At 56.3% G+C, this 284,398-nt stretch overlaps 4 protein-coding genes and 1 long non-coding RNA gene across 5 annotated transcripts; 2 read left to right on the top strand and 3 right to left on the bottom strand.

Moving 5' to 3' along the window:
• Positions 1–46,852: 46,852 nt before the first annotated feature.
• Positions 46,853–84,241, bottom strand: KIF26A (kinesin family member 26A). Its single transcript, XM_052659832.1, is given in 25 exon segments — positions 46,853–47,034; positions 47,191–47,341; positions 47,705–47,725; positions 47,817–48,022; positions 49,226–49,619; positions 49,621–49,662; positions 49,664–49,780; positions 49,782–49,919; positions 49,921–50,109; positions 50,111–50,899; positions 50,901–50,925; positions 50,927–52,065; positions 52,619–52,781; positions 53,109–53,250; positions 53,368–53,527; positions 53,677–53,939; positions 54,159–54,252; positions 55,564–55,776; positions 59,425–59,514; positions 59,516–59,615; positions 65,559–65,698; positions 65,700–65,726; positions 71,996–72,430; positions 83,587–83,832; positions 84,200–84,241. Coding segments are annotated over 25 exon segments (5,508 nt in total).
• Positions 84,242–105,940: 21,699 nt separating this feature from the next.
• On the bottom strand, positions 105,941–128,610 carry ASPG (asparaginase). The gene is given in 17 exon segments (XM_052659960.1): positions 105,941–106,065; positions 106,068–106,260; positions 106,696–106,776; positions 107,107–107,206; positions 108,829–108,915; positions 111,261–111,424; positions 111,603–111,698; positions 112,356–112,472; positions 112,971–113,084; positions 113,194–113,376; positions 114,380–114,492; positions 118,964–119,090; positions 119,655–119,738; positions 120,555–120,680; positions 122,500–122,611; positions 123,143–123,251; positions 128,529–128,610. Coding segments are annotated over 17 exon segments (2,013 nt in total).
• A 33,883-nt stretch (positions 128,611–162,493) lies between these two features.
• Positions 162,494–273,844, bottom strand: TDRD9 (tudor domain containing 9). Its single transcript, XM_052659887.1, has 36 exons — positions 273,543–273,844; positions 256,216–256,331; positions 247,661–247,758; positions 245,959–246,180; positions 245,324–245,446; positions 240,702–240,782; positions 237,539–237,703; positions 227,969–228,072; positions 224,801–224,865; positions 221,955–222,009; positions 221,719–221,803; positions 220,086–220,143; positions 217,965–218,069; positions 215,664–215,761; positions 215,038–215,169; positions 214,058–214,223; positions 213,905–213,968; positions 213,768–213,831; positions 213,355–213,399; positions 210,773–210,826; positions 208,583–208,699; positions 207,327–207,434; positions 204,051–204,151; positions 202,253–202,426; positions 200,812–200,923; positions 199,526–199,738; positions 199,180–199,269; positions 198,475–198,735; positions 197,190–197,345; positions 196,202–196,272; positions 194,724–194,833; positions 194,134–194,230; positions 179,378–179,516; positions 175,260–175,378; positions 167,207–167,279; positions 162,494–162,595 (listed from the first exon to the last, which is right to left on the bottom strand). The coding sequence occupies exons 1-36, from the start codon at positions 273,842–273,844 to the stop codon at positions 162,494–162,496; spliced, it is 4,245 nt and encodes a 1,414-aa protein (XP_052515847.1).
• Positions 263,545–264,511, top strand: RD3L (RD3 like). The gene is made up of 2 exons (XM_052659889.1): positions 263,545–263,843; positions 264,214–264,511. Exons 1-2 carry the CDS (start codon positions 263,545–263,547, stop codon positions 264,509–264,511), a joined length of 597 nt encoding a protein of 198 aa, XP_052515849.1.
• An 8,289-nt stretch (positions 273,845–282,133) lies between the features above and the next one.
• Positions 282,134–283,763, top strand: LOC128066809 (uncharacterized). The gene is made up of 3 exons (XR_008201247.1): positions 282,134–282,237; positions 282,958–282,981; positions 283,530–283,763. It is a non-coding gene; the product is annotated as an uncharacterized LOC128066809 (long non-coding RNA).
• The last annotated feature ends 635 nt before the right edge of the window (positions 283,764–284,398 follow it).

Raw genomic sequence — 284,398 nt, 5'->3', positions numbered from 1 at the left:
AGAGGCTTGTGTAACTGGAATTCAAAAGAAAGGAGAGGGGAAAAGGGCGGGAAAGATACTTGAAGATAGGATGGTCAAATATACTGAGGAGTATTATGAAAGTATAAAATACTTTTCAATACTATTGAAGAAAATGTCAGTTACAGATTCGAGAATTTCAGCAAACTCCCAACAGGGTGAACCCACACACAGAGACACACGCACCACCAAGCACGTCGTAGTCAAACCACTGAATGCCAAAGCTAAGGAGAAAACCTTGAGAAGGAAGCAGGGAGGAGAAAAGCAAGTGTATTGCTCCGGGAACCGGCACTCTCCTGCCTGTCAGCTCCTCCCTCTCCCCCGTTCACTCCTTCGACATAGAATCGTTTCTTACTATCATCCTTCTCCTATCTCATCTGTCCAGCGATGCCTCATTTCTCCACCCTCTTTGTTTGGGACGCGTTATCTTCCCAGAGGATGACCACCACGGTAGTGATGCCAGTGACGAGAACAGTGAGCACAGCAACGACGGTGCTGATGACGGTGATGCTGACGGTGGTGGTGGTGGTGGTGGTGGTGGTGGTGATGGTGTTAATGCTGGTGATGAAAGCAGTGTTAATAACGATGATGGTGGTGGTAATGATGGCAATGGCGATGGTGGTGGTGGTGGTGAAGGTGATGATGCTGGTGATGGTGGTGATGACGGTAGTGATGGTGATGACGGTGATAGTGGTGGTGGTGATGGTGATGATGGCAACGGCGGTGGTGGTGGTGGTGATGGTGATGACCCCAGTGATGCTGGTGATGATGGTAGTGATGGTGATGATGGTGATGGTGGTGGTGGTGATGGTGGTGGTGATGGTGGTGACAATTGTGGTGATGATGATAATGGTGGTGATGGTGGTGGTGGTGGTAGTGATGGTGATGGTAGTGATGTTGATGGTGGTGGTGGTGGTGGTGATAATGATGGTGATGGTCATGATGATGGCGATGCTGGTGGTGATGGTGATGACCTCGGTGATGGTGGTGGTGGTAGTGATGATGCTGGTGATGATAGTAGTTTATAATGATGATGATGGTGATGGTATTGATGATGCGGGGGTTGATGGTGATGGTAGTAATGATGATGATGGTGGTAATAATGGTGATGGTGGTGACGGTGGTGGTGTTGATGCTGGTAATGATAATAGTCTTTATAATGATGATGGTGATGGCAATGGTGGTAATGATGGTGATGGTGATGACCCCAGTGATGCTGGTGATGACGGTAGTGATGGTGATGATGGTGACGGTTGTGGTGTTAATGATGGTGGTGGCGATGGTGATGGTGTTGATGCTGGTGATGAAAGCAGTGTTAATAACGATGATGATGGTGGTGGTAATGACGGCAATGGCGATGGTGGTGGTGGTGATGGTGAAGATGCTGGTGATGGTGGTGATGGTGATGGTGATGATGACGGTGGTGGTGATGGTGGTGGTGTTAATGATGGTGGTGGTGGTGCTGCTGACGATGGCTGTGATAGTGATGATGATGTTGACAGTGACAATGCTGATGACGACAAGGATGATAGTCATCTTTTATTAAGCACCAACTGCATGCTAGGTGGGCTTCCCAGGTAGTTCAGAGATTAAGAACCTGCCTGGCAATGCAGGAAATGCAGGTTTGGCCCCTGGGTCGGGAAGGTCCCCTGGAGAAGGAAATGGCAACCCACTCTAGTATTCTTGCCTGGAGAATGGCACGGACAGAGAAGCCTGGTGGGTTGCAAAGAGTTGGACATGACGTAACGACTGGGCACACAGCACGCTAGGTGCTCCCCGAGCATCGACTCATCTGGGTCTCAGACCCATCCGGAAGGTGCACAGCAGTTCTCCCCTCCTTGGAGGAACAGACCTCTCGACATGACATGTTCACCTACGTGGGCAGAGACACAGCTGGAGCCGCCCTGGCGCTCAGGCTGGGCCTTACGGTAGAGACTGGGGCATACAAAACTCACGTCCCTGTCCTCTGAATTCTCCCAGCCAGTCTGTCACGGCCCCCCTTTACAGATGAGCAGAGTGGGCCTCAGAGGGATTAAGGGGCCGACAAAAGTCAGTGCTCCATGAGGGAGGGAGTGGCAGGTGTGACAGGCAGTGCTGTGCGGGGGAAGAAAGGCAGGCAGAGGCCCAGCCACTCAACAGCTGGGGCCTCAGAGCAACGGGCAGAGTCACCCTCAGCCACCTCGCAGGGGCTGGGGAGACACACCAGTGCCAGGGACCCGCTGGGTGCTCGCTCAACCCCGCAGGGTCTGACCCTGGCCCATCGGCACCAGGCTCCTAGCCCAGGGCCCTGGCCTTTCTGGCCAGATCTCCAGGACCATGGGCGGGCTCAGGCCACGGCCCAGGACACGCAGAGTAGCAACTGCAGACCCAGGGAGGGTTCCAGCATCCACCTGGGTCAGCCCAGCAAGCCGTGAAACGGTTAAGACCTCCCAGCCCTGAAGAATTGGCTCATTATCATTTCTAATATGATCGATACTCACCAGGCGTCTGACAAAGCAGCGCTCAGCCCTCATCCCACCCTCCATCACATGGAAGACCTCTGAGCTTCTGCTGGCCCCGATCAGGCCAACACCCCCTCCGCAGGCCTCACCTCCACCCTGCTCCGCGTCGAATCGAGGGGAAAGATGCGAATCGATCACCCATCATTGATCAGCTCTTCCCCCTCCGTCCCACTGACACTCTGTCACCCCTCCCCCGCCGCAGCCGGGCTAACGGGGTCCCTGCCGCTCGTGAAGGTGGGGGCCTCTTGAAAGGCCCTGATTGCTCTGAGGCTCTGAGCACCGAGGGGCTGCCAACCAACATACGCTGCCCACCCGCCAGCTTTGTCTGCAATAATAAAACAGGATTTCTCTTCCATTCCAGCCCTGAGTCCAATTTATCAAGCCCAGAGCTGATAATCTGCTTCCCAGTGCCGGCCGGGCTTGGGGGATAAACAGAGGCAAGTGAATACAGAATTACCATGATCAGATCTCCCTGGGCCAGGAACAAAAACCGCATTAGGCTCCTCGGAACAAGCGTCTCCATCAGCGCAGACACACAGGGGCAGGAAAGGGGGGCGGGTCCGCGAGATCGGACCACGGTCCTCTCATAGGAAGAGACGGAGAAGGTGCAGCAGGAGTCCCAGGCTCCCTCGGGCAAGTCATCCGCCACCCGCGCCTCAGTGTTCCGACGGGGGCACCAACCTCAGGGGGCTGCGCGAAGATCTGTGCCCAAGCCTGGGACCCGACAACTGCTCTATAAGTGGCGGGCGGTGTGCCTGCCTCTGACACAGCAGTGGTCCCTGCGAAGCCATCACACGTCCCAGCATGGTGCACACGTCACATTCACACACAGGACACTCACACACAGGACACTCACACACACCGCAATCACACACACATCGTATTCACACACACCACATTCACACACACCACATTCACACACACCACAATCACACACACCACAATCACACACACACCACAATCACACACACGACTTTCACACACAGGACATTCACACACACAGCACATTCACACACAGCACATTCACACACACCACATTCACACACACCACAATCACACACACGACTTTCACACACAGGACATTCACACACACAGCACATTCACACACACCACATTCACACGGGGCACTCGCAGCCTGCCAGCCAGTGTGTGCCCCACAGCAAGGTCAGCGTGCAGCTCGGTTTGCTCGTCCGAGGCCCCCGCACCTGGAGAGGTGCCCTGCAAGCCCGGGGCAGGGGTCCCGAGTCGGGGGGAAGGCGGCAGAGCTGCAGGACTCCAGGCCAATCGATGCCCACCTGTGTCAGGAGTCACCGGGGCCTCGATAGAACATCTCAACAAACACTCCCAGACGGGCGAGCTGGAAGCGGATCAGACTGGGCAAACAGCGCACAGCCAAGGCCGCGACTGCATCGCCGCAGAGCAAATAAATCACGGCCCCCGCCGGAACCACAGCGGCCCAGTAATTTATGCCGCCCGCCCCGCAGAACTTGGTTAGCTGCCCGCTAGGTAATGCTCGGGATTAGCAGGTTGCTTTGGCAGGAAAAACGGGCGAGCGCGCGGGGGAGCCACAGCACGCCAGGGTTGGGGGGCCGGGGGACAGGGCCCCCCTCACAGAAGGGACAGGGTGGACAGCCCCGCTCAGCACGCGGCAGGGAGGCCTGTGGCCAGGCCTCACTGACGCCCTGCAGGCAGCCCCCCCGCGGCCCCCAGGTGTCCCCGACAGCCACGCGCGTGGACTAACCGAGGAAGCGCCATTCCGCACATTTCGGTCTGAATGGAGATGCCGCCCGCAGGCCGGCAGGAGCCGCTGCCACGCCCACTGGGCGGGAGGCCAGGCAGGGAGCAGGGAGCGTGGGCAGCCGCCCGGACAGCCCCGGCCCCTCCTCGTGCCGCCACAGTCAGCGGGGCCTGTGGGTGCAGGGCGGCAGGGGGTGGGCCCTTGGGAGGGCACCCAGCCCCTCGCCCGAGCACCCCTGCCTGCCCGGGCCCCCCAGCGCCCCTCACAGCCACTCCGCGTGTGGCTGCATGTTGAGGAAGGGGCCCCTGGCTGTCCCTCCGCAGCTGGGCGCCCTGCCACTGTCAGCATCGGTGTGGGCCCCACCCCACCTCCCGCCCTCTCTGTGGGTCTCAGCTCACAGTCAAACTCCTGCGACAAGAACTCGGCCACTGGCCAGCAGCCAGGATCAGGGCCCCTGCCAGGGACATCTGAGGCCAGCCTATGGTCAGAGCTCAGACTCGGGCCAGGCAAGGTTCAGCTGAGTTCATCTACTCATCTGTAAAGGGACCGACCGCAGCGCCTGCCCGGAGGGTGGGGGTCAGCGCCACACCCACACACAGACGCGCCAGTCGCAGTCACCAGCGGCCGGCCAGACTGCAAGCTTGGCGCCGCCAGCAGCCTGGGAGGGCAGAGTCAGGCTCTGGGAGCACTGGGAGACTCCTGTGGCCACTGGCCTGGGTGGGGAAGGGACTCTAGGTCACGACTCAGGGGCACGATGGCTGGACCAGAGGCCAGGCATGCCGGTGCCCCTCCCACTGGAGTGTGCCGGGGTCACGAGCCTCCACCCCTCTGCATCTGTCACCCTCCATCCACCCCTTCGGTGCCACGAGAAGGACCTAACCCTGACCCTGACCCTAACCTGAACCCTGACCCTGACCCTGACCCTAACCCTGACCCTAACCCTAACCCTGACCCTGTCACCCCATTCAAGCCCTTCTGTAACTCCATCATCTCCAGCCTGAAGTCCAAGGCCACTCAGCCCAGCACCCAGCTTCTTTCCCAGGCTCTCCATGATGCACCCCATCGCTGTGGCTCAGGATCCATGCTCCAGTCTCGTTGGACAATTTGCTCTTCCCAATCAGTTCCAAATCTCCGTGCCACTCCCTCGGGTTTCCTCAGCTTCCAGCTGTGCCTAGTGAACTCCTATTGATACTGCACGACCCTATCCAGATGTCCCCTCCTCTATGAAGCTGTCCGTTATTCCTACAGGTAAATCTAAGTCACACCCTCCTCTGAGTTTAGTGAGAGAGGAGACCGGTGTCACTCTTAACCCAATACTCCTTTCTAGGAACTACTCCCAGTTCTCCACGCCCACAGTTGTTACGAGAGCTGCTGTGTCAGGATGGTGTGGCCCTACCACCCCAGCCCCAGCTGATTAACCCTGAGAGAGTCCCCTGATTCAAGCTGGGACAAACGAAGCACTTCACTGGGATTACTGGAGCCGGGAGAGAAAAGTCGTCTCTCTCTTAGACCGAAGGTGTAAGGTGTAACGTTCAGAATCCTCCAGCCACATGTTTGCCACAACCTGCAGCAAATCAGGAAGAGACCCAAAGCCCAGCCTGGGAGGTGAGGGGCCAGGTGCTTCCTGCAGACTTTGGGCTCGGGTCCCAGTGGCCACAGAAGCCCCGCCCCTCCTGCCTGTCCCATTCCAGGGGCTCCAGCTGCCCTTGGATTTCACAGCCCAGGTCTGGTCCAAGGACTTCAGCCCCACCCACTGTGAGTGCTTCTGTCCCTGCCAACCGGAGTTCTCATCCCTGGGACATAGGAGGCCCCTCCCCCGCTGACGGCCCCTCAAGAAGCCTCAGTGCAGACCCTTCACTCACAGAGGCTCTTGCAAGGCCCCGGAACTCACGTGATAGCTTTATTTTTTGTTTATTCCTTAAACACTCCACCCCTGCCACCAAATCGCATAAACTTCAGGCCCCACAGGGTACACCCCCAGCCCCGGAAGTCTGTGAGTTCCCAGGGACTCAGGACTGTGTCTCGTGCACCTCTCTTGGCCTGGTGCCCAGCACACAGGAGACACACGTCCCCACAGGACCATAACTAATTTCATGCTTCCTGGCCTGGCCCCCTTAATAACACAGGCATGTGAACAAGCAGAGACAGAGAGCAGAGGCACCTGCAGGCCCGCTCTACAGCCAAGTCACAGCAGACGCGGGTCCTTACAAGGAGCCGGGGACCCGCTCACCGGCCAGCCCTTTCCTCATGGCAGGGTCGTGCCCGCGCCAGGCCCTCCAGGGGGCCATCTCATCAGATCACTGACCCCAGCAGCCAGGGCGGCCTGCCTGGGTCTGGCCTAAGGAACCCAAGCTGACAGCCCCTCCCCTGGCTCCTGAAGGAGCCGGGGACCCCCATCCCCTATCCCCGCATCTCTGAACAAAAACGTCATGCTCACCAGGGTTCCTGCCGCTAAATCAAACGCTAATACGCTCCCCCTAATTTCTCTAAGACAATATTAGCCACACAAAATGCAACGTAAATGTTAATAAGACACGACTGTCTGGAAGCCGAGGGCCAGGCGGCCGGGGAAATGGTAATTTATCGCGTGTTTGCCGAGGCAGGCCAGGCGCACACACCAGGGACAAGTTGTTTCTTTAACTTAATGGGCTTCCTCTTAAAGGCACAGTGGCCTCTCCCTGGAAAAGCAGGCTCCTGGCGGGTGATGGGATCTGGGTGCCGGGGAGTCCTCTGCAGCTGGAGAGACGCATTCACGTGGAGGCTCAGCAGGCGGGTAAAACCTCAGCAGCAGGGCTGAGAGCAAACATGGGTCGGGGAGCTTCCTTGTGGGCGCCCAGTTAATTATTGTGGGCGCTCAGCCCATCCTTGTGGGCGGCCACCTTGTTATTTCAGCTAATAGCTCAGGATCCTAGAGGCAGACGAACCCCCTGTGTCACCCACGACAAGAGCAGCCATGAAGCGTGCAGGGCTTCGCTGTGATCATGTCTGCTCAGCACCAATGCCTGGTGTCATGGACCTTATTAACCCAATCTGCAGATGAGAAAACTGAGGCTCCAGGGAGCATAAGCCACTCCCCAGGATGCAGGTCAAAGGCAGGATCTGAAGCAAGCCTGCCTGCCAGCCACATCGCCCATGGAGCCCAGGGCCCAGGAGGAAACACGGCCAGGGCAGGCAGCCGGACCCCCACCCTTAGTCCTGCTTGGTCTGGGAAGGTTGGGAGCCTCTCCCAAGGTCACACAACAAGGTCAAGCCACTCAAGCCCAGTGTCCTCTCCTCAACCCCAGGCAGGGGTGGAGATAGGGGGTTGAGGAAGGGTGAGTTCAGGCCGGCATCCGCTTTGCCATCTGCAGGGTCCCCCCACTTCCTGGAGCCCCCTCCATTGTGCGTCAACAGCTCTGTGGGGCCCAGCCCACCTCTGGTGTCCCCCCACCATGGTGCCCCTTGGCAGAGGGCTGCCTGGGACTCCTGGGCCCAGGGAGCCCACCTGGACCTGCTCCTTTCACCTGCCTGGCTCAAATCCTCAGCATCTCCAGGTGAAACCCGCATCCGGCAGGCCAGGGCCGAGTCATCCAACGACCAGGGTGTCCACAAAAGAGGTGCCTCTGCCGTCCACAGCTCTGGCTCCCCCAGCCATGGGGACCACAGTGTCCTCTTTGGCCCAGGAGTCCACACACCACTGGTCAGAGCCACCCGTCCCCTGCCAGGGAAGCAGGGCTGGAGCCCCAGCCAGACCGTCTGAGGCCGTGGACTGAGCCTGTCCGGACTAAGTGGACTAAGCAGAGACTAAGCTTCTCCCCAGACCCTGGAGAACCCAGGCCAAATCTGGAGACCCCTGACTCGAGGCCGGCTGTCACAGCATGACCAGGTGGGTCTGAGACAGGGCAGTGCTCACCCACGAGATGGGGCTAAGAAGCCCACCTTGCCAGCCAGGAGGGCTCAGTTGAGGGAGCATGTGCCAGGCAAGTGGCTATGTCTGTGGCCAGAGCCAGGGCCAGCCTGACTGTCTTCAGAGCCCCTCCTGAGCATCTCACCCCCTGGGGTCACCTCGGGCTACATGCTCTGGTAACCAGTAAGGTCATGTCGTCCAAAGTGACATCCAGCCTCTGGACCACAGCCCTCAGCCCAGATCTCCCTTCACCAAGCTCCTGGACCAAATCAGATCTAACTCCCACCAAGCTGCCTGCTAGGGTGAAGGAACAGCCAGGGAAGGAGAGGATCCATAAATCTTTTTGGAGGGATTCCCCAGATACCAGACCCCAGAGTCTCCTGGAAGATAAGAGTTCACAGAAAGAGGCTGAGACCCAAAGACAGGGGGCTCGTCCACCAGACAACACACACACACATGTAGACACACATATATGCACACACACATAAACACATGCACACACACATACATACAAAAACATAACACAGAAACACGTATACACATGTGTACACACATATGCTACACACATGCATACACATACATACAAAAATACAACACACACATATACACACAGGTATAGCCATACACACGTGGACACACACACGCACACACACATGCAAACACGTGCACACGTATATTTGTATACAGACGCACAGACATGCGTGTGCACACATGCAAAAACACAACACACACAACACGCATACACATACATGTGTGCACACACATGTACACATAAAACACACGTGTACACATGTGTACACAAACATGCATACATGTGCACACGTATATACATAAAACACGCATACACATGCATACACAAACATGCATGCATGCGCACACATATACACATAAAACACACAGGCACATACATGCACAAACACACATAAAACCCTCATGCATGCACACAAAACCGTGCATAGACATACGTGCAGACACACATGCTTGCACACGAAAGCACAGGCATGTGCACGCATGAAACACACATGCACGCACACATGAGTGAGTGAGAGAAGTCGCTCAGTCGTGTCCGACTCACATAAATACATACGCACATATAAACATGTGTGTGTTCATACATGCAAACACATACATACACACAGATAAACACATACACACACGTGCACACACATGCACACACAAAGTTGTCACCGCAGGGAGTTGGGGGTTTGTGTCTTGCTCTGACTACAGAGCGGCTGTAAAGTGGCCGTTGGGGAGTCCTTCACTCATCAGAGGAGGAAGGGCCCGCGGGGTGGGGGCAGTGGCTGCCCGGGAGGTAAGGTGAGGTGCGGGGGCGGGGCTGCGGCCCAGAGCACAGGCAGCCCCCTCCAGTCAACAGAAATCCAGCCGGTTTAATGAAAACGTTAACCTCGATTTCACCCGATATCCCCCCTGCACCGCCGAGGCCTGAGGACAGGGAGCACTGCCCCCGCGGCCAGAGGACGCCCACAGCCCCTAGCTCACGCAGGCACATCTGTGGCTGGCAGGGGGCGCCCCTGGAAGCCACCACAGGCCATGCCGGCGCCCCCCACCCCAGTCCCCCAAGCTCCCTAGCTTTCCCGGGGGGCTGCACCCCAGCTTAGACCAGAGGCTGCCCAAAGTGGGGTGGGCTGGGCAGAGGCTGGGGGCAGGTCTGTAACCCGCTCGCTGAGGACAGCGGGAAGGGCTTTTTCCAATTACCTCAAACACGGGAGTCTGGTTTCCGTGTCAGAGAACACACATTTCATCATTTTTATCTCCTCCGTCAGGACTCAGAGCCAGGGCTTCTCCGCGGGCCTGGAGGCGGCTCTGTGTTCAATAATCAGAGCCAGGCCCCCAGCCACCCGGCTGGCCTGACCAGACGGGCCCGCAGAGCGCCTTGGCCCCGTCTGCAGGTGGGAGCCCTGAGGCACGGAGCACTGTGTAGCCTGGCCTCTGCCACGTGGGCCCCGAGGGGAGCCCAGGACCCCGCTGTATCAGCCCTCGACTGGAACCAGCTTCAAAGGGTGGCGAACTCCCGGGCCGACGATCTCCCAGGCCGACATCCTGTCCTTGCCAGTCCCTCTGGAGGACCGCCCACGGAGAGGCCTCACCCTGTCCTCCCTGGGGAGGAGCCTGTGGCCCAGAAAGGGATGGGGAGCCCCGGCGGGCCCCCCACCGCGTGGCCCAGGCCCCTGCCACAGAGGGTCCCACGCAGAGGGTCCCATGCAGAGGGTCCCACGCAGAGGCTCCCGCTGGCCTGAGCCAATGAGCGTGAAGTGGACTTCGTGTCACCAGCCCGGAGGCAGCCCCTCCCTTGAAGGCAGCGCCCGAGAAGGCCCGGAGGCTCAGGGCCACCGCCTGTGAAGGGACTCTCCCTCCCGAGGAATGGGCCAGGCCTGTCCAGTCCACCCGGCCCCAAAACCCACCACACGGGGCTGCGGCCGCCGCCCCCTCCCGCTGCCGCCCCGGGGGCCGTAAACCCACAGCTAGGGCCCTCCCTGAGCCGGGGCATCCGTGTACTGGAGAAGCAGCCGCCGCCCAGGCACACGGGTCTCCACGTCCCCGCCTGCCCAGGGCCTGAGTTATTTACAGCCGTGGAAACCAGGCCCAGGGACAGGCGTCAGCTACAGATGGCCCGCCCCTGGCCGCTCGCCTTGTCACCCCCATTTATCCAGGCCTACGGGCCCGTCTTCGCCTCCTGTCCCCAGGCTGCCTTCTTTACCGACAGCCCAGGGTCTCCAGCCCCCGCCTCCAACTCGGGGATGTGGGCTGGGCCGGCTTCTCTCGCAGAGGCTGCAGTTCTTGGGGGGATGGAGGGGCAGTGCCGTGATGCCGTTGCCGAGGGTGGTGCAGACGGTCGCCCAGTGGGTGACACCTGCTGGGGGACAGGTGAGCGGGGGCTGCTGGGCAGCTGCTGAGCCACGTGAAGCGGTCCTCCCTGCTGACTCTCTCCAAGAGACGCGCCCCATCCCTGCCCCACCCCCACGGAGCCCCACACCGAGAGGAGGCCCTGCCCCGGCTCCCATCTGGAGCCCACCCAGACATCAGCAGGCCCCTAACCGTGAGGCCACCAGGCGCTTTGTTAAAATTCATCACCATGCTCCAGGCCCTCCACCACCCCCCGGCCACCACGGCGAAGAGATGACCTGTGAGCTCGGACACCTGCCAAGACCTCTGGCGCTGTCACGTTAGAAAGGGACGCAGGAGGCTCTGCCACCGACAGCGTCCCGCGGCCTGTCATTAAATATTGATGAAAGGAGAGAGGGGACAGCTATGCAAATCAGGCATTGATCTTCCCAGGCAGGACTGAGATAATGAGGGGACTGAGGCGGGCCGGGGCACTGGGAGGAGACCCCCAGTGCCAGCCTGCCATGGACGGGGTCTTGGGCCCAGCAGGCCCAGGGGTCCTGGCACCAAAGGAAGGGGTGGGGTGGGGAGGGGAGGGACACAGACAGACCCCACTGTCCAGCCTCTGCTCCCGGGCTCAGAGAAGCCACTGCTTCCCCAAGCCAGCCCCCCAGGAGGGGCCTCAGCCCCACGGGTGAGAGACCATCTCCCATCCTTGGATCTGCATTCCAGCTTTGCTGCCTAACGGTTTTTACGATTTTTTTTTTAAAATAGGAGCATCTGACTTTAAGACAATCCGTATAGTAAACGTCTAAAAATAAGTGACGACATGTATATTCTTGCAAATCTCCTTTGCAAAACACCTCAAAGAACTGAATTACATATCTACTTTAAAACCAGTGACGCTTACATTTTCAAGAAGGATAAAAGTGTCTTCCTTCTGACTGAAGAGGGCGGAGGCTAGAACCTCCGCGCCGGGAAGGTGGGGACAGGTGGGGCTGGCACCCAATCGCGGAGGCGGCTGAGAGCCGCCCCTCCCCCGCTTTCTGGAGCGAGGAGATTCTCCAGGAACTCCATTTGGCACGTGGACTCAAGGCCACAAGGGGCACCCTGGTCTCCTTTAATTCACAGGTAGCCCCACACCTGGGCCAGCTGGCCCTTCCCCAGTTCTTCGATCGGCTAAGACAGGGCCAGTCTGCAAACCCACATCTGCTGGACCCCAGCCCCTCCCCAACGCCCCCATCCCGCAGGGACCCTCAACCAGGCGCTGTGCCTTCTGGGTCCACCCCTCATTCCTGGGAGATTCTGATGCAAAACAGTTCTTTCCTAAGTGGTCTTTTTAAGAAGCAGCTGCTCAGCTAGCCGGAACCCTCTGTTTCCCAGAAACAGGGCTCCTGGTGGGAGTCTCCTGGCCTAGCACTGTCCGCTCAGCATCCCCTCCCGGGCTGTGGTGGCCGTGCTGGGCCTGGGAGGTGAGCCAGGGCAGGCCGCCATCTCGGGTCTTCAGCCAGCTCTTCCCAGCACCTCCCCTGCTACAGCCAGAGCCCCCACCCCCGGCGTTGCCTCTTAGTAATTTTTGATCCACTGACTCACCTGCTCCTACAGGGATGAGGGTCCAGGCCAGCAGAGCCCTCCACCTGCCGGGCCCCCACCCTCTTCACATCTGGCCTGGTCTCTGCTCCCCCCTCCTCCCTGCCCCCCACTACCGCTCAGGGTCAAAGTCACCAGCTGCAGCCTCAGTTCCCCCTGTGAGCGCATGACCACTCCCGTGGGTCTGCTCCGCCTGCCACAGCACCGTCCCCATCCCCAGCTCCAGGACTTTCTCCCACCTGCCTGGAAGCAAGAGAGGAAAAGCTTTCCTGCCCTGCCAAAACTGACGAGGGAGGGGGTTTAGTTGCTGGGAGGACTGAATTGCTAGGGTCTCCCTGGCCCCTCCGTTCCCGACAGAAGGGACAGCTGGAGCTATCAGTGACCCCCCACCCCTGGCCCCACAGCCTGATGCTTCCCGCAATTGAAAATCAAAATCCAATTGTCGGTCCTGCCGCTCACAGCGGGGGCTCGGGGCCTCCATGCCTGCGGATAGGAAGGGGTCACTCTGCAGACAGCCCTTTGCCCCAGTGGTCAGATGCGACAAGTGCCCTGGAGGGGGGCCCACACTCCTCCTCTCCACCCTCCCAGGCTGCTGCAGGCAGGGCTGTCCCCAGCTGACGGCAGCCCTTTCCCAAGTCATTACTGACCCAGCAGGTCCTAAAACCCAGTCTCAGGCCCTTCAGGCCCTTCTGCTGCCCAGCAGGCTCTGTTGCTGGGTGGGTTTGGTGGGGAGAAGGCTTTTAGGAAAGGGACTAGGATCCCTCAGGCCCCCACGAGCCCCGCCCCACACCTCACCCCTCTCCTCCACCTGCAGGAGGGGTCAGCTGCCCACTGGCCTTGCCAGCCACTCCGTCCAGCTCATTCCAAGGTGTTAAGAGGCAGCTCATTCTAAGGTGTTAAGAGGCAGTGCCAACAGGACTGGGTGTGAAGGGCTGAAAAGCAAGGACGTTAACCCTCTCCACCCCTCCGGTGCCAGAAACCAACCCCCACAGCCTTTGTCCCGTTCACAGCAAAGCTCACTGTTAGGAATAATTAACACAAAATAAACCTGACAGCAGCCAAAACTCTCCTGGAAAATGCTATGCTTGGATAAAGCTTGGCAGAAGTGCCGTCGGCCCCTTGGGACTCCAGGTTGGAGCAGCCAGGCAGGGAAGGCGTGACCTCAGATCCGACGTGCGATGAAGGACGTGCCCAGAAAACCACCAAGGACAGAGGCTTCGGGGAATGGAGGTGTTTACAAGGAAAACCAGAACCGTGAATCAACGCTCCTGCAGGGAACATCAATCAGGTAATTCGATTGTCTTTGAGGTTGAATGTAGCCCCAAAGACGGGAGATCCCAACCCCCAAACTGAGATGTGACCTAATTTGATAAGAGTCTTTGCCAATGTGGTTACGTCAAGGATCTTGAGATGGGGAGGCGGCCCTGGATTTTCTGGCAGTGGGGCCAGGGGGATCCCTAAATGCAGCATGTATGTTTTGTCTGAGGGACGAGGCAGGAGATTTGCTCACACCCAGAGGAGGCCCCGTGAAAGTAGCAGCAGAGACTGGAAGGAGCTCGGTCCAGCCAACACCTTGGTTTCAGCCTGGCCTGGCTCTGTGCTCAGGCTGGGCTGAGCTCTCACCTGAAAGCCCCTGGGAAGGCCCTCAGCCAGGCCCTTTCTTCCGGTCTGGGCAGAATTCAGTTCCTGGAGGCCTAGAACGCAGAAGACCCTGCTCCTGCACTGGCTATTGGCCAGAGGCTGGGAGGGGCGCTCAGCAAGCAGAGGTCACTCGTCCCGTGGTCCTGCCCACCTTGAGTGGCAGAGATGTGTGGACTTCTGCTTCCTGCCCCTGACCCCTCTCTGCCACCCACCAGGGAGAACCCTCTGCCTTTAAAGGCCATGCCCTCCCCACCGCACCCCCACCCCAGAGACTGTCCCTGTGTTGAGGCCAGTGGATTCACAAGCCCCCAGGGCCACGTCACAGAGGGTGGGGCCACGGGGCCATCCTGGAAACCCTTTGCTGTTGAAAACATGCGTAGAAATAAGGCTGAATAACTCGGGGTCAGATGTCCTCAGGCTAGAACCACGGGACCTCGGGACCGTCCCAGCCTGCCTGGTGCACAGCCAGGCCACCCGCCTGGGGCTGCACCTCTGGCCCCCGCCCTGCCTCCCACTGTCCTCAGCCAGCCCCACTTGGGTCCACCCCAGGCCCGAGCTGACCGTCCAGTCCTTGGAGGGGCTGGGGTCCTGAGGGCCTGGTTTTGTCTCAGCCTTGTTGTGCAGGCCGCGGGCCTCAGGGCCTGTGCAGGCTGGTGGAGCATCCGCCCCATCGGGGGCTTGTGCTCAGGACACTACAGGGTGTGAGTGGGGACCCTGCACACACCAGTCAGTCCCTGGGTGTAGACACTCGTCCCAGCCACAAGCCCTCGAGCCCTTGGCCCTCAGAGCTCCTGCGACCCTCCCCCTGAGGGCTTCTCCAGCCCCGCCCCCCTGTGTTGACTTGCTCCCCCCATATCTTGCCTCCTCTTATCTGCTAGTCACCCCAGAACCCTTCAAATGCACCGCTCACCCTGAGTCTCCCGGCAGGCTTCTGGGGAAACTTCAACCCAGCGCTGAGAGCTTGGGTCCTGAGGCCGTGGCCCCCTTTGCTGATGGCACAGACCCAAAATCCCCCACCAGGACAGCCAAGCTGGTTGCTTGCAGAAGCAGTGACCGACCCCACCTGGGGGCCCGGCCTCTTACCCACCCGTCCCGTGTTCTCGCCGAGGCCACTCCTCCCTGGGCCCTGGCCCCGCCCGGAGAGTCGGGGTGTGACTCACGAGTGCAGCCCCCATAGAAGTGGCTCGTGGACGGCTCGGGCCCTGCTGCCCAGCAGGTGCGAGGCCCCGGCTGACCCGAGCATGGGGCGGGGGCTCAGGGCGTCCCCGCAACCCCGACCCCGCTCAACCTGGCGCCCCTGCACCCTCCAGACAGATGGGCCGGGCTGATCTGCGAGGCGGGAGCGCGGGATTTATGTACTGAAGAGTCTGCTTCTGAAGCTGACGGCCGTTGAGGAGCAATCTCGCCCCAATAAATTCTGCCTTCCACACCGGGCCCTCCTCTCTGCTGAGCTGTCACGTCCTGAGCAACTCCCGGGAATCAGAAGTCCATCACGTGAGTGGGAGGCAGGCTCCTGCCTGGGGCAGTGGGCTTGGTGGGGGGTGGGGGTGGCACACAGGTGCCCCTGGCTCAGACGGGACCAGGGCGATGCAGTCAGCTCCTCAGGTGACGTCCGAGAGGCCCCAGGTCTCTCCACGTGGAGGAAGGAAAACCGTCTGAGTCCACAGACCCCTAACCCCTCCAGGCCGCACCCAGCTCCCCAGACCTGCACCTGCCAGTGTGGGGCTGGCCACCGTCTTGGACACCCGGCTCTGACCCGTAGCCCAGACCTGCCCCTGCAGAGACTCCCCAGCCCTTTGGCGCTTGCAGGCCCCAGTGTGCCCTGCCTGGCTCCCCCCTCCTGCCCCGAATGGCTGGCCCTCTTGACCCCTCCTCAGCCCGTCCCCCATCACCCGCCACCTGCCCACTCACCCCTCCAATCCCAGGATTCCAGACTCACCCTTCGAGACCAGGGCCCCCTCCACTGCTCCTCAAGCTCCAAATGCCGCTGCCCCATCCTCCAGGCCAGGCTGGGCCCACCCCGAGTATCCTGAGGTCCTGCTGGATCCCAGGGCACACTGACAGTCAGAGCGGAGAGGCCCTGACTTGGATCACGCACGTGGCAACTTACTCCTCGGTCTGATGTTTAGCTTGGCACCGCTGTAATTAACATGCATTTGGGAAGCGTTTACTTGTATCAGTTAGGCCTTGTTAGGTTTCTGTGGAGACTAATCAGCTCTAACAGGAGGATCGAGGTCCCTGTCCTCCTTGGTGGCCATGGATGGACAGGAGCTTGCAGACAGAGCTGGCTGCCACTAGCCGCTCCATTCCAGCCACCGACAGTCCGGCTAACAGACTCTCCACCCAGCTGGGCACACTGCCTGACGCCTCTCCTGGGGCTGTCAACCCCCCCTCGAGGGCATCAGGGGCCCCCCTGCCCCCCAGAGGGGATGGGACCAGGCTGGGAAGGGGCCAGGCCTCAGAGCCCCCTGCTCCAGCCTGGCAGGATGCCCTGGGCTCCCCCAGAATAGTTCTGCTGTGTACAGCCTCCCACCCTGCTCCCTGCTCACCGCACGCTGGCCAGCCGCCGCACTCAGACAGGCAGGCGGACGGAGGGGGGACGGCTGCAGAGGCAGGCTCTCCAGAGGAGCAAAGGCGAGCCTTTGGCATCAGCGTCCTGGGGGTTCGGCACCCCTGCGGCGCCCTGTCGGACCTCACAAGAGCAGCCCCTGCCACGCGGCCATGCGACCCACACACACACTTTACAAGGGGCTCAGAGGCCACACAGGGAGGTGGGGAGACAAGCAGAGAGGCCACTGGCGCCCAGAGGGGCCAACTCAGGGTGGTCACCCTTTTGGCCAATGAGGGAACTGGGGCAGAACCCGGAGGAGGGAGGGCCTGTGTGGGATCCTGGCCGGTGAGTCTCTGAGCCCCTGTGTATCCAGGCCCAAGGGTCTGACGGTTGGGGGGAGGCAGGAGGGAAGATGGAGCCCCTCTGACCCACCGGTCTGAGGGCGAGAGTGGGTACTGCCCAGGAGCCCCCAGAGCATGCCTGTGACAGAGCTCCCCCAGGCCCTGCCTCTCCCCTCCAGGCTGAGCCCCGTCCAAGGGTCCCCCCAGGGAGACGCCCACGGGGGGAGGCCCAGGAAGCACCCTCACCCTGCCCCAGGGTCTGCCCAGCTGCCTCCCCCTGGGGTCGGGTGGGGCCAAGCTCTCAGCGCCCCCCAGCGCCCCCCAACAAGGAGGAGCAAAGGCCGCCCATCTCTGCACCGCCCTCACCTGCTGGTCTGGGGGGGCTCGGCTGGCTGGGTGGATGCTGTCCATGGCCCTCATTACCGACGGCCCTCATCTGCCAGACCGTCCCCTCCACGGGGCCAGGACGGGCCTGCCCGGTCAAGGCCTCTTCACCAGGGCCCAGAAGCGTGTCTGCACTGGCCTGCTGAAGGCTCACACTTGCGTGGAAGGGGAAACAGAGGCCAGGAGCGAGGAGCCAGGCTCCAAGGCCACGGGCAGAGGGTCAGCAAGCCGGATGGAGGCCGCGGGGAGCATGCTGTGACGAGACAGCCCTGGGCGGCTGACATGGCCCTGCCTGCAGTCACCCCGTCCAGTCACCCCAGGACTGTTCCAGCCCCGCTGGGGGTCTGTCCTGACAACACCGCCCACGCCAGGCTCTGCCGCCCGAGAAGTGACCTGGCGGCCACAGCAATGGGGGCCTTGCTGTCATTTTGATCTGGGGCCCAGAGCTCGGGCTATCCCATGCCTGTCCCCAGCTCCCCGCAGGCCCACACTCTGAGACGGGCAAGGCCATCATCCACGCCAGGTGGGACCCCAGGACCCAGCTCTGCGGGCCCGGAGCAGAGAAATGGCCTGGCTGTGGCCTGCATGGCCAGACCTGCCCACAGGCTGACCCACCTCCCCAGTCCCTGCAGCCCCACCCCCTGATCCCTGACGCTCAGGAGCCCGGGGTGCAGCAGCGGGGGTGAGGGCATCTCTCCCTGCCCTGGCCCCTGGCCTAGCAGCAGCGCCCCGCCGGCCGGCCCTAAACATTCATATGCACCTCCCTCCTCCTCGCAGCGTGGACGGGGCATCCGTCTCCACCTGCCTCAGGCCCCAGCCCTGCTGGACAGCCGTGAGGGGGTCCACCCGCTGTCCTCAGGATGGGCAAGTGGCAGGACAAGACACAGAGAGGATCGCTGGGGAGGCACTGGGTTCCGTGGGGCCCACACAGCCTGTCAGGCCCTGCCCGGAGACACCCCCCGGGAGAGGTGGTCCCCATGCCCGGGGGCTAGCCTTCCCCTATGAAGGGGACATCCCCCCTGGGGACCCCTCGCTGCCCGACAGTGCCCTAGCCCGGCTCTCTGCCCCGCACTCAGCCCAGGCGCCACTGCCCTCCCGGGGGAGACCACCTCCCGGGCCCCATGATGCGCTGGGGTCTTCACCGGTGTCCCCTCCGGACTGCAGCACTCTGGACCACAACAGCCTAACCATGTGACCCCACAGGCTAGGCCTGAGCTGAGCGGGATTGTGCTGGAAGGGATAAAGGTGGGAAGACGGATGGGAGTGGGGAGTAGGTGCTTGAGGCCCAGTGAGTGGGTCACCAGACACATGGAAGGAGGGTGAGCTGTGGACGGATGGATGAGGGAAGGAAGGATGGATGGGAAGAAGGAATGCAGGACCCCCAGTGGGAGGGAAGAAGGGGGGACAGACTGGCTGCGACAGGCAGCCCGCCCCCACCCCCGCCGGCCTCCTCGCTGTTCCGGCCCCTGAGACGAGCGGCACAGCGACCCCACAGTGCCCTTCCATACTGAATGTCCCCTGAGGCCAGCTTCGTGTTCCTTCCCTTCTGTCCGCAGCCCCCTGGGCTGGGCCGAAGGGGACCAGGGGGCCGCCACCCACACTGGGTAGTGGGAATCCAGAGGACCCCAGACCGCTGCGTTTCCTGTAGCCGCCGTTTCCTCGAATGCCCGTAAACAGGAGTGCTCAGCTGGGTGGGCCAGCAGGCACGGGGGCCAGTGGGTCGGGGCTGGAGGTGGGAGGGGCTGGGCAAGGGACAGAGAGCCCAAGGGCTCCCCCGGGGGGCAGTGGGACAGCCCAGGGTGGGGCGCAGGCCCGCCGCAGGTGCCTCCCCAGGCTCTCCCAGCTCAGGGGGGCCTGCGTCGTGTGCCCCTGGAGCCTTCCTGGCCTCACAGCCCCCAGGGTCCAGCCGTGAGATGCACTGCACGGCGTCTGTCAGCAGCGGGACAGTGTGGCGTGTCCTGGAGGGGAGGTGACCCTGGGCACCACTTGACTGTTGTCTGCCTGTGTGTGTTCACTCGGCACACACACACACAAGCACGTTCCATTAAGAGATTAGCCAGACCCGATGCCCCCTAGAAGCCCCAGGCTGGTTGGACCAACACGATAGCCGCAGAGCGCCGAGCAACCTGCCTCCGTGGGGAGGGGGAAGGGGGCCCACCCAGCACCCCCAGGCCGGTGCCAGGCCCTGGAAGAGGCAAAGGAGACTCCTGACAGTTAGCACCGGGGGCCAGAGACAGCGGGGGCTTCCCGTAAATCCCACACCTGCCCGGCTGCTGCGGCCACCGCGCCCGCTCCCCACCTGCCCGGGCCAGCTGTGCCCCGACCAAGCACGGTGGCGGGTGTGCGGGCATGCGGGGCGGGCGGGGCAGGCAGGCGTCTTTCCTCGGGGGTCCCGGGGAGGCTGCGTCCTCCCAGCCCTTCTGCCCAGAGCTCCCAGAGAGCAAGCTAGATCCCCCTGCGACGGCCGGAGAGCAGGGCTGAGTGGGACTCCGCAGCAGGGGCCGGGCTAGAGATTGAGCCTGGTTGGGGCTCCTCCTGGGAGACACCGAGCCGGCACCTCCGGGTGGAAGGGGGCGGCGGGGGCCGGGGAGAGCCACACACCCTGCAGCTGGGCCACGGGGGCCTCTGTCCAGCGAGACCACCACCCCCCCAGTGAGCGGCCCCAGGCCCCTTCCCTCACAGCACCCCAGCCCCCCACCTCGCTCAACATCCAGGTCCAGGGAGCTCACGGTGCCTAGCCGCCCAGGAAAAGGGGCTCAGCCTCCTGTTTCTCTGAGGGCACCCCACCCCAGAAACACCGCGTGTTTGGGTTGCAAGGGCAGGGCGCAGGGCCCTACGGCCAGAGCGGGCCTTCCTCCACGCCTGCCCAGCTGCCCTGGTCCCCGGCTTCCCACCCTTGGTGACCATCTACACAGCGCGAGGGTGGGGGTTAGTGAGCCCAGACCTGCCCCCAAGGTCTGCCGGGGAGGGGGCCTAGCAGGGCTCAAAGAGCCCCTCCTGCGTTTAGCATCTCTAGCCACAGCCTCGGCCGCCCCCACTGGGCCACTCATATCCCCAGACTCCGTTGGAGAAAGCCCGGGCCCGGCACATCAGGCTGTGGTCCTTCGAGCCCCCAGCTCAGCAGAGGCGCCAACCCAGGGAAGGGCGGCTTCAGTCCAGGCTGCCTGGCTGCTGGGGATCCCCATCCCCAGGACAGACCAACAGCTCAGGCCCCGGGCCTGGATCCTCACCAGGACAGACCACCAGGACAGGCCTCAGGCCTGGACCTCCACCCCTAGACAGACCACCAGCTCAGGCCCCAGGCCTGGGCCCCCACCAGGACAGACCACCAGCTCAGGCCCCGGCCCTGGACCCCACACCAGGACAGACCACCAGCTCAGGGCCTGGCCCTGGACCCCACACCAGGACAGACCACCAGCTCAGGCCCCGGGCCCTGGATCCCCCAGCACCAGAGAGACCACCAGCTCAGGCCCTAGCCCTGGGCCCCACACCAGGACAGACCACCAGCTCAGGCCCCGGCCCTGGACCCCCCAGCAGGACAGACCACCAGCTCAGGCCCAGGCCCTGGACCCCCCAGCACCAGAGAGACCACCAGCTCAGGCCCGGGCCTGGCCAGGACGCCTCTGCGCTCTGGTGGCTCCGCAGCGGGGCTCAGGCTGACATCAGCCAGGGTTGCGGATAAGGGGTTTGGGGGGCTCCTCCAAGGGCAGAGGGCCAGGACTCCACTGCACCCACCACCACCTTCCCGAGGGGGCTGTAATTGGAGTCTCAGGAGCAGACGGGCCCCACTGCTGGGACAAAGGGCCCACCGGCTGATCCCCCAGCAAAGACCAGGCTGAGCTGGGCCCCTAATCCTTGTCCTGTCCCCGGAGGGTGCCCAGGTGCCCGGGCCCGGCCAGGGCCCTACTAAGAGGCTCTAATTGGAGACCCAGCATGGGCCGGCCCCTGGGGGAACTCACCCAGAGCAGGTGGAGGGTGAGGGCCAGGGCCTCCAGTCCCCCCCTGGGAAGCTGGAGCGTCTGTCATGGGCCCAGGGCTGGGGGTGAGGGTTGTGTATCCAGTCCCTGGCGGCCTCGTTCATGTCCCGGAATTGGGGAGCAGTTAGCACCCTGTGGGGCCTCTTGACAAAGAGGGATGGGGACAGATTCATGCTCTGCCTGGTTCCCTAGGGCAGATGGGGCCCCTGGCGGCTCAGCAGGTGTCCTGGGCACCGGGCATCCACACCCTCCCCGTCGGTGGGGAGACCCAGGCCCCTGGGCACCGGGCGTCCACCCTGTCCCCGTCCGTGGGGAGACCGAGGCCCCTTCCTGAGCTGCAGTGTGTCTGACCCCGACGCTGGAATGTGGGTTCAGTACAAGACCCCACTAGAGTCCTGGTGCTGGACTCCATCTGGGAAGCCAGGAGAGGAAGGGGCACCAGAAGAGCGTCCCGGCCCCTGCTCTGCCCCCAGGCTCCCCACAGTCTGTCCCTCAGCCTCATCCTCTGTTCAGGGGCCCTGCCATGCCTCCCTGCCACCTCCACCCAACACTGTGACCCCCAAGCCCTTCCTCCTGGAGGCTGAAGTTCACATTTTCAAAGGTGATCTGAGCCACCCCCAAATCTCTATCCCCACCGGGGTCCTGCTGAGGCCTCCCGCCTGGATCCACTGCTGCCCCGCTGGAGGGTGCGGCCGCCTCCCCAGTCCTGGGGACACACACCACACCTCCTCCTCACAGCGCCACGCTACAGTCCCCAGCAGGGCCACCCTCCCAGGTCAACAGAGAGCCTAACTTTTCACAGGCACACAGGCATGTGCACACACACACACAGCCACACTCCCAGATCGAGTGCCCTGCCCACCGGTGTGCCCTAGAGACAGAGGCCGCACGGGTGCTCAGGGCCAGCCCTGACCCCATCCCTCAGTGTGACCTGCATGAGTCCCCTCCCTCGAGCGTATCCACACAGGGTGGAGGCTGACGGCTGGACACCCGCGGGTGCCCACCGCCTCGGCCAGCAGTTCATGGGCCGTATCACTGGCGCTGCTTTGAATAAGGGAGTTACCCCAGAGGTCCCTGGAAGCCTGGTGCAGACAGGGGTCGGGGGGAGGGGGCGGGAAGAGCGTGAGACCCCTGCCTCTGTTCCCCAGTCATCGTGCCCACCGCTAACCCCAGACAGAGGCGGCACACTCCCCGCCACACGCGTAACCATCCTGCATTAGTGCTGACGCCAACCTGACAGATTAAACCTCTCCTCAGTGTAATCTGTCTCCAATAGTCAGCACAAGGGGGAAGCCCTACCTGGTTTTGAATATTTAAATCTCCACATAAAAAACGTAGACCCCAGGAGTGCAAGTGCGTTAAGGAACCTAATATTATCTTCAAGGGAGCGGGCAGCCCCCGCCCCCCCTCCCCAATGCAAATGTCCCGTTTTTATCTGTGGCTGACAGGCATGTCGCAAATAGGATTAGAAAGCCATTTTGTGAAATGGAAACGAACAGGATTTAATGGAAAAACCAAAAGATGGTCCAAGACCCATTTTTCCTTAATGGTCTTTCTGGCCAGGAGGCTCCCCTAAATCACCTGCCAGGCTGACCCCCAGGACACCTGCCCCCCCACCCCAGGAGACCAAAAGGCAGGCAGAGCTACAGGACCCTGTAAGAAGGGGCACGGTGAGAGGAAAGCCACCACAGGACAGATCCGCCAGCAAAATTCACTTAACGGCTTTGCTGGGGCTTGATTACCGTGAACAACTTAATCCTCGCCCTGGAAGTCCACCCTGGGCTCCTCTGGGGACCATCCTCCAAGCCCCAGGCCCAGGAATGAAGCAGCTGGGCACGCTGATCAGCAGGCCAACCACACATCCGCAGGGGCTTCTGACATGGGGGCCACCTGGCCCGCCCAGCCCTCTGCCTGTTGCCATGGCACCCCACGGCCGATCACATTTGACCAACGGTGCTCAGCGCACTCGTCCCTCGCCCCCTTCCTCATGAAGGAGACAGGGAATTCCAGAATTTCTGTGCAGCTGCACAGGAAGCCAGGGCCCCTGCCCACCCTCAGCCCAACCCCAGACCCTGCCCCACAGGCCTGCTGCCCCTGGCCATCTGCCTCCACAGGGACGGAGGTTAGAGCCCAAGACGGGCTGGGATGTGTCACGTGCTTCAGGGGCTACTTGCCGGATCCGGCCAAACCAAGCGTCGTAGGCTGGAACCTGTGCCCAGAACTGCGTGCTGAAGTTGTAACACTCACAGCCCAGAAGGGCTCAGACTGAGACGCAAACGTCTGCTGTTTCAGCCCCAGGCCGCGTCCTCTGTTCTATGCAGCAGCCAAGCAAACTCCAGGCCGGGGAAGGAAGAGGAGGAATAATGGGATACGGGGCCGGGCGGCCACGGCACTAGGGAGCCACGGATGGTGTGTGAGCAGGGCAGGGCCGCAATCAGAGCCGTGCTTGGGGAGCTCATTCTGACAGTGCAGACGAAACAGCCGTCTGTCTGCCCCTATCATACCCACAGCCCGTGGGCATCCGGGTCTGCCCAGATATGTGGCCCAAGGCCATCGTCTGGGAGCAAGTGGCCACCCCGCAGAATGCCCCCCTCCTGCCCACAGCCAGAGGGGCAGGACCAGGTGAGCCCCACTCTGGGCTGCCTGGGGGGGGGGGGTCAGGAAGCTTCCAAGCCCAAGGGGCCTTTTTACACCTGAAATAAAGCCTTCCTCAAAGTACCCGTCTCCCCCCAACAGATACTCAGAGGGAGGCAGGGGGTGGGCAAGTTGGGGTTTGCCCCCAACCCCAGGCCACCTTCCCTCTCAGGGAGACAGGACGTTTTCACCCATAGGATGAGGCGGGCCCTGCTGAACCCCAATGCGGAGTGCTGAGGTTCCCCAAATGATTGAGTTAACAAGGAAGGGTCCAAGAGGCAGAGCACGCCCCGCCCTGGCTCCCACCAGCAACCTCGCCCAGACGCTCCCCAGGCACAAATGTTCCGTTGGATGCCCGGGCTCCACTGAAGGCCTCTAAGTCTGTTGGTTGGAAACTAGGGCTGCTTGTGACTGTGCCCACTGCTCAGCTTAAACCCAGCCACTCTTGTGTCCTGTGCTTGCAGCGACCTTGAACGTCCTAGGAGCTCAGATACCCCTCCCCCCACCCCCACTCGGCTGACGAGCAGATGCGCCGGCCACTGCAAGCTCCCGTCAGCTGTCCCCGACATGTCACCAAGCCCATCACCGCTCGGGTGAAGCTGTGGGTCTGAGGGCCGACCTGGGAGCTGAGTTGGTCAGGCTGCCTATGCCCAGGCCTGCCCAGGATAAGTGAGGTGTTACTGGGCACGAGAAAAGAAATCCTCTTTTTAAAATCGAACGTTTAGACATAATCCCTTAAATTTCTTTTCATTTGCTTCATCTGTTTCAAAACAGCTCAAGCTGGGGCTCCCCTGGTGGTGCAGTGGTTGAGAATCCACCTTTCAGTGCGGGGAAGCAGGTTCGATTCCTGGTTGGACAAGTATTGATAAGGTCCCACATGCTGCGGGGTAACTCCTCGGTTGACCCCGGGTCTGTCCCGGGGTGACTCCACAGCACCACTACAGAGCCCACAAGTGACGACTAAGACGCCACTGGCTGCGGCCAAGACCTGATGCAGCCGAAAACAAATAGACTTATTTTAAAAAAAAAGCTCAAGGTCATGGTAGGAAATCCAAACACACAGAAGAGGCAGCCGTGCAGTCCCAGGAGAAACCTGACATCCCAGGATGCTTGCCCAGCATCTCCCCTCCCCCGTGGTCTTTGCACCCCCGGGAACCAGAGTTTGGGGCAGACAGAGACCCTCTCCTGGCATCTTGCTCCTGGCCCCTTCCATCACTGTTCTGCATATGAACAGCTCCGAGACTGCACCTTAAACAAAGACAGGAAGAGGGGCTTCCCTGGCAGCTCCATGGTAAAGAATCTGCCTGCCAACGCAGGTTCGAAGTCTGGGAGGATCCCACGTGCAAGAGCAATTAAGCCCGTGAGCTACAGCTATTGAAGAGCCTGCAAGGGAAGCCACCGCGAGAGGAGCACACACGCCGCAACCAGAGAAAAGCTCACACAGCAACGAAGACCCGGCACAGCCAGAAATAAAGATAAATGAGATTCCAAAAACCAGAGCACAGAGGCAGGACTAGAGCTCCCTGCAGCTGCCGTCCAGGCAGAGGCCGGCCCGGGTCTGTCCCGGGTAACTCCACACATGACCCCGGGTCTGTCCCGGGTAACTCCACAGGCACCCGCAAAGGTGAGGCCGCAAGCAGGCAGTATCCCCTGCCCTAGGTGTGGGCGCTGAAGCCAGAGGTCACAGAGACTGCCCACCTGGCAGGGAGGCCAGTGATACAAAGGACGGCAGCAGGGGGCGCCTCAGCGCTCCCACCGTGCTGGGCCGCCAGGCCGGGCCACACACACGGCCCGCACACCCCCGAAGCCCCCTGCACCCCTCCCCTCAGGTCGGCGTGACTGGTGGCTGGCATGTCCCGGCTCAGAGCTGAGTCCATCGAGGAATGAAGCCCGGCTGAGCCACTAGCATCCGTCAGGGGTGCAGAGAACCAGGAGCCCCCAGCCCACCCCCACCCCCCGGGCTCCACTCCAGCCCCCACCCCGCTGATCTGGAGAAGTGTGGCTCCAGAGGCCCGGTGTTTACGTAATTAGCGTTTCACACACATTTCTCAGCCCGAGTGGCTTATGGTGTGCCACCTGCTGCCTACCGTACCCCAGGAAGCCCGCCCACTCCCCAGCCCCTCGGCAGCCTGAGCCCCCGCCCTGGCCCACCCTGCACCGGGGCGCTTCCCCCTCTCACCAGCAGCTTCAAAGGCTGGAAGGCCCCAGGCCCTGAGCTCCACCGTGAGTTCAGAGTCCAGGGTTCTCTGTGCCCACGAGCTCGAGGTGGGCCCCAGGCAAAATCCAGAGACTGGAAAACCTGGGCCCCCCCCTTGGGACCCTCCCTGTCCAAGCCAGCTTCACTCACCCCGTCACTGGACCATTCCCTCAGCCCGCAGCAGCAACAGGGCCCCTCAAGGGTGCGCCTCGTTTCTGAGGGCTCTGGGGTGAGCCCCAGCCTCCCCTCGGCCCCTTCCCCCCAGGGCCTACTCGTCAGGCCGTCCCCGCCAGGGCCACGCTGGGGCCAGCAGGTGTGAGGGGGCCTGCCTGTGTGCGGAGGCTCAGAGGGGAGCCCCCCAGGAAAGACAGCAGCGAAAGAGCCCTGCCAACCGCAGCTCATTATCCCTGTGATTAGTGCTAACAGCTTTCCTGGGCAGCCTCTGCAGGGCCGGTTCCAGGAGCAATTAACTGTAATTATCCTCAATCCCCCAATTCCTCTCCCCCAGCCCCTTCCCAGCCCGCAGAGGAGACACGTCAGCGGTGTGTGAGGCCCCCCAGGTTGCAGCCCGTGTTCTGCAGGGGCCCTCAGACCCCACTCAGCCACGGGTTGGAAAAGGGGGAGGGAAGAGGGTTCCAGAAAGGCTAGGCTGGCTCCCCCTGGCCAGCCCCACCTGCCACCCCCCAAGGGGTGCCAGCCCCCCAACGCCACCCCTGCTCCTTGCCCACCAGCACTTCCTGTGTCTCAGTGCCCTTCCACACCATCGCAGGCCTCAGATGATGGGAGGGAGGAGGAGGCCTGGCCCCCATCTCAGGGACCAGAGTCTGAGGTTGGGGGACCACTCCGGGGTGGGGTGGAGCCGGGCACTGGGCAGGGTGGCCTCACACCTGACCGGGGCTGACCGAGAGGTGGGTCTCTGCCTCCCGCCACCCTGGCACAGCCCTGGCCATGATGGTGGAGGGCCTCACGAGGGCAGAGGGCATCACAAAGGGAGGCCCCTAGTGACCCCAGCTTCCCACCCTGGACAGTGGGTAAACAGTGAGCCTCCGCTGGCCCCGGGGCCCAGGCCAAGGGCAGGGCAGGCTGAGGGCTGCTATGGGACATGCTGCAACAGGGGGGTGTCCAGGGGACACGTGCAAGGGGCAGCTGGACACCTGGTCTGGAACTCAATCAGCAGGGCCGCTGGCAGTGGGGGTGTGGACACACGGCCCAGGTGAGGCTGCTGCGCCCCGAGGACCCGGACGCAGGGTGTGGGGGTCTGTGCGGCGGGGGGCAGGGGTGGGGGGCCGGCGGGCAGCAGGGACAGCGAGGGGACAGTCTGGGGCTGGGGAAGGGGACAGTCTTGTTGTCCGGGGCTGAGGTGTGGGGAGCAGACAGTCCGGGACTGGGTGTTAGGGGCCATGGACGCTGCTTCTCAGGAAGCCTGGGCACGTCTGCGTGTCCTCCACCCGGCAGAGCATCCATGGCTTGGGCAGACCCCACCATGCATGCTGCTTCCCTTCAGATGGCGGGGCAGAGGGCCGGGACACAGGAGATGCTGGGGGTGGGACACAGCTGATGGACGGGGGCAGCCAGGCCTCTAGGGACAAGCTGGGGCCCTCCCTTCCGTCTCCTCTGCTTCTGCGGCTGAGGAGGCTAGAGGCTGGAAGAAGCCAGGTGGACCCAGACACCTAGGGCGGTCACAAGAAGGCTGGCAAGAGCTGAGTGGTGTCCCCCCCAAGTTCACTGAGTGTCCTAACTGAGCCCCAGCTTCTCAGAACAACACTGCAAGAGGAGGCGGGCCTTGGAAAGGGGTGATTTGGCGAAAACAAGGTCCTGTGGGCCAGCCCCAAACCAACGTTACTGGTTATAAGGGGAGAGGCTGACGCACAGGGGGACACCAGGGGCTTGGGGCACAGAGGAGAGGCCTTGTGAGGACACGGGGGGCGGCGACGGCCATCTGCAGGCTGCGAGAGAGGCCTGGAAAAACCAGGCCTGCCGGCACCCTGACCTCAGACTTCCGGCCTGCAGGACTGCGGGGGAACGACCGTCTGACATCTGAGCTGCCTAGGCTGGGTGCTTGGCTCCCTGGGGGGTGGGGGGGACACGGGGAAGGTGGACACAGATGTTTCAAACCGAGAAACAAGGCTGAAGCCAAGTCCCGGCAGAGGACAGCCAGGTGACGGTGCTCAGCCCCTCTCTGGGTTCTCCTCCGGGACCCCAGCCCCAGCCCCTGAATGCCCCCTCCCTTCCCTCACCTCCTGAAACCCACCCAGGTCCAGCCCTCCTCCGCGGAGCCTCCTGGGGCCCTCACTCTCGCCACTCTGGGTCCTGTCCACCCCGCAGCCCCAGGCCCCTTGGGTAGCAGGGAGCCACCCCCAGACGCCTCCTACCCCAACCCCGCTCAGATGGGCCTCCAAGAGCTGGGGGACCTAATGCCCTCCCTTCCCTGGCCCACCCCAAAGCAGCCTTTTGCCAAACACAGTCAATAAATTATTCAGTTTGCAAAATGCCATTATGTGTGAGTTTACTTAATTGAATAGAATAATTTATGGTAAAACCCGGGGAAAAGAAGATCGATGAGGCACGGTACAGAAGAATGATCGAGTTTCAGGGAGGCAATTTGATTTTTATCCCTCATTATAATAATGTTAAGGGGAAAACATCAACTTGGGTCAGAATCAATATTTGCTGAGTGGCCGGACCATGAATTTTAACTGGAGGTGGCGAGGAGGTGGGCAGGCGCGTCAATAATTAACGCCTGGTCCGCCGCCACAAATAACGGTGGGGTTCAGGCGCCGACACCTGCCGCCCGCGGACGCGCGGGTGATCATAAAAGATAATTTAGGAACAAGTCTGTCCACGATACGTGTGTAACACCCCCGACATGATTCAGGACGCAGCTCCTCGCCGGCTTCACAGCAAATCACCTGAACAGACAGATGGCACCAAGTTTCGCCTCCTCCTCCTCGCCGCCCCGCCTCGGTCATCACAGTGCCGGCAGCCAGGGCCCGGCCACGGTCGCACGAACGCCCTGCAGCCCTGGTGTCCAGGACGGGCATGTCTCCCGCCGGGAACCTCCGCGCCCTCCCCGGGAGAGTAGAAACGGGGGTCCTTGGGTGGGTCAGCACAAATGACTGTTCCTGGCGCTGCTTCTCCCCAACTGGAAAGAGGCTCCTGATCAGACGTCTTCAGTGCAGATAACCTGCCCCATCCAAGTCCACAAGCGCCTGCGTGCACACACCCGCCGCCCACAGCCCCTGCAGGAAACTTTGGGCTTCAGTCCCTCGGGTCCAGGCAGCAGCAGAGGGTTCTGAGCCCCCAGGAGTGGCTCCCTGAGCCACACAGCCCCCAGGTTTCCTGAATCCTGGCTCTGGAGCCCCCTGAAATCCCAGGGGCCCTTCTGGGCACCCCCACTCCCATACACACCCATGCAGTCAGTTCCAAGAAGCTCTAAGTGCCCTGAGCTCCTCGGTCACTGTCCCTAGTTTATAGATGAGAAAATGGAACCTCGTGAGTTCACGAGACTTGCCTGAGGCCACACGCCTGGGTGGCACAGCTCCACCTCAGCAGACTGTCTGGACACTTCTAGAGGCAGGGCTGGACAGCAGGGTCAGGGTGAGACAGACCCAGCAGCAGGTCCTGGAGGCCAGGCAGGGAGCCCAGAGCACAGGCACCGCCTTGGGCCCCTGCGGGGACCAGGGACATTGGCTTTGAATGGGAAGCAGCATCCAGCTATTTGCCTTTATGGGCAGAGGGTGGCACCAAGGCCTGGGCTCACTGTGTGACCTTAATCACGGCCCTCCCCTCTCCAGCCCGACTTCCACTTTCTCAGGGGCCTCTCTGACCCTCTGTGTCCCCTGGGCTGGGTGGCAGGGAGGTGGGAAGCGGGCCATGACATACCCTCACAGGAACCCACGGAGTCAGTGCCTAGGGGACCCTTGCCCACCCACTTACCCACAGAGGACCCTCCCCTGCTGGTGGTTGGCCAGAGCTCAGCCCCAGCTCCCTCAGGACCCACGTTGCCTGAACACCTTCAGAACTGCACAGACCCCACAGACACACCTCCCACAGGGGCTTCTGCAGGCCGAGGGGTCTCCAAGGACGGGGTGGTGTCCAGCTCCTGCCTGTGCCCTCCTGCCAGCGCTGAGACCAGCACCAAGGAGCCCTAACTGCTGTTGGATAAGTGAATGGGTGGGTGCTTGGGAGGGCAGATGGGTGGACAGGTGGACAGAAGAAGGAATGAATGGATGGATGACAGATGGATAGATGGGTGGATGATGGATGGATGGATAATGGGTGGATGGATGGATGATGGATGGGTGGGTGGATAGATGGGTACATGGATGATAGATGGATAAGTGGACTGTGGATGGATGGAAGGGTGATCGGTGGGCAAGTGGGTGGCTGAATAGATAGGTGAGGATATGGCAAAGAGTTAGGGAGCTGGAACACGGCTGGGTGCCAGGGAACTGGAGGGCAAGGAACAGAGAGGTCAGAGTGTCCGTGAGTGCTGGACAGAACGAGAGGAAGAGAGGGTCGCTGGGTAGACAGGTAGGTGGGCACACGGGAAGCGTGGTCCGCGGAGTCCTGGTGCTCAGTAGATGTTTATCAAATGAGCAAAAGTGGGCAGCAACTCCACCCCTCTCACCACACTGGAACGACAGAAGAGCCCATCGAAGGCTCTGGCCTTCGATCTCCCCCCAGTGGTGGAGGATGAAGCTGGAGCAGACCTCAGGGCCAGCTCCCCGGGCCCCACCACATCAGTGGACGGCGTGGCCCCCGGCCCAGCCCTGCCTCTCGGTCTGTTGCCGCCCCTCCTGCGGCTCGGGTCTCAGCTGGTGCCATGAGCTCCTGGGGGCCGCTGGAGGCAGAGACCCCGCACCCTCTGCTCACCCCCTGGGGACCCCGCTGCAGGCAAGAGGGCCGGGTAGACCCCTGGAGCCATCAGACGGCTGCCCCTTGGAGGGCACGGCCACACCCCCGACTGACAGGCACCCTGATGTCTCATCTCAGCCGCGAGGCTCAGTCAGACGTCCCGCTCCTCACAGCGGGCCTGGTGGGGCACCTGTCAGCGCGGGGGCAGGCCGAGGGCGGGCAGGGCAGGCCGCCCGTCTGGGGGCTGGGCTGATGTCTGTCACCACAAAGGCTGGGAGATTGAGACGGCCGGAAATGGTCTGCAGGGAAATTGGATGGCACTTTGGGCATGAGCCACTTCGGTTTCAAAAAGGGAATGCAAGACAGTAGACCAGAAGCCCAGCGCCGTGAGCCTCTGCAGCCCCTGCCACCCGCCCACCCCTCCCCACCCAACCCCACCAAAGCCAGCCCCGCACCATGTCTGGGCCCCTCCCCTTAGCAAGGCCTGTCTCTGGTTTATCCCCACCAGCCTCCCCACAAGCCGCGCTGGGCGCCTCCAGATACCTTCCAGGTGACTCGGTTAAGAACCCGCCTGTAGTGCAGGGTTCCATCACTAGCTTGGGACGATCCCCTGGAGAAGGGAATGGCAGCCCACTCCAGTATTCTCACCTGGAGACTCCCGGTGGGCCCAGAGGGTAGCAGAGTTGGACGCGACTGAGTGACAAGCACCCTGGGAAGCAGCTCCTCCCACCCGCCCCCACCCATGCTGACAAATAGCCAACAACTGGCTCGCCAAGAAAACGGCTCGCCCAACACAGGCACACAGCTTATCACCAATCTTACCTCCGTAAAGGACGTGTGTGTGCAATTTAAAGACAACAGGAAAGGACACCCCACTCTGCCCTCTGATTCCCGCCGGGCCTCTAGACGACTCCCCACTCGAGTTTCCAGGGCCAACCCCGTGGCTGCCACAGTTCCACCAACAAGGCCACATCCCACACCAGACTCTCTCGACTCGACAGACTCTCCTGACTCTCCCTCCTGCTTCTGGACCCAGCCACGGTCCCACAGTCTCTTGCCCTCCTGCAAGGGGCAGCCACTCAGCCCAAGCCTCTTTCCGCACCAGCACTAAGGCCTGCAGTTATCAGCTTTCCACACCATGGCAGGGATTGGGACGTGACTCCATTCCACATTATTCAATGACAAATATGCTTCACAGATGGCTCACAAAAGCCCTGAAAATGTCGCAGCTCTCGCTGGCCAAGAGGACCCAGCCCTCAGCTCGGCCTCTACCTCCACACCTGCCTGGCGTGAGCAAACGAATGAATGAGTGAGTGAACGGATGAGAATGAATGAGTGAATGAATGAAGGGATGAGTGAATCAATGAATGAGTGGATGAATGAGTGAGTGAGTGAAGAAATGAATGAATGAATGAGTGAGTGAGTGAATGAATGAGTGAGTGAATCAATGAATGAGTGAGTGAGTGGATGAATTAATGAAATGACGGATTTTGGTCTCGGCCCAAAGCTTCCTTCTGGAGCCTCCTGTGGGTTCCCCGGAATGTCTAAAACATTCCAGACTAAGTGAGAGCCGCTCATTCATGTCCGACCCTTTGTGCCCGCCAGGCTCCCGTATCCATGGAATTCTCCCGGCGAGAATACTGGAGTGGGTAGCCGTTCCCTTCTCCAGGGGACCTGCCCGACCCAGGAATCAAACCCAGATCTCCTGCATCGCAGGTAAGTTCTTCACCAGCTGAGCCACCAGGGAAACCGTATTCAGACTAAACACGTTCCCAAAACAGCCCACTTGGCCGGGGCCGCCCACTTGGCCCGTCTCCTACCCCAGAATGGCTGAGGGCAAGGCCATGCCCAGCGGCCCTGCACGCAGCACGCTGGCTCCATGCTGGGTCCCATCCCTGTCCTCTGGTGGAGGGTCTAGGAGAGAGCTGGAGCCATGGGCAGGGGTGCTGCGAGGCCTGAATGAGGTCTCAGGGGCTCAGCAGACTGCATGCTGCTGTCCTCCCAAGGCCCCTTCTCGGCCTGGCCACCCTCGATGGGCCCCCCTCCTCCTGCAGCCAAGCCAGGAGTGGGACAGAGCTTCCCGCCTCAGCAGGGACATCCCCGGGGTCAGGAGGACCCTCACCCCTGCCAGTCTATCCTCTGCCTCCCCTAACTACCTCAGGCGGGAGGACTCCCCGCCCCCTGAGTGCCCCACCGATGCTCTCTGCTTCTCTCCTAGCCTAGGTCACCTGGCAGATGGCAGGTCACCGGCTGGACCGTACCTCCTGCTTCTGGACCCACAGGCGCTCAGCCTGGGCAGCAGGGGGACAGGCGGCAGGCACCTCTCCCCGTAACACAGCCTCACTCCCGCGATGATCAGGCGAGTGGGGCAGAGGTGGGGTCTCTGTGGACGGTTCTCCCCCACCTGCCCCAGCCTTAGCCAGACCTTGACCACTCCCTGCACAGGGCATGGCATCCCTCTCGTCCAGAGGCCCCCCAGGGGGCTGAGCTGATAACAGAGCAAGTGTCTGTTTCCTTGAAAGAGCAGGAGGCCCTTGGGGGCGTCCCTGAGGAAGTAGTCAGACGGACCACAAAATCCACTCCAGGCCCGCCCGGCCGGTCCACCAGGACCAGCAAACGCAGCCATGACCGAAAGGAGGCCGACAAGAGCCGGCCAGACTTCACGGGAAACACGTGTTCTCTCTCTGTAAGTGAGATGCTGAGCTGGGAGTCCAGGGACACCAGGGTCTCTCCCACCCCACCCGCCGCCGTGTCTGGGGGCCAGGGGCAGGGCGGGTGTGGCTGTGGGCGGGGGCGGGGGCCTCAGGGGCAGAGGGAGCCCAGGCCACCCCAGATTCTGGGGGGAGGATGGAGTTGACACAGTGGTGGGGGCAGGGTAAGGGGTGGGGGCAGGCTGAGGGAAGAGGAAGCCCTGGATTTGATCCTGCAGGTCTGGGGAGTCTGAGGAGCACGGGGCGGGGGTGGGGGAGTGTCAGAATCACAGATCGGGGGATGTGAAGTCACCAGGTGGGACAAGGTGGTCCAGGGGGAGGGGGAGAGGCAGGAGGGTCACTGCAAGGACTGGGAAGGACACCCACAGGGCCGGGAGTCAGGACCATCCAGGAGGAGGGGCCCAGACGTCAGGGGCAGGGGCCCCGTGTGGCACCTTCATCTGCAGCCTGTGACCTCGGTGGGGGGCAGGCCTGAAAGAGGCCCCCCCACCTCAGTCTCACCCCCACCACGAGCCCCTCTCCCCTGACCACCCCGCCCACCTGCCTTGCAATGGGCGCCGCCTCCACGAGGAGGACCAGGGTCGCCCTGGGCCCCGCTCCTGGGCCGTGGGCTCATTTGCAGGCCTAACAGCCTTGCTCCCTGTTCACACCCCATACACTGGCGCCCACAGCATAGATGCCGCCTGGGTGAGCCCACAAGCAAGGGCCTCCTCCTCACCTGATATACACGTAGGAGCCAGCCCCCACCCAGGGGCAGGCAGGAAGTTGTGGGGAGAGGACCCAGTCCAGGCTGGGGCCTGGGGGCTTCCCGGAGGGGGGGGGCCTGGAAGAAGCCAGGGTAGGGCTCTCTCCCCACCGTGCTTCCCCGCCTCCCACTGCTCACAGCGGGACCACCCCCTCCCCCATCACAGCCCTCATCCCAAGCCTCCTGCAGTATCGGCTGGGGCTCAAGTCCCCCAGCAAGCTCAGCTCCAGAGGCCGAGCTGCCCCGGGAATCATGGAACCGACGGGAACCCGGCCCCTGGGCCAGCGCCCCGGGACTGCCAGGTCTCAGGGGAGCAGGGGCAGAGCCCTGGCCAAACAGAGGAGACCCTCTGCTCCCCTACAGTGGCCTGCGGCTCCACCTGACACACTCCAGGGGCAGATACAACCCAGCGTGCGGGCCCCAATCCAGGGGCCTCCCCACCCCACTGTCTCAGGGTCCTCGGGTCCTTGATGGGGAAACCAAGGCCTCAAGGGCTGAGGTCACAGATCAGAGCCCTCGCTGACTGAAGGGTCAGTGTCCTCATTTCTTCACAGAGGATGGTGACGAACAGAGAGGTCAGGGCACTTTCCTAGGTCACACAGCTGTGCTTGATGACACGTCTGGAGCGCACCCTCTAGACGTCACAGCGTCTGCTGGGTCAGCCTCTGGGCCTGGCTCAGGGGCAGAGGACGGGGCAGGAGAGGAGGGACCGGGGTTCAGGCAGAAAACAGGCGAGGCCTCCCTCCCCCAGGATGAGGAGTGGAGAATTCCAAGGTGGCCGCAGCTGAGCATTACCACAGCGGGCCGAGCTGCCCCAGTCCTGACTCCGCCCCTCCCACCAGCTCCCCCTGTTACAGCCTAGAAGTTTCCCTGCCCCTCCCCTGAGCCCCACGCCTGCTGCCTTCTTGCAGGCCCACTTGCACCGCCTTTCGGGGGCTCTGGGCCAGGCTGCCCAGGACTCTAGACTGGGAGGCCGGGGCCCTGGAAGCCACCGCCCTTGCACAGCCACCTGGGTGCCAGCCCACGGTCAGTGGTGGCCATTAGAAGCTTCTAAGAGAAAATCCTGTTCTAAACTCAAGGTACAGGAAGACCAAAGAGCCCGAGGTCCTGAGCTACACCCTCGGACCCCAGACCCTGAGACACCTAGAGCCTCAGTGCCCCCTACCCCAGACCCCTACAACCCCAGACCCCCCTGAATCTGCCCCTCAGTTCACAGACCCTGAGACACCTAGAACCTCATTGCCCGCCACCCCAGATCCCTACAACCCCAGACCCCCCTGAATCTGCCCCTCAGTTCACAGACCCTGAGACACCTAGAACCTCAGTTCACAGACCCTGAGACACCTAGAGCCTCATTGCCCCCCACCCCAGACCCCTACAATCCCAGACCCCCCTTCGCCCAGGCCCTCAGTCCCCAGACCCTGAGCCCCAGGCCTCCAGACCATCACAGGCACAGGCTCCCACGCCCAGAGGTAGAAGTTCTCATCCCTATAGGTCAGAGCTCGGGCCCCGCTGGGGAGCAGCCAGGATAGAGTCAGTGGTTTGAGCAGAGCTCAGGGTGGAGGCCTGGAGTAGATGAAAAGCTTCTAGAAGTTTCCATCACCCACCTAAAGGGATGACTCCCTCACCTACACCTCCCTCCCTGCGAGGCAGGCTGTCCTGACCCCAGCACTGTGTCGGGGGACACAGGGGCCTGCCAGTCAGGGGTGCGAGACCCCCCCCTGCTGCCTGAGGGCCCGTTCCTGGAGGAGTTCTGCTAGGGGGTGAGAGGGAGGCAGGGAGGCCAGAGAGCAGGGCAAGAGGAGGCTGGCTCGGCGGGAGGTCGGGAGGGGAGCGGCCTGAGCCAGGGCCGTCCCTATCCCCCTCCCACGCCCCCCTCCTCCCCGGCCCCATGCCTGGGGCCCAGGGACAGACAGGGGGCCTCCCGGGGAGCAGCCACCCTATGCTCTAAGTGCCAGGACCCATCCTCACTCACGGCACCTGCGGAGGGCCGGCCAGGGCCTGGGCAGGTGGCCACCCCTCAGGAGGGTTCTAAACCAGCCGGCGACAGAGGAGAGGGGGCAAGCGGCAGCGGGCGAGAGCTGGGGGCCAGGCAGGACAGACAAGAGAGGGGACAGAGACCCGGGGGCCTGGGAGCCAGTCCTGACGCCTCTAACTGCCTGGGCAACCCCGGCCCCCTACACCCCCACCCCTGGCTGCAGTTGCCCTCCCCTTGCTGAAGGAGGTGTCCAGACTCTGCCGTTCTGAGCTGACCCCCACCCCCCCCAGCCCCCACCAGGCCCCAGGAAAGCAGCAGGAACTACAGAAACCGGGGGAGGGTGGGTATCAGGGAGTCCTCCCTGGAGGCGGGCCCCTCTCTGCCCATGGAGCCACAGGCGCTCCAGAGACAAACGCTTCTGGAGAAACAAGCCTGGACAGAGGATGGAGGGATACTCATGCTTTAAAAGGAGCGTGCCTTCCAGACAGTACCGACTCAGCCAGAGGCCGGAGGGCCGTCTCCTGCAGCCTCCCTGACCCCTGCTCCTCCCAGCCCCCGGGGCTCCAGGGAGGAAGGGTGCCAGGACTTGCCTGGCGATCCACTGGTCCCCCGGGAGAGGCGGGGCTGGGGGCTAGGGGGAAGGAAGGTTCCCCTGAAGAGCTTCCTCACGTCTGCTTTGGCTGCCAGGAGCCTGGACCCCCGCCACCCCCCTGCAGTGTGGAACCCCACCCTGGCCCCCTTCTCCCCCAGCAGCTCAGGGGCCTTCCTGGTACCTGCTTGCCCCAGACCCTGGATGGACCCTTCATCTCTACAGCCCCGGGCATCCAGCCATGCCAAGTTTGGGACCCTCAGCCCACCCACCCTCTGCCCCAGGGTCACACGCTCACTGATGGGAGGTCACCGTGGAGCCCCTGAGCCACCGGCCAGCTATCCCACCAGGACCAGGGCAGGAGGGGAAAGAGGCCGGGGCTCCTGGTGGGGATTCCAAGAGCCCTGAGCACAGAGCTCAGGGGCGGAAACTCCACTCGTGCGCGTGTGTGCCCGCCACACCAAGTAATGCATCTGTCCTTCTGGGGGAGGCGTGCTTCCCACCAGCTATTCCCTTTCCAGCTTATTAACAAATCGCATGGCCTGACACGCCTTTCCCCTGGGACTCAATCTCCCCATCAGATCAGCATAATGTGAACTAAGTAAACACCGGGATGCTCGGGCCACGCTTGGCCGGGCGGCCACCTCCCCGCCCAGCTCCCCCCCACCCCAGGACCCTCCTGCAGGACTGGCTGAGCCCGGGCCCTCCTCCCAGGGCTCACAGCCTTCCTGATTCCCAGCCCACACTGCCTGTCGAGGCCCATGGGGGCAGCCTGGGACCCCTGGAACTGTCCCCCGAACACCCCAGTTGCCCTCACACATCCACCATCCCTGGGAACCTGCCGCCGCCCATCCCCCTGCATGAAGCTAACTGAGGGTCTTCAGAGCAGGCCCTTGGAGTCACTGTGGCATCTGGGGGGAGGCAGTAAAGTGTGTGTGGAAAGGCCCAGCCTCGGCTCTCGCAAGGGTCCTCAGGCTGGAGCATGAGGCCGGCCTTGCCCCCGCGGGCCTGGCAGGGGCACCAGCCCACCCGCGCCGCAGCCACTGCCTCTGGACCCCCGATTCCCTTCCGGATGGTGGAGGAGCAGGGGTGGGAGGAGCCCCAAGGCCATGGGAACTTGCAGTGCTCCCGAGGACCTGGGGCTCGGAGGAAGCACTCCTGCCGGGCGCTCAGGTCTCAGGCAGCTGCCCTGCTGCCCCAAGGCCCCGGGTGTAGGGACCAGGAGGCACGATTTCAGCGTCTCCCTCAGGCTGGGGTCTCCAGGGCCAAAGGGCCTGAGGACAGGAGCCCCCAGCTGACGCTCACGAGGCCCGGAGGGAACCTCAGCACCCCCCCACCCAGCCGATGACACAGCCCAGAACAGTCCAGACCCCAGGCCTCCCACTGCCTGGTGCCCCCCTCCAAGGGGACCTGTTCAGGGTTCAGATGTTTGTAAGATACATGAACATCTAGGCATACGTTCCTGAAAGGGACAGTCCTGCCTGGCTTCCAGAAAGCCCAGAAACCCCCAGAAGGCCCCAGAAACTTAAACCTAGAAGTGGGTGTGGGGAGGCCCATGGCTGCCTGAGCTCCACCCGGAAGCCCTGGCAGGGCCCAGAGGTGTTGGCCAGGAAGGTCAGACCCTGGGGGGCTGAGTGCTCCCTGGGGTCCCTCGCTGCCATCCTGAGGGCCAGCCTGTGTATCCTCTTTACTTCCCCAGTGAGCAGACTGAGGCTCAGAGAGGTGAAGTTGCCTCCAACAGCGTCACACGGCAGGAAGGACAGGAAGCAGGCCAGCCTGGCTCTGTCCTGCTCCGGAGTCAGGGGCAGCACTGTGCTCCCTGGCGTGGGAGCGATGCCCGCCAGCACACGCACAGACCAGCCTTCTGTGATGGGCTCGGGGGGTGAGCGTGTTGGCTGAGCCTAGCTCCCTCCCAAGCAAAGTCTCAGGCTCAGCCAGAAAGAGACCCTGGCAGACCATCTCTCGCACAGGCAAGCGCGGCGTCCCCGGCCTCCCATCTGCAGGATCCCAGATACGGGCCACACTGCAGGCAGAGAGTGGTCTCACAGTCAGGAGTGGCCAGCAGGCCTGAGGATAGAGTGGGCGCCGGGCAGGGACCTTCCCTGCAGCTGGTCCAGGCAGATGGCCGGCCAGGTCCCCCGCAGGGCTGAGGTTGTACAGGGTGGATGCTAGAGGCTTGGTGGGAGCCCCAGGTGGGGCAGGTGTTATGGAGGCTCAGAGGATTGCAAACGTGTCCTGCTGGAATGTCACTGATGGGCGGTGACCACAAGGGCCAGTAAGTGACGTCACAGTTGGAAACTAGGCTGTCCTGGGGATAGTCCGTCCCAGGCCTGGCACTCCTCGCCCGCTTGTCAGACACGCGAGACCCACCTCCCCGCCTCTAGTCCCTCCCACAGGCGCCAGGCCCCGCCCACAGGCGCCAGGCCCCGCCCCTCCCCCATGACTACCCTGCCTCTGCGCATCCATGTAGGGCTGGCTCCCGGAGCTCAGCGCCTCGTTAGAACTGTGTCCACTTCTGGGCAAATCAAATCACCCAAAGGTGAGCCTCCAGAGACTGGAGCGGGCCCTTTGCTCTGGGAAGGAGGCAGAAGGTTCTCGAGGTCGGGGGGAGCGACACCCCAGCCCTGCCTGTGGCGGGGCGGGGGGGATGCCCAACTTTCTAGGAGGCTGCACTCCCCGGGTGGCACGGTAGGGGGCAGGACCGTGAGTCCAGGACCCTCCCGGGCGCTGGTGCTTGCTGACACACGTGAAGAATTGTACATGTGGAGCCCCCGTGGCCACATCGCCGTTTTGGAGATGGTGAGACCCCAGGGGCAGAGCTGGGGTTCACACCCAGGTGCAGTGCCAGAGCACACCTGTGGCGTCGGCGGCCCTGGGAAGCACTGCTCAGGACACCCTCCTCAGGCCCCCAGGCTCCAGGCCACCCTCCCCCACAGACCTCTGCTGCCCCCGCGCCCAGGAAGCCCAGTTCCCTGCTGCCGGATCTGGGTCTTCAAACTGCTCCCCTGGGTTCAGCCCCAGACACACGGCTGGACACACGGAGCTGGACACACAGGGCTCGGGAAGTCCCCACCGAAGACTGTGTCCCGTGAGAATTCCTTCCTGAAGCCAAATTTCAAGATCCCTGGAGCAAGCACCAGCCTCTTCTCACCCTCAGTCTGGGGCCCAGACGGCAACTGATCCGGGCTCGGCTCAGAGGACACAGTGGGGACGGTGAGCGGACTGGCGGGGCTGGCTCAGGCTGTAGATCACCCCCGTCCTGTCCCGAGTTCTCAGCTGAGGCTCATCCCGCCTCGTAAAGATGCCAGCGAGCCCCAGGCCAGCACAGGCAGGCCCACAAATCAGCAGCAGGCGCTGGATTTAGAGCGTCACCCCTCTGCCAGGCGGATCAGCCTCAGCGGACGGCCACCGAGGCCGCGAGAAATACGGCTGCACGTCTCGGCTGCTGGAGAAACGGGAGAGATTTATTCCAAACCAAGGAGCTGTGTGCACTGTCGGGGCGGCTCAGACACAGCCCACAGCGGCTCCTCCTTCCATGGGAGGGGAAACCGAGGCAGAGGAGGGGGACCCACGTGCCGCGGGGGTCCAGTCCCGGGGTTGCTCAGGTGACTGGCAGCCCCCACATCAGGAGTTTTCTCTCAGTGGAGCACCTGGGCCGTCTTCTGAGGACAGCTGAACCAATGACTCACTTGGGCCATGCTTTCCCGGCTGAGAAAAGCGAGGGTCAGTACAGATGGGGGAGGCTGCCCTCCTCTGGGTTGGGGGTGGGGGCAAATGGCTGCCCCTGGAGGTGACTGGGCAGGAATGGGGTGGGGACGTGCAGACCAGGTGGCTGATGGCTGCCCGGGGGAGGGCGGCTGACCTCACATTCCCCAAGTGACGACAGCATGCAGGCGGGTATAGGGTGACCTCACCCCGGAGCCGCCCTGTGAGTTCTCAGGGACGTCACTGCCCCTTCACCAGCCCCAGGGCCAGGCCGGGCAGCCAGGTCACAGCAACAATTAGACAGGCATCATCATGGACGTTGAGGATCCAGCCCCAAGCCCTTCAGCCGGCAGACAGCCTCCTGGGCACCCCTCCCCAGCAGGCAGCCACTGAGTTCTCGGTGAGACCCAGAGCCTGGCATGGGCTGCAGCCACGTAGGCGATGGACCCAGCCTCAGACAGACCCCCAGGGACCCCATCACTCCCAGGTCTCCGTGGCTGCACAGGGGGTGGGGGGTGGGGGACGGCTGCCTCCCTGGCACAGCCCCTGACCCTGGAAGCTCCCCCCAACTGAGGGCCTATGTCGACTGCTTCCCCCACCTGGACACTCAGAGATTGCAGCCCCCCTTCCCCAGTGCCCGGGACCGGGCAGGCAGACAGATTGTTAAGTGTGGCCACCAACAGAGTCAGCAGAAAGCCCAGGCTGGGTGGAGGGGAGGCCCTGATTTGCCCCTAGATGGCTGGTGGGCCCCCCAGTCCAGACCGGACCAGCCGGGGGCGGGGCACAGGGGCCTCCAGGCAACCGTCGAGGACCTTAAACATGACTCCGGCCAAACACAAGGGCTCCCGGGGGCCAGAGATGGAGGATTTTAGTCACAAAATTCAGTAGTATTGGGGTGCAGCCCAGCGTATAAAACAAATATCCTCAAGTTCACTCCTATAGACGGGAGTGATGGTGTAAACCAGCGGGGGAGAGAGCCCGCCCCCTCATGCAGGACAGTAATTTATGGAGGCGCTCTCATCCTTCCACCCTGTATCCTGGGCAGGACCCTGGACCAGAAAAAGGACTTGCCGGGAAACCTGAACCAAGTATGGACTCCAGTCACTAGCGATTATAAGCCAGCACTCCAGCACGCGATGTCGACGCGAGAGGAGAAGTGTCGGGTGTACGGGAAGTCTCTGCTCTAGCTTTCAAATTTTGCTGTAAACCAAAGATTACGTTGATTTTCGAAGATGATTCTGAAACAAATACAGAACTGAGGGAGGCTAAGATTGGGAGCAGCTGGGTGCTCGGCACATGATAAAGTTCTGTGCTTGCGCCTGTGGGGGTGTTCCCGGTGGTACAGAGATGGGGACAGGGAGGGTGTCCAGGGCCGGCTGCCAGGCCCCCTTTGTCTGGAAGGCTGAGCAGAGCGCTGACGGTGTTCGATCCCTGAGTCAGGACGATCCCCTGGAGGAGGGCATGGGAGCCCACTCCAGCATTCTTGCCTGGACAATCCCATGGACAGAGGGGCCTGGCGGGCTACGGTCCACGAGGTCACAGAGTCGGACACGACTGAGTGACTGAGCAGGCACACTCCTGGCCGCCCCAGGGGGAGAGGAGTGCAGAGGGGGTGGCCCTCAGGCAGGGCGGTGAGCCTGGAGGGAGGCCCCCTCCAGGCCCCACCTCACCCGGAAGGCCCTCCCCTGAGACCTCCCGAAGTCCCCAGAGCCCACCTGCCCCTGGGCCAGGCCGCGCTGGACTCTGGGAATGGGGAGACGCAATGACCCTGGGCCCTTTCCCCACCTGATGGGGAAATAATAGTCCCTGGGCCTCAGGGTCCTGAAACACAAGGCCTCCCGGGCACCCCCCTCCCCCGCCCAGGGGCTCGGTGGGGAGGGCCTCTCTCAGCTCACGGCTGACCCTCCCCCAGCCGGCACTCCACAGACCCACAGGAAGCCGGGCTTCTTGGCCAGCCCAGGGAGCTCCTTCCCAGCCCCCTCCCAGCTCCCCAGGTTTCCTGTGTGGAAACGGGTCTGGATCCTGCCTTGGTAAATACAATGTCAGGAGGGAGAGATCACCCTTTGAGCTTCCTGTTTGCCGGGAGCAGACTCCAGCCCCTGGGAGCTTCCGGACAACCCCCCCCAGCCGAGACAAGCCCTCCCCCACCCAGGGCTGCAGGACCCCCTGGGACCACACGGCCAGGGACCCCATGTGAGTGCCGTGCACCCCGAGGCTGGCCTGCACCCCTGGGTGGCCCTGCGCAGCGGGAGGCCAGCCAGGCGTCAGCGCTCGGGGGGACCAGGGGAGGACTGACACCCGGGAACACACAAATTGCACAGAGGCCCCCACCCTCCCTCCCCAGACCTCAGGAGAGCACAAGGTGGGGAACAGGCCGGTGGGCACTGGGCGGAGACCTCCTGCTGCCTATCTGGGGCCCCAGGTCCCCCAGACCACCGCCCTCAGGCCCGGCGGGAGCCTCTCGGAGGCTGCTGCTGTGACTTCACCCTCGTTTCCCGGGGGGACAGGGGCCAGGAGGGGACAAGGCCTCACAGCTGGCCTCCCTGGGGCCGAAGCCCAGGAGACAGACGGCCCCACAGGCAGAAGAGGCCCCTGCAATCTGGGCTCCAGGAGGCCGTCTGCAGGCACCCCACCTCTCACTCTGCCCCACCACCATCCCCGCCACTGGCCTCCCGCCCCAGGGCCCCTGTGGGTGAGCACCAGGGAAGGGGCGGGGCTCAGAGGCTCTCTCAAAGCTCCAGACTCTTCTCCCAACCCTTGACCCTGATCGGGGTTGCGGGGCCCCCTGGTCCAGACGAAGCCCAGGAAGGAGGCAGGATGCTCCTGGGGGCTCAGGCCCGAGTGCTCATTTCCTGCCCCCACCCTCCCACCCTCCCTAGCTCCGGCCTGTTCCCAGCCACGCACTGGGCCCAGTGAGCCCCGTGCCCCCATCACCCGGCCCAGCGCGACCCCTGCCTGGCTCCTCCTCCCCTTGCGGGTAGGGCAGGTGGAGCAGGCCCGGACTGGCGGGGTGAGTCAGGCAGGCACCTCACCCAGGGGAGCCAGCTGGCGGGGCGCCAGGCCTGCCTCAGAGGCCGTGAGACGCCTCCCTTGGGGGCCTGGCTCCCAGGCCTGGCTGATCCCTGCCTCCACTGGGAATGGCCCTCTTCCCAGCCCTGCCTTCCTTCCCAGGAGAGGGGACACCTGGGCAACCCCGCCCACCCTGGGTCTCGGCTTCCCCGGGTGTTGAACGAGCAGGGTGCCCACAGCCTTCCGGGGGTGGCTGGGTCCAGGCGGCTCCGCCTGCCCATCCATAAAATGGGCGTCTTATCCTCAGCTGCTCCCTGCCTGTAATGACAGGGCTGACGGCTTTGATGGCCAGATGAAAGGCTGCTCAGGCCCCCGGGCTGGCCCCAGGATGGGGGGCCCCCCTCCCCAGGAAAGGCAGGCACCGCCTCCCGAGCCTACCCCGGACTGTGGGAAGTGGGCTCCCCCAGCCCTGAAGGTCACCTGCCCCAGCCTCAGCCAGCTCCACAGAGGACCCCGCCCAGGACGGGTGCTGGGGTAAGGGCTGGGCGGGTCTTGGTGGAAAGCAGGCTCTGGGTCCCTCAGTGACTGAGGGCAGGGTGGGGGGGAGGAGGGGTTTGTGCACAAGGAAGGGCCCTACCCAGCAAGGCCCCCACATCACCCTGAGCTCCCCCATGACCCCCAAATTCAGTGATGGAGAAGCAGCTTGGGAGGTGCCTGCCTGGGTCCCTCTGGGAACCAGACCTGACCCCAGAACAGACAACTGCAGGGCCTGGAGGGGGGTGGGCGTCCAGAGTCCCCCAACCTCCCGGCTAACGCGTGACCCCGATCCCAGGGGTCCCATTGCCATCGACAGCAGAGGGAGGAGGCAGCCTGGGGTAGGGGCTTGGTACGGGCACCCCTGCAGTGGACGGGGGGCCACAGGAAGGACCAGGCCCGCTTAAGGATGGGGAGGGGCCTGCAGACTCTGGAGAGCTCGGGGCCGCTGGACCCTCCTCGGGGAAAGGCCATGATCACGGGGCTCACGCATCTGTTCAGCTTGTGCCCCAAGGCCCACAGGGCCCAGCCCTGTGCCCGATGAGGGGAGCAACAGTGAGTCACCAACCACGCCCCCGGGGGGCCCCCACGACACCAGGAGACAGGTGGAGAGTGCACACAGGATGCCCCAAGTGGGGGCTGCACCCCGGGACAGAGAGGCCACCGAGCAGTGGGCCCCACACTGGCCGGCTGGGGGGGGCTCCCAGGCATAGCGTCTGCAAGAGGCCTGGCGGGCTGGGAGGGGCCTCCAGGTGCCCGCGTGGGTGCATGGGGTGGGGACACCAAGACGGGACGAGCGCGGCCACCAGGGAGCACCCAGGGCCGCAGGGAGGGGAGGCCTGAGCACAGGAAAGAGACGCAGAGAGGGGAGGGTGATGGTGCTGGGTGAGGGGCTCCTGCAGGCTCAGGGGGCCCTGGACCCTGACCCCGTGGAGTGTCCTGGCGTCTGTATTCTGGAAAAGCAGGCGGAGTGCGGAGGCGGGGGGCAAAGGAAGGAGCTTGGGTGTCCCAGAGGGGCTCCTCCTTGCCACTGCCAGGGTTCCCAGTTAACACAGCCTCTGGGAAGAGGCCAGGGACCCACAAAAAGTGCTGTTTCCCATCAGCCCGGGGGCTGGGCTGGGCGACTGCAGACAAAGGGGCTGGGCGCAGGCGCAGAGCGCAGGTAGGGGCTGGAACACCCCGGCTTGCAGCAGGGCCTCCTCCCCATCAGTGCCCTCTTGCCGACGGCTGGCCCCCGCTGTGGGGTTTGTGAGTGGGAGATGCCCCCGGCAGCCTCCTTGCCCCGCCTCGCCCCAAACCCTCAGAGGACAGCCCGCCAGGTGGACTCAGGAGCCTCATGAACAAGGGACACATCTTTTATTCACAAATAAAAACTGCAGCAAGCTGTTATCTACATGTTTGTACAAAGGTTCGGATGACCCTAGAAAATCCACAACGGTCGGAAAAAAAGAACCTGTCGTGACGGGAACGTCCCGCTCCTGTTAGCAGGCTCATCCCGGTCTGCATTTGGCCTCCCAAGGACCCGCGCCCTGCCCGGGGGCCTCCCCACCGGAAAGAGCCCGGCCGCAGGGACACCTTCCATAGAAAAGCATAAAAACATAGATCATTTGTCTTCAAGTTCCCACTGCAAATACCGCATCTGTAGGCAAAATGATACAAAAATACAAACCTGACAGCACCTTTACAAAACTCTCACCCCCAACGTGTGTGTGTGTGTGTGTGTGTGTGTGTGTGTGGGTCTGTCTTGTTTTTTTGCTTGTATTTTGGTAAGAATTCCTGCCGTGGAAGAAGGCACCAGGTGCCTTCGGTTCAGCCCTTGGGTGCTGCCCTCCTGGTGATGTCAGGAGAGCAGGTCCCGGGGAGGGAGAGTCAGCCACCCACCGCCCAGAAGACCCACCCACTCCAGGCTCGATCCGAGATCAGCAGAGAGAACAAACAGGGGGTCTGCAGACCCCTAAGGCCGGCTCTGTCGAGAGGAAACGGCTATGAAGTAACCCTGAACCTAAAGCAGACAGCCTGGCGAGCCCAGGGCCGCTCTGCCGCACGGAATCGCTTAGCTGTACACAAGGCGCAATCTGATTGGCCCCTGGACGGCCACAGGCACCGCCCAGGGGCCGCTGTGTGCTGGTGGCCCGAGTCCTTAGCACCAAACGCAGAAAGGAGAGAAACCCAGTCCAAGGTTAAAGGCACTTGCATCATAGTCCTCCCGAGTCCTGCACACTCGCTCCTCCGCCCGCGGGCTCGGCCAGCCCCTCCCGTCCCTCACGCTCCCACACCTCCAAGACCCCCACCCTGCCCCGTCCCGCAAGGGACCCTGCATATCCTCATCCCTCCGACCCCCAGCACATCCTCGCTCCATCCCGAGTTCCATCTTCAAGCCCCTAACACCGTGTCCCCTCCCCTGGGGGCCCTTGGCCCAGCCTCAGACGTCCACCTCCTGGGGCCCCGGGGCGGCGGCGGGGGCGGCCGCGCTGATGTCGAAGCAGGTGACCATCATGACGTGGGCCTTGCACAGGTTCACGCACTGCTCCAGGGCGGCGGTGGCACGCTCCAGGGCCGCCAGGTACTCGGCCGACTCGGGCTCCAGCCCCGGGTCCACCTCAACTGCGGGGGTCGGGGGGCGCGGAGAGCCGTTCAGGCCGGGGTCCCCAGGGCCGAGGCGTCGCCCCTCCCCCTCCCAACCTCCAGGTCTCCCCCCCACCCCCTGGGGCTGGGGTGATGTGGCTGGACCAGGGTGCTGGGCGGGGCTGGGAGACTCACACTGCTCCAGCCAGCGGCCGGGCTCCAGCATCAGCCGGCCCTGGGTCTCGGCCAGCTCCCCGCGCAGCAGCTCCCGCTTCGCCTGCACCTCCTGCAGCCGCTGCAGCCTGCGCTCGGCCAGCCGCAGCCTGGCACTGACGCACACCGGGCCCTGAGCACGGGGGTGGGGGCGTTGGGGGGCTCAGGCACGGATGACAGCCTGCTCCCCAGGGGTCTGGCACCCCAGCCTTGACCCAAGCCCCACTCCACCCTCCAGGCCTGGACAGGCGCACGGTGGGGCCTCCGAGGTGGGCAGGGGTTAGGCCCTGCCCCTTCCTCACCGCCCCGCTCCCCAGCCCTGTGGGGCTCAGACCACGGGCCCCCAAGGCCACCTGTGCCCACCTGGGACCCAGGCCCAGGGTGAGCGCCGTGGCTGTGGGAAGGGGCCCCACCCAGCGCAATTCCAGGGCACAAGGAGGTGGCCACAGGACCCCCTCCCCTGCCAGGAGCTCAGGACCAGCAGGGCCTTTCCTACCTTCTCCAAGTTCTGGGAGGGCTGTGAACGAGAGGGGAAGGTGAGGTCAGCGGGCTGCCAGTCACACCAAGAAGCCCCCCTGCCCTCCCAGCCACACCCCCGCTGCCCCCACCTCCGCCGGGCCCTCCCTGGGGGGCAGACGGCGCCGCTGCAGCCGCTCCACGTCATCAATCTCATACACCTTGATCTCGAAGGGCTCCTTCAGCGCGCTGGCCAGGGGCGGGGGCAGGTCCACCCACTGCCCCGGGAGGCTGGGCTTTCGGCCCAGGGCGGCGTTGTCGGGCAGGGGGGCTGGGATCAGCCGACGCCGCTGCAGACCTGGAACAGACAGCCGGGCGCTGGGCGTGCAGAGGCCAGACCCCCAGCCCCCAGCCTGGCCACGGCTCTGATGAGCAGAGCCCACAGGGGCACAATCCTGAAACGCTCAGCCTAGTGCTGCCCAGAAACCCTGACCAGCCCTGCCCCACGGAACAGACAGGACTCCAGCTGCCCCAGCACCTCCCACCTCCCTGCATGGCACAGCCTCAAGGCCACAACCCTTGACCTCTGGCGGTCACCCTTGAACACCCCTAAAGGGCCGCACAGCTTCCTAACTCATAGGCGTCTCTATTCCCACTGCCCCGGACAGACCCCGAAGCCAGGCCCACCACGTCCTCCGGGACGCCCCTCTCTACCTCCCCACCAGCCTCCGGCTTTCCCACGACCTCCGTTCAGATCATGCGTGCCTCACTCACAATGCCCTGGAAAGCGTCCACCAGTGCCCAGATCCCCCAGCCACACTCGGCCTGTGAAACAGCCCACCCTAGCCAGTCCACAGAGACGGGGGTCCAAGGGACGGACACAGGGAGCTCCCAGGCAGCCAGCGGGCTTGGTAGCCCCCCCGTCCTCTCCCAGCCCCACACGCCTCGTCAGGGGGGGGCCCACCCTCGCCAGTTCGCTCCGACAGGACAGGGACCAGCCTGGGGGCAGTGCAGGGGGGCAGAGAACACGTGGGGTGCGTTTACAAACCGCAGAGGGTGGGGCACGCCTATCCCCTCGGCCTACGTCTGAACCTGTCGACGGTGCGGTGACCCATGGACGGAAGGGCAGATGAAACCCAGGAGGGTCTGGGAACGCAGGAACCGAAATACCAGACCCTCATCGCCCTTCCCTCCCCAACGGTGTCACTGTTAATGGAGCACTATAGCCTGTCTCCCTTCCTGGCCCATAGGGAGAAGGTATCTGCCCTACTCACACCTCATCCAATCAGCAAACGACCCGCAAGACCCCTATCCCACTCCCTGGATCCTGGGTATAAGAGCGGAGTAAGGACCCCTGTTCAGCGTCGGTTCTCCCTTGAGCTGGCCTGCTGTTCTAACAGCGTCTCCCGCTCTAATAAACTTAATTCTTCTTTCATTCCGTCTCACGTCTGGAAATTCTTTCCCAACCCACGCCCAGACCACGAAAAGGGGCTGCCTGCACCTGGGACCCAAGGGGCTGCCCGGCAGTCCAGGGTGGCCCGCGGCCGGGCCGGACACCCACCTGTGGCCCTCTTCTTGGGGGACTTGAGGCTGCGGGAGCGGGCGCCCGGGGAGGCGGCCCCGCTGTCGCTCATGGAGTCGGGGGCCGAGGAGGTGCTGCCCGTGGCCTCGCTGTCCCGCAGGATGCTCTCGTAGCCACTGCTGCCGCCGCTGTGGTAGAAGAGCGCGGTGCGGCCCATGGCGGGCGGCAGCTCCCCGCTCAGCACGCTGCTGTTGTCGCTGCCGTGGCCGCTGCTGTAGCGCTGCGGCCGCCGGGGCGCCGTCACCTTGCTGTACGGCGAGGGCAGCGCCGGGCTGGCAGGCGGCCGCTCCTCCGAAACATTCACGCCGCTGTCGTTGCCGCTGTCCGAGTCGGCCGAGCCCCAGGAGGGGCCGCCCCGTCCGCGGGCGCCCCCCGGCCGCCAGCTCGTGCACGCGGCTGTGGGTGGCCCGGAACGCCCTGCTTGGTGCCCATGATGGTGCCCCGGCTGGCCTTCGCCCCAACACCCCGGCGCCGCCCGCCGGGGGCTGCCCTGGGGCCCGTCACAGGGCCGCAAGGGGCCCTCGCCACCGTGGGGGGCCAGCGGCTTCACCGAAGAGCCCAGAGCACGGGGCCCGCCGGCCGCTACACTGCGGCCCTTGCTCCCGCTGCTGGGGAGCTTGGGGACCCCCGCACCCTTGGCGGGGCTGCTCCTACAGCCAGGTGCAGGCCCCGGGCGTGGGACTGGTGGGCGGCACACCCAGCCGGGGCACAGCGCGGGCCAGCCGGCCGGGGGCTTCCCTGGCCTTACTGCTGCCGTGGGCCAGGCCCTCGCAGCGCTCCAGAGATCCGTGGGTGGCAGGTCGGCACGCTGTCTCCACCTTGCCAGTCCGGGCCTTCAGGCTGGATGTGACCCTGGGGATGGAGGTGGTCAGCCCGGCCACCAGGCCTGGCCTCCCCGTCCCCTCGAAGGAAGGCAGCAGCCCCGGGCCGAGCCGGGCTCCCAGCCTTCGGAGAGGACGGCCCAGGGCCAGGCTTGTGCTCCAGGCTGGACTTGCGCACGGGGGGGCGCTGGGGGGGGGCCACACCTCCAGGCCTCGCACAGAAGCCCCCCTTAGGAGCTGCACTCTTCTTGCTGATGGGGGTGGCCTTGGGGCTGCCCAGGCAGGCTGCTGCCTCCCCTGGGGCATCCCCAAAGGACGCAGAGGGCGTGCTCACCCCCAGCGTGGTTGCCCCCCTCCGCAGGGGTGGGATCGGGGCCACGACTTCTGGCCTGTGGGCCACCCGGCCCACCTCACAGCCATCCACCACCCTGCGGGCACAAGCCAGTGTTGGGGCTGGGCTGGGGGCCCTGCCAGCTGAAGCCAGGGGTGGCGGGCCACAGTCGTCAGCCCGGAGCAGCCAAGGGTCCTCAAAGAGACCTCCGGGGCCAGGTGGGCCCACAGCCAGGCGGGGGCCGCCCACGCGACCAGCCGCGGAGGTAGTCCTGGGTGTGCGCGGCAGGCTGGAGTGGAGGGTCTGTGCAGGGGCCGGCCCCCGGGGAGACACGGCAGACTGCTCCCAGGCAGGTCGGCTGGGGGCTGCCACAGCCTCCTCCGCGGGACAAGGACCCCGGGCAGGCCCAAGACTGTCCAGTCTGCCACGCTCTGAGCGCTGAAGGCTGCTGTCCTCCAGGGACCCGCCATCTGGGACGGAGGAGCCCAGCAAGGGGGGGCCCTGCCGGCACCTCAGAGCCGACGGGGTGATGCGGGGCCAAGGCTGTCTGCAGTGCACACGCTGACCTCGCTGAGCCAGGAGCTGCCGGACGAGCTCTGGCTGCCATCTGCCCAGGCCGCCCCGTTCAGGGCCCCGCCAGGGGGTGGTGAGGTGTACGCATCGAACTCGTCATTGATGCTGCTGATGATGCTCACCGGCCTCGAACCCGAGGCCAGGGCCTGCAGGGAGCAGTCACTGCCGAAGCTGGCCAAGCTGGAGGGGCGCCCAGGGCCGGTGAGGCCCCCCAGGGACAGCTCCTCCACCAGCGTGAACACCAGCTCGTCCTCCCCATTCAGCTCCACCGGCTGCTGTAGGGTTACCGTGGTAGTCAGCAGGCCCCGCTCCAGCTGGGGGCCGCGTGCAGGCGGGCAGGGGTGCTCAGCCTGCCTGCTCCTGCCCACGGGGGGCGTCCGTATCACACCTGCACTGTCTCCCCCGCCAGGCTCCTCAGAGGCCCCGCCAGCTCCCGGTTGCCAAGGCAGGGGTGGGGCCGGGCTGGGCAGCGGCCTCCCGCCTCCACCCACCGTGGTGTTATCTGGCAGCGTGGGCAGCTCAGGCCTGGTGCTGCCCTCCTCTCTCTGGTCAGCGCTGGCCTTGGGGGGCTCCGGGGCACCCTGCTGGGTGTTTGGACCGGGGCTGCCGCGAGGAGTGCCGGCGGCCAGCGGAGCGCCCACAGGTGTCCTGGGGGCCACGGCCTCGAGCGGCGAGGACTTCCTGCCCATTCGGGCTGGGCTGGCCTGGGCCCCAGGGGGGCCCTCAGTGCCAGGAATGCAGCCCAGCCGCTCCTGCAGCTCCGCGAAGGTGCTGCAGCGGAAGTGGTCGGCCTCCCGTGGGCCCGGCGTGGGGCGGGGTCGGCTCAGCGCGGGGATGATGGGCACGAAGTCAGGTGGGCCCTCGCTGTCCGTGAGCTCGCGGTCTGACAGCGCCGTCCCGCCAGGCCCCACGTAGATGACTGTGTCGCAGGACTGCTCGCTGCTTGAGGAGTAGTCGGGGTCGCCAGGCGAGCTGGCGGCCAGGCGGTCGGGGTCCAAGGCCACGCCACGTGGGTGGAAGGGGCGCAGGTGCGGGGGGCGGCGGGCACAGCCTTCCTCACACGAGCTGTCCCCACCGGAGGAGCTGGACGCGTACTGGGGACAGAGCAGGGCCCCCCCTGAGCGGCGTCCCGCCTGGCCCTCTCCCCGGCACCCCCAGCCGCACACGCCACACTCAAGGGACAGAAGTGACCGCGCAGCCACCAGACTCATCCCTGCCCCCAGCAAGGTCTCAGGTCCCCAACACAACCGGACCTTCTCAGCAACATCCCAGAAAGCGGCAAGCCGAGTTGCAGGGAGGCGAGGATACGCCCTCAGCACACAGAACGTCAGCTGCAAACCCAGGATTCAGACCCAGGGCCCCGGGCCCCAGGGCACCCCAACTCCATCCTCCGGACCCAGTGAGGGCCCCAGGGCGTGCCCTGCAGGACCAGGCCTGGGAGGGTACAGGCCACGGGGGCCCAGTAGGCTGCCCTGGCCACATGCCTCCCCAGGGCTGGGTGAACAGAGACCAGGCCACCACAGCCCCCAACGTGAGCTGCTCCAGTTCTCCTGGGGGCGACCGTGGGCATGGACCCAGCCTCCTCCTGGGCAGGAGGGGCGCCAGCACCACCGCCATGCAGGAAAGGGCCCAGGAGGCGAAACCAACCTTGACCTTCTTCTTGCGCAGGCGGTGAACACGGGCAGCCAGCTGCATGGTGCTGAGCGTCTCGGCGTGGCGGGCCGGCGCGTCGGACACGTGGGCGATCATGGTGGCGCGGCAGCTGGCGGTGGCCAGGGTCTCCCGCAGCAGTGCAGTGAGCCTGTGCTCCCTGGGGGCCCGGGAGGCGGGGCTCAGAGGCTGAGGGCCTGGGAGGGGTGCTGAGGAACCACTGGGCTTGGGGGCTGCTATGGGGCTGGAGAGAGGGAGGAGGGCCTCTAGCTGGACATGGGCCGTGCCTGGGGCCCCTGGGTCAGGTCTGACACCCACCTCTGTCCCCTGGGCCCTGGGCACCAGGACTCCCTGCCAGCCCTTGGGTAGCAAAGCCGGTCACACAATGAGGAAGAAAGGACAGAGGGGTCAGGGACCATGGACACACTGGACACGCCTGACTTGGGCTGGGCCAGTTCCCCAGGCCCACCCAGGAGCCCGCACTTACCTGTAGGGCACGTGCTTGGCTCCACTGACCAGTGCCAAGATGACGCTGCCCAAGGCAGACAAGGACAGGGATGGGGGGCCCCCAGGGGCCTCTTCACAGCTGCCCAGGTCAATGAGGTGCAGGCGGCTGCGGCCTCCGGACACTGAAACCACAGGGCAGGAGGTGAAGGCTCAGCCCCAGGGCCCCCAGACCCAGGACGCCCAAGGCTGCCCGGGCCGGAGGGCTCCCGACGCCGCGACTCAGGCACGCGGCCACCTACTTCCGCCTCTGCCGCACTTCTCCACGCGGTACTGGTACACGTGCAGCGTGAAGAGCACGTGGGAGCCTCCCCGGGAGTCCTCGCGGGCGGCCAGTGCAGCGTCCAGGTAGAAGGCTGCCTTCTCAGCCGTGGGCGCCCGCAGCTCACTCTGGTTCTGGAGCTGAGGACGGACGGATGGATGGACAGGGGGGTAGGCACCAGAGTGACTCGGGGCTGAGCTGTCCCCACAGCGCCCCAGTAACCAGCCCGCGGCCCCGTCCCCGCCCCCGCCCCAGCCCGCGGCCCCGCCCCCCGGCGCGGTCAGGGTACCTGCGCCCCGCACGCCAGGTCTTCCCGCAGGTACACGCCCGGGGACTGCGTGTCCTGCAGGCTGCCGGAGGCCACCTCGGCCAGCAGGTCCCGCAGGCTCTGGCCCCGGCTGCACACCTCCACGGCTGACACGCGGACGGAGAAGCGGGCGCCCGTCCTCTCCCTGCGCTCGTCCATGAGCCTGAAGAGCCAAGAGATGGCGCAGGGCACAACGCCCAGGCTCTGCGGCGAGCTGTCCCTCCCGATCATGGTGTAGGACTTGCCTGCGGGCCGGCGGATGGGCCCTCAGAGCCAGCAGGGCGGGCAGCCGCGTCCCCGGCCCAGCCCAGCAGCCCTCTCTCCCCCACTCCATGGGCGCCTGATGTCCAGGCCTGTCGTCTGGGCTTCCTCTCCCACTGCCCACAGGGGTCAGGCCCAGCCCCGGCACCCCGCCCCAGAAACAGCCTCCAGAGACTGCAGAGCGGGTGGTCAGGGGTACTTACCGAGGCTTGCGTGGCCAAAGGAGAAAATGCAGCCGTCAGCCCCTCCCACCACCGACTGGAGCACGTCAGCCACAGTCCCCGAGCAGACCTCGGCCTGCAGGAGGGACACAGAGTCAGGCCGCCACCCCCGCCTCCTGCCCCTTCTGTCACGTCACACATGGACAGTGAGTCCATGAGGCGGCCGGGAGGACACCAGGACCAAGGACACAGAGGTCTCCACGTGGACACACAACACACACGGACCGGACACAGACACACATACACTCGCAGCAGGAGCCGACAGACACAGCTGACAGGCACGGTGCACACACACAGAAGTCACAGTGCCACTGTGGCCACACCGGCACACACCACACCACACGCATGATCACAGTGGGCACACACATCACACCACACACGTGATCTCAGAGAGCACACACCACACTGCAAGTGTTCACGGTGGGCACACACCACACTGCACACGTGATCACAGTGGGCACACACCACACTACACACGTGGTCACAGTGGGCACACACATCACACCACACGTGTGATCACAGTGGGCACACACATCACACCACACGTGTGATCACAGTGGGCACACACATCACACCACACGCGTGATCACAGTGGGCACACACCACACTGCACGTGTTCACGGTGGGCACACACCACACTACACACGTGATCACAGTGGGCACACACACCACACCACACACGTGATCACAGTGGGCACACACCACACTGCACACGTGACCACAGTGGGCACACACATCACACCACACGCATGATCACAGTGGGCACACACCACACTGCACGTGTTCACGGTGGGCACACACCACGCTACACACGTGATCACAGTGGGCACACACACCACACCACATGCGTGATCACAGTGGGCACACACCACACTGCACGTGTTCATGGTGGGCACACACCACACTACACACGTGATCACAGTGGGCACACACATCACACCACACGCGTGATCACAGTGGGCACACACCACACTGCACGTGTTCACGGTGGGCACACACCACACTGCACACGTGACCACAGTAGGCACATACCACAGCACACATGTGATCACAGCAGGCACACACCATACCACACGCGTGATCACGGCAGGCACAGGACACACAGAGGAGCATCCCGGGGAAAACAAGCTCTGCGTGGAAAGCTTCAGAGGGCAGACTCTGGGAACTGGGCCTGAGAAGCAGCCCAGAAGCTGGTGGACACGGGAGGGTGGGGAGGCCAGCAGGGAAGGGGAGACACAGGCGGCCTGCCCAGCCGCACCCAGCCCCCACGCCCGGGCCTCCTCTCATCGTCTCCTGCCCACCCTGCACGAGAAGAGGTGCAGGTCTGACCATCTCCCATTGTCTGTGCTGCCAACCCCGTCCGCCCAAGGCTGCCCCACCACCTCACCTGCTCCGAGTCCTGGGGGAAGACCGCATCGAAGGCGAACATCTTGGGGACGGCAGCCGTGGGGGCACGTCTGGGACCCGTGCTGCCTGGGGGCCCGGCGGCCGGGTCGTAGAGGGTCACCTGCTTCTTGCGAGTGTCCACCTTGAGGAAGGACGTGGACTCGGCCGAGCGCTGGGCCCCCTGCGCAGGCCAGATCCGCAGCATGACCTTCACCTGGGGAGGCGGGCGGAGCGGGCCTCTGAGCAGCGCTAATTACAGGGCAGGGGCAGCCTCTCGAGAGTCGGGACAGCAGGCCCGGCCGGCACGGGGTCCCCGCCGGAGGAATGCGGCATCCACGCCCCAGCCTCAGGCGGGAGCACGTCCCACATGAGGTCAGCAAGGCAGGGAGGTGGTGAGGCCTGGCGGGAGGAGCACGCCAGCACGGATCAGGGAGTCCGCGTAGGGGGCCACAGGGAGGAGAGAGGAAGCAGACCGCAGTTGCCCCTGGGGCAGAGAGAGAAGACGAGGACGGGACCCCGAGGACACCCCCTCGCTGGCCCCGATGCAGAGCCGGGTCCAGGGGAGCAAGCCCCGAGATCCGGGCCTTCAAGAGCAGAGTCACCTGCGCGGGCTCCCCCCTAGCTCTGCCAGCTCCAGGGCCTTGCCAGCCATTGCAGTGACCCCTCTCCCCCAGGCCCGCGCAAGCTTGAGGAGGGAGGAAACCCACTCAGAGAGGTCAACTGTCCCACCTGCCTCACACAGCCTGCGAGCGGGTCCCCTGAAATCCCGAACCCCAAATCTGAGGGGGGAGTGAGAAGGGGAGAGGGGGGAGTAGAAGCAAGACCTGGGCCCTCCCACAGGGACCCCATCAGAGCCTCAGGAGTGCTCCCGAGCGCGTGTCCTTCCCCAAGCCCCTGCCCCCGCGCCATGGGTGGACAGAGGCTGCCCCTGAGCAAGGCCCTCCCCACACTCCCCGACTCCCGACCTCGGCAGGCTCTGCACACAGCAAGGCGCAGCCCCAAGGAGAGATGGCAGTGCACCGAGGCGGGGCAGATAGGGCGCGGGGCAGAGGGAGGGCGTGGGCCCCGCCCCATCCCCAGTCTCGGTCCAGCCTCACCTCCTCCAGGGAGCCTTTCCCGCCAGCTCCCAGCCCCAGGCCAGAGGCCGTCAGGGCCCTGAGCACATCCTCCCCGGCCTGGGGAATGAAGAAGGGACAAACCATGAAGCGGGACCGGCCGACGCCCGCGCTGCCCTTGGGAGAAATGGGCTCCGGTACTTCTGACCCCAGAGCTGCCGGAGGCCAGACTCACACTCAGGACCAGGCAGGACCCAGAGGCAAGCCCGTCAGCACAAGGACCGGGAGGAAGAGGGCAGGTTGATCCGAGGAGACAGGGATTCTGAGGTCAGGGGTCAGGGGAGATGGTGGGGAGACCGAGGCCGGGGTGACAGGGTGGGACAGTGGACAGAGTGAGACAGGCTCAGCTGAGCTCAGGGGCCAGCAGGCCACCTGGCAGCCTCTGCCACTGTGTGTCCCCCAAACCCTAAACAGATGCAGAGCTCGCCAGTGCTGCTCATCTGCCTTCACGCCCAGCTTCCAGAGCTGGACCCCGAGCCCTAAGGCCCTCAAGCGAACAGAAGCCTGGGGGCGGGGGGGCCCAGAAACTTAAGATGCAAGAGCCCAGAGTAAGCTGCACTGCAGACACCCCAAAACCTGCACGGAGAACACAGACCTCAGGCCGAGAGGGGCCCAGAGCTGCCGGGCGAGCCACCCCCGGTGAGCCCCCCACCCCCAGAAGAAAGCACTACATCCCGGCTTCCGCAGGGGGACACAGGCCTCCACTGAAACCTCCGATTTCTCCACCACAGTGTAAATCAAATTACCAGGCTCATCTCAGAGCCAGTATTTTTCACGGATTTAATTGTAAGTGACAGATACATAACGCCGGCAAAATTGGTTTACCGTGGGTAGTTCGCGCGAGGCGCCACCGACACCCCTTCGGCATGTGGCAAATTGACATGCAAACCGCTCTGCTAAGGAGAGGCGGTCCTGGGGGAGATGCGGGGAGAAATACTCCTCTACTGAGCGCCTCCAACCCAGGCTCCATTAGGCGAGAATCGATTCTTTTATTCCCTGACGACACGAACAAAACTATTTCATTTCCAAATGCCGCTGCCAAGCAGACGAAAATGTGCACTTCCCAGTAATTTTTGGCAATTTTTTTTTAGTGTGAACTCCAGGCCACTTCAGGAGCCAAATGGGTTCTGCAGATTGGAGCGTGTTCCCGGCGGGGAAAAGCCTGACTGGGCTGCCCCGCTGGGGTTCCCACCCCCGTGCCAGCCCCAAGGCCAGGTCCTGGTCTGTGAGGGCCTTTCATTACCAGGGGAAATGACAGGGTCTCCCTGCCAGACAAGCACATCTCCCCCTAAATGTTCAGCTATTGCAAAGCACCCGCTGAGTAGCTGCCAGGTAGGGAACAAATACATTTTGCATAAAAACGGGCTTCCACTCCTAAGAGGGGGCCCTGGGCGGGCGTGGGGGGAGGGACCGTCTTCTGTAATTCCGCACGATGATGAATTATCTTAAGTGGCACATTAATGTCAAGAATCGAGTGTAATCTAACTTCTTTTCTCTGACAATATTAAATGCCTTTCAGGAGGCATTTCTGACTATGTGATATTCGTGCAAATAACATCATCCACGGAGGCAGGGAGGGGGGCCTGGTGGGGGAGGGGAGTGGAGAGAGGGCTAGGACAGTGGCCACGGGCTTCCTGCCTCCGGGGATGGGGGTCTGCCAGTGTGGGGGGCCCCTGCCCTGGAATACTTGGGGGGGCTGGTCCCCCCAGGGGAGGGCGAGGTCTGTGCATCCCAAGTAACACAGGGCAGCAGCGAGAAAGCCAGGTCTGTGCCTCCAGCTGCCCAGCCCCACCAGGATGGGCCCAGGGCCCAGGATCCAGTGACAGGCCCAGGTCAGAGCCAGGCCCAGAGTGTTTAGAGCCCCTCCCCCACGGCCAGTTCCCTCTCCAGACCCAGAGCAGAAGCCCCCTGGGGTGCGACCTAGGCAGCAGGATGGACTGAGCCCAGGGGTGTGCGTCCAGGGGGTGTGGGCCTCTGGGGACTGCAGAGGCCGGGCCCAGGGCCTGGGTGGGAGGCTCAGAGGGGGCCGAAGGGGTCCATCCTCAGGGTCAGGGTGTCGCCCTCCCCCCGCAGCCCTCCGAGGCTTGGGCTCCCCGCCTGCAACGGCATAGAGCCCCCTGCACTGAGGATGGAGCCCTCACACAGCCTGACCCAGGCCTGCGGGCAGTCATGAGAAGCCCAGGCAGGGCCCGGACGGAAACCGTCTCAGCAGAAGGGACAGGAGCTCAGAGCTGACCAGCTGTGACGGGCAGGGGCCTTCACGCTGCGGGCCTGGCCCCCGAACCCGGGAGCGTTCCCACTCAGCTGAGCACCCTGCAACCCACCCTCAGTTATCGTGTCAGGATACGGCAGGACTTTGCCCGGACTCTGGCGAGCCGAGGGGCACCAGCTGTGCCCCCGCCCTGCCTGAGAGACAAGGCGCAGGGGTTCCTGGAGTCGGACCCCACCCTTCAGTCCCAGGAAGCCCTGGTCGCCCCACCCAACTCTGAGAGTGGCCGATGCTCCAGGGACCCCCCCACCCATTTCCCATATCGCCCCCCATCCCTAGTCCCCCAGGCTCCCCACCGCCGTCTGGAGTGTCCAGGCAGCCCCGGCCTCAGTCAGCCCATCTGGACACGGAGCCCCCTGGTCCAGCCCCAGAGAAGGCAGCAGGGTCCCTCACCACCTGCTCCCCCCACCCAGCTCGTGCCCAGACACCCCAGCCTCATCCCACCCCTGGGTCACCACCAACTCAGGGTAGGGCCTACCTTTCCAACACTGCTGGGGTTGTCCTTGGCCTTGGAGGTGGCCCTGAGCAGGCAAGGGGGTGCAGGGGGCGGCCACAGTTGCAGGACCCCCGCTGAAGTCTGTGGGGTAGGTGGAGGCCCGGCGCGGGGCGGGGGGCGGCGGCGGGGGGGGTTTCTTGCGCTTGGAGGCCAGGCTGAGCTTCTGGGCGGCCCTAGGGGGAACAAGGGGGCAGGGCGCTCAGCGCTGCCCTGACGCCTGCCCCGCCCTGCGAGCAGCTGCTGGGCCTGCACTTCATTTCCCACCAGCCACGCAGAGGCCCCCGGGGCTGCGGGCAGCCACGTGCAGCCCCTGGCAGCTCGGCCCGTTCAGGCCAGGCGACCTGGCCCGGGCAGACGCGGGACCCTGCACCCTGCACCAAGGGCATCCTTTTTTTTTCATCATCCTCCCCCAACGCAGCCACTGGGCTCCGTCACTCACAGGCCGTGTGACCGCACCTGGTGCCTCAGTCTCCCCCATCTCTAACATGGGAGGGCATGACCCCCCCACAGGGGCCCTCGTGAGCAGCCCTGATGATCTAATGCGTTCAAGGTGACACCAGGCAACAGAGAAAGCGCGCACCCCCGGCCTCCATCAGCCACCCGCCTCCCCAGCACTGCCCCCGCCTCCATCAGCCACCCCCACCCGCCTCCCCAGCACCCCCCACTTCCCACCGAAAGGGACGGGAGGCCAGGGCGCGTCCAGGCTCAGGGCTGAAGAACTCGCCCAGCCCGGCTCCCCGGCCTGCTCCTTCCACACACACCCTCCTCGTCCCACAGCCCCAGCCCCAGTCCCCCCCGCCATCAGCCTCCAAAGGTCCCGACAGGAGGCCCCACACCGTGGACAGCACGGCCCCACAGTCAGCCTCCCAGTCAGTGGAGCTACTAGGGTTTTGCTCAACTCCTCTCATCTTTAATAGGAGTTGTCTTTTAAGAGACCCCAGGGACGGCTTTCCTCCTAGTGCGGTGTCATCCAGGAAAATAAAAGTAATCTACAGTGTGAGGCGGCTCCTTAACAGCGTGGTGGGGCGGCCGGTGCGCGCGGGGCAGGGAGGGCCCGGGGCGTGTGAGCAGGCCAGCATCCTCAGCCAGGGCGGCCGGTGCGCTCGGGGCAGGGAGGGCCCGGGGCGTGTGAGCGGGCCGGCATCCTCAGCCAGGCCGGCCGGTGCGCGCGGGGCAGGGAGGGCCCGGGGCGTGTGAGCGGGCCGGCATCCTCAGCCAGGGCGGCCGGTGCGCGCGGGGCAGGGAGGGCCCGGGGCGTGTGAGCGGGCCAGCATCCTCAGCCAGGGCGGCCGGTGCGCGCGGGGCAGGGAGGGCCCGGGGCGTGTGAGCGGGCCGGCATCCTCAGCCAGGGAGGGCCGCGGCTTCTCCAGCCACGAGCAGACGTAGCCCCGGTTTCCACTAGAGCCCGTGTGTCCTAAACCTGAAGCCTCCTGGACAGCGGAGTCCCGCATCCCCCTCCCACCGCCCCCGCCCCACACACGCATCACACCCGGGGCAGGATGGAGGCTGAGTGTCCGCAGGCTCAGGGCGTCCGCAGGCTCAAGGCGAGAAGGACTCAGAAGGCAGGACGGGGCTGCATGGAACTGCAGCACAACCGTCCAGGGAGGCGGCTGGACTGAGCCGGGTGGGGGCCGGAGGCACCGGGCAGGGAGCCCATCCAGCTCAGCCCTCGGGGCTCCTCCCGCCCCGCCCCCTCCCCAGCCCAGCCTGCTGCCCTGGACCCCGCCACCCCGAGTGAGGCCACAGCTCCCCACCCACTGCCCCGACAGGAAGACGCGACCCCCTGACCCAGAGGCGTGCCGTGCAGCGGGCATCCCTGCCCCAGGCCCTGCCCGGGCACAATCAGGGCAGGTGGGCTGGCCCCCAGCCTGCCTGGACAGGACACGGGGACACAGATGATCACCCGTGGGGTCGGCTCGCCTCTGCGTGGGCACCGGGGCCCCACAGCCTGGACGTCAGGGAAGAGCATCACAAGGACTTCCCAGAACCAGCCTGCCCAGGGGGCTCCGGGTCTGGTCATCTATCAGGGTGGCCAGATATATCAGCAGATGGCCACGGCCAAGGCGAGTCCCCCGCCCCGCCACAGCTAGCTCTCTGCTCCTCCTAGAACAAGCCAGGCCCCCTCCTCCAAGGCCAGAGGGACATCCAGAACCCGCACCCCAGAGGTTCGAGGGCTCGTGGAGACCAGGAGGATGGGTGAGGTGCTGGGGGAGGCCGGACGCCATCTGGCAGTGGAGCTCATGAGCAGCGGGCAGGGCTCGGCCCCCGGGTCACCTGCACCCTCGGTGACCCTCTCGGGAGCCCAGGTTCCGGCACGGGCCTCACTCAGCCCTGCCCCAACACCTCCACGGCTCTGGCAGTGCCCCGGGAGGTGTCCTTCCCCACTGGACACGCCCAGGTCTCACCACTGGACAGACACGGCCCTCAGCCGTCTATGGCCCCACCAGTCCCGGGAGGCTGGAACGTCCCTGGCCAGCGTCTCTGCCTTGTGGTCCGACCGAACTCAGGTGCCCCCTCCTCCCTGCCTGCCCTGGGTCAGCCCCCGCAGGGCAGGGAGCCAAGAGGCTGCGCCCCAGCCTGCCGGCCCTCCAGGTCTCCGCTCCTACAGGCTCAGCTCACCGGGGGTGACTCAGAGTGCCCCAGGACAGCACGCTCCCCTTTGATGAAATCCAGGGCCCTTCACACCCGGGACAAGCCTGTCAGCCACTGGGGACTGCGTCTCAGCTCACGCGACCTGGGGTGGGTGGGGGGCATCTCTGCAGGGGCCAGCCTGCTAGGGGCACAGACCTGGTTTCTGGGCAGGGGGGAGGGGGGGAGGAGATGTCACACTCAGGACCACAAACACCCACTGCCTGCTGGGGAGCAGTGGGCAAGGGGGGCTCAAGGTGGGACCCATGGTAGCCGGGTGGGTACCTCCCCGTGGTCCGGTTGTGAAGGGAAGACTTCCTGCGCCCACAGTTCTCATCCTCAGAGGACACCTCCCCCAGGAAGCCGGCCTTGATGCCCCCACACTTGGCTTCCCCGAACCCTGTGCCTCCTGCTACACGGGAACTCCGCTCTGCCCTGAGCTTACATGGCTGTGCCCCACCCCGAGGTGGCTCTGCGGGGCAGGTGTTGGCCCAGGCCTAGGACCCAGGGGAAGCTGAGGATGGGGCCATGAGGGCAGGGGTGAGAGAACAGGTGAGGAAGGGAGGGAGGGAGGGGGGAGGGGGGAGGGGGGAGGGGGGAGGGGGGAGGGGGGAGGGGGGAGGGGGGAGGGGGGAGGGAGGGTCCCAGCCCTCCAAGCATCGCCCTGAACCCCCAGCCCTCTCACTGAATCCCAGAGCCCTTTCCAAGGCTCACAGGCCCTGCTCGCTGATTCATGTGAACAGAAAGGAAAATATTTGCCTTTTTACAAAGAAAAATTGCCTCTTCCAAACAAGAAGGTAATTTCACAGGCAGTTGGCCTTGACAGTGAGGCCTTTACTCACCCTGAGGAGACACAGGGCCCGTTTGGATGTGAGTGGGGCTCAGTTACCAGCTTCCGACCTGGGCCACCAGGAGGCGGGAGGACCGGGCCACGCCCCCACACGCCTGGCCTGCTTCCACCCCCGGGAGCGGCCCATCCCGGTCTGCCAGTGCAGGGCGGCTAAGGGAGCGCTGGAGCCCCCGAGGCCGAGGCCCACAGCCCCAGCAGCCCTGACTCTTGCCGCGCCTGCCTGATTCTCCTGTCACCCGGGGCCTTCACCCCAAGGCTCCCAGGCTCCTCGCCAGCCCTGCGGGTGAGGGACACCTCTCCTCGGAGCCCTGCTGGCCGGGGGCCTCTTGGCAGCACCCATCCCACCCCGGGCCCCTGCCGGGTACCAACCTGACGTCCTGCGGCCTGGCCGTCCAGGCAGACGTGGGGGAGGGGTGCCCCTAAGGCTGCAGTGGAGGGGGTGGGGGGTGCCTGGGAGCGCCGCTCGGAGGGAGCCCACCACTGCCCCTGCTGAGGGGGCTCAGAGCCGTCCTTCCCATGCCGTTGAGCTTCAGGGGTCCAGGGGGTGACCCCACTGTATCCCACCTCTAGCTTCAGGGGTCTGGGAGGAGACCCCCCCCGGCATCCCACCCCAGAAAGGCCCAGAGGAGGGTGTGGGGGAGGGGAGACTGCAGAGACAGGAAGGACATTACACAGCATTGTGGGGGGCTCTAAAGGGGAGTCAAGGTCACCAGAGCCCCCAGAGAAATGTAATTACAGAGGCGGCCTGTGCAGGGCCCTGGGGGGTGCTGGCATGCGGAGCCCTCGGTCGCCACTGCAGCTGCGGTGCCCAAGTCGTGACCAAGCTGCCCACCCAGGCCCAGTGGGGCGTGCAGGGCGCCAGGCCTCATCCGTGCCCCATGTCCCACAGGCCTCGTCCCCAAGCCGCCCCCAGAATCACCCTCTGCCGTGGCTCACCCACGGCGGGGTAAGCGGCTCTCGGGAAGACCCAGGAAAGCCCGAGGCTAGTGTGCCGGCCCCCAGGGGGTGCTCAGGGACCCCTGACCCCTGAGCCCACCCTATTCTTCCTCCACTGGGCAGACACCAGGCTCCTACTCAACCCTCCAAGCCCGCCTCTGTGCCCTCAGTGCGTGGGCGACACTGCGTGGCTCCTTCAGAGACTGCACACTGCCACTCAGCCCCCAACCAACCGGAAACTTCCAAGGGGCAGGGTATGGGTTGGGGGTCAGCCTTGTCCCCCGGGGACCCAGTGACGGGTCACAGAACGTGCCTTCAGTTCGTTCCTGAGGCACCCCCTGCCCGGGGGTCCAGGAGCTCCTCACCTCCGGGGGACTCCGGACAAGCACCTCCCCGACACAGAACAAAGGGGGGCATGTAAAACTGAGACCACCCCTCTCAGGCCAACGATGAAGCACCCACAGCCCCAACGGGCAGAGGGCCTCGGGACCAAATCAGGTGTCAGCCCGGGGCGGTGTTTCCAGCTGCAACACCCACCCCCAGACTGGGCCCACGACCCTCAGGAAGCTGCTGTGAGCAGGGGTGTCCCACAGGCTGGCAGTAAGGACAGCCGGCAGTGCCCCCAGCCCCAGCCCCCACGTTTGTTTCTATGGTAACTTCCCAAGGTCAGCGGAGGCAGCCTCGCTCGCTGGAGACAAAAGGAGCGCCCCATCCCACAGGCCCTGGGTCGCTAAGGAGCCAGGGCAGCTTTGGACTCCCAGAACTGGCCTTTCTCCCCAGGGGCCCTCAGGCTGGCAATCCTCCAGCAAGCGCGGCCTGGCAGGGCATGACCACTGCCCCAAAGGCCAGGGCAGAGACTGCAGAGACCACCAGGGCCGGGACCCCCAGGCGTCCAGATCGGCCCTCTGTCCCCTCCACAGGCCTCCTGGGCCCACGAGGCAGGCCCTACCTACCCCACAGCAGAAGGCCCAGCCCGGCGCCTGGTACCCACCTGGGGCTGTGGGCCTGCACGTATGCCCACCGGCCCACCGCCCTCACTGCGCCCCCCACTTCTCAGTCAGCCCCACAGCCCCAGGCCACGCTGATAAGACGCTGGCTCCTATGATACAGGGACGAGCTTATCACACCCGCAGGGGCTGCTGATGGGACAGTGACCTGCAGGGCCGGCCATCATGACTCATAGCCACCATCATACCCTGGGACCCCCAACCGCAGGGGGCGCTTGGCACCCAAGGGCACCACCAGTGAAGCGATGTGCCGAGGGCCCCCAGGTGACAGGACTCCCCCCCAGGACACCCTCTCCAGCTCACCCCAACCTCCCCAGTGGCCCAGGGGTGCTCCCTCAGGCCAGTTCCGCCCTGTGTCCCCAGCTGCAGGGCCAGCTGCCCCGAGGCCTGCCTGCCCCTGCCTCCCGTCCATGCCACCCACCCCCTGCCGCCGGCACCGGCCCAGGACCGCCTGGGGACATCCACCGGCCGCGGCTGAGGTCCTCCCGCCGTCAGCTCGCGATGCCTCCCAGGAAGCGCCACCTGATAAACAAGGAAACCAAGGCACAGAGCACCAGAGGCCAGAGGTGACCTGCCTGAGACCAGCCCCCTGGGAGGGGTGGAGACTGCGTGGAGCCCTGCCCTTGGCTGCACCCCACACCGGGTGAGAGGCCTCCGGACGTGCGGTTGACACGGTGCCCCCCTGGAGGACGTACCTGAGGAAGAAGGAGGCTGCAGCTGATGGGCCCGTGGAGCCCCCCGGGGGGGCGCCCGGGGCAGGCGTGACCAGGCCCCACGTCTTCGACGCGCCATCAGAGCCCGCGGGAGGGGGCCCGTCCCGGACCGTGTCCGCCACCCGCCACGGCGGCCACCGCTGCTTCAGCCTGGAGGGAAGGAGGAGCCGGTGTGAGGCTCGGGCGCCCGCCCCGCGACAGGGAGCCAGGGGGCCAGACCCCCGGCCCCCCGAGACCAGCATGCTCCCTGGACCCCACGTACACAGAACCGCTCGGGGCCCGGTGGAGGAGAGGTGGGCACAGGTGCCCCCCACCCAGCCTGACTCCCCCCCAACTTCAAGCTCCAGAATCACAGGGACACGCGGTCAGGTAAATGGACAGGGACCCGCCATCACCCCCGGGTCGGCCAGCTGGGGGCACCCAGAGGCACGCTTAGAGAAGAAAGCATAGTAGATATTTGTCAGGGGCACTAACTGCCCCGTGTATGATAATGTATGATCTTCCCATCATCTGAAATACTACTCTGGCATTTCCAACTAATTAGCTAAAATAAATTCCAGAAAGGGAGACAGCCTCATAACACAGCACAAATATAATTAACCGCTCCCCAGGACGGCGCTGGCCAACTGGAGACCCGGCTACCATATATTACGTTTATGCACATGTGTGGGGCGCTGAACCCCCCAGCAGGACCTGGCCTCAGAGGGTGGGTGGACATGGCCCCCTGGCAGGGGAGGGAAGCGGCCTGCCTCAGCCCGGCCACTCCAGCCCCAGCCCCTTCCCAAGGGCCCCAGCCTCCAGGGCGCCCCAGGCACCAAGGCCGGGTCCCTGGGGCTCCTGGCTACACTTGGCCCGGAGTGCGATCACAACCATCGTCCAAGGCGTCCTCTCTGCTCGGCCTGGCAGAGGACGGGGTCTATCTGGTGACCCTGCGGGTGAGGCGCCCAGGTAGCAGCCACACTCTAGAGGGCCCAGCATCCTCGGGGTCTCCCAAGTGACATGGCCACAGGCCAAGGTGACATTTCAGCAGAATAAGCCCCCACAGGCCTCAGGAGGAACGGCCCAGCAGGAAGTCCAGCCGCCTCTCCACAGGACACCCCTCACCACAGTGGAGGGTCTCACCACCACCCCCAGCCCATGGTCAGCACCAGCTCCCAACACATCCCCTGGGACACAGCAAAACCACTTCTGCAAAGGAAGTTCCAAGGGAGCCCCAGAGCTTGGGCTGGAAGGAAGCCCAGCACCCGACCCTCACCCCCACAGCACCAGCAGCTCCCCCGAGGCTGCGAGGACAGGTCCCAACCTGGAACGGCCCAGGCCCCGTGCTGGGGCACCGTGCCCTGCGTCTGCCTACAGGGCAGGAACTCCTAGGCATCCCTCAGAACCCAACACAGCCAGCCCTCTCCTTCTCTAGGACACTCCCTGTCCCACAGCCCTGAGACCTCCCCTGTTTCTCCCAGTCTACCCAGGGCTGCCCGCTCACAGAGAAACCGGGCCATGCTCAGCTACTCAGCACTGCACTCCCCTAGCACACCCCCAGCTTGCAGAAGCACCTGGTCCACGCCAGGAACCCAGAGGAGGCCTCTGCCTGCCTGGTCCCCTCCACATCCCCGGTACCCTGCCCGGCACACAGGAGCTGTTCAATACTCCTGCCCTCCAGGAGCGCACAGCCTGGCATGAGGCACACAGGGCCCATAGCCAGGAGGTGAGCCCTGTGCCCCAGGGGAGGAGGCTGCAGGCACAGAGGGGTACCCGCTCCTGGGGAACATTCCCAAGGAGGGGTCAGCCAGGCCCAAACCTGGGCCACTGGGTACTGTTTCTCCTCCTCCAAACGGTGCTGGGGCTCAAGGCAAATGAGTGACATGGGGCACCCGAGGCCTGGGCACAGCCTGGCACCCTGCAGCCCCCCAGGGCTCCATGCAGCACGTCCTGGCCTCAAATGCCAGCCCCTTCTGCCACCTAACAGACGCGCTCCCCACGACAGCCCTAAACTCTTCTGTCGAGCAGAGTGGCAGAGGACCGGACTAATGTTAAAAGCTGCGGCATCGCCAGGGCCTGGGCCGAGTCTGGCTGGGGGCCCCCTGCGAGCAGCACAGAGCAGGCGCTCCCGAGGCTCGGCCCCCACAGCACCCTGCTACCCGCTCCATCCAGCAGCCCAGGCCCACCCAGCCACGCTGCCCCGCACGGCCACCTGGACAGCGGCCACGGCCCCCAAGGGCCCCTCCACTCACCCCCATGGGGCCCGAGCCAGCCCACCTCCCACACCTGCATCGGTGCCTCCAGCCAGAACGTCGGGCCCCACGGGCAATGGTGCAGGCCACGCGGCATGCCTGCAGCCGGCTGGGCCCCACACTGACCTGTCAGGGGTCCCGCACGCGCCGCGGCTCCACTGGCCGGTGAGCTGCCGACACCCGGCTCCGGCCACCGGGAGGCCGCTGCCAGTTCCTGCCGGAAGCAGAGCCCGGACGCGCCAAAAGAAGCCGGGAGGACAGGGGAGGGCGGCGGGGAGGGCGGAGGGGAAGACCACACACGCACACACAGGGACAGGAGACAGGGGGCCGGGGCGGGCGGGCGGCCGAACAGAAAGCGTGATGGAGGCGCCAGGGCAGCAACGAAAGAAAAGCGTGAAGAGAGGAGAGCGTGAGGGGGGCCCGCCGTCTGGGGAGGCCCCCACGGGAGGCCCCCCGTCTCTGCGGGGTGCCCGCCACTGGGCACCGGGGTTCTACCAAGCACCGTTTGGGAAACACCAAGTTAACCCACTCCTCAGGAGCCCTCTGGGCCTGAACTCCACATCAGCGAGATCGGGGCCCAGGAAAGACAGTGCTCCCCAGGGCCCTCAGGGGCTTTTTCGTGCCGAAAGGTGGGGAGAGCAGAGCAAGGGGCGGCCACGGGGCACAGAGCTGCACCTGGCCCTGCAGGGTGCAGGGGGCCTGCGCTGGGCACCGGGGCCCCCTCAGAGCCCTGCCTGGTCTCCCCGGGGCCCCAGGCTCAGACTGTCCCTCCCCCACGTCACAGAAGCAGCCTTACGTGGAAGTGCGGGGGTGTCTAGCCCAAACACTACTCCTCGGGTGGGTAAACTGAGGCTCAGGGGGCACCGGTGACATTGGCCAGGTCAAAGCTCCCCCCACCCCACACCGTCCCCACCACATCCCCAAGGACAGGTGGGTACCCCTCAGGGACCCGGCCAGGGCTCACGGGAAGTAGGGGCGGCAAGCGGGCTGGCACAGGGGCGGCAGGAGCCAGGTCCCCAAGCCAGGGCCAGCCTACCTCCACGGACAGAAGGAAATCCTCGCTCCACCAGCAATGACCTCACCTCCCACTCAGAGCAGCACCTCCTCCAGGAAGCCCTCCATCCTCCCTGTAGCACCTGTACTGCTCCAGGCCCCGTGGCTGACTGCGAACCCTCTGCTCCAAGTCCTCTTCCCCGGGACCTGGGGTGGGGCCTGGCCCATGTCTACAAGACTACGGAGGGTTCACGAAGACTCCCTGGCAGGGAACGGAGGTGGCAGCACCTTTCACCATGTTACTCAGCCGCACCCTCAGTGGCCCCAGGCTATGCTACCTCTAGCCGACTTGGCGGGGTCAGGAGGCCAAAGCCACAATCTCCAGGCATCTGGCTGCAAAGGGACTGCAGGTGTCCTGTGAACACTTGACGGGACCCTGCGCTCCTCAGGGAGACCCCACGGTTCACAGCTGTGTCCCCGTGCAGCCGGCCGGGGCAGAGCACCTGGGGTGGGGGGGTGGTCCACGAGCACCTCCAACCCCCAGGACGGCAAAGCTGCTGGAAAGTGACTGCCTGACTGTCCCCTTGGGCAGCCCCTGCCACCAGGAATCATCACAGGACACTTTCCAGGAGGTGGATGACCTGGACCAGGCTGAGTTCTGCGCTGCAGACAGGAGTGTGGGCTGCAGTTGCGATCACAGCGTGGCTGGCCAACACCGGGCCCTCTAGACGGCCACGTGCATAGAAGAATCCCCGGCAGTCCACAGGGGGCACCCAGAACACACCAGACCCTCACTGCCCACCTGGCCAGCCCAGACCCACATCCTCCTGGAGACAGTCACGCCCGGGGTTGGGGTTGGGGGGTTGCGGCTGATGGGCCGTGGCCGGGATTCACAGCACGTCCCTCCAGAAGTGTTTAATTCTACAGCCTAACACGCAGTGTTCTAACACTCCAGGGCCACCTCTAATGATCAATGCCCGGGTTCAGGGGAAATTACCTCATCTGAGTCCTCAAGTTCTATTTATGGTTCTAATAATCTTTCTATTGATCGCCAGGACTGTTGTCTAATTATAAATCCATTCCCACCCACCCTGAACGAATCAATGCACACACAAAGCCAAGAGTGAGCCTTAAACACCCACGTTTTACGACGTGCAGGCCGCCAGGAGGGCTGCCCAGCAAGAGCCCAGTGACCATCCCCCGCCCCTGGCACCAGCCACAGAGAGGCAAACAGACCGCCAACGGGGCTGTGCCAACCCGCCTTCTCCCACCACCAGCTCACACCTGCCTCTGCCTCCTGGGGGTCTCTCTCTACCTGCAAGACTGCGCTCAGCTCCCTCCCAAGATAAGGAGCCCCCTGGCTGCTCTCTCACACCTCTGGCGGGGCCCACCATCTCTGACACTTACCCCACGCCCAGCTCAATACCACCTCCTCCAGGAAGCCGCCCAGCTCTCTGGAGCTCTCACGGCACATTCCTCCCGGGCAGCCCTGCTCTCGGCCGGGAGACACCACAGGGTGCACAGCAGAGGCTGCCTCCCTCTCCCTGGTCTCGCCCCAGGCCTCAGCGAATGGAGGAGTCAGACGCAGCGAGGCCACACCCCACGTGCACTGTCGCACCAGCCAAAGGCTAGTTCAGAACCAGAAGCTCTTCCTGGAAGCCCCCTGTGCCCCCAGCTACCAAGGGCCAGGGAGGGCCCCAGGACAGGGCAGCTTCAGACAGACCGGCCCCAGCAGCGAGTGCCCAGGGCCCTGCTCCCAGCTCGGGCAGGATCTCGTCAAAGGCCACAGTGAAGGCAGCAACGTCCAGTCAGCACAGCTCAGCTCCTTCAGAGGGGCCAGCCAGCCCAGAGGTGGGGCCGGCCGGGGTCTGCCCTGCAGAAGGGGCTGTGCGGGACTTGGTCCCAAGAGCTGGGGGCCTTTTCCAGGGCCTCCACCCCCACAGCCCCTCGGGGGACACAGGGACCCCAGGAGGTGTCTATTTCAGAGACACCCACTGGCAAGACGGTGCAGCCCACTCGGGCAACTGGGAAGTTTCCCCGGCCACTTCAGATCTGACCTCCTATCCCCGGGGCTTCACGGGGTGGGGCAGAGACACAGCCGCAAACACCCGTGTTGGCCTGGCCTGACCAGCCTCAGCGCTGTCTCCTGACGAGGCCTGCAGGCCTCCACATGGACCCTGCCCCCCGCTGGGAGGGCTCGTCCTACTTTGTCCGCTTTACAGACCCAGGGTCTATTGGGCCCTGGGTCTCAGCCCCCAGCTGAGTAGCTGGTGCAGCTGAGGCACCTCCACCCCATCATGCAGCAGGGAGCCCTCTGGGGAAAGACCCTCCCAGCCCTCAGCTGGCCCCGTGTACCACCGAATCCAAACCAACCCCCCAGCATCCCAAGAACCCCCTGTCCTACAACCCATCCTCTCCCGCCCACGCCCCCGTCCTGGTACCCCTCCTCCTAGATGGGAAACTGAGGGTCACGGAGACACTGGGGAAAGACCCCCACCAGCACAGCCCTGTGACCCATGGGGGTGAGGACCCAGCTCCACCCTCCAGAGTTGGGGTCTCCTCAGACCTTGGGGCCCCCCTGAGCACACGAGGTCCCCCTGGTGCCCAGAGCTGGTTCCACGAGGCCATTCCATGGCTGTGGGTGACAATCGGGCGACCCCAGGAGGGCGGCCCTGGAGAGTGAGGGGCAGGGGCGCATCCCAGAGTCAGGGGACGCCAGGAAGAGAGACGCCAGGCCCCAGGTCGGCCCCCCTGACACTCCTGGTCCTGGCATCTGTCCACGGGACAGGTGTGTCCCCAGGGAGGCCTGTGCTCCAAGCAGCAGAGGCCTGGACGGGGCAGGACCAGAGGAGATGTGGGATGGCAGCCTGACCTCCTCCCAGGAGCCTGCAGGCCCTTCCGTCAAGCCCAGCGCCACAGGGGGGTCTCAGAGTGACCGGACCACCTCAGCTGTGCACTGCACGGGGCAGGAGCGAGGCTCCAGGGGATGGGAGAGGGCCCTGCCCACATGACCTTGCCTGCACACCTGACGCGCGCTGTGGGAAGGTCTGGGGCCTCCCCCAACACGCACAGCCCCCCTGCCCTCGCAGAAACCACACTGGGGGGCCCCATTCGCACCTGGGCACTCAGCCCGGCGGAGTCCAGCCCTGACCAGTGTCCCGGGAGCCCCCAGCCCACCGGACGCAGGGCACTCACCAGGCACGTTGGCGGCAGGAAGCTGTTGACCCTGGAGACACTCCACACGCCCTCCAGGCACTGCTGGGCCTGGATGGTGACTGTGCTCAGGGCCCCGCCCAGGCCGGCGGGCGCCACCGACACCTGGACACTGGGCCCGGACGGCCAGGCCGGCCCCTTCCTCCTGTCGGGCCCCACCCGGCCCGACTGCCTCCCCACGGGGCCCGCCGGCGCTGGTCCATCCCTCAGGCTGGGGGCAGTGTTGGGGCCGGGGGTCGCTAGGCTGGGGCCTCCGTGGGGGGCGTCGGGGTCCTCGCGGCTGGCGGGCGCCTGGAGCAGCTGCAGGGCCTCCCGCGTGAGTTGGGCCAGGTGCGTGGCACAGACATCACAGCGGCGCTCAGCCTCTGGGCGACACGCGGGCAGCTTGTCCAGAAGCAGAGCTGAGAGGCAGGGGTCCTGGGGGAACAAGAGACGGAGGCGATCAGGGTCCGGGCGCCAGGACCCACCGCCCAGTGCTCACGCCCACAGCAGCCACCACACCATCCGCAACTGACTGATAAGCCTCGCTCGAGCAGTGCTGTCCCCCAAACCCACCAGAAAGCAATCATCGGGGCTTGAGATGCCCTCAGTGCCCGTGACAGCTGCCCACCTCCTCCCCGGTCATGACCGTCCTGCTCTTGGCTAACGAGGCATCCACCAGATCCCGGACGACCCACTTCCAACAGCCAAGGCTGCGTGCCTAAGCAGCAGCCAGGGGGCCGGCAGAAACGAGGCAGCCACGGCAGGCTGGGGGCGGCCGGTGCCAGGGCCCCAGCTGGAAGCAAATCTATTCCGAAGCCCGTGGGCATGGGCTGTGGGCCGGGCGCCACTCCCTGCCCTTGCGCCTTCTCTGGCCCTGGTCTGCAGGACCAAGTGGGCAATTCCAGGCCCATAGGAGGACCGAGGCTGGGCGCGGCTGGCAGGAGGCCGACGAGACGGCCACCACGCTCCACCACAGGCGTGGACTTGGGCCCTGCAGCCCGCCCCCTGCCCTGCGCTGAAGGGGACGCCTGGGTCTTCCCGTAACTGCAAGCCTGTATCAGGTGCCCAAGAACAGGAGCCGAGGAGCCCAGTGGAGGCCCTCACCAAGCCTGCAGGGTCAGGGAGGGATGCCTGCAGGAGGTGACATCTCTGGAAGAAAAAAGACGAGGAGGAGGGCGCCAGTTCTCAGGAGCCTCACTGGAGGGAAGCTAGTAAGAGCCCCACTCCTGGGGCCCAGGCCCCGCGCCTCAAGAGCCCAGTGGGCTCTGCCTCAGCCCCTCCCCGGGGCAGTCCCATAGGGCTCAGCGTCTGCACCGGGGCCAGCCCCTCAGCGTTCGTGCCCTTCCCCAGGGACGAGCCCCAACCACGTGCGGGGTCGGGACACTCCCTCCGTGACCACCCGGGATGTTCCCACCACCAGCTGACACTGCAAACCCACATGTGGGCCGGGGTCTCCACTCTGGCAGCTGGTGGGCTCAGCCCTCCCTGTCACCCCCAGTCTGCAGAACGGGGGCCTCCCCTCCCTGATCACAGCTCCCCCCAGAGGTTGTGGCTGCAGTGCAGCTGCCCGGTTGGCCACAAAAGGGACTATGACCTCCTCAAACCCTCAGATGCAAAGGCCGACGGCACCGTGCAAACGAGGGTGCCTCAGTCACCCCAGCCGGGACGCCCCAGAGCCTGACCTGCGGCCGGCCAGGTCAGTGTCCACAGAGCCCCAGGAGGGCTTCATGGGGGTGACGGCTGAGGTTGGGTGGCCTCGCCTCGAGGGGACAGCCTCCGGTCCAGCATTAGCTGGCGATCGCCCTCCTCTGTGTCCCCAGGACAGGCAGACTCAGGAACAGTTCCGGCTCGGCCCACATCCCTGTGATAGGGTGAGGACTGGAACAAATCGAATCGGGTAACGTTTTCAGTTTCCCAGTTTCAACAGCTTCCTGTTCACACTCGACGGCAGGCTCCTTGGTGTGCAGCAGCACCGGGTCTTAAAAGACAATCCAAGACCGAAAACCCACGTCAATTAGAAACCGACGCTGTCAGGAAAGCTGCGCGGATAGACTTCCTCAACAAAGGGTGGCCGCAAGTTTGTACAAAAACGCCGTATCCACAAAGCTCGATGCGACGAGGTGAGCCTGTGCCAGCCACACTCCCCGCAGGCTAGGCCGCAGAGCTGTCGGGACCAGGTCGCAGGAGGGCTGACCTGGCCAGGCCGGCCTCGCCAGCTGCCTGATCCACGGGCCGCTCCAGAAGGCCTGGCTTTGCTCTGGCCGGGCTGGCGGGCCCCAGAGCCTCTGAAGTGCCTGGCAGGCCTGGTCCCAATTAGCAGACACCCCCGCCCCCCAGCTCCCCCGTGGGGCCCCGCAAACACTTCGGGGACTTCACTCAGGTTGTCCACGGGCCACAGATGGAAGCCAGACGCCCCATCCCCAAGCCACACGGGGCTCAGACAGGCCCCGGCTGTCACTGTCCCCCCACCACCCCCCTGCCCGATTTTTCCAGACCCGACTCTGATGACTCTGGTTTTTCCACTCAGCGGGAGGCGGCTAATGGTGGGCTGGTGAGGGGAAGGGAGGGCCGCCTGCTACAGCCATTAACCCGACTTGAAAGGCGCCCCGCCCGCCCCAGGCCCAGCCGCCCATTGTTTAGGGCCTCCGCCTGCCGTGGGGAGCCCGGCCCCCAAGGAGCACACCCTGGTGCCCCCGCCAAGTAGGCTGGCTCGGCAAGCCAACTGCAGGGGCTTCCGTGCTCATGGAACCCCCCCCAGACCACAGATGGTCTCCCTGGAGTGCCCAGGAGGGCCAGCCGCAACTTACTCAGGCCCCATCCCGTGGCCAAAGCCCCCGTGAGGAGCCAAGCCCCTCTTCCAGCCCTGGCAGCCAAGCCCGCTCCCCTAGGGGACCCTCACCACCGTCACTGCATAGGGCCCCCTGAGCCCCCCAGTCCTTGGGGGGCTCCCAGTGTGGGGCAGGCCCACCGCTCCAAGCCCTGTAACACACACGACACCAGCAAGGAGGAGAGGCGTGTCTGGGGTGACCACACAGAGAGCAGGGAGCCCTGAGCCCTTCACCGAGGCCAGGCAGCGTGGGCTGGGCCAGCACGGGGGCCAGAGGGCGGCTCAGGTGGAAGCTGGGCTGCTGAGCATCCCGGGACAGTCACTGCCCTCTGCTCACTCGGACCCACAGCCCACCCCTGGAGACCACACCTGCGGACCAGCGAGCCTCGGGCGGGATCGACCCAGAGCAGGCCCCCTGCCCCCAGAACCCTGGCCTGGGGCTCGGGGACTCCGTGAGGGGACTTCTGGGGACTGGCACTGGCCACTCCCAAGATGGGCCTCCTGGACACAGGAAGGCAAGGTGCTGACCCTGGGCAGCCCCCAGGGAGATAAAAGCCCTCGTCCTCAGCCACACCCCTGTCCCAGCAGAGCCCAGCACAGTGGGGAGCTGGGGGTGGGCGGGAGGGGTGGCCCACCCTCCCGGGGGCCTGGTCTCCTCCCCCAGCCCTGGGGCAGCTCCAGGCAGCACCCTGGCCCAGGCCCCGGAGGAGTCACAGCCTCAGGTTGCAGAATTTTAACCCCCACCCATGAAAGGCCCAGCCAAGGCACCCACCCCTTCCCTCAGGAGCCCCACACCTTCAGAAAGACAGTAATTACCCACCACAAAATACTACTGTTAATTTCCTCCTTATGGTCTAATTAAACAGATATTTACTTGCATGTGGAAAATGTTTTTCTTCATTTGATTCAATTTAGTGTAGTGTAACCCACCCTTGCACACTGCCTAGCTTTCGGGGCGTTCCCCCCACTTAAAAATGACGCCTCTCCATTCTTCATCTTGTTTCCAGGGTCTCCAAGCTGCTTTGAGTAATCCTTCCATTTTCTCCCGGGGGTGGTCATGCTGCCCCATCACAACTGCCAGGACGGGCTGCCCCCGCCCAGGCCAGCCAGGCCCACCCAGACGATGGATGGGAGTGACCAGCAACTGCCCCCTGCACCCATGAGCGCCCCATGGGAGGGGATAGGGGGTCAGGTCAGAAAAGCCCCCGGGCTCAGGGCTGTGAGACCACCCTGTTGAGCCCCCATCATGCTGGGTTTTAAAGGGGGCCCGGCCCCCACTGGCAGGGCAGCCAGGAGGCCCAGAGCCCAGAGGCCAGGTCTGGATGAACACCTGAGGCCGCCATTCTGTCAGGCTCCGCGAGCGGGCACCAGGCACAGCCCATCGGCCACAGGTCCCTCCTGCCCAACCCCCTTCCCTCCTCAAACAAAGCAGCTGGGCCGTGACCCTGTGCGGCCCCTGTTTCCCGAGTTGACAACAGGTCCAGGAAGGGATCCCGGGCCTCCGGGTGCTGCTGTCAAGGACATGCCCAGGTCCCGTGCAGCAGGGCAGGCTAGGGCTGCCAGTCAGGGACGCAGCTTTCCAGCCACCTGCCTCAGTCATCCCGGGTCCTCCCACCATGGGGCGCCTCACCAGGGGCCCACCCCCAGCCCCAGGCCCTGGCGCCTGCTGAGGCCCAGGGGAGACCTGAGCCTCCCTTTGCCACCCCGACCTGCAAACCTGCAGTTCTGAGGCCCCGAGTTGGCCCTGGAGGGGGGCCGAGGGGGGCACAGCCTGGCCCACCCAGCGCTGCCCGGCACCCATCCCCAAGGTCCTGTGCCAGGCGCCGGCCAGCTGGGCACACTAGCTCGGGGTACACACTAGCTCATTGAGACCTCCTCTCCTCAATGGCCTCCCTGTCCTCCACCCAGCGGGTGCCCCGGGGGGCAAGAGGCCAGACGGGCAGGAGGGTCCGGACAGGCAAGGGTGACGGGGAAGCAGCTCTGTCAGGACCCTGGCTGTTGGGGGCGGGGCGGAGCACAGCTGGACACGGCCTTCAGTCCAACCACCCAGCCCAGGCTCGGGCACTGCAGTGGACGTCAGTCTCCTCATCTGGACCACCAGGCGATAGAGCGCCTCCACGGGCTGCCCAGACCCACCCAGGGTGGGGTGTGCCGCGCCCCACAAGCCCAGCACCACCCGGGCCTCCCAACACCACTCGGGGGGTCTGAGAGCCACAGCGACCACCGCAGGGAGGACAGGTGCCGGCAGGACAACTGGCATCACCTCAACACCCAGCAGCCCAGGCCTCCCACAGACCACCTGCCCTGGCTGGAGAGTGCCCTCGGGGCTCCAGGATGACTAGCCTCCCAGGCACCACCACCTGGGAAACACCCTACTCGCGGCTGCTTTACAGATGGAGGCTCAGAGACCCTGAGACCCTGAGGCCAGGCCACACGCTTGGGGAGCAGACCTGGGGCCTAGAGGGTGGGCCACATGGGAAGGGACGGAGCCCAGGACAGGACCCCCAGGGAGGAGACCGGGGGGTCTGTGTCTGGGTCAAGGGCAGCCACCAAGCGGGTCGAGCTGAGAGGGCTTCCGGACAGTCCCTTGGGTTTCTAAAAGGCCAGGCGTGTGGGGCTGGCAGGAGGGTTCCAGGAGGCGAAGTCGGCGGCGGCCTTGCACCAAGGCCTAGCGGGGTGAACAGGGCCAGGGCGCCTAGGACGGGACTGTTAGGAAGGAGGAGGCCCGGGGCAGGCCCAGGGCCCGGCAGGCTCCATCCAAAGACAGAGCGCCAGCCCGCACCCATCACATAGGGTCAGAGGGGAGCAGGCACCGCGGGGCCGGGACAGCCCTGGAGGCGGGCACCACGGGGCCAGGACAGCCCCTTCCCAAGGCGGGCGTGGCGGGTGCTGGGCAGTGGGCACTGTGCTGTGGAGGACTCTAAGTCCGCCATCCCTGGGCCAGTCCAGCCCCGACGGCTGAAGCCAGGGAAGCTGCCCGGGACGGGACCAGACCAGACAAGGCCACGGAGGCCCCAGAGGGCCAGGAACCCCGCAGTCCATGCGGGTCCCTCAGCCACAAGACATGGCGCCAGAAACGAAATCGCCTCCTCACCCAGAGGGGCCAGAGGGCTCTTCGGCCAAGGATGCTGTCCCCTGACGGGGAGGGCCTGCCCGGGAGCGGCCACGCCACAGACCAGGAGAGTGTCTCACCAGCCCCGTGTCCACCCAGCGGGAAGGGGAACCATGGAGGTCAGGGCTCCGGGGTGGACGCCGGGGGGCAGCTCCCGGAGGCCAGGCCTCCCAGCCTGGCTGCTTCCAGAAGCCTGACAGGAGTCCACCTGGCCCTGAGCACCACCACCCAGGATCCCCAGCCCCAGGGAGCAGAGGCATGGACGCCTGGTGGGCATCCGCCAGCCCGCTCCCACCTGAGGGACAACGGGCCCGCTTCCCTCCTGTTTATTTATCACACCCTGCGTCTCCTTCCACACAAACTGCAGTGGCTTCCAGGAACTAGTCGGCATGAATTTTAGGCAAAACCACGTGGCTAACGACCATTCATGTTAGAACAAGTAGGAGCGACCAGTTCTGACAGACAAGTAAGAAAGGGCCCGTGTGACGGGCAGGAGCTGAAGAGTACGTTTGCTGTGAGCTTCCTGGCAGGCAAAGGAAAAAGAAAACCAGAATTTGCTCACCATTTAAGACAAGAACCAGCTCTTTTTGACTTTCAGATTCAAGATTCCTTCAGGACACCTGACGGGGCCTTGAAGAGGCCCCAATGACAGTATTAGTCCCCAAGCCGTGCCCCACTCTTTGTGACCCCATGGACTGTAGCCCGCCTGGGCCCTCTGTCCATGGAATTCTGCAGGCAAGAATACACTCACCCCCTGACCCCCATCTCAGACCAACACAAGCCCCCAGCAAGGCTCTGAGCAGCTGAGAGGCCGGGCTGACCCCTGGCTCCCCAGCTCAGCAGAGGGGCAGTGAGTCACCACCACACACTCCCCTGCTGGGCCCCACCACTGACCACAGCTGGACTCCCCTCAGGAAGCTCCCTCCTGCAAGATGCAAAGCCCCCTCACCACCCCGGCCCCGAAGCCCCATCCCCGCTTCAGAGGGCAGGCACTCATGACCCAAAGCTCAGTCCCACCCCCTACAGCCTGATCTCACCCCCAAACCAGAGACCAGCAAGGACACAGGATGGACACACGGAGCCCGTCATTCCACCGCAGGGCCCAAGGAAGCCCCCAGAGACAGCAGGAGACAGCAGCCAGACCGCCATTCATCCAGGGAGCAGGGGCCGCACAGGCTCAGGCCCCAGAGTGGCCAGGAGCCTCCAGGCCCCACAGCCTGTGCCCTCCCCAGCTGAGTCACCAGGCTCCTGCCAGCTGGGAGGGTGCCCGGCAGCCAGCCCCAGGGAGCACCGCCCCGCTGCTCTGGGGCCTGCCAACACCAGGCTCAGCTGGAGAACGCTGCTGACACCAGGCGCCCCGCCCCGGGGAGCCCCCAGGAGCTGGTGGGGCTCCAGCCAGGCTTCAGACAGTGTGGGGGCTGGATCCAGGGACCCAACTGCAGGCAGCAGGCACTCAGCGCCAGCTCGGCCTAGCCCTGGCCCACCACGGAGCCCACCACTGCACGCCAGCGTGGCCACAGCTGGGGGCCGTGGGCACAGGGCACACACCCCCGAGCCAGCGGGGAACGCTGTCCAGGGTGGACGGGTGTTCCCGGACAGAGACGGAAGGGTCTCCCGGCCTCCAGTCTTAGAAACCTGGCCACATCACCCCGGGCCATGCACGGGACAAGCCACAGCCTCCTAGGCAGCCTTCAGACTCGACGTCCAGCTCGGGGAAAACATGAAGCAGGGCTGGGCCCGCAGGGCTGGGCGGTGGTTCTGGAATTCGCATGGCCGGGGAGGACAAGAACCCCCCTGCCCGGATGAGCGAGAGAGTCACGAGCGTGAAAGGAGGACTGAGCCCTTTCCCCCATCGGGGCGATAGTCGATTCAGTGCCAGTATTGACACAGGGAGGTCACGCTTCCCGAGTCGCCCCCTCGGCGTGGTGCATCTGGGTGGCGGCTGGAGCAGACCCCCAAGAAGGAGCCCTGCCCCCCGGCAGCCGGGGCCCGCTGTCCTCCCTGGGGCGCTCGTCGGGGCGGGGCTGGGCCCAAGGTCCAGCTCAGCAGCCCTCCAGACGAACCCAGCCGGCGTGGGAGGGACAGTCGGGGCCCTCCATCATTCAGCAAACGTCTCTGGGGGACCCGGCCCCATGCCTGCCCGGACACAGCGCCCAGCCTGGCAGAGGGACACTGGCCACAGGGACCACACAGCAGCCACGCGGAGGAAAGGGGGGCGGTGAGGAGCAGGCATGATGAGAGTGGTCTGCGGGAACCCAGGGACCAATTTGCCAGGGAGCACAGGGCCTCGGTTCTGACCCTGGACAGAGTGGCCAGTGCTAAGCTGGAGGGCACTCGGCTATGGCTGAGGAGGAAGGCCCAGCCTCGGGCCCTGGCTGCAGGGCAAGGGGCACTGGGAGCCCCCAGCAGGGGCTACTCAGAGGCAGGGGAAGGGGAGGTGCGGGCACTGGGGAGGAGCGGCCCGGGGAGACCACGGGACAGTCCAAACCACAGGCTCCGGGCCCTGCAGGGCCCCAGGGGTCACTCAGAAATGAGGCCCAGGACCTGTGAGAGGAGAGGCGCCTCTGTAGGGGCCCAGGGGCCCCAGCCTGGCCCCTTCCCGCCAGGCCCGCCTCCCGTCTGGGTTCAGGGCGGGCAGAGTGTGTTCCCTCCCCCGTGTCCTCAGGGGCAGTGGGGCTCAGAGGGGGCAGGGGACACGTCCTATCTGCCCTGGGGAGGAGGTCCCTGGACCGCAACCTCAGTTACCCTCACTGCCCAGATGGAGAAACTGAGGCACGCACGGGAGAAGGGGGCACAGGCAGCCAGGGAGACGCGGGTTCTCCACCCAGGTCACCCAACGGCTGGGCAGGCCTCAACCGCCACCCACCTCCAGTGGGCACCAAAGACCCGGACACAGAATGAGCCTGAGCCCACATCCCAGGAAGCACCCAGGGCCAAGGCGTGCAGGCACACGTATGCCAGATGCGGCCCCACACACCCGGGAAAGGGGAGTAAAGGTGGTGCGGGGTGCTGCTGCTCAGTCCTATCCAACTCTTTGTGCCCCGGTGGACTGCAGCAGGCCAGGCCTCCCTGTCCCTCACCATCCCCCAGAGTTTGCTCAAACTCATGTGCATTGAGTCGGTGATGTCATCCAACCATCTCATCCTCTACCACCGCCTTCTCCTCCCTCCTATCTTTCCCAGCATCAGGGTCTTTCCCAATGAGTCAGGTCTTTGCATCAGGTGGCCTAAGTATTGGTCCCAGTACAGAGAGGGAAATCGAGGCCACAAGCTCTCAGTGAACCTGCCCGAGGTCCCACAGTAGGGAGCCGTCCATCTGCTGGCAGGAGGGTGTACTAGAAGCCGGCAAGAGGTCAAGCCCTGGCTGGGATTCCGAGGGCAGAGGATGGGGTGGCTGTGGGCTGGTGGAAAGATCAGCCTCTGTCCACACCTGAGACCCAGCAGGGACCCCTGAGGAGAGGGCCTCTGGGCCAGATGGGGGTCCCAGCTGCACCCTCACTCACCCCCTGCCCCGGGAGCCCAGCAAGCCACCTCCTGCCCTGGGCATCCCGAGATGCCCCGAGTGTGAGACTGGGTGAGAGGACAGCCAACAAAGCTCTCTGTGACCTGCTGAGCGCCGTCCTCACAAAGCTCATCTCCTTAGGACCAGAAGCAAGAAAGGGCCCCCCAGGAAAATTCTAGGAACCACCTCTGCATTCCAGCGCCTCAGCTTCTGAGCAGAGCCCAGTGCCCTTGGACCTTGGGGCCAGACTCCTGGGAGTACCCGCAGGTGCTCAGCCAGAGCCGGTCACCCAACCCTCCAGCGGCCCGGCCATTACCCAGGGATGCCCCGCCATCCCTCCCATGCCGAAAGTGGATGCAGCCATCCGGGCAACACCTGCTCCGCTGCCCCAAGGAAAGCTCTGGGGAGGCCAGGAGAGGCCTGCTCTCCCAGGACAAAGACACCCGCCGAGACCCGACCACCCGTCCCAGGGCCCGGGAGGCTCCCCTGGAGAGCCTGCAGCCCCCTTGGGCCCGCCTGCAAACCCTCCAGAGAAACAGTGAACGACAGGGCCTTCCCTCCCTCGGGCACAGCACCCCCAGATTGAACAGCACCCCCAGAAAGGCCGCTGGAGGCTACCCCCATCTGACAAAGGAGGAAACAGTGGGGGAGGGGGCCACAGAGAGAAACCGCACTTAGGACCTCAGTCTGCTGGGTGCCAGGGACAGCTGGGGAAGTGGGTGAGCCCTCAGCTGGCACTGAGGGGTACCCGTCGCCAAACTCAAACTTGGAGAGGCCACGGGAGGTGGAAGCAAGCACTCTGGGTGTTCAGGGCCTTTCCTGATGAGCTTGTCTGCAGGAAGAGACCGCTGAGACCTCCCAGGTGAGGGACCCTGAGTCCACCAGCGACTGGTGTGACCTGGAGCTCTCGCCACCAGGATCAGCTGCCCACCTGCGACCCGCCAGCCGCACGTCCAGCACCACCAGACACAGCCCGGCTCCGTCAATAAAGCCCCTCCTCTATGGCCTCGTCTGCCCCTAATGGGGGAGCAAGATGGCCCTGTGGCTCTGACAGGCCCCCAGCGTTTATTCGCAAACACGTTCTCCTAGAGCCTGAAGGTGGTGTGTTTTTAAGCAAACTCAGGCCATCCGGGGCACAGAGCTTGGCTAAACTGCACCCCCTGCTCAGAGCAGCAATGTGGGAAGTTCCAGCCCCAACCCAGGCCAGGCCACAGGCCCCTCCCCTGACCACCAAGAAAGCGTGCCCCGGGCACACACCAGACTCATGTTCCCCTCCTGCCCCCTGCCCACGCCCACACTACAGGGAACACGGTTGGACTCCAGGAGGCCAGGGTCTTGCCCAAGACCGCGGGCCCTCCTTGGAGAACTATATTTAGATTCAATGGGGATTATTCGGTCTTACTTCCCAGGACAGCTTTCAGAAAGGCTGCAGGTCCGGCGGGAAGGGCTTCCCTGGAGACCCCACCCCCCCACCTTCCCGGGCTGTGCAGACTTCCAGGCTGCATTGTTCCTGGAACAATGGCCCCCGCTCCTTCCAAGACCAGGGCGAGCCCATTGGCTGCAGACCTCAGCAGGGCCCAGGCCCCTGGCAAACACCTTGGCAGCTGGACCGGAGCCTGGGGGAGCACACGGATGACCATGTCTCTAGTGGCAGCGCCCCAGAGTGTGTCCCTCACATGACTCACCCACGAAGCAGGAGGGGAGCAGCGAGGGAACCCCTCACAGCGGGGGGCCACCCCTGGCCCTCCAAGCCCTCCTGCCCCAGGTGTGCAGTTTCCAGACACCTGGCTGGGGGCCCAGGTGCCCCAAGGGCAACAATGCACGGGGTGACCTCTTCTGCAGGCAGGGCAGGAGCTGTCCCGCCCAGGGTGGAGGCCTTGCCACCTCCCTCTCTCCCCTCCCCCTCCCACACACAGACTGGATTCCAGCTGCCGCCTGTCTGCAGCGGGAACCCGGCCCAAGCCCCCTCCAATCAGACCGTGGGACCCTCGGAGGATGAAGCCCCCCAGGGATGTTAGAGACGGAAACCGAGGAGGCAGGAGACGGGCCAAAAATCCGCGGTGGAGCTTTGCGCCTGCCTCCAGCACCCGAGTCTCCCAAGTTCCAGCATGGGCCCTGCCCTGGGGACCGGCCCGACGAAGAGTCACTTACCCGGAGAGGTGTCCCAGGCCCGCTGACCAGCTTCCAGGCCTGTCGCTTGAGCTCGGCGAGCTTCGTGTGGCAGTGACGGCACCATCCGCCTCCACCGGCCGAGTGGCCTTGCTCTGCGCCCGGCCCGGCGCCCTCGGGCGCAGGGCGGCTGCCGCATGGGTCCTGCTCCGGCCCGGCGGTCAGCCTCTTGCGGGGGGACACTTCCAGCAGCTGCAGCGGCTCCCGGGCCGGGCCGCCCTCGGCCACCTGCGGGGGAGAAAGGGACAGTGAGCCTGAGCCGCTGGGCGGGGCCACCCCCAAGGATCCAGGCCCGGTGACTAGACCTCAGTGCGCCCCAGCCCGAGAGTGACGCGCTCGACCAAAGTTAGGAGCGCTGGGCGCCGACCTGCAGCCCACGGCGTTCTTCCATCCCAGGAGGTCCTGATGGGGCTGCCCCGACCCCAGCAGGAGGCCCGGCGCCATCCGCGCGGTGCTCCAGGCCCCGCCCCCAGGGGACGCCGCGCGACCCCCGCCCGCCCGCCCGCCAGCACCCTCGGGGTCCCGGGATCGGTCCCGCACCGCCCGGCGGCCCGCAGTCACCCGCCCGCCTTCCTCTCGGGCCCTCAGCGCGCACCGCGGGTTGCGCCGCGCACAGGGGGCCGCCGCGGCTGCCCATGGCCCGGACGCAGGAAGGGCTGGGCGGGCGCTTCGGGGCCACCCGGGCTCTCCAGGGGCGCCGCGGCTACGTGATCCGACCCAGGGACGCCCCCATGGCCCGTCCGGTCGCTCCGAAGTTCGCGGCGCGGGCGAGTGGGTAACAGAGCTCCGCGGCTGCTGCGGCGGCGGGCGCGCACGGAGGCGGGGGCGGGGCCGGGGCGGGGCCGGGGCGGGGCCGGGGCGGGGCCGGGGCGGGGCCGGGGCGGGGCCGGGGCTCCGGGGCGGGCCGGGGCGGGGCTCCGGGAGCGCGGCCCCCCCCATCCGCCCCCGCCGCCCAGGCCTTCGCTCCGCAGCGCGTGGGGGAAGGGGTCCCGCATTACAGCGCGGCCCCACCCGCTCCGAGGCCCCCCCAACCTGTTAGGCGAGTCTCAGTCCCAGGGAGGGGCGCTGGGGGCCCTCGGTGAGATACCCCGTACACGCGCGCGCGCGCGCCTGGCCGCTCCGCTCCCAGGACACTGGGGTCTCCTGGGAGGCACCAAGCCACTCTTCACTTTACAAGCGGGGAAACTGAGACCGCCGTGGGGAAGGTCTTGCCCAAGGTCACACATCGAAGTGGAAGGGGATGAGCCCCGGCTCCCGGACTCCCGATCGCTTTCCCCCGAAATCCAGGGCACTCCGCGTGCCGCTGAGACCACCGTCTGTCTGTCGCGCGTGGGTGAGGGTCGCCGCGGTCTGCGCCCCGGAACGTGCGCCGCTCACGCCGCTGCATCTGCTGTGTCTAGGCGTGTCGGCAGACAGCACACGGGGCTTCGCAGCCGCGCGCGTGCAAGAAGGCGAGTGTGCGCGCCGTGCGCCCGGGAAGCGGGAGGAGGTGGCCCCGGGGGTGCGCGCGGGACCTGTTGTCAGCCGGCCTGGCAGATGGGAACTTAGCTGCGGAATTAATTGCCTGTTTGTCTCCGGCTGGGAGGTCGCCCCCCCCAACCACCGCCCCCCGCCCCGCTCCGGCGACCAGTTGCTCCCGCTCCGGCTCGGGCCTCGGGGTCGCCGCTCTCCGAGACGGCGGGCTGCGCGGCGTCCGGGCTCTGGATCCGCCCGAAGCCCGGGGTCCGGGTCGGCGGGCGCGGCCGCCCGGCTGCTCGTGACGCGGGCGCCCCCTGCTGGTCGCCGCGTCCCCGCCGCCGCCAGGCTCCGGAGAGACCGCGCGCCACGCGTCCCAGGCGGAGAGGCGCGCCTAGGAAAACCGTGGTCCTGGTGCAGACCCCAGCCGCTGCGCGCTCCCCGGCACGCAGGGAGACCCTCACACAGATTCCGCCCGCTCCTCGCCTCTCCTGAGCCTCTCAAAGCGACTCCTCCTTTGTGTTTTGCCCCCACCCTCCCTGTCTCTTGAACGGGCCTCACTCCCCAAAAATAGAGAGGAGCGCGATGATCATGCCCCTCCCTCCTCTCCTCGTCTTTAACGGCCTGCAACGCGGCGGGGTGGGGGGCGGGGAGAGCGCACAAGGTGGGCAGAGGGTACCCACTCTCACTCCACGGTCCCACGCCGTCCAGCCCGTTTCCGCCCGGCCCCGCGGCCGAAGATCCCCTCTTTCCCAGCTCTAAGCCTCGTAAAGGACAAGGGGCGTCAGCACCCTGTCCGCATCCCCCGCCCCGCGACTGCTCCGGGACACGGACACACACACACACACACGCAGGCCCGGGAAGCGCGGCTGGCTGTAGCACACCCACGGCCACACTCCCCACCTGCACCCCTAGAAACACGTTGGCGCAGGAGCCCCGGTCCTGTGTCTGGGACCGGCCACGCCCGCAACTTTGTCCGCACGGTTGCGACGCTTCCAGAAGCACACGCTCGCACCCTGCACGCGGGTTCCCAGGAGTGATCAGACTCAGCCGCGCGGAGCCTGGACCACTTCGGGACTCAGGATCAGCCACGAGATCCCCCGCCCTCTGCCTCGCCCTCCCCAGCAAGGCGCACGGTGGGACGCCGACGGTCCCGCTGAGAGGAGACAGGTCAGCACTAACGCGGGAAAGTGCGGCCCGGCCTGCTGGACGCTGCTCGGGACCTGCCGCCTCTTTCCCTCACCGCGAGCCGCGGGAGCCCCGCCGCAAAGTCGCGGGACGGCGCCGCCTGGCCCTCACCTTGGTTCGGCGCCGCAGGAGGTGGCTGGTGAACCCCAGGATAATCTCCGAGTCCAGGCAGAGCGCCCCCATCTCCAGCAGGCTGGGCACCTTGCGGGGCGCGCCACGGGGCGGCTCGGGCGGCCCCGGCAGCGCCATGGAGGAGCCGAGCGCGGGGAGCGCAGCGCGGGGAGCTGGCCCGAGCTCCTCCTGCCGCTGCAACCGCCGCCTCCTCCCCGCCCGCGCGCTCACTGGCCGCGCTCCCGCCGTCGCCGCGCTCCGCACGGGACCGCCCGCCGGGTCCCCAGTCCTCGGAGGCCCGCGCCCGCCGCCCCTGCGCTTGCTCCGTGCCGCGCGCCCCCGCGCTCCGGCCCCTCCCGCCCGCGCCGACAGCGCCCCCTTCGCCCGCGCGACGAGCTAGACTCCCAGACACGCAGACTCGAGGAGCCGGGCGGGGGGCGAAAACCCTGCAGGCCATGGGGCGGAGGATGGGGGCCAGGACCTGGCCTGGGTCTGCACCCCTCTGCTTCGCGCGCCTCCTAGCCGCTGCTCTGACTGCGAAGCACAACGACCCGGAGGCAGCGCCAAGCGGGATTTCGCCAAACCGACCTCCAGTCCGCCCAGGGGACCCTGGCCACATGTAGGGAGTCCAGTGACCTTGCGATCCCCCCTCTGCACGCAGCTACCCTATCCGGGGTCCCGCCTCGGAAGCTCTCCATCCCACACCGCAGCCTGAGCCTACGGACTCCTAAGGCCCGCCCCGCCAGGACCCCAGAGTGCCCCCACTCCAAGAACCCTGATTCCGCACCCATCTGCAGCTTTCTCTGCCCTTGACCTGGCCCCCTCCGGCCGATCCTGGGACTCATCACTGGCTGGAGGATCCCTGCTCTTCGCCGGGCGCGACCAAGGGTCAGAGTCAGTAGCAGGACCCTCGGGGAGCAGGGAGTGGATTCCACCGGGATACAACTCGGGCCGAATCCCGCGCTCCTACTATGCGCAGCCCCCAGCCTCGCAGGCTGGCGGGGCAGCCCCTAGGGGCGCAGGCTGGGCGGCGGGACGCCTGCCTGGGGAGGATGGCGCCCCAGGACAGGGTAGACCAAATAAGTTAGGCCCACGGGGAGGTCTTTGGGAGTCAAAGCAGGGGAGGGGGGTATTCGGGACCCCGCCAGGGGGAGATGAACCTGAACAGGACCTGGAAGGTAAGCAGGCGCAGAGGGACGACCGAAGCGCCGAGGGCCTGGAGGTCTCAGCGCCGGGACCTTCCAGAGGCGCAGGCGCACTGTCGGCCTGAAGTGACGCCGGGCCAGCCTCGCAGCCACCTCTGCGCCCTGGGAAGGACCATGAATCTCTCGCCCCCAACTCTTCATCTGCCGGGAGACCCTCCTGCTTCCCGGAGTTCCACCGCTGACATTCCTAGTGGCAGACGGAAGGCTTTATCTCCACCTGACTACACCGATGGGCTCGCCATAAACGCCTTATCTGCCGGGCACAGGACTGCGGGACCACTGCTCTGCCCCACCAGGGCCTCGGGTCAGGCGAGACACCCCGGGGAGAGCTGCCCACCCCCCTGTCCTTGAGACCAGCCCTGGCCTGGGGCAGAAATCGGGACAAGCCCTAAAGGGGGCCAGAGTCCCCCCTCAGCCCCCTCCTCTTGGCTCCAGAAGGCCACCCCAGGGACCTCCCAGGCTCCTCCCTCCCGCTCGGACAGGCTCTGCAGAGGACTGTCCAGCCTCCCCTGTCCTCCAGCACCGTGAGCCTGCGGGGGCTTCCTCCAGTGAGCCCTGCTCTTCTGGGAGGCGGCCACCACCACCTCGGTGGATTGATTAAAGCCATCATGGGGATTTTTTTAACATTTAATTTACCAAGCACGCCGCGGCCAGTCAGAGCTGTCCCCAGGGAAATCTAGGCCAAGGGAGCAAAAGAGAAAAACCCCTGCAATTGAGCAGAGCTCTGACAGGATTAATTGCGGGACTCAGCTTCCAATCAGACCCCACGTGGCAATATTTCAGGAAGGCGGGAGGACACCAGGCTGCAGTGGTCAGATTCCTGAACTGGATATGGGGAACTCAAGCTCACCATACCACTGCCACCATGATCTGCTGGGGACACTGGAAACCCCCCCCACACACACACACACAGAGCCACATGCCACCCAAGTTCCTGCCAGGGGTTTCCAGCCCACCCCCAGCCAGCCTTTCAAAGAGGGGCCAAGCCCTTCCAGCCAGCAGTCTGAGAGCTGGGCAGGCACCTGCCCAGCACCCACATTGCACTTCAGAAGATGGACACCTGCAGCCGTTTCTCCGTGATGGTGGGAAACTGGACAAGTCGGGAAGTGGGCAACAAACCCTAACAGCTGGTCCTTGGCAAGAGTAGACACAGGTCAAAGGCCGGGGCTCCTGGAGAGATGCCCAGTGTGCGCTGCATGGCCAAGTGTGTGCTTCTGGAGAGCGTTTATGCCCATCAAAGCCTGGGCCTTTCCTGGGGGAGATGCTGCAGACAGGCAGGAGTTGCTGCTTCAGTGCAGAGGAGAGGGTGGGCCAGGGAGAGGCCATGTGGTCTTAACTCTCATCCAGTTTTTAGCCATGAGTTTCGGTATTTAAGCAAGAGGTCAGGAAGGGCTGGAGTGCCTACGCTGCCAGACACAAAATGCTCTGAGGTCTGAGACCTAGAACCACACTCAGCATGGAGCAGCCCCTCCTCCCCCTTCCACAGCAGCATGGGGGAGGAAAAGGGGGCCTGCAACCTTCCCAGCCTCCCCATGTCTGGTCAGCTCCCCCGGCTCCCCGTCAGCCCCCATCCAGAAGGCTGGGTTCATGCCTGGAGTGGGAATTTTGCCTCCAGAGGGCAGCCCATGATGACAGCCCCACTGTGTCCATGAGAGAAGCCCACCTCAGCTCAGGGCCTGGGCCCCTGGCCAGGCTTTGTCCCTCCTCCTCCTCCTCAACTCCCAGGCTGGGGTGGGGCAGGCTTCGGGTTGGGAGCAGGTCAGCCTTTTTGCCAGTTCTCCTGGGGAGGCTGAGAGTGTGACTGGGTTTGGGGTGGGGCGGGGGGGTGGAGGCACTCATCTTATTCTCACAACAACCCTAGAAGCGGGCGTTGTTTCGATCCCTACCACACCGTAGAGGAAACAGGCAGAGCATGAAGTTGCCAGAATCCATCCCAGTTAGTCTGGATTGAGAATGTGTGCAGGGAACCCCTTCCTCCCAGGGCCTGGCCTCAGTAGTGCCTCTGTGCGGGGCAGAACAGGACCTTGGCCTGGGGGCTCCCCTCCTGTGGTCAGAAGAGGAGGTGAGGATGGTCAGCTCCCCTGCCCCACCCACGCCCCACCAGAGTGGAAGGCAGCATAAGGTAGTCGAACCGTAGGAGAGTGAGAACAGCAGGGTGGGGCTGGCCCCTGAAGAACAAGGACCTCACAGGGGCCAGCCCCTGCCCCCGGCCCACCCTCCGCCCTACACCCCCGCCCAGCATCCCAGGCCAGGAGGAGCCCCAGGCCCAGAGCTAAGGGACCCCCCTCCGGCACAGTGGTTTCAGCACCTCGGCCAGCGCCAGCAGAGCGGCTCCAGCTGGCCCAGATCCGCCCCTCCACTCTCTCTGCAAGTCGGGTGGGGTGGGCTCAGGGAAGGCCAGCGGACAAGGCCGGAGCAGCGTGGGGGGGCGGGGGGCGGGTGTTGGGCTTCCATCACCACCTGCTCATTCATTCACTCAGTTCAATCACCCTGGAGCCGTCCTTGACTCCTGCTGGCTCTCACCACCCTTGGGTCCTATCCATCAGCATTTCCTCTTCCTGCTCCCTTGACAGAACGTCCAGAGGCAGACTGCTCTCCCAGCCTGCGCCGCCTGGGCCCCGTCTCAGCCACTCTCACGCTTACTGCAGAGGCCTCTCTCTGGAGGCTCTGTGACCACTGCCATCCCCTTGGATCTGGTCTCACCTCAGCAGCCAGGCAAGGCTCTCAGCAGGGGAGTGAGCTCACACTGCTTCTGCTCACAGTCCCGGGAGCCCCCGCATCCCACAGACTCCTTGCTGTCGCTGGGCACACCCCTTCTGGGGCTCACTCTGCTGTTCCCGCTACAAGGGACGCTGGTCCCCAGACATCCACTCTGCTCTCTTCTCTTTTCTGGAAAGTCATCTTCACAGCAAAGCCCTCCTTACCCACCTTACCTAAATCCCCAACCCCTCCCAACTTTCCCCAGCACTCCAACACTCTAGGTTTCCTCCTCAGCACCTACCGTGCTTACTGTGGATGTTTCTCATTTGTCTTGTTTATGGTCTATAATCCCCATTAGATTCATTGGAAGGACTGACACTGAAGCGCCAACACTTGGGCCACCTGATGCAAAGAGCCAACTCATTGGAAAAGACCCTGATGCTGGGAAAGAGGAGGACAGGAGGAGAAGGGGACGGCAGAGGATGAGATGGTTGGATGGCATCACCGACTCAGTGGACATGAGTTTGAGCAAGCTCCAGGAGATAGGGAAGGACAGGGAAGCCTGGCGTGCCACAGTTCATGGGGTCACAAAGAGTCAGACATGACTGAGCAACTGAACAACAATCCTTATTAGAATATCAGCTGTTCCTCCCACGCCTGGCACAGAATGGGTACACACTGATAGCTGCTGGAGAAACAAAGGCCTGAGCGATTCCCGGGCATGCTTTTTGTTGCCAACTCTGGGTGATTTCCTAATGCAGAGGGTCCCTGCCCTCCACCCCAACCTAGCTGCAGCCCCTGCCAGCCCCCTGCCTGCATGCCTGCTCTGGCCTCCTCACTGGCTCCTCCCCACCTCCCACCCCATCCAGAACAAGGCGACAGGGCCAGACACTGACCCTGGGATGATTTGACCAGACCCACCCAGCCCAGCCCTGAGTTGACCAGCCTGAGGACACTTCCTGGTGCAGATGGAAGCCTTTCTGATCTGTCTGCACCTCCCCAGCTCCTGAGAGGGGATGTGCGTGACACTGAGTGGTCCCTAAACCCTATAACCAGTGGCCTCACTGTGACAGGTACACTCTGGCCCACCATCCCAGCCAGCCAGGGCTCCCAGCCCTGCTAGAAATCCTGAGAGACCTTCCATGGTGCCCCCCTTAAAGTGGCAGCCCCTCAGCCAGTCAGCCCACAAGGTGCCCAGCCAGGATCTCCTCCTCCTCTTCGGAGCTCAGCTCCTTTGCTTCTTTTGTCCTCTTTGCCTGGATTTCCCCTTCACAGCTGGCCAACTCCAGCTTCGGGTCACAATCAGATGCCACCTCTTCCAGGAAGGCTTCCAGCCCAGGCAGAACCAGTCCTGGCACTCCTGCCACACGGGGCACAGATATCACCGACTCCCCGGTATCAGAGAATGTTTAAGGGAGACGGGAAATTAGCCCGAAAGGTCACCAGGTAGCAGGAGCAGAGCTCCGCTTCCCGGACTGCCTGGGTTGGTGGGGTCAGACAGGAGATAGCAGGACTCTGGGAAACCAATCCCCTGCAAACACACGGCCACGGACGCAACAGGGACACTGCCACTCATGGCCAGCAGAGGGCGCCCCTTGGCCACAGTCTCTGATGAAAAAGACTTGTATTAACAAGAAACTTGTTTCCCTCTTACACAGAGGGGAAAACTGAGGCCCCACCAGGGGCTGCAGCATCCCAGAGTGAGAGGTGAGAGGTGAGAGGTGAGAGGTGCCAGTCCTGAGGCCTCCCCTCCGTGTGCCTTCTGGTGTCCCCTGACCACCTGCCCACTAAGCCCTGCTAATCCCTCGGGCCTCCCCCAACCCCCAACTCTCTCCTCCCCCTCCCCCAGGTCTTGCTCCCTCTCCTGCTAACTCTCAGAGACCTGGGCTCAGCCTCTAGCTCAAGGACAGGCAGTGACCGAGGCAGAGGGACCTGGGGGTCAGGGGTGAAAGCTGGAAAGCTCTGGGGGCCCCCTAGTGCAGGCACATCACCGCTGTGCCAACATGCCAGAGAAGGCCTTGCTGCTTCCTGAGGACCCCGTCTGGGTGACTGTCCCACACAGAGCCCTGGGACACCGCCCGGGCAGAGTCCAGCTCTGCCCTGGACCTGCAGAAACCAGGGCTGGACACACAGGTGGGGGCCTTGTGAGCACAGGCGCTGTGTGTGTGTGTGTGTGTGTGTGTGTGTGAACAGTGTGGTGCATCACATACACTGAGAATGGGCACATCACAAGCTGGTTGCTGAATGAATAAAGACAGGGACACTGAAGGAGCCATACCCCCCAGACCCTGGGGTCCAGGTAGCACCACTGACCATGTCAAGTGCCTGCCTCAGGAACCCCATCCCCACCGCCCACCTGGGTATGGCATGCAGGTTCCTCAAAGAAAGCAGAAAAGACGCTGAGCTCCATGAACTAAAGTACAGAGGAAATTCAGATAACATAAAATGAAGCACTTGGAAAATAAAAATATGAGACAAATAAAATTCGAAAGAAAGACTGAAGGAAAAAGTCAAGGAAATAGCCCAGAAAGTAGAGGGAAAAGAAACAGAAAAATAAGAGGGCGGGGAGGGGGGGGGAATTTCAGGAAAAAGAAATAGAAAAATAAGAGTGGGGAAAAGAAAAAAAATTTCAGGGTTGAGGTGAGAAATTCAACATCTGAATGATAGTAATCGCAGGGAAAAAAGAACGGGAAAAGTATGGGTAAGGAAATAATGAGAAACGAAAGCAGAACTAAAGACTGAGGATTTGATGGCTTCCACAACAGAAAGAAAGAAAGATCAACATCTTTGTGAAATTTCAAAACAACACGAGGAAAACCCACAAGACACTAAAAGCTTGTGGGAGGGACCCACATGGCAAACGAGCTGCAGGTTGGCCTCCGACTCCTCAGCAGCAGCAGTGGAAACGAAGCGAGAATGGAGCCAAGTGTCTGAAACGCTGAGGAGAGATAACTCCCTGCTCGGATTTCTATACCCAGCCAAACTATCGACTGAGCGCCAAAGTAGAATAAAGACCCCCAAAAAAGTAGAATAAAAACAAAAAAACTTGATTTTCCCCTTCCTCCAAGTTCCCGGAAGATGGACTCCCCCACAAATCAGGAACTAAACTAAGGATAAAGGGAACATGGGGTCAGGGAAATGGGACCCCAACCCAGGAAAGAGATAGGCATTTCCAGGATGGTGAACAGACGTTTACAGGTATCAGTTGAGTCGTGAGGATCCAGACTGAAGCAGGCATTCAGAGCAATCTACAAGAAGGCCTTAAAGAAAAGGGAAGGAGGGAGGGAAATAAATTATGTAATGTATTTGGACACATTTAGGAAATATTTAAACTTTCATCACAGAGGATGGAATTAGTCACTATTCCATAGAAAACTATGCAAATTTAAAAAATGAGGAAATAATAATAATAAAATGAGGTGATTATTTTTTAATTAAAAGCTGTAGCAGAAAGGAATGGTGACATTGTATGCTAGCTTGGGGACTTCCCTGGTGGCTCAGTGGTAAAGAACCCACCTGCCAAGTAGAAGACAAGGGTTTGATCCCTGGGTTAGGACAATCCCCTGGAGAAGGAAATGGTAACCCACCGCCATATTCTTGCTGGGAAATCCCACAGGCAGAGGAGCCTGGCACGGTACACACTATGGGGTCACAGCGAGTCAGACACAAATGAGTAGACTAGGCAACAACATGCTAACTTGGGGAGAGAATACATAGGGCAGGAGGCTCCTGTTTTTTCCTAACAAGCTTTATATTGATAATTGTTATTTGACTTTTTAAATTATATAAACGCTCAAGGTTCATTTTTAATTTAGAAATGTGAATGAAGGTGAAAACACCCTTCTGAACAACTCTAGAGAAAACCCCGATGGAAACTACGCCAAAAGCAATGGAGGGCTTTCTATCACCACCCGTGGGCTGAGGCCAAAGGGACAGCAAAGAAACTTGAATCCTTATCTGAATGTGTCCAAAACAAGGAAGGGGCTTGCCTGGTGGTCCCGCGGTTAAGGCTCCATGTTCTCAATGCAGGCGGCATGGGTTTGATCCCTGGTCGGGTAACTTAGATTCTGCCTGCTGCACTGCATGGCCAAATAAACAAAGGAAAGCTTTCGCAAAATGGCCAAGTGTCACCTTGCCCGTGGCATGTCACTTGGGCCTGTATACTGGGGTGTCCTCCCCAGGCACTCTTCAGGCATGGCGGAGATTTAGCCCAGAGCTAAAGAAAGGTTGAATCTTGGAGGGAGGAAGACCAAGTGCCTGGGGGGGGTCCCCTCTCCCAGGACTGGGCTGGCTTTGCCCCTTAGAAAACCCCACCCCCAAGAAGCTACTCCTGGGGGCGGCCGTCTCACACGCTTCTGCTGAGGTCAGGCCCTCGGGGAAGTTGTGTGTGTGTGTGATGACCTACACAAGCACTTAGGTTGTCTGTGATGGAGTCCTCCAGGCTCCAGCCTGAGCCGGCAGAATCCAGCCTCGGGGGTGGTCAGCAGGAGGAGCCCAGAAGAGATGGAGCTCCAGGTGAGGGCAGGCTGGAAACCGCTGGGGTGTGTCTGAAATAACCTGTCATCCCTCAGGGACAGCCAGAAGCATTTCCGGGAAAGGACCGTGGCAGAGTGTCAGCAGCTGCAGGGGGAGATTTGAGCTGGTGTTCTTGGGGTAACCAGAGGAGGGGGTGATTTTGAGTCAAGATAAAGCATCAGGGACCAGATTCACACCTCCACAAAAAACATCCTAAATGGGAGAAAATAAAGAAACAACAGTTCAGGGGACATCTAGTCTCAGGCCCACCAGGGCAGGGATCCCTGGGCCTGCGCTGGCCCCGCCCACTGCCCAGCAAGGGCTGCCTGGCATCTGCACAGGAAGAAGGCACAGGAGGAGCTCCCAGGCATCGCTGGAAAGAGGGGTCCTGTCAGAAGCCTGGGGAAGTCAAGGCTACAGGGCGGAGTCTCGAAGAGGAGAGCTGCCAGACCTCCACGGCCCTGGTGGGCAACGGAGACCCCTGAGCCTCTAGCCAAGAGCCCGTCATTGTGTGCAAGAAAGGACGCCCCAAAGCCTGGGATGCAGCCAACGGAAAGGAGGGGGAGGAAAGGCACCCTCGCTCCTAACCATAGTGGGGGCTGAAACAGACATGTGCGAATCGTGTCCGCAGCAGCATCGCTCACAGTGGCCAGGAGGAACGGATCAGCAGGCTGTGGTCCAGTCACACAGTGGAACCTTGTGTGTGTGTGTGCGTGTGTGTGTGTGCGCACGCACAGGCATGTGTGCCCAGTTGCTCAGTCATGTTGGGCTCTTTGCAACCCTTGGACTGTCGCCCGCCAGTCCATGGAATTTTCCAGGCGAGAATATTGGAGTGGGTTGCCACGCCCTCCTCCAGGAGGTCTTCCAGACCCAGGGGTCAAACCCATGTCTCTTGTGTCTTCTGCACTGGCAGGTGGATTCTTTACCATTTCGCCACATGGGAAGCCCCAGAGGAACATTGTTCAGCCTTAAAAAAATGAAGGACATTCTGGCACCTGCTACAATATGGATGAACCTCAAGGACTTCTGTTCAGTGAAATAAGCCAGTCACAGAAGACGGGAATACGCACAGCTCTGGTCGTCTGGGGCCACTGTCTTAGTTCTTACAGACAGAAAGAAGAATGGTGGGGCTGCGGGCTGGGAGAACGGGAGAGAGGACACGGTCGTTTGACGGAGACAGAGTCTCAGCTTTCCAAGATGAAAAGTTCTGGAGATGGATGACAGTGACGGTTCCACAGTCACGTGAGTGTACTTAATCCCACAGAACTGTATGTTTAAAAAATGGTTAAAAAAATAAACTTTACTTATTGTATATTTTCCCATAATTTTTTTTTAAAAAAGTCTTTAAAATATGCTGGGGATGGTGTGTGTTCCCACCAAGCAGAAGGAACAGCCTCAGTCATTTGCCAGACGTGCAGCAGAGAACTCACAAGGGGGCTGCTTCACTGCCGGGGAGACAGAATAAACGTTTAATGGACCCTACCTACAAAACTAAAAGCAACACTCGGGAGAATCAAAACTCTCTGCTGGGAGCTCAACTGCATCCCAAAACAAGGCTCGCAATGTTCGTAAGTTACAAATCTACCCAGCACCCAACCGTGAAAGCCACAATGTTTGGCAGCCAATCAAAAATCACCAGGCACGAAAAGAAATAGAAAACTGTAAAATAAGGAGAAAAATCAGTCAGTAGGAACAGGCCCAGAGAACCCTCCTGCACGGTCGATGGAATGTAAACGGATGCAGCCGCTGTGGAGTTTCTTTAAAAAGCTAAAACTAAAGCTATTGGATTGGCCAAAAAGCTCGTTTGGGTTTTTTCTGTAACATCTTACAAACGAACTTTTGGCCAACCCATTATCATATGATCCCGCAATCCCACGCCTGGGCATATATCCAGAAAAGGTGGAAACTCTAATTTGAAAAGATACACCCACCCCAATGTTCACAGAAGCCTATTCACAGTAGCCAAGACATGGAGGGAATGTGCCTATCGACAAATGACTGGATTAAGAAAGTGTGTGTGTGTGTGTGTGTGTGTGTATTATACATAATATATATAAAGGGATATATAAAGGGGTATATAAAAGGGTATATAAAGGGGTATATAAAGAGTGGCATTTGCAGCAACATAGATGGGCCTAGAGGTTATCACACTAAGTGAAGTAAGTCAGACAAAGATAAATATTACATATCACGTAAATATGGTATCCAAAATCTTAAATGTGAAAAAAATAATACAAATTAACTTATTTAGAAAGCAGAAACAGACTCAGAGACATAGAAAACAAACTCATGGTCATCAAAGGAGAAAGTGGGGATAAACTAGAAGTGTGGGATTAACAGATACATTCTGTATAGAAGAGATAAACAACAAGGATTTACTGTATGATGCAGGGTACTATATTTAATATCTCTTGTAATGACCTATGTATAGTGCAAAAGAATCTGGAGAAGAATATATACATATATATAAGCTGAATCACTTCACTGTACCCGTGAAACTGACACCGTACTGCACGTCGACCACACTCCAATAAGGAAACCTCCAGCGCTGCAGGCAGATTCTTCACCATCTGAGCAACCAGCAAAGCCCGATAAATGCCACACAAACACAGAAAGACAGACTCAGAAACGATGCAGACGGCAAAATCAGTTCACAGGAACTTCAAAGCTAGTTTTGTAACTTCATTTCAATATGTTCAAGAAGATCTAGGAATGCTTGAATGCATTAAGCAGCAATATGGACACTATTAAACAGACCCTGTCAAACTTCACAGATGGAAAATCTGACGTCCAGGGTGACAAACATTAAAAAGCAGAGACATTACTTTGCCCACAAAGGTCTGTCTTATCAAAGCTATGACTTTTCCAGTGGTCATGTACGGATGTGAGGTTGGACTATAAAGAAAGCTGAGGGCTGAAGAATTGATGCTTTTGAACTGTGGTATTGGAGAAGACTCTTGAGAGTCTCTTGGGCTGCAAGGGATATCAAACCAGTCCATCCTAAAGGAAATCAGTCCTGAATATTCATTGGAAGGACTGATGCTGAAGCTGAAACTCCAATACTTTGGCCACCTGATGCCAAGACCTGGCTCATTGGAAAAGACCCTGATGTTGGGAAAGATCGAAGGCAGGAGGAGAAGGGGATGACAGAGGATGAGATGGCTGGATGGCATCACCAACTCAATGGACATGAGTCTGAGCAAGCTCCGGGAGACGGTGATGGACAGGGAGGCCTGGCGTGCTGCGGTTGATGGGGTCTCAGAGTCGGACACGACTGAGCGACTGAACTAACTAACTGACTAAGATGCCAATTACACTGATGGAATTAATAGCTAATTGGACGCTGCAGAAGAAACAGTTATTTAGCTAGAAATAGAAACTATCCAAAATGAGACAGAGAAAATGAGCCTGAACAATGAACAGAGCTTCAGGTGGCTTTGGATCATCCTAAACGTGGCCTAGTAGATGCCACCTTAAGAGGCTAGAAAAGCAGAGCAAACAAAGCCTAGAGCAAACAGAAGATGGGACAAAACAGCTTCTTGATTTGATCAGTAAAAACAGCAAACCTCTAGCAGACTGAGAGGACACAAACCGTCAATATTAAGCAGTGAGGGGGGGGCGCCTCCCTGGTGTTCCGGTGGTTAAGACTCTGAACTTCCCCTGCAGAGGGCTGGGGTTCCATCCCTGGTCAGAGAACTAAGATCTCACATGCCACGAGGCATGGCCCAAAAATAAACTTTTAAAAAAAATTGAAAAGAAGGGAAGATGGAACTTTGCTACAGATTTCTACAGATGCCAAAAGAATAATAATGAAGCGTCACACCTAACTTTACACCAAAAAATCTGACGACTTAAACAAGTAGATTTCTTGAAAGATACAAACTGATGAAACTCACTCCAGAAGAAACAGATAACCTGAATAGTCTTATGTCCGTTAAAGATACTGCATTTGCATTTGAAAACCTTCCAAGAAAGAAAACGTCAGAGAAGGGCAGGGGTGAGGGAGGGGGCTTAGGGCTGTTGGGGAAGGGAGGAAGGAATTGCCAGGGGCCAGGCTAACCCCGTTGGGTGGTGGGTCTGCTCCTTATCTTGATGAGGGTGAGGGTTTCACAGATGTAGGCACATGGCAGAAGTCATCAGATCGTGCACTTTAAACACCTGTTGCACTTTTTACTATACCTTAAGTATACCTCTAAAAGCTGGAAAAGTGAAGGAGAGGGTGATCCCCAACTGGAGGGCTCGAAGAAAGCTCACTTGGACATGTGCCCCATCCGTGCCCCCTGCAGCCGCTACGGACTCCACCAGGTGCTCTGACAGCCTGTCACAGCGGCCCCCGAGTCCTCCCAGAGTGGACATTCACCAAGTCACCGAGCGTGTGAAGAGTGTCCCTCCCCCTCTATGAAGGTTCTCAATCTCAGAGGCACTTGGAGTTAGACTCTTGCAGTCTGGTGGGGGGCCCCCCAGCAGGTTGCCAGTGCAATAGGGATGCTGGGGACAGAGGCGCTGACGGGCTGTGCCTGTTCTGGGCTCTTGCTGCCCTGGGGATTAGAGGCTCTGGACATCACCAAAAGCCACAGGTCACGGGGTCTGTCTCTGCTCACTTCTTTTCTCTTGCTGAGATCTACCACTTACACCGGTGATCCTCAGCCTTGGGCGGGATCAGGATCAGCTAGGGGCTTGGCCAGGGTGACACGAGGTGCCCACCCCACCCCTCTGAGCCTGGTTTGGGGGTCTTCGCCAGCCCTCCTGGCAACAGCCACACGGCAACCTGGAGAACCAGTCACTCAGAAGACCGGTTTAGCTACTTTAATAAAGACCAAAAGAACTGCAGCTTTAAAAAGACAAAAGGTTAATATTTTTTTGTGGGAAAGAAAAGTTGATACATGGTCCAAGGACCCAGGGTGGCGGGTCCCCTGAGCCGGTCCAGGGTAGGGTGATTAGGTCCCAGTTTGCCCAGGACAAATAGGGTTCCCAGAACATGAGATTTCTAGTGTTAAAACTGGACAGTCCCAGGCAAACCTTGACAGGTTGGCCAGCCTCGTCCAGGATGCTCTGCTCTGGCTCAGGGTGGTCCTGCCTGCAAGGCCAGGGTGGGCTCAGCACCATGGAGGGCTGGTTCCACTGGAAGTGGGAAAAAGTAGGGGCAGGCCAGAGCGCCCCACTAGCAGCTCAGGGGGCCACGTGTGCAGCCAGGGGTTTCCACTGCTAAAGAGAATGGGTCCTGGGGACCCTGAGTACCGCCTGCCAGAGACAGCAGCCAGAGAGGAGAGGCCTGACCCAGGAGTCGGGTGGGGAACCTGTCTGTCAGCAAGGACAGGCTTGTCATGGAGGAGGAGCTGCCTGTCCTCAGGAAGCCCAGGTGCTGAGGGGGCCTGTGATGAGACCCACCCCACTGCCACCTGCATCCTCCCCCAGCGCCACCCCCCAACCAGGTATTACCAGTCCTGGGATGAGGCCCGCATCAGCGCTCGGGGCACGGCCCCTCCAGCGAGCCCCTGCGAGGTGGGCACCAGCACTCCCCTCTGCAAGAGGAAGGAATGGGCTCCCGAGGGGAGGAGGGCGTGCCAGGGTCCCTGGCTCATGGGCAGCAGGGCTGAGACTTGCTGTACAGCTACAGGCTGCACATGGCCGACTCTCAGTCTGGGCTGGGATGCAGGGGACAGCAGAGGAGGGGCCTCCATCACTTTAGCCCCTAAGCCCCCCGAGCTTGCCCCTCCCCGGAACAGGAGCCCGGGCAGGCTGGGCATGGCAGCCTCCAGCCAGGAGGCCAGGATGGGGTGAGCTGGAAGCACCCGAAACTGGGGCCCCAAGACCAAGTCTTCTCCCCAGCCTGCTCCTGAGGCGGCAGAAGGTGGGGCAGGGGGGCAGGGGAAGGTTTCAGGAGGTGGCCCTTCTCCCCGCCCCTGCAAGAGAGGGGTTGGATGAGAGGCCACAGTCTCTGAGGCAAGGGGAGGCTGGCAGACAGGCCCAGGGGGACTGTCCCCCTTCCTCCTCCTCGGGTTGGAAGGAAGACGGGGAGGCTGAGATGAGTGAGCAGCGTGGGAGAGAGGACGGCCGGACACGGGGACGCTTTAGGACAGAAGTTTATTGTCATCCATCTGTGACGCATACATGTTCACATTGTACAAAATGATGCCAAGCCACAGACTGGGGAAGCCTGGGGACCCCCTCACCTGAGCCCCACGGAGGGGGCCTGTCCCTGGGCTGCTGGGGGGTGGCATGGACCGCCCAGGAGCATGGTGGAAGGAAACCACCCCAGAGCAACGCTGGCGGCCCAAACCCTCTGGGGCCCCTTGGAGCCAGGGGCACCCGGCACGGCCCTGCGGCGGCTGCAACGGGGGGTCTGCTGGGCAAAAGGGGGTGCCCTCTGGCAGGTGGACAAGCCTCCAGGGAAAACGGCCCCCTCCCCCAGGCCTCCGAGGGGTCCACCGTCCGGGCTGGGGCCGCATCCTTCGCAGCCCACTCTCTCCCTCCGCACCGCCTCTCTGGTCGACCGCCCCCCAGCCACCACCAGACTCATGAGCCGTGACTGGCCCGCAAGCTACCTGGCAGCTCGGTGCGCCGCTGGCCTCAAACCCAGGCCTGTGGGACCCAGCAGCCAGGCCGCCCTGCGGCGTTTCCCCTCCAAGGGGGCCGGGCGGCAAGAACCTTTCCTCCCCAGAAGGTGTGGCCAGACCCGAGCCAGGCAGGCTCCGGAGCAGGTCAGTGATCCTGGGGGGGAGCAGCGTCGCCCTTGGTGCGAGGTGGGAATGGACGGCACTTCCCTGAGCCCCTCCCAGCGCCCCCGCCCCCAGGGATCACGGGCGGCGCTCCCGGGCCCCACTGCAGAGCGGAGCCTCAGGCCTCGGGGGCGGGGGCGGGGGGGGGTGCGGTGACGCTCTTGCCCGGGCGGGCCGGCCCACCGAGTCCGCGGGCCTGACCTCTACCTGGAGCGCGGGCTCCCAACTTCCGCCCAACCCCAGCGCGGCCGAGCTCTTCGGCGGGGTCCTTCATCCATTCCCCACGCTCTCATCGGCCCCCCGCGACGCGAAGGCTCCAGCTCTCCCCTTGCGAGCCCACGACCCTCTGTCCCCAACCCCAGGGCGCCGCATCACCAACTCCCGGGAGGCCCGAGGCGAGGAGCGCGCCTCCTTCCCGCAGGGCCACCGCCGGGGCCGGGCTGGGAAGCCGGCGGAGTTTCGAGAGGGTGGGAGCCCCCGGGGCACTGGCGGGCGGTGGTGGCGTCTCTGCGCCGGCAACGCGCCAGGAGCGTGGGCCTGGCGCCCTGCACCCGAGCCCACCCCGGCCGTCCCCTGCGCTCGGCGCCGCCGCGCCCGGCCGCCTCCTGCGGCTGTCGGCCCGGGGCCCGGCCTCGGGCTGTGCGGGGCGCGGCGCGCAGGGAACGGCCGGCCCGAGGTGCGCGGCGCCGGGTCCGCGGGCTCCTCCTCGGCGGTGCCGGCGCGGCCCTGCCCAAGCCGGCGCTCCCGGGCCGCGCGTGGGGCGCCCCGTCGTTGTCGCCGGCGCCAGGCCCGCCGGGTCTAGTGGTCCTAAACATTTCACAATTGCGCTACAGAACTGTTGAACTGTTAAGAACCACTGGACCCAGCGCGCGATCCTCGTCCGCCGCGCTCTGTGGAGAGGAGCCCCGCCGCCCTGGAGCTCGGTCCCGAGCCACGACCTGCCGGGCGAGCGCGGCCGCCGGACCCAGCCCCCCGCCCGCCCGCGGCCGCCGAGCCCCGCGAGCCCAGCCGTCCCGGCGGCGCGCCCCCTCCACGAGGCCCGGCGGTGCGTCCGTGTGGCGGCGGCCAGCGCCGCGGCGCCTTTTAAGCGGGGCGGCCGCCCTCCCCCGCCGCCGGAATGCGTTCGCGCCGCGCCGGCCCGACCGGTTTTTCCGGGCGGGGCGGCTCCTGGACCCGCAGGTCGCGCGGCTGGTCGTCTGCGGCGCGGGTACCTGCTCGGCGCGCCCACGCGGGGGTGGCCCTGACTCACCGGCCTCCCGGCCCCGCCCGGCGCCCCCGCCTCCAGCGCCCGGCCTGGCGCCCCCGGCGTTCCTGGGGTCCGCTCTCCGCCCGGGCCGGTGGGGGGCGGCGGTGGACCACAGCGGCACCGTCCTGCCAGGGACCCGGGGCGCCCGGCTCACGGCGGGGAGGGTGGAGAGACCCTGGCCCGAGTTGGCCCCCAGGTGAGGACCGGAGCCGCCAGAAGTCCGGCCGGTTCGGCTCAAGGGTGGCGGGAGGGCCGGGCTGGACACGCCCATCAGTGTCCCTCTCACTTCAAAGGGAGCGTCGTGGGAGGGGGAGGAGGGGAACGAAAGGAAAGTGGAACTAGAGGGCGGCGAGGACGCGCAGGCAGGTTTCTGGTTCTCAGACCCGTGGGTCTCCTCCCAGAGGGTAGGGAGGGCAGCCTGGAGCCCCGCCCTCCTCCGAGCTCACGTCGGGGGGCCTCATCCTGACGCCACACACCCCACCCTGTGCGGGGATGGGGGGTGCACAGTCCTCGCTCTGCTCTGCTCCACACCCGACAAGAGCCTGGGCCCCTCCCGGCACACCGCCCCCCTCCCCGCTCCGCCCTGGCCTGGCCACTTGAGTCACTTGGGGAGGTTGGGGGGCCCACCAGCCGGCCTCCAGAGACTTCTTTACAGCAGAGCTGTCTAACCCTAACCCTAATCGGGGGCTAGTGGGGGAGCTCAAGCTTTAGGAAAGAGAAAATCAAGAGGTGACCCCTGAAGTTCTCAGGGTGGGTGGGAGGCAGGCGGTGGTCATCCTCTTTGGGCTGAGTCCAGGGCAGCCCCCATGACCACGCTACCGGCTGGACCCTGTCCTCTGGGCTCGGGAGCCCAGGCTAGCCCCAGGCCAGGACACAGACACCAAGCTTGGCCGGGCCCTCTAGGCGTTCTCACAGGCTGTGTGTGTGCCTTCCTACCCACTGCCCTGTGAAGGGAGCAGCAGAGGTTTCACCGTTCCCATTCGCAGTTGGGGAAACTGAGGCTCAGAGAGAGGCCGTGATTTCTCAGAGGTCAAACAGCAGAGCTGGAACTCCACATCTGGCGTCTCTGCTGAGTCCACAGGCCTGAGTGTCATTACCGGGGTGGGGTGTGCAGAACCTGGGGGCAGGGGGGCAGAGACGTGCGTGTGACCCAGACTAGGAGCTTGGGACCAGCCCGGTCCAGGGCGGACCCTTCTGTCCACCTGCCTCAGCGCCAGAGGGGGCCGGTACGAGTGCGGAGGAAGCGGTGACAAGCGGCAGCCTGAGGCCCCCATCTGCGGCAGGAGGTGTTGAGGTGTGAGCCGCAAAGGGGAGAGGGTACTTCCCTGCCTGCTGAGCCTGATTTTAGGATGGCAGACGCCGGGTATATGTGGATAATGGCCTAAATGAGAGCGAGATGTTGGCCAGCGATAACGCTGAGATCACAGTGGCTGGGGAAGCGCTGTCAGGAGCTGGAGCCCCACCCAGTGAAATCACCGACGTGAGCCATGCGGCTCTCAGACCGAGGGGCTCCGGGCGCCTCCCACGGGTACCCCACCCTCCTGCACCTCCCACCACCCACAAGAGGTGCCAGGCAAGCTCACAGCCCAGCTCTGCCACGTGCCAGCCTGGGATCCTGAGCACAGGCCTGGGCCTTGCTTTCTTGCTGTAAATCGGGAAGGTGGGCTGGTACCCCCAGGCAGGTGACCCTCAGGGCAACCCCCTCATCCCAAAGGACTGGAGTGCAGATGGCAGTGGGCAGCTTCCAGCAGGCAGAAGCCTCTCCCGGCCTCAGTGACCCACCTGGCGAGAGGCCCGCACAGCGGCTCCCCCTGGGACCCCAGGCTCTGGGGGCAGCTCTAGGGGGCAGGGCGGCTCCTGCTCGGGGACGGAGGAACCATGCAGGTCCAACTACCGCTCTCACAGCCCAGCTCCGCGGGGCCTGGGAGAAGCAAAGGCTCTGAGCCATCCCCGTCCCCTCGGAAGCAGTCAAAGCGGCGGCTGCTTCAAACAAGCGTCTGAGTGCCGAGCGCCACCAGCCCTGGGACATGGAAGGGGGCCTCCAGCAGTCCAAGCTTTTGTGCAGTGGTCCTGCCGCCCACCCCCCAGCCTTCTGAGGGTCCCAGCCCACGGGCCACTGCAGGGGCCCCCAAGCCCTCCAAAGCCCCGCCCTGGCCTTCGTCAGGGTGTGGGGCAGAGGCTCCCCGGGCCCCACCACACTCCTCGTGTGGTGTCACCTCGTTGTGCAAGGCTCAGGCACACCCGTGTCTGGGCGAGATCTGGAATGGTGCCAGCCGCGGTGCCAGCCTGGGCCTGGGAACCAGGCTGAGAAGCCTGGGAGTGCGGGTGGAGCCGCCCCCGGCCCAGCCCCGACGGGAGAAGGCTGCGTGGTGGGTGCCAAGGGAGAGCCCTTTGGGGTCACACTTTTACCCCAAATCTACAGAGCATGTGCCCACGGGCTGGGCCCAGCAGCTTCCTGAGCCCCTAGCCCAGGGCCCACACAGACCATGTGGGTGCTTAGAGCGGGCCAGGGAGGCCTCCACAGTTCCTCAGGCTCAGCAGGAGGGGCCTGGGGGCTAGAGTGGGGAAGTGAGGCCTCAGGCCAGCCCCAGGATCGAGGGTGTGTCCTTGTCCCACCAGACAGAGGGCCAGAGGAGGCCTGAGGTCCAGACACCTGACTTCGGGCCCGGCCGGGCCTCAGAGAGCCACACCCCACCACGGCCCGCCCCACCTGGCCCACAGGCTGTCATGGCAAGGACCAGCCCAGGCTGCCCTCTCTGCCTCCCTGGGGTGGGCCTGGAGTGAGCGTGGCCACGGGGCCCGCGGGCGGCAGAAGCCCCGTGAGAGCCAGGCGGGAGGGCCGGGGAGGACCAGAGAGAGAGCCTCCGCGTGGAGCGCCTGGCAGAGCGATGCGGGTGGGCTGTGCCCGCAGGGGTGACCCCACGCTTCCAGACGAGGACTGGGAGGGGAGGGCCCGGGGCACAGGCTGTGTGGGGCAGAGGGCCCGGCCTGCCCACCCCCAGCGGGGCGCATACTCGCTCACCCTGCCACCTCCTCAGGCAGGATCGGCAGTGCCTCCCTCGCCCCCAGGGTGCCGAAAACACTGCCCTTTGACGCAGAGCCAGAGGCCTGACACCCCACACACCTCCCCTCTGTCCCGGGACCAGACAGACCCACTGGAGCCAGGCTGGGGGTGGAGAACGGTCCTCAGAGGGACTTTATGGCCACTCTCCCCAACGACGTCCTTCAGGCTGCGTCCTGGACACAGAATGGGAAGCGGCTTCCGCAGCAGGGTTGGGGGCGGGGGACAGAGGCCGGGAGTGCACAGCAGGGTCAGGGCCGGTGGGGGGGCGGGGGGGGGGCGCCCGGGCAGCGCCGTCCCTCCAGCAGGTCTCAACAGGAAGGAACAGCTCGCGCCGCAGCAGGAGAGCTTCAGGTTAGACAGCAGGCAGCCCTTCCTGGAAAAGGGAGGTCTCTGGAGAAGGAGTGGAGGCCCAGGTACTGCATGGGAGCAGGGCAGACGGACAAGCCCAGGCACCTGTCAGTGGGGCCCAGCCTTTCATGAGGGAGGGACCCAAGGACCTGAGCAAAGCCAACCAGAGGGAGAGACTTCCAGAAGGCCAGCTGACGGGGTGGGGGTGGGGAGCCAGCTGGGAGCCCAGTCCACCCGGCCCAGTGGGTGCTGGGGTCCCGGCGGGTGCAGGTTGAGCAGGGTGGGCCCAGCAGGGCCCTTCCAGGCTCGGGAGCTTCCTGGTCATGGCCAGGCCTCTGGGGCTGCGGCCGGCTGCACTGTGGGATGGCCTGGCCGGACGGAGTGTGGGTCTGAGCTCGGCCATCCCTTTGGGAAGCCCTCCATCCAGAAACTGCAGCTCCCCTCACAGGGTGAGCCCCGCCCACAGGAGGGGCTTTGACCTGCCCTGCCCGCAGGACACCATCCCCACCAGCGCCTGACCACAGCGGGTAGGGGACTTACTGGGCCCAGGGCCTGGTCACCAGCCCCACCCTGAAGGTTCTGCAGGAGGGCCACCACTTCCAGGTTCCCAGCTGCCTCTGCCTGTGGGGGGTGTTGGGGGCGCTGCCTCAGGCCATCAGACCAGCAGGCTGGCCCTGAACCCCACCCCCCCACCAGGGTGCGCTCCCACCCATGCATCAAGGACCCCGTGTCTCCTCCATGCCCCCCTTGTTCCCACAGCTCTGGACCGTGGTGGGGGGGGACCTGGGACAGGAGAAGGGATAGCCCCCTCCCCAACCCACGGTTCCCACATATGGAATGCCTCCACAAGGAGGGCAGGGGTTGGGCATTTGGGAAGGGGGGAGCCAGTGGCACAGTCAGGGAGGGCTTCCTGCAGGAGGTGGTCCCAGAGAGGGCACCAGGGGCACTCACGACGTGCAGTGCGCTGTGCCCATCATACCCGGGCTGCCTCAGGTCGGCCCCCGCCTGCCCCCATGCCCGCAGGCCCTCGAAGTCCGCCCTGGATGCCAGCCTGGGAGGGGGAGGGGAAGAGGGGGAGCTGTCGGGGACTCCTGGGTGCCCAGCCAACTGCCCACAGGCTCTCTTGCAAAGCCAGCCCCGAACAGCTGACCCAGCAGCAACCAGGGTCCCCGGGTCCGGCCAGCAGCCTGGCCTCTGGTGTCTGTCACCCGTGGGGGTGGCTGTGACTCAGGTCAAGGACACACACACACACACACACACACACACACGAGCGCTCATACACACGTGCACGTGCACACACACCCCACCGGCTGAGCACCGCCTGCCAGTTTCATCTTTCACAAGATAGCTCTCCCCGGGTGGGGCCCATGGGGGCGGGAGGAAAGTCAGAGGCAGCCCAGTAGTGGAAAGAGGGACACACAGGGGCCCGGGTGGGGGGCTCTGGACCAGCGGGCTGGCCAGGAGCGGGTCTGGGCCTGCCCACTCTGGAGAGGTGGGGCCACCGAGGGGCGGCCCTCTCTCTTCCCCCTGCTCTCAGAGGCGCCCCCCGAGCCTGGGACCAGGACCCATGGGCGGGGTCCACACCAGGGGTGCCAGCTGGCTGCGGGGAGGGCAGGGCCGACCCCCGGGACTTCCTCTGAGTCAGGAGCCCGCAGCAGCAGCCCCCACAGGGCACGGGGTCGTCTCTAAGGTGAATCACGCTGACGCACCGCCAGCAGCCCTCGGACCTGGCCCCAGGCCTCTCGCGCTGGTTCCCACACACACTCGCTTCTCGGGGAGCTTGTCAAGGGCCCCCTCAGGCCAACCAAGCAGCTCAGGTTGGATGACCTGCTCCCGTGGGACCTGTCACTGCCCCTCCGCCTGCCTTCCCGGCTGTCAATCGAGGAGCTGTCGAGGCCCACCCGGGGTGCAGCCCTGAGCCGGGTCACCCCAGGAGTCCTCCGGAGCCAAGCCCTTCCTGCCTGGGTCCCGTCACCATGGGTCACACTCCCCCCCAAGCCCTGTCACCATTGAAAAGTCAGCAGGATATGTCCATCGGGGACACTGAACTCCAGGGGGGAGGGGCTGAGACTGGGGACCCGTGGGGTCTGTGAGCCCCACTCTGTACAGGATGAGGATCCCCCAGGCTGGGTGAGACCTCGCTGGAGCCAAGGCAGGGGGCCAGGAGAGGCTGGCCGGCGGGGACCCGGGGGCTGGAGCTTCAGGCCCTCGTCCTGGTGAGCAGGCAGCCACCCCCCGCCACCGCCTACTCAGCCTGAGATGCAACCCCGGGCACCCACCCTGGGGGCTCTGACTTCAGTGCCGCTCCCAGCCCCCCAGCCTGGCTTCTGCCGGTGCCCCGGCCTCTCCTGCCTTCACCTCCCCTTCCCCACGACCCTCCTCACTTCCAACCTAAAGGCCTTGGGCCTGGCCTGCCGCGCCCCAGGCTGGACACGAGAGGAGCTGGGGGGCACCGGGGAGGCCACCCCACAGGGAGGGCTTGGGGGATAGAAGACCCTGGGCTGCCGCCTGCCCACCCCCCACCCCCAAGGGCTCCAAGGGCCGGGCAGGGCGGGCTCTCCCCATGTGAAGCTCCCCCCACAGCCCACCATCCCTCCCTAGCGCTTGGTTTCCCCCTCGGAGCCCCAGGCCCCCCCATGTCCCAGGAAGCACAGGCGCGCCTGCAAGCCTCACCGGCACAGCTCCGTCCCTGAGTCCTCCAGCTCCTGGGCAGACAGGCAGGCCCCAGCTGCCCTCAGCAGGCCAATGACACCCCGATGCCTGCCGTGAGAAACAGCGGGGTGACCACCTGCCCGAGGCAGCATCCGCCAGACGCCAGCAGGCCAGGATCAGGAGCCCACCCACGCCAGACGCACCCAGACCCACGCTGGGGCTCAGCCCGGGCCAAGCAGCTCAAGGCCTGGGCCCACCCGAGGGCACAGCTGTGGGCACCGGGAAGGCCCAGCCTGGGGGACCGCCCTTGTGGAGCTCACACACACTCAGGCAAAGACTGAGTCCACTGGGCCCGCGCTCTGCCCTTGAGGGTGGGGTGGCGAGGAGATACCAACAGAGGACGCGGGGACAGGCTGGCCAGCAGCAGGGCCCAGATGACCGCAGGCGTCCAGGGGCACCTGGACTGGGCCCCGCATGCGGAGTGAGCCTCCATGGGCTCGCGGGGTGGGGGTGAGGCTCGGCGAGGCGGGGGAACAGAGAGCGGGGGTGGGGGAAGGACCATCAACTGCAGTCACCCCACTTCTGGGGAGCCTGGGGAGGAGGGGGAGTCCCACAGGCTTGGCCCCCGCCGCCAGCCCAGAGCCTTCCAGGGTGGGGCCGCCCCCCTCGGGGCACAGCAGGGCCCTGTAAGGGGTGAGACCGGTTTGGGAGGTGGGGGAGGTGTTGTGACAGCGGCCGGGACGAGGGGGTGGGGCCAGGAAGGGGTGAGCTCACAGTGCTACACACCCATGCCCCAGGACGAGCAGCCTGGAGTCTGCAGCCAAATCAGCCTGGCCTGGGTGCCGCGGGCACACCCCACAGGCACCCCGCCCCTCTGCCCACTGCCAGGTCTGTTCTGAAAACCTTTGATGCCCCCGGGAAGGAGGGGGTGCTACGAGGCACCCCAGCCCAGGGCCAACCTGAAGAGGTTGGTGGCTTGGACTCTCCGTGAGACTCAGAAAATCCCCAGCAACAAGCCAGGTTCCCACAGGCTGAGAGCCCCTGGGGAGGGGTGTGGGGCCTGCTGCAGACACCACACGGAGCTCAGCTCTCAGAAGGGGGAGGCTAAGCAGGACAGGCATGAAGGACAGGGAAGGTGGGCGTGCAGTCCACGGGGTCGCCAAGAGTTGGACACAACTGAGCGACTCACCAACAGCAAAGACACTGGGAAGGAAAGTTCCTAGACACACACTCACACAGGCATCCAGCAGCATGTGCGTGCGCACACATGTGTGCGTGACGTGGCTCTGGGTGGCTGGACGGGGGAGGGGAGGGCATGGCAGCACCACCCGGCTCGCCGGTCTTCCCAGCAAGTCCCCGGCCTCCGAGGGGCCTAAGCCCCTAGAGGGAGGGGCCAGGCAGCCTCCAGGCCCCCCACGTGCCGGCCACTACGAGTCCCTACGGACCAGCAGAGCAGGCAAGGCTGACCCTCGGAGAGAGGCCAGGAGGGCCTGGGTGGAGGCAAGGGGACCCCCACCCAGCAGAGGACACGGGGTGCGTGTTCACTCGCCAGAGGCCCACACCTCCGCCCTCATGCTGGCCTGCTGCCTGCCCCAAGGGCCGGGCTCAGCGCTTGAGGCCCTGGCTCCTGGGGGTGACCCCCAGCTCGTGTTGATCCCCACACAGCCAGCCCTGCCAGGGGCCACCCCGCAGCACAGGTGACCTCTCCGGGTGGCCCAGCCTCTGGCCTTGGCTGCTGAGGGGCCCGTGCCCTCCGACCCTCAGAAGGAACTGGGCATCAGGTGCCCAAACCCACTGCCCAGGGCGCCAGGTCCTCAGTAAGGACTCGGCTCCGCAAGTCTCTACCTGTGGAGGGGAGGTGGGGAACCTCCCCAGAAACACTCAGGTTGGGGACCTGCCTTAAAAAGCCAGGGTTTGTCAGACAGGGCCAGCTTGGGGGACCAGCCCCGAGTATCAGGCATGCTGACTCCACTCCCTAGGGCGCCTGCGCCCACCCTGCCCACCTGGCACTATGCAAGCTGCCTGCAACCTGCTCCGCCCCAGTGCTGGGCAGGGGCTTCCCCCTCCGCCCTCGCCCCAGCCCCTCAGGCAGAGGGTGCGGGGAACACACGAGGCCTCTTGTGCTTTTCTTGTCAGAAATTCCCTTCCAGGGTCTTGCTGGACCTGGCGTGCTCAGCTCGGAGGTCACCTCCAGGAAGCCCTCCCTAACCACCCTGCCCCGAGCAGTCCTCCCAGTCTGGGCCCTGCCCACGACTGGCAGGGTCACTGCTGGTACCAAGGCCGGAGGGGGCAAGGCTCCAGGAAGCAGGTGTCTTCGGTGCCCCCTGGCTCTGCCCGGGGAAGCCATGTGACCACAGGCACACCGAAGGCCCCCCGGGAGGCAGCTCCGTCCAGGCCTGGCCCCGGGAAGTGCCCGTGCCTGCACCCCCACCACAGTGCCCGCCGCCGAATACCTGCCCCTCACGGCCAGCAGCAGGGGGCTGAGGCCGCCCTTGTCCCGGGCGTTCACGTCCAGCCCTCTCTGTAGCAGCATGGTGACGGCCCCAGCCTGGCCAGCCCGGGCGGCTGCGTGCAGTGGGGTTTGGCCACTGAAGTCCTCCAGGCTCCGGTCACTGCCCTGGGGGGACATAGGGGCCCATCACCCACCGAGGGAAGGCCACGGGGAAGGGACACCCCGGCAGAGTCACGAGGCCCCGTCGACTGCATTAAGGGAGCAGTCCCCGGGAAAAGAGATCCAGCCCACCCCCGGGCCCTGTGTGGCCAGGCTGGTCCCCAAGGGTGGACGAGAGACTCACCAGCTCTACCAGCACCTGCAGAGCCTCCAGGTCGCCCATGTAGGCTGCGGCACAGGCCAGGCTGGGCACCAGGGCATCCCACACCTCATCGGCCTCCTGTAGAGGTGGCAGCAACACCTTGGACCCCTGCCCCCTCCCCGAGGCCTCTGCCGTACACACGTGGCTGCTGCCCATTCCCCCACCGCCCTCCTGGACAGGCCTGTCCCCACGCTCACTCCACAGGGGGGACACTGAGGCACATGGTGGGTCCCAGGGGCAGCAACCAGATGGGGTGCCCCCGTACCGGGTCTGGACACTTTGCCCAGAAGCAGGGCGGTGAGGGGGGTCACCAAGAGGTCCCAGTCACTGCCGGGAGCCTGGTTCAGCTTGAATCCCACAACCCAGGCCCAAAGGCCAGCCCTCAGCCCCTTCCCGGGCCCAGGCACCCTGGCCAAGAAGGGAAGGGGCCCCGGTCTGGCTCCTCCTCCAGGGAGTATTTGGAGCAGACCGCCCTCTTGCCCCAGCTGACCCTGCCGGTCCTGGGCTGCCCCACCAGGCGAGGGCCACGGTCTGCACGCTGCGTACACACTGCAAGAACCCCTCTGGACCGCCCAGCCCCTTCCAGCCCCCTCTGGATGCCCGCCCGCAAGTCCCTGCCAGCCCTCTCGGCTGCCGCCCTGAGCCCTGCCTGCACCCGCCCCCCGCCGGCCCAGAAGCAGGCTATGCCTGGGAGTGTTCCGCTCCCGTCCCCCTGGGCCCCTACCCACGCTGCACCTGTCTCAGACTGAGGAGCTGGGCGATCCCGCGCCCCAGCACACTGCCCTGCAGAGAGGGCCGGGGCTCGTCCGCAGCAGGCGGCGTCATCTCCCCGCGCAGGTCCCTGGCCAGCAGCTGGGGTGCACGGGGTGGGGGAGAGGGGGTACACATAGAGAGAGACGGGCAGCTCACCAGGGCCTGGACCCAGCAGTCCAGACCCACCAGGCGGGCCAGGCACCCCCAGCCCCCAGGAGAGGGTGAAATGCCTCCATCAGGCTCCATCCTGGGGCCCAGAGCCTGACCCAGCCAGGTCCCCACAGCAGCTCAGCCCACCCTCCAGCCTCCAGCTCAGGGTCTCCCTGGGCCCTGGTGGCCTCTGTCCAGCGCAAGGGGCCAGCCGGGGAAGCACCGGGGTGGGGATACCCTGAGAGCAGGGAGGACCTGGGGCTCCCTGAGAAACTGTGGGGTGTGGGGCTCCCCAAGAGAGTGTGGGGTTGTGGGGCGGTGTGGGGTTTGGGGGAGGTAACGGGTCTTGGGGGCCACTTCTAGCCTCCCCGCAAAGCCCAGGCACACACCCCCCCGGGCTGGGCCCACCCACCACACGCGAGCCGAGGGGCGCGGAGGCACACGCACCTCCTTCCTGCTGTCCAGGCTCAGCCCCGGCAGGCCCAGCACGTAGGACAGCTTGGCCAGTGCCGCCTCGGACGTCATGTCGAAGCCCGGCACTGTCCCGGCACCACTCAAGGCCTGGGTGGCGGGGGGGGGGGGGGGCAGCGCAGGTGGGCCGTGAAGGAGGCTGGCGACCAGGGCTCGCCCCTGCCCCCGCCCCAGGCACCCCCCCCCCCACCGCGCCCACCACGCCAGCTCCGTAATCGGAGGTGACGGCACCCTGGAGGCAGTGGGTGCAGTTGACGATGACCAGGCCACGCTCGGCCGCCGCCCGCAGCTCCTGAAGCAGGTCGGGCTTGGTGGGCCCATTCCCGGAGCCGAAGGTCTCCATGACCACACCCTTCATGGGGGGCTGCAGGAAGGCCCGGACCTGTGGGGGTGGGAGGCGGGGACTCGCTTCCACCAAACACGGGGACCAACAGGCTGGCCCCTAGGCAGCGGGGACTGCCCACATTGCTCCCCTCCACATCATCCCTGAGTGACCCCCGTCCCCTTCTGAGTGTTAGGGCCATGAACACTGTGGAGACAGGTCAGAGGTCACAAGGAGCCAGCCGGACATGAGAAAGGGCTGTCAGGGGCCTCACTGAGGGCAGGGCCCCCACCCCAGCTGGGCCGCCCACCACCCTCCTGGCCCCTCCACCCAGCCCGAAGCTCTGACACATGACAGGTGATGCTCCCAGCAAGCCAGCGGGAGGAGACGGGCCCTGCAGCTGGACACACTGAGCTCAGGGCACTGCTGAGGCTGAGCTGTTGGCCTGTGCTAAGGGTCCACCCCCCTGGCTGTGTCCCCATCAGAACCTTCAGTTCAGCCCAGTGACTCAACTGTGTCCAATTCTTTGTGACCTCATGGACTGCAGCACGCCAGGCCCCCCTGTCCTTCACCAACTCCCGGAGCTTGTTCAAACTCATGTCCATTGAGTCAGTGATGCCATTCAGCTATCTCAACCTCTATCATCCCCTTCTCCTCCCGCCTTCAATCTTTCCCAGCATCAGAGCCTTTTCCAAGGAGTCAGTTCTTCGCATCAGGTGGCCAAGATATTGGAGTTTCAGCTTCAGCATCAGTCCTTCCAATGAATATTCAGGACTGACTTCCTTGAAGATGTACTGGTTGGATCTCCTTGCTGTCCAAGAGACTCTGACGAGTCTTCCCAGAGCCTTCAGCCCTCATCAGAACCGCCATCAGCTCTCTCCACCTCTCCAGGTAGAAGCCAAAGGTGAAAGCTCACCTGTTCCTGGCAGCTACCCAGGAACCAGCAGACTGGAGTCTGGGACCCATCGCTGGATGACGCGGACGATGCAGGTCCTGCCCTGATGGCCCAATAGCCCCCATGGAGTGAAGCCCTGGGGTGCCACCAGGGAGGCGGGGGGCCTACCAGGGAGGCGGGGATCCCAGGGTAGAGGCGCAACAGGCCAACGTTCCGCTCCATGCTGCTGTGCACCACCAGCCGGCCCTGCCCACGGACTCTGCACACCAGCTCCCGGTTGACTGCGGGGACAGATGGACCAAGAGCAGACTTCAGGCCGTCTGGGGCCACGGCCGGGCCCCGCCTCCCCCTGGCGCCTCTGAAGCCCCCTCCCCCACCCTCCCTCAGCTCACTCAGGCAATGGGTGCAACCCAGCCCGAGCCAGCCAAGTGGTGGGATGGGATCCAGGGGGCAGGAGGACCCTGCAGGGGAGGCGGGGTGTAGCTCGGAGGTAGGGCCTCCTAGGCGAGGGCACGGCTGCTGTAACGGTGAGAGGGCAGGGTGCGGGGGCCCCAGGAGCAGTCTGGGCAGCAGCCAGACTCACAGGCCCCTGGCGGAGCACCCACCGGGCCCCAAGCCCAGCAGGTCCATGAATGAACGAGTGAATGAGTCTTTAGGATCCCGCACCTCTGGGAAAACCTCCATCTCATTCACCCCAAAGTCTTAGGGGTAACGTGAGCCCGGCCCGCTCCCCACACCCAGGGCAGGTTTCTGGCTCCTAAGCCCCGAGGAGAGTGGAGCGGCAGCGCCTGGGGGGTCAGTGCCTGCCGCCCAGAGAACCCCCAGGCCTTCAGGCTGTCCGTGGGCCTAGAGGCCGCGGCTCTGCAGGGACTGCACGCCAGACTCCCAGCCCTCCTGCTGCACCCACGGGCGGGTGACAGAGGCGGGGGTCCGGGCGGCAGGCCTGGCCTTTGACCCTCAGGAGCATGGCATTGAGCCCGAGTCCCATCCTCTTGGCCCCTCAAGCGGGCAGAGGGTGGGTGCCAAGACCCCTCAGGAGGCTGTTGAGGAAGCAGGTGCCAAGGAGACCCCTTCATCCAGCCCAGGTAAACCAGGCTCAGAGAGGGGAAGGGGCTTGAGAGGCTGCCCAGAGTCAGGTGCAGAACTCAGAGGGGAATGGGGGCTCCTCCAACAGCCCGTCCTGTGGCAGGTGTGAGCCTGCCTGCCTCCTGCTTGTTTCCACCAGAGGAATGCTCAGTCAGTTCAGTCACTCAGTTGTGTCTGACTCTTTGCACCCCAGAGACCGCAGCACTCCAGGCCTCCCTGTCCATCACCAACTACTCCCGGAGCTTGCTCAAACTCATGTCCATTGAGTCGGTGATGCCAACCAAACATCTCATCTTCTGTCATCCCCTTCTCCCGCCTTCAGTCTTTCCCAGCATCAGCGTCTTTTCCAATGAGTCAGCTCTTCGCATCAGGCGGCCAAAGTATTGGAGCTTCAGCTCCACTATCAGTGCTTCGAATGAATATTCAGGACTGATTTCCTTTCGGACTAACTGGTTGGATCTCCTTGCAGTCCAAGGGACCCTCAAGAGTCTTCTCCCAACACCACAGCTCGAAAGCATCAATTCTTCGGTGCTCAGCTTTCTTCACAGTCCAACTCTCCAATCCATACATGACCACTGGAAAAACCATAGCTTTGACTAGATGGACCTTTGTTGGCAAAGTAATATCTCTGCTTTTTAATATGCTGTCTAGGTTGGTCATAACTTTCCTTCCAAGGAGCAAGCGTCTTTTAATTTCATGGCTGCAGTCACCATCTGCAGTGATTTTGGAGCCCAAAAAAATAAAGTCTGACACTGTTTCCATTGTTTCTCCATCTGTTTGCCATGCAGGGATGGGACTGGATGCCATGATCCTTGTTTTTTGAATGTTGAGTTTTAAGCCAGCTTTTTCACTCTCCTCTTTCACTTTCTTCAAGAGGCTCTTTAGTTCCTCTTCAATCTCTGCCATAAGGGTGGAGTCATCTGCATATCTGAGGTTATTGATATTTCTCCCGGCAATCTTGATTTCAGCTTATGCTTCAATCAGCCTGGCGTTTCTCATGATGTACTCTGCATAGAAGTTAAATAAGCAGGGTGACAATATGCAGCCTTGATGGACTCCTTTTCCTATTTGGAACCAGTCTGTTGTTCCATGTCCAGTTCTAACTGATGCTTCCTGACCTGCATACAGATTTCTCAAGAGGCAGGTCAGGTGGTCTGGTAATATATCTCTTCCAGAATTTTCCACAGTTTCTTGTGGTCCACACAAGAAATAGATGTTTTTCTGGAACTCTCTTGCTTTTTCGATGATCCAGCGGATGTTGGCAATTTGATCTCTGGTTCCTCTGCCTTTTCTAAAACCAGCTTGAACATCAGGAATTTCATGGTTCACGTATTGCTGAAGCCTGGCCTGGAGAATTTTGAGCATCACTTTACTAGCGTGTGAGATGAGTGCAATTCTGTGGTAGTTTGAGCATTCTTTGGCATTGCCTTTCTTTGGGATTGGAAGGAAAACGGACCTTTTCCAGTCCTGTGGCCATTGCTGAATTTTCCAAAATTGCTGGCATATTGAGTGCAGCACTTTCACAGCATCATCTTTCAGGATTTGAAATAGCTCAACTGGAATTCCATCACCTCTACTAGCTTTGTTGATAGTGATGCTACCTAAGGCACTTGACTTCACATTCCAGGATGTCTGGCTCTAGTGATTATCTGGGTCATGAAGGTCTTTTTGTAGAGTTCTTCTGTGTATTCTTGCCACCTCTTCTTAATATCTTCTGCTTCTGTTAGGTCCAGACCATTTCTGTCCTTTATTGTGCCCATCTTTGCAAATGAAAAGTAACTGTCATGTGATAATAAACCAAGGAACATTCCAGAGACACGCTGCCCTTTCACAGAGAGCTGGGAGGAGGGGGCAGCTGGGGGTGGGAGAGGAGGGAGCTGAGTGTTGGGGGGAGCTGGGGGTGGGCTCAGAAGGAGCGTGGCTGCAGCAGCAGCAAGGAGCGGTGCCCTTTATTTTAGGGAGTTCTGGCTGCAGAGGAGGGTTTGCGGAGACAAAGAGGGCCCACACCCAGCACGTGCCTAGCCCATCCCGAGAGCCCAGGGACCCCGAGTCCGTCCACTTGGGCCTGCCGGGCACATGCAGAGGGGCCGAGGGGGAGGGAGGCTGTGTGAGGCCCATCGCGGCCAGGTGGGCTCCCGCTCAGTCCTGACCGTGGCCTCAGGCAGACGCGGCCGAGCCCAGTGCACTGGGGGCCGGTGGTTCCGAGTCCCCTGCTGCCACTGGGGGCCCACTGGCCAGAGCCTGGAGGCCTGACTCCCCGTCCCCAGGGCCCGGGTTTCTTCCCGAGGAGGACCTGGGGCTCCTGGAGACCCAGGTGACCACATGTGCCGTGGCCACTTGGCAGGGGTGTCGGGACCAGCTGTGTTCCCCTCCTGGCACAGCTCAGCCCCTCCCGAGCCCCAGCCTCACAGAGGGCCGGGAAATGCAGCAGGAAGCAGTGAGGGGCTCCGCCGGGCATGCCCCGGGCAAAGCCTGGCGTTTCTCAGCTCCTGTACCGGGACGTGCCTGGGGCCCTTGCCCCCGCATGGGCACCCTTGCCCCGGGCCGGAGGACACGCTGCTCCCGGGTTCACAGGCGTGGGGTTTCCACATCTCGCCCCTCAGGGCCAGCGTCAGCCATTCACCAGCCCAGCCACTGCACCAGCATGCCCTGTGCTCCGAGGCCAGCATGGGCTTGGTGTGGCCCCAGCCGGGGCCTGGGATCCAGGGTGGACTCCTCTGCACCCTTTAGCGGGCCGTGTCCTGGAAGCTCCCCTCTGAGCCTCAGACTAGAAGTGAGGGGCCAGACCCAGCCTCAGCCCCACGGGGCAGGCAGCCCTGCACAGCAGCCACCCCACCTTCGTGCCCATTCTTCTTCCTCAGCTGGTTGGCACCGAGGCAGGAGGGTCTGTGCGCCACCACTCAGCACAGCCCGGAAGCGGATCCATCCACCAGCACCAGCCCATGTGCCACCTCCTCCAGGAAGCCTTCCTGACTCTCACCCTCAGCAAGCACGTGCCCTCTGCCTGACCCCCAGATCCCGGCCATGCTACACACATCTCAGACACAGGGACGTGTTCTGGGCCTCCCCAACCTCCAGGGCATGTGGACAAGCAGGGTGGGTGGGCAGGGGGAGGGAAGTGCAGGCTAAGGCCCCGGAATGGACTCAGGACTCGGGCTGCGACACCACCCTGCATGTCCCTTCCCTCTCGGTGTGCAGTTCTGACACACAGTGTCAAGGGTCTTCCCGCCCCTGCCCACTGTGGCCCACAGCCACCTGCCAGAGATCCTCTCCTCCCCAGGGCAAGCGTGGGGGCCTCAGGGGGAGATCTCAGGGCCCACCCGCAGCTGGAGGCATCAGACAGCTCCAGGAGGGGGGCTGGGGCAAAGGGTCCCCTGAAAGTCCCCAGGACGCGGTCACCCCACTGGAGCCATGTCCCCACGAGGCCACTGAGGGGCTCCTGGGCCTGGGGCCCCGTGGCTGGGGCAGGGCACCCGCGAGGCTGGCCCGCACATGGCCTGGCTCTGAGCCGGGGTGACCTGGGGGCGTCCGCACTCTGAGCGGCCTCCCCTGCCCCCCCCCCCCCACCGCGGGTTCTCCGCAGAGTTGAGGGCCACGCTCCCCCACCCAGGGCCGCCCACAGGCCCCGCAGCAGCCGCGCCCCCGCCGCAGGCCCCGCGCGCTTACTCGTGACGTCAGCGCCCACCGCGGCCAGAGGCGGCAGGTTGGGGGAGCAGAAGGCTGCGAACCTGCGCGCGTCCACCTTGGTCACCCGGTTGCCCCGAAACAGCTGATTCTGGAAGAACAGGCAGACCTGCGGGGCGGGAGGGGGCCGCGGCTCAGCGCCGGGGAGCCCGGACGGCCCCCCAGCTTCCCCTCACCCGCCAGCACCCCCCACCCCACTCCGGAGCCTGGGGCGGGGGCTCTGAAGGGCGCTCGCGAAGCTCCTCTCCACGGCGGGCCCGCGCCCCAGGGCTCCTCCCCTCCCCTGAGATGTGCCAACGCGCGACAGGGCAAGGTGCAGAGCGGGCAGAGGGGGTCCCAAAACCACGCCCCGAAGGGCCTGCTTCTATGGAGACTTGGGCACGTTCACGTGTGTGTGATGAAGATGGACATACACGCCACGTCCTCGGCTGGGACAAGGCAGACGTGTACATCACACACGCAGAGCCCGGGAGAGCCCCCCGCGCCGCCAGCCGCAGGTGTCTGGGGTGGGGCGCGGGCACAGGTGGGGCTTCTTTCCCATTTTCTCACGTTCAAGGTGAAAGACGGAGCTTTAGCCCTGCCGGCCCCCTCACCTGCGTCCCCCAGGGCAGGCGCCCGCCCCCACCCCGCGCTGCACCCCAGACCCCGCCCCGCCCGCAGGGGGAGGCCGTACCTCGGGGATCACGTACTGGCCGGCCAGCAGCAGGGCGCCCAGCAGGTTCTCCCGGCCGTCATTCCACAGGGCGTGGATGGGCACCTGGGGAGAAGCCGGGGCAGGCGCGGGCCGCTGGGCACTGCCGCTAGGGGGCAGCACCTGCTGACCGCGCTCCTCCCGCACGGGCCTGGCCCCCTCTGCTCCCCCAGACCCCACTGCCCCCTGCCGGGTGCTAGCCAGTCCTCACGCTTCAGGGAGCACAATGCCCTGGGACCCGTCGCTGCCCAGCGCAGCTCCCTGCCCCCCAGGGCACCAAGGCCCGGCTCTCACACTGCCCAAGCCAGTGCCTGGGCCAGGCAGGCAGAGGGGAGCCGGGGGCTGACCACAGGTGCAGGCGAGGGCAAGCACCTTCAGGTGGGGCCTCCGAGCACCAGGTCACAGACCTTACCCGTATCTGCTGTGGGGCCGATGCCCCAGGGGTGACTGATCTGTACCCAGCTCCCCACTCCTACCCAGGAAGGCGGAAAAGGGCTGGACTGCCATGGCGTGGGCAGAGGGGTCGGCTGGGGAGGGGTCCCCCTGGGCCTCCAATGGAACCGCCCTGGGCTGAGCCGCTGTCCTGGGTGCTCATAAGGCCCGTGGACGTGGGCCGGCTGCCCGGCCTCTGCGCCTCATCTGCCCTGGTTATAGCAGGAGCGTCCCACCAGGGCCAGCGCAGAGGGAGGAAGGGACAAAGCAGGGCCGCAGGCTGGCAGTGGGCAGGATCCGGGCGCTGATCGGGCACTGGCCAAGCGGAACCAACAGGACCCGCAGGACCAGGCACGGAGCCGGGGACTCGCCTGCCCTCGCAGCGGCCCTGTGGCCTGGGAAAGGCCCCGATCCATGCAGCCTCTGCCCAGCGGGCGCCCGGGGAGGTACCTGGGCCCCGGTGAGGATGACGGTTTTCTGCAGGTTCTCCAGCACAAAGGAGAGCACGGAGGCGGCGAAGGCCATGGTGTCGGTGCCGTGGATGACCACAAAGCCGTCGTACCGCGCGTAGTGGCTCTGCAGGGGCGGCGGCCAGCTCAGGCGGCCCAGCTCCTGGGAGCAAGGGCTGGTGCCCCCACACACGGCGGGCAGAACTCAGGGACGCACGGGCGGGCCCTGGTCACTGCCAGCCGGGGAGGCCCGCAGGGAACGGAGCCCCTGCCCCTGTGCTCTGCTCTCTTCCAGGACAGCCTCCTCCCCTGAACCCCCAGGGGTCTCCCAGTGACACCCCTTGGCCCCGAGAGATCTTGGCGGGGGTCTCCAGGCACTTTGATCCCGAGGTGGGCAGATTCCTCCCGCAATGCCCGACCTGGGCTCCTGAGCACACTGTCAGCTGGACGACAGCACCAGGCCCAGCTCAGTGCTCTGGAGGGCCCCTTACTGAATGACCACTGCCCCTGAGGGCAGCAGGGGCTGCAGGGCGAGGAAGCCTACCCGCCTCTCGTCCAGTGGGAAGGCCAGGCATGCACACAAGCAACAGGCGCGAGGCATAGCCCGCGCTGGAGGACGAGATGTCAGAGGTGGGCAGGGTGCGGACAGCAGGCACGGGGACGGCCCCTCCAGGGAGTCAGAAAGCCCCCCCTGGCATGCAGGCCAGCTCTGCAGGGACAACCCCCAGCCACCGCCTCCGTGGGAGCAGCCAAGGCCTCAGGGGGCAGTTGGCCTGGGCTGTGGTTGTGGGGAACCATGGGGCCCAGGACCTCTCTTGAAGCCCATCGAGAGACCAAGCCAGGCGCAGCTCAGAGCTGCATGGGAGCAGAGACACGTGGTGGACTGGGCCGCCCTCTGCCGGCCACACCTGGAAATTGCGCATGGCTGGATAGCAGGACGAAGAATTGATGCTTTTGAACTGTGGTTGGAGAAGACTCTTGAGAGTCCCTTGGACTGCAAGGATATCCAACCAGTCCCTCCTAAAGGAACATTCACTGGAGGGACTGATGCTGAAGCTGAAGCTCTAACACTTTGCCCACCTGATGCGAAGAACTGACTCATTGGAAAAGACCCTGATGCTGGGAAAGATTGAAGGCGGGAGGAGAAGGGGACGACAGAGGATGAGATTGGCTGGATGGCATCACCGACTCAATGGACATGGGTTTGAGTAAACTCCAGGAGTTGGTGAAGGACAGGGAGGCCTGGCGTGCTGCGATTCATGGGGTCACAAAGAGTCGGACACGACTGAGTGACTGAACTGAACTGAACTGAACTGAACAGCAGTCCTAGGTGCTCAGAAAAGCCGTCAGGCCCCAACTGTGGGTGCCACTGGCCGGAGACCAGGGAGACTGCCCCGGACACTGCTGCAGACAGCCAGAGGCAGGGCCAGCCCCTGGCTGCCAGGAAAGGTGCCTCAGGGACAAGCCTCTCTCTGGGGAGCGGGGTTTCCTTAAGTGGGGAAGGTGAGAAACGAGCCGGGAGGGCCGCCACCCCGGGAGGCAGTAGCTGGGGCCAGTGCTGGTGGGGTCGGGGGATGGAGAGGAGAGCTGATGGGGACGGGGCGCTCTGGCTGCAGGTAAGACATCCGCTCGGGGCTCTAAACCACAAGCCCTAAACCCACTAGGACTGCACTCCAGGGTGGGCTTGGGGCAGACAGAGCAGGGTGGGCCAGGCATGGACTTGTCAGTCTGCAGAAGTGTCTCGTGTTTCCGCCCAGGACACGGACTGGGACAAGCTAAGTTTTCAAAGCGAGACAGCCACCTGTGCCATTTCCTCACTGGACAGGTGGGCGTGGGCCTCGCTGCGCCCCCTCCAGGGTGCAGGAGAGAGGGTCGCGGGCGCCGTGCTGCTGAGGTGGGCGCCCCCCACACCGCTCCCCCCAGCCCTCCCCGCACTCCCTGGTCACCTCGATGATCTGGGCAATCTGCACCCACTCGGTGATGGTCATGTCACTGGAGTCAAAGAGGGGCTGGCACTCCAGCACTGTGTAGAAGACCCTCTGGTCGGGGCTGGCTGGCCTGCAGGAGGGCGGACAGCAGGCTCGCACTCAGCACCCCTCCGTCAGCGGCCCCGTCCCCTCCGCCCAGTCGGGCACCCAGGGCCGTGGCCTCGGGCCCTGCACCTCCACAGCGCCCCCTTCCGCCTGAGGCTGCAGGAACAAGGACCGTGGTCCCCCGGAAGGGCTGCTCCATGGCAGGAAGTGAACCAGGATGCCCCCGGGAGCAGGGCCACCGGCAGGAGGGGTCGGCGGCCAGCAGGGATGAGCACCGAGCAGCCTGGGCCCCGACCTGGGAAGCAGGACCTTTCTGGGGGCGGCGTGGGGGGGACCCTGGGGCCAGCCCCTGCCGCCCCTGAGGGACTTTAAAGGGGACTGTGGTCAGTTCTAAAGCCACCAAAGTGGGGCTGGCGCCCTCCAGCAGCTCACTGCAGACACCCCGAGAAGCCACAGCCCGCTAAGCCGGCCTGGCAGGTGCCAGGCTCCGGGTGGCCCCCACCCCATGACAGCTAGCTGTCGTCCGTGCCCAGGACCCAGGGGAGCGCCCACTCACGGCAGCACCAGGGTGTCCTCAGGGAGGCCACGGGCCCGAGCGTGCTCCTCGTCGTGGAACATGGGCAGCATCCTCAGAACTGCGGCCAGGCCCCTCCCGGGGACGAGCACTGCGGGCAGGGCGGGCGGGGGGCTCAGGGGCTGGCAGCCAACACCAGGGCCCCCTCACCCCTGCTCCTTGCTGGGGGCTGGGCCCCGAGCAGGACGGGGGCTGGGCGCTGCGGGTGAGCTCTGGCCCTTGAGCGAGTCGGACTGGGTGCTCAGGCCTGCAGCAGTCCCAGGGCCCTGGCAAGTGTGGACCACTGCCCGGAGCCTGGGCCACCACTCTCCCCCAGACAGCCCAGGGGTCCTCCAGGGGCTCCGGCCACGTCCTGGCTAACACCTCCACCTCCAGACGAGCGCACGGCCCCAGCGAGGCTCACAACACACACACACAGCACCCCTCTCCCCAACTTCCCAGAACATCCGCACTATTCTGACCAGGACACACTGCTGCCTCTGCCTGACGCCCTCCACTCCGTACCCCTTCTAACCCAGCAGATGCTCCCCCTCCAGGCACAGGGCACCACCTCCAGGAAGCCCTCCTTGATGTCCAGGTCCTGGTACCCTTGCCACACACATCCAAGTTACCCTTTCTCCTTCCCTGGCCAGAAGCAAGCATCTAAGGAGGCACTAGGCAGAAACGGCACATGTCCTAAGAAAAGCCTAGGAAGCCCCAGTGTCTCCTGGAAACAACTTCCTCAGCAGAGGCTCCCAGAAGAATCTTTGCATCCAGGCCCTGGCCTCTTGTCCCATCCTGCTCCGTGCGAGCTCCGTGACCTGGGGCAGGTGGGCTGACTCCTCACTGAGGTTCTGCTGGGCATCGCCCACGTGCCTGGCCGTGCTGGACACCCAGACGCAGCAGCAAGGACAACACGCACCCCACCTCCCCCCATTCCAGAAGAGCTTCTTTGGCTGAAACACAAGACCTCCAGGACCAGGGGCAACGGGCACCTGGGCGGAGATCTTGCTCCCAGTCTTCACCCTCTGCCAGGTGTATCAGCCTCCTGCTGCTGTGTAACAAGCTGCCCCGAGCTCAGCAACTTAGACAGCAGCCTTCATTATCTCAGCCTGGAGGTGGGGCGTGGGGTGAATTCGGGTGTCAGGGGTAGTTCCTGGAGGTGCTGGAGCAGGTCTGGTCCAGGCTCACCCAGCGGCTGGCAGAACTCAGGTTCATGCCAATAACAACCAGGAGTCTTCCCTGCCCACACCCCCGGCTGGGGGACCCCGCAACGGCCGGTGGGTCCTGACACTGAACCTCTCTGAGCTCGCCTGTGCCTCTTCCCCTCTGTGGGGCCGCCAGCTGCCCCGCCCGCGCCCCCCCACCCTCACCCCCCCCACCAGCTGCCCTGCCCGCGCCCCCCACCCTCACCCCCCCCCGCACCCCCCCTCACCCCTCCCCCCGCCCACCCCAGCCCTTCTTGGGCATGTGTCTCATCCTCAGGCTGGCGGCCAGGACCTCTCCCCAGACGTGAATTCAGCCATGCACTCCTTTCCTCGGGGTCGTGGGCCCAGCATCAGACCCTCCTCCCCACCCCCGCCCCCAGCTCACTGATGCCCTGTCCCCACCCTGCAGCTCGGAGCAGGGCTCAGCTTCCCTGTGCCTCCCCCTCCGAGGAACAAATCGTCACAAACCCAGGGAACCAAAGCAGCAATGTTTGCGGGCCAGAAGCCGCAGACTCTGAGCGGCAGGCTGGGCTTCCTGCCCCAGCACCCCCTCCACACGTCCACCTGCTAAACCCCAGGCCCAGCTCCCGCCAGCCCCACAGGAAGCACAGCCTCAGAGTTCAGGCTGCCGTCTCCCCAGCCAGAGAAGGATACCTCGGGGAAGGGGCACCTTGAATAGCCACCCCCTCTTCCACCCAGGAAGCTCCCGTGGGGGCTCCATACGCTTTGTTGCAGAAGCAACATGGCTCAGGGAACATCAGTGCGAGACCGCCGGCCGGCCACCCTCCCAAGATGCTGGAGGATGGTCGGGACACGTGGCTGCTGCACAAAGCTCTGGACTCTAGCCCTGCTGCCAGGGGGAGGCCCCAACTTCAGACCTTGGCATTGAGGGAGGCCCAGGGCCGCCCACCCACCTGCAGCAGGGGACCAGACAGCCCGAGGATGGCCCCACCTGAGCCCCAGGACCAAGAGGCAACATCTCTATGGGCGTGCATTCAGGAGATGATGCTGGCTCCTGGCCTCCACCAGCGTCCTTGTGAGAGGGCTCAACGCCCAGAGGGGAGGACGGAGGAAGGACAGAGCAGAGCTGGCGGGGTGGGGGAGGTCTCCAGAGGGCCCTCCTGCTGCCCAAGGCCCTGGTTTGGGGTCCCAGGTCAGGGCAGGCGCAGGAGGCTCCCACTCCACTGTCTGCGCCAGCTCCCCTGCAGTGGGTGGCCTTGGGGGAAGGCTGTGGAAATCAGGATCCACAGACAGGGCAGGTGGTGCGCACGGTCACTGCCACAGGGCCAGGCCTCTGCTGGTGGACGCAGGGGGGTGGGTGCGGGGGGCCCTGACTTCCAGGAACATCCCGCCCCAGGGCCAGGCCACTGCTGGTGGACTTGGGTGGGGGGGCACGAGGGGGCCCTGACTTCCAGGAACATCCCTCCCCAGGGCCAGGCCACTGCTGGTGGACTCAAGTTGGGCACGGGGGGCCCTGACTTCCGGGAACATCCCGCCCCAGGGCCAGCGGGGTGGCCCAAGAGGAGGCCACACTGCTTCCGTTCTATTCTCCCGGAGCAAAACTCTGCCGACGCATCATACAAAGCAGCCAAAAATGTGGAGAAAACGGCGGTGAGAGTGTCAGGAAATCAACAAATAAAAAACATTTTTGTGGATTTTGTAATATTATTGGCTTTTAGGAACGGGAAGTTTGTTATTTCCTTCGTCAATCTAAGTAAACACTTGTTACCCAAAAAAAAGAAAAGCGGGGAGGGGTTTGGGAAACTTCCCTGGCTGTCCAAAGGTTAAGACGTCCCCTGCAGGGGGCGCAGGGTCGATTCCTGGTCAGGGGACTAAGATACCACCTGCCACACCGAGCAGCAAAAATAAAACAACTAATAAGCAAACACCTGTTTTCACATCTAATTCTGATTTTGTAAATCAGATTCTTTTTCTCAACGAGGCCCCCAAGCTTCAGGCCCTCCGCAAGCGGAAGCGGCCCCACAGACACGTTCTCCCGTAAGGGCCAGTCTGCCCCCAGGACAGGGAGTGCGTGCAGCCTGTTCAGTGAAGGGCGTCCAGGCCAAGGGCAGGAGGAGCCGTGGGCATCGCCTCTCAGGACGAGGCTGGGCTGCCCGGCCCTCCTGTGGCCTCCTGGGAGGTCCTGGCCCCTGCGGACCCCGAGGCTCCGCCCGCCGGAAGCCGGGCCCACAGGGGGCACCCGGGGCATCGGGGTCTCCGGCCGGGGTGCTGCTGGCCCTGGGCTCGCTGTCATCGACTGATTCCATGTTCCCGATGTCCCTTGACCAGTGACATCATCTCTGATCTCAGAGAGGGGACGGGCAAGGGCTGCCCCCAGCTGCCGCGGCCTTGCCCTCCCCTCAGCATCCTGACCTCTGGCAGGGCTCGTGTGCCTGATAGGCCACTGTTGACCAGCAGGCGCAGAAATGCTCCCAATAGTGAGAATCCAAACAGCCACGGGAGCTGGCGGCCCCTCACCGCCCATACCCGCAGAGCCAGGCCGGTTAATTATTGACCCCACGACCGGAATCCCCAGACAGACAGGGCCTGAAGCGGCTGGGCGGCCCGGCCTCCATCGGGTCTTGGAGCAGGGTCCCCACGGCCCAGGCCTGCGTCCTCCACACGCCTCCTTTGCCCTTCTTCCCACGCCCACTCCTTCCTGGCCCAGGAGCGCTGCCCTGAGGGATCTTGGGAGACTGGCCTGCCTGGAGGTCACTGCCCACCACACTCCACCTTTCTAGAGCCCCTTCCAGACGAGGGGATTTGCAAGCTCTTTGGCAAATGCAGGGCCTGTGGGAGTGAGCCGGGGGCGTCCGGGTGGCGGGGGCAGTGATGGGGGGCACACAGGGCAGTACAGATGGGGTCACGGTCAGAGTCCCCCTAGTCCCTTCAGCCCGGACCCTCGACACCCATGAGCTGAGCTCAGTGGGATCACAGGCATCACAGCTGGCCAAGTGCCAAGCCTGGGGGGCTGGGCAGTGACCGGGCTGGGTCAGGGCCATCTGAGGACACCGGCAGAGCCTGCCTGCTCCCCTCTCTCTGCCCCAGTCCTGCAGTCCAGGAGGAGTGACCCCCCAGGGTACAGAAGGATGTGGAAAACCCCCCTGGACAGGGCTCTCTGGGAGTCTGAGCCCCGGGGCCCAGCATAGACGGTGCCTGGAACCATCTGTGAACTGGCGGGGCCGGGGGAGGGGGGCATTAACAGGGACAGAGGACAGGAGGCAGTTGCTGGCAAGAAAGGGCTCGTGGCATCTGAGTAGCTGCTTCAGGGGAACCACGTGGTGGGGGGTGGGCGTGGAGGATGCTCTGCTGGCCCTGGGGGTTGTTAGGGGGCACAGCTGGTTCTGAGGGAGGTGGAGGGCCCTGGGGAGCTGGGAGAGCTCCCAGTAGGAGGACACCCCAGGGCAGGGTGGGGCGGCCCCAGGAGTGAGGCCCGCGGGGGACCTGGGGGCGCAGGGAGCAGCCGAGGGCTGGGGAGCGGGCCAGGGGGACACAGGCGGAGGAGGGCCAGCGTCCCTGCTCCAGAGTGCAGGGCAAGGCTCCAGACAGGCTGAGGGGCTGTCTGGGCCCCTCCTGGAGGGCGAGCACCCCCACACCCAGGACCCGGGGCCCACGTGGAGGCCACACTGCAACACTCCGGGGGTGCGTGCGGTGCCCTGCCCACCCCTGCACGCTCCCCGGACCAGGCTCCTGCTCGAGGCGCTCTGCCCAGCCTGGGGACACCCCTGCCCCGGGGTCCTGCGGCCCAGCGCCCCCCCACACCAGGCCCTCCCCCGCCCAGCAGTCACCCCTCCCTGACCCAAATCCCGTCAGAGCCCCAGGGCAGAGGAGAGCGAACGCTACCGCCCGGTCTCCTGGTGCCAGTGAGCACTGCCCAGAGCCGGCAGGCCGGCCAGGGACGGCGGGGAGTGGCCGGGGTCGCCCCGCAGCCCCCGGTGTCCGGAGTGAGAGGCCCGGACAGCCCTTGAGCACCTGTGCACCAGCCCGTCTGTGCAGGGACGGGGGTCCGACGGGAGCCACGCCCCCGGGCTCGGGCAGAGGAGCCGGCGGCAGCGCTGGGGGCCGAGGGGGGGGACCTGGGCGCCCACCGGAGCGGGGGTCAGGACGGGTCAAAGTCCGGCCGGCGGGGGCACGACCCCCACTCCGCCCCCCACCCCGAGCCGGGTGCCCGCCCCACTCACCGCCGCGCTCGCTCCGCATGCCGATGGTGCCGCCGGTGTAGACGGCCAGGAGCCGCCGCTCCGGCCCCACCGCGCGCGCCATGCCCGCCGCCCAGGGCTCCGAGGGGACGGGCGGGCCGGCGGGGCGGGGCCTGGGGGGCGGGCGCTCGCGCAGGGTCGGGCCTGCACCTGCCCCCGCCGGGCAGTGTCGGGGCAAGGGGGAGGTACTAGGGACAGGTCCCAGCGGCCCCAGTGGCCCGGGGCGTTTTGAGTCGCTGTGACTTGTGGCACAAAGGCCTTGGACGGTGGCACCCAAGGACCCCCAAGCAGAGAGCGGGTGGCCCTCCCCACAGGCCCTGGCGCTCCCCCTGACCCAGCACTGTAGACCATGCCCTTGGGGTCTTCTGCCCTGGAAGGTCGGGCAGGCAGAGACCCCAGGCGGTCCACTCACACTGTCCAGAAGCCCGAGGGGACCCCTTCCAGGCCTAGATAGAGCCCACCCTTCGCAGTCCCGGCTTCCCAGGGGCGCTAGTGGTAAAGAACCTGCCTGCCAAGGCTGGAATCTCCAGAGACACGGGTTTCATCCCTGGGTTGGGAAGATCCCCTGGAGAAGGAAATGGCAACCTGCTCCAGTATTCTTGCCTAGGAAATCCCGAGGACAGAGGGACACGACAGAGTCGGACACGACAGAGCGTGAACACACACACGCACACGCACACGCACACGCACACACACGCCTTTCACTCCAGGAGATGGAGGAGGAGGTTGGGGAGTACACACCACACACACACACACACACACACACACACACACACACACACGGCTTTCACTCCAGGAGATGGAGGAGGAGGTTGGGGACTACACACACACACACACACACACGCACGCACACACACACACACACACGCACGCACACACACACACACGCACACGCCTTTCACTCCAGGAGATGGAGGAGGAGGATGGGGAGTACCAGGAAGAACCAAGTGAAGTCAGTCTGGGGGCAGCACACCAAGGCCCGGTAGGGAAACCACACAGGGGCGGGGAACCACAACGTGGTTTGGTGGAAAACTGATTCCTCTCCAGAGAGAGCCCTCTGGACTTGATTCTGATTCCTGGAAGTGATGAAATAAAATTTCTATTTTATGGCCAGAGTGAGAAAAAAAAAGGGGGGGGCCTTAAGGGATCAAAGTCTTCTTGGGAGAGACTTGCTTTTCTCCTCCTCTGTCTTTCAGATGTAAATATTCTACTTGGTCCTTTCTAGGAACTCTTATCTAGTCCCTCTTTTAAAAATGCAAATTCCACCATTCCCTTCTCCAGGGGATCTTCTGATCCAGGGATTGAACCCTGGTCTCCTGGATTGCAGGCAGATTCAGAGTCACCAGGGAAGCCCAGCTCCCGTCCTGAGACAAAACAAAAGGTCGCGGAATTTAGAACTTGACTTGCCAGCATTAGTTGCTCAGGCCTGACTCTTTGCCACCCATAGGACTCTAGACCTCCAGGCTCCTCTGTCCGTGGAACTCTCCAGGCAAGAACCCACTGGAGTGGGCTGCCATTCCCTTCTCCAGGGGATCTTCCCAACCCAGGGATTGAGCCCCGTCTCCTGCGTTAGAGGCAGATTCTTTACCATCTGAACCACTGCTACTGCGGCTGCTGCTAAGTCGCTTCAGTCGTGTCCGACTCTGTGCGGCCCCATAGACGGCAGCCCACCAGGCTCCACCATCCCTGGGACTCTCCAGGCAAGAACACTGGAGTGGGTTGCCATTTCCTTCTCTAATGCATGAAAGTGAAAAGTGAAAGGGAAGTCGCTCAGTCGTGTCCAACTCTTCGCGACCCCATGGACTGCAGCCCACAGGTTCCTCCGTCCATGGGATTTTCCCAGGCGAGAGGACTGGAGTGGGTGCCATCGCCTTCTCCATCTTATGCATACACCACCCTTATGGCAAAAATTGAAGGGGAACTAAAGAGCCTCTTGATGAGGGTAAAAGAGGAGAGTGAAAAAGCCGTCTTAAAACTCAACATTAAGAAAACATGGCATCCTATCCTAGGACATCACTTCATGGCAAATAGAAGGGGAAAAAGTGGAAGCAGTGACAGATTTTATTTTCTTGAACTCCAAAATGAACTTCCAATACGTTGGCCATCAGACATGGCCAATGAGTTTGTGAACAGCAAACTCATTGGAAAAGACCCTGATGCTGAGAAATGTTAGGCAGGCTGGTCGGCTCAATGAGGTGCAGAACAGCGCCGGGTACCTGAGTCATGTTTCCTGTTTTCTTGAAGAACATTCCTTAACCAAATAAGGAAAAATTTCTACATGCGATAGCATAAGGAAGGCGTTGCATGAGCTCATTCTGCCTGTCCAATCAGGTATCGCCAAGTACCCTGTAACTGAGACAAAGAGCTGACTGTGTATAAACTGCCATATTGCTTTGTTCGGGGCTCTCGTCTGATTCCGCTGCGTCGGATGAGGCTTGAGCCCTAGCGTGCTAGAAATAAAAAAATTCCCTTCTTGACTTTGCATTACTGTGGTGGACTTGTTCGCTCTCTCGGTCGGTTCGGAGATACGGGCTCGGTGCATAACAAGAAAGATTGAAGGCAAGAGGAGAAGGGGGCAACAGAGGATGAGATGGTTGGATGGCATCACTGACGCAATGGACATGAGTTTGAACAAGCTCCGGGAGACGGTGAAGGACAGGGAACCCTAGAATGCTGCAGCCCATGAGATCGCAGAGAGTCGGGCACGATTGACCAGCTGAACAAAAACAACAAAGTCGCTGCATACAGTGACTGTAGCCAGGAAATTAAAAGATGCCTGCCCCTTGGAAGAAAGGCTATGACAAACCTAGACAGCATATTAAAAAGCAGAGCCATCACTTTGCTGACAAAGGTCCCTATAGTCAGTCAAAACTATGGTCTTTCTGGTAGTCGTGTATGGATGTGAGTTGGACCATAAAGAAGGCCAAGTGCTGAAGAATTGATGTTTTCAAATTGTGGTGCTGGAGAAGACTCTTCAGAGTCCCTTGGACAGCAAGGAGATCAAACCAGTCTATCCTAAAGGCAATCAACTCTGAATATTCATTGGAAGGACTGACTGATGCTGAAGCTGAAACTCCAATACTTTGGCCACCTGATGCAAAGAACGACTCATTGGAAAAGACCCTGATGCTGGGAGGGACTGGGGGCAGGAGGAAAAGGGGACGACAGAGGATGAGATGGCTGGATGGCATCACCGACTCTATGAACATGAGTGTGAGCAAACCCATGGAGACAGAGAAGGCCAGGGGAGCCTGGAAGGCTGCAGTCCAAAGGGTTGCGAAGAGTCTAACAGGACAGAGTCAGAGCATTTAACAGCAACAACAAAGGGGTGTGCGATAAGGGTCAAGGCAGTAACAGTCTTGCATTCTTCCTTCGGCAAAGTTTCAGAAGGGTGGGGTTGCTGACAAGGTGTGCGCGGGGTCTCAGCTGGTGAGTCTCCTAATCTGAATGAGCCTCTCTGGCCCTTTAATCTTGCCTCAGGTGGCTCCTTCCCTGATTAGCAACTATTAGAACCTGCTGTTTGGAACAAAGGGAAGGTCAAGGAGGCTGGAGTCTCGCCCACAAGAAATGGGGGAGAAAAAGGCCTCTGTCCCTGGGAGCCCCACAGGGCCCTGCTGGGCATCAAGACTTCTGCCATAGCAGGAATACCTACTCAGCCATAAAGACCAGTGTCCTCCCAGCATCAACAAGTTCAGTTCAATCCCTCAGTCGTGTCCGACTCTTTGCGACCCCATGGACTGCAGCATGCCAGGCCTTCCTGTCCATCACCAACTCCCGGAGTCCACCCAAACTCTTGTCCATTGAGTTGGTGATGCCATCCAACCATCTCATCCTGGGTTGTCCCCTTCTCCTGCCCTCACCTTTCCCAGCATCAGGGTCTTTTCAAATGAGTCAGCTCTTCGCATCAGGTGGCCAGAGTATTGGAGTGTCAGCTTTAGCATCAGTCCTTCCAATGAACACCCAGGACTGATCTCCTTTAGGATGGACTGGTTGGATCTCCTTGCAGTCCAAGGGACTCTCAAGAGTCTTCTCCAACACCACAGTTCAAAAGCATCAATTCTTCGGTGCTCAGCTTTCTTTATAGTCCAACTCACACATCCATACATGACCACTGGAAAAACTACAGCCTTGACTAGATGGACCTTTGTTGGTGAAGAGCCTAAGCTACTCCATCTTGTAAAGGTTCCGGGCAAACAGATTTAGACTTTGGATATTACCTAACCTTGCCCCACTGTTCACGAGCCAATCGGCCCTTAGGTTAAACCTCCTGACTTTACGTTCAGGAACTTGTGATTAACCTTAAAAGTAAAAACCAATCAAGAATCCACACACAAACACTATAGAAGAAAGTAACCAATCAGTTACCCTTCAGCCTGAACACCCCCTAAAGTAACCAATCAGTTGTCCTTAAGCCTGAACACCCACTTTTTACCCTTTTACCTGAATATTCCCTATAAAAGCAGTGTAACCCAAAACTCGGGGCTCCCTCCCTATAGCCGCTGCGTTGGTGTTGGTGGGAGCCCCAGCTCGAGCTTGGTAATAAAAACTCTCTTGCTTTTGCATCGGATATTGGCTCCCTGGTGGTCATTGGGAGATTTCGTGACTTGGGCATAACATTAGCAAAGTAATGTCTCTGCTTTTTAATATGCTGTCTAGGTTGGTCATAACTTTCCTTCCAAGGAGTTAGCGTTTTTTAATTTCATGGCTGCAATCACCATCTGCAGTGATTTTGGAGCCCCCCCCCCCCCAAGAAAAGTCAGCCACTGTTTCCCCACCTATGTGCCATGAAGTGATGGGACCAGATGCCATGATCTTCGTTTTCTGAATGTTGAGCTTTAAGCCAACTTTTTCACTCTCCTCTTTCACTTTCATCAAGAGGCTTTTAGTTCCTCTTCACTTTCTGCCATAAGGGTGGTGTCATCTGCATATCTGAGGTTATTGATATTTCTCTCCGCAATCTTGATTCCAGCTTGTGCTTCTTCCAGGCCAGCGTTTCTCATGATGTACTCTGCATATGAGTTATATAAGCAGGGTGACAACATACAGCCTTGACGTACTCCTTTTCCTATTTCGAACCAGTCTGTTGTTCCATGTCCAGTTCTAACTGTTGCTTCCTGACCTGCATATAGGTTTCTCAAGAGGCAGGTCAGGTGGCCTGGTATTCCCATCTGTTTCAGAATTTTCCACAGTTTATTGTGATCCACACAGTCAAAGGCTTTGGCATAGTCCATAAAGCAGAACTAGATGTTTTTCTGGAACTCTCTTGCTTTTTCCATGATCCAGCAGATGTTGGCAATTTGATCTCTGGTTCCTCTGCCTTTTCTAAAACCAGCTTGAACATCTGGAAGTTCACGGTTCACGTATTGCTGAAGCCTGGCCTGGAGAATTTTGAGCATTACTTTACTAGCATGTGAGATGAGTGCAATTGTGTGGTAGTTTGAGCATTCTTTGGCATTGCCTTTCTTTGGGATTGGAATGAAAACGGACCTTTTCCAGTCCTGTGGCCACTGCTGAGTGTTCCAAATGTGCTGGCATTTTGAGTGCAGCCCTTTCACAGCATCATCTTTCAGGATTTGAAATAGCTCCACTGGAATTCCATCACCTCCACTAGCTTTGTTCATAGTGATGCTTTCTAAGGCCCACTTGACTTCATATTCCAGGATGTCTGGCTCTAGATGAGTGATCACACCATAGTGGTTATCTGGGTCATGAAGATCTTTTTTGTACAGTTCTTCTATGTATTCTTGCCACTTCTTCTTAATATCTTCTGCTTCTGTTAGGTCCATACCATTTCTGTCCTTTATCGAGCCCATCTTTGCATGAAATGTTCCCTTGGTATCTCTAATTTTCTGGAAGAAGTCTCTAGTCTTTCCCATTCTGTTGTTTTCCTTTATTTCTTTACATTGATCACTGAGGAAGGCTTTCTTACTTCTTGCTATTCTTTGGAACTCTGTATTCAAACGGGTATATCTTCCCTTTTCTCCTTTGCTTTTCACTTCTCTTCTTTTCACAGCTATTTGTAAGTCCTCCTCAGACAGCCATTTTGCCTTTGTGCATTTCTTCTTCTTGGGGATGGTCTTAATCCCTGTCTCCTGTACAGTGTCACGAACCTCCATCCATAGTTCATCAGGCACTCTATCTATCAGATCTAGTCCCTTAAATTGATTTCTCACTTCCACTGTATAATCATAAGGGATTTGATTTAGGTCATACCTGAATGGTCTAGTGGTTTTCCCTACTTTCTTCAATTTAAGTCTGAATTTTGCAACAAGGAGTTCATGATCTGAGCCACAGTCAGCTCCCAGTCTTGTTTTTGTTGACTGTATAGAGCTTCTCCATCTTCAGCTGCAAAGAATATAATCAGTCTGGTTTCTGTATTTACCATCTGGTGATGTCCATGTGTAGTCTCTCTTGTGTTGTTGGAAGAGGGTGTTTGCTATGACCAGTGGGTTCTCTTGGCAAAACTCTATTAGCCCTTGCCTGCTTCATTCTGTACTCCAAGGCCAAATTTGCCTGTTACCCCAGGGGTTTCTTGACTTCCTACTTTTGCATTCCAGTCCCCTATAATGAAAAGGACATCTTCTTGGGGTGTTAGTTCTAAAAGGTCTTGTAGGTCTTCAGAGACCTGTTCAAATTCAGCTTCTTCAGCGTTACTGGCCGGGGCATAGCCTTGGATCACCATGATATTGCATCAACAAGACAGCTTCTTAAATGACAACATTCCTTCTTGATCTTGTAAGGAGGGGCTCACACCACCCATCAGGATGATGCCTAGATTGGATAATGTAAACTGTGTCAATAATAGGTCATTTGATGTACAGCCTTCAGGTGAAGGACCGGGAAGCCTGGAGTGTTGCAGTCTGTGAAGGACAGGGAAGCCTGGCGTGCCTGGTGTCCATGGGATGGATCGCAAAGACTCAGACAACAACGACTGAGCGACTGAACAACAACTTCTGTCCCAAACAGTTTCTGTAACGTGCCTTGGCTTCTAACCGGGAGGAACAGTTCTCAGAGCTGCCTGAAATGCTTTTCCTGAGTTATAATCCTTAAATTTGGCTTGAAGAAAAGTTTCCATTTCTTTCTTAGATCAACCGATTATTTTCTAACTGACAGTCGTTATCAAATATCGGCTGTATCCCCCGTACTGTCGTGCTGGCTGGGTTTTGTACTGTTGCGCGTGCTCGTGGCTGCCGCTGGAACCGGGACTGTGGGGTCTGTGCGCGTGCGTGCTGCCGGTGCGCGTGCGTGCTGCCGGTGCGCGTGCGTGCTGCCGGTGCGCGTGCGTGCTGCCGGTGCGCGTGCGTGCTGCCGGTGCGCGTGCGTGCTGCCGGTGCGCGTGCGTGCTGCCGGTGCGCGTGCGTGCTGCCGGTGCGCGTGCGTGCTGCCGGTGCGCGTGCGTGCTGCCGGTGCGCGTGCGTGCTGCCGGTGCGCGTGCGTGCTGCCGGTGCGCGGTACTGCCGGACCCAACCTGGAAGAGCGCTGTATTTAAGTGCCTCCCGGGGAATCGAGCCGCTCTGTAAGTGGTCAGAAATATAAAACAAGCTCAAAAGAACTTCACGATCGCACGTGCTGCTGTTCGGCCACTGAGCTGTGTCCGACTCTCTGCGACCCCATGGACAGCTGCACACCAGGCTTCCCTGTCCCTCACCATCTCCGGAGTTTGCTCAAACTCCTGTGCACTGAGCCGGTGATGCCATTCAACCGTGGCAATTATCCAGGATTAATTTTTAATGAATGAAACCAAGTTTAAGCTTGTTGGTATAATTAATACAGGCATATCTTTAGGGTCATCAACATTGAGTATAATACTTTTATTACACCTAAAAATCAATTAAGATTTTATTCCTGTTGCAAAATTTGACAGCAAGAAAAATAACATAATAGGGACCATCAAAAATAGTTCCTCCAGACTGTTGGTAACTGGAAACTGCTAAATGAAGATAAATGGTGGGAATTCGTTGAGTATAATTTCTAAACAAGGTACTGGAACATTCATTGCTAAGTAAGTCTAAGCTTACCTACTCTTATCTTCTTACTACAGAAAAGCTGAAGATATTTTTGTTCATTGGACTGGTCGTGTGTCCTACTGAGGAAAGAAATTAGGTTCTAGATGCTGTTCTTAAATTTGCCCATCAGGGGACTTTCCTGGTGGTCCAGTGGCTAAGACTCCACACGCCCAGTGCAGGGGGCCCACGTTTGATCCCTGATCAAGGAATTAGATCCTTCATGCCATGACCAAGAGCCCCGTGCTGCGAGTAAAGATCCCGCGAGCTGCAGCTGAGATCCAGTGCCGCCAAGTAAATAAATAAAAATACGTGAAGCATCCACAGTAATCTATCTTTGGATGAAGACTAGAAGCCCTATGACCTGCAATCAGGAGGTGATCTTACTGGAAAAGGCATCAGATAAAGGCAACAGGCTGGAAAGGAATCTATCAGTCTTCTTCTCTTGAATGAACTGCAACTCCTGTTTCTGACACCCCACTTCAACTAACCAGGACCAGCGCCACCAGACCAGGACGAGAAGACAGCAACATCTGAAGTAGAGAGCTGACCCAAGACGCTCAACCAGGCTTGTGTACCGGTTATTTTGATTATTGTTCACGCTTTTGCTTAGGAACCAAATGTATTTCTCCCTCGGGTTCAGGGTCATCTATGGGTAGTTTTGGAATCAGTCAGTCCCTGCCAATCTGTCTTTAATGTGAGCACACTGGGGTTAATCAGTTTCCCATGGTATGACCATTTGGTGGCAGTTTTTGTTCCTTCACTTGGAATTTTGCTCATTCGCTCAGTCGTGTCTGACTCTTTGTGACTCCATGAACTGCAGCACGCTAGGGTTCCTTGTCCTTCACTATCTCCCAGAGCTGGCTCAGATTCATGTCCGTTGAGTCGGTGATGCCATCCAACCATCTCATCCTCTGTCTTCCCCGTCTCCTCCCACCTTCAGTCTTTCCCAGCATCACGGTCTTTTCCAATGAGTCAGCTTTTCATATCAGGTGGCCAAAGTACTGGAGCTTCAGATTCAACATCAGTCCTTCCACTGAATATTCAAGGTCGATTAACCACGGGGGCTTTAACAAAATTTACTCAGCAAGCTTTGAATGACAGTAATCACACCATTAGCTTGTCTGGTTCAGAAGTCTTCATGATGAGAAAATCCATTGTATAGAAGCAAGTGGCCCTAAATGCGCTCTAACAGCTTCCCGCGGGGGCACTGGTATTGTGATATGATGTCATGATACTGAGTGTTGGGTTTTTATACCTGATTCCTCTTCTAACAGAATTCATCTTATGATACATGTAAGAATCAAATCTCGGCTCTGAATGACCCTCTCCCCGGCGTAGGGGAAATGGGAGGGACGGTGGTGCACTTAAGGAGGGTGTCTGTGCACATGTATCTCTTTTTTCCCTTCTGTGTGAATATATTTTCTCTTCTTAAAGAAACGCCAGTCAGGGGTTTCCCTGGTGGCTCGCTGATCAAGAATCCACCAGTCGAGGCAGGAAACGTGGGTTTGATCCTGATTTGGGAGGATCCCACCTGCCACAGAGCAACTGGGTGCAAGCACTGTGACTACTGGGCCTGTGCTCCGGAGACCGGGAGCGCCAGCTGCCGGAGCCCACGTGCCTAGACCAGCGCTCTGCGAGAAGAGCCGCCACTGCGATGAGACGCCTGTGCTCCGAAACCAGCCCGAGCAGCAGTGAAGACCACGCACAGCCCCAGGTGAACAAATCACATTAAAAAACACACAGACTGCATGAGGACCCATCCTCAGCTCAGTCCAGTCGCTCCGGCGTGTCCGACTCTGTGCGACCCCAGGGACTGCAGCATGCCAGGCCTCCCTGTCCGTCACCAACTCCCGGAGCTTGCTCAAACCCATGTCCACCGAGTCAGTGATGCCATCCAGCCATCTCATCCTCTGTCGTCCCCTTCTCCCCCCGCCTTCAGTCTTTCTCAGCATCAGGGTCTTCTCCAGTGAGTCAGTTCTTCGCATCAGGGTGCCAAAGTGCTGGAGTTTCAGCTTCAGCCGCAGTCCTTCCGGTAAACATTCAGGACTGGTTTCCTTTAGGGTCTTTCCTTTTTTTCTGGCTGCATGGCCTGTCCATCCCACCAGACACCCATCCCTTCACCCTTCCCAGCCTTGCCACACACTTATCTGTCTGTCTTGCCCCACGGTGACTCATCAGATGCCCACACGGCTCTCCCCAGACACACCCCACAACACAAGCACCCCGCTCACCCTTCACTCACAGGAGCTCACCCCTTACATGCCCGCCCACTCACCCAGCATGTCAGCTCAGGGAGGGTGCGGTGGGACCTGAAAGCCCTGCGTGCCCCCTCAGGGCCTCCACCACCCGGCTGACCTGCTCCCGCCCTCTCCGCGCTCATGTGCATCTTCCAGAGCATTCTCCCAGTGCAGTCCAGGCCTAGAGCCTCTCCTGGACCCCGGGAATGCAAGCTTCCCAGATGCCTGGCTCAGAAATCCCGGGAAGGGGCCCTGACAGTCCGCACACCGATTGTAGGGGGGGTTGGGAATGCCGCACAAGTCTGCGGACCACGGGCCCAAACCAGGGGTCAGCACACCAGGACTCAGCTGTTCCCCTAAATGAACGTGACCGGGCCATCTCACCTGCACACTGATGTCCGCTGAGGGGTGGGGAGAAGCTGGGAGAGAGCCGCGGCCCCTGGGCAGCTGGCCTTCCGGGGGCAGATGGCACCCACCCCTCGGCCCACCCCGGGGCAGGCTCAGCCTCGCCTCTCTGAATGCCGGCTCTGCACCCCAGCGCGTCCCTGCTCCCTGCTGAGCCCAGTGACCGGGGGAGCAGGTGCTGGCCACCAGGGACTCGCCCAGCAGGGAGGCTGCAGGCTCCAGGGCAGGGCCAGCAGGGCAAACTGGGCACCAGATGCTGGCTTTGCCTCGCCAGGGCGCTCTGAGCTGTGGCCGGCCCGGCCCCTGTCCATGGACAAAGGGCAGCCTGGAGGGCTCAGGACTGGACAGAAAGGACCCGGGGCCCGGGCATGAGGCCAGCCTCTCTGAGTCCTGAGAGGAGGGCGTGTCCACCCTCATGGCAGGCCTCAGGAGGATGTGGGGTGTGGGGCGCTCCGTCAGCCTTGCAGGGACAGGGGACTCCTCCCCTCGCGTGAGCACTCAGAGGCCCAAGTTGGACCGGTTTCCTGCTGCTGCGTCACAGGGGATGGGGAGGCCTGCGGCGTGGGGGTGGGGGCCAGCCGGCCAGGGGGCAGTCAGAACACACGCTCGTGTGCCCATCAAGGTGCTGGCTTTGTGCGGGCGCTCGAGGTGCCCCCAGTCAATGAGAGTGTAACTTCTGAGATGGCGGGGCGCCGTGAGCATCACCGTGGGGACAGTGATATAGCTTGAAGGTCGAGAGAGGGTCCCCAGGACGTGACAGGGTGCTCACGCTGTCGGAACCTCAGTTCAGACTGACGTCAACGCTGGGGCTCGCGGGCCTTCCATCTGTGAAAAACGCACGCCTGCAAAGGGCAGCGAGGCAGGGTGCCCCTCTGGCCCTGCATGGGGCAGCCGTGAGCCGAGCGGCTGAGACGAGGACTCCCCCGGCCCCTTGGCTCCAGGTCAGTGAGGTTCCCCCGTTGTTTCCTCACCCCTTCCATACTGACCTGCACATCCCAGAACTACAGAGTTTCCCAGAGTTCTGTGGGCCACGTCAGCAAATTCAGTGACCCCGAGGAGGGGGTTGTGGACCCTCTGACCTACAGATGGTCAGAGGCCCAGGTGACAACCTGGCGTTGCAACTGGGGTCTGAGGTGCAGGTGGCTTTAAGGATCCCCCCCAGGTAACTGCTGGGGCTGGGGCCCAGGATCGCTTTTGGGGGAGAGGGGGAGCTTGAACTGGGTCAGGGACCCAAGAGAGGGCAGAGAAAGAGCAGATGGCTCTCACACACGACTATGCCACCTGTGTGACCAGGGGCTCTGGACAGAGCAGGACGCCGTCCCCCCCGCCCCGGGGGTCAGGCCCCTGCAGGTGCCTCCGCACATGGAAGAGGTGTGGGGTGGAGCCTGGCCCTCAGAGGCCACCAGGCAGCTGGCTGGGGGCTGGGAGGCAGCAGCGGGGGCGGCCCTCTGGGGACGCCACCCTGCAGGGAGGTGGCCTAACCCTGTGAGACTGCGGCTGCCAGGACTTCAGGGCCTCGGGGCAGCGGGCACCACTGTCCAGAGTCAGAGGGAGGTGCCCTTAAGCCTGTGTGGACTGGTCAACTGCACGCACACTGCCTCTGGAGGGAAGCCCGATCTTGGGGCGGGGGTGGTGGGTGGGCGGGGAGGGCAGTGCTCTTTCAGCAAAAGAAAACAATACCCAAAGAGGACTGAGGGCCGAGGCCCTGCTGGTTGGAGGGGACGTGTGTCCTCTGGAGAGGAAGCCGGGACAGCCTCACGGCGTCCTCAGCACTGCCCAGCAGGACAGTGGACCCTGTGGCTTGCTGTATCGGACGCTCACCAGGGAAAACATCTCCTGCCCCGGAAGACATCCCCCCGCCCCAATCTCACCACGCTCAGAAGTCACCCTTATGTGGGTCATTCGAACACTCCACCTGTAACCCTTCCAGAAGGAAACACAGACGGGGTTTCTTTGTGACTTGGGGTTAGACAAAGGTTTCTTAGGAAACTCAAAGGAACTAACCATAACATAAAAATCTTAAATTATAAAATAAACATCAAAATCCCAAACTGCTGTTCATCTCAAGACACTGTTAAAAAAAAATGAATTAGATCACATACAAAGAATAACTTAAAATGGGTTCATAAGACCTAAAATTACAAAATTCCTAGAAGAACATCCCTGGTGGTTCAGTGGCTAAAACTCTTGTGTTCCCAGTTCAGGGGGCTCGGGTCTGACCCTTGGTCAGGGAACCAGACCCCACTTGCAGCACCTAAGAGTTCAGGGCCACAACGAGGACGAGCCCGCCTGGAGCAAGGAAGGCCGACGACCGCGGGGGCTGCAGCTGAGACCTGGCACAGCTGAGCGAACAAATACACATACTTTTAAAAAATCTCCTAGAAGAGAACATGAGGGGAAGCTTCATGATGCTGGACTTGCCAATGATTTCTTGGACATAACACCAAAGTACAGGTAACCAGAGAAAAAGCAGAGAAATAGGACAACATCAAAGTTAACTTCTAAAAAAAATAATAAAATAAAAAAAATAAACAAAGTTAACTTCTGCGCATCACAGGGAGCTGTTGACAGAGGAAAAGCACCCTACGAAAACAAAGAGAATACCTGCAAATGGTGTATCTGATAAGGGGTTAATAGTCACACTATGTAGAAGACTCCTACAATGCAACAAAAATCAAGTAACTCGATTACAAAACACACAAAGGACTTGGATAGACATTTTTCCAGATTATACACAAGTGACCTGAAACGATGCTCAACCTCACTAACCATGAGAGAAATGTAAATAAAACCACAATGAAATATCCCCCCACACCTTTGGGGGGAAAAAAAAGACATCCTAGCGGCCCAGCGATTAAGAGTCTGTCTTCCAGCACAGGGGACCCAGGCTCGATCCCTAATCGGGGAACTAAGATCCCACCTGCTGAAGGGCAGCTCACCCCACCGGCCGCAACAACCTAGCCCAGGCTTGCTCTGGAGCCCACGGGCCACAACCAGAGAGAAACCCACACCCCACAGCAAAAGACTGGACACAGCCAAATTAAAAATAAAAACAGAAAACAACAAACATTGGCGAGACAGTAAAGAAGCTGGACGCTTTGTGCGCGGCTGGTAGGATTTTAAGATGGGGCAGCCACTACAGAAACCAGAGCGGAGGGCCCTCAAAAAATTAAAACTGGAGCTGAAGCCATTTGGTGGGGTTTTGTGGGGCCCCTGGGTCAGGAAGATCCCCTGGGGCAGGGCATGGCCGCCCACTCCAGCCTTCTTGCCTGGAGAATTCCAGGGATAGAGGAGCCTGGAGGGCTGCAGTCCATGGGGTCGAGAAGAGTTGGACACGACTGAGCGACTGAGTGCACACGTGAGGAAGGCTCCAGTCCTCTCTGTCTCAGCGTATAAAAAATTCATCAAGAGGCAAAGCGGTAGACAAGAACTGATTTGTCAGAACAGGATGCTTGTGAGGCTGACAAGCAGGCGGGCAAGAGGATGCTGTGCTCGGAGAACCTAGCAGGTACAGGTTTATAATCAGAGGAAATGTGGGGAGGGAGAAAAGACTGCTTTCTTCCTCATTACTGAGGAGACGCCACGCTTCCATCACCAGCCCCTCCTCCAGCTGGGCAGAGGAGCTTTCTTGTCCCTACATGGTCAAGTTAGGGCGACCAAGTATTGTTTTCATATATGCAGAGAGCGCGTCCTACCTTACTCGGCTCAAGGGCAGGATGTGCGTCTCACGCCACCATTGTGTTATTGTCTGGGGGCATGTCCCGTTCTTCTGGGGAATGGTTTTGTTGCTAAGCCAGCCTACTGGTTTTGTGGCTAAGCACACCTGCCTTCTTGAGTAATCACTGACTCACAGGGTCCCCCATAGTTTTCCTGGTTTCAATCTCCTAGTGGGATTAACTATTTAATCACCTCCATCGTCCCTTTACTCTGTCTGTATCCGAACTACCGTATGATCCATCAGTCCCACTTCTGGGCATTCGTCCAGAAGAATTTAAAGCGGTGTCTTAAGGACGTCCTTGCACACCCATGCCCAGAACAGCACTAGTCACAAGAGCCAAGAGGTGACAGATGAGTGGATAAGCTTAATGACCATCCACACAATGGGCTATTATCCAGCCTTAAGAAAGTCAGTTCTGACACAGGCTGCAACACAGATAACCCTTGAGAAGGTTATGCCTAACGGAACAGGCCAGGCGCAAACAGACAGACCCTGCGTAGCCTACTCGTGAAGATGTTTAAAGAGGCCAAGCTTAGGGACTGAAGGCAGCGTGGCAGGTGGCAGGGGCAGGTGGCAGGGGCTGGGGGCAGGAGGAAGGCGGAGGGGCTGTTGCGTCAGATTTGCAAGATGAAAAAATCATAAAGATCTGCTTCACAACCAGGTCAGTAAAATTCACATTTTAAATGGTTAAGACGGCGATGTGTTTGTGTTTTTACCACAATCCAATGAATAGGCAAGGTTACACTGAGATAAAATTTTCACGAAACGTTACCTGGCAAAGCACTTATGCCCTAAACAAAGAACTGCTATGACTCAGTGAGAGAAATGCAGACAGCCCCCGAGACGGGGCCTAAGACTTCAGCAAACACTTCACAAAAGATATGGGTAAAGTGTAACACAAAGAATGACTAATAAAGGCAGGTTAACTACTGAGTGGGGGTAAACAGAATCCTAAAGCTACGGGAAACGGACCTCACCAGCAGTCCCGTGGCTGAGACTCAGCGCTCCCAGGGCAGGCCCTGGGCTTGATCCCTGCTCAGGGAGCCAGATCCCACGTGCCGCAACTGTGTCTGCAAGCCACGACCATCTCTTGCTCCCTGTAAATAAGGCCCCTCGTTTAGTAAGCCAAATAAGTGAGCAAATTCCTTTTAAAGACTATAGGAAGAGAAGGTCACAGTAGCCAGCACTTTGAAAAATTCGGCCGTTCCTTATAAGGTTTAAGCACTATCTGCTCAGTAATCCCACCACTTCATCTCAGTTCAGTTCAGTCGCTCAGTCGTGTCCGACTCTTTGCAACCCCATGGACTGCAGCACACCAGGACTCCCTGTCCATCACCAAGTCCCCGAGTTTACCCAACCTCATGTCCATGGAGTCGGTGATGCCATCCAACCATCTCATCCTCTGTCGTCCCCTTCTCCTCCTGCCTTCAAAGAATGCTCAAACCCCATCTCTGCTAGGCGTTTATCCTGTTTATCTAAGGGACAAGAAATCATGTATCTATAGAGACTTGTTCACAGCAGCTTTCTTCGGCCCAAAGTGAAAGCAATCCACATCAGTAGGAAAACGGATAAATAAATTGGTCGTTTTCATACAATGGGTAATAAGAGAACAAATCATTCATTTATACAACAACATGAATGAACCTCAAAAAATGTTATGCAAAAAGTAGCCTGTCCAGAGGAGTACGTGCTGTAGGATTCCACTTATATGACCTTCTACAACAGTCAGAAACTAATCTACAGTGCAAAAAAACTAACATACAGCGGAAGAGATAGGAAGGGTGCTTGCTCTGTGGGGAGCCTTCGGTGCTGATGGGAACAGCCCGCTCTCTCGGGCAGGGCGTGGCTGCGTGTCCATCAGCCCCATCAGGACTGTAATTCACACCCATGTCTTCCCTGTGTGTGAGTGCGAGCGCTCGAGGCATCCCTCAGTCGTGTCTGACTCTCTGCGAACCCATGGACTGTGGCCCTCCAGCCTCCTCTGTCCATGGGATTCTCCAGGCAAGAATACTGGAGTGGGCAGCCATCCCCTTCTCCAGGGGATCTCCCCGATCCGGGAATGAAACCCAGGTCTCCTGCATCACAGGCAGAGTCTTTACCATCTGAGCCTCCAGGGAAGCCCATGTGTAAACTAACCTCAAATATTTTTTTTAAAAAGAAAAAAACAATCACCTCTGATTTAGAGCTCTATATGAAAAAAGGAGGGGACATTTTGTCTTTTTAAGTGTTTTATTTAGGCGTGCTGGGCCTCAGTCGAGTAGCATGTGGCATCTAGTTCCCTGACCGGGGATTGAACCCAGGTCACCTGTGTTGGGCACTCAGTCTTAGCCCCTGGACCACCAGGGAAGTTCTCGAGGAAACCTTTTTAAAAGACCTGGTAACATCTTTTCACTTTATCCTCTTCCCAAATGAGGTTATTTTGTAATAACTCTAAACAACCAATAATATACAAACAATAAACTTATATAACTCTCCAAATTGTTTATAAAAATGCTTCCACAAACTTGGAAGAAGTTCTGCTTCCTTGTCATAATTGCTCATCAATATTTCCAATTTTTCTTTTCATTTATGAGGTGTTCCCTCCCATTACCAGGTTGCAAGCCAAAATTTAGAAGAGCCTTGTCTACAGACCATGAAATTAAAAGACGCTTCCTCCTTGGAAGGAAAGTCATGACCAACCTGGACAGCATATGGAAGAGCAGAGACGTTACTTTGCCGACTAAGGTCCGTCTAGTCAAGGCTGTGGTTTTCCTGTGGTCATGTATGGATGTGAGAGTTGGACCATAAAGAAGGCTGAGCGTCGAAGAATTGATGCTTTTGAACTGTGGTGTTGGAGAAGACTCTTGAGGGTCCCTTGGACTGCAAGGAGATCCAACCAGTTCATCCTAAAGGAGATCAGTCCTGGGTGTTCGTTGGAAGGACTGATTCTGAAGCTGAAGCTCCAGTACTTTGGCCACCTCAGGCGAAGAGTTGCCTCATTGGAAAGGACCCTGATGCTGGGAGGGATTGGGGGCAGGAGGAGAAGGGGACGACAGAGGATGGGATGGCTGGATGGCATCACCAACTCAATGGACATGAGTTTGAATGAACTCCGGGAGTTGGTGATGGACAGGGAAGCCTGGCGTGCTGTGATTCATGAGGTTGCAAAGAGTCAGACACATCTGAGCGACTGAACTGAACTGAACTGCCTACAGACCGACAAGCCGCTGAAACAAAACCTGTAGTTCTGAGAGAGAGTCACTAGATGGCAGTGCTGCTGTCCTGACAGCTCTCAATTTAGGAGGAAAAAAACACGTCCCCCTCCCTTGAATAGGTCTGTTGAAACCCAAGTATAAGTAGCGCATTATGAAATGCAATTTAAGCAAGAAAACATTATGTAAGAGATAATGCGCCTCTCTCTAATTACAGGTCTTCAAAAGCGCAGCCTAATTTAAGATTCCTCTAAAATCTCTGCCTGTCGTCTTTCAACATTATACTACCTCTCTGAGGTTATAATGGCACATCTTTCTCTCTTGCTTAAAAAAAAAAAATCTTTTCAAGTTAATGTTCTAAGGCCATTGTTCCAATTCAAAAGCAAATCCAGGGATTAATCCAGAACATGCCAGAAAACACAGCAGTATTTTCTGCAGCACTTCCTCACGTGGTGTTTGATCGCTCACACAGCCGCTCCGCTCTGGTTTCCAGGGAGTCCCAACTTGCAGTCGGGGCCCAGGTCAGATCCCTGCTTGTGTTCCTTAACATTCGGGAAACCTCATGGTGCAGAGAGAAGACGCTCAGGAGACGTTTAGTCACTTGAATTCTGTGATTTGGATATTGTCTGTGCTTCTAAAAGGAAGCCTGGGCTTTTCAGAGTGGGAAGCAGTGGTCAACTGTTACTTTGAATTCAGACAAGTCAGAATGTATAGCCTGGAAGCAAATCTCCATGGCCACACTGAATCTAGACCATATCAATTTGCCTTGGTCTCTTCTTGTGATTTTTAATACATCTCCTACCAGATCAGCTCAGTCACTCAGTCGTGTCCGACTCTGCGATCCCACAGACTGCAGCACACCAGGCTTCCCTGTCCATCACCAACTCCCAAAGCCTGCTCAAACTCATGTCCATCAAGTCAGTGATGCCATCCAACCATCTCATCCTCTGTCGTCCCCTTCTCCTCCCGCCTTCAATCTTTCCCAGCATCAGGGTATTTTCCAATGAGTCAGCTCTTCGTATCAGGTGGCTTCTGCTGATTGGAGTTTCAGCTTCAGCATCAGTCCTTCCAGTGAATATTCAGGACTGCTTTCCTTTAGAATGGATTGGTTGGATCTCCTTGCAGTCCAAGGGACTCTCAAGAGTCTTCTCCAACACCATAGTTCAAAAGCATCAATCCTTCAGTGCTCAGCTTTCTTTATAGTCCAACTCTCACATCCATACACAACCACTGGAAAAACCATGACTTTGACTAGATGGACCTTTGTTGGCCAAGTAATGTCTCTGCTTTTTAAAATGCTGTCTAGGTTTGTCATAGCTTTTCTTCCAAGGAGCAAGCATCTTTTAATTTCATGGCTGCAGTCACCATCTGCAGTGATTTTAGAACCCAAAAAATTCAGTCTCTGTTTCCATTGTTTCCCCATCTATTTGCCGTGAAGTATTGGGACTGGATGCCATGATCTGAGTTTTCTGAATGACAAGACCCCCTTCTCCCCCTCAATCAGTCTCTCCCATCAGGAAGCTCCCATAAGCCTCTTATCCTTCTCCGTCAGAGGGCAGACAGACTGAAAACCACAATCACAGAAAACCAACCAATCTGATCACATGGACCACAGCCTTGTCTAACTCAATGAAACTATGAGCCATGCCGTGTGGGGCCACCCAAGACAGACGGGTCATGGTGTAGAGTTCTGACAGAATGTGGTCCACTGGAGAACAGAATGGCAAACCACTCCAGTATTCTTGCCTTGAGAACCCCATGAAGATAGGACACTGCAAGATGAACTCCCCAGGTCAGCAGGTGCCCAACATGCTACTGGAGGTCAGTGGAGAAATAACTCCAGAAAGAATGAAGGGATGGAGCCAAAGCAAAAACAACACCCAGTTGTGGATGTGACTGTTGATGGAAGTAAAGTCTGATGCTGTAAAGGGCAATGTTGCATAGGAACCTGGAATGTCAGGTCCATGAATCAAGGTAAGTTGGAAGTGGTCAAACAGGAGATGGCAAGAGTCAATGTTGACATTTTAGGAATCAGTGAACTAAAATGGACTGGAATGGGTGAATTTAACTCAGATGACCATTATATCTACTACTGTGGGCAAGAATCCTTTAGAAGAAATGGAGTAGCCATCACAGTCAACAAGAGAGTCCAAAATACAGTATTTGGATGCAGTCTCAAAAATGACAGAATGATCTCTGTTCATTTCCAAGGCAAATCATTCACTATCCTGGTAATTACTGCCCCAGCCAGCAATGCTACAGAATGGACAGTTCTATGAAGACCTACAAGACCTTCTAGAACTAGACCCCAAAAAGACGTCCTTTTCATCATAGGGGACTGGAATGCAAAAGTAGGAAAGCAAAAGACCCCTGGAGTAACAGGCAAATCTGGCCTTGGAGTACAGAATGAAGCAGGCAAGGGCTAATAGAGATTTGCCAAGAGAACACACTGGTCAGAGCAAACACCCTCTTCCAACAACACAAGAGAAGACTCTACACATCATCAGAAGGTCAATACTGAAATCAGACTGATTATATTCTTTGCAGCTGAAAATGGAGAAGCTCTATACAGTTGGCAAAAATGACTGGCAGCTGACTGTGGCTCAGATCATGAACTCCTTATTGCAAAAATCAGACTTAAATTGAATAAAGTAGGGAAAACCACTAGACCATTCAGGTATGACCTAAATCAAATCCCTTATGATTATACAGTGGAAGTGAGAAATAGATTTAAGGGACTAGATCTGATAGACAGAGTGCCTGATGAACTATGGATGGAGGTTCGTGACACTGTACAGGAGACAGGAATCAAGACCATTCCCAAGAAGAAGAAATGCACAAAGGCAAAATGGCTGTCTGAGGAGGCCTTACAAATAGCTGTGAAAAGAAGAGAAGTGAAAAGCCAAGGAGAAAAGGAAAGATATAAGTATCTGAATGCAGAGTTCCAAAGAATAGCAAGGAGAGATAAGAAAGCCTTCTTCAGTGATTAATGCAGAGAAATAGAGGAAAAGAACAGAATGGGAAAGACTAGAGATCTCTTCAAGAAAATTAGAGATACCAAGGGAACATTTCATGCAAAGACGGGCTCGATAAAGGACAGAAATGGTATGGACCTAACGGAAGCAGAAGATATTAAGAAGAGGTGGCAAGAATACACAGAAGAACTGTACAAAAAAAGATCTTCACAACCCAGATAATCAGGATGGTGTGATCACTCATCTAGAGCCAGACATCCTGGAATGTGAAGTCAAGTGGGCCTTAGAAAGCATCACTACAAACAAAGCTAGCGGAGGTGATGGAATTCCAGTTGAGCTGTTTCAAATCCTGAAAGATGATGCTGTGAAAGTGCTGCACTCAACATGCCAGCAAATTTGGACGACTCAGCAGTGGCCACAGGACTGGAAAAGGTCCATTTTCATTCCAATCCCAAAGAAAGGCAATGCCAAAGAATGCTCAAACTACCACACAATTGCACTCATCTCACATGCTAGTAAAGCAATGCTCAAAATTCTCCAAGCCAGACTTCAGCAATACGTGAACTGCGAACTTCCAGATGGTTCAAGCTGGTTTTAGAAAAGGCAGAGGAACCAGAGATCAAATTGCCAACATCTGCTGGATCATCGAAAAAGCAAGAGAGTTCCAGAAAAATATCGATTTCTTCTTAAGCCTTTGACTATATGAATCACAATAAACTGTGGAAAACTCTGAAAGAGATGGGAATACCAGACCACCTGACCTGCCACACGAGAAATCTGTATACAGGTCAGGAAGCAACAGTTAGAACTGGACATGGAACGACAGACTGGTTCCAAATAGGAAAAGGAGTACATCAAGGTTGTATATTGTAACCCTGCTTATTTAACTTACAGGCAGAGTACATCATGAGAAATGCTGGGCTGGAAGAAGCACAAGCTGGAATCAAGATTGCCGAGAGAAATATCAATAACCTCAGAAATGCAGATGACACCACCCTTATGGCAGAAAGTGAAGAGGAACTAAAAGCCTCTTGATGAAAGTGAAAGAGGAGAGTGAAAAAGTTGGCTTAAAGCTCAACATTCAGTAACAAAGATCATGGCATCCAGTCCCATCACTTCATGGCAAATAGATGGGGAAACAATGGAAACAGTGGCTGACTTGATTTTTGGGGGCTCCAAAATCACTGCAGATGGTGATTGTAGCCATGAAATTAAAAGACACTTACTGCTTGGAAGGAAAATTATGACCAACCTAGATAGCATATGAAAAGGCAGAGACATTACTTTGCTAACAAAGGTCCGTCTAGTCAAGGCTATGGTTTTTCCGGTGGTCACGTATGGATGTGAGAGTCGGACTATAAAGAAAGCTGAGCACTGAAGAATTGATGCTTTTGTACTGTGGTGTTGGAAGACTCTTGAGAGTCCCTCGGACTGCAAGGAGATCCAACCAGTCCATCCTAAAGGAAAACAGTCCTGGATATTCATTGGAAGCACTGATGCTGAAGCTGAAACTCCAGTACTTTGGCCACCTGATACAAAGAGCCAATTCATGGAAAAGACCCTGATGCTGGGAAAGATGGAAGGCAAAAGGAGAAGAAGGTGGCAGAGGATGAGATGGTTGGATGGCATCACCAACTCAATGGACATGAATGTGATCAAACTCCAGAGATAGTGGAGGACAGAGGAGCTTGGTGTGCTGCAGTCTGTGGAGTCACAAACAGTTAGACGTGACACAGCAACTGGACAACAGCAACAATCCCCGAAGTGTGACTCTTAAAATTCTTGCATTGGAAAAAAGTATTCCTTTGTGGTCACAGACAGGATCTGTTTTTGTAAACATTTCACAAACCTAAGGGAAAGGACACTTTAAGTGTGAGGGAGCCTAGATTCTACACAGATATTGCATCAGCTTTCCTGACTCTATTATTTAATTCCTGTGTCCTATCTTGTGAATTAGAACGCTGAGGAGTGACACAGGAGTGCCAAGGTCGCCCATCACTGTTGTCTTTGCATGAAATTCTCCCAGTATTTATTATTGCTTCAGTATGTTGCTTGGAGCCCACATCTTCCTAGCACACCATCGATCCTGCCTTCACATTACATCACACCTGACCTTAAACATCGCCTGGTCTGAGGTCAGCTGCAGATTCCGCTCTTTGCTCTCCTTTCCCTGTCACCCGCGCCCTCACCTTCACGCCCACCTCTCGTCACTCCGTGTTCTCGTAGACAGTGCGCAGCTGGGCTTAGCGTATTCCTCAGCCCTACTTAGCTGCCTGTCCTTTGGTGGGAAAGCTCAGTCCGCATGGTGGCATACTTGGTTCTGCTCCCTTTAGCTTCACGTTCGTCCCTCATCACGCATGGACCGCTTCTGCCCACCCGATCCCCACGTCCTGGTCTGCTCAGGGGGTAGCACCTGCACACCCCCACCCCCCCAGCTTGTCTGAAGTCCTCACTCAGGGATCCCTCCCTTCCACGGTCCCTGCGACCATGAGCATCCCTTGAAGACTCGTGTCCGAGTACTTCCCACACCGAGAGGTTTCCTCCCCAGGGTCCCTGACACAGCAACCATGCCCCAGGAGACGGGTGGAACGCTGGCTCTGATGGTCGGATCCCTGCCTCTAAACGGAATAACGCCGTACACAGAGCGGGCCGAAGGGGAGACAGCACAGAAGACACAGAGACGGGGCCAGGAAGTCACTGGGTCAGAGATGCTGGAGGCCACTGAGATGGTGACACACGACAGAATCAGAGATGTGTTTTGGAAATCAAATTCTAACTGAAAAAAATAAAATAGTTCAGCCACCACCTGTAAACTGCTCCATCCCAGGCTCTTCCCTCCACCCGAAACCTCTCCTGACGTCCAGACACCTCATGGCTTTTTTCTTTTTACAGTTTTCATTTCCTTATTTTGGGCTGTGCGTGTGCTCTCTCTGGTTGTGGCAAGTGGGTCTCCTCTCTATTGCGGAGCACGGGCTCGAGCGTGTGTGGGCTTCAGGAGCTGCGGTGCGAAGGCTTGGTTGCCTCACGGCATGTGGGATCTTCCCAGCCCAGGCATCGAACCTGTGTCCCCTTCACTAGCAGGCAGACTCTTAGCCAATGGGCTACCAGGGGAGCCCCTCACAGCTTCTTACACACCTTTGTTCAACGACCCACGGATGCTTTAAGTGCAAATCCAGATTCTCCCCCACTGCACCAAATCTGTTATTTTCCTGGCAAAGGACGTCACCATGGACCCAGCTCTCTAACCTAACCCTGACGGTCACTGCAGGACACTCCTCATCACTCACACGTCAAGCCTACCTCCTCCAGGTTTGGAAAATCCATACTCTGTCTCCCCAGCTCCACTGTCGGCCTCCCACCTGGACGGCCTCCTCCGCGGGCCCAAGCAGCTGTTCTCCTCGCCCTCAGTCACTTCATCTCCTGCTCCTACCCACCCCCATCTACTCATCACCCTGCAGCCAGGAGAGGCTGGAGAGTTCAAAGGGCTTACCAGCCCTCAGCGGCAGGCACCATCTTCAGTATAACACCCCATGCTCCACTACCTGCCGGCATTATCTCAGACAAACCCCGACCAAAACCAGCCTACCTAGCAAGCAGAGCCCATGAGACTCCTGGACGGTGTCACGGAGCCCAGAGGCAGGACTGAGGCCAGAACCAAGCACTCAGATGTCCACCAAGCCCCCAGCCCCTCCAAGCCCTGCTTCTCTGGACACGGCGACTTCAGCTACCACTCCAGCCTCCTGGGTTCTGCGTGGCCTGACACCGTGATCTCCAGTGTAAAACCCCAAAGGACCCCGGGGTCCGGTGACGGCAGGGCCCCACCTCTGGACCACAGGGGCCGCCCTCACAGCTGGCCCGGGAGGAGCAGCGACGCTCGGAAGCGGGTGTTTTGGTGTCGAGGACTCTCAGAACAGGGTTGGTCTGCCGGGGTCCAGCCCCGGTGGATCCAGGGTGATTCGAAGGTGGGGACGGAGTCGGCGTCTTTGGAAAAATACATATTTAATCACAGATATAGAGAGATTAGAAATGGATAGTGTAGTAGGAAGATCAGTGGAGAAAAAGAGGCTGAATTAACTTGGATTACGTGGAATAGCATCCATGCTCCAGATGGGAATTCAGTCAGAAAAACGGGAGCAAGAAAGAGGCAACATGGGGGAATCAGTCTTTCCGGAAACTGATCCGATTTCTTTATTTTGGGGTTTGCTTATATACCTTTTGTTACACATAGGGATGAATATAGAGTCACGCAGGAGTCAGCAGTCCTGACCTTTATCAAAATCAGGTGCTTCACATAAATGTATAAAAAAGGTACATCATCTTCTGGCCACGAGTGAGACCTGCTGACATTTTATGATCCTTTCTTTCTGATAACCAAAAAACTTATTTCTTCCAAGGGTGTTTTTTCTTAAACCAGGCACCACCCTCCAAATAAAGTTACATTCCTATAGGGTGAGGGTGTAGTGAGTTACAATCAAGAAAGGAATTTATTTAACCCAAGGTTAACATGATTAGTCTTAAAGGTTAATACTTATTTCTCCTATATGCTTAAAGGTTAATACTTATTTCCCCTATATGCTAGTTATATTCATTATAAGGGCAGGGAACATGGAGATCTGGCAGCAAACATCAGCCCAACAAATGAAAATCCTTTCACCAATGTTCCCCTTAAGATCTATTTGGTCTTAAGATAGTGATAAAGTTACATTTTCACATAGCAAGGACACAGTGATTTATAACAAAGCACAGTGATCTATTATAAAAGAGAAAATCCATTAACTCAAAAAGTCTAGTATTGCTAACATCAAAAACTACTGTATTTCCTTTTCTATATTCCAAATACATTGATTACTATATTCCCAGGTGCCTAAGGATATGGAGGCCTGGCGGCAATCATTGACTCAACAATGAGAAAAGCCCTATGCTAATTAAGACTCTCAAAATACTCCAAAACACTCTGTGCTGTTTATGGTTGAGAGGTAGTAAACAATCATGTGCATAGTGGCAGGAGTATGGATAATCCTGTCACACAAGCTAGTCTGTCAGCAGAGAGGTTTGACCTGAGACATCCTTGTCCCACCCAGAGCAGGGAATTAGCAGCAATTATTGACACAACAAATGAAAAACCCTTCACCAATATAATTCCTAACCAACCCACTATACTAATAATTTCCAACTCCCCAAAAGAATTTGCCTTTAGTAAGTCTAAAACATCTCGTGCCTCTCAGGTTGGGAGGCTGTAAACAATCACATGTGGCCGGACGAACCTATACAGGCGGGCTAGATCACCTTCAGAGGAGTCCGTAAGCTGAAACACTCTTGTCACGCCCAGGAATTTTTATTGCCTTGGAGCTGCACGTTTACTCCTCCGAGAGAAACGGTTATGGGGGAGAGCCCCCCGGAAAGTCAGAGGTGTAGGTGAGAGCATAAAACAGACTCTGGTTTCGGGGGTAGATGCTCGGGAACAGGGTTTCCTGAGGCTTGATCACGCCTTTGCATATGCCAAGCCGCCTTCCTCATGACCTTTGCCCTGGGCGGAGTTCCTCCCGCTGGTCGGGGCGGGGCAGGCGGAGCGGCAGGGCAGGCCGGCTGTGAACCGCTCTCTGCCAGTCAGAGCCCCCTGAGCGCCCTCTGCCTGCTCTCCCCGGCCTGAGCCCTCCTGAGCCCTCCGCCTCCCGCCGTGCAGGCATCGCGACCGTCTTCACGCAGGGCCTCAAAAAGGCTGCCGCTGCCCCCCGAGTCCACTGTCCTCCGCCGCCCACGCCCCCCCCCCACCAGGGCCCCGGCGGCCCCACGAGAGGGCGGGGCACGCTCCTTCTGAGCTGGGTCTCCGCGCTGTCTCAGGACATCCGGGCAGAAAGCCCCCTGACCGCACTCCCCAGCGCCTGGGCCTGCCACCAGGAGGCCGTCAACAGTTTAGAAGGTTGCCGTTTTCTGAGGGGGTTTCCCTTCACAGCAATTTCTTTCTGTGCTTCTAAGAGCTGCAGCGGTTCAGTGCTCCGTTTTATATTTAACCAATCGCTCTTACATCTGAGCACAGCACTTGGACATCTCCATGGCAACACGCCCTGGGACAGAGGTGGCCTTACGGCAGCCTCAAGACCCCTCACGGGTCCGGCCAGCGGGTCTCCCTGCTGCGGAGCCTGGACGGGGAAGGAGGCCGGCCGGTGCACCTGTGGCTTCCACCTCCCTGACCCCAACGGGCCTCCTGGTCCCCTACACCCGAGAGCTGCCCCTCAGCCTCCAGCCTCCTGACCGCCCTCCCCTACTGTGATGCTGCTGCTGCTGCTAAGTTGCTTCAGTCATGTCCGACTCTGTGCAACCCAACAGACAGCAGCCCACCAGGCTTCCCTGTCCCTGGGATTCTCCAGGCAAGAACACTGGAGGGGGTTGCCATTTCCTTCTCCAATGCATGAAAGTGAAAAGTGAAAGTCAAGTCACTCAGTCGTGTCTGACTCTTCTCGACCCCATGGACTGCAGCCCGCCAGGCTCCTCCGCCCATGGGACTTTCCAGGCAACAGTACTGGAGTGGGTGGCCATTTCCTTCTCCAATGCATGAAAGTGAAAAGTGAAAGTGAAGTCGCTCAGTCGTGTCTGACTCTTCGCGACCTCATGGACTGCAGCCCGCCAGGCTCCTCCGTCCCTGGGACTTTCCAGGCAGGAGGACTGGAGGCGGTGCCATGGCCTTCTCCACCTACTGTGATGGGTTCTATTCAAATCGCATTTGAATACCAAGTAGGTGCCAGGTCTTTAGAAATTACTAAAATGCAGAGTCTACTCTTAAGAGGCCTGTAATACAGTGTGAAAAGCCCTCTCTTAGCCTTCACTACAGGGCTAGGTCATTCGACCCTAAACCCCCAAAAGGCAATCCAAAAATGCTTGTGGAGTAAGTGAACTATTTAATTCTGGGAGCAAAACCAGATACCCGGAGGGACAGGGCAACAGGGCACTTCCTTCTGTCCAGAGACCTGTGGACGGCATCGCAGCACGAGGGATGCCTGGGGGGCATTTACCAAGGGGCAGCAGTCTGTCCAAGCGGAGGGAACGGCGTGTGCAGAGAATGTCCAGGGAGATGAAATGTCCAGGACACGATGAGAAACAGCCGCACAGGACAGGGACCCAGGCCACAAGGCTGCATGGTGACATCATAGCCAAAGGTGTGTCCAGGCTGGACCAGAGGCGGCTGAGCAGCCGTGACGCAGCCACAGGGTGGAGACGTCCCCATGACACCCCCCGCCACCATCCTGACAGCATGTGACTCCAAATACATTTGCATTATGTCAACAGTGTAATTTTTCACTGAGAAAGCATTTTCGGGAATGAATTTCACTAAATCTATGTAACTCCGTGCTGTTTTCTAAACAAAGTTTTGTTTTCATTTCCGCTTTTTCCCCTCTTCCAAAAGATTCTCACTCGGGTTAATTCTCTTGCAGAGAGTGTTTGGGGAGGTGTGTCTGTCCACAAATTTATCAGAGCTTCCGTCACTGGGGGGTTTCCTCTGGAGCCATTTTTCCCACATTAAATTTTGTGCTCGTTGCTCAATCATGCCTGACTCTTTGGGACCCTACAGATGGTAGCCCGCCAGGCTCCTCAGTCCATGGGATTTCCCAGACAAGAAGATTGGAGTGGGTTGCCATTCCTCCTCCAGGGGATCTTCCCAACCCAGGGATCGATCCGTCTGAGCCACCAGGGAAGCCCAGAACTGTATAAAGATGACTCTGTTCTCATCCCCTTTAATATTTCATCATTACGATCATTACTACTACTGGGCCGCTCGCTCTGGGTCTTCGCCGAGGTGCGGGGGCTCCTTGCTGGAGCACAGCCTCTTGTTGCCCCGCTCAGACTTGGCTGTCATCCCATGGCCTGTGGGACCTGAGTTCCCTGACCAGGGATCGAACCCATAACCTCTGCACTGGAAGACAGATTCTTAAGCACTGGACCACCAGGGAGGTCCCTATCCACTTTAAGATAGTAATAACTGCCATTCTCGAGAGTTTTTCCTTGACTAATAGTGCTATTTAGAAACATGTTGTTTAATCTCCAAATATTGTGGGATTTTCTAAACTATCTTTCTGTTAGTGAATTCTAGTTTACGGTTCTGAAAGCATACGTATATGGGTTCTATTAAATGGATTAAGGGGTGTTTTATGTCTCATAGTCTGCATAGCTATTGCAGTAAGCCAAGAGTAAAGCTTGCTGCTGCTGCTGCTGCTGCTGCTGCTGCTGCTGCTGCTGCTGCTGCTGCTGCTAAGTCGCTTCAGTCGTGACCGACTCTGTGCAACCCCAGAGACGGCAGCCCACCAGGCTGCCCCATCCCTGGGATTCTCCAGGCAAGAACACTGGAGAGGGTTGCCATTTCCTTCTCCAGAGTAAAGCTTGGGAAGGAACAAATAAAACTCCATTTGTTCACAGACGACATGATTATCAATGAAGAAAATCCCAAAGGATCAATTAAAACACTGAAACTAGTGATTACAGCGAGGCTGCAGGATTTAAGATCAACATATGCAAGTCAACTGCTTTTGGGGCTCTCCCGGCCCCATGACTAAGACTTTGCCTTCCAACGAAGGGGGTGCAGGTTCGGTCCCTAGTTGGGGAACTAATATCGCATATGCCTTGGGGCCAAAAAACAAAGCATGAAACAGAAACAGTGTTCTAACAAATTCGATGAAGACTTTTAAAAAATGGGTCAGATAAAAAAAAAAAAAACTTTAAAAAGTCCAGTGGTTTCCAATATTCCAACACTGAACAACAGGAATTGGATATTTAAAACACAGTATCTTTTACATTAGCACCGAAGAAACGGAGAAAAAGTATTTGGTAACAAACCAAACAAAAGATGTACATGACCCATACACAGAAAAGTACAAAACTCTTACGTAAGAAACCAGAGAAGATCTAAATGGATGGAGAGATATTCCCTGTTCATGGATTTGTTGTTCAGTTGCTCAGCCGTGTCTGACTCTTTGTGACCCCATGGACTGCAGCACGCCAGGCCTCCCTGTCCTTCACCATCTCCTGGAGCTTGCTCAAACTCATGTCCATTGAATACATGATGCCATCCAACCATCTCGTCCTCTGTCCTCCCCTTCTCCTCCTGCCTTAAACCTTTCCCAGCATCAGGGTCTTTTCTAATAAGTTAGCTCTTTGCATTAGGTGGCCAAAGTAGTGGAGCTTCAGCTTCAGCATCAATCCTTCCAATGAATATTCAGGACTGATTTCCTTTAGGATGAACTGGCTGGCTCTCTTTGCAGTCCAAGGGACTCTCAAGTTTTCTCCAATACCACAGTTCAAAAGCATCAATTCTTCGACGCTCAGCCTTCCTTATGATCCAACTCTCACAACCATACATGACTACTGGAAAAACCATAGCCTTGACTAGACGGACTTTTGTCAGCAAAGTGATGTCTCTAACCTTGTTCGTGGATGGGAAGACTTAATATTGTTAAGATGTCAGCTATCTCCAACACGATCTACAGATTCAACACAATCCCAACCAAAATCCCAGCAAGTCATTATATGGATATCAACAAACTGACTTTAAAGTTTGTATTATTCTGTATCATACAGGTGTATGAGAATACTCACTGCAATGCTGAATATTAGTGAGACTACTATTTAAATGTGTGGTGTGAAAAGGTAGTCAATTATGAAAAATCCATAAAATTCTATACCACAAAGTAGTTAAGAATGAGGTAACTCTTTCTGTAGTGATCTAGGAATACAATCCACAATAAAAATTCAGTGAATAAATGAAGGCATAGATCAGAGTGTGCCGCACACAGCCAGGTGTGAGAACAAACCGACCCGGGGCCTGCATGCACAGAGAGACAGCCTCTGGAAGGGAGCAGACGGTGTGTCTGGATTAGCTTTCTGTGGCTGCTACAAGTTACCACAAACGGGGGTTCAGGGGCAGGAGCTGGGGGGAGCTTGACACGGCAGAAACGGACGGTCTCCGGTTCTGGAGGCTGGGAGTCTGGGATCAAGGGGCCGGCAGGGCTTCACTCCTCCTGAAGCTCCCGGGGAGGGTCCCCCGCCGCCTCCAGTCTCTGGGGCCTTGTCTCCAGTCTGCCTCTCCATCTTCACGGCCTCTTTCTTCTGTGTCCTCTGTGCATCTCTTAAAAGGATGCTGGTTACTGGCTTCAGAGCCTACCCTAAATCCAGGACAGTCTTCTCATCTCGAGATCTTTAATCAGACCTGCAAAGACTCTCTCCAGATAAAGTCACCTGACAGAGGCCCCAGGGGTTAAGATGTGGACACAGAGTCTGCAGCCATCATCCACCCCACACGATGGTGTCCCGAGAACGCTCCTCCTCTGATTTTTCGAATCCAATCGCCTTCCTTGTGACCGCTGCGCTCTGGCACACATGCCCCAGCTGGCCACCTGCTCTCAGCACCAGTGTCCCCCTGGGTGAGAGTCCTTATCTGCAGTGGCCTGCCCCATGCCCCGTGCAGCAGCCAGGGTGGTCGTTCTCAGCAAGCTCAGGTGTGACATCACTGCGCAAGCCCCCTTGAGAGCCCCCACCGCACTCAGAATGAAAGGCAAACTTGCCCCGTGGCCTCGGCTCCTGTCTAAGGGTCTTTGCCCCGCCTCCTGGCTTGCTCTCCAAATACCCCAAGCGTTTGATCCCTTCTCATCTCCTCTGCCCAGAATTCCTCCTCCCCACGTGCCCTCAGGTCAGATCTCTATCCGCTCCCCCCTCACCATGAAGCTTTCCCTGACACTCATTTCGCTGCACCTGCCCTCCATTGCCAGGTCAGCAAACCAAAACCCATGGTCTTACACTGGTTCATATAAATAAAGCTTTGCTGGAACTCAGCCTTGCTGATTCATCGAAGCATCACCTGTGATTACTTCTAGGCGATGGCTGCAGAGCTGACGAGCAGCACAGACACCTCGTGGCCCCAGCGCCCAGGACTCTGACCACCGGGCCAGCCCCTTCCCAGGACAGCGGCCTGCTGCGGCCCCCTCCACTCCCGTCACCCACTCTCTGGGCGCTCACTGCCGCCGGCCTAGCTGTCCTTCCTGTCTCCACTCCCCAGGGTCAGCTTCATGAGGTCGTCAGAGTCGCTGAGCAACAGCACGTGCCTGACAACCCCCCACGGGAGGACTGTGCAGACAGAGACCACGGCTGCCTCTTGGGACAGCTCGGTGCTGGCGGGGAGAAGGCGGACTCTTCCTGCCTACCCTCTAATACCCCTTCATCTCACACCATGGACATATGTGACTAAGAACATAAAAACTGTTTAAGGATACGTCAGCAGAGAATTATGCGCGTGAAGAGCATGGCAATTACCCTCTAAATCACAGTTACATGGAAAGACACGCCGTCTATCACACTCCCTGTTTTCTTGTTCTTTCCAGAAAACACCATGTACAAAGTCAATGTGATGAGGACCAATGACTGCTTTAACCAGCAACACAGACGCCCGGGTTGGGGCGGGAAAATGAGGTGCAGAAGGGTGGAAAGAGCCCCACCTCCATCTGTTAGCACAGCAAGCAGTTAACCACTAAGGAGGAATGATGCAAAAGCATAATTTACTCAATAAAATACTTACTAAGATGGAGGCAATTCCAGAAAAAAAAAGGTAAGAGTTAGAATTGTTTCGAGGGCCATTACCACGAAAATCTAAAACCTGGATTTTTTATTAATTTACTTGCTGCACTGGGTCTCGGTTGTGGATTGCAGGATCTTAGTTCCCTGCCCGGGGATCAAAGGCAGGCCCCTGCACTGAGGGCACAGTCTTCACCACTGGACCGCAGGGAAGTCCCCCTGCCCCTTTTGTTTTTAACAGAAGCCTTTTGGTACTACTTCATTTTTCAACCACTCACGGAACGGCTGCTCAAATGCTAACAAGCAGGAAGCACGCCAGCAGCCCAGGCCAGCTCGGCCGCCCCGCATGCCTGCTCCGGTCACTCCCACCCGGCGGCAGGCCAACAGCAGGCAGCACTTCCTGCTCCTCGCGGAGGCGAGACCTGACCCTTACAGCTGAGGAAGCACTCTCCCCGGAAACCTGCAGGGGGTGCTTTTGCTCAGAGCTGAGCAAGACTGCACGCCAGGGACGCGGGGCTGATGTACTCAGGCGGTCGAGACACAGCCGCGCGGCCCAGCACACGCGCGTCTGCAGGCTTCCCGGCTGCTGGCCCGGCTGACCCGCGGAGGCCCAGGGCAGTGCCGGCCAGGCCCCAGTTTACAGAAGTCCTCCCTGCGCCGAGCTCCTGGTCACGAGCCCACCGTCGGGCCAAACCCGAGTGCTTCTCGTGTTTTCTCACCGGCCGCAAGCGGTCTCCCTGGAAGCCCCGCTCAGGAGGACCGTCTCTCCTACCCGCCCCCTGGCCGGTCCAGACCTTCCCTCCAGTGGGTCACACCCGTGCGAGAACTCACTCAGATCCCGCTGGCTGCTGCACTTACAGTGGCTCTGCTTTGCTACTGAAACCCTGTCTTGTAAAAGTTATGGCGAACAGATGGGGAAACAATGGAAACAGGGACAGACTTTATTCTGGGGCTCTAAAATCACTGCAGATGGTGACTGCAGCCATGAAATTAAAAGACGCTTGCTCCTTGGAAGGAAAGCTATGACCAACCTAGACAGCATATTAAAGAGCAGAGACATTGTCAACAAAGGTACCTCTAGTCAAAGCTATGGTTTTTCCAGTAGTCACGTATGGATATGAGAGTTGGACTGTGAACAAAGCTGAGCTCCGGGAGCTGGTGATGCACAGGGAGGCCTGGAGCGCTGCAGTCCACGGGGTCACGAAGAGTCAGACACGACTGAGCCACTGAACACTCCTTTATCAGTTTTAGAAATCTGGATTATTTTTTTTAAGAACAAAATATATTTTAATCTCCTCTGACTAAAAACTGCCAGAAACAAACTCGGTCTAATACTTTTATTAGATACACTAGTGACCAGGTGATCTCTCTCATTTCCAAAACGTGGACTAAGAATTGCAGCTTAAGGAAAAACCTGATGTACACAAAACGGAAGTATTTTTACCAAAAGTAGATATTTCCCCTCGAGGAAAAAACTTAGTAAAGATCACATGGTTTTGGAAAAGAACACCCAGCTTTCCTCTTGCGATCAGCTGGGAGCACTGGTCTCCCTGGGCCCAGGCATTTAAACCACGGCAACAAGGCAGAACGCACGCTGGACCCAGAACCTCACACCGAACACTACCTATGGATATTCACTTTAATAACAGAGCAAAAGAGAACCTTTTTCCAGATGAAGTCTTTCTTCAGAACAATTTTTCCCAAAATGTTTAATACAGTGATTTTCTGTTTCTAGAGAAGACCAGCCTTTTCCCAGTCCTGGGAACAGAAACACCTCCCTCCAGCCCCCACTGAGGAGGCTAGCGCCCGGCTGGAGGGGCCCGCAGCGCAGCGCGCGGCTCGCAGGGGCGGGCGCCGGCCCTCTAGGAGCTGAGCACGATCAGCCTGTGGAGCTGGTACAGGAAGGTGTTCTTGCCCCTGCTGCTCTCCCGGTCCGCCTGCTCCATCACCAGCTTCGGATCAACCTGTCGGGGCAAAAGGGCCAGTCAGGCTCCGACACAGCGCTTTTCTAGACATAAAGTAAAACAAAGTTACACACACACACAAGAAGTCTGTGTGTGTGTGTGTGTACAGAGAGCACAGGAAGCACTCCTTCTATGTCCCAAGAATATTTACAGAATGCTTCTCTACTCTCACAACACCGAATACTATACATCTGCTATGCCATCTTTCAATTCGTCTTAGCAAGACAGTAACCTTTACTCAGAAATCTCCCATGCATTCTTTTACGTAAATATGAACAGTAACTTCACAGAGGCATTAGAGCCTGTGTAAGTTTTCTGAAACCTATCAACCCCAGAATGGAACTCGGCTTCCTAAGTCTTGCTATTAGCTTCACACCCCCCATGGAGGCTGCGGGAGAGGTGGCTGGCACCCGCTCCGTGTCCCTCCCCGAGGGCAGACCTCGTGCGTGTGGCGGAGCAGCTCCAGTGATTGGTGTCCAGCGCGCTAACAGGGGACCCCGTCACGGAGCACGTGGGCAGCAGGAGCGCTGCAGCAGAAGGAACCGTCAGACGTGGAGCAGAAAACACCATCTCCGGGGGCAGCGCCTCGCTTCCCCTGCCACAGGGATAAGGACACCGTGCCCCAGCTGGCTTATTTATAAAGACAGCCTTGGCTCTAGGACTGCTGCTGTTCAACCGCTAAGTCGTGTCCGACTCTTTGCGACCCCATGGACTGCAGCATGCAGGCTCCTCTGTCCTCCACCATCTCCCGGAGTCGGCTCAAAGTCACACCCATTAAGTCAGCGACGCCATCCAACCATCTCATCCTCTGCCGTCCCCTTCTCCCCCTGCCCTCCATCTTTCCCAGCGTCAGGGTCTTTTCCAATGAGTCAGTTCTTCAAATCAGGTGGCCAAAGTCTCAGAGAGAGGTTCAGCATCAGTCCTTCCAATAAACATTCAGGGTTGACTTCCTTCAGGATGGACTGGTTTGACCTCCTTGCAGTCCAACTACCTTCTCCAGCACAATTCAAAAGCAGCAATTCTTCAGCACTCAGACTTAAGTCTCACATCCATACATGACTCCTGGAAAAACCATAGCTTTGACTAGATGGACCTTTGCTGTCAAAGTGTTATCTCTGCTTTTTAATAAGCTGTCTAGGTTTGTCATAGCTTTTCTTCCAATGAGCAAGTGTCTTTTAATTTCATGGGTGCAGTCACCATCTGCAGTGATTTGGGAGCCCAAGAAAATAAAGTCTCTCCCTGTTTTCATTTTTCCTCCATCTATTGGCCATGAAGTGTTGGGACCAGATACCATGATCTGAGTTTTCTGAATGTTGAGTTTTAAATCAGATTTTTCACCCTCCTCTTTCACTTTCATCAAAAGGATCTTTAGTCCTTCTTTGCTTTCTGCCGTAAGGGTAGTGTCACTTGCATTTCTGAAGTTGTTATTTCTCTTGGCAATCTTGATTCCAGCTTGTGCTTTACCCAGCCTAGCATTTCACATGATGGACTCTGCATATAAGTTAAATAAGCAAGGTGACAGTATACAGCCTTGACGTACTCCTTACCCAATCTGGAACAAGTCCGTTGTTCATGTCCACTTCTAACTGTTGCTTCTTGACCTGCACACAGGTTTCTCAGGAGACAGATAAGGTGGTCTGGTATTCCCATCTCTTTAAGAATTTTCCATAGTTTGTTGTGATCCACACAGTCAATGGGCTTCCCTTGTGGCTCAGCTAGTAAAGAATCCACCTACAATGTAGGAGACCTGGGTTTGACCCCTGGGTTGGGAAGATCTCCTGGAAAAGGGAAAGACTACCCATTCCAGTATTCTGGCCTGGAGAATTCCATACAGTCCATGGGACTGCAGAGTCAGACACGACTGAGGGACTTACAGTTCACTTCACATAGGGCTTCCCTGGTGGCTCAGAGGGTAAAGCGCCTGCCTCCAATGTGGGAGACCTGGGTTCGATTCCTGGGTCGGGAAGATCCCCTGGAGAAGGAAATGGCAACCCACTCCAGTATTCTGGCCTAGAGAATCCCATGGACGGAGGAGCCTGGTAGGCTACAGTCCACGGGGTCGCAGAGAGTCGGACACGACTGAGCGACTTCACCTTCACCTTCACATAGTCAAAGGCTTTAGTGTAGTCAATGAAGCAGCAGATGTCTTCTGGAATTCCCTTGCTTTTTCTACGATCCAACAGATGTTGGCAATTTAATCTCTGGTTCCTCTGCCTTTTCTAAATCTAGCTTTGAATCTGGAAGTTCTTGGTTCACATACTGTTGAAGCCTAGTTTGGAGAATTTTGAGCATTACTTTGCGAGCATGTGAGATGAGTGCAACTGTGCGGCAGTTTGAGCATTCTTTGGCATTGCCTTTCTTTGGGACTGGAATGAAAATTGACCTTTTCCAGTCCTGTGGTCACTGCTGAGTTTTCCTAATTCGCTGGCATGTTGAGTGCAGCACTTTCACAGCATCATCTTTCAGGATTTGAAATAATTCAGCTGGAATTCCATCACCTCCACTAGCTTTGTTCATAGTGATGCTTCCTAAGGCCCACATTCCAGGATGTCTGGCTCTAGGTGAGTGATCACACCATCCTGGTTATCTGGGTCACTGAGATCTTTTTTGTACAGCTCTTCTGTGTCTTCCTGCCACCTCTTCTTAACGTCTTCTGCTTCTGTTAGGTCCGTACCACTTCTGTCCATTTATGCGCCCATCTTTGCATGAAGTGTTCCCTTCATATCTCTGATTTTCCTGACGAGATCTCTAGTCCTGCCCACTCTATGTTTTCCTCTATTTCTTTGCACTGTTCGCTTAAGAAGGCCTTCTTAGGTCTCCCTGCTATTCTCTGGAACCCTGCAGTCCGTTGGGTATATCTTCCCCTTTCTCCTTTGCCTTTGCCTTTGATGTCTCTTCTTTTCTCTTGGCTCTGGGATTAGAGCTTAAGATTCCTCCCTGGGCTCCTTTCCTGCAAGCACATTCTATTGTCTTCTCTAAATCTCATGGGCAGGAAATGTCACGGTGCCCAGCGTGGGCCCTGCCACACTTCACAAGCGCTGTGGGCCGATCCATGTCATCCAGACCCCCAGTGTAACAGTATTAGGAGGCGGGCCTTTGGGCAGTAGTCGGGTTAGACGGAGGTGAGGAGGAGGCTCTCACAATGGATTAGTGCCCTTACAGGAAGAAACCCAGAGAGCGTGCCACCCACTCTCTGTCATGCAAGGGCACCGTGAGAAGGTGGATGTCTCCAAGCAGGAGGAGAGCCCTTGGCAGAGCCCCACAGTGCTGGCGCCCGCAGCACCCACATCCAGCCCCTCCCACTGCCACGAAGCAAGCTGCTGCTGCTTTTGCCACCCAGTGGATGGCACATCGTCATGACAACCAAAGAAGATGAAAACAAGCGTGCACTAAGTGCTCGGCCAGACGCCCACGCCTGTGCCCGGAACGCCCGCCCAGACGCCCATGCCTGGGCCCTGAGCGCCCGCCCAGACGCCCACGCCTGTGCCCTGAGCCTGTGCCGAGCACCCACCCAGACGCCCACGCCTGTGCCCTGAGCGCCCGCCCAGACCCCCACGCCTGGGCCCTGAGCGCCCGCCCAGACGCCCACGCCTGTGCCCTGAGCGCCCGCCCAGACGTCCACGCCTGTGCCCTGAGCCTGTGCCCTGAGTGCCTGCCCAGACGTCCACGCCTGTGCCCTGAGCCTGTACCGAGCACCCGCCCAGACGCCCACGCCTGTGCCCAGAACGCTCGCCCAGACGTCCACGCCTGTGCCCTGAGCCTGTGCCCTGAGTGCCTGCCCAGACGTCCACGCCTGTGCCCTGAGCCTGTACCGAGCACCCGCCCAGACGCCCACGCCTGTGCCCTGAGCCTGTGCCCTGAGCGCCCGCCCAGACGCCCACGCCTGTGCCCTGAGCGCCCGCCCAGACGCCCACGCCTGTGCCCTGAGCGCCCGCCCAGACGCCCATGCCTGTGCCCTGAGCGCCCGCCCAGACGTCCACACCTGTGCCCTGAGCCTGTGCCCTGAGCGCCCGCCCAGACGCCCACGCCTGTGCCCTGAGTGCTCGCCCAGCCATCCGCACCTGTTTTATCTGGAAGTAAAGGATGATTAGCCTGGCATCTAACTTTTCACATACAGTATACTATCCAGAGGGCTTCCGGGGGCTCAGGGGTGAAGAACCCACCTGCCAATGCAGGAGACTCGCGTTCAATCCCTGGGTCAGGAAGACCACTGGAAGGGAAATGGCAACCCACCCCAGTATTTTGTTGGGAAAATTCCATGGCCAGAGGAGCCTGGAGGGCTACAGCTCATGGGGTAGCAGAGAGTCGGACACGACGGAGCAACCGAGCAGCGCACCATCCGGAAGCAGCAGGCTGCCCGCGGCCGCGCCACACGCCGCGCCGGCTGACTGTGCCGCGCCGCGCCGGCTGACCGCGCCGGCTGACCGGCTGACCGCGCCGCGCCGGCTGACCGCGCCGGCTGACCGCGCCGGCTGACCGGCTGACCGCGCTGCCCGCTCTGCCGTCCGTCCCCCTCTGCTCTCGCACACGCTCCACCCGGAGCCCCTCCAGAGGGCCCCCCCGTCCGTCCTGGGGGCAGGCGGCCCACATCCCCTCAGGTTTCTCGCTTACCTGATTCCACTCGTACGGCTTCTCATGCCACTTAGGAACAACCTTCTCTCTTGGTTTCAATTGACAGAACAAACTAAAATTTTAAAAAAGAGAGTTTAAGTCATCTTAATTATATGTTAGTAACTGAAAACACTAGTATGATATTTAAAGAGATTTAAACTCTATGTACTTTTGCTCAGAATTATAACTCCAGTAAGTTTTTTAAAGGTCAAAATTTATGTAATTTGTGGTCAGAGAATATTTTAATCCACTATACATTCAAAAGAGCTTCCCTGATAGTTCAGTTGGTAAAGAATCTGCCTGCAATGCAGGAGACCCGGGTTCAATTCCTGGGTCAGAAAGATCCACTGGCGAAGGGCTAAGCTACCCACTCCGGTATTCTTGGGCTTCCCTTGTGGCTCAGCTGGTAAAGAATCTGCTCACAATGCGGGAGACCTGGGCTCGCTCCCTGGGTTGGGAAGATCCCCTGGAGAAGGGAAAGGCTACCCACACCAGTATTCTGGCCTGGAGAATTTCATGGACTATATAGTCCATGGGGTCACAAACTGTCACAACTGAGTGACTGAGTTTCACTTTCATACATTCAAAAGCAGGAAAAGAATGGAGAGGCGCGGCCTCTAAGGTGACCGCTGCGCTCTGTGCTCCCCTGGTAACCAGTGGAGGCAGCTCCATTACCGAGCATCTCTGCGTCACTGAGGCAAGTTCTGGGAAACGTAACAGGAACTGTTACACCATTTACTCTCAAGCAGCTGTGACAAGCTAGAAATGTCAAAAGGCTGAGAGAGAGAATTCTAGCAATAAGAGAATAAAGTTTGCAAATCTTCTTGCACCTCCTTCCTCCCCAACAACTATAAAACTAGACACGATGGAACACATCTGAAGGCTCTGGATGTTAACCAAAAGCAAACAAGTTCAGAAGCATTCATTCAAGAAAAACTGCTGAACTCTAGGCAGCAAGAGTAGTCTGCGGAGTTCAAGCCTGGGGCTGCTCCCCGCCACGCTCACACCCACCCTAGCAGCTCGACCTGGCACTCCAGAACTTCAGGGGAGCTGGCTGTGCCCGAGCAGCTCGGCCTGGCACTCCAGAGCCCCAGGGGAGCGAGCTGTGAGCACAGATGCTCATGGTGCTCATGGCCAGACTGAGCTCACTTGGTCTGCAGCAGAGGGTGAAGCCTCACGCCTGGCAGCACAGTCAGACGAGCGCAGGAGGAAACGAAGAGAGAAAGCCCCCAGCTCTGCGAGCCTTTGGCCTTGGTCCTGCCTGGGGCCAGTGCAGACCAGCAGACTCCCCGGAAATGCCCGAGGGAGACCTTGGGGCCAAGAGCGGCAGAGGCCAGCGGGGCTCCCAGACGACCCCAGGGTGATGGAGGAGCTGCACACACAGGTGCAGGGGGCCCTACGAAGGCCCCAGCGCCACAGGGCCCTGGAAAAAATACGAGCCAGAAAAGAGCTTAGCACTGCCTGAATTCTACCTGGCAAAAAATACGAGCCAGAAAAGAGCTTAGCACTGCCTGAATTCTACCTGGCAAAAAATACGAGCCAGAAAAGAGCTTAGCACTGCCTGAATTCTACCTGGCAAAAAATACGAGCCAGAAAAGAGCTTAGCACTGCCTGAATTCTAGAGGCACTGCCAACTCACACACAGACCCTCCAGCACAGGGCGGAAACCTTAATGATTCAGGGGTCCAAGCACAACTTCTGATTTATCAATGGCTGAGCACTAAGCAGTGCAGACACAAGGACAACCCCTAACAAGCCAGGCTGAAAAATAAAAGAATTAAAAAAAAAGAAAACAGGTATTAGTGGCCTTACAACATGGTAGGGAAACCCATTCTGAAAAATTCTGCAGGGAAGAATCAAAACCCTACATTAATATACTCATTACCTAAAATACTCAATCTTTAGCAAAATATATGAGAAACAGGAATGTGTGACCCATACTCAGGAATAAAAAGGAGAGCAGGCAACAGAAGCTGACTGAGTGGGCTCGGATATGGGTTTAGCAGGTAAGACTTCAAAGAGGTCACTGCAAGCAGATACAAAGAATTAAAGCAAACCATGTTTAAAGAAATAGAGGAAAATATGATGATAATAACTCAAAGGTAATCTCACTAAAAGTTTAAAACTATACACAAGAACCAAAGAGAAACTTTAGAATTGAAAGGTACAATAACTAAAATGAAGACGTCCTTATAGGAATCTGTAGGTGTGAGATGGACGCACAGAGTCACTGAACTTAAGGACAGAGCGATGCACGTTACCTAACTGAACGACAGGGAGGAGGAGCAGGAGCAAAAAGTGCTCAGAGCCTCCGAGACCAGCGGGACAACGTCAGTTGTACACAAACACCATACAACGGGAGTCCGGAAGGAGGAGAGAGCAGGAGTGGGGCACAAAGAAGGTTTGCAAAGCAGCAGACAGGCCCTTTCAATTAAAAGGACAGGAAAAGATATGTCATGGAAACAGCAACCAAACAGTAACCAAACCCAGCAGAACAGCTATTCAGACAAAACAGACTTTTAAACAAGAAATATTATCAGAGTAGAGATTTCATAATGATCAAAGGGCTAATACCTCAGGAAGAAGCAACAATTATAGATGCAAACACGTCTAACAGAGCCCCAAAAGACATAAAAGGGAAACTGACAAGAGTTGAGAACAGAAATACTTCTATTTCGATAATTAGACATTTTAATATCCCAGTTTTGGTTTTCATAGAACTAGACAGAAAATCAGCAAGCATAGTGAATCCTGGACCACCATCCACCACAGACCCACCCAGCATCTATAGAGCACCCCACCCAACAACACATATATTCTTCTCTCGTGAGCAAGGAACACTTTCCAGGAAAGTCTGTGTGCCAGGCCATAAAGCAAGTCTCAATACATTTTAAAAGAAAATTATGAAAGACTGAAGTCATTCATTTCAGTATAATGCCTACAACGGAAATACATTATATATTAACAACATAAAATATTTGGAAAATCTCAAAAAAAATATTTGACAATTAAACAATATGCTCCTAAATAATGCATCAAAGAAGAAGTCACAAGGGAAACTAGAGACCACTTTTAAAAGAATTACAATCAGAACACCACTGATCAGACAGTATGGGATGCAGCAAGAACAGGAACGGAGGGGACCTTACAGGTTTAAATGTCTGCAACAGAAAAGGAGCCCTCAAAGTGATGATCAAAGCTCCTAAGTTGCGAAATTGGAAAAGAAGCAAGTTAGGCCCAAAGCAACCAGAAGTATGGGAATAACTGCGATGAGAGTAAACATCAACGAAACAGAAAAGATGAACACTGGGGGGGGAAAAATCAACAAAACCAAACGTTAGTTCTTTGAAGAGATCAATAGAATTGATAAACTTTGGCTAAGCTAACCAAGAAAAAAGAGAGGCAATACACAAAAATCCAAAGCAAGAAAGGGGGACGTGACTGCCGACTGTACAGAGAAAAGGGCTCCCGGAGAAGATTCTGAACAACTGTATGCCAATTAGTTCATTTACACGAACTGAGCAAAATTCTTAGAAAGACACGAATTATCAAAACTGACTTAAAACGAAATAGAAAATCTGAATCGACCTAAAACACAAGAAATTGAAGTAGTAATTTCAAATCTCCGCACAAAGAGACGTCCAAGTTCAGATGATTTCACTGGTAAACTCAATCAAATGTTTAAAGAGATAATATCGATCCTATACAGACTCTTTCTGAAAACAGGGCGGCAGGAAACACTTCCTAAACTCGTTCTGTGAAGCCAGTGCCACTCTGATACCAAATCTGACAAAGAAATCACAGGAAACTTCAGACCAGTGAGTGAGCCTCATAAACACAGAGGGAAAACCCTAACAACAGAAACAGCAAACGAGTTTATCAAAAGAATTACACACTAAGTAGAATTCATCCCAAGAATGCAAAGCTAGTTATAACATCCAAAAAGCAATTAATATAATACACTATATAAATTTTAAAAAACACAACTTTCTCACAGACACGAAAAAGACGTGGGTAAAATGTCACATCCTTCCCCAATAAAAGCTGCCAGCACACTAGGGACAGAAAGGAACTCCTGAACCTGATGGAGAGCGGCTACAGAATGCCTACAGCTACCACACCCAGCGAGCGGCGAGGTTCCTCACGCAAACTGGGACCGAGGCAGGGACAAGTGCTCTCATCACTTCTGTTTAACAACATATTGAGGGTTCTAACCAGCAGAATAAAACGGGGGGGAAATACGAGCATACAGACTGGAGAGGAAGAAGTGAGACTGTCTTTACTCACAGACGGAATCCCGTGTGCAGGAAATCCTAAAGAACCTACGAGAACTGCCAGCACTGACCATTTAATAAGGTCACGGGATAAAAGACCAGGATATAAAAATCAATCGTTCATTTGTAGCAATTAACAAGGCAAAAATAAAGAAAATTATTTAAACTCACAATAGCATCAACAAGACAAAAATATTTAGAAATAATTTTACCAAAGTGCAAGCACTGCACACTGAAAACCATAGAAAGTGTTAAGGGAAACTGAAGGATATCTAACAGACGCTCCATCCTGGGGGGCCCAACAAGCCAATGCTGCTCAGACAGCAATTCTCCTCAAACTGATCTGCAGATTCGACACAACCCCCATCGCGACTCCTACAAGGTCACTGCAGACATTGGCAAGCTGAACCTGACCTGTATGTGGAAAGGAAGAGGACCTAGAAAAGTAGAAGCAACGCTGGAAAAGAAGAACGGAACCCAAGGACTAACACTGCTCAGTTTCAAGAATCACTATTAAAACACACACCAGCCAACAGAACCAAAGAGGAAGTTCATGAATAAGCCTTCACACTCGTGGCCAAGTTATTTTTGACAGGTGCCACTGTAATTCAATGAGGGAAAAGAAAGTTCTTCAGCAAATTATGTTATAACATATAACAAGTGGATGTTCCTATGTGAAAAAACAAACTTCAAAGACACTTACATGTCATACACCATATCATCTCAAAATGGATCAGAAACCTAAACACAAGAAGGCGGTGCAGTGGTAAAGACTCGCCTGCTGGTGCAGGAGACACACGGGACTCAGGCGCAATCCCTGGGTCAGGAAGATGCCCTGGAGAAGGAAATGGCAACCCACTCCCGTTTCCTTGCCTGGAAACTCCCACCGACAGAGGAGCCCGTCCATGAGGTCACAAAGAGTCGGACACGACTGAGCAACTGAGCACAAATATGAGAGAGGGGAACAGAGGAGAAAACTCGTGTGACGTTGGACAGAACACCAAAGGCACGCGCCACACCAGAGATGAAGCGACAGCACCAACATCCAGTCTGCACGCTCTTCAGAACATGAAAACAGAAGTGAAAATGAAGAGGCAAACTACACGACGGGGCAAGTACCTGCAAATCACAGACTCATAAGAGACTTTCGCAAGCATTCAGAATGTCAACAACTCAGTAATAAGAGGACAATCAACCCAATCAAAAAACAGGTGAAAGGTCGGAAATATCAATAACCTCAGATATGCAGATGATAACCACCCTTATGGCAGAAAGCAAAGAGGAACTAAAGAGCCTCCTGATGAAGGTGAAAAAGAAGACTGAAAATGCTGGCTCAAAATTCAACATTCAGAAAACAAAGAGCATGGCATCGGGTCCCATCACTTCATGGCAAATAGATGGGCAAACAATGGAAACTGTGACAGACTTTATTTTCTTGGGCTCCAAAATCACTGCAGATGGTGACTGCAGCCATGAAATTAAAAGACGCTTGCTCCTTGGAAGAAAAGCTATGACCAACTTAGCATATTGAAAAGCAGAGACGCTGCCGACAAAGGTCCATCTTGTCAAGGCTATGGTCTTCCAGTGGTCATGAATGGATGTGAGTTAGACCATAAAGAAAGCTGAGTGCCAAAGAATTGATGTTTTTGAACTGTGGTGTTGGAGGAGACTCCTGAGAATCCCTTGGACTGCAAGGAGATCCAACTAGTCCATCCTAAAGGAGATCAGTCCTGAATGTTCATTGGAAGGACTGATGGTGACGCTGAAGCTCCGTACTTTGGCCACCTGATGCAAAGAGCTGACTCACTGGAAAAGACCCTGATGCTGGGAAAGATTGAAGGTAGGAGGAGAAGGGGACAACAGAGGATGAGAATGTTGGATGGCATCACCAACTCGATGGACATGAGTTTGAGCACGCTCTGGGACCTGGTGATGGACAGGGAAGCCTCGTGTGCTGCAGTCCCTGGGGTCGCAGAGAGTGAGACACGACTGAGAGACCGAACTACACTGTAAGGCCGCTAGATTAACTGCAATAAAAAACTCACAACCAAGCGCAGGCAAGGCTGTGGAGAAAAGGAAACGGTCACACCTTGCTGGCGGGAATGTGATATGGGAGTCACCTTGAAAACCAGTTTGTCCATCTCTTAAAAAATTAACAAATTTACCATACAACCTACCACTTCCACTCCTAGATATCTACCCAAGAGAGAAGATACATATCCATTCAAAGACTGCGTGCCTTTCCAGAGGTGCATTACTCCAAACAGCCTAATACTGCAAACAACGCAAGCATTTCAACGACTGAAATGAATGGGCAGACGAAGCATGACACACACACACAGTGGAGCATTAGTCATTAAAAAGAATAAACACATTAAACACGGGTGAAGCGCAAACACACTCGGCTAAACAAATGAAGCCAGAGTTTTAAGATCATTCGGCCAGTTATAAAAAATTTTCAGAGAAGACAAATCTATGGAGACCATAAGAGGCCACAGGTTGCCTGGAGTTTGGGTGGGGACAGGAGATGCTGACAAATGAACAGAACTGGTGCTTCTAAAAACACCTTTTTTGAGGTCATTATACACCATAAACTAATTATTTCTAAGTATGCAATTTAATGATTTTAGTAGATTTACAGTGTTGTGTGACTATCCCCACAACTCTGTTCTAAGGTTATTTATAAGTAAGCTTGGGGATGACAGAAACATTGTAATAAGTTGTGTGGCGCTTAGCACAACTCCACACACTTACTAACAACCACTGACCTGCAGCCAACCTCCCTCTCCCCACGCGGAGCCCAGCAAGTCAGGACGGCCGCCCGCCTTGGGGGGGGGTTGCCCTCGGGACACGCAGGGCAGAGCGGGGTCCCTCCGGGTGAGCCGCGGCTTTGCTGCTGCGAGCACAGCTGCACCGGGACAGGGGCCCCCGATACCGTGGAGACTCGCCGCTCCTCCCATGTGGATCTTGCTGAGGGTCTCCCAGTTTTATGAGCACCTCCAGTGTTTTACAGCACAGCGTCGCTCCGGTGCTGGCCACGTGGCGCATCCGCCGGGGCACACACACTGAGAAGGCCTCTGTGCTGCGTGTGTGTGACCTTCGACATAAAACACAGCTCAGCCTCTGCTGCGATCGCAAAGGCAGCGCTGTGCCTGTCGCCCTGCGGCCCGCTGTCCTCAGCTGGCTCCCGGCGGCCCAGGCCACCATCCCAGGCCGGGCAGGGGGTGTGGCCAGCCCGGGAGAGAGGCTGAGAGCGGCTCTCAGGGCCCCACGTGCTGTAGGCCTCCGTGGGCTCCTCCTCACCGTGTCCTCCGCACCCTCCAGGCTGGCCTGACCTCACAGGCTGCCCCAGTGAGGGCCCCGGTCCCAAGGCTTCTGGCTGGCCTCGGTCAACGGGGAGTCCAGCAAGCGGCAAGCTAGAGCCAGCTGGGAAACACACGAGAGGGGCCCAATTCCTATGAGGTGGTCCTCGAGCCTGGGGCCCCTCATCTCTCTGCCCTCAAGGTGCCCACCATGGACTCCGTGGACTCCCTCTGCCCTGCCGATGCCGTTTGGAGGGCTCTCTTTATCATACTGTTTTCACACCACCCTGCTTCCTGCCCGGCTCCCAGAGGACACAGCCCGCTGTTCCCAGGAAGCTGAGGCCTCTGTCCCGGCACCTCGGAGACATGTCCCCACTTCAGAGCCTTAACCCAGCACAATGCATTGTGTCACAGACAATGCAAGACACTCACAATCCAGATGGCTAAGAAAGAAGCCCGCGTGGCCACACAGCTCACCCTAAAAGTTTCTGGCGACTGTTATCCTGTAACTGGGCGATCCTTTCCGGCCCAAGACACTTCGATCCATTCGGCCCATCGCACACAAGCTTGTTGACAGCAGCTCTGAGAATATTAATCTGTAAATAGATGGCAATGTACATGCTCACATGGTTCTACTATGACTGAATCTCAATCCACATTTAAATAACTCATAAACATTTGGTTTAATATTTTCACAATTATCGTCAGCATGGTTTCTGGAACAAATTATCAAAGCAAAAATGACACCAGTAAGGTGAAAGTGGAGTCTCCCAGTCGTGTCAGACTCCTGACAACCCCATGGACGGTAGCCCTGGACCAGGCTTCTCTGTCCATGGGATTTCCAGGCAAGAACACTGGAGTGGGTTGCTATTTCCTTCAGGGGATCTTCCTGACCCAGGGATTGAACCGGGTCTCCGGCACTGCAGGCAGATTCTTGCTGTCTGAGCCACCAGCTATCATAATTTAAGAAACAACAACAAAGGGAAAAAAAAAAAAAAACCCAGTAAGGAGGGTTCAGACTTTTAAGTGTAAGCACACTCTTTAAACTTCTGTTCTAGAATGCAATGGTTTAGCCCACCGGGCTACACTGTTCAAAACCTACTTGTATCTTATACACAGGAAGCCCCTGTATCTGTGGATTCAACAAATCTTGGATCAAAAACATTCAGGAAAAAAAAAGAAAAAACCTCCATGAAGTTCCAAAAAGCAGCCCTTGAATTTGCTGCACACTGGCAAGTATTTCCAGGGCGCTGACACTGGTGGGTGTTACAGGCAACCTAGAGACAACTTGAAGTGCTGGGCTGCGGAGGGCTCCTTAGGCTGTTTACCGGTTCATTTATTCACGGCGGCGCTGGGTCTCCACTGCTGCCGCGGGCTCTCTCTAGCTGTGGTGCAGGGCGCCTCTTCGTAGCGATGCCCAGACTTCTCGCCGTGCTTCTCTCACTGTGGCGCACAGGCCCCAGCAGCTGCGGCACGCGGGCTCAGGGGCTCCGAGGAATGCGGGATCTTATCAGGTCAGGGGCTGAACCCGAGTCCCCTGCACTGGCAGAGCGATTCTTACCCACTGCACCACCAAGTAAGTCCCTTTGTTTTCTGAGTAAAAATATAAGACACCTTTTTCATTTTCACCAAGGACTTTGTTCAATGTATTCACTGTTTTGTTCTACTACCTTCTGTGATTTTTCAGGCAACTGCATAACTCCGTCTTTCCAAAAACTTTTTATCTTTTTGAGAAAAGAACTGTTCCAGGCGTCTTTTACAGTCTTAGAGGGAACTGAAATTTTTCCCACTCAGAGAATTCTGTAAAGACCAAAGTAAACAGACATCCAACGGTGCAATGTCTGCCGAATACGGTGGATGAACTGGAACTTCCCAGCCAAGCTGTAAGAGCTTTTGCCCAGCCACCAAGGAAGCACACTGTCTGTGTTATCCTGATGGAAGATTAAAGGTTTTCTGTTGACTAATTCCGGATGCTCTCGTCAAGTGTCACCTTCCACTGGTCTAACTGGAAGCAGTACTTGCTGGAATTAATCGTTTGGTTTTCCAGAGGGAGCTCATGATAGAGGACGCCCTTCCAATCCCACCATAAACACAACATCGCCTTCTTTGGATGAAGACTGGCCTTTGGTGTGGTTGGTGACGGTTCATTTCACTTGCCCCATAATCCTTTCTGTTCCACATTAATACACAGGATTCACTTTTCAGAGCCCACCACAATCTGTTTTAAAGACAGAATGGTTTTGTTATATCTAAGTAAAGACTCACATGCAGTAATGCAATCAAGAAGGTCGTCTTCAGTTACGTGGAACCCAAATATCGCAGTCATTAACATAACCAAGCTGGTGCAAGTGACTTTCAAAGCTCGATTTGGATATTTTGAGTATGTCGGCTCTCTCCTGCGTCGTATTACGTTGATTCTTCTCCATTAAGGTCTCAATTTGATCACTGTCAACTTCAACTGATCTACCTGACCACGGAGCATCATCCAGAGACAAATCTCCAGCACAAAACTTCGCAGACCACTTTTGCCACACGCACTCGGCCACAGCACCTTGTCCATGTGCTGCACAAACTGTGTCTGCATTTCAGTAGCATTTACCTTTCTCTAAATAAAGCGTAATGCACCAAAAACGTTGCTTTCTTTTCCATCTTCAGTATTAAAACGGCTACACAAAAATTCACCAACTTTGGTAAGCTTTCTTTAAAGATGAATGCTGATATTGACAGCTGTCACAACACAATCCAACAAAACTGTTTCGGATAAAGTTAAAGACAGCGAACTGCTACTGAGGCCACCTTACAGAAAAACCTGAATGCACCACGCCCCCCACGGTCCAGCAGTCACAGCCAAGGATCGACCTGGGCACCACACTCGTAACCAGACACAGGCTCTGACCGGGTTTTCCACTGGCGTCCTCTTCCATTCCTGGACCCAATCCACAGCACCTGCAGTCACGTCTCCCCAGCCTCCTCCTGCTCCTGGGCAGATCCTCAGGCTTTTCCTGTCTTTTGAGACCTTGACAGTTCTGAGGAGTCAGGTATCTTGGGAGATGCCCCCTAGTTTGGGCTTACATGATGCTTCTTGCATGACTAGGTTGGGGTGGTGAATTTGGGGGAAGAAGCCCACAGACACGAGGGCCCTTCTCACTCCATCAAATCAGGATGTGTGTGCCATCACCACAACGGGTCACTGGGCCCAGGCAGTGTCTGCCAGGCTTAGTGAAAGCCATTCACTAAGTCTAGTCCGCTCCTAAAGCAGGGGGAGGGGGAAGGGGAAGTTCCAGCTTCACCTCTAGACTGCTGCTGGGAATTCCCCAGGACAGAAGCTTGGTCTCTTCTCCTCATTTGTTTATTCAATCACTGGTTTATATCCCCGTTCACTCTTGGGTTATCATCCAACACACCACCATTTATCCTGTGGCTCTAACTGCTCCGGCCCTGGCACAGGTGTGCCTTTGTTTCCTGAGGCCATCTTCACTTACCGGCACTATGAGGAGCCCCAGACTCAGGTACTTCCTCTGCCCATTTCTCCGAGGAGCCCCAGATCTTCTTATCGGAAAATCCTACCAGAAACTACCGTCAGGGCCCTGGGTTTGTTCGTGGCTGACTACTGGCTGCCTTTGTTTCTGGCTCTCAGAGCGCTGGGGAATCCAGGCACGTGTTTGAGATCACGTACTGTGGCTCAGCTGGTAAAGAATCCGCCTGCAGTGTGGGAGACCTGGGTTCAATCTCTGGGTTGGGAAGATCCCCTGGAGAAGGGAAAGGCTACCCACTCCAGTAATCTGGCCTGGAGAATTCCATGGACTGTATAGTCCATGGGGTTGCAAAGAGCTGGACACGGCTGAGTGACTTTCACTTTCCATGGACATGTGACTCACCTGCGTGCAGTCAGACATGAAGACCCCGAGCCCTGCCTCTCGGTCACCCTGCTTCACAGCGTGTGCCCGCCCTTCCTCTCCTGCCCACCTCAGGCCCTGTCCCACAGCAAGAAACTGGCGCCCACATCCCTCACTCACCCGTTCAACTCCAGTAACACGCTGAGCCATTTCAGAGCTTGCACTCCTTGAGAATAACTTTACCAAGGAGAAAACAGTGTTTATGCGCATTTTCTTTTCATCTATAGCCTTACTGGTACCAGTCAAGCACTGTTTTCCAAAATTCCTTTTCCCTCACCTGCTTCAATGCAATCATCCCCCAGACCCTACCTGGTGTGTGTACAGGCACACGTGCTCACTTGCTCAGCCATGTCCCACTCTTTGCAACCCCCTGAACTGTGGCCTGCCAGGCTCCTCTGTCCATGGGATTCTCCAGGCAAGAATACTGGAGTGGGTTGCCATGCCCTCCTCCAGGGAACCTTTCCGACCCTGGGATGGGGCCCACGACACTTATGTCTCCTGCACCGGCAGGCGGGTTCTTTACCACTCAGCCACCTTTCTCATCCTCATGGAGCTCAATACAGGTCTGTGAAAAGGTTCTCATCACAGAGAGACCGTATAAGCCTGTGTTAACAGCACCACGTCAGACACGGCATGTTGAATGGCTGTACAAGCAAAACAGGAGAAGGAGCTCCCACGCCATGATAACCGTAGCCTTACCTCCACAATATCCTCCACGCTGAACTGCACGTCAAACGCAAGCTCCATGTCGTGTTCCGGTAGGAGTGGGGCGCCTGTGGTCGGATTGCACCCCAAGCCACACAGGACGCCTGTATAGCATTTGCCATCTTGATCGACTCTACACAAAAAGGTTTGAGGAAAGTTACTTGTTAAGCTACTCGGTTTTTTGTTTTCAATAGGTAACTTGAGCTCATTTTACATATATGTGCACATATATAGAATATTCATTTACTGAAATATAGTTGATTCATAATGTCATGTTAGCTTTAGGGGTATGGCACGGTGATTCAGGTATATACACACACACATACATACACCTGAATATATGGATGTACAGAATATACACATTCCTCTTCAGATTCTTTTCCCTTACAGAGGTTATTGAAGCTGAGTCCCCCATGCCGTTTACTTCCCTGCTGCTCCTCTGTTTATATCTGGGAGGGCAATACGGTAATCACCCCCCCACCCTGCAATTTACTGCTCTCCCTCCCTTCCCCTTGACCATGTTCGTTTTCTGAATCTGTGAGTCTGTTTCTGTTTTGTAAATAAGTGGCATATTTCTCCATCTATTTGTGTCCTCTTTGATTTCTTTCATCAGTGTTTTATAGTTTTCTATATATAGGTCTCTTGTTTCTTTAGGTAGATTTATTCCTAAGTATTTTATTCTTTTCCTCGCAATGGTGAATGGAACTGTTTCCTTAATGTCTCTGTTTTCTCACCGTTAGTGCATAGGAATGCAAGGGATTTCTGTGTCTTAGTTTTATATCCAGCAACTTCACTATATTCACTAGCTCTAGTGATTTCCTGGTGGTGTCTGTAGGCTTCTCTATGTAGAGGATCATGTCATCTGCAAACAGTGGGAGTTTTACTTCTTGTCCAATCTGGCTTCCTTTTCTTTTTCTTCTCTGATTGCTGTGGCTAAAACTTCCAAAACTATGTTAACAGTAGCAGTGAGAGTAGGCACCCTTGTCTTGTTCCTGACTTTAGGGGAAATGTTTTCACCACTGACGATACTGTTTGCTTGGGTTTATCATATATGGCTTTTATTATGTTGAAGTATGTTCCTTCTATGCCTGCTTTCTGGAGTTATCATAAACGGATGTTGAATTTTGCCAAAGGCTTTCTCTGCGTCTATTGAGATAATCACATGGTTTTCGTCTTCCAATGTGTTAATGTGGTGTGTCACACCGATTGATTTGCGGATACTGGAGAACCCCTGCACCCCTGTTGTGAAGCCCGCTTGGTCCTGGCGTATAATCTTTTTCATGTGCTGCTGGATTCCGTCTGCTAGAATTTTGTCGATTTATGCATCTATGTTCATCAGTGATACTGGCCTGTATACTTTTCTTTTTTTATGGCCTCTTTGTCTGATTTTGGTACTAGGGTGATGGTGGCCTCATAAAATGAGTTTGGCAGTTTACCTTGCTCTGCAATTTTCTGAAAGAGTTTTGATAGGTGTTAGGATAGGTGTTAGGAAAGTTAGGATAAGTGTTAGCTCTTCTATAAATTTTTGGTAGAATTCAGCTGTGAAGCCATCTAGTCCTGGGCTTTTGTCTGTCGGAAGATTTTTTATTACAGTTTCAATTTCCGTGCTTGTGATGGGTCTGTTAAGATTTTCTGTTTCTTCCTGGTTCAGTTTTGGAAGGCTATACTTTTCTAAGAATTCGTCCATTTCTTCCAGGTTGTCCATTTCACTGGCATATAGCTGCTGATAGTAGTCTCTTATGATCCTTTGTATTTCTGTGTTGTCCGTTGTGATTTCTCCATTTTCATTTTAATTTTGCTGATTTGATTCTTCTCCCTTTTTTTCTTGATGAGTCTGGCTAATGGTTTGTCTATCTTCTCAAAGAACCAGCTTTTAGTTTTGTTGATTTTTGCTACAGTCTCCTTTGTTTCTTTTTCACTTATTTCTGCCCTAATTTTTATGCTTTCTTTCCTTCTACTAACCCTGGGGTTCTTCCTCTTTTTCTAGTTGCTTTAGCTGTTAAGTTAGGTTATTTGATTTTTTTTCTTGTTTTTGAGGTAAGCTTGTATTGCTATGAACCTTCCCCTCAGCACTGCTGTCACTGAATCCCATAGGTTTTGGGTTGCTGTGTTTCCATTTTCATTCATTTCTATGCATATTTTGATTTTTTATTTCTTCTGCGATTTGTTGGTTATTCAGAAGCATGTTATTTAGCCTCCGTATGTTCGGATTTTTAATAGTGTTTTTCCTGTAGTTGACATCTAATCTTACCACATTGTGATCAGAAAAGATGCTTGGAATGATTTCAATTTTTTTGAGTTTACCAAGGCTAGATTTATGGCCCAGGATGTGATCTATCCTGGACAATGCTCCATGTGCACTTGAGGAAAAAGGTGAAATCCACTGTTTGGTGGTGAAATCTCCTACAGACATCAATTAGGTCTAACCGGTGCACTGCATCATTTAGAGTTCGTGGTCCCTGCCGATTCTCTGTTTGGCTGATCTGTCCACGGGTGTGGGGGCGTTAGGCCTCCCACTACTGTTGAGTTACTGTTGGGCCCCCTCATGCTTGTTGGCATCTGCCTCGCTCACTGCGGCGCCGCCATCCAGGTGCCTATGTAGGTGTGCCTGTCACGTCTTCTCGGATGGATCTCTCGACCATCATGTAGTGTCCCTTGTCTCTTTTCATGGACTTTATTTCAAGTCTATTTTATCTGACATGAGTATTGCTATTCCTGCTTTCTTTGATCTCCATTTGTATGAAATATCTTTTCTCCAGCCCTTCACTTTCAGTCTGTATGTGTCCCTTGGTTTGACATGGGTCTCTTGTAGACAGCATACGTAGGAGTCTTGTATCCATTCAGCCAGTCTTTGTCTTTTAGTTCGGGCATTCAACCCATTTACGTTTAAGGTAATTAGTGTTAAGTATGATCCACTGCCATTTACTTTGTCATTTGGGGTTCAAGTTTATAAACCTTTCCTGTGTTTCCTGTCTAGAGAAGATCCTTTAGCATTTGTTGAAGAGCTGGTTTGGTGGTGCTGAATTCTCTCAGCTTTTGCTTCTCTGTAAAACTTTTGATTTCTCCTTCGTATTTGAATGAGATCCTTGCTGGGTACAGTCATCTGGGCTGTAGGTTTTCCTCTTTCATCACTTTAAGTATATCCTGCCATTCCCTTCTCGCCTGAAGAGTTTCTATCGAAAGGTCAGCTGTTGTCCTTCTGGATACTTATGGATCCCCTTGTGTGTTATCTGTTGCTTTTTCCTTGCTGCTTTTAATATTCGCTCTTTGTGCTTGATCTTCGTTAATTTGTTTAATACGTGTCTTGGGATGTTTCGCCTCAGTTCAGTTCAGTCGCTCAGTCATGTCCGATTCTGCGACCCCATGAATCACAGCACGCCAGGCCTCCCTGTCCATCACGAACCCCTGGACTTCACTCAGACTCACGCCCATCGAATTGGTGATATCATTCAGCCATCTCATCCTCTGTCGTCCCCTTCTACTCCTGCCCCCAACCCCTCCCAGCATCAGGGTCTTTTCCAATGAGTCAACTCTTCGCATGAGGTGGCCAAAGTACTGGAGTTTCAGCTTTAGCATCATTCCTTCCAAAGAAATCCCAGGGCTGATCTCCTTCAGAATGGACTGGTTGAATCTCCTCACAGTCCAAGGGACTCTCAAGAGTCTTCTCCAACACCACAGCTCAAAAGCATCAATTCTTCGCCGCTCACCCTTCTTCACAGTCCAACTCTCACATCCATGTATGACCACAGGAAAAACCAAAGCCTTGACTAGACGGACCTTAGTTGGCAAAGTAATGTCTCTGCTTTTGAATATGCTGTCTAGGTTGGTCATAACTTTCCTTCCAAGGAGTAAGCGTCTTTTCATTTCATGGCTGCAGTCACCATCTGCAGTGATTCTGGAGCCCCCCCCAAAATAAAGTCTGACACTGTTTCCACTGTTTCCCCATCTATTTCCCATGAAGTGATGGGACCAGATGCCATGATCTTCGTTTTATGAATGTTGAGCTTTAAGCCAACTCTTTCACTCTCCACTTTCACTTTCATCAAGAGGCTTTTTAGTTCCTCTTCACTTTCTGCCATAAGGGTGGTTATCATCTGCATATCTGAGGTTATTGATATTTCTCCCGGCAATCTTGATTCCAGCTTGTGCTTCTTCCAGTCCAGCGTTTCTCATGATGTACTCTGCATGTAAGTTAAATAAGTAGGGTGACAATATACAGCCTTGACACACTCCTTTTCCTATTTCAAACCAGGCTGTTGTTCCATGTCCAGTTCTAACTGTTGCTTCCTGACCTGCATACAGCTTTCTAAAGAGGCAGGTCAGGTGGTCTGGTATTCCCATCTCTTTCAGAATTTTCCACAGTTTATTGTCATCCACACAGTCAAAGGCTTTGGCATAGTCAATAAAGCAGAAATGGATGTTTTCTGGAACTCTCTTGCTTTTTCCATGATCCAGCAGATGTTGGCAATTTGATCTCTGGTTCCCCTGCCTTTTCTAAAACCAGCTTGAACATCTGGAAGTTCATGGTTCACGTATTGCTGAAGCCTGGCTTGGAGAATTTTGAGCATTACTTTACTAGCATGAGAGGAGTGCAATTGTGCAGTAGTTTGAGCATTCTTTGGCATTGCCTTTCTTTGGGATTGGAAGGAAAACTGACCTTTTCCAGTCCTGTGGCCACTGCTGAGTGTTCCAAATGTGCTGGCATATTGAGTGCAGCACTTTCACAGCATCATCTTTCAGGATTTGAAATAGCTCAACTGAAATACCATCACCTCCGCTAGCTTTGTTCATAGTGATGCTTCCTAAGGCCCACTTGACTTCACATTCCAGGATGTCTGGCTCTAGGTGAGTGAGCACACCATCGTGATTATCCGGGTCGTGAAGATCTTTTTTGTACAGTTCTTCTGTGTATTCTTGCCACCTCTTCTTAATATCTTCTGCTTCTGTTAGGTCCATACCATTTCTGTCCTTTATCGAGCCCATCTTTGCATGAAATGTTCCCTTGGTATCTCTAATTTTCTTGGAGATACCTCTAGTCTTCCCCATTCTATTGTTTTCCTCTATTTCTTTGCACTGATTGCCGAGGAAGGCTTTCTTATCTCTCCTTTCTATTCTTTGGAACTCTGCATTCAGATGGGTATATCTTTCCCTTTCTCCTTGGCTTTTCGCCTCTCTTCTTTTCACAGCTATTTGTAAGGCCTCCTCAGACAGCCATTTTGCTATTTTGCATTTCTTTTCCATGGGGATGGTCTTGATCCCTGTCCCCTGTACAATGTCACGAAGCTCATTCCATAGTTCATCAGGCACTCTATCTATCAGATCTAGGCCCTTATATCTATTTCTCACTTCCACTGTATAATCATAAGGGATTTGATTTAGGTCATACCTGAATGGTCTAGTGGTTTTCCCTACTTTCTTCAATTTGAGTCTGAATTTGGCAATAAGGAGTTCATGATCTGAGCCACAGTCAGCTCCTGGTCTTGTTTTTGTTGACTGTATAGAGCTTCTCCATCTTTGGCTGCAAAGAATATAATCAATCTGATTTCAGTGTTGACCATCTGGTGATGGTTTATCCTCAGGTTTATCCTATTTGGGGCTCTCTGGGTTTCTTGGACTTGGGTGGCTATTTCCTTCCCCACTTTAGAGACATTTTCAACTATTATCTCCTCCAGTATTTTCTCATGCCCTTTCTTTTTGTCTTCTTCTTCTGGGACTCCTATGATTCCAATGTTGGGGCGTTTAACGTTGTCCCAGAGATCTGTGAGGTTGTCCTCATGTGTCTTTTTTCCTCTCTGCCTCATTTGCTTCCACCATTCTGTCTTCCAGCTCACTCTCCCTCTCTCCTGCCTCAGTTGCTCTGTCGGTTCCCTGCAGAGTGCTCTTGGTCTCGGTTACCGCACTGCCACCACTGAGTTCTCTTCTTCCAGGTCCTGGTGAAACATCTCTCACATCTTCTCAGCCCTTGCTGCTAGTCTACTTATCTGCATCTCCATTTTGTTTTCAAGATTTTAGATCATTGTTACTACCATTATTCTGAATTCTTTTTCAGGTAGGCTCCCTGTCTCCTCTTTGGTTTGGTTTGGTGGCCTTTGCTGCTGCTGCTAAGTCACTTCAGTCATGTCCAACTCTGTGCGACCCCATAGACGGCAGCCCACCAGGCTCCCCCGTCCCTGGGATTCTCCAGGCAAGAACAGTGGAGTGGGTGGCCATTTCCTTCTCCAATGCAGGAAAGTGAAAAGTGAAAGGGAAGTCGCTCAGTCGTGTCCAACTCTTAGCGACCCCATGGACTGCAGTCCACCAGGCTCCTCTGTCCATGGGATTTTCCAGGCAAGAGTACTGGAGTGGGTTGCCACTGCCTTCTCCGTTGGTGGCCTTTACCTGCTGAATATTTCTCTGCCTTTTCATTTTATTTAAATTGCTGTGTTTGGGGTGGCCTTTCTGCAGCCTGGAAGTTCGTGGTTCCTCTTTATTGTGGAGCTTGCTCCCTGTGGATGGAGTTGGACTAGTGGCTTGTGACGGTTTCCTGATTAGGGGAGCTTGTATCTATGTTCTGGTGGATGGAGCTGGATCTCCTCTCTCTGGAGTGCAATGAAGTATCCAGTAGTGAGTGTTGGGGTGTCTATGGGTTTGGCATGACTTTGGGCAGCCTGTCTTTCAATGCTAGGGCTGTGTTCTGCCATTGCTGGAGAATTAGTGTGGTATGTCTTGCTCTGGAACTTGTTAGCTCTTGGGTGGAGCTTGGTTTCAGTGCAAGTATGGAGGCTTTTGGATGAGCTCGTCTATTAATGTTCCCTGGAATCAGGAGTTCTCTGGTGTTCTCAAGTTTTGGATTTAAGCCTTCTGCCTCTGGCTTTCAGTCTTATTCTTACAGTAGCCTCAAGACTTCTCCACCCATACAGCACCGATGATAAAACACCTAGGTTAATGGTGAAAAATTTTTCCACAGCAACAGACACCCAGAGAGGTTCACAGTTACGTGGAGAAGAGGGAGGAGGGAGATAGAGGTGACCAGGAGGAGAGGAGGGGGAGTCAAAAGGGGAGAGAGCAGTCTAGCCAGTAATCAGTTCCCTAGGTGCTCTCCACAGCGCGGAACACCCAGAGAGGTTCACAGAGATACGAAGAGAAGAGGTGGTGGAGGGGGAAACAGAGGTGACCTGGGGGAGGAAAGGGAGAGTCAGAAGGGGAGAGAGCAGTCAAGCCATTAATCACACTCAAGTGAAAATGGATATTAAAGATTTTACTCGTAAAGGTACAAAGTGTGTTAGTCGCTCAGTCGTGTCTGACTCTTTGCAACCCCATCAACTATACAGTCCATGGAATTTTCTAGGCCAGAGTACTGGAGTGGGTAGCTTTTCCTTTCTCTAGAGGATCTTCCTAACCAAGGGGTTGAACCCAGGTCTCCCGCATTGCAGGCGGATTCTCTACCAGCTGAGCCACAAGGGAAGCCCAAAAATACTGGAGTGGGTAGCCTATCCCTTCTCCAGGGGATCTTCCCAACCCAGGAACTGAACTAGAGTCATCTCCTGCATTGCAAGTGGATTCTTTACCAACTGAGCTATCACAAAATTGATAACAAATATCAAAAAGCAAAGATTAAAAATCTAGAGTAGAGGTTAGACTCTCAAAAATACAATAGTAAAAATACAGAACAAAATCACAAAAATTATAAAATATATACATATGAAATTTGCTTTAAAAATTGGGTCTTTTTTTGCATGGTAATAGTAGGTTACAAAAATGAAAACTAAAGGAGTAATAAAGAACTAAAAATTTTTTTTAATTTAAAAATGGTAATAGTAAAAATATTTTTAGGAATTTCCCTGGGGCTGTTGTGCCAGCCCAGTATTTTGGATGATGTACTCTGCAGAGAAGTTAAATAACCAGGGTGACAATATACAGCAATGATGTTCTCCTTTCCCAATTGGGAACCAGTCCGTTGTTCCCTGTCCAGTTCCTACTGTTGCTTCTTGACCTGCATACAGAGTCTCAGGAGGCAGGTAAAGCAGTCTGGTTTTCCCATCTCTTTAAGAATTTTCCACAGAGGATCTTCTTGACTCAGGGATTGAACCCTGGTCTCCTACATTGCAGGCAGATTCTTTACCATCTGAGCCACATGGAAGCCCATGTAAGTCTGTAAGCCCTGCTTGAACGTTAAAGGAAGCGACCAATAAAATCCTAAATTCTGCCAACCCCTAAGGCAGCAACTAATTTCATTTTTGCATTTTCTCCTCCTGTTTTTATATTAAAAAGAATAGAGTATATATAGTTATAAAAACAGTGAAGTATTGTTACTAATCCATTATTTAGGTTTCTGATTCTCACTGCACTAGACAGGATAATGTAAAGAATATTTTATCACATACAGTCTTCCCCCTACTTCTGGAATTCCCTCCCCAGTGAAGTCTTATAAGTGATATTTCTGGAGAAAGGGTTATAAACTCATGTGTGACCTGTGAAAGAAGTCTAGCACCCAGTAAAAGCTTCAAGATGTTTGTCCCGCCTTCCCACCGCAAAACAATCACACACACCAAGAATGCAGAACACACAAAAGCCTACTGCTTCCCGCCGCCACCACCAGCTCCTGCCACCTCCATCTCCGAGAGCTTTCCTAAGTCCACTCATCCTCTGCGTCCCAGCAACCACTGGCCTCCTCCAGAGCACTGTCATCGCCCACTGGGCAGTCAACCGATTTACCCCACATCTACTCCTGCTTCCTCTCGTCTGTCTTTGCTGGCTTTCCACAACACGTCCGCTCATCTTGCGTCGTGGCTCAAGGGCTCCCAGCGGTGTCCACGGCATCCTGACGACCACCTCTGCGGGGCTCTGTCGCATAGCACACTCCCAGCCAGGCCCCTGCTTCTCTGGCTTCCCGGCAGGAGGGGCTCAGGGCCCTCCTGAACCCTGTTGCCACACACACACACAGCCAGGCCCCTCGACCCCAAGCTCCCTCACATGTTACAGGCATTAGTTTAAAACACCACTGTCTCAGCCCATGACAGGCTCAACAGATTATTAAATGAATGAACATTTTGAAATACTGATACTACCAAATGAATAAAATATTTTTTGACATTTCATTTTTAGTTGGGGAATAACTGCTTTATAATACTGTGTTGCGTGCTGTCATATACCGACATGAATCAGTCATAGGTATACACATATCCCTCCGTCTTAAACCTCCCACCCGTCCCACCCTCTCCACGTTGTCACAGAGCGCCAGGTTTGACTCCATGCATCATACAGCGAACGCCCACCGGCTCCCTGTTCTACGTGTGGTGGCATGCGCGCTCCCAGGCTGCTCTTCCCGCCCTCTCCTTCCCTGCCACCCTGCGCCCACAAGGGTGTTCTGTCTGCGTCTCCACCGCTGCCCTGCAAGCAGGTGCGCCACTGCCATGTTTCCAGAGTCCACGTGCATGCACGCGTGCTAAGTCACTGCAGTTGCGTCCAACTCTGTGCAACCCTCTGGACTGCAGCAGCCCGCCAGGCTCTTCTGCCCAGGAGATTCTCCAGCAAGAATCCTGGACTGGGCTGCCACTTCCTCCTCCAAGGGACCTTCCCGCTCCAAGGACTGGACCAGCGTCTCTTCCATCTGCCTGCATTGGCAGGCGGGTTCTTCACCACTGGCGCCACCTGGGAAGCCCATATGTATGTGAGGATAAACTTTGTTTTTCTCTTTCTCACTTACTCCACTATGCATAACAGGCCCTAGATTCATCCACTTCATTAGAACTGACTCAAATGCATTCCTCCTTATGGTTGAGTAATACTTCATTATATACAAGTACCACAGTCTCTTTATCCATTCATTTGTTGGTAGACATCAAGGCTGCTTCCACGTCCTAGCTACTGGAAATGGTGCTGCAATGAACACTAGGGTACGTGTGTCTTTTTCAATTACGGTTTCCTCAGGGTATATGCCCAGTAGAGGAATCGCTGGGTTATATGGTAGTTTTATTCTTAGTGTATTAAGGAAGCTCCATGCTGTTTTCCATGGTGGCTGTATCAATTTACATTCCCACCAACAATGCAAGAGGGTTCCCTTTTAACACACCCTCTCCAACATTTATTGTTTGTAGATTTTTTGATGATAGCCACTCTGACTCGTGTGAGGTGATATTTCATTGCAGTTTTGATTTGCATTTCTCTAATAATGAGCAATGTTGAGCATCTTTTCCTGTGTTTATGAGCCACCTGTATGTCATTTTTGGAGAGATGTCTGTTTAGATCTTCTCACTTTTTACAAATATTGATATTAAATACCTTTAAAAATATTTTGGTAATTTTATTTGACTCAATCAATGCAGACCTTTCCCCATCATCTAGATTAGTAAAACTCTGAGGAAAACACTCTAGGCAAGCAGTTTTCTTCTTGGTCCGAAACATATACATACACACACACGTTTTCCCCCTCACTTTAATAAAAATGGAAGAGAATCACATTCTAAGTAAACTCAGAGAGACTCGGACTCACTCACACGTTAGGGACTGAGTATGCGCTTTACACAACAGTCACCGAAATGGCTCCTTAAATGGCAAGCTCACCCACATTTGTTTTTAATGAATGTAATTGATTATTTCAATTTATCCAAAACCTTTCCAACACCGAATAACCAGGGCTCAGCAGAGTGAAGGACGACAGCTTCATCACGGCTGCCAATGAGGCATCACGTCACCTCCACGTTACTGCAGCCGTGACGAGACTTAAACTGACCTCACCTGTGAGCGCACACACTCTGCAAGGACGGTCCTACACACTCAGCCCTGAACTAACCCCCACTGGGGCAGCAATTCTATGCTCATCGACTCTAAAGCTTAAATTAATAAAGGAAATCAAAGCACTGGGTTTAATTCTCTCCAGCTGCTGCCGCTGCTAAGTCGCTTCAGTCGTGTCCGACTCTGTGCGACCCCATAGATGGCAGCCCGCCAGGCTCCCCCGTCCCTGGGATTCTCCAGGCAAGAATACTGGAGTGGATTGCTATTTCCTTCTCCAGTGCAGGAAAGTGAAAAGTGAAAGTGAAGTCACTCAGTCATGTCTGACTCTTAGCGACCCCATGGACTGTAGCCTACCAGGCTCCTCCGTCCATGGGACTTTCCAGGCAAGAGTACTGGAGTGGGGTGCCATTGCCTTCTCCGAATTCTGTTCTAGGGATCCTAAACACCTTATGTGCACCTAAGAAACAGTGATTAAGACCATAAAAATACTTTTACTTCCTTTATGAAGCACGTTTTAGATTCAAACTGAAAACTGCAAAAATCATGACAGGAACAAAAGAAAGTGCACCCCTCACAGCAGGCAGCAAGGGCGCACTACAGAGTCCCCAGCCTGAACCACACATAGGAGGAGCTTCAGTGTAGATAAGCGCACCACAGCCGTCTTTGCAAGGGCCAACTTCTCTAAACAAGGAGCTTTAAACTTACGTTGCCATATGTTAAAATTATGTTGAAACAGAGACCCTTGTGGGTGGAACTTTTCTTGCAAGCTAATATCCTAGAACTCCCCATATGAACCAAATAAGGAAATCAGTTCATTTCAGTTGCTCAGCCATGTCCAACTCTTTGAGACCTCCATGGACTGCAGCACACCAGGCCTCCCTGTCCATCACCAACTCCTGGAGTTTACTGAAACTCATGTCCATTGAGTCAGTGATGCCATCCAACCATCTCATCCTCTGTCGTCCCCTTCTCCTCCTGCCTTCAATCTTTCCCAGCATCAGGGTCTTTTCAAATGGGTCACTTTTTCACATCAGGCGGCCAAAGTATTGGAGGTTCAGCTTCAGCATCAGTCCTTCCAATGAATATTCAGGACTGATTTCCTTTAGGATGGACTGGTTGGATCTCCTTGCAGTCCAAGGGACTCTCAAGAGTCTTCTCCAACAGCACAGTTCAAAAGCCTCAACTCTTCAGGGCTCAGCTTTCTCTTTATAGTCCAATTCTCACATCCATACATGACTACTGGAAAAGTCATAGCTTTGACTAGATGGACCTTTGTTGGGAAAGTAATGTCTCTGCTTTTTAATGTGCTGTCTAGGTTGGTCATAACTTTTCTTCCAAGGAACAAGCGTCTTTGAATTTCATGCTGCGGTCACCATCCGCAGTGATTTTGGAGCCCAGAAAAATACCCCACTGTTATCCCAACTATTTGCTATGAAGTGATGGGACCGGATGCCACAATCTTAGTTTTCTGAATGATGAGTTTTAAGCCAAGTTTTTCACTCTCCTCTATCACTGTCTTCAAGAGGCTCTTCAGTTCTTCACTTTCTTTCCCATAAGGGTGGTGTCATCTGCATATCTGAGGTTATTGATATTTCTACAGGCAATCCTGATCCTAGACTGTGCTTCATCCAACCCAGAGTTCTCATGATGTACTCTGCATATAAGTTAAATAAGCAGGATGACAATATACAGCCTTGACGTACTCCTTTCCCAATTTGTACCCAGTCTGTTGTTCCATGTCCAGTTCTAACTGTTGCTTCCTGACCTACATACAGATTTCTCAAGAGGCAGGTCAAGTGGTCTGGTATTCTCATCTCTTTAAGAATTTTCCAGAGCTTGTTGAATAAGGAAATATATTTCCTCAAAAGGCAAATGTTAAATCAATCTGAAGCCTCCATAAAAAAAAAAAAACAACGCTGTTAAGTTCTCTGTAATGCATACTGTATTAACCTTCAAAGTGTTAAGAGCCTAACAGCATCTCCAAATGCTGCTCAGGCTGTCCTCTGAGGCTCTGCCCACCTCCCTGCTCTGCCGCCAGACGCGAACAGCCAGGCCCTGAGTCACGGTGGCGCTGCAGCATCTGTGAGTCTCCTCCACCGTCCTGTGAGCCCAGGAGGGCCGCTCTGACAGCTGGGAAAGCCCAGACTTCAGGGAGTGCCAGGCACGGCCAGAGAGCAAGCCCAGGTCCCTTTCTTAATGTATATTCTCAGCACCCCACCCGCTTCCAGTACTTGACAGGTCCCTGCTCTGGTCTCCTGTTTCCTAAGACTTTTTTAAAATACAGGAATGGAGCAAGATTTTTTAAAATTACAAAAACAGCCCATGAATACACTGGTCAACAACTGAGACAGTCTGTGAGCACACAGGGTGGAGACGTGAGCCGCTCTCCGCTCTAGCGCTGGCCGTCCAGGGCAAGCGGCAAGGCTCGGGGAGTCTGGAGCGCTGGAGGTGATGGGGAGAGCTCTTACACGAGAGGACAGGCCACAGTGCAGCAAGATGGCGCGGGCCAGGGAGCCTCCTGCTCAGGCTGAGTGCCCCCAAACACCTCACTGTCCAGAATTCTTAAAGAGGTACTCATCTTGGGTAAAAAAAAAAAAAAATACACTGCATTACTCAAGTCCTCAAGAGGTTTATATTGAAAAAAGAGCTGAGGCAGAAGCCTGGACAGATGTGGCGATGCATCCACCGAGTCAGACCCCCCAGCCCCGCCCTGCGTGGAGCTTTCTGACTGTGGCATCGCACCTGGCGTGTTGATTTCACATCTGTCTCCCCTACAAAGACCCAGGAGATGCCTTTATTCTAGAGATGTTTATCACACCATTATTACAAAACTAGAGAGAAACCAAATTCCAACATACAAAGGCATATTAAATTCCTTCAGGGTCAGAGCAGGTCAGAAACAAACACAAACATAAGCAAAACAGGGAAAAGTTGGTAAAAGCCACTATATGTCCACTCAGCAGTGGATGATGCAATGTTTACAATGAATATTTACAAAGATGCCACCACACTATGAAAACGCTTATGTGTATGAAAAACTTAAAACAAAACAGAACACGTGCACAACCCTGTGAATCAACTCTACTCCAGTTCCTTTAAGTGAGTATGTTCATCCAGGTGAACACCAAATAAATACACTGATAATGCTCGTTTTTTTCCCATACAGTATTTTTCTTTTTAAGTAGCATGTTTTTATAGCAGGGGGAAAAGACATATGCAATCACTATTTTTTAAAAGCCCTGAGGCGTGCGTCGTATACTGAGACATGACAGCAGATTCTAAGCAGCCCTCACGGGAGGACGGCTGAGTCACGGCGCAGGGCTGCCTCCCCTGCTCTCAGTGAGGCTGGTCGATGGGCCTGTGTGTGCTCCCGGGAGAGGCGGGCGGGGCACAAGCCACGGGCAGGAACCCCCCTCCAGCACACAGGCCCGCCTCAGTGTCTCAGGAGGCCGTCCGTCTCACCCACCAGAACGTGGGCTCCCGAAGGCCCAGCTGCATTCCTTCCTTGCGCTCCCCACACCCCACAACCTGACGAAGCCCCACAGGGCTGCCTCCTCGGCCACGCCGTGCTGTTCCAAGGCACGCCGTGCAAGGGCGGGGTCTCGGGGCTGCCTGCTGTCTGGCTCGTCCTCACGCCACTCCAGGGCTCCAGCTGCCTTCTCTGCTCACAGCCCACAACGAGCGCGACCCTCCAGCGTCCACTGACGCCGCTGCCAGGGAGCCTGGCATCGCCCCCGGGCCCCTGGCTGCGGACACGCGCCGCCTCGAGCCTCCGCTCTCCCGCCCGAGTGCTTTCGAGGCACTGTCACCGGGGCGCCCGTGGGAGGCTGTGTGTCCTCATCGGCCGCTCAGTGTCTTTCTGAACAGGATCCAAGCGCAGGCCCACAAACCACCGTAAACACGGAAGCCAGGGGGCTTGCTGGCAGGCAGACCCCAGGGCATGTTTCCATCAGCGCTCTCTCCCACGAGGACGCCCGCTTCTCCCGCTGGTTCGGGTCTCACCGCGGCCTGGGGTCCAGGCTGTAAGCACTCCCTACCTGAGCTCCATGACTGGGGCGAACAGCATGCTGAGGAGCGCGGGGAGGCCTGGGATGTGCGGCATCAGGGAGGTCTCCCGCAGCAGCATGGTGGACCCTGCGGACAGGCCCGGCGGGGGGCAGGCAGTCACCGCCGGGGGCCACGCTTCCGCTGCCCGCGGCCACGCCCGCCCCGTGCTCAGGCCTCCCGCCCTGTGTGCAGTTGTCCCACAGACGCCAGGCAGGGCAGAGCTCCCCGGTGCGGGTCCCCCAGCCCCCCAAGGGAAACCCGCCGCCTAAGGCCCTGGCTTTGACCCTGTCCTGTTTGGTTACTCCTCCTCTCCTTCCTCCTCAGGCCAAGACCTGGGATTCGCCCTCCTGTCCGGCCAAGATAACGGGAAGCATGGACGGCCAAGGAGTCCGTCCCTGTGCCCCCGCGCAGGGAACGGGAAGGCTGGGACACTCCAGCTCACAAGCTCACACCCGCCGATGCACTCAGAAGAGAGTCCAAGAGTCGGGCCGCAGGCGTGAGGCTGCTCCCAACCTCAGGACAGACATCCTGCCCTGGAGTCTGGCAGGGAGCAGGGCGGGCGGCACAGCCCCTAACTCACCGGTGGTATTCACGGAGAGGGACGCGGCAACCAGCAGCCGCTGGTGTGCGTCCTCGGGGCTGTCGCTGATGATGACCGAGTTGATGCTTTCCTTCTCAATCCAGACGCACCTGAAAGGAGAGCTGCCAGGAGAGGCGGCCCCTCCACGAGGCAGCGCCTGACGCCAGACCAGGAGGAGCCACTTAAGAGGCCAACTCGCAAACGCAGCGCCCGACCGACCGCTGGGAGGCCACGGCCCATCTCCACGGAGTCTCCTCGCCCTGCTGTCCCAGCCACGCCCGGCCCCACGTGCTGCCCTGGCACAAACCTCCACCTCCAGCCAAACGGCCGCCCGCACTGCCCACCTACAGTGGCTGCTGCCTGCGTCCCGGCAGGCCTTCCCTGGACACCCGCCTGTGGGAAGCCTGGCCTGGCCCACCTGCCCCCTGCTCACAGTGGCCCAGCATGGCCCCCTCCATGCCTGCTCCTCCCGAACCTTTGACTCTAATCACGGGCCAGGCTGTCAAGTCCACACTGAAAGCTCTCATGAGCTTTCTGCTCCTCCCGCGGTGGACACAGTCCACAGTGACCCGCCTGGAGCGCGGAGGGAACGGCCTCCGGAGTCTCTCCTCCGTGTGGGCCCGCACCCTCTCAAGCGCTCGCTGGGCACCTGCAGACCCTGGGACTCTTGCCACAAACCGGGGGCTGAGCTCTGCGTTTCTAACAGGCTCTTGGGGACACAACTGCTGCTAGTTCTGGAGGGGACTCTGGCAAACCAGGGTTTTCCCCTGCAGCACAAGCGACCGTTTAAGATGCACAAAATGAGGCTTCTCGTGCTTCTCAGGAGGAACCGACTCATGAGGCTTGGCGCCCCGCACCTCCCAGCAGTCCTCTGCTCTCAGTCCCCGTCCTCAGGGGAGCACTCGCTCCAGATCCGGCCTGCACCCTCTGCTGCCAGGACCCTCCCGCAGCCTTCGCCCTGCCAGCACGATGCTCCTCGTCTTCACTCCTCCGCACATTCCAGGTCTCAGACTTCTGAAACCCAATGGCATTCTGAGTGTGGTCAGGGCACTCTGAGACACCTCCATGATGTTCCATGAGCCCATCAAGAGCCACACCAGCCCACCGTGAAGTCAGAGGTTTCCTCTGTCCTGCCGCTGTGCCCGCTGGACCCATAACGTGGGAGGCACACCACCTGTGAGGTGGTCACTAGTGCCCTCCCTAAACTCCTCCAGGACACAGCAGGCACGACAGACCTGCTGGACGAATGACGACGACAATGAGAACAGAAATGACGAGGGCCCTGACGAAGCCCAGGCCTCAGCAGAACGGCTTTCACCTAAGAGAATGTGAGAACCTCAGGTCTGCAGCGAGCGCAGGCCAGAGGCCTTAGCAAAGGCAGCACGTTCCGAGAGGCTAGACATAGAAAAGTTTAGTTTCTGGTAAGCCCTGTGAACAGAGGAGCAGAGAAAGATGCTTCAGGGGAATCTTAATCATACCTGAACTTGGATATTCTGGTCAGACTATGACACTTCAGCTCGTAAGGGTTAAAAGGCCCGTGAAGTACTGCCTGTACACACAAAACATACAAGATGTTACCGGTAAGTAAAATGCCACTTCGCTTTCATTTTAAAAATCCAAAAGTCAGCTCACAGTTTAAAAGAAAGAAAAAAAGCTACATCTTAGTCATAAGGTCTTGAAGATTTAATGGGGGAAAAATGCCTTAAAAGAGGTATTCTCCTGGGATGCACCTGTTTCCATCAATGGTTTGCTAACCTTCATATTCTGCATATAAAATATATCTATACACACACATATATAAGATTAAAAGGAAACACAGGCAAACACTTCTGTGAAAGGACCCTCTTCATTGCAACAGCAGGCCTGAGATCACACAGCCAACGGCCAGGACAAGAGCAGAGTCCCTGACTGGGCCCAGGGGACATGTCCCAGCCAGCCCGCCCCACCAGACGCCTCCGTGGGACGGAGCTAAGCCCTGATGCTGGTTCTCCGGAGCCCACAGCTGTGCTCCCCTCCATCTGACGAGCAAGCACTGGTCACTGTGACTGGAAACGCAGCCTGCCACCCAACTGCCTGGCTTTGTTGCAAAGCTCCCATCTATCCTGCCTCCTCAGAACTGTCGGAGAGGCTGCCTCCCGGGCTTGAGTCCTCAGAAAGTCCACCAAATATAATAAACATAATCCTCAGCTTTTAGGCTGTGTCATTTTTTTCACATGGCATCGCCTCTGGAAAGGTTGGCTTAAAAAAGAACCACTCAAAAAAAAACCAAAAAGAACTAGTCAAAAGCCCGTCTCTACAGTAAACTCCAGGTTTTTCTCACATTCACACAGGCTCCACAGGGAGAGAAGTACCAGCACTGAAAGCCAAGCACAAGAAGCCGCCGTGACTTCCAGCTGCAACTCAGCTTATAGCTGCAGAGTGACTCAGAGCTCCTAACTGCACTTTAGAATGACTCCTATAAGTTACCTTGCAGTTCGGGTTACCCAGCTTATTGGAAGAAAAGCTCTCTAACAAAATCCGGATCAGGCGCTTTTCGTCGTCTTTCACAGGAGACGCTGTGGACACGTCTGTCAGGCCTTCTACTGATTTGGAAAAGAGACCCTTGAGAACTTCGTGGCTTTGCTAAACAAAACAAGAAAAATTCATTTTGCTGAAAGGAAAACCAGTATTAAAAACATTTTATTCCAAATTAGTCAAAGCATCTCATAGGTACGACCTTGTCATCAGGTTGGATAATTAAAATGCCATTAAGACATCCTGATGGCATTAGATCATTAAGATGCCAAAAGGCAATTTATTGATTCAAACAAAAGAAGACAGAGATCACTGAAGGCTCAGCTCATTAGCCTTTACTAACTTTCAGCCAAAGTGAAAGTCACTCAGTCGTGTCTGACTCTTTGCAACCCTGGACATATACAGTCCATGGAATTCTCCAGGCCAGAAGACTGGAGTGGGTAGCCTTTCCCTTCTCCAGGGGATCTTCCCAACCCAGGGATCAAACCCAGGACACCAGCATTGCAGGAGGATTCTTCACCAGCTGAGCCACAAGGGAAGCTTTCAGCCATCAGAGAATCGAAGAGTGACTCAGCGTTTTTGTACAAAATGTCAGCTTCATCCTGGGACTGTGACCAGGACCCCCGGTGCATTTTCTCAAGTGGAAGCACAAACCCGGCTGGCTCTATGGTGACGTTTTCCTGCTGGTTTGCCCCCTGCCCAACCCAGTACCTCATCCCCACCAGAAATTATAGAAGGAACCACCTTCAACATGAGCCTCAAAGTGGCATCTCAAACTTTCAGATCAAGAAAGGCAGCTTCAGAAATGGTTTTGAAATAAACAGTTGAAAGACATTTTGAAATGTTTCAAATGCTTGAAACAAATATTTTATAAAGGAATTATAAAATTCATTAGGGAGATAAATCTTGGAATCCATTTTTTAAAAACTCCCCAAAGAGAGAACATTTTAACATCTAAGTTTCATTCCAAGAAGAAAAAGAAAAAAAAAAAACAGCTTCATAACCGGAAACCAACAAGAACAGTACCTGGCCACCAAATCACCTGGCCACCAAGATTTGGTCTCAAAGAAACTAGAAGACATTCAGGAAGGAACCACAGATCTCAACACACCGATCGCTGTCCAGCCCTGCAGCCCTTGGGATCCTGAGTGCGGGAGAGACCCCCTCTGCCTCACTCCCCACCCCACCCACGGGCGCACACACGCACACACACACTCCACCCACGGGCAGCACGCACCTTGGACTCGTAGGGCTCCTCGGCCGGCTCGGCATAGCCCTGGCTGATGAGGATGCTCCGTACGCTGACCGTGTCCTGCAGCCCTGAGGGGAGGTAGGCGTCCACGTGCAGGATGCTGTGCACCATGGAAAAGACCCTCACCAGGAGGGTGCGGCCGCTGACCAGAGCGGAGAAGCGCCGGCCGGCCCCGGCGCTCCAGCGCTCGCCGCACACCAGGCACCTCGCCGACGGCCGCATCTTGCAGATCTTGAACTCCAGGGCCTGCAGGACGGAGGGCAGGGCCGGACCCTCAGCCCAGACGCCACCCAAAGCAGGCCTGGGCGGGGTCTGCACCAGGGACCGTCCCGGGTCCTACTGGAAGCATGTCAGGGTGACCGACGATGTCACAGGTAAAATCACACAGTTTCGTCAGTCAATGACAAAAAAGCTTAGAATGACTTTTACAAAGCACAGGTGGAAAAGCATTATAAACTTCACTAAGTTTGAAACCCTCCATGTACTTTTAACTTGCTCCAGAAGTACTATTAGCAAACATCTACAGCAATATATCCTGGGGAAGAAGCAGAATCCAGACTTGGGGAGTACAACAAAATGAGCGCCTTCCTACTCTGGGTCTTGGCCCAGCTGCACGCTGAGAGGCGAGCCCTGACCTCCAAGACCCCTCCAGCTTCACACGCTCAGGCCACAGGAGTGTGTCCCCCTCACCTGAAAGGGCAGCTCAAGGAACCGGCAGGGCATCTCCCTGAGGACACCCAGCGCCACGCGCGCTCTGTTCCCGTAGTCCACAAAGAACACCTGGAGGAGGCCGGGTGTGCGTCAGCGCAGGCCCGGCCAGGAGCCCAGACGCGGCCGCCCCAGCCCAGCCCGCTCCTCGGGACTCCCAGGACGGAGCGAGGCCTCAGGCCACTGAGGGAAGGCGCTTTCCGTCTGCACCACTTCTCTGATTGTAACTATTTTATATTTAGCTTCCACGTGAAAAGACAAAGGCTTTCTGTCAACTCTGTGAGTCTGCCTCGTTTCCGTTTGCGAGATTTATTACAGAGAAACATACCTCGGCAGAATTTCCAGAAACATAGAGGACCTGAGCTCTGAAGTAGCTTTCTTTATCACTGTCGGCGAAGGGAGCCAGGCAGACTTGGTCGGGGTGGGGGTGGACAGGCAGGGGCACCAGCGTGAGGCGGTTTATCTCGGCGGTCAGACTCTTCAGGAACTCCCGGTTCTTCTCATCGGTCCTGTACCCCCAGAAGTGTCCCACTTCAACCACCTAGAGGGGAGGAGGAGGAGGCGGGCCCTGCAGAGCATCTCCATCTAGAGGGACAGGCGCGCCTGCTGCAGGCCTGACGTGCCCCCCCACCGCAGGCCACAAGCTATATCCCCTGGTCCCGAAGTTCTCCAGGCTTTGAGTCGGTGCTGATGAGAAAACGGGGGTCCCGGTCAAGCGAGGTGAGGGAGTGTGACACACGCCAGCACTGCAGGCTCTGGGGCCACGTGAGGTCAGGGCTGTTCCATCTGACCAGCCCCCAGGACCCGCCGAGCCCCCAGAGCCCCCACGGGTTCTCTGGGCAAACACCGGCCCCCGGCGCGGCGTGGGGCAGAGCGCCGACGGCCTCGCCTGCTGCTGCCACCACACGGCCCAGGCCGCGCTGCTGCAGCCCTCCAGGCGGCAGGAGGCCAGGCTGCTACGGGGAGTCTCCCAGGGAAGGGGACCACGCATCTGCCAGGAAGCCTGCGGCATTTTAACTGAAATTTTATTTTGAAGAAGTAAAAACTACACTCCAGTGAATAATGCTGCCGATGCTGGCTTTGCTGATACAACTGAATTACAGAGGTAAACAGCACCACGCCAGTAACATTCTACCTGCACCTTACTGCTAAAACTGGTGCTTTTCAGCATTTCAAATGTACTGACATTTTAAAAATCAAACTTTGATTCTAGGATGAATATTTGTTTCCTTTTCTGTTACAGCCACGTTTCAATTCACCAAGTGAGAGTAAGTCAAGCTCACCTAGACTGACTCCAGGCGGCCTTTAACAATGCCCTTAGATGATGCTAGTGTGAGCTGTGAGGGCCCCTCACAGGGAGGTTTCTCCACAGTGAGACACAGGACCACACAGTCCACGGCTGGTCGAATCTGAGGATGAGAGGAGCCGTGGACAGAGGGCCAACCTAAGTTACCCAAGGACTGACCCCTCGCTGCTCACGGGCCCAGTGTGAGTGACCAGGGTACACAGGCTGCCTGAGGCCACATCTCCACGTCCACTGCCCCGTGTGTTCAACGAGACGATTCTAGACAAAGACGACGGAAGAGCTCTAAGGCTGGGTCGCACCGCTCTCACCTCTGTGACTTCGACTTCGAGGAGGAGGTCTGTGATGGTCTGCGACTTGTCCAGTGTGCTAAAGGAGACGTGAGTGGGATCGACTGTCTGCTTCCGGAAGTCCACGCTCACCCTGTTAGACACCACTCATCTTAAAAGGCAGCAGAGGTGTTACAAAGAACACGTGTATGCTTACATATGTGAAGTTATTATTTGAACCAGTCCACAGTTACTACAAGAAAAGAAGGTTTTAATGAAATACAGCCAGTGGTGACGAATCGCATCTCATCTCACACAAGAGACTCTGCCGAAGTCCTAGACTGCCCTGGGGCAGGGGGTGCACCCCGCAGGCACACACCACCCTCTACAAACGTATGCTAATGCTCAAAACCACCATGGAATTCTGCTTCCAAGGATAGAAATTCTAAATCTGGGAACTGCAAGGTCTCCTGACTTGTGGATTCAGAGGTGAGTGACCCTGACCTTTAGAAAACCACAAGAATCCACAGCTGTGTCGTGTCACTAGAAAGTCCACGCCTAGGTCATGAGGTCATGTCATTAGAAAACACATACATGGTTTCTAAAACACCCAGTTATCATTCACCCCTTAAAGCAGTAACACAGCAAATGCTAAAATGTGAGGAGATAAAACTCAAGTTTGGGAAAAGGTTTCCTTTTTTTCCTAGTAATTTTATTCTTCCGTAAAGAGGACGGATGAGAGACCCTGACCCACCTCTGCCCCATCCGCAGACCCGTCTGTTAAGTAAGGTGCCTAGGCAGCCAGGCAGCGGGACGGGTGTGCTGCACACGGCCCCAGGCTCAGCGCACCCAGCTGCCACCCTCAGAGTCAGGTCGTCCCACACCAGCCACACTCGGGGCCACACCTCCCCTCCTCCCACTCCTCGGCTTCCGGTCGGGTGCCTCGGGGGCTTACAAGATGACACAGGACTGCAGCTCTGCCGGCTCACCCGAAAGCAGTCCCCGTCAGGGACGCCGAGGGCAGTCAAGCGGGTCCAAGGCGCGCAGAGCCGCCAACTGCGCAGCAGCGCCCCGGGCCAGGCGGAGCCCCTGCGCTGCCCACCAGGAGCTCCCAAGGGCGCTGCCATTCGGTGCCGGGTCAGCCCCGCTGAGGGCGAGGAAGAGCCTCTTACGCTTGAGAAAAGGAGTGACGGGAAGGAGGAAGACAGGGGCTGGCACCAGGCTCGGTCCCCTCGACTCAACGGAAAATGACACAGTGGTTCCGCCCACTCCCCCGGCAGCCTTGACGACAGGTGCCACAGCTGTCACACAGATGCAAGCGCTGAGGTTCGAGAGGTCAAGCGGTGTGTTCAGGCACACACAGCAGCCCCAGGCCAGTGCTAGAAGTGTGCACTTGAGCACAGCTAAGCAGTTGTTCAAAAGCGGTATTTGAGGATGTGTAGGCAGCAGGACGAAGCCGTGCCCACTGGCCTCCTGAGCCTACCTCGTGTTCCGGAGCTTGGACACAGCCCCTCCTTGCACCTTGGCTTCAATCTCCTCTGCAGAGTGAACACTGAGTTCAAGGGATACTTTGAGCTGAGACATCTTGATGGCCATGTACACGGCAGGGAGCGTTTTAAACCTCTCTGTTGGATTGCGTGAAAACTCCACAAAGGCTCTGCTCCACAAATACAGATAAAAAGTAAGCTTATGAGGCGTCTGAAACAGAGGTAAGTGTATATTAATTTTTCTCAAGTTCAGATAAAAGATTTTCAGCTACACCTCTCCTCAGAACTACCTAGTAACTAACTTCTCATCACAGGGTCAATCAAGAAGATGTATTCAAGAGGAAACTACTCACTTAAGAGCAATAAAAGTTACAATGCTGCTGCTCTGCTCAGTCGCTTCAGTCGTGTCCGACTCTATGCAATCCCACAGACGGCAGCCCAACGGGCTCCACCAACCCCGGCAAGAACAGTGGAGTGGGTTGCCAGTTCCTTCTCCAATGCATGAAAGTGAAAAGTGAAAGTGAAGTCGCTCAGTCGCCTCCGACTCTTAGCGACCCCGCAGACTGCAGCCTACCAGGCTCCTCCATCCATGGGATTTTCCAGGCAGGAGTACTGGAGTGGGGTGCCATTGATGACGTATCATTAAATTAAAAGCCAGTATCGTCCTCACGTATCATGCAGTATAATGTGAAATAAAGACTGACTTCATGTGGAATCTCCAGCTAAGAAATCTTAATTGTCATCATTGGAACAAAGTGATAGGTCTGTGTTTTTTCTATCTTATTGTAGAATAAAATGCAGAGAGAAAACCACACAGCTGAGCAGCTCAGTCATCTCTCTGGTGCCCCTCAAACACCCGGTTTATCACAGTGATGCTGAGGTATGGCCTCCACCCGCCCCTTCCTCTGCAGGTAAGAATCAAATGCGCAGTGTGGGTGCCCGCCAGGCATGCCCTGGTATAAATGGGAAAACCCTCTCGTTCACATTTGTTGGTGAATGAATGTCAGAACCGCCCAGGTCAAACATCACACTCAGAAGCAGACTTGTGACCCTCCAGCTGCTGTCCTGGCGAGCGCAAGCCTGGGGGAGCCGGAGCCCTGAGGTGCTAAGAGCAGCCCACTCAGTCCTTCCACCCCCAGCCTCCTCCCCACTGCACTGTCCCACCTCAGCTCCATTTCCGGCCCCTCCACTGACCCCTACCTGCCCGGGGCTCCCTTCACACACGTCCATTCCACTCCCACCAGCGTCTCTAGAAGGCACCAGGTTTCTCCTTACAGACCACTTCTTTCAAAGACTCTAGACCACCATGATTCTCCCCTTCCCTGAGTGTTCCCAACGCAAGAGGTGGAGCAAGCCAAGCCCGAGACATCCCTCCCCTGCCTCCCCGCCTCCTCCCGCTCCCTCCCCTCGTTGGCTCCCGCTCCCTGTCCCCCAGGTTCTAAATGAAGCAGACAGAGTCTCCCGGGGCCATCTCTGGCGGCTGGCCCACACATGAAATCTCAGCCAGATACACTCCAGTGCAGTGCACCCCCCGAGCACCAGCCCACACCCCTCACGCTACTGAACACCTTGGGCATCAGACCCGGGACCACACAGCTCGGCTCCTTTAGGAGGAACTCGGCTGAGAGCAGACACACAGCTACGTGAACCACAGCTGCGCTTCGAGAGCTGTCCACAGTGGCCCTCTGATGACCCCTTCTCCCACACACCCAGTTTCAAGAACCAGCCCCTGTAACAATGAACACCTCACGGCTCTTTCGCAAGTGCAGTGGATTACAAACGCTCACTACTTACTTTGCACCATCAAACACGATGGACTTGACCTGGCCACACTGTCTGAAGAGAGACTGCAGCTGTTGGTGGTAGAGAAATCCGTAGGGAGGGAGATGCTTCAGCTGCAAAACACGGCAGGCATTAGCAGGGGCAGACCCAGAGCCCCCGAGTCACCGCGTCCACAGAGCAGGGCACGCTGTCTCTAACCAGAGAGGTGGGCCCCACAGCAGGACACTGAGGGATCAGCGACTGCTGTGGGGAGTAATAACTACGCTCGAATAATACACATTAAACAGAGGCTAGTTCTTCCACACTGTTCAGTCGCTCAGTCGTGCCCGACTCTGTGGCCCCACAGACTACAGCACACCAGGCTTTCCTGGTCCTTCACACCTTCTTCCAGAGCTTGCTCAAACTCATGTCCATCAAGCAGGTGATGCCATCCAACCTTCTCGTCCTCTGTTGTCCCCTTCTCCTCCTGACTTCAATCTTTGCCAGCATCAGGCTCTTTTCTAAGGAGTCAGTTCTTTGCATCAGGAGGCCAAAGTATTGGAGCTTCGGTTTCATCATCAATCCTTCTAATGAATATTCAGGGTTGATTTCCTTTAGGATTGACTGGTTGGATCTCCTTGCAGTCCAAGGGACTCTCAAGAGTCTTCTCCAACACCACAGTTCAAAAGCATCAATTCTTCGGTGCTCAGCCTTCATTATGGTCCAACTCTCACATCCATATATGACTACTGGGAAAAACCAAAGCTTTGACTAGACAGACCTTTGTGGGTAAAGTAACATCTCTGCTTTTTAATATGCTGTCTAGGTTGGTCACAGCTTTTCTTCCAAGGAGCAAGCGTGTTTTAATTTCATGGCTGCAATCACCACCTGCAGTGATTTTGGAGCCCAAAAAAATGAAGTCTGACACTGTTTCCACTGTTTCCCCATCTATTTGCCATGAACTTCATTTCTGAATGCTGGGTTTTAAGCCAGCTTTTTCACTCTCCTCTTTCACTTTCATCAAGAGGCTCATTACTTCCTCTTCAATCTCTGCCATAAGGGTGGTGTCATCTGCATATATGAGATTATTGATAGTTCTCCTGGCAATCTTGATTCCAGCTTGTGCTTCTTCCAACCCAGCGTTTCTCATGTACTCTGCATATAAGCTAAATAAGCAGGGTGACAATATACAGCCTTGATGTACTCCTCTCCCAATTGGGAACCAGTCAATAGACTGGTTCCATGCCCAGTTCTAACAGTTGCTTCTTGACCTGCATACAGACTTCTCAAGAGGCAGGTAAGGTGGTCTGGTATTCTCATTAAGAATTTTGAAGTTTGTTGTGATCCACACAGTCAAAGGCTTTAGCGTAGTCAATGAAGCAGATGTTTTTTTCTGGAATTCTCTTGCTCTTGCGTTTTCTGTGATCCAATGGATGCTGGCAATTTTGATCTCTGGTTCCTCTGCCTTTTCTAAATCCAGCTTGTACATCTGGAAGTTCTCGGTTCACATACTGTTGAAGCCTAGCTTGGAGAATTTTGAGCATTATCTTGCTAGCATGTGAAACGAGTGCAATTGTGCAGTAGTTTAAACATTCTTTGGCATTGCCCTTAATTTGGGATTGGAATGAAAACTGATTCTTCCCCATTAAAATAGTCCAGAAGTCCAATATACAAGTTAAGACTTTATTTCACCTTAAAACAACAGAGTAGCCTATATATCTTTGTCAAACATGGCATGTCTACACAGGCAGTGGTGGGAATGCAAACACCCCTGAGAGGCGGGAGCGGGTCCTCACCCCACAGGCAGCACCCAATCAGGAGGCGCTGGGCAACCCTTCCTTTTCCTCCCCCTCCTCCGCCCCCTCCCCACACCCACCCTGCCCTCCCCGCAGGGCCCTCTGGGTTCTGAGCTCTGGCTGTGTACGAAAACCCAACCCGGAGCCCCTGCCCCACGCCCAGCACAGCTCCACAAGAGGCAGCAGGCAGTGAACAGCGAGGGCTGTGGGTTCGGGTCTGAGTTCAAGTCCTGCCTTGTTCAGTCTCTTTAGGCAAGTCACAGAGCCGCCCTCGGACCCCCAGCCACACCACGAATTAAGGGCGATGATCAATCTCTCACTCAAAGGGTGAAATGCAATAAAAAATGAGTAAAAAGCAGCTAGCAAAGGCGCTCTCAGAGGACAAGCAATACATCCATACTAGCACGAACTCAGCTGTTACAAAGCACATGGGAGGGAATTTTGGCCCACAGAGTGCATGGTTAACAGGCTGCCTGGTTGGCTGCAGGAGGCAAGCACAGTTCCACATCCAAAGAAGTGCGCCCTGGGGTCCTCCCCCAGTGCACAGGGGAGGAGAGGCCGCCGCCGAGCGTGCTTGGCCCACCACGGCCATCAGGAAGAGCAGAGGCCCAGCCAGGCTTCCCCACCATGAGGCAGAGCTGACGAGCACCTCCGTAGGACCAAGTGCGGTGCTCCTCTGAGACAGCCCCCCACCCCCGCCACCCCCACAGTGTAAACTCCGCTTCTTCACTACCAGAGCGACATGGCCCCAGCAGGGGGAGGAGAAGCCGCGGTGCTGTGGGCTCACCACCCGCCGGGAGCCCTGCCAGGTCTCCACGCCCCCTTAGTAGATGCAGGCTGATGACGCAGCAAAAGCCCACGAAAGCCTGACTCCCACATGCTTTATTTCAGCTGCCGACCCTGAAGTCACCCTGGGCTCAGGTTTGATTAAACACAGAGTCCACCAACGTTGATCCGGTGGTGAGTGCTGTGACTGACCATGAGATTCGCCCAAAGCTCATGTTATTTAAACACTAATTTTCAGGCCGCACTTCTAGTTCAGCTTCTGTGGCACGGGGCCTCAAATCTGAATTTCAAAATAAACAAACACTCTCTAGGCGATTCTGTTATGTGTGAATGGGGATCAGAGTTTAAATCGCAGTACAAAGTTGCCTACCAAATAACCCTTTACACTTTGCGTAAAAATGAAGTTATTAACCGCCTGCTCTTAAATTTATGGAGAAGTATCTTTCCTTCAAAATGAGATGGGGCAGGCAAGGTTGGCCTTGAACACTTCACTCCACCAGGCTTCCTTCCTTCAGGCGAGGTCTGCGAGACAGGAACCAGTGGAGGCGAGGGAAAAGGCCAGACAAGCCATGAAATTCACTTTAGGGGAAGAAAGTCCACTAAGCATTTATACAAACAGAGACAAAGGGGACATAAAATGCTCCATAGTGGCCACACTGGTGTGATGCCTGTCTGAAAACCGAGCGCCCAGTCTCCACCCAGGGAAGGTCGCCATCTCTCCACCTACCACGACGGTCGTCTTTGGGTCTTTGCCTGCCAGCTCCCTCATGGCTATCTCTTCGTCAGGCTGCCCGAAAGTAAAGTAATTTGGATAAAAAGCACCTGCCAACACAACCTGGAAGACAGACGTATTTTCATGAAGTAACAGCATGATTTTATCACGGTGTCTCATTAATATACTAATCTCATCCCACAATGACACCCATAATATAAAAGGTGAGTTAGTATTTTCTAAAACCTGGACCTTTAATCAATCAGCAGAAAGTCACGATTCTGGTTACTTCCCCGTAACAGAAACACATTCTACAAGATCATTCCTCCAAGGAGCCTGACTATTTCTCAGAATGAGGTTTAGGGACTTCCCCGGCAGTCCAGTAGTTAAGACTCCACTCTCCCAATCTAGGGGACACAGGTTCGATCCCTGGTTGGGTAACTAAGATCCCACAAGCCACACCGTGCAGCTAGGAAAAAAGAATGAGGTTTAGAAAACTGGTGAGTTGAACAAGGACACAAATGATTGCACACACAGGGCCCTGGGGGCTAGCCAGCATTATCTACCTTCTTCTCAACGTACTGCCTTCCATGGGTCAGGCCTTCTCCAAAATGTTCAGGTAAAGTTACAGTTGGGGCACACAGACTCAGAGCAGCAGGCCTGCCCTCAACGTTCACTTCTAAAAAGCACTCTGCAAAGAGCCGCTTCTTCAGTTGAAAACATGCCATTTGAAACCAACACCCAAGGAAGACTGTCCCAACCTTAATTTGACATTGGTTTCCCAGCTGCCTCCAGGTTACAGGATCCCAACTCTGTATGTGTCAGCCAACACACGGGCGCAGGACAAGACCTCCTCCTCGGAGCCCTGAGTTAGAAGCACTGGCTGCCTTTCCAGGATACACTTCCTTCTACACATGCCTAGAAGGCTCCATCCAACAAGGGAATCTGATCATGGCCTCCAAAGTTAAAATAACTTTTTGATGCAGGGTAAAAGCAACGTAATATTGACAGCAATTTTACTTTCTTAAAAGCCAAAATAAAAGGCTCTCTCTAGAAGCAGTAAAGACAGCAGTCTTCAGAAACATTCCTTCAGAGATCAGAACTGGGTTTCGATCATCAACTCCTGTTCTCCAACACAGTGTTAACACTGGGCATCTAGGATCTCCGGTGAGATACAATTTGTATCAGAAAAGAGGAGCAAGCACTTTCCCAACCGTGAGACCAAAGGTGCAGAAGAAACCAGGAAAAGACATCCGGGCACTCCCAGGTACCTGCAGGATGAATCTCTGCTTGTACATGTACTCCTGGTCCATGACAGGCCGCCGGGAATCAACATACATGTTGAACTGTGAGATCCTAGTCTTCAGTTCTTCGTATAACTCAGCCACCTAAGAAAAACACGTTGACAGATGGTGTCTCCAGGTGACCTCTCCAGGCGGCCACGCTATTCAGGGTAGTGGCAGCACCTGGAAAGCAGTCCACACTGGGGAATGCTGCTACGCCTATGGGCAGAACCCTGCAGCCACTGAGAGCCACAGTAATGAAGACTGATTAACAAAGGATGGGAAAGACACACAGCGCAGTGTCACGAACAACAGGACACAACCCCAACTTATAAACACACACAGGAAACCGCTGCAGACGCACACACAGGCACCAACGGTGTCAGAGGAGCCGGACACCAGGACCACAGCCCTCGCTTCCAGTCCTTGGCACATTTCCACAATCTCTTGACATAAGCATATACTGCTGCTTTGTGATTAAACACAACGGCTACACAGTCACCCTGAACAAAAAAACCTCTTCAGTTTAAATAGAATCGTCTGACGTAAAATGATTCCATCACACTTCAAATGTATACCACAAGAATACACAAATCCAAACACCTATGAATGCATCATAAATTAACTTTCCACAAAATTCTCTCAATAAGTGACAATAAGGAAAAAACTATACAAGCTACAGTTGTAAAGGTAACTGGAAAAAGACTACAAAAGGGAACGGTAAGGACGGAAACGCTTAGAAATCCTGCCCTATGAGGAGAGGAGGAGAGCCTGGGGACACAGGAAGGGCCCAGCCTGGCCACTTCCACACTCACTACTGAAATCACCCAGAAGGTTGCAGGAAATACACCTTGTCTAATTAAAAAACAATTTAAAATTATGCAAGTCACCTTTTCTGACCAAAATGCAATAAAAATAAAAATATTAACAACAAAGCAAGATACCTAAAGATATTTCTTTCTACCTAGAAACTCAAAGACTCTTCTAAAAGACCCTGAGTCAAGGAGAAAGCCAACAGTGAAATGAGCCTCAGACAGGGATAGCAGTGAGCTCCCTACAGCTGGGAGCGAGTGCGCATCCCTACATGGGATGTCAAAGACCAACGGACCCAAACTGCTCACAGGAAAACTTGCAGCTTCAACTGCTTTTAACTAGAAAGACTGAAAGTGCATCCCACTCCAATATTCTTGCCTGGGAAATCCCATGGACAGAGGAGCCTGGCAGGCTACAGTCCACGGGATCTCAAAAGAGTCAGACCTGACGTAGAAAGACTGAAAGTGATAAGTTAAATTCTCATCTCCGTAACACTAAAAAAGTAAACCAGAGAAAAACTAAATTAATGGAACAAAAGCCAAAGTCAGTCCATTGACATCTTTTACCTTTCCTCTCCCGCAAAACACCTGCACAGTAAAACTGTCAAATCAAACCAAGAGTAAGTTGTCTGAAAATACAATAAAGCAGACACAGCATCTTGCAAACCGGTGCAGTAAAGGACTTAAGTCAGCAGGCCCAGCTGTCCACGTCCTGGCCATTCCAAAGGAAGGTCTGGCTCCCGGCAGGTCACCTCTGGGTCCCTGGCATATCCTGCCTCTAAGAGCGTCTTTGTTCAGCTGAGGCCTTTGTTCAGCATGAATGCAACAAGCAGTTCAGGGAGCAACGTGACATCGTGGGGGCGGGGGGCAAGGGGCCTGGGCCACATGGTATCAATGTGACCTTCAGAGGTGCTGCAAACTAAGTCAGTAAGGTCAACCAGGTGAGCACCCCCGACCACGTAACCAACCCTCAACACAAGCCTGCACGCCAAGGCCCAGAGAGCCTCCGCGGCCTGCAGAGTCTCCTGCAGGCTGTCGGCACCCACGCTGCCCAGCAGGCCCTGCCACGAGAGGCTGCCTGTGCACCGACACCTGGTCTCTCCTGGTCCCTCCCCACCCGCCTTGCACCTTTGCTGGTCTTCATCTGTGTCCTTTCGCTGTAACAAACTGTAACTGTGACCACAACACATCAGTTCTACTAACGCTGGACACAGGATGTACTTCCTGAAAGGCTCACTGCTACCCATGGGCTCGCGAAGAGGCCCACACGACTGAGCACCTAAGCACAGCACAGCACAGCACCCTGTGTAGTGCTGGTACTTGATCAACGCCACCTTTACTTTCATTCAAAGAATATACAACTTACCTCTCTAATTCTCTTGATCTGAATGTAATTTAACCGTCCCCAGTCAAGTTCATCCTTTAAATACACAAAAGCATAATATTCACTATTAATGTAACAAACTAGAACTGATACACCTACTATAACATACATATCTCACGAGGAAGAGTATACACCGGCAGGAGAAGCACTGGCCGGCTCTCTTTCCGGTCAGTCACACAGGCGTGTCCGCCTCCTTGCAGCCCCACGGACTGCAGCACCCCAGGCCTCCCTGTCCAGCACCAACTCCTGGACTGTGCGCAAACCCATGTCCATCGAGTCGGTGATGCCATCCAACCATCTCATCCTCTGTCGTCCCCTTCTCCTCCTGCCTTCAATCTTTCCCAGCATCAGGGTCTTTTCCAATGAGTCAGCTGTTTGCATCAGGTGGCAAAAGTATTGGAGTTTCATCTTTAGCATCAGTCCTTCCAATGAATATTCAGAACTGATTCCCTTTAGGATGGACTGGTTGGATCGCCATGCTGTCCAAGGGACTCTCAAGAGTCTTCTCCAACACCACAGTTCAAAAGCATCAATTCCTTAGAGCTCAGCTTTTTCTGTGGTCCAACTCTCACATCCATATATGACCACTGGAAAAACCACAGCTTTGATGATACAGACCTTTCTTGGTAATGTCTCTGCTTTTTAATACGCAATCTAGGTTGGTCATAGCTTTTCTTTCAAGGAGCAAGTGTCTTTTAATTTCATGGCTGCAGTCACCACCTGCAGTAATTTTGGAGCCCAAAAAAATAGAGTCTGTCACTGTTTCCATTGTTTCCCTATCTGTTTGCCATGAAGTGATGAGACCAGATGCCCTGATTTTCATTTTTTGAATGCTGAGCTTTAAGCCAGCTTTTTCACTCTCCTCTTTCACCTTCATCAAGAGGTTCTTTAGTTCTTCGCTTTCTGCCATAAGGGTGGTGTCATCTGCATATCTGAGGTTGTTGATATTTCTCCTGGCAATCTTGATTCCAGCTTGTGATTCATCCAGCCTGGCATTTCTCACGATGTACTCTGCATATAAGTTAAATAAGCAGGGTGACAATATACAGCCTTGATGTACTCTTTTCCGATTTGGAACCAGTCCAGGGTTCCATGTCCAGTTCTAACTGTTGCTTCTTGATCTGCATACAGATTTCTCAGGAGGTAAGTAAGGTGGTCTGGTATTCTCATCTCTAAGAATTTTCCAGTTTGTTGTGATCCACTGTCAAAGGCTTTAGTGTAGTCAATGAAACAGATGATTTTCTGAAATTCTCTTGCTTTTTCTACGATCCAGCAGATGTTGGCAATTTGATTTCTGGTTCCTCTGCCTTGTCTAAATATAGGTTGTGCATCTGGAAGTTCTCAGTTCGTGTACTGTTGAAGCCTAGCTTGGAGAATTTTGAGCATTGCTTTGCTAGCATGTGAGATGAGTGCAATTGTGCGATAGTTTTAACATTCTTTGGCATTGCCTTTCTTTGGGATTGGGATGAAAACTGACCTTTTCCAGTCCTGTGTCCACCACCAAGTTTTCCAAATTTGCTGATATACTGAGTGCAGCACTTTCACAGCATCATCTTTTAGGATTTGAAATAGCTCAGCTGGAATTCCATGACCTCCACTAGCTTTGTTCGTAGTGATGCATCCTAAGGCCCACTTGACATCGCACTGCAAGGATGTCTGGCTCTAGGTGAGCGATCACAGCATCGTGGTTATCTGGATCATTAACATCTTTTTTGTACACTTCTTCTGTGTATTCTTGCCATCTCTTCTCAATCTCTTGCTTCTGTTAGGTCCATACTGTTTCTGGCCTTTACTGTGCCCACCTTTGCATGAAAAGTTCCCTTGGTATCTCTAATTTTCTTGAAGAGATCTCCAGTCTTTCCCATTCTATTGTTTCCCTCTATTCTTTGCACTGATCACTTAGGAAGGCTTTCTTATCTCTCCTTGCTATTCTTTGGAACTCTGCATTCAGATGGATTTATCTTTCATTTTGTCCTTTGCCTTTCACTTCTCCTCTTCCCTCAGCCACTTCTAAGGCATCCTCAGACAACCATTTTGCCTTTTTGTATTTATTCTTCTTGGGCTGACTGTCTACACAATGGCTTTCATGAGTAACTCAGGCAGTTGCTCTAAGGATGCATCTGGGCAAAGCAAATTTACACACACATACCTATTAGCAACCTTTCGAACACACTCAGTTTAAAAGGAGAACAAAACCTGACTGCACCCACCCCAAAAAACGAAGGCTTTCAGGCTGGTTTTTCCAAGCCCACTATGGAACACACAGCTGAAGCAGCAGATGGAAAGCCTCGAGCCCCTCCACTCTAAGCAGCAGCCCAGGCGTGGCCCCCAGGCCTGTGGTCCCGGCATCTACCGGGGCTCCTGACATGGAAGGGTCCCCATTCTTGGAGGCGGGCGGCAGGCAGCATGGCTACACACAGGCCCCGCCACCTCCAGGAGCTGGCCGCTCCAACAAGCCGGGCGCTGCCGGTTCACACGTGGCAGTGAGGCTGAGCAAGGGGGACCCAGGAAGCTCCCGGGGCGCCAGCAGTCACAGCCGAGAAACTCAGGGAATAGCCACTGACCTTTGGGTGCCGCAGCTCCCCTCTCTGCCTGCAGGTCTGCCACGCCTACAAAGAAACCATCGGGTTCAAAATTCTTTCCTGACCATAGACAATTTACAGATTTGTTCTTTCTTTTTGAAAATTATCAAACTATGATAACACATTTATAGGAGACTTGGAAAATAGAGAGCAAAATTAACATATAGTTCCACTATATACTAAAATTATTCTTTTAAGTGGGTGAATTAGGATTTTTAGGTGGGAGGTTTTTTTTCAGTCAACTTCATAGACTCAGACTCCCATCCTGACATACTTCTCCCAAAAGTTTGTTTAGTCTCAGGGGTCAGTCACACCAAAAACACTTCTGACGGAGACAGGCACAGGGCGTGAAGTGTCCTGACATCTGCAGTCGCTGCTTTCGGAGCTAGACTTACTCTAAAGGCTTCAACAAGTGCAATACAGTCACTCCTGCTACTGCCAGCGAAATTCACTTTGTTCCTATAAACAGAAACAAAAGGTGTCACTTGCTCCCATTAAAACACAGTGGCTTAAAAGTATGAGAGTTAAATACCTATATCCATCAAGATGCTGCCTAAAAGGCATCGCAAAAAAATTCTTCAAGGAAAGAGATGCCGCTATCAAGAGAATAAATAAAGACAATGTGAGATTCTCAGAAGGGCCTCTCCTTACACCCTCCGTCACCACCTGGCCGCTGCACACTCACCGATGATAAGACATTCGTCCAGACACCCGAACACGTGTCCGAGGACTATGAGTTTGCCGAGCTGCTGACTGACAGGAAGCTGGGCTAGAACCCTTCCTAGGAAGGTCAGCTCACCATCGTGGGGGTTGTCGTCTTCTCTCTGCCCGCTCACCGCAAGCGCGCCTACCTTCAGGAAACACAGCAGGGCCGTCAGCACGCGCAGCTTTGCTCACGCCCTTCTTCCCTCAGGCCGGGAGTTTAAGACAGTGACCAACTGTGGATGAGCAAGGTTCCCAACAGCCTCTGAGTCAGCTTACCAAAGACTGAGACTAAAGGTTTTTTTTGAAACCGTGAACGCCATTTCATTATTTCCACGTAACTCACAGGCTAACGAACGTGGCAGGCCCAATCCCAAATATCCAGCCGCCGCATCATTCACAGCCAGATGGAGCAGACCCCGCGCAGAGAAAGATGTCCTCAGCTGGATGGAGCATGTTTTATGGACACCCAAGCAAGTACGAGAGGCACCCCAAGGCCAAGGGCTGGAGGCAGACGCACATAGCCGGCAGACAGGGGCGCCCAGCTGGGCTGCCCGGGGCAGGGGCAGAGCCAGAGCTCACGGCAGGAGCAGAGCCTCCAGCGCCAGGAAGGAGAAGGCTGCTGGGGGGGACTCGAGGGCCGGGGAGAGGGCTCCTGTGGCTGGAGCCGGGGAACAGGCCCGCACTGCGCCCAGCGGCCCTACCAGGGCTTCTCAGCAAACAGCAAGCCCGGCGGGGGGGGGGGGGGGGTGACGGGCGGTGAGAGAGCCGGAGCTTCTAACAAAGCTGGTCTGAACTATATAAACCTGGGATCAACTGCGAGTCATGAATGCCTAGCCAAGCAAACACTGACTACTTGCGGCCATCAAAATACCTTAAAGATAATCCACATTATGGAACCTATAAAATTCACCCAAAAAATCTTGGCTTTTCCCAGCACGAACAAGTATGAGAGGGTCCTACCTCCTTGAGCAGAAGGATGGTGCGTTCAATGTCACTCAGACTAGGTGGAGAAAGGGCCGTGGCCAGCAGGGCCCTGGGCTCACCCATGTCAAGTAACTTCACCTTCAATATTGTGCTTCCTAATGGACAACGCTGAAAAGAACAGAACTTGAGTTTAGAAACAGAAAAATCGGTAAATCAACTCAGAGGAAGCAGCGCACGAGAGGAGGTAAAGAGAATTAAGAAAGGAAAACAGCAAGAGGCAGAGGGCTGGGCGGAGGAGAGAGAGACCGGGGATGGAGAGACGTGGGAGAGGAGGAGCGGGGGACAGACGGGAGGACGGGCGACGGAGGGGTCAGAGCGCGAGGAGGGGAGGGCAGGAGCAGCGGAGAGGCAGCGGCGACGGCACAGACGGAAGGCGCGCACGGGGCAGCTGGGCACAGCGCTCCTCAGGCCAGCCCCTGGCACGGCGCGACCCCCTCAGGGGCCTGGGGCCCAGGCGATGAAGGCAGTACTGGCATTAAACGACCCTGGTCACAAGTGACGTTTCCGGGGTCAAAATTATATGACACTCAAAATACACTCCTCAGACTGTTGGGTAAAACTGTCCATAAAAACCAACTATGAAGATGACCAAAGTTCGTTACCAGCATCTCAGGGATGACGTGGTTGGGGATGGAGTTGTCCCAGAAATCCTTGTGCACGAGTCTGTAACAGTATCCTTTAGACACCCGTCCAGCGCGGCCTTCAAAGGGGGAACATTCGAAAGCTGGCATTAGTTACTTTAACATAAGCATAAAGACATGTTTCAGAATAACCATTAAATACTAAGGAAAACTCTGTTATCCTCTACCAAACCAGGTCAGTAAAAACTTCAGAATAGGGTAGTGTTAGAAGCGACCTTATACACAGAAATTAAGTGCTAACTTGTACTCAGCACAGCATCAAATGCACATTTCCAAAGACTACCATGTTGGCCCCAGAATGCAACGGCAATCAGAACATGACAAACACCACAGCTCTCCTGCAAGCACATAGTTCACACTGATAATCAAGCCGGCAGAGAAGCCTCGCCACGCCCAGTGGATGGGCTGGCTGTGCCCTGTCCCCACAGCCGTGCGGAAGCGTCCGCCCTTCACGACGACTTCACACGACTTGAGTGTGCAGAGCTCAGAAGCAGGCCTGGCCCGTGGAGACTGGCCGATCAACGGCTCTTCTCTTGTGATGGGATCGCTTGCGCCATGGAAACTGCTTTATCCAAAAACAGGATAAAATCTGAGAGCGCGGAAGGCGGGGAGGGGGCTTCTTCATGAATACTTGCTTTTAAAAAGTGGGGCAGCAAGGGAGGTGCCTGTGGAGCCTGGACCCCTGCCCGTTATGCTCCCCCCACCCCGGGAATCCGGCCCCCTTGCCACCAGGAGACTGAGTGCAGAGTCCAGGCTTCTGCTCCCACCCCCATCCCACCCCCGTATCTTCAGGCAGGACTGCACGTGGAAAACCCCAAGGTAATGACGAAACCAAATGCACGACTCCTAGAACCAACAAGCGAAATCAGCAAGTCACAAGACTCAACAGCAGCACAGAAAGTCAGCCACCTCTATACACCAGAAACGAACACGTGGAAACCGGACTGAACAACGCCGTCACAATCACTGCAGTCCCGCCAATTAAACTGAATACTTAGACAGAGAGCTAGCAAAACGGCTCCCTGGAGGCTCTGAAGGTAAAAAACCTGCCTGCAATGCAAGAGGCCGGGTCGCGATCCCTGGGTCGGGAAGATCCCTGGGGAAGGAAATGGCAACCCACTCCAGTATTCTTGCCTAGAGAATTCCATGGACAGACAAGCCTGGCAGGCTGCGGTCCACGAGATCACAAAGAGCTGACGTGACTGAGTGATAACACTTCCTAGGGAAACACATGCAGCATCTGCCTGCTGAAAATGACGCAATGCAGTTGAAGACGTCACAGGCAACCTGAATGAAGGGGGACACACAGCGTTCAGGGACAGGCAGACGCAGATCCCCACACACTCAAGCTCAGGCTTAGTACAGGTCCTAGCAGCGCCACGGGCAGCTCCTGCGTATGCGCACATCACTCTCAAGTCTGCACAGAAAGGCAAAGCGTGACACAACAGCTAGAACAACCTGGAGAAGGGAGAATGGAGGGGCAGGAATCCATCTGCTTCATGTTAAGTCTCACTATGCAGTGATCGAGACAGTGTGTTCTTGGTGGAGGAAAAAGAGACAAGAGAGCGTAATGAAGACGCAAAAACAGTCCCAGACAAGTGCAGCCCGTGGTGCTCACAGAGGTGCGCACGCCCTTCACCACGAGGACGGCGGCGGCACTGGGACACTCTGCATCCAGACAAACCGCACATCGTCGATGAAAACTGACTAAACGGATCACAGACAGACAGGCAAAAACCCACCTGTGAAACTTCTACAAGAAAACAAGCAGAAACACCTTTGCAATCTAGGCTAGGTGAATTGTTCTTATATGACATCTTAAGCATGATTCATAAAAAGAAAAACTGAAATCAATAAACCAAACCACACCAAAATGTAACTTCTTTTCTATGAAATACCCTGTTAAGAAGAGTAAAAGACAAAATACACACTGGGGGAAATACAGGAAGCCCTCTACAGACGACCCTTCAAGCTGCAAACTTTCAAAGGTGAGAATGTGAGTGCCAGCGTTCGCACCCTGGCACTGTGCAAGGTGGCCACACACTCCCGGTGGGCATGCCAATGCACTCAGCTATTCAGTGGAGAGGAGGCTCGGGCATGTCAACAGAGTCTGACGGTGTGAGATGCTGTTGCTTATACGTAAAACTGGTTCCAATAAAGGTGATCTCTGATTAAGACCAAACATACAAACAGCAAAAACCTTAAAAGGACACCCAGTGTGTCACCAGGCCCCGGGGCTGTGCTGGAACGCAAGCGCCTTACCTTTCCTCTGCTCACAGCTGGTCTTAGAGGCCCAGCTCAGCCGCAGACTCTGGTAATTCGTGTCTTCATCACAAACCAGAGTTCTGGTCAAACAGAAATCTATAACTGTCATAAGAAAGGGAATGTGAATACCAGGCTAGCAAGAAGCAACCGTAACGATCGGTGCAGAGTAGTAAGTCAGCTTACAGAGCACACAGCCTTAGATCTGGCGCACACAGCAGCCTCTGGAGAAGACCAGCCACTCCCCACTGCCCAGGGCAGGGCCGCGGTGGCCACGCGCTCCTCCTAGGGACCGGGCGTCCAGACAGAAGGAAGACTGCCGCTCCGAGCCCCCGCAGCACAGGCAGCCGGTGCGGGCTGCACCCCAGCCTCCCGGGACTCGCGGCCGCGCAGCACAGCTGAAGCGGGGACAGTCAGGTCTCAGCCGTGTGCGTTTGTGTGTGTGTGTATACAGTCACGTCTCAGCCATGTGCGTGCATGCGTGTGTGTGTACAGTCAGGTCTCAGCTGTGTGCGTGTGTGTGTGTACAGTCAGGTCTCAGCCGTATGCGTGTGTGTGTGTGTGTATATACAGTCACGTCTCAGCCGTGTGTGTGTGTGTGTGTGTGTGTGTGTGTACGTGTGTGTGTGTGTGTGTAGGGGGGGCGCGCCTGCTCCGTGTCTGTGTCAGGGCCCTCCCCTCTAACACCCGGGGACAGGGCCCATGCTGCTCTCCCCATGCCCCAGGCCCAGCACAGAGCAGGCAGGCTCCGCGTGGGAAGGGGGTCTGTCCCCACCGCATGTGCGCACCCCTCCTCAGTGGCCCCCTGCCTCGGGGAGAGCCTCCTGTGTGTCCACGACACCACGCGCCCCCAGCCCGTCCCGATGGCTCCACTGGGCTCCGGACACTCCTCCCACCATACCTGCGGGGACCTCCACTCGCAGACACGAGGGGGGCAGCATCCAGGACCCCTGTCCTGTGCCCGTCCTCCACCCACCTCGCCTTCCGCGCCCCCCCCCACCCCGACATCCCCTCAGGCTCGATCTCCAGCCTCTTCTCTGGAACTGGAGCTCCCCCCACCACTGTCTTGCAACCCTCCCCAGCAGCTCTTAATCCCTACACAGACCCACGGTCTGTCCATCTGAGGAGCAGCTCCCTCCTGCCCCTCGTCTAACGACCTGCCCTCCCTCCTGACCAAGCCCAGGCCTCCAGCCCCTCTGCCCGCTCCTCACCCCCCGGACATCCGCAGCCCACCGGGCGGCAGGCGGTTACTCATATCACCACCTGTCAGTGCCTGCCCGCCCCCGCGTCGGCACTGTCTCCCAGTCCTGCGACGGCCCGCTGGCCTGGCCCCACGCCGGCGCCCTGCGGCTCCTCCACACTTGGGCCCCCCAAGTCAAGCCCCCTCAGTTGTCGCCTCCGCACAGAGGGGACCCCCACGGCCCCAACCGAAAGGTCACTCCTCCCAACTAACGGTAACCCCTTTCTCTGAATGATTTTCCTACGAAACATCCACCTTGACCTGGAACCACACACACTCTTTTACCTACTAACTGTCTCTCACCAGACAACATGTCTTGCCCATCCTGCAGGTCTCCCACCGAGAACACTCTCCGACACGTGTCAGGCTCCCAAACTTTTTCTTGGCTGTGACGTTCCGCGTGCAGGATCTGGTTCCCTGACCAGGGACACACCCCACGCCCCCCGCACTGGGAGCGCAATCTGAACCACTGGACCACCAGGGACGTCCCTCTGGCTCACGAACATGAACCCACAGCCTCACAGAGTCATCAAGGACAAACACGTGGGCGCCCAGCCTCAGTGCCCTCACCCCTGCACTGACTCAGGGTCCTTCTCAACCACCCTCAGCAACAGGGAGGACTCAGGGTCCTCCCTCCAGTCACGATGTCCGGTGGGGCAGCCCCAATGCTCTACTGCCCACAGACCCTGGCACGCCCCGGATCACTTCCTGTGTTAGTAACCGTGCCCAGAGGCTGCCCGCGTGAAAGGACGCACATGCTCGAAGGACAGCACGGAGCTTGCACCTCCAGAACAGGGAAGAGACAGTGACAGGGAGGGGCCTCCCGAGGGACACACAGGCCACAACTGCCCCGGCCACGCGGGGGGAGACGGGGATCTCACCGTACTTGACGTCTGGAACCGTGACAGAACTCTCTGCAATGTTGGTGGACAGAATGATCTGCAAACAAACAAAAGAGAGCAATCTGACGCGCTCACACATACGGGAAGGCAGCAGGCACAGCGAAAATAAAGCAACTCAAAGTCACTGAAAGGCAAAAGCACTGGACTCACATTTTAAAATTAGCCATTTTTCTATTCTACACAAACGTCCACAATTGGTCAAGGGTCTTGGGGGTGAGGCGAGGAGGAGTCAGTGCAGGGGGCTCTGCTCCACACCACTGTGGGACCCTGGGCCACTCACCTCAGTCTCCTCATCTGTAAAATGGAGACTACAGCAATACCCACCCTATTATTTGAGCTAATAAATTTAAAATGCTCAGAACAGCTCCCGGCCTGAACCGAGCACTCAGTAAACAGCAGCTCGCCCTGCAGCACTGGCGTGTGGGTACTGAACCCCCACCTCCCCCCGGTGTTGGCCCGGCAGCACCACCGCAATTCAAGGACAGACAAATACTATCATAATTAACCTTCCTAACAGCTCTGCAAGGTGATTTTATTGCCTCTCCTTTCAAACAGTAAAATTGAGCCTTGGAGAAGGAGGTGCTCAAAGCACACACCTACAAGGGACAGAGCCTCGAGTCATCGTCCAGTCCACACGCGTGCTCTCAACCCTCCCCTCCATGTGAAGCTGCAGCTTTTCCTGGTGGACTCGCTCTCGGGGGTCCAGCGGAGCCCTCAATGCACAGAAAGCCAGGCTCTGCACACAGCAGGCAAGAAACCGGGGCAAAGCCAGCTCCCCCGACCCCGGATTCGGCAGCTGCAGGGGACCTCGGAATTACCCAGGGGCGCAGAGCGCGACAGACTAGAGGCAGAGGCCCTGGGAGGGCCGCAGCGCCTAAGAGCCCTGAGCTGCCGGCAAGGCCTAAGCTGCCAGCTCCCCCGACCCCGGATTCGGCAGCTGCAGGGGACCTCGGAATTACCCAGGGGCGCAGAGCACAACAGACTAGAGGCAGAGGCCCTGGGAGGGCCGCAGTGCCTAAGAGCCCTGAGCTGCCGGCAAGGCCTAGGCTGCCCCAGAGACGCACAACCTTCTCCTGGAATCAAAGGGGCTGGGCTGCACGCTCGGGGCCCCTGATGATCTGAAGCCACACTCGAAGGGCTGTGATAGGATAATCCCATCACCTACCCATAAAGGATTAAAGAAATGCTCTTAAGCAGGACCAAGAGTGTGGGCTCTGACGCAACCTCCAGGGCAGTGCCAGGGACAAGAGGCCCCGAGCCCAAGAAGCAGCGCCCCGAGGCTGGGGAAATAGCAGACCTTAGCAAACGGACTTGCAAAGCAAAGGCAAAGTGAACCCATACACCCGGCTCATCAGCACACACGCCTGTGGGCGACTAACCGCCAGCTCCAGAGCCCGCCACCCGCAGGGCCTCCCGCTCTCATCAGCAGGGTGGGCGACTAACCGCCAGCTACAGAGCCCACCACCCGCGGGGCCCTCCCGCTCTCATCAGCAGGGTGGGCGACTGACCGCCAGCTCCAGAGCCCGCCACCCGCGGGGCCTCCCGCTCTCATCAGCAGGGCCTCTAAGGGAAAGGCACTCAGAGCGCAGAACGGGTGCCCCGGCCGTCCCACCTTTCTGTACCCGGGCACGGGACTTAAAAACACGTTGTTCTGTTCCTCCAAAGTCACACTTGAATGGAGTGGATAGACCTGCAACCTAAAAAAGAAGTGAAAGAAATAAAACATCCACAAATGGAAAATATAAACGAAAATGAGTAACTACTCGCTAAGATAATCAAAATGATTTAGGGCAGAAACAACACAATGCTGTACAAGTAAAACTATACAGATTATCATTTTAAACACACCTTTTATGAACCATGTTTGTGAGAAGTTCGTGCATGTAGTTTATTTCACCCAGACCTAGGGAAGAAAGACAGTAGGGGAGAAAAAAAGAGATTTGTATTCATTTCTAAAAAACAACCTTTAAGACGACATCTTTTTTAAAGATGGTACTGCCAATTCATTTCAGTGGACTTCTTTATCCTCTTCACCTAAATACATCAGTATTACCAGTGACAAGTGTGTAACATTGTTTTCGTTGTTGCTCAGTCACGAAGTCGTGTCCAACTCTTTGCAGCCCCATAAGCTGCAGCACACCAGGCTCCCCTGTCCTTCACCATCTCCTGGAGCTTGCTCAACCTCATGTCCATTGAGCTGGTGATGCCAGCCAACTGTCTCATTCTCTGCTGCCCTCTTCTCCTCCTGCCCTCAATCTTTCTCAGCATCAGGGTCTTTTCCAATAAGTCGGCTCTACCAGTAACTCAAAAATATGACAAGAACCGTATTCTTCCAATGTTTTCCTTTCCGCAACAGGGGCTGCCTGTGAGTGCTGGCCCTATGGGTAATTTTACATTTCCTGGGCCCCCCACTAGTTTTCCAAATGCCTCACATTAATTATGCAAAACTCTTACAATCAAAAACTGATAATTAAAGAGTATCGGTCACAAAGATGTGCTACCTTTTTACTAGGTCCAGAAATGCCCGTTGATATACACGAAGTTTGCATGTGATTCTGCCACATTCTGAATTGTCAATATTTGAACCTCTATGGGTTGACCTGTGGATCCCCCAAAAGATGTGGAAGACCCAACCCCAGTCCCTCAGAACGTGACTTTATTTGCAAGTAAAGCATCACTGCAGATCTAATTAGTCAAGAGGAGGTCACACTGCAGAAGACTGGGCCTTTGTTTCAATAGGACTGTTGTCCTTGTGAGAAGACACACACACAGAAAACATCGTGTAACCATCGAGGCAAGAGGACAAGCCTCGAGCCACGGGGCGAAGACTGCCCGCGGGAGGAGCCCAGCCGGAGCCCCGGGGAGCAGGGCCCGGAGACACTTTCATTTTCACTTCCGGTCTCCACAGCAGCCAGGGAATTAACGTCTGCCGGGCTTTGTTACAGCGCCCCTAAGAACACTAACACAGAACCATTCCCAAAGATCAGTCACTGAAGTGAGCACACTATTGAACCTGAACTCACATAAACGTGTAACAGAAAGACAACAGACCAAACTGTAAGGTGTCACTGGCAGACGCCTTGTGCCGGTGACGTTTAGCGGCGAGAAAGCGCGCGCCTCGCGCCAGGCGTTCCTAGGCGTGCACTGCCCTGCCTCCACTCGGAAATCACTGACAAGTATTTACATGGGCACATGCAGCTGCACACCACCGCCAGCTGACGGTGGTCTTCTGGATACAAAACTAATCAGTATCAAATACAAAACTAATCCATGCAACTCAAGCAACACACGAGCAGAGCTTTCAGCTCACATGTTGTATTCAAAGTAAAAGAAGCTACCTTTATTCATGCTGTTCATTCTCCCCCAAAACTAGCACAAATACCCACATGTTCTGTACATTACTTTCCACAACAAAGAAATACATGCATTGTCATAGTTTCATCAAGCTATATCACTTGATTAAAAAATCATTAAGAAAACATCATTTTGAAAAAGTACACTTTAACATAAATTAATCTTGTCAAATTAATAAAAGATGCTTGCTCCTTGGAAGAAAGGCTATGAAAAACCTAGACAGCATATTAAAAAGCAAAGACATTACTTCACTGACAAAGGTCCATCTAGTCAAAGCTATGGTTTTTCTAGAAGTCATGTATGGATGTGAGAGTTGGACCATAAAGAAAGCTGAGCACTGAAGGACTGATGCTTTTGAACTGTGCAGAAGTTGAAAACTGTTGGAGAAGACTCTTGAGAGTCCCTTGGACATCAAGGAGATCAAATCAGTCAACCCTAAAGGTTATCAACCCTGAATATTCATTGGAAGGATTGATGCTAAAGCTGAAGCTCCAATACTTCGGCCACCTGATGCAAAGAGCTGATTCACTGGAAAAGACCCTGATGCTGGGAAAGATTGAACGCAGCAGAAGGGAACGACAGAGGATGAGATGGTTGGATGGCATCCCCAACTCAATGGACATGAGTTTGAGCAAGCTCCAGGAGACGGTGTGAAGGATAGGCAAGTCTGGTGTGCTGTAGTCCATGGGGTTGCAAAGAGTCAGACACAACCGAGGGACTGAACTGAACTGCATATTGTCAAGTATCTTAAACAGATTATTTTGTCAAATACTGAAGAGAAAAGAACTCGAGGACTACCTTGATTATTTTCATGGTTATTACAATAATGATATTATTATTAAATAAATTTTAAATGCAGATGGATGACAGTTCAGTCGCTCAGTCATGTCCGACTCTCCACGACCCCATGAACCACAGCACGCCAGCCTCCCTGTCCATCACCAACTCCCGGAGTTCACTCAGACTCACGTCCATCGAGTCAGTGATGCCATCCAGCCATCTCATCCTCGGTCGTCCCCGTCTTCTCCTGCCCCCAATCCCTCCCAGCAACAGAGTCTTTTCCGATGACAATTACCTCAAAAATAGCAAACTTAACATAGCCGATTTTTTCCCGAAGGGGGTCAGACTGCCCTCAAACGTAACATTAAACTCTTCATTATCAACGTTTTTAGCAACATAAAGCTTATAGTAAGAAGTCAAACTAAGAACGCCATCCATTCCCATTCCCAGAGTCCAAAAATAAACCCACTCTACAAATAACCACATTTCACCATATGTGCTAGACACAAACCAGCCTCCATCCCGAGCACAATGCCGCATCGTGGAAGGACGGCACTCACCCGGCAGAAACACCAGCACGCTGCTCCGCTCCGACACAAACGGGGCGCCCAGCCGGGTCTTGGCCCTGTTAACAGGTAAGGTGCACAAACATTAGTCAAGGTGAAGTAGCCGTGGTTTTTTAGAGTCCTGGTAGTGCAGGCTTCTAACCGTGAGAGGCTCTTACCTCCAAGTCACCCTCTGCAACATTCTGTCCTTTACATAAAACAACACAGGGGCCCCAGGATGGGAGACACAGTCCAAAGCCCCACAGGAAACCAAGAGGCCTCCAGCCTCCTGACTACTTTGTCCCATTAAAACTCATCATCAGCAAAAGTCTTTGATGTTAGTTACTGTAATCTAGACCCTCAAAATACTAACGATTTAGAATAACTATTACAAACAAAACTTAAACTTATAAGGAATCGAAAAGATTATCAGAAAGCATTTTTATAGACCAAGATCTCAGACCATCCCCTCGTGTCCTGCTTCCATCAGCCCATCTTCTTCATGTGAACTCAGAAGTCTGATTCCTCCACAAACCCCCGTGGCCCGCCCAGGTGCCAGGCTTCCTCCATGCGGGCCAGCACAGCACTGAGACAGTCCGCTGCCTGCCCTGCTGACATCCCAGCTGGAGAGACCGACAAGAACAACGAAGTGGGAACCTTCAGCTCAGCAATGAGAGCGTGACGGAACAGGCAGGGCCACAGAGCTGCAGCCACTGGGCTACCCCCTCACCCCGCCTCTTTCTCTGTGGTTACTATTCCCAGGAATGGTGGGGACTGTTGTTTCTTGGCTTTTCCAAGAATAAAAAAAAAAAAAAAAAGATTAGAGTGGAAATTAATGAAATAGAGAAAGAAAAGCAACAGAAAATCACAAACCTAGCTCTTTGGAAAGACAAGCTGACAAATCTACCTACTTTGACCAAAGAAAAACAGAGTCCAGTGACTCCAATCAGCAATGAAAGGGGCTTCCTGGTGGCATGGTGGGTAAGAACCCATCTGCCAGTGCAGGGGATGCAGGGTCGCCCTCTGGTCTTGGAGGGGTCCACACGCCACGGGGTAGCTGAGCCCAGGCGCCACGATGACTGAGCCACGTGTGGCCACCACTGAAGCCCATGCGCCTGGAGCCTGCGCCCCACAGCGAGAGCAGCCACACTCGCAGGGAAGACCCGCCCTCCCCAGCTAGAGGCGGCCCCAGCACAGCCACGGAGACCCCGCGGCCAAACGGTCAGTCAGACCGCTTTCTGTCAAACAATAACCACCACAAGGTCCTGCTATTAAAAAAAAAGAGATGGAAGAGAAGACATCACTGCTGACTTTACAGAAAGGAAAAGGACAGTAACAGAGTACCATAAACAACCGAAAGCCAACACACTAGAAATGGACATTGAGCGGGCACAGTCCTAAAAGACACAAACCACTGGAGCTGATCGAAGGGAAGCAGAGAATCTGATCAGAGGACTCCACGGGATGGAAAGCTGCTGGGCAGCACCACGAAGACTCCCCGAGTCCACAGAGCCTCACGCAGGTTCATGGAAAGGCAGCCACACCTCTCCACGGCAACCGCACCACCGGGTGTCAGAGACCAGGAATGCAACTGAAGGGTAACCAGGCAAAGACACATTTACCTACAAGGAACAGCCGAATCAAAAGGTTCTCATCATAATAAGAGAAGCCAGAAGGTTATGGGAAAACATCATAAAATATTTGAGAGAACAATAAAAATGGGTGCCTTTGATATATGTAAATTACAGATCAGTGAAGTTATTTAAACTAAAAAATTAGAAAAAGTACAAGTAAGGAGAGAAATAGCAACCAAATTTTACACTTAACAAAACTGTGTTTCTCAAATGAGAGCGAGACATTTTTAGCCACAAAAAAACTGAGATTTACCAGCAGACTCAGACTTCTGAAGGACACGCTTTGGGAAGAATGGAAACAATCTAAGAAAGTCTAAGATGAAAGAATGATGCGTAAAATGACACGTATTTGAGTAAATGTAAACACACTGATCATATAAAAATAACAAAAAGCTGTGGGAGCTTAAAAACAGTTAAAATAGTCCTCATTTGCACATAAGCTGTAGTTTCCAGCTTGGGTGTCAAGCACTGCTCAAGGCCCAACCCACACGTGGTCCTGGCACATCCCTGGCCCTGCCGCTGGATCAGCGGAGGAGTCAGGATCCAGGCAGATGCAAGTGCAGTGTTGGCAGGAAACCTGTTCTAAAGGCTCGGACCGCAGCTGCCTCCCTCCACGGCATCCTTCGGCAAAGAAGGCAGGACAATACCCTGATACTTGCTGCACATTCACATCACACAACCAACAACTAAAAGAAGAGAAGTCCCGTGTCTGTGTGTGCCTAGAGGCGACAGAGAACAGCCTTCCCAGAAGTCGAGGGCTGGTTACCACGAGGAGGCAGAATCTATATTCTCCTTGCTGTTCCAATATGTAAACGGTAAAAGTTTTTAACGCAGTGTAATATCGTGAAAGACTCTACCACACCTGTAACCTAAAACTGCCCTTAAGGGAAAATACCTTCTAGGTTTCAAAGAGCCAGTCAACGAACACGCGTCTGGATGACAATGAAGTGAAGTGAGCTCGCTCAGTCGTGTCCGACTCTTTGCGACCCCATGGACTGTAGGCCACCAGGCTCTTCCATCCGTGGGATTCTCCAGGCAAGGATACTGGAGTGGGTTGCCATCTCCTTCTCCAGGGGAACTTCCCGACCCAGGGATTGAACCCAGGTCTCCCGCATTGCGGGCAAGCGCTTTACCCTCTGAGCCACAAAGGTAACACCCTGGATGACAATGAGCAGCTGCTTAGAATCAGGAATAGAGCTTTAGGATAAATGGAATCAAAGGCAAAGAAAGCATTCAACAGTCTCTCCCCAGCGGCCCGGCAAGTTTCACCTCGGGCCGTGCGGGGCGTGACTTCTGCACGTCTATCTTCAGGCTGCGGTTTCCAGCTTAAACCCTGTCAGCCCTAAAACTGCACTTAGTATGGCTTTAGCTACTTTAAAATAGAAATTTCCAGTAAAACATTTGTTAGAGACTAACTTTAATTTTAAAATGTCTAGAGTGACCACTGAACAGATATCTATAGTTAATATTATAAAAACACTAAAATGCTTCAAAATGAACAGACTTCCCAATCCCATTGAAGTTCACTGCCCACTGGAGGATCTCTTACCCACTCTCCTTCATGTCCAAGTCATCAAACATCTGAATCAGGGAGATGGCCACCTCATAGACAGCCCTGGTTATCACTGGCTCCTCCAGGAGCTGAGGAGAAAGCTAGAAAGAGGAAGAAGGGAAGCTGGAACAGAGGCTCACCAAGGGAACTCGTAACAAGTACCCCAAATGAACATGGTATCGCTGGCAGCCAGGATCCGGGCGCCTGCTGAACAGTAAGCCCCTGACACACAGCCCCCACCAGCACCGCCCTGACCCATCGCTGGGGCAGCGGGGCAGTCAGGGTGCACGCAGGCGGGGGTCAAACGTCGGGCAGGACATCTGTTTTGAAGACATGGAAAAGGTGCTCCAAATGCCTGTGTAGCCAGGAGGAGCTTCCCCTCCTGTCAACCCTGCCCTCGAGAGCCGAGGACTGAGTCCCCCAGGAAGACCACCAGAGCCAGGGAAGGGCAGCAGCCCGTCTGCACACGCGACAGCAGCCACTGTACCACAGCCGCCAAGGCTCTGCGGGGCGACCAGCCTGCTTTCAGCTGGGTTAACACCAGCCAGGGAGCCCAGGCACTGTAACACTGCCCTTCGGGTGGCCCCTCCGGAACACTGGGGTTCAGCCACACCCACCACCCCCTGGTAAGGTCAGGACCGCCAGTCTGAGCTGGCGGCATTCACATGGCAGAGGCCGTCTCTGGGAGTGCACCTCCCCAGAATACCAACCATGACATCATATCACAGTTTCCATAAGATCTATTTTATAGCCATACTGCAGTTTCTCACCAAGAATAAGAAGGCTTTTTTGTTTAATAATTTTACTTATCAAGTACTGTATAAAAGAAACAGCATTTGTTTGTGTGCAGAACACATCAGAAAAAGACTTCAGGAGAAGTTAGCTACAAATGCAAACTTTCTTCCAATTTTTATAGTAAATTAACTCAGTTACTACTTAAATAATGTTTCATTATTACAGTTCTACTAATGTAAGCATGACAAATTATCCTCTGTTTAATCAATTAACTCTGAATAAACATTCTTGATGTTTAACCTTTACCTTAAGCGATCTTCTACTTTACGCAGTCACCAGAACTTACCACACCACAGCCATACAAAGAAGGTGCAGAGAAAACGCACTCTTCAAACCTCCAACAGTAACACCCACACCGGACTAGAGCTGCTTCCCTACAAACAAGCTGCGGGAGAAGCACGGTGCTGGCTCACAAGGTCTCCTGGAGCTCTAGAATCCAAGCCGGCAGAGCACCGGGTGAGCACCTGCTGAGACAGCAAACAGAGCCCTGCCTTCTCCAAGCCCGTGCGACGCAGGGGACAGGACGCCCGCGGCCACAGCCCTGGCCCCGCTGCTGAACCGCGGTCCCCATGTGCACGAAGGAGACCCGGAGAAGACACGGGTGCCAGAGAGAACACACTGGTCATAGCAAACACCATCTTCCAACAACACAAGAGATGACTCTATACATGGACATGAACAGATGGTCAATATGGAAGTCACACTGATTATATTCTTTGAGCCGAAGATGGAGAAGCTCTATACAGTCAGCAAAAACAAGACTGGAAGTTGACTGTGGCTCAGATCAGTTCAGTTCAGTTGCTCAGTCGTGTCTGACTCTGCGATCCCATGAACCGCAGCACACCAGGCCTCCCTGTCCATCAACAGCTCCCGGAGTCCACCCAAACCCATGTCCATCGAGTTGGTGATGCCATCCAACCATCTCATCCTCTGTCATCCCCTTCTCCTCCTGCCCTCAATCTTTCCCAGTATCAGGGTCTTTCCAAATGAGTCAGCTCTTCACATCAGGTGGCCAAAGTATTGGAGTTTTAGCTTCAACATCAGTCCTTCCAATGAACACCCAAGACTGATCTCCTTTAGGACGGACTGGTTGGATCTCCTTGCAGTCCAAGGGACTCTCAAGAGTCTTCTCCAACACCACAGTTCAAAAGCATCAACTCTTCGGCGGTCAGCTCTCTTCACAGTCCAACTCTCATATCCATACATGACCACTGGAAAAACCACAGCCTTGACTACACGGACCTTTGTTGGCAAAGTAATGTCTCTGCTTTTTCATATGCTGTCTAGGTTGGTCATAACTTTCCTTCCAAGGAGTAAGCATCTTTTAATTTCACGGCTGCAGTCACCATCTGCAGTGATTTTGGAGCCCAGAAAAATAAAGTCAGCCATTGCTTCCACTGTTCCCCCATCTATTTGCCATGAAGTGACGGGACCACATGCCATGATCTTCGTTTTCTGAATGTTGAGCTTTAAGCCAACCTTTTCACTCTCCTCTTGCACTTTCATCAAGAGGCTCTTAGTTCCTCTTCACTTTCTGCCATAAGGGTGGCATCATCTGCATAGGCCATGGACTCCTTATTGCCAAATTCAGACTTAAATTGAAGAAAGCAGGGAAAACCACTAGACCACTCAGGTATGACCTAAATCAAATCCCTTACGACTAAACAGTGGACATGATAAATAGATTCAAGGTATCAGATCTGACAGACAGACTGCCCGAAGAATTATGGAAAAAGGTTCGCCAATATTGTACAGGATGCGTTGATCAAAACCATCCCCAAGAAAAAGAAATGCTAAAAGGCAAAATGGTTGTCTGAGGAGGGCTTACAAACAGCTGAGAAAAGAAAAGAAGCCAAAGGCAAAGGAGAAAAGGAAAGATGTACCATCTGAACGCAGAGTTCCAAAGAATAGCAAGAAGAGGTAAGAAAGCCTTCCTCAGCAATCAGTGCAAAGAAATAGAGGAAAACAATGAAATGGGAAAGACTAGAAATCTCCTCAAAAAAATTAGAGACATCAAGGGAACATTTCACGCAAAGATGGGCGCAATAAAGGACAGAAACGGTATGGACCTAACAGAAGCAGAAGATATTAAGAGGAGGTGGCAAGAATACACAGAAGAACTGTACAAAAAAGATCTTCACGATCCAGATAACCACTATGGTGTGATCACTCACCTAGAGCCAGACATCCAGGACTGTGAAGGCAAGTGGGCCTTAGGAAGCATCACTAGAAACAAAGCTAGTGGAGGTGATGGAATTCCAGTTGAGCTATTTCAAATCCTAAAAGATGATGCTTTGAAAGTGCTGCACTCAATATGCCAGCAAATTTGGAAAACTCAGCAGTGGACATTGGACTGGAAAAGGTCAGTTTTCACTCCAATCCCAAAGAAAGGCAATGCCAAAGAATATTCAAACTACTGCACAATTGTACTCATCTCACATACTAGCAAAGCAATGCTCAAAATTCTCCAAGTGAGGCTTCAACAGTACATGAACTGAGAACTTACAAATGTTCAAGCTGGATTTAGAAGAGGCAGAGGAACCACAGATCAAATTGCCAACATCCATTAGATCACAGAAAAAAACAGGAGAATTCCAGGAAAATATCTACTTCTGCTTCATCGACTACACTAAAGCGTTTGACTGTGTGGATCACAACAAACTGTGGAAAATTCTGAAAGAGATGGGAACATGACACCACCTGACCTGCCTCCCGAGAAACCTGTGTGCAGGTCAAGAAGCAACAGTCAGAACTAAACATGGAACAACGGATGGGTACCAGATTGGGAAGGGAGCACATCAAGGCTGTACACTGTCAACCTGCTTATCTAATCTATATGCAGACAACATCATGACAAACGCTGGGCTGGAAGGAGCACAAGCTGGAATCAAGATTGCCAGGAGAGAAATGTCAATAACCTCAGTTATGCAGAGGACACCACCCTTATGGCAGAGAGTGAAGAACTAAAGAGCCTCTTGTTGAAGGTGAAAGAGGAGAGTGAAAAAGCTGGCTTAAAACTCAACATTCCAAAAATGAAGATCATGGCATCTGGTCCCATCACTTCATGGCAAACAGATGTGGAAATAGTGACAGTCTTTATTTTCCTGGGCTCCAATATCACTGCAGATGGTGACTGCAGCCATGAAATTAAAAGACGCTTGATCCTCAGAAGAAAAGCGCTGACCAACCTAGACAGCGTATTAAAAAGCAGAGACATTACTTTGCCGACAAAGGTCTGTATAGTCAAAGCTGTGGTTTTTCCAGGAGTCATGTGTGGAATTGAGAGTTTGGCCATAAAGAAAACCGAACGCCGAAGAATTGATGCTTTTGAGCTGTGGTGTCGGAGAAGACTCCTGAGAGTCCCTTGGACTGCAAGGAGATCCAACCAGTCCATCCTAAAGGAAATCAATCCTGAATATTCACTGGAAGAACTGATGCTGAAGCTCCAGTACCTTGGCCACCTGATGCAAGAGCTGACGCATTGGAAAAGACCCTGATGCTGGAAGGGACTGGGGGCAGGAGGAGAAGGGGAAGGGTTGGATGGCATTACCGACTCCACGAACCTGAGTGTGAGGAAGCTCGGGAGAAGGCGAAGCAGGTGAAGCAGGTGAAGCCTGGCGTGCCACAGTCCACGAGGTCGCAAAGAGTCGGACACGACTGAGCGACAGAAGAAGAAGAAACACCCTCCTCCCAAATCCCCTTAACGGAGTACGCTGTGCTCCCGGGCGGTGGGCGTCCTCCAGAAGGAACCCACGGGCAGGCCCAGGGAGAGGGACCCACCCTGCTTCTGGCCCAGCTGCAGGCCATGGTGGCCACAGCTGAGGGCACGGCTGCATTCGAGAACTTCCTGGGGAGTGGCTGTAAGTGCTCTTGGCAATTAAAACAAGCTGAAAATTAAGCACGATAAAGACTCTTCAAAGGACCCTGGAGGGAACTGCAGCGTTAGTAACAGAACGACCTGGAGGGCGTCACGGGCCACAGGAAGGGTGCATTTCCAGACACGTGGTGCCAACAGCATCAAGAATCAGAGGGGGGCAGGCGATGCAGGCCCAGGTGCCCCGGACCTCGCTAGGCGGCCGCTAGAGATGCTGGCAAATCGGGCGTGGTGCCAAGTAAGCAATGCAAGTTGGGTCTGGCGGAAGCTGTGAGAAGCAGGACACTGAATCAGGGGTTTCTAAGGTGAGAGACTCAGGGCCCTTTAAATGTGGACAAGACGCTAGGAAAGGTGTGGGATGCAGGGCCGTGGATACCCTGAGGCCCCGAGGAGGTGGGAAGGGACGGGACTCACACGTGGTGAAGCTGCCATCCCGGGAGGGTCTCAGGTAGATTGCACAGCGAGGGACCACGACAGCACTGATATCTCAATGAGAAGACAGTGTTAACGCAGGCCCTCTGACTCCAAGGGTTAGAAGAGAAGCTACATGAAGCATGTAAAAATTAATTCCAAGTTACGCCTTGCGTGTCCATTCACTGAAACAGGAACTGACAGCGACCAGGAGAGGGAAACACGGCTGGGCCCGGCGTCCTCCCAACAGGAGCACAACCCACCAGCCCACCGGGGCTCACACCTGCGTCTAGGCCTGGCCCCTCCGCAGCACGACCAGGAGGGGTCAACAGGAGCTAGTGAGACTGTGGTCAGCTGAAGAGACGGTAAAGCATGCCTACTCGCGCTCCAGAACGGGTCAGACAAGGCACAGCGTTCGAACGTTACAAACATGCGCGTTCTCCCTCCATCCCGAATGCGCGCTGCTTTAAAAGACTCGTTTCCACCCACGGACCGGTAAGGAGGGGGGAGAATGTCCCCCGACTCTGTTCTACCTTGGGGTGGGTGGTGACACACAGTAGGCAAACCTAATGTGCACGCACGCACGCACGCACGCGCACACACGCGCACACACGCACACACGCACACACGCACACACACACACACTACATCATCTAACAGTAGGTGAGCCCTGCCCTGCCAACTCACTGCAGAAGAGACTGCTTGCTTTCTCACACTGCAGAGGCTTTTAACAGAAGCCAGAACTCCTCTAGAGAGCGACCTGGCGGCATCCATCAAAATTCCAAACGCACACACATCCTTTGAGCCACTTCCAGGAACTTACGCTGCAGGAGGGCTCGTCCCACACAGGGCTTCTCAGACGCAGTGTTTCACCCCCACCCCAGGGGTGTCTGGGTCCACAAAGAGGGTGGGGGGGGAGGAGCCCTGGTGGGCCCACCTGCATCCAGTGGGTCAAGGCCAGCACACATCCTGAGATGCAGCGGACAGCCCTCAACACACAGAATTACCTGGCCCAAAACGTCACTTGTGCTGAGGCTAAGAAACCCTGGTCTGCAAGATACACTTTCAGGTGTGCAAAGATGTTCCCTTTGGCACTGGTTTTAATAAGATCAGAAGCACTGGGAATTACTTAAACGAAGATCATCTTTAATAAATGCACCTCGATGTTCACAGCAGCACGACTCACACCAGCCAAGACATGGAAGCGGCCCACGTGTCCACCCACAGACAAAGAGCCCGGGGAGGTGTGGCGCGCACACGCGACAGGCTGCTGCTCGGGACAGGGGGGAGGGAGACGGTGCCATTCTCAGCAGCAGAGCTGAACCCAGAGATTATCACACTGAGAAGGCAATGGCACCCCACTCCAGTACTCTTGCCTGGAAAATCCCAGGGATGGGGGAGCCTGGTGGGCTGCAGTCCATGGGGTCGCGAAGAGTCAGACACGACTGAGCAACTTCACTTTGACTTTTCACTTTCATGCATTGGAGAAGAAAATGGCAACCCACTCCAGTATTCTTGCCTAGAGAATCCCAGGGATGGGGGAGCCTGGTGGGCTGCCATCTATGGGGTCACACAGAGTCAGACATGACTGAAGTGACTTAGCAGCAGCAGCAGCGAAGGGAGTCACAGAGAGGAAGACACGTATCGTGATGTCACTCGTAGGAATCTAAAGCATGGCATCAATGAGTTCAGTTCAGTCGCTCAGTCGTGTCCGACTCTCTGCGACCCCATGAATCGCAGCACGCCAGGCCTCCCTGTCCATCACCATCTCCCGGAGTTCACGCAGACTCACGTCCATCGAGTCCGTGATGCCATCCAGCCATCTCATCCTCTGTCGTCCCCTTCTCCTCCTGCCCCCAATCCCTCCCAGCATCAGAGTCTTTTCCAATGAGTCAACTCTTCGCATGAGGTGGCCAAAGTACTGGAGTTTCAGCTTTAGCATCATTCCTTCCAAAGAAACCCTAGGGTTGATCTCCTTCAGAATGGACTGGTTGGATCTCCTCACAGTCCAAGGGACTCTCAAGAGTCTTCTCCAACACCACAGTTCAAAAGCATCAATTCTTCGGCGCTCAGCCTTCTTCACAATCCAACTCTCACATCCATACATGACCACAGGAAAAGCCATAGCCTTGACTAGACAGCCATTAGTCGGCAAAGTAATGTCTCTGCTTTTGAATATACTATCTAGGTTGGTCATAACATTTCTTCCCAGGAGTCAGCGTCTTTTAATTTCATGGCTGCAGTCACCATCTGCAGTGATTTTGGAGCCCCCAAAAATAAAGTCTGACACTGTTTCCCCATCTATTTCCCATAAAGTGATGGGACCAGATGCCATGATCTTCGTTTTCTGAATGTTGAGCTTTAAGCCAACTTTTTCACTCTCCTCTTTCACTTTCATCAAGAGGCTTTAGCTCCTCTTCACTTTCTGCCATAAGGGTGGTGTCATCTGCATATCTGAGGTTCTTGATATTTCTCCCGGCAATCTTGATTCCAGCTTGTGTTTCTTCCAGCCCAACGTTTCTCATGATGTACTCTGCATATAAGTTAAATAAGCAGGGTGACAATATACAGCCTTGACGTACTCCTTTTCCTATTTCGAACCAGTCTGTTGTTCCATGTCCAGTTCTAACTGTTGCTTCCTGACCTGCATACAGATTTCTCAAGAGGCAGGTCAGGTGGTCTGGTATTCCCATCTCTTTCAGAATGTTCCACAGTTTATTGTGATCCACACAGTCAAAGGCTTTGGCATAGTCAATAAAGCAGAAATAGATGTTTTTCTGGAACTCTCTTGCTTTTTCCATGATCCAGCGGATGTTGGCAATTTGATCTCTGGTTCCTCTGCCTTTTCTAAAACCAGCTTGAACATCAGGAAGTTCACGGTTCACGTATTGCTGAAGCCTGGCTTGGAGAATTTTGAGCATTACTTTACTAGCATGTGAGATGAGTGCAATTGTGCAGTAGTTTGAGCATTCTTTGGCATTGCCTTTCTTTGGGATTGGAATGAAAACGGACCTTTTCCAGTCCTGTGGCCACTGCTGAGTGTTCCAAATGTGCTGGCATTTTGAGTGCAGCCCTTTCACAGCATCATCTTTCAGGATTTGAAATAGCTCAACTGGGATTCCGTTACCTCCACTAGCTTTGTTTGTAGTGATGCTTTCTAAGGCCCACTTGACTTCACTTTCCAAGATGTCTGGCTCTAGATTAGTGATCACATCATAATGATTATCTGGGTCCTGAAGATCTTTTTTGTACAGTTCTTCCATGTATTCTTGCCACCTCTTCTTAATATCTTCTGCTTCAGTTAGGTCCAGACCATTTCTGTCCTTTATCGAGCCCATCTTTGCATGAAATGTTCCCTTGATATCTCTAATTTTCTTGAGGTCTCTAGTCTTTCCCATTCTGTTGTTTTCCTCTATTTCTTTGCATTGATCGCTGAAGAAGGCTTTCTTCTCTCTTCTTGCTATTCTTTGGAACTCTGCATTCAGATGCTGATATCTTTCCTTTTCTCTTTTGCTTTTCGCCTCTCTTCTTTCACAGCTGTCTGTAAGGCCGTATCAATGAAGGTATCTACAAACCAGAAACCGACTCGCAGGCACAGAAAACCAATGTATGGTTACCAAAGGGGAAGGTGAGCGGTGGGGCGGGGGGATAAGTTAGGAGTTTGGGGTTAGCAGACACAAACTACCACATACAAAGTGAAGCACAAAGTCCCACGGCGGAGCATAGGGAACTGCATTCAACATCCCGTGATAAACTGCAATGGAAAAGGATATGAAGAAGAAGATAAACACACACACACACACACGGATGTGATGTTTGCATTCACGTGCACACATCTTTGCACGTGTGAAAGTGTATGCTATAGGCCAGGGTTTCTTTACAATATTGTAAATCAACTATAATCTAGTGCAAGGATCCAAAGAAACTGCTGACAATCGTGTCCTCTTGTTGGCAGGGGAACTGGGCAGACAGAAGACAGGAGTAGGAAGGAGCTACTTTATACCTGCAAGCACTTGCCGATCTTTCGACCCTGTGAATGGATAACCCACGTGAAAACGAGCGTGAAACGCCTGCAGCTTCTCACAGGGACGGATCACCGTGCTCAGTCCCCACAAGGCTCTTCCTTTAGTTTTCAGCAACACAACTGACCCTAGAAACTTTAACTAAAATAAAGCTACCACCCACCCCCAGCTGAATCTACAGTTTTGCAGTGAATCAAATGGCTACATTTTATCCTTCAACGAAGTGTAAAACCAGTCTGAATAATTTTCACCAGGATATACAATGTGAGGGTTTATTACGCTCACAGTTTATGACAACAAACCCAGGCGTTTCCTTCCTCTCATTCTTCTCCAGGCCCGTTCCACACCATCGCCCTGCTCCAATTTTAAGCTCCAATAGAGGTTTGCAATTGTAGCTAATGAATGCAGATGTGATCAAATACAAAAGCACATTCACTGTAAAACAAACAATGCATTCCAACATACCCTGCTGTGATGAATGTGCTCCAAATCGTTGAGATAATACTCCTCAATTGAAAAGGGCTTTCCTTCCACTTCAAAGACGTAAGCTGGGTTCATCTTGTTCTGAACAGGAACAGCAAAGTAATCTGCAAACTCTCTGCAGTTGATGGTGGCTGACATGAGGACAACCTGGAGGAGAGATCGTCGAGGAAACGAAGTGGCGCCGCCGGCGGTGGCGACCAAGAGGCTCGTTAGGAGGCCAGGCTTCTCCTCTTCCGGAATTCCCACAGCTTTAGCTGCACACTGACTCGATCTCAGTGTAATACAAACTATTACAATCTAGGACTGCTCAGAGATGTCAACTTTTACAATTTCTCTTCAGTTACTTTTTCAAGTGAGAAACTACCCTTCTCCAATAAAGCTCAATTACAACCATTTACCGAAAAGGACACTTTGCATCAGAAAACTAGTTTAGGACAGAATAAGCTCTAGACGGCGTGTTCCAGAAAGTTGAGGGAGCAGAGCAGCAAAGGGGAAGAGGACAAAGGAGCCAGGAAACCTTGACCCTACGCGGAGAAACGGGAGGCGCCCAGCAACCAGTCCCAACCGAGTGGGATGGCAGAGGCTCGGGACTCCCTGCAGGTTTCAGTTTGGCCAGAAAGCAAATCTGGGATGATATCGTGAAGAACTCAGCCGTGAATGCCAGCAGCAGCATCCGCAGCCCGCTGGCTGTGCCCTGGAGATGGCGGCAGCAGTACGCGGGGTCTCCACCTTCCGCCCGGCTCCCAAGTGCTAAGCCGGAGGCAGGCGCAGCTGTCTGCTGACTGCATTTCTGAAGTCTAACTCTTTGCACAGAAGTAAGAACTTCACACAGACATTATTAATGCATTTATTGGGCAGACAGAAAGTCTGTATTTGCCCTCTGATGTCAGATACAAAAGGTCAAAACCCCACTGACCCAGGTCACTCAGAAGCCAGGCTCTGTGAGGCCCTGTGGGTGCTATGGGTGGCCCCCAGGGCACGGCCATCCCAGCAGAGGACCTCTAACGTGTCTGCCCGAGCCGCCAGGCGAGGGCGCTTCTGGGCTTCTGTCTGCCTGAGCGCGAATGTGCACGGCTCACAGCCTCAGCCGGCCCAGGCTGCCCCGCCTCCCCGCCCTGCACCCTCCCCGCGGCTCTTCGCTCGTCCGCAGACGCTCAGCAGCCTGCCCTGACACCTGCTTGTCTGGGGGCCCGGGGCTGAGTCTGGGCAGCCAGCGGCGACAGCACAAAGCCGGGGCCCTCTGGAGGGCTGGGTGCGGAGCAGAAGGGGGCCCGGAAGGCCCATCTGCCCAGGCTCCTGCTGCATCTGAGGCCCCCACGGCAGCTCTCTTTTTAAAAAGGAGGAAGGGAGGAGGTTTCGAGAGTTTCAAAACACTTACTACAAAGCCATACAGAACCTGACTTCTAGTTTCTTAGCCCAACTACGTACACCATTACAAGGTTCTATATTCAGGAAGCATTATGCTTCCTATATTTTTTTTAATAAATCATGAAAACACTGAAACTGACAAGGCATTTCCTACTACGCATATGATCAGCACCAAATTCCTGAGCACCATTTTCAACAGTGTGGTAGCCTTTTTTAAATTTGCCAACACTCTTAACTCCTAAAAAGTAAAAAAAAAAAAAAAAAAAAAAAAAACCACTGCAATCAAGTTATTACCTTACAGTAAAAATTAGTCTTAAAATGACAATCACGGGTTTCCATGGTGGCTCAGTCATGAAGAAGCTGCCTGCTAATGCAGGCAACACGGGTCCAATCCCTGATTGAGGAAGATCCCACATGCTGTGGAGCCACCAAGCCTTTGGGCCCGGCTACTGAGCCTGTGCTGAGCCCAGAACTTCAACCACCGAAGCCTGGGCACCCCAGAGCCCGTGCGCCCCAACAAGAGAGGCCACCACAGTGAGAGGCCCGCACGCCGCAACTAGCAACTAGACAAAGCCCACACGCCATGGGAGACCCAGCGCACCCAAAAGTAAATAGATAAATAATTTTTTTTTAAAGTGACTGTCAAGAAAGGTCTGGTTCCGTTGATTCTCTCCATCATGTGATGGGCCTCTTAAGCAGTGAAAGTGAGAGTCTCTCAGTCGTGTCTGACTCTTGTACAGTCCATGGAATTCTCCAGGCCAGAATACTGGAGTGGGTAGCCTTTCCCTTCTCCAGGGGATCTTCCCAACCCAGGGATCGAACCCAGGTCTCCCGCATTCCAGGCGTATTCTTTACCAGCTGAGCCACCAGGGAAGCTCCAGAATACTGGAGTGGGTAGCCGACCCCTTCTCCAGGGGATCTTCCCGACCCAGGAATCGAGCCAGGGTCTCCTGCATTGCAGGCGGATTCTTTACCAGCTGAGCTATCAGGGAAGCCTGTCTTAAGCACTAGGTCAGCCCACTGCAAACCTTGGGTTCTACTTCCTCAGCGCCCACCAGGTGAGACTGTGGCCCTCCCAAGGCTGATGTCCCCACCCTGGAAGGTGGGGAGGGAGGAAAGTCTCCCTAAGCCGAGAGATGGAACACGTGCAGACGATACTGTGTGCTCTAGCGGGCGCCTGCTTTCCCGAGACAGCAAGTCCTCCCACAGCCCTTCCCAAGGTGAATGACCGCACCAGTCGCTCTGGGAGACTCCTGCAGAGCAGAGCTGGGCTGACCTGTGTCTAGCCTACGTAATAATTACAAACCCTCCGCTACTCTGGTCACGTTCACGTCCCCATCCTTCCTGTTCAGATAAAACGTAAACAATGTTGGCCATTCCCACAGACTTTCGGTTAGCTCCTATTGTAAGTCTCCTATAAAAGCAGGGCACGTAACCACTAAGTTCAGTGCGACTCAGTGCTGCTTATAAAAGAGATGACAGAGTCACATTCCCTCAAACTCTGGTTTCTATTCAGCCCAGTTGTGCTCTAATACCCAGCATTTCATTATTTTCTGTAGCCTGGAGAATATTTTACAATTTAATGCAACGTAGCAACCAAAAACTCTTCCACTGTCTGATCCTAAGGGAAGGTCCTCCAAGCCAGCTTCTTGGCAAGGTCTGGAGGACTGCAGAGACAATGATTTGACGAGTCACTGCTTCCAGCCGTTTCTACTGAACAAAACTACATCATAAACCTAACCCTGAATGTTTCAGTTACTCATGAAATCTACTTTACCTTCACAAAACGTGAATTTGTCCTTAAGAGTCTGCGGACAACTAGCAACAGGAAGTCCATCTCTTCAGTTCGCTCATGCACCTGCAGAATAAGAAGGGAGGCCCCCACGGGGGAAGGCATGTCAGCGTGGAGTGACGGGGGGGAGGGGCTCACCGCCGTGCCCAGGGCTGGGGTCAAGGCTCCGCGATGGACGCCGCCACTCGGCCCCCAAACCAGGATGCTCAGGAGAGGCATGTGGGTCACTGTCCCCCCTGCACCCCCGGGGTCCCAGTAGGACCCAACTGGCATCCGGGCAGGGGCATGTCTAGCACTCTCAGCCCCGACCGCTCAATGCCAACAGCGGCCCCGGTCCCTGAGAGAAGCACAGAGCAGTCTCCCGCGGCCACCCCCGGCCCACTGCCCCTGCCCTGGGCCCATCTGCACTGTGACTGCAGCAGGGGTGCGGGGCAGCAGGCCACCTGCCCAGCAGGGCGGGAACTGCCGGGAGGCCTGGGAAGAGCTGGTTTGGCAGGAGCAGGCAGGGCAGGGCTGGGGAGGAGCAGAGGGCAGCAGGGAGCCTTGCAGGAGCGTCTGGGACACAGGGCTGCGGGGCCCCAGGGGAAACTGCCCCACGCAGCCCCGCTCAGACAGCAGCCTTCCAGCAGGAAACCACCCCCCCACCCCCCGGGGCCTGCCCACCCCAGCCCTGCCCACGCCCACCAACTAACGCCAAGGGCTGAGTCACTCAGTGTGGGGCATCTCACACTGACCCGGGCTGCCCCAGGCACAGGGCACAGGGGATTCCTCCCTGGGCCACGTCTCTGCTGACGTGGAGAGACAAGCTCCTGAGTCTCAAAGAGGGAGCCCTTCTCCGCAGGGCGAGAGGCTCCACTGCTGCGTCTCTGGCCGGACATCTTAGAAACCTAACTCTCCTTCTCTCACCAAGCTCAGCGTAGAGAGCAGTGCCTCAACACCAGCGTGCTGCCTTGGACTTGAGAAGCAGAAACAAAGGCTGTCCTCGGTGAAGAGCCCCAGGTGGGCCTCCTCGGCACCGAGGCCCCGGCCCCCATGCCATCCTGACGAGCCCCACAGCTCAGACTTCACACAGCCGCGTCTCCTGCTGCTGGAGGCTGGGCTGCCCCTCCTGCCTGAGGACCCACTCGGCCCTCCACCCCAAGGTCCTCTCCCCAATGCTGGCATTCCTCCGTCCACATAACCACACCTGAGCAGACATCTGTCCCCCCACCAGAGAGGCTGACAGCGGAAACTACAGCTTCTCCAGCTTTATGACCTCAGCACCTAATGAGGCAGGTACGTACTCTACAGATGTTTATTGAATGAATGATTCACCTGAAGTGAGTTATTCTCTTTCCAGAGCTAAGAGGTTAAAGACATGACCATTCTGTTCCCTGCTCATTTAACTTATCTGCAGAGTATATCACGCGAAATGCCAGGCTGGATGAAGCACAAGCTTGAATCGAGACTGCCAGGAGAAATATCAGTAACTTCAGATACGCAAACGATACAACCCTTATGACAGAAAGCAAAACTAAAGAGCCTCTTGATGATGGTGAAAGGGGGCAGCAAAAGAGCTTAACACTCAACATTCAGAAAATGAAGATCATGACATCCAGTCCCATCACATCATGGCAAACAGATCAGGAAAAATGGCAACAGTGACAGGCCTTCTTTTCTTGGGCTCCAAAATCACTGCAGATGGTGACTGCAGCCATGAAATTAAAAGACGCTTGGTCCTTGAAAGAAAAGCTAGGACAAACCAAGACAGTATTAAAAAGCAGAGACATCACTTTGCCAACAAAGGCCCATCTAGTCAAAGCTATGGTTTTTCCAGTAATCATGTGGAGATGTGAGAGTTGGACCATAAAGAAGGCTGAGAGCCACATAATTGATGCCTTCTAACTACGGTGCTGGAGAAGACTCTTGGGAGTCCCTTGGACTGCAAGCAGATCAAACCAGTCAATCATAAAGGAAATCAACCCTGAATATTCACTGGAAGGACTGATGATGAAGCTCCAATACTTTGGCCACCTAATGCAAAGAGCCAACTCACTGGAGAAGATCCTGATGCTGGCAAAGACTGAAGGCAGAAGGGGATAACAGAGGATGAGATGGTTGGATGGCATCATCGACTCAATGGCCATGAGTTTGAGCCAACTCTGGGAGATACTGAAGGACAGGGAAGCCTGACGTGCTGCACTCTACGGAGCTGCAAAGAGTCGGACACACTGAGCGACGGCATCCCGTTTTCAACTGCCTGGCTGTCTTCAACTTTTGCTCTTATCTTTGTTTTGAAATTCAAATCATCCCACACAACAGGAACAATATTCTTTGTAAACGTAAAACTTCAGGCCTATCCAAACCTGTTCATTCTTTAAGCAAAGTTATCACAGTGCCAAGTGACAAGACGCTCCCGTGGGGGGCAAGTTCCCGCAGAGTGCAGCTGACGTGTTCAGCTACCATCACGCAGCTTCGGAAAAGAATGAAGCCAGTACCGCAGCGCACACAGGCTTGTCCGCGTCACTCAGGTGTGTGTGTGCAGAAACACCTTCCACAGTCAGAAAGATGCTGGATCTACAGAAACAACCAGAAGCCTGGGCAGCAGAGACTCGGGAGTAGGTTACCCAGGGTGAGCCTTGCCATGCTACCTGGAGGCCTGAGTGAAAGGCTCAGTGACTAACAGTGACTCCTGCGAACTTTATCATACTGACACCAGCTTTGGGCATACTGCCGGAGTTTGGTTTCATCACCAGCTAAAGATACTCAAAACTGCCAAAAGGCGTGAAGAAAACATGAACCCTGCACGTCCCACTGTACTGCAAAGAGCAACAGAGCATGCTCCGCATTTCCCGTCCCAGACACCCGAGTGCCGCAGAGCAGGTGCACACACACGACCTGGTAAACGCGCCCGCTCCGCTTCACCTGCAGCACCGACGGAGGAAATTCTCACACACTGAGGTGCGGGCAAGTCATTCTGGCTAACACATGGCATGGCTTGGACTTTAATTAGAGCAGCCTTGTTTTGTGGCCTGTCACACAGGCATCACGTATCTTCTCTGTCCACTAAAGAAGAGGATGCATTCGAGTCAAAATGGAGTAACTGCGGTTCAGTCATCCAGGGTGGAGCAAGGTGGCCACTGCGGACATGAACCCAGACTCTGCCCCTGAAGCCTCGAGATCTGCATGTCCTCGACTGTCGCAGACTCCAGGCCTCCACCCGCATTCTCAGACGGTTTCTGCCAGCCCAGCAGCAACCCCTGGCCTCAGGTCTCCCTAACTCTGCAGCCGTCTAACCCCAAGCAGCCCTCTAGCACCCTTCCTTCTCCCCAGCTCCAATCCCAACTCTGGACAACAGCTGACGTTACGTTTCTGGTTTTGCCTTTCCAGGCCCCCACCTTGTAGCCCAGAACACAACTCAAGTGCCTCATGAATCTGGGTCTCCCAGGCAATCGGCGTCAGTTTGGCTCAAACGGCACCCTTCTCTATTCCCGTTATAGACTCATGATTCCTGCCGACAGCACGTTTCAGTTCCATGCTGATGACACACGCACCAGGAGGGTGGGGAGACCTGCCCAAGAGGGCCACGCAGGGGGCCTCACTCCAGCCTCCGTCAGACGCTCCAGCGCCACCTCATGGCCTCCCACAGATCCCACTTATCTGCTGTTTCCAAGGCCTCAAGAAACCAGTGAAGCTTCTCGAGGCATAACTACTGCTGAGGTTTAAAACTCCAGAGTCTAGGGGGAGTTACTTCCAGAACTCGTGGGACAACTGTTTGAACACAACATCACTTCACCTCAAAAAACCCTTGTTTAACGCAGAATCGAAGTCGGAATAGAATCCAAGAGAACCCCCCGGAGGTCCAGTGGACAGGGCTCGACACTCAGTGCAGAGGGCACAGGTTCAACCCCTGGCCGGGGAACTCACATTCCACAAGCCCCACAGCACAGCTAGGAGAAGACAGAATCCAGTCAACTCCAATCAAAACCAATTAAAGCGTTCCACCCTTACGGAGAAACGCTGAGACGGCTAAGAGGCACAAAGAAAGGGCTCGCAGCACGCTATTACGGAGGGTTTATAAAAGTGAGTGCATTGGTATCTATTCATTTTCTTAGAAGATGTTTTTATTGTTCTCGTTTTACTAGATGGAACGTATCTGTAAGGTGCTGGAAACACCTACAGACAATCAAAGTTCCTTTAATTGTCCGATGTGGCTAATACTGCAAACCAGGGCCAGCAGGCGTTCGCTGTGAAAGGCCAGAGAGCAAGCGCGTCCAGCTCCACGGCACGTACGGCCCCGACCCTCGCGCCCACCTCTTGCGCAGTAGCCTCACAGCGCTCATGAACACAGCAAAGCTGTGTGCCAACGAAACCGCATTTACAGAAGGGGCCAAATTCGGCGTGAGGGCTGCAGTCTGCCAACCCCCGGTCTCAACAAGGAATCTCTGCGTTCTCCTCAACCTCCTCACCCGTGTTTTCCAAGTAAGAGCAAAGGATAAAAAGAGCAAATCAACTTTCATGAGTAGAACAAGCCGATACAGGCTCAAAGAACTTTCTGACACTTTACAAGTAACTTGGACTGTGTTCTCTCATCAAATAAAAACAGAGCGTAAGAGCGGAGCACTTACTTCGTCAATGAAGATGTGTGTGAATTCCACCAAGCTCTTGGCACTGACTATTTTCTGGAGCAGGACCCCCGTTGTCATATAAATTAACTTGGTGTCTTCTGTCGCTATTTTCTCCAACCCTACCTAAAATTGGGGAAGGAAAAAAGAGAGAGTTTTCTATTTAAATGGCTTACATTTAACTGCAAAAAAGGCAATGTTAATTTCATAATGAAGGTAAGAAAGGGAACAAAAAATTATCATAAACCGCAAAAAAATAACAGGGTCTAAACTAACAAATTCTCAAATTGATTTTTCTTCTTCTTCTTTGGTGATGGGGGGAGAGACTGGCTTCTCTAGTCATACTGCCCGTATCATTTTGATGTCGAGATGACTATATATGAAGACCTCTTCAACATAAAGATATAATTAGAGATAAAATTATAAAAGCCATGAGTCTGAGAATTCTCACTTCTTTTATATTCAACTGAGAAAGAAATTAAGCTATTTTCAGGAACTTCTGATTTTCACTATTTTTGAAATTATGCCGTAATTCTGCTCCATAAGCAACTGATTGCATCTTCTCTCCCAGCAGAAAATAAATCACATCCTATCATCGACTTATGTAAAAGACAAAACGAACAAGGGGAGAAGCTCACCTGGTAGCCCACCAACCCGCCCAAAACCCAGCCGCGCTCTCTGCTGATCCAGCGGGCGATGCTGCTGGCCCCGATCTTGCGCGGCTGCGTGACCACGATGTTGCAGTAGGCGGAGCGCTGCAGATGGTGGTCGAGGACGTACTGAGGGAGCTGCGTGCTCTTGCCACTGCCTGTGGCACCGTGGATGATCACCACGGAACTGCTTTCTATCAAAGAGACGACCTAGAATGGTGAAAGAGAGTTCCTTAAAACTTGCCACAGATTTAATGATGTAAAGTGTTAGCTATGAACCGAACGCTTCATCTCAGGAAGACTTTCAGGATTTCTTTTCTCTTCACCCTTACAAGTTAAATACTTAACCTAACCACCTAAACATCACAAAAGGGACACAGGTTACTAGTGGTTACTGCACTTGAGACAATCTGACCACTGTGAGCAGTAACGAATGGCTACAGAAATCCAGGCCAAGTTCACCGCCCCCTGGGTCTCAGCTTCTCCATCTATAAAAATGAAAACACCAAACTGAATTTCTATAGCTCTTGTTAAGTCTAAATTTCTATTATTTTTAAATTGTGTGCTGAACCTCCATCTAATTCTACTAAGAAACATGAAAACACAGCTGTTGTTACACACAACAAATGTACACTCAATTCTCATTTGAAATTCTTCAGACACACTTTCAAACAAGTAGCTTCCACTGCTCCACAGACTGACTGCAAGGGCAGCGCTATAGCGCTAATCCAGTTACCCCCCCCTCCCCCACCTCCACCCAAAATACTGTTCAGCATCACTCTAGTCACCAAAATGGTCAGGGAACGCAAACTGATTTTAATGTTGGCCTCTTAAAATTAATAAGCATACCTACTCTACACAAGATGCACGATTCAATCTAAGACAAAGCAAAACGAACTCAGAACATTTACAGTTTACTGTCGTCTGTAACCGTTTCTTCCATTAGCACAGGTAACTGCAACTTCAATGCATATACTTTTAACCAGGTTTATGCCGTGCTAGGTCACTTCAGCTGTGTTTGGCTCTTTGTGACCCCATGGACTGTAGCCCGCCAGGCTCCTCTGTCCATGGGATTCTCCAGGCAAGAACACTGCAGTGGGTTGCCAGGCCCTCCTCCAGGGGCTCATCCAGGCCCAGAGATCACACAGGCGTTTCTTTCATCTCCTGCACTGGCAGGTAGATTCTTTAACACTAGCGCCACCTGGGAAGCCCAACCAGGTCTAGTAACACGTAACTAATTAAAAATGCAATCATCTTGCTGCTGTATTGCCTGACATTGCTCATAAAATGATATACCAAGGACTGATCAATGACCAGGCAACACGAACAGCTAGTGTATAAAGGAATCCCAGTGGGATGCTAGAGGTGGCTGCGGCCAGGGGCAGGCAGTATCCACTTCTTGAGAGGTCTGGGCAGCGGGACTTGAAGGCAGCAGCTCCCTGGGCCCGCAGGTGTCCACTCACATCTACTTCAGAGCAGGGGAGACAGGACGAAGGATTAAACAGGAAAAGGTGAGCTTGGGGGAAGCTGAACGAGTGACGCACGGCGGGAGAAAGGCCCTCTGCGTGGTCACTGCACAGAGCCACCTCCCGGTGCCTGCCCGGCCCCTCGTCACTTTCAGACTAGAAACCAAGGGCTGGATCACTGGCATGCAAACTACAAAACTACATCATGAGAAAAATCACGTTACCTCTTCCTTACACCGGCTTATAGGCAAATCAGGATATTTATAGGTTGTCTCTGGGATGCATATCGCATTGCTTGATTTAGCTACAGGTGGCCTCGGACCTGCATTCAGACAAAACAAACAAATACAATGCTATTTCCTATGTGAAAAAAGGCAAGGTAACCCCATGTTTATCTAGTTTATATACGCAGCAAATACACAGCAGGCTGTACACACACACACACTCTCACACACACACGCACTCACACACACACTCACACACACACACACTCACCGCTAACACTGTGAGCAGAGTCTTCAGCAAGCTCCCGGCGCGCCCACCCCCAGCAGCGCACAGGAGCTGAGCGCCACATCCCTGTCCATCACAGCCACCAGCGCTGCGGGCTTGGTTGGGCCACCTCTGAGACAAGAGACCTGCAGAGCGCAAAGCCCATCACCCTCAAACAGCACAAAGATGACTGGCTGAAAGAACTGACTCTGATTTGAAAAGTCACATCAATTTGTTAAGGGTTCACTCCTCGCTACTGGAACAAATCGGCAGTAGACCACCACATACCACCTTGGGAACAGAGATCCTGAGAGGGACTGTCCTTGCTCTGACAAAGACTCACCAGGGGAGCTCTGCCCAGTCCTACAAGTGAATAAAAGTGTTAGCTGCTCAGTCGTGTCTGACTCTTCGTGATCCCATGGACTGTGGCCTGCCAGGCTCCTTTGTCCTTGGGATTCTCCAGGCAAGAATATTGGAGTGGGTTGCCATGCCCTCCTCCAGGGGATCTTCTCGACCCAGGGATGGAACCAGGGTCTCCTGCATGGCAGGTGGATTCTTTACCCCTGAGCCACCACGGAAGCCCAGTGAATGTTCTCTTGTAAATATACACTCTCCTCTCCGGCAATGCCACAGATTCTTGACAAACTGACAATCATCAAAAGTCTCAGCACACAAACTTTTATTGGGAAATAATTTTATTTCCAAAGTAAACTCTGGAGCGTCCCTGTCTCTCCCAGCCTCAGCACGGGGCTGGCCCTCCTGGGTCCTTCTCCGGAGGCGCTCTTCCCGCTCCTCCCGGCCCTGCGCTGCTCCGCCCCGTCTCTCCCTCTGCCCCGCCGCCGCTGCACCCGACACACACGTGTCCCTGCCTCTCTTCTGCTGTCCTACATGTCCCCTACACATGCCCTCAGTTTCAAACCTGGCCTAGCTACATGACTACAACATGGCTATTTTCCTGCAGTTGAACCAACAACTTGTTCCGAACCTGGAGAGCAGAGGAGCCAGCGCCGTTCTCCCTCCTTGGGGAAACAGAGTTCCTCCCAGGGCGCCGCGCACTGACTTCAGGAGGCTGTTCTCCAAGTCCCGCCCCCGACAGCCTTCCGACCGTCTAGCCACCTCACTGCTGACCGCTGCTCTTGGAAGCCTGAGCTTCTGTCCGCCCTCATCTCTCTCCTCCCCTTCCCCGTCGGAGCTTTTACAAGTCACAGTCTGCCTCTGTCCCATGCTCCCACCGTTGCACTTCCTCCCAGTCTCACCCCTTCTAGAAGCCCTTAAATTAACCACGCTATCTTCAAAACACTGAGCAAAACTCAGTGTGAACAGCTCCTAATTTACAAATGGTTCCAACATTTTATTAAATTATTTGTAATTCTAAATGATGGCTGGGTACTCAGACCGCTCTACAAATGTAAGAACTGAGATAATGCAAGCCTAAATAGGGAAAAAAATCTGGCCCTTCCCTCTCTTAGGGCCGGCAGGCTTATGCATCAAGAATCGGCCTTTCCAGCACAAACGGAAGGGCTGAGGCTCCAAAGCCGAGGGAGCCCCGAGAGACGGGGTATGGACGTGGTGACAGAGGGAGGGACACCGGGAGCGCCCGGGCCTGCCGGGGCCACGCGAGGCGACACGGACTCTCCAGAGAGACCAAAGGCTGGCAGCCGCACTTCCCGCTCAGAGACCTGCAGCCGTAGCTCCCGGAGCTGCTGAACGAGCCATCACGTTAACCACACTAACGTGACTCACACTCCTTGATGACATGCATTTTGAAGGCTGCTACTTGAAGACAGAAATGCTACAAGAAAAATTCCAAAAGGCCTAACTGTATTGTCTAAACCGCAGCCCTTCCTCTGTTTAACATGCAACATGGGCTGACGTTTTCAGGTCACTGGCTGGAGCCGACCCAGCACGAGTCGAGTCCAGCCTCCGCGTCCACCGCCAGAGGGAGGCCCGCGAACCAGAGAGAGGCCCGCGAACCACAGAGAGGCCCGGGCTGCGCACCTCGGGCACCTGCGCAAGCGCAGCCACGCCAGCAGCGCGGCCCGGGCGACCCCCGCGAGCAGCGCTCGGAGAAAGGACACGGCCGCGCACAGCCGAGCCTTACTCAGAAGTGACACAGGCCACACCCCTCACAATTCGCTGTGTTTATTTCCCTGTTACCTCTTTACTCTAGGTTATTAACATGAAAGTATTTCACTTGAACTGGAAAAAAAACAGGAAACCATGAAAATTGCTAGTTTCTCTTTACTAAGTCACCCCGTTATTTTGGCATCAACCAAATCTAAAATCTAACCCCAAAATTCAACGGTTCAGGGCTCCAAATATTATACAGTGGACATGACGGATTTTAACTGAAGAACATAACACTGCTTATCAAAAAATCTATTACTACACAGTACAGAAAAGGAGCTTAATTACCACATTACTGACGTAACCATAAAATTAAATCCTCAAAATAAATAATTACGTATCACTTTCTCCAAGTAAGGGTTGGTATTCCAAATACAAAATTAAACTTAATTTGACTGTTTCCTTCTTCAGTTATTAAGAACTCCATAAAGGCCATTCTTTTAAACCCAGAAGAAAAGTTCCGAGAGGAATGGAAATCACCAACAGAAATATCGCCGAACAAAAGGGAGGCCGTGCTACGGCCTTTCATCACAACTACAGACACATCCCAGGACGAGTTCAAAACCGCTGTGTGAAAACAGCAGAAACCTGGCAGGGGCCCACAGTCTGGAACCAAGCTGGTCAGAAATGCTATTAAATTTCAACTTTGGAAAAATGATTTACCTTTAATTATGCAAAATAATTCTAATGTTTCTCATAGAAATTTACTGAATGTGCGTTCTTGGATTTCTACTTAGAAATAATTTTTAAGAAGAGTTATACAGATGAAATACCACCCGCATCACACCAAAAGCAGAAGTACTGTGTATCTGGACATGACAAAATGCTCACTCTGAAACCTTGGTGCTGGACCAGAATTAGGGGTACTGACGTGACCTCACGGTTTCAATGCAGACAGACAGAGCAGGGACAGAAGCTGCTGTGTGCTGTGTGTGTGCTTTGCACACAGGCACACACACACACTCAAGAGAACCGCCTCCCTGCCCTCACGGGCACGGCCACGCTTCGGAAGCCGGAGCATGAGCCCAGCCACTCACCACGGCCCCTCTGCCCCCACGTCCCCGTCCCCACGCCCCGAGTCCTGCCCGGCTGGCCCCAGACCCGCTCCCTGCTCCCCACCATCACCAGCCAGTGCTGCCTGGACTTCACGAGCCCACACTGGCCCCTCCGATCCAGTCCCTCCGGTATGAGCAGAGCGGTCTCCTCAAAACACTCCTCACTCGACACTCCTCCCCTCAGACTCACCAGGATGAACCTAGAACCTCCAGCCCACCGATGCCCAGAGCACTGGGACCAGAGCGCTCCGCCCTGGGCCGGCCCCACCAGCAGCTGCGCCTGCATTTCCCCCACGAGCGCGCTCAGCTTCCCCACTCCCGCGACAAGGACCCTGAGCCTCATGCTCACACCGCACACCTTGCCTCTCCCACGGCTCTGAGCATCCGAGGCCCACAGCAGTCTGGCTGGCTCCTTCTGCAGGCTCTGGGGAGGACCGAGCCCACACCTCTTCAGCTTCCGGAGGGCCTGCGTCCCCTGGCTTCCTGACCCCTACTCGAATCACGCAGCCCATGGCGCCTGTCATCACACCCGCTACTGACTCTGGGGAGAGCCCTGTGCTTACCCCGGGCCCACCCGGCAGCACCCCCACCTCAAGCTCCGTAATGTCATCAGAGCTGCAAAGCTCCTTCTACTATGGACGCAGCACAGGCACCACCGCCCTGAAGATGAAGGTGTGGTCCTCTCGGGAGGGCTCTGACTCGGTCCCCCACTGCCCCCGCTCAGGCCCCCCACACCCAGCAATGCCGGCCCTCTCCCAGGGCTGGGGGCTTCCCTGGTGCCTCACCTGGGAAACAATCCACCTACAATGCGGGAGGCCTGGGCTCAATCCCTGGGTCGGGAAGATCCCCTGGAGAAGGGAAAGGCTACCCACTCCAGTCTTTTGACCTGTACAGTCCATGGGGGCGCAGAGTCGGACACGACTGAGCGCCTTGCACTCTCCCAAAGCTGGAGCCTCAGACTCTCCCCCGTTACAGCCCTTGGCACACATTCCCCGCCCCCTGATCCCCACGCTGCCTAGGTAAAACTTCTACTCATCCTTCAGCTCCAGTCCCGATTACGACTCTCCTGAACCCCAGCTCAAGTCACAGTCCTTGTCCCAGGCCGCAGAGAGCTACGCCCCAGAGCATTCTCCTCTAAACGCCCCCTTCGTGTAACTGTGTGCTCACACGACGGCCTCCCTGAGAGGAGAGGCCAGGCCCTTTCAGTTTCTGTTCCCACTGCTTCCCACGGTCCCTGGCTCACACCCTGATAAACACTGGCCTTGGAGTGAATCTTCCAAGTGCAGCCAAAGCTGTATGACTCCTTAGTGAAAATTCCCAAATATATTACAGGTGCCACGCACAGAGACTGCAAACAGCTTCAACTATGAACCCAAAGCAAAGGTTCCAAGAGCAGACACCGGGACTCGCAGGCATCCCTCTGCAGTCCAGTGGCTTCCGCGCAGGGGCCAGCAGGGGTGCGCCGGGCGCTGCGTACGCAGGGGCAACAGGAAGGGCCCTGGCACCGAGTGCCGTCTTAAAACTAACACACCTCCCCATGAGATGGCAACGACGGCCGTCTGTCCACAGTAACACGCGGCTGTGGCAGGCTTCTAGCAACGTCTGCAGACTCCCTTACACAGGTCAAATCACCAGTCCTCACCTACGGCTGATTCATGCTGATGTCTGACAGCAAACAAGAAAATTCTGTAAAGCAACTATCCTTCAATTAGAAAAATAAATAAATATTTTTAAAATCACCAGTCTCCTGTTGATTCGAAAGGCACCCCTTCCATAAGCAGAGACGCAATGAATGTTCCTACAAGTACTGCGTTGTACTTTCCTTAGCGTAAGTAAACATCGGATCAAAGGACACACATGACCACTCTGAACGGTCACTTCTGGTAATAAGGTACTGCGCTGTTCAGACAAACATTCCCCCTGAGGACAACTAAAGATGCCAGATTAAATATGCAAACATCATCTTTAAAAAGCCAGAAGTTTGGTGAGAGAGGAACACCACCAGGGCAAAGTCTCTAACAAGGCTGGGACACAGAGAGGGAAACCAAGAACTCAAAGCTGCTTCTGCCTCAGGAGAAAGACCAACAAGGGGGAAGAAACCAGCAGACAGAGAGTCCAAGCACGAGAAACACAGGCCGAGCGGGCATGGGGGTCTCCGGGACGGCGGCTCGGAACGTTTCGGAATGGATGAAAGACAGCAGTATTCTATGCTGTCAGCAAGTCCAAGTGAAGACCATTAAAAGGATGAACATATTTTTATATAGGGGCTGTATGTTGAAATTTCAGAAAGGCTGAAAAGGAAAATATTACTCAAATCCCAGCTTCTATCTCTACATCAGAGCGTGAGCACACAGGGTAAAGGGGACAGAACTTGCTGACTGGCTGGTAGGAAGCTTGTGATGCGTAAGCTTTTGCAAACCAAAAAAATAAAAACTTACTTCTACCATATGAATCAGGCCTAATGCTAACAAGAAAACCCACACAGAAAAAGGGTGCGCGCTCACAGGAAGTGATGAGCTTAATGTAAACTCTGAACAGTTGCACCCATGGGAAGCGGAGAGACGAAAAAGGACTTCTATCTTTTATTTTACACATTTATGTATTATTTTAAATTTTGTTTTAATGCAGTTATTCTTAAAACTATAATAATTTTTTTCATTAACTTTAATGATACAGATGATTTTTTAAAATAAAACAGAAAACTCACATTTATAGGCTAATGAACATCATTAAAATGCTACGTGTGAGTAGATAAATTTGTTTCTCTTTTATGCACCTGAAATACTCTTTCACTTTCATTTTTGAAAACTACTTTTGCTGGGTTCAGTGTTCAAGCCTGTTATTATTTTACAGATTCACTCCACTCTATTCTTGCCCGCATTGTTTCGATGAGAAATCTGTGATCATGTTCGTTCCTCTGTGCGTAATATGACTTTTCTTCTTGGCTACTTCCAAGAATTCTCTCTTTATCTTCGCTTTTGAGTTATTTGGTTATGCCATGTGTTAGTTCAGTTTTGTTCCTGTTTCTTGTGCTTACGGTTCGTTGAGATTCATTGATTAGTATGTTTGTAGTTTTCACCAAATTTGAAAAAAAATTCAGCCACTATTTCTTCAAATAGTTTTTTTTGTTCCTTCTTCCAATTTTGCCTCCCCTTTTGGGATAACAAGTAAACACACACTTGAGACTTAAAGATTTTCCACAACTCACTGGTACCCTTAACTATTCACTTTTCACTTTTATCCTTTTATCCTCTCCTCTCTGCATTTCATTTTCAGTTCAGTCGCTCAGTCGTGTCCAACTCTTTGCGACCCCATGAATCGCAGCACGCCAGGCCTCCCTGTCCATCACCAACTCCCAGAGTTCACTCAGACTCACGTCCATCGAGTTGGTGATGCCATCCAGCCATCTCATCCTTGGTCATCCCCTTCTCCTCCTGCCCCCAATCCCTCCCAGCATCAGAGTTTTTTACAATGAGTCAACTCTTCGCATGAGGTGGCCAAAGTATTGGAGTTTCAGCTTCAGCATCAGTCCTTCCAATGAACACCCAGGACTGATCTCCTTTTGGATGGACTGGTTGGATCTCCTTGCAGTCCAAGGGACTCTCAAGAGTCTTCTCCAACACCACAGTTCAAAAGCATCAATTCTTCGGCAATCAGCTTTCTTCACAGTCCAGCTTTCTTCACAGTCCAGCTTTCTTCACAGCTTTCCTCACAGTCCAGCTCTCACACCCATACATGACCACTGGAAAAAGCATAGCCTTGACTAGACGGACCTTAGTCGGCAAAGTAACGTCTCTGCTTTTGAATATGCTATCTAGGTTGGTCATAACTTTCCTTCCAAGGAGTAAGCGTCTTTTAATTTCATGGCTGCAATCACCATCTGCAGTGATTTTAGAGCCCAAAAAAATAGTCTGACACTGTTACCACTGTTTCCCCATCTATTTCCCATGAAGTGATGGGACCAGATGCCATGATCTTTGTTTTCTGAATGTTGAGCTTTAAGCCAACTTTTTCACTCTCCTCTTTCACTTTCATCAAGAGGCTCTTCAGTTCCTCTTCACTTTCTGCCATAAGGGTGGTGTCATCTGCATATCTGAGGGTATTGGTATTTCTCCCTGCAATCTTGAGTCCAGCTTGTGCTTCTTCCAGCCCAGCGTTTCATAGTTTCTATTGCTATGCCTTCTGGTTCACTGTTTCCTTTGCAAAATCTAATCTATCACTTTTTTTTTTTTTTTTTTTTTTTTTGCTGCAGGACATGTGGGATCTTAGTTCCCTGACCAGGGATCAAACCTGTGTCCCCTTCAGTGGAAGCAAGGAGTCTTAACCACTGGACTAACATAGATGTCTCCAGAGTTCTTCTTCTCTCATATGCAATAGCTTCCATCTCTAGAAGTTTAATTTGGGTCTTTAAAAAAATCTTTCAGGTCTATTTAACTTTTTTAATGTATGATGTAGTTATAAAAACTACCTACCAATAAATGTTTTTATCTAAAACCAACACCTGTGTCAGTTCTTGGTGAGTTTTGATTGATTGATTCTTCTTAACCAAGGATATATTTTCCTGCTTCTTTGCATACCTGTTCTTTCCAATTGAATTTTCATCAAGATATGGTTTATATACCATAAACCCAGCTTTTTAAAGTACAGAACTGGTTAGAGTCTGCTCACACAGTTACGCAGTTGTTGCTGTTACTGCTGGTTAGTCACTTGGTTGTGTCTCACTCTTTTTATGACCAGAGGAGCCAGGCTCCTCTGTCCATGGGATTTCCCAGGCAAGAAGCCTGGAGTGGGTTGCCATTTCCTTCTTCATATAATAACTTTAATAACAATTTTAAGTATTTCAAATTAACAGTAAGGTAAGGGACCATCAGTAGTCTTCCAAAAGGCAGAGTATTTAGACACTATACTTAAAAGAGAAAAAAATGAGCAACTCACAACCCATCACACACTCACAATTTATAATCTATCATATACTCACTCCCCTAAAAATCCTGAATTAACATGCAACATGGATTCTTCACTGATCAAAATACTAATACATTTTTAAAGACTTTTAAGAATTTAATGTTGTGAACAACTTAAATATATTTTATGATATTTAAAGATACCTGTTTTATCTGACCCACTGATTAAGTGATCAAGGAAATACAGATAAAATTCTTGTGCTTCAAGTTGTCTGTATTTGTCAATGTACTCCGTTTCCGCGCTCTTTTCACCCAGGAGCCTGCAAAGAATATTAAAAGTTACTATACTGTTTACAAAAGGCCTATAAAAAGTATACTGTTTATAAAAAGCCAAGAAATTTCCATATGCTAAGAGAATTCTTGAATAGTTAACTTTTACATTAAGCCCTACAAGAAAGATTGCAAATCACCCATAAACAAATGAAAATACAATCAAATTCAGTCAGTCATCAAAGAGATACAAATTAAAGCAATGAGAAAGTTTTTTCATCCTTCAAATTGGCGAAAAGAACGAGTGGCCTCAGGTTCCGAGGAGAGGGTGGTAGCGAGAGGCAGCCACTTACTCTGCGGGGCAGTCCACCAGGGTCGCAAGTCCACCAGGGTCTGATGCAGTCCCCGCGAGCCGTCCCCGAGAGCAGTGCTGCGCCTGCGGACGCGAGTGTGAGCCCAGAGGCGCACGGAGGCTGCAGGGTCTCAGAACGAGCCTCCACAACACGGCTCACTTGTCTATGAGGATTCTTTTGAACTAGAGGCAGTCAGGACGCTACAGGTTCAGAGAGAACAAAGGCGACACATTCTCTGATGTAAATCACAGCAATGTCTTCTTAGGTCAGTCTCCCAAGGCAACAGAAATAAAAGCAAAAGTCAACAAACCAGACCTAATCAAACTTACAAGCTTTTGCAAAGGAGATGAAACCAAGAAAAGACAATTCACAGAATGGGAGAAAATATTTGCAAATAATTCAACCAACAAGGGCTTAATTGCCAAACTATACAAACAGTTCACACAGCTCAATTTAAAAGAAAAAAAAAACCGTAAAAAAAAAAATGGCAAAAGACCTGAATAAACATTTCTCCAAAGACGACATCCAGATGGCCAACAGGCACATGAAAGGGCGCTCAACAGTGATAATTGTGAGAGAAACGCAAGTCAAAACAACAGTGAGCACCACCCCACACCAGTCAGAATGGCCGTCATCAAAAAGTCTACATATACCAGGGAGAGCTCTGGCAGTCCAGCGGCTCAGAACCTGCCTTCCAATGCAGGGGACATGGGTTCAGTGCCACAGCTACTGAGCCTGCGGGCCACACCTAAGACCTGACACAGCCAAATCGTTTCCTTCTAAAGTCCACATGCAACAAACACGGGAGAGGGCGTGGAAGAAGGGGACCCTCCTACCCCGTCGGTGGGAATGCAAAATGGTGCGGCCACTGCGGACAACAGTCTGAGGCTCCTTTAAAAACAGGAGTTACTGCATGACCCTGCGATCCCACTCCTGGGCACATACCCAGAAAAGAACTGTAATCTGAAAAAGTACATGCGCCCCCGTGTTCAAAGCAGCAGTATTTGCAATAACCAAGACACTACTTTGCTGACAAAAGTCCGTCTAGTCAAAGCTATAGCTTTTCCAGTAGTCACATATGGATGTGAGAGTTGGACCATAAAGTAGGCTGAGGGTCAAAGTACTGATGCTTTTGAACTCTGGTGTTGGAGAAGACTCTTGAGAGTCCCTTGGAGACTGCAAGGAGATCCAACCAGTCAATCGTAAAGGAAATCAGTCCTGATATTCACTGGAAGGACTGATGCTGAAGCTGAAACTCCAATACTTTGGCCACCTGATGCAAAGAGCCGACTCACTGGAGAAGATCCTGATGCCGGGAAATACTGAAGGCAAAAGGATACAGGGATGACAGAGCGAAGAGACGGTTAGCTGGCATCACCGACTCAACAGACACGAGCCTGAGCAAGCTCTGGAAGTTGGTGATGAACAGGGAAGCCTGGCGTGCTGCAGTCCATGCGGTCGCACAGAGTCGGACACGACTGAGCAACTGAACGGAAGACATGAAAGCAACCCAAATGACCATCCATAGAGGAACGGATAAAGAAAACGTGGTGGGGGGGCGGGGATAAATTACACAGGGGACACTCAGGCAAAGACCGGACAGAAACGAAGGCTGGGCAGCTCAGGAAAGCAGGAGCCCTGAGGCCAAAGCCCCAGGAAGGTGGGCAGGAGGCCCATGTGGCTCCGGCAGAGAAAGCCCGGTGGGGGTGGAGGGCTGGAGGTGCAGAAGGGCCAGGGATCCAGGCGGAGGGGAACCAGGGGACCGGCAGGGGCTAATCCTAAAGATTTTGGCCTTTGCTCTGAGTGAGGTGAGTCTGGCACATAGACAGAGAAACGACAATACCTGACTCCTATTCTAACAGGATGGCTCTGACCCGGCGAAGTGGGGCGGAATGATGGGTGCTCAGACACAGCAGAAAAGCAGGGAGACCACCTAACAGAGCACCATATGACCAAGGCCAGAGCTGACATCGCTCCGACCAGAGGGGCAGCGGCAAAAGTGGAGCCCACAGGACATGCTGTCAGTATTAGACCCGGCGTGTGCAAAATGACCGGCTTCCCTGGCAGCTCAGGTGGGAAAGAATCCGCCTGCAACGCAGGAGACCTGGGCTGGGAAGACCCCCTGGAGGAGGGCAGGGCAACCCACTCCAGTCTTCTTGCCTGGAGAATCCCATGGACAGAGGAGCCTGGGGGGCCACAGTCCATGGGGTCACAGAGTCAGACAGGACTGAGTGAGGGAGGAGTCAAGAATGAGTTCAAGGCTCCAGCTCGCAGCTGGACGGGTTAGCATCGGCACCCGCACAGGGGGCAGCTGCGAGTCCCGGCAGAACGCCTCAGCAGCCGCTGCGGGACGCTGACCAGCAAGCGGAGCCGGGCAGACTGGGGAGAGACGGGTGCAGAGCGCGCACCAGGCGCAGTGCGTCCTGCTTAGCTCTGGCAGCCCCTGGCCTGAACTCCCCACACTGCAAAACGCACGTGGGCCCTGGCACAGGGTGTGGGGGGACTGATTTCCTTTAGGATGGACCGCCTTGCAGTCCAAGGGACTCTGAGGTCTTCTCCAGGACCACAATTCGAAATCATCAATTCTTTAGCACTCAGCTTTCTTTATGGTCCAGCTCTCACATCCGCACATGACTACAGGAAAAACCACCACTTCGACTACGTGGACCCTTGTTGGCAGCACAAACTCTCACGGCCCTTTTTCTTAGTCTATCCACTGCTCGGCCTAGAGGGCAGAGGCTGCTGCAGGAAGTGCTTGGCAAACAGGACAAGAAAGCCCCCGCTTCTGGCCAGAGGACTGGGAGAGGGAGGCCCTGGGCGGGACAGCGCCCCTGGGACACTGCAGACCCCCGGGAACCTCTAGGAACCGCTGTGCTCACCCGGGCTGGGCGCGGCACCAAGCCCAGACAGCCTGGCACGGACTTGGAGAACTGAGGACAGATCCAGACAGCCCTGCCGAGGCTCAGAGGCCCCGACGGGCCTCGGATCGTTGCCCACAGGAGGCCGGGTGGAACCTGCAGCCCCACAGGGTGTGACAAGACCCAGGGCCCATGATACGATGACACTCCAAGCGCCCAGGGCACACCCACAGGGACCGCGCTGGGAGCCGTCAGGAGCGCTCCTGGGCGAAGCGACGACCACTGACTTTGGATAATGGCTATCCAACCTGGGGACCCCCCACCTCACACCAACTGCAAATCAACTCTAAACCAACTCTCCAGCCAGGAGGTACTTATTTTTTAAGCCTAAAACGCTGATCTTCCGCTATGTCATAACTATGGAATAAAGAAGGCTTTAAACAAGAACAGAAAAAAGGGAAATATGAATGAACGAGTTATAAAGCCTGAGACGACGTCTACAGAGGCAAAGGGCACGGACAGAGGTCACGTGAGAGCAGCGGCCCAGGCGCGCTGCGAGTCCCCGCCCGTCAGGAAGACCCGAGCACAGCCCGGCAGAGATGCGGCCTTTAACGTGGCCCGCCATATGGAGGGAGTAATTAATACAGGGAAAAGAAATCCAACATCAGCTTCTCAAATGCTGACTGCATCTTTAATAGTCAAAAAAAAGAAACAACCAATAATCCAGAACTTTGAGATCCGTAGCAGAGGAATTAAAAGCCGGAGGCAGTAGCCTCCTTACAGTGGAAAGCCTTCCTTTAACTGCAGCACGAAGCTGCTGAGAACTGTCGGAGGCGGCCGGGTCGCAAGCACCTAAAGTCTGCATAGATACAGTCTGGCCCCTTCGCCTGCCCCTCAGGGTTCCAAACTTTGTCTTTTTAGGCTTGAACTTAAGTACTTCCTTATGCATCTCACACTTTTACACACGCACACTAGGGATGACACGGTCCTATCTCACTGTCTTATAAAGCTTTCTACAGCTCAGCCAAGATGTGGCCTGAAAGCCATGGCAGAGACCAGAACGGAGCCACCTGCACACTCAAGTCTCACGCCTTCCACACAAACCAGCCTCACGGGGTTGCAGTCAATGAGAAAAACTCACTCATTCAACTCACTAAAATGTTTGATGAATAAAATCCAACGTTATTCTGATTATACTCTGATGAACAGGCAGGATTAACGCAAAGGTACTTCCTTACCCGGATCTACAAATACTTCTGTTCTCTGTCTACATCACAGTGGGGGAACTGCTGTAATCAGAGAATGACATTTGGGCTCTATTTCAATCTAATGACCTCAGGAGCTAGGACAGAAAAAAAAAATTTATAATACTACCGGCGGCACACCCTAAGTATTAGAAAAACTGGCTTATCCGAGGAAGATCAAAGGAAAATGTACTGAATGTGAGTCAGGGTGGTAGGAAACGTTCTGTGAAGGTCAGACTTGGGCAAGCCTCGATGGCCAGCTAGGTGCTAACAGGTCAAGGGGAGGCGAGAGACCGCCCCTCGAGAAGTTCTCTGTGTGGCTTGCTCAATGACCCTTAGGTCTCCACTCCGAGGACAGCCCGTCCCCAGGAAGGCCTTCCCCGACCCCTGCAGCCAACCAGAGAGGGCTCAAGTGTGCCAGGACCACCACACCGACCCCTCGGGGACTCGGGTTCGTCTGCCCACGGGGCCTGCGGGTCAGGGCACGATCAGTCTGTCCACCACTGCCCCCCACAGCCCCCCAGTCCCCGACATGCACCGGGGCTGGCACAGTCGGGCACAGTCAAGGGTACCTGCTGGGAGGAGAGCCGCAACCCCAGTGGGGGCAGAACGGACCTGGTCTCAAAGGACAAGAGTATAGCAGTGGGGAGAAACGCGACCAGAGCCAAGCAAACAGGCGTCAAGGGGAAAATGGTGTTTTTCCCTCAGACCGAAGAGTTAGTTGGTATTTAAACCGGGCCCTGAAAAAGAGAGTTACAGTATAGGAACACAGAAAAGAAAGACAAGCCCGCAGCAGAGCCAGCGTGAGCGCAGCTGAAGGGTCAGAGCCGGGCACACGCGGGACAGACACCGGTGTGCAAGCAAGCAAGCCCGGGACAGAAACGCAGGTCATCTTCCACACCCAACACAGCTCTGATGCTGCAGAGGCAAACGCAAAGAACGAAAGCGCCGATGAGGAGGTTATTCAAAGGGAGAAGCCGCATGGTTCACGGTGCCGTCAGGAGGAAATCCGAGAGGACAGTTCTGTCACGAGAAACTTTCCTCCCGTCCTTCGCACAGCACTATACACGATGCAATGTGAAAACCTGCTCGTTGCAGATAATGAATCCTGACATCTGGGTTTCCTAACATGTGAGCGACAGGAGCTGCAGGGTGACCACGCGCATCCCTCTCCATCGCGTGTGACACGCAGGTCTGATGTGGACAAACGAGGTCTACTCGTCACAGTTCAGCTGAAGGAAAGAGCAACACAAGAAACAAATAGAAAAGGGAAGCACTGTGCAGTCATTTAACACAGACCTGGAGAGTCAAGAACCTGTCCACACCTGAGAGAAAGACACACAGGCGCTCGGACAGAAAATCCTCACGAGGACCTTACACGCCAGCGCTCACCCGAAGAGGACGTGCAGGTCTCACTTTCAGCTCCAGAAGAAAACAGACATCATTTTCTATAATGAATTGTAAGATTTTGTTTACAACTTCATATGTTCTTATGTCTCTATTTCTTTTTCTGACCTTAATCAATAGATTCACTTATCACCATGCTTCTAGAGATTACAAAGTATTAAGGTATCTGCTCCAGTGTATGTAATATCATATGTAATGCATTGCAACTTGTTTAAATATACAAATTTAAATACTATTTAGCAAGAAAACCAAATGTGCGCAGAATGTAACATTCGCTGAATATCGCGCAGGACTAGTGTCTAGCATTCTCTGCCTACTCTGCACAATCCCAACGCGTTTCCTCAGAGTGTAGATCGTTTCCTCAGAGTGTAGATCGTGTGTATCTTGTGCAAAGAGTCAAGTCCGATCCCTTCCCCATGCTTTCATGAGCAGGGACAGTGACCTGGCTTCTAAATGGCCTGAAAGTTAAGCTGAAGAATAAAAGCAACATGGTTATTTTTAGAGCTCTCCAGGCATAAAAATGCAGCACTAAACTGTGGCCCGCAGCTCCGCAGAGCAGAGCGTCACATCACGCGGCAGCCTTCACTTTAGCTGGGAGCGCATCTGCGGTGCTTCAGACGACCTTTCTTCATCTCTTCACCAGGGATATGTCTAAACGCATTTAGGACCAGAATCCGTAGCTGCTGGCATCTTTTTCAAAGAGACTGAGCTACATTCAAAAGGCAAAGCGTTATATAATTTGTAAAGATTAAATAGTAAGTTATTTTTGTCATTTCTTCTAGGCTACTCACAAGGTGAATTAAGGAGCATTCTCTCCAAATGAAGACATCACAGCTTCATTCCTGACACAGAAAGTTATTTATTTTGAAGACGGTTTCAGTGGGGAAAGGAGTCGGCTCATTCTCTCAACAGGGGCCCATCCAGGAGGAGGAGACGTGCCTGTGTGAAGCACAGCTCCATCACCAATTCAAGTGAACTCTTTAGCAACAGGCCACGTTGGACCCAGCAACTTCACAGGTAACCTTTAAACCTTTTCTGTATAAAACCTGAGTCAGAAGTATGTTTGCAGATAGCACTTTCCTATATGTTAATATTGTAGAGCCCCCTAAGAACCTTTAATAGCAAGTGTTGGTGTTATTTTCAGAAAGCGTTCAGTCTGTACATTATCTCTGACTGTGTTTCATTCCTGCTTAGCGACATAAAAGTATTTCGAAAGCCTGGTTTTGGGCACTGACCTAGTTAGAAATAATCCGTTCTAATCTTATTCTGACCTGTATATCTAACCAGTGAAAAATCCATGCACTTTTCTGGCAAATTTACTGTAAAGAAACAAATATTTGCTGATCAGAGCCGTAACATTTTATGCAAGTAAACAAGTGAAAGCTTTTCCACAGGCTTAAAATGCCATTTTTTGGCTGGATGAAATGGCCAAAATATGATTCCTACAAATCCACACACTACCCTGACTCAGATGTAGTGACCAAGACTCTGCTCCGGGAATTAAAGTGGCATCTGAAGGAACGGGAGAGACTGATACAAGAGATCGAAAACGAGCAAAAAGTTAAAAAAACAGGTGTGGATTACAACTGGCTGAGAAGCTGCCAGAATCCCCACACAGCCATTCCAGCTACAGAACAAAGACAACTCGAGGTTCTCTGCTCACAGGTTCAACCTTGTCAAACGGGAACTGTTCTCAGCAGGTAAAATACTATATTCTCTTCTCGTGATGTCTGCTGTCAACTCTTAAGCTCCTCTTATATTTAGAGTGGAAATCGTTATTTATCATATAAATCCTTTAACCATGTGTATCAAATACTCAGCAACCAAAATCCCTAAGAATGGGCTGGACAAGAAAAAAAAAAAATCTGTTGATATCTCACTGGCTAGGAAATGTTTTAAAGTCACTTTCAAAATTTCTTCACTAGAAGCGTAATTTTAAAGCAATGTGCAGTTTATGCTAAAGATGGATAACTACTACATGAGCACATTATTTAAGCTGAATTTTTGAGACAAAGGGTTATGACAAAAGAGATTTTCTGAACTGAATACTCATAAGTGCTTTGCCTCTAGATTTCGAGAAGTTCTGGCAGAAAACGATGTACTGCCATGGGAAATCGTCTACGTCTTCAAGCAAGTTCTGAGAGACTTCCTGAGCAGCGCTGGCGGGAGCAGTCAGCAGGAGGGCCTGGAAGGGTCCCCGAGCGCAGCCTGCGCTGCACGCTCCGTGACCCCCGGGGGCAGCTCCGTGGGTCCTGAGAGAGATGAAATCCCCACCATCTCAAGCTATGTAGACAGAAACACAAAGAACAGGTTCCCGACATTCTCACACCGAATATGGAACCTACCGTACTACTCCCCATCAAGTTAAGTTACCTATACCCAGAGAGAAGAGTTTTTTAGTGACCATCTTAGCATCAGAACTCTTAACATTAAGAGAAAGTGATGTGACTTAATGCTCCTCTTTGTTGCAAGATCAGAAGCTAAAACTTCTGTGACATAGTCGATATCTGAAATAGTGTTCCTTTTCTAGTCACTTTTAAAATGCAATGTTTTCACTGAACAGGATGCTTTTAACTAAAATATTTCCTAAATATTTTGAAAAACTGTTTGAAGTATTTTCTTATACCTCAAACACAACTCACAGGAACTAAGTTTTCTTCTGAAATTTGAAATATGAAATTTATATGAAAGTATGAAGTATAACATTTGACAAATTAACTTTGACATTAACTTTGACTTTTCTTGTAAAAGGAAGCTATGTGTTGAATAAAATAAATGATTGATGTGAATCTTATCTTTACAATATAAGACTGATCAATCAAGCTCTGTGGGGGAGGCGGCAGGGAAGGAGGAAACGACGGGTGCTCTGCAAGCAAAGCAGTGCTTCATCTCAACACTCAGAGTCATCTTTAATCTCAGCCAACATTAAGAGACACTACTGGGCGACTTCACTTCCACTTTTCACTTTCATGCACTGGAGAAGGAAATGGCAACCCACTCCAGCGTTCTTGCCTGGAGAATCCCAGGGACAGGGGAGCCTGGTGGGCTGCCGTCTGTGGGGTCGCACAAGGTCAGACACGACTGAAGCAACTTAGCAGCAGCAGCAGCAGCAACATTAAGAGAAGCATAAAAAACACAGATCTATATTATGAATAAAAAGAAATGAACTGGTTCAACAACACTGGTAACTGCTACTCTCAAAGAAAAACAATCAATGCTGATCTATACTTTAAACCAATACTGTGTTAGTCGCTCAGTCGTGTCCAACTCTTTGCAACCCCACGGGCTGTAGCCCACCAGGCTCCTCTGTCCGTGGAATTCTCCAGGCAAGAATACTGGAGTGGGCAGCCATTCCCATCTCCAGGCCATCCTGGTGTCAACATGACCAGGGCTTAATAAGACAAGGCAAATGGAAATACACCCCAAGCAGATTTAAAATAAAGACACCTTTCACTCCTGATCCCTTTCTGTTCAGTTTTCAGAACATAACTATGGCTTCTTCCATCACTGTAAGAGTTCACAGAGTGAGAACTATTTGTGGGAAAGAGAAATGTTCCCCAAAGTGCGCAGCTGCTCATTGAGCAGTAAATGTAGGAAGCAGAAAACAAGAGGTTCAATACTGCATCAATGATGCAAACAGGATTTTCATTTAATTTTTATGGGAGTCTAGTTGGTTTACGACGTTGTGTTGGTTTCTGCTACACAGCAAACTGAATCAATTACACATAAGCACAGATCCACTCTTTTTTAGATTATTTTCCCATAAAGACCATTACAGAGCATTGAGTACATTTCCCTATGCTATATGGTAGGTCCTCACGGAGTTTTTGTTTTAAATAGAATTTGGAGTTTGTCTATGAAACTCCGTACTAGAACTGGCAGCCTCACCGTATCAGAAAATACACACCATGAAGAGGTTTAAAACATCTTCCTCCCACAAAGGCACCTCAAACAGTCACTGCACCAAAGAAATGACCAAGTCTACAGCACTTTCAAGAAAGGGCAATCCTCTCTGTCCAGAAGGGAAGAAAATAAAATTTTAAATATAGTGCCTATCAAAAAGCTCACAGTGACTGAAGAGGCTGTAGATGGTAGGTCATCCCAGTAGCGCAGGAAGAAGACGGACCCACCCCACTGAGTCACCCACAAGGCGTGAGCCATCCGCACCCCAGACTGTCAGCGAGTGGGAAAACGCACTGACCTGGGCATTCTCAGTTTCCAGCTCCCACTTTCGTCTTTGGCAGTAAGCTAATAACCATGATTCCCGTGTCAGTATCAGTGTATCTAACTTAAAACTAGAGTTGTTTCTTAAAAACCGACAAATCAAGCAGAAATTATAACACCAATAACTCCCTGAAACATTACCAGATCCACACATTTATACGCTGGGCTACTTATAGTACTTTAAATCAGCAAAAGAATGAGGATTGAAAATATAAGTGGGGTACAAATGGGGGAGAGGAAAGCTTCAGGTATGGTTTACAAAGATGAAGTGTCGGCACGGCAGCTAAGTTTGAGCTTGGGAACAATAAGGAATACACACACTAAGCCACTAACAGGACTCTGGTAGCCTGACACACAGCCAGCTCTCAAAAGGCGGCACTGTTCCCCAGCTCGGTCCACCTAAGAGCAGGCAGCCATGCCTCTCCACGCAGGCGCTGTGCTGAGCACCGCCTGTGTCTCTCTCTCAATCCTGGATTCGAAAGCAGGTGACGCTGTTCCCGTCGGACAGATGAGCAGACGGCCTCAGGCCTGCTCAACGGCTCCCCAACAGCACAGAGACACTGACTGGCAGAGCGGGGATGCACGTCAGCCTGGCAGGCCCCTCCAGCCCCAAATGCACACAGCCGGTTGCCTACCTGACACCTCCTCTTGGAGGCCCACAGGCAACTTAAAATCAACATGCTCTAAACCGAAATCACAGAGGTTCGCTAACAGGATAAATAAAATGCAAGAAAGGAACAGAGGAATCCAAACAGCACATTTACAGACTAAAAGCATAACTCAACCCTTCACCCAGTGCTTTCCAGTCACTTCTCAGGAAATGACACTACTACCCATCCATCCAATTTTATAAGCTGGACATCTCAGAATCATTCTGATCCCCTTGCTTTGGTGGAGGAGCCAAAAAACACATCACAAACAAGACTGTGTGTGACGGTATACACCATGAAACACACTTACTCTGGAAATACTTCGTGGTACAGTTGCCAGGGTATTACACACACACGGGCCCCCCCCCCCCCCCGCCCCAACCTGAGGGAAATCAGCTCTGGTCAGAGGAGTAAAGACAGATTTCAGGCTTTATTCAAGATAGGAGCAAATGAGGAAGCAACCCTCATCATTTTTAGAATAAAAGTAAGTGGGACCCACAAAGACAATTCATCCCCTCAGACACCTGAGTTCCTGCTACATGCCAAGTACTGTGCTGGGGTGGAGACTCATTGAAAATCTCCACCCTCAAGAGTTATGTGGGGAAAACAACACAAAATAATTCCTTGAGAGCACTAAGAGACACACTCAGTACACTAAGCACGCGCGACGTGAAACAGGCTCTCCCGCTTGCCTTTCCTCGGACCCTGCCAGTGCTTCTTCCCAGCCGCCTTTGCACACTTTATCTTACAACCTCTAAATGAGCACGTGCTCCCGGCCTGGGGCTCCATCACCCAGAGCCTTAAACTCCCACTGGTCCAGCCCCACAGCGAGGCTTCTCTCCTCGACTCCAGACTACCTGCACTTCCCGTTATCTAATAGGAATTTCAAAGTTAGCATGTTCGAGGTCAAGCTCCTGGTATTCCCCCCACGCCAGTTCTTCCTGCAGTCCAGCCTTCCTCAGCGGATGGCAACAGCTTCTAAGGGCTCGGCCAGAAACCAGATGTCACCCGTGCCTGCTTCCCACTCCCATTCTGTATCTGATCCGGCTAGAGTTCCAGCCTCTTAATAACACATCCTGAATCCCACTGTCACTCACCACCTCCACTGCCACTGTCCTGGTCTATATGCCTGTCCTCCCTCCTGCTTGGATGATGTGTTTCTAAGGACTCTTCAGAGAAACAGAGCCAATAGGATATGCATTGATAAAGTTGATACCTGACTTCCCTATTTCTGCCCTGGGCCCCATTCAGTTCATTCAACTGGCAGCCATCCTGCTGGAGTGGGAACCACAAGGGGTGGCCACGCACAGAGCCTCCAGGTGCCCTCCAGTGACCCCGGACAGCTCGGGTGGGGCAGCTTCTCACTGAGACCACAGACGGAACTCGTGACCTGGCGCCTGCTCCCACCGGACCCCCCTCCTCTCCATCAGCCAACCCCAGCTGCTCCTGGAAGACACAGACACTCAAGTACTTTCCCAACAAATGGGGAAATTACCTAACAATTTACATCCGTTAAAGAGAAGGTTTTTAAAAAACAGGGAATTCACAGGTCAAGAGAAAACAGAACTCCTTGGACGGTAACACGGGCCAACACTAACATCTATGCAAGGCCTAGACACGGAAAGGCAGGGCCAAAAGGAAAAGGTCGCATGCTGTGGAGGCAAACACACCCACTGTCCAGCCTATCAGAGAGCGCGCTGGGAGCAGCTTCTCAACACAGCTGAGGGAGCCAAGGGGCAGCTCTAAGACAGGACCAGCCTCGCCTGCCAGGACGGGCTGCCTGTGCGGCCTGCCACGCGCAAGGCGCCCAACGCAGCAGGCGCTCAATCGCCAGTCCGGCACACCAGGAAGGAAATGGGAAATCAAGAAACAGGAAACTGGATAAAGGCGCCAGGCGACAGCAATCTGAAAGCTTCCGCAGCAGCACCTCCGGGATCAAGCACACCTTAAGGTGCTGGAGAGTCAAGAGATGTAAAAGTGGGAGCTAAGCAAGACTGCAGTGAGCCACGAGTCTGGGAGCTTTGCAGACAGAGGCCAGGCCACACACAGACCAGCCCTGGGCAGAGGCGGGGGTGGCTAGCTCCCAGCCTCGAGCTGAGGGCCAGGCCCTGAGTTCCAAAGGGAAGCCCGCAGACAACTGTGGAGGGAAACGCTCAGATGCCTATCACAGTCACAAAGTATTTCCTTTTTCACATGCCAAGGTGAAGAAAGGCAATGTAAAAATAAAAGAAAACATCCCACAATCAGCACAAAGGAGCAAAAACAACAATACCACGTGGAAAACAAGACAGGAGGAAATCCATATCACTGACGCATCATCTGCCAACCATTCACCCACCCACCCGGCTCTGCCACCCCTCCCAGCTCGGGGCCATCTCTGACCCCTCACCACAGGGCCTCAGGTGCGGCTTCCTTCCAGAAGGAAACGCACACCATGACCGTGCTCACCACCCAGACATGCATCCATCTCACAGAGCAACTCTTCTCTCAACTATTGTGATCCATACTGGAACTTTCTGTTGCTCCGTTTTTAAATGCTAGGGGTCATGACTCCTGCGGCTCACTGAACTGACTTAGCACCACAGACAGACTAAACTCCAATGACGCATGCGTGCTACTCTTCCCACCTGCGGGACGGATCCCCTCTAGCACGGTTTCACTGTGTGATACCCTACACTGATAAAGCCTGTCTTCCTCTGCATCAAATGTTTTCTCACAACATCGAAACTCTCCTGCACAGAGAAGACATCAGTCGGAAGCCTCTGAGTGGCCGCCGTACCAGGCGACAGCTTCTCATGTCTGAATCCCAGCTCCACCGCTGCCAGTCAGCCCGAGCTCAGCAGTCTAGAACAGCACACACGTGTTGCTTCAGTTTCTGTGAGTCACGCATCCAGGTGGCCCCAACCGGGCCCTCTGCTTCGTTGTGGTTGTTCAGTCATCAAGTCGTGTCCGGCTCTTTGCGAGCCCATGACTGACGCGCGCCAGGCCTCCCTGTCCTTCACCACCTCCTGAAGCTTGCTCAAACTCATGTCCACCGGGCCAGTGATGCCATCCAACCATCTCATCCTCTGTCTCCCCCTTCTCCTCCTGTCCTCAAACTTTCCCAGCATCAGGGTCTTTTCCAATGAGTTGGCTCTTTGCATCAGATGGCCAAAGTACTGGAGCTTCAGCTTCAGCATCAGTCCTTCCAATGAATATTCAGGGTTAATTCCCTTTAGGATGGACTGGTCTAATCTCCTTGCGGTCCAAGGGACTCTCAGAAGTGTTCTCCAGCACAATTCGAAAGCGTCAAGTCTCCGGCGCTCCAGCTATGGCAAGCTCAAGATAGCGCACTGAAAAGCAGAGACATCACTTTGCCAACAGAGGCCCGTTTAGTCAAAACTACGGTTTTGCCAGTAGTCATGTGCAGATGTGAGAATTTCACTGTCCTACGGTTTGCCTTGGAAATGAACTGAGATCATTCTGTCATTGTTAAGACTGCCTCGAAGCACTGCATTTCAGACTCTCTTGTTAACTATGAGGGCTACTCCATCTCTTCTAAGGGATTCTTGCCCGCAGCAGTAGATATGATGGTCATGTGAATTAAATTCACCCATTCCCATCCATTTTTAGTTCACTGATTCCTAAAATGTCAATGTTCACTGTTGCCATCTCCTGTTTGACCACTTCCAATTTACTCTGATTCACAGACCTAACATTCCGGGTTCCTATGCAATACTGTTCTTTACAGCATCAGACTTTAGTTTCACCGCCAGACACAGCCACAACGGGGCACAGTTTCCACTTTGGCTCAGCCTCTTCATTCTTTCTGGAGCTACGTCACTCTTAAGCATACTGAACACCTACTGACCTGGGGAGGGGGGCTCATCTTTCAGTGTCGTAATTTTTTGCCTTTTCACTGGTGGTAGGCAAACATCTGGAGAAGGCAATGGCAGCCCACTCCAGTCCTCTTGCCTGGAAAATCCCATGGACGGAGGAGCCTGGTGGGCTGCAGTCCATGGGGTCACACAGAGTCAGACACGACTGAAGCAACTGAGGAGCAGCAGGCAAACATCTACTGCATTTACCAAGTAATCTTACATGCCGATTGTAATAATTTTAAAAATGGGGCTTATATTTTATCTTTTTTCATTTTATTACTCTGAAAATTCATTCTTTATTGACTTTACAACAGTCTTAGCCCATGAAGAATTGAGAATTTTTAAAACTCTCAGACGGTAAAGCGTCTGCCTGCAATGCTGGAGACCCGGGTTCGATTCCTGGGTCAGGAAGGTCCCCTGGAGAAGGAAATGGCAATCCACTCCAGCACTCTTGCCTGGAAAATCCCATGGACGGAAGAGCCTGATAGGCCACAGTCCATGGGGTCACAAAGAGTCGGATACGACTGAGCGACCTCAGTTTCACTTCAGCAGTTAAAAGGACATTTAAATCCGTGCTTGTCATTTCTGACAAAGTCAATAATAATTTACTTCAACAACGAGTTATGTGAAAGCAATACCATTCTGTCCATTAAGTCTAGGAAGCACAGGGCGGAGCAGGGTGGCAGGTGGGCCGGGGGTGGGGGTAGGTGCTAAGGGATCATTTGCCAGAGCAATTCAGGGAAACAACCTGTGTGAAAATGAAGCAAAAGAGAACTCCAAAGCTGTATCAGAGTTTCTTTGTCCCCTCCCTGCCCCCAAGAAACAAATTTACCAAAGATCCCAAGTCCCACTTGGCTTTACAAAGGCTTGAAGCGTGTCTACAAAGGTTGGAAACAGCCCATGAGACCTTGACTCAGGCTCAAGTCCATCCACTAGATCAAAGGGTAGGGGTGAGGGGCAATGAACAAGAGTAACTTTCAGAAGTTACCAAGACAAAACCACCATCTCAACTGCAAAGGGGGCTGAACTTGAGGGAAAGGGGCCAAGCAGTGATACACAGTCCCCAGGTGGGAAGAGGTACTTCCACTCTGACCTTCTTTAAAGAGTAAGCAGGTGTTTCTACTGACCAGATCTAGGTCTCCTCAAAACGCAGGCATCTTCTTGCTTTATTTCCACCAAGATCACGTGAACAGACTTCACTGCACTCCAGCGGAAGAGGAGTGGGAGAAGGAGCACTGGTGAAACCGCACAGAGGTCCAGCACTGGTGCTCCTGGGTACTTACCCAGGCGAGCGGCCACTTCTGAGCCCACAAAACCTGCCCAAGAATGTTTACAGCAGCATTATTCACGACTGCCAAAACTTGGGATCCACCAAGATACTGTTCAGTGGTGATCCGATAGACCATGGTGCATCCAGACAATGGAATATTATTCAGCACTTAAAAAGAAATGAGTAAGCAAGCCCTGGAAAGACATGTAGGAACTTTAAGTGCATAATACTACGTGAAAGAAGCCAACCTAAAAAGGTCACATACAGAAGGATAACACACACTGTTTAGTTGCTCGGTCATATCTGACTCTTCTGCGACCCCATGGACTGTAGCCCGCCAGACTCTGTCCATGGGATTTCCCAGGCAAGAATACTGGAGTGGGTTGCCAATTCCTTCTCCAGGGGAATCTTCCCCATCCAGGGATCAAACCTGCGTCTCCTGCATTGGCCGGCAGATTCTTTACCACTGAGCCACCACAGGGAAGCAACTATAAGGCACTGTGAAAAACGCAAAACTAGAAATAACAAAAAGATTAGTGGCTGCCTACCCACTAGGGATGGGGAGTGGGGCAAAGAGGGATGAACAGGCAGAACACAGGATGTTTTCAGCAGGGGAACTACTCTGTTTGATACTAATGGTGGATACATATCGTCATGCCTTGTCCAAACCCACAGACTGGACCCCACCAAGAATCAACCCTCTGTCTTATCTATGGATCTAGTTAATAATGATGTATCTATTGGTTTGCCAGCAAATAGATGAGGAAAATGGGGAAACTGTGAGATTTCATTTTCTTGGGCTCCAAAATAAATTCCAATTGTAACAAACATACAAATATACCCCACTAGAGCAAATTACTAACAATGGAGGAAACTGTTGGAGCAGCAAGAGATACCTGGGACTCTACTTTCTGTTCAATTTTCCTGCAAACTTGAAGTGAAATCACTCAGTCGTGTCCGACTCTTTGCGACCCCATGGGCTATAGCCTACCAGGCTCCTCTGTCCATGGGATTTTCCAGGCAACAGTCCTGGAGTGGACTGCCATTTCCTTCTCCAGGGGATCTTCCCAACCCAGGGATTGAACCCGGGTCTCCCGCATTGTAGACAGATGCTTTACCATCTGAGCCACCAGGGAAATCCTCAACTGCTCTAAAATATAATAATAAAGCCTATCAATAAAAAGATTTTTCACTGACCCAAACTCTGGAGAGGGTGCACTCCTGGTGGAGAAGTTTAACCTGGTCCAGGCCACGGACTAGGGCTTGTCTGATGCCCAGCTACCTCACCAGAGAGGCCAAGGCCAGGGACGCGGTCTCACGGGGTGGGGGCGGCCCAGGTCCTCGGAGCCCAGGCCCACAACTGCGCCCACCCGTCTCTCTTTCCCAGCCTCCTACCTCCAGGGTAGTGCCAGCATGGCCTGGGCCTGGGCCGGAGCCTGCTCCTGGTCTTGGTGCTGGGCCTCAGCCTGGGCCTGGGCCTCAGCCTGGGCCTGGGCCAGGACCGGAGCCTCAGCTGGAGCCTCAGCCCGGCCCTCAGCCTCAGGGTCAGAGCTGGGGGCCGCATCCCTGCGCGGTGCCTCGTCCCGGGCAGCCTCGGCGGGGAAGGCAGGTGGTGAGCCGAGGAGCTCCACATTGGTCACCATCTTGCCGATGGTAAACCAATCATCGATTTGGTCGAGGGTGAGCTTGCGCAGCATGTTCGCAGCCCGGCCTGCGCGCCGCTCAACCGCCGGTCAGAGAAGCGTGAAGAGGCGAGGCGGGACCACCCGGCTGCATCACCAAGAGACTGCGAGCCCGCGGCCCGGCCCCGCCCCGCCCCGCCCCGCCCCGCTGCAAGTCCTCCAATCAGAGCCCTCCACAAGGCGCATTGCCTCAACCTCAGGCCGCTGGCCCCACCCCCCCACAAGCCCTCCAATCAGAGCCCTCCACGCGCCGGGCGGCTGGGAACTTGTGGCGCCAACGGACCCCGTGCGCCGACGCGCTGCGCTAGGCGTGTTGGGAGCGCTGCTCTTCCGTCCACACAGAGGCTGGGTGACTTGGGGCTCGGCCATACATTACCAAAATTGGGGAAATGAGGCCTTCAGGGTCCCTCAGCCATGTGGAGGTGGGCCCAGCGTCAGGGGACTGTAGATGTGCAAGACCAGCGCCCCCAGTGTCTCTCCAGCCTCCCCCTCGGGGCTACTCCGTCTAAGGCCTGGCGATCTGGGCCGAGGGGGAGCAGACCTTTATTGCGTACTTGCTGTGCGCCTGGCCCAGTGCGGGGTCGCGGTGATAGACCTCAGGTGAGGAAGATGAAAGGCAAACCAGAGCCTGCTAACCTCAGACACCTTGCACCTAATTTGGGGAAAGGAGCAAGAAAGTTAGGGAAGGCTTCTTGGAGAAAATGACACCTAAGTGGACACCTGCGGGAGAACCGGTTACAAGCCGGGCGAAGGAGGACTTGGAGGGGAGGTAATCCGCTGATGAAGGCAGGGGCTCTGGTAGCTGAGAGGATCTGGACGGAATTTAGTGGGGCCAGAACTTGACTGGCCGCAACTGGAGTTGCGTCTTCCTTGAGTTCTTCTTCCTTCCTAAATCCATTTCTCGGGGGCAGGGTCCTCCCCACAGCTGCACAGAAACAGGTGGTAAGAGGTTCACATTTGGAGATTATCAGCAAATGGATGGTGATTAAAGCCCTCAGAGCAGCTGAAAAGGTCCAGGCCAGAGCGAGTGGAGGTGGACAGAAGCTAGGAAACAGCCTGAAAGAAGAGGCAGAGAAGACAAAGATACTGACGTTACTGCCTGCCCAGCTTAATACCATCAGCGCCCAGTGCAGTGTCTGGCACCATGTGGGCTCCCGGGAGCGGTGTGAAAGAGTGCGTGAGCAGCATGAAGAGCATGGTACTGATCAACAATGTGAGAGCCGATCAGGTCAGGACTGGGAAATACCCAGTGAGTGGCAGTTAAGAGGTCAGCCTGAGAGCAGTGCAGGCAGAAGTCAGACTAGACGCGGTTGAACTACTGGTTTCTTACAAAAAATGAACCCAGCGTGGCACTGACCTAGCAGGTCCAGGTCCTAAGTTGGCCACACCACCACCGTGTTATGAGATCTGGGCCTTGGGGTTTTGGCCAATCCAAGTACTGAACCGTCAGAAGTATGCTTCACACATACACATTTGTGGGCAAGGGAAAGACAAGAAAATGTGATCATAAAGTCACTGAGACTCTTTGTACGTCGTTCAGCATTGATTGAAAAACACTACAACTTCATCCGTTTAGTGAAGGCTAACACATGTTCGAATTTTGCAAGATAGGCTGTTGTTCAGGTGCTCAGTCATGCGCAACTGTTTGTGACCCCATAGACTGCAGCACACCAGGCTTCCCTGTCCTTCACTGTCTCCCAGAGTTTGCTCAAACTCCTGTCCATTGAGTAGGTGATGCCGTCCAACCATGTCGTCTTCTGTCGTCCACGTCAGTAACTGCAAATCCCATTTGTGTTCCCTGGTATGTTACTAGAATATGACTAGTACAAAGAGGAAGGAGGCAATGGCAGCCCCCTCCAGTACCCTTGCCTGGAAAATCCCACGGATGGAGGAGCCTGGCGGGCTGCCGTCCATGGGGTCGCACAGAGTCGGACACGACTGAGCAACTCAGCAGCAGCAGCAGTACAAGGAGATCCAGCCAGTCCATCCTCAAGGAGATCTGCCCTGAAGATTCACTGGAAGGACTGATGTTGAAGCTGAAACTCCAATACTTTGGCCACCTGATGCGAAGAACTAACTCATTTGAAAAGACCCTGGTGCTGGGAAAGATTGAAGGCAAGAGGAGAAGGGGACTATAGAGGATGAGATGGTTGGATGGCATCATTGACTCAATGGGCATGAGTTTGAGTAAACTCCAGGAGTTTACTGGAGACCAGAAGTCTCCAGGCTTCTCTGTCCATGGGATTTCTGAGGCAAGAAAACTGGAGCGTGTTGCCATTTCCTTCTCCAGGGGATCTTCCCGACCCAGGGATCAAAACTGTGTCTCCTGCATTGGCAGGTAGGTTCTTTAACACTGAGCCACCAGGGAAGTCCAAAAAGCGGATTAAGCACTACAGTATTTTATAACAGAAGGTAGCTGAAGATACTGCTTGCTAACAGACAATATGATACATAAGCCCTGGGCGAGGAGTCAGCAGGGCATGTGGCCGAGGTCACCTGTTTAGACTGAGAGCCTTTCAATGGACTGCTGGATAAATTGGCTCTGCCGCTTCAGCTGTGAGCCTTCGAGAATGACAGAACAAGTGATGACAGGTCTGGAGATGCCACGGGCTTGCCCCAGGGCCTGCTTTGAGCCCCTTCCTTTCACGAGTAGTTCTTGGCCCTCTTTAGTCACTTGGCCCAGCTCATCCAGCATTCCTGCCCAAAGTCCAGAGTTCACAAGAGGCAGCTTGATAGTTCTGTATAGGCACGTGGACACCTAGGTCAGGGCACCTGGGAAGGCCCCAGAGTGGGCCTTGGTGGAGGTTTCACAGATTTGCATTCCCAGAGCTGGTGGGGCCGCAGGCCCAAAGGGAAAACAGAAGACGATTACAAATGATGTTGATGCCATGAGCAGGAGATGCTTTGCCCAAAATACTTTCATATCTTCACTGACCCTCCTCAGGCACAAAATATAGCATTTTGTACTCTGAATAAATCTGCTGGGATGGCCCATTCTTTAAACATTGTTTTCTTTAAACATGGGCCATGTTTCTTGCAGGCCATGTTGGATAAGCGACTAAGGACATTGAAATTCTGTTGATCTCAAGTGGAGTTTTAAGTTGAAATGATTTGTCTTGAAATAACTCCTTGAGGTTTTTCCTAAGTGCTTTTTGTCCTCTGCAGTTTTCTATCTCTTTTTCTAAGAGTGTTTTTCAAACTTTGTCTTTGTCTCAGGATTCCTTTACATGCTTAAAAATTGTTGAAGACCCACCCTAGAGAGCTTTTGTTTATGTGGGTTCTATCTAATTTTTTAGGGGTTACGACTGAGGTTTTATTTATTTTTACATTAATTTTATAATATTAATAAAACTATTTTGTGTTAAAGCAAATAATTAAGAAAAGTCACTGTATTTGCCCCTCAATTTTTCTGTTCGAGAAGAGTGACATGTCTGCGTTTCCACAGACCTCTCAATGCCTGCCTTAATGGCTGATAGCTGGGTTCTCATTCTGTTGTGACAGCACAAGTCATTCAGCCTCTGGAGAGCTCCACCATAGACTTGTGAAAGAATTCTAATGAAAAAGACAAATAACATCTTATTATTGTTATGAATAACAGTTTTGACCCCTAAGGAGTCTTGAAAACCCCCAGACCACATTTTGAGCATCAATACTGTAAGATGACAAGTTTTCTGAGTTTGATGCACAGCTTTTTTTAATTCTAAACTTTCTTCCCTTTGAAGTGGGGCCCAGTTCATTGCTGTTTCTCCTTCACACCCTTCCATCTGAACTCGCTTTTCTTTTGCCTGAATAATGAACACCGATTTTTTTTTTTAATCTGCAGATCTACTGCTGATTATTCCCTCAGTCTTAGTTGGTCCAAAATGTCATTTCGCTTTCTTTATTGAATGCATAGTTCCTCACGCATAGAATTCTAAATCGGTGGTTATATTATGGTAGACTTGCTGTTCCTCTCTTTTTGTCTGTGTTCCTCCAGAATGGTTCTTTCTAACCCAGCCTCCAATTCAGTGATTCTTCAACTAATATGTTGCTATAAATCTATCAAATTTCTTTTTGGCTCTTTTTCAGTCAGTTAAGTGGCTTTGTTTCTTTTTCTTATTTTTTTTTTTTTACAATTTCCAGTTTTCTGCTTAATTTTTCAGCCTTGTGTTTCCTTGTGCATACTAAGCATGGGTCTTTTTAAAACCTACGTTTATTAGGTCCAGTGTCTGGAGTCCCTGTAGAAGTCTTTATTTATATTGTCTATCGTGTAGAATTACTATGCACGGAATTGATGCATAAAACCATGCCGAGCAAGAATGTTGATAACACAAAGAGAAGTGGCAAGAAACCCAGAGGTGGGAGACTCGGCTTCTCGGCCATTAACACAGCAAGCAGAGACTCCCGTTATCAGGTAGACCAACTCGTCCTCTTTGTCCAAGACCTTCCCTGTTGCAGCACAGGAAGTCCCACTCCCGGGCAAATCCGGACGGTTGGTCACCTTATTGCGACACAAAACCCCGCCACGTCCCCTCCCCCGCCGCTCGTGCTGTCGGCCTCCATCCTGTCGCACCGCTGGGGGCGCTGTGGTGCGCAGGCGCGGTCAGGTAGGCGCTCTGGCCCGGGGACTCTCGCTCCTTCCGCCTTCCCGGTAGGCCCCGCGCGGCGCCTGCGCGCTGAGTGACCTTTCCGAGTCGGCGGTTCTGAGTTGGGGCTTCCGGAGCCTCTGGTCCTTGGCCGAGGTGAGTATGTGGCCGAGGTCGGCGCTCGGCGTGCGGCCACCGGGATGGTGAGGGCTGGACCGCGGGCGGCGGAGACCGGGGGCCCCGTAAGGCCCCCACGGCCGCGGGCAGGAGCTTCCCCGGCCCTCCCACAACCGCACCTCGACCCCCGCTGACCTTGGGGCCCAACCGCTCCCGCTGCCCACGCGAGTGTTCCCCCGCGGGCCCCCCACTGTAAAGGGGGGCCGTCTCGGGGTTCGCTGTGCTTGGCGAGTAACGCCGAGGACGCGCTGCGCCTTTTCCTTCGGCCTTGAAAGTCAGCCACCTCCTCCGAGGTTACGGGGCTAGTAAGTGATGGAGTCAGGATCCAAGCCCGGCGCCACGTCAGGTGGCCTCTCGCCTTTACCCCTCAGGTTTCCTCGCTACTTACTGTTCTCGGAGCTACCCTGTACGTGTGACAAGGCCATGGGAGGGGCGAGACGGGGACCAGAAGGGGATCCGAGGTGGTGACTTCAGTTGCAGGGACATTCAGCCTGTGAAGCCTGGTCCGGGCTCAACGGGTCAGACGTTTCTGGTCCTCAGTGTAGGCTCAGGTGACGTTTGCTTAACATAGCGCGCCAGAAACTGCAGACTGACACGGGCACAGTGGACGCCCATCTGGCCTTTGACTAGGAGGGGCCTTTGAAGGAATGGGCGTTAATAAAACCCACCCAGAGCTGGGAAACGTGGCCGGACAGAGTGGACTCAGGCAAAAGTAGGAGGCCTCCGGGACACTCACTCGTCCGACCAAGCTTGGAACCCTTGAGCCAAAGGCAGGTGGGAGGTGAGCATTTGCAGCGAACCTGCCCTGTAGCAGTCTCCGATCGTTTTAGGTGAGGAGAGAACGCCAGGGGCCTGGGCCTTGAGCAAAAGATCCAGATAACAGAAGGTTATTTTGGTCTGTTCTTAGGGCCTTTGACCTTCCTGGTTTGCTTTGCTCTTTTCCTTCTAGGTCTTCATCTGGCCTTGCTCCAAGCCCTCTGATGGGCCTGGGCCTTGCCCTCATCGTAAGCTTAAGTCCTCTGTAGAACCCCAGGAGCTTAGTACTATTGCAGCCAGCTAGCCTTTTGGAGAGATTCCTTCTGACCTTGTTGTGATCATTTTCTGAGTTTTTATTCCTCACCAGGCAGTAGGCCGGGCTTCCCTGGTGGGCTCAAACAGCAAAGAATGCGCCTGCAGTGCTGGAGACCGGGGTTCAATCCCTGGGTGGGGAAGATCCCCTGGAGGAGGCCATGGCAACCCACTCCAGTATTATTGCCTGGAGAAGCCCCATGGACAGAGGAGCCTGGCGGGCTAAGGTCCATGGGGTCGCAAAGAGTCGAACGTGACTGAGCGACTGCACAGGCAGGCCAGGGTCCCTTATGTTTCCTCCTGAAATTCCATGGAGAGCCCAGGGGGGCAGGTAGAGCTGTCTGTGCTTCACAGAAAGGGAAACCTCTGAAGTGACATCTTTCAGACTTGCCCAAGGTAGAGGGCAAAGCAGGCAGGACTCATGTGGGAACCCAAGATTCGCAGGCTTCCAACCCCACTGGCCTCCCTCCCAGTCAGTGCTGGGTGCAGGGAGGAGAGGAGCACGCTCAGCGCCTCTGAGCTCTTCCCATCTGGGGCCCCAGAGGTTCCTCCGCGCCCTGTGGCGTCTTCTCAGGTGCCTCTCGAGGTGGCACCCTTGGCCTCCTGGAGCCGTGTGTTCTGATGGAGCATCCCAGTACTGCCTGGGGACAGGACGCGTGAGGGCACCGCTGTGTCAGCCCAGCCTGCGTCTGTGCTCTCCTGGGAAGAGCTGGGAGCCAGGCCTCAGAGCAGATCCTCAGTCATGAAGCGCAGATCCAGCTGGGTGAGCTCGGGCAGCTTCTGCCTGGGGTGCAGGCGATAAGCGTGTAAAGTGCTTCACAAGTGTGCTAGGTCTGTGTGACAGTCTCAGGGTGAGAACCGCGCTCTCTGCTGCGGCCCCCAAGGCCCTCCCGTGCTCTGGCCGTCCACCGCCCCGAGTGCAGCTGCGATTCCATGTATATGAATGCTCGCTGTAGCGCAGCAGGTACTGTGACAGCAGCGCCTCTTGTCTTCACGACAGTCCTCTGGGGGCGGGGTGAGGTGGTTTTATCCCTGCTTTAGAGATGAAGAAACCAGGACAGTTCAAGTTAGCTGGCAAGAGGGACGGTCCAGGTGCGAGCCCCCGCAGCCGACATGGCCTTCCCGAGGGCCCTCCCACTCCAGGCACGTCCTGACCACAGGGTCTTGGCCCGTGTGCTGCCTCTGCTGACGACACTGTTCCCCTAGGAGCTCCTGGCTCTTTAGGAGCCCGTGCTTCAGCTCTGGAAACAGTGCCTGCCACCTCTTACATGCACACTTCACATCTGCTGAGTGAATAATGGCCACACGATACAGATTTCATTCATGGAAAACCAGAGGAAACTGAAGTGAAATTTTGTGTAGCCAAGTAGAGATGCGGAAGGAACAGGGGTGACTCTCAGTCAGCCTGGGGCTGGGACTGGGGCCTGCTCTCTGAAACCAGAACAGTGTTTCCTAGTAAGATGAGAAGTACTTTGATGTCGGTGTTCCTCACAATGATTTGAGTGGCGATAGTTTAATAGATCACCTTGGATGCTGCAAAGCTTATTAAAATGAAAATGAGGGCACCTGATTTTAGAGTCTGGTGAATTATAAATGTGAGCGAAAGCATTGCTTTGAGAACTGCACATAAAGGTGAGCTCTGTCAGTTCAGAATGTGATGGCTTTTCCTAATCAAATCCAATAATTATTGTGTTGATTAAGTAAGTTATTACTGCATCTCTTAGGAAGTGAGTGTTCTCTCATGCTCAAGACTGGGATACATGTAACACTCTGTAGGTCATAACGCTGAATTGCATAGTTGAATAGAACTGAAAGTTCTCTTTAAAAGAAAAGTGAGGTGACGGGCATGTTAATTAACTGGACGGGGGAAGTTCATCCGCAAGGTGCCCATCTGTCGGTCACCACTGTGGTGTGCACCATAAGTACCGCACAGTTTTGTAAGTCAGTTATGTCTCAGTACTGCTGAACTGAAAACATGAAAAGGACTGAGATTCACTGGATGAACGTGAGCCCGAGCCTGGGTGTTATTGTCACAGGGAAATCACCATGCTCTTTTTCAGCATCGAATGCCGACAACTCTTAACACGGTGATGTAAATGTACTAGTTTTAAAGTTTTAGAAGCGTGTGATTTGGGGCGTAATTTGGGGACACTGGTGGAGGGTAGCCTTCAGAGGCGGGCTGTCAGTGACAGTGCAGGCTGAGAGAGCTCTGGGCCTGGAGGAATGGGAAGTGACGGAGTGCCCGGATGGCCAGGGTTGGGAGTATTGCCGGTGTGTGGAGCTCGGAAAGCTGTTGAGAGCAGAGCCCCAGTGTAGATGTTGGAATGGCTTTGGGGAGCAGGTCTGGCATAGAGGCTGCTGCCCATTGAATAGTTTGAGAAATAGGGTCAAACTTAATAAAGGGAAACCTCTTGGCCGTTAGGTTTATTAAAACAGCGGTCATGGTAATACTTAACCACTGTGCTCCTTTTCAGATGCTTCAGAGTCTTATTAAGAAAGTTTGGATCCCCATGAAACCCTACTATACCCAAGCTTACCAGGAGATCTGGGTAGGAACGGGGTTGATGGCCTACATCGTTTATAAAATCAGGAGTGCTGGTAAGTTTCTTTGTTTGATTCATTAGAGGTCAGGAAGAAAATTCCTTTCAAAAGGAATCACAGTTCATATTGTAAAGAAACTATGGCCCTTAACCAGCAGGGCGCACCAGAAACCCTGGTGGTCCTTTATTGAAACATGGGGAGTATAAGAGCTGTGTCAGCAATAAGAGAGATTTGAACAAGACTTTGATATCGGGGAATTGTGAATTTTCTTAGGTGTGGCAGTGTCCAGAGTGCAGAGGCGACGTCCTTAGTTTTGAGAGACGCAGGTTAAAATATTCAGGGGTGAAGTGGCGTGGTAAGCAGTATTCCACTGCACCTTCCCACTGACCTGAATGAATATGTTCATAGTAAGACTGGAGGCAGAGCATCCACGTGGTTCTCGGTAGAGCAGGCATGAGGCCCAGTTGCGTGTGAATAAGAGAGAGTGAAGAAAGGGGAAAACTTTAAACTGCGGGGCTGGAGTTTGGGATGTGGTGGGGAGTGAAGGGTCCTGCAGATCATGAAGGGCTGTTTACCTGTTCAGAGAACATCTGCGGTAAAACTTTTACCGCTTTGTGGCTTTGAAGCACTATAGGATTACTACTTTCTGAAAGCTTCACTTAACAGCTTTACCTAAGGTATGAACTTTTCAGCCAGATGATGATTTTGACAATAAATTGGCTAAAGGTATTTTTGGAAAGAATTGATATGACCAACTTTTCTTTCCATTTATTTTAGATAAACGAAGTAAAGCCTTGAAAGGTAAGATTTCTGCCTAAAATGGGTGGGGAATGAAAAACACCATCATACCTTTTCAAGACAAGGTGCCTCCTTATTGGGAATTGAAGCCAACAGCTGTTCCAGTGAGCGTTCAGGCCCAGAGGGGACATATCACAACGTAGAGTGCTGGTCTGCTGAAGCAGAGGAGCCTGCTGTTCTGCTTCCTATAGACTGAGCTTAAAAACCGTTGCTCAGCCCGTGGGCTGAGTAGCTCCCAGGAGAGCAGTGAGTTGATCAGAGCTAGCTGGTGCCACCAGTGGGGACGCAGGAGTTACCTGGGCGGGCAGGCTGCCCTGGAAACGCACAGCGGCACTCTGGTGCTAGATATTTCTTCACTTCCCCCCGACAGTGAGACTCTAGCCATCTGAGTCCTAGACAGACGCAGGGCTGGCCCGTGAGCTTGGGAGGAGACATTTCCCTGCCCTCGCTCTTAGTGTCCAGGTGGGTTCCACAGACCCTCCATGTACATTGCCGTAGAAATAGCCCTCTCTCTGCCTCCTGGTATTGAAAGTCGTCCTTTGCGCCTCCAGCTTGTCAGTGCGGGCTGGCGTGATGACTGCAGTCCGCTCTTCCCCCCCTAAACTGTCTCTGCATTGTGCTTCTCTTCGGAAAGCTTCCAGCGCCGCTCCGGCTCATGGTCATCATTAACCAGCTTTCCACGGACGGGACACCGGCCTGGCTCTGCTGTGGGAACATGGGACTCCGTGTTGACGTGCTGCGGTGCCGCTGCCCTCGGGCCTGAATAAACATACCTGTGAGACCCACGCTGTCTGCACCCGTGTCTCTCCCTGCGCCCCTCGCCCGCCCTGTGCCCACCCCACCCCAAGCAGGTCTGCGCGGCAGGTGCAGCCATCCTCAGGGGCCCTGAGGGGCTGAGGAGTACACACCCCAGTTAGCGCAGGAGTCGGGGGTCACATCTAGGCACTCACGCTCCCATGGTCTGTGAATGTTTGCTAAACAGATGATTCTGCTGCTTAGGACTGTGACCTCCCTAAGGCTCCCTTTTCTCATCTGGAAAATGAACAGGGAAGTTCTAACAGGGTTACTGTGGAGCTCAGGAAGAGGAGGTGTGGGAAAGCGTGTGTTATTCAAACTGTAAAAGGCTTTGGAGGTAAGGCAGTGTTAAATCACATACTAGGTGGAATGAGAGACTCATTCCACCAGGAGAAGGTTTTGTCCAGAAGTCACTTACAAGGCAAGATACATAAAAAAAAAAAAAATGAGTTGATATTTCTTTTAGCTTGACTGATATCAAATGAACACTGCATAATGTTTTTCTCCATCTAAGACAGTTACCAATACCCCTAGAATTGCATTCAAAAAGTAGGTCCTGCCGCAGTCGGCACAGGGTAGCAGTGCGGGTGGCGGTGTCTCCCTGTGGAGTAGACTGGGGCCCAGG

Source organism: Budorcas taxicolor, chromosome 21 (assembly GCF_023091745.1).
Source record: "Budorcas taxicolor isolate Tak-1 chromosome 21, Takin1.1, whole genome shotgun sequence".
Taxonomy (NCBI): Eukaryota; Metazoa; Chordata; class Mammalia; order Artiodactyla; family Bovidae; genus Budorcas; species Budorcas taxicolor.
This window is presented reverse-complemented; position numbering and strand designations above follow the sequence as displayed.

What these genes read in the sequence shown, in the direction of transcription:
- RD3L (XM_052659889.1), top strand. Translation starts at nt 263,545, where the DNA reads ATGCCATTTTTTGGCTGGATGAAATGGCCAAAATATGATTCCTACAAA. An exon ending in ACGGGAACTGTTCTCAGCAG is followed by an intron (nt 263,844 to 264,213) that starts GTAAAATACTAT and finishes CTTTGCCTCTAG; the next exon opens with ATTTCGAGAAGTTCTGGCAG.
- TDRD9 (XM_052659887.1), bottom strand. Translation starts at nt 273,844, where the DNA reads ATGCTGCGCAAGCTCACCCTCGACCAAATCGATGATTGGTTTACCATC. An exon ending in GCGGGTTGGTGGGCTACCAG is followed by an intron (nt 245,447 to 245,958) that starts GTGAGCTTCTCC and finishes CCCCAATTTTAG; the next exon opens with GTAGGGTTGGAGAAAATAGC. An exon ending in CAAATTCACGTTTTGTGAAG is followed by an intron (nt 237,704 to 240,701) that starts GTAAAGTAGATT and finishes TCTCTCCTCCAG; the next exon opens with GTTGTCCTCATGTCAGCCAC.